The 265,260-nt window shown below is 42.9% G+C and overlaps 11 protein-coding genes across 20 annotated transcripts in view; 3 read left to right on the top strand and 8 right to left on the bottom strand.

Annotated features, from left to right (window-relative positions):
- LOC110485854 (UPF0575 protein C19orf67 homolog) overlaps positions 1-14,982 on the bottom strand; it is a 17,354-nt gene extending 2,372 nt beyond the window's left edge. For 2 of the 4 annotated variants that reach the window (XM_036940529.1, XM_036940530.1), the window contains exons 1-7: positions 14,678-14,982; positions 13,759-13,832; positions 13,394-13,595; positions 13,043-13,187; positions 12,611-12,711; positions 12,407-12,454; positions 11,696-11,932 (exon numbers count right to left, since the gene is read on the bottom strand). In XM_036940529.1, coding sequence (XP_036796424.1) covers positions 11,696-11,932; positions 12,407-12,454; positions 12,611-12,711; positions 13,043-13,187; positions 13,394-13,595; positions 13,759-13,807 — 782 coding nt within the window. In that variant the 5' untranslated portion in view covers positions 13,808-13,832; positions 14,678-14,982. Of the gene's footprint in view, positions 1-10,660; positions 11,219-11,351; positions 11,514-11,695; positions 11,933-12,406; positions 12,455-12,610; positions 12,712-13,042; positions 13,188-13,393; positions 13,596-13,758; positions 13,833-14,677 lie in introns of those variants that run through there. The other 2 variants (XM_036940527.1, XM_036940528.1) reach the window with 2 other exon arrangements.
- On the bottom strand, positions 5,407-9,553 carry LOC118938233. The gene is made up of 4 exons (XM_036940526.1): positions 9,205-9,553; positions 6,625-8,458; positions 6,328-6,404; positions 5,407-6,011 (listed from the first exon to the last, which is right to left on the bottom strand). Exons 1-4 carry the CDS (start codon positions 9,550-9,552, stop codon positions 5,778-5,780), a joined length of 2,493 nt encoding a protein of 830 aa, XP_036796421.1. The 5' UTR covers position 9,553; the 3' UTR covers positions 5,407-5,777.
- Positions 14,983-23,088: 8,106 nt separating the features above from the next.
- LOC110485853 (serine/threonine-protein kinase N1) lies at positions 23,089-82,924 on the top strand. Of its 3 annotated transcripts, none has more exons than XM_036940521.1 (23): positions 23,089-23,902; positions 66,219-66,413; positions 66,671-66,776; positions 66,949-67,097; positions 67,457-67,577; positions 70,109-70,254; positions 74,313-74,526; positions 74,913-75,113; positions 75,278-75,387; positions 75,747-75,890; positions 76,027-76,102; positions 76,379-76,508; positions 76,706-76,790; positions 77,063-77,142; positions 77,405-77,477; positions 77,586-77,677; positions 77,810-77,986; positions 79,311-79,373; positions 79,461-79,537; positions 79,707-79,849; positions 80,090-80,197; positions 80,446-80,526; positions 80,689-82,924. In XM_036940521.1, exons 1-23 carry the CDS (start codon positions 23,882-23,884, stop codon positions 80,890-80,892), a joined length of 2,796 nt encoding a protein of 931 aa, XP_036796416.1. In that variant the 5' UTR covers positions 23,089-23,881; the 3' UTR covers positions 80,893-82,924. The 3 variants fall into 3 exon arrangements, with proteins under 3 accessions (XP_036796416.1, XP_036796413.1, XP_036796415.1); XM_036940518.1 differs by lacking the exon at positions 23,089-23,902 and adding an exon at positions 58,494-59,235; XM_036940520.1 differs by lacking the exon at positions 23,089-23,902 and adding an exon at positions 65,576-65,756.
- A 353-nt stretch (positions 82,925-83,277) lies between these two features.
- On the top strand, positions 83,278-102,646 carry LOC110485104 (dual specificity mitogen-activated protein kinase kinase 7). Of its 2 annotated transcripts, XM_036940522.1 has the most exons (12): positions 83,278-83,739; positions 85,288-85,335; positions 89,672-89,819; positions 89,988-90,054; positions 90,263-90,376; positions 94,728-94,847; positions 94,991-95,098; positions 95,300-95,479; positions 95,705-95,785; positions 96,643-96,785; positions 96,951-96,996; positions 97,209-102,646. In XM_036940522.1, the coding sequence occupies exons 1-12, from the start codon at positions 83,616-83,618 to the stop codon at positions 97,347-97,349; spliced, it is 1,320 nt and encodes a 439-aa protein (XP_036796417.1). In that variant the 5' UTR covers positions 83,278-83,615; the 3' UTR covers positions 97,350-102,646. The 2 variants fall into 2 exon arrangements, with proteins under 2 accessions (XP_036796417.1, XP_036796418.1); XM_036940523.1 differs by lacking the exon at positions 85,288-85,335 and having other exon boundaries at positions 83,280-83,739.
- Positions 102,614-106,854, bottom strand: LOC110485102 (lysozyme g). Its single transcript, XM_036940525.1, is given in 6 exon segments — positions 102,614-104,401; positions 105,158-105,209; positions 105,211-105,309; positions 105,890-106,122; positions 106,223-106,342; positions 106,491-106,854. Coding segments are annotated over 6 exon segments (513 nt in total). The 5' UTR covers positions 106,495-106,854; the 3' UTR covers positions 102,614-104,396.
- A 3,357-nt stretch (positions 106,855-110,211) lies between these two features.
- LOC110517266 (lysozyme g) lies at positions 110,212-112,919 on the bottom strand. Its single transcript, XM_036940524.1, has 6 exons — positions 112,633-112,919; positions 112,364-112,483; positions 112,031-112,263; positions 111,305-111,455; positions 111,047-111,185; positions 110,212-110,591 (listed from the first exon to the last, which is right to left on the bottom strand). Exons 1-5 carry the CDS (start codon positions 112,634-112,636, stop codon positions 111,049-111,051), a joined length of 645 nt encoding a protein of 214 aa, XP_036796419.1. The 5' UTR covers positions 112,637-112,919; the 3' UTR covers positions 110,212-110,591; positions 111,047-111,048.
- Positions 112,920-127,942: 15,023 nt separating this feature from the next.
- LOC110485850 (lysozyme g) lies at positions 127,943-135,086 on the top strand. Its single transcript, XM_021557047.2, has 4 exons — positions 127,943-128,106; positions 132,548-132,738; positions 132,862-133,000; positions 134,557-135,086. Exons 1-4 carry the CDS (start codon positions 128,103-128,105, stop codon positions 134,688-134,690), a joined length of 468 nt encoding a protein of 155 aa, XP_021412722.2. The 5' UTR covers positions 127,943-128,102; the 3' UTR covers positions 134,691-135,086.
- Positions 135,087-148,544: 13,458 nt separating this feature from the next.
- Positions 148,545-153,784, bottom strand: LOC110485848 (putative uncharacterized protein DDB_G0278921). Its single transcript, XM_021557040.2, has 3 exons — positions 153,658-153,784; positions 149,484-149,711; positions 148,545-149,169 (listed from the first exon to the last, which is right to left on the bottom strand). Exons 2-3 carry the CDS (start codon positions 149,704-149,706, stop codon positions 148,766-148,768), a joined length of 627 nt encoding a protein of 208 aa, XP_021412715.2. The 5' UTR covers positions 149,707-149,711; positions 153,658-153,784; the 3' UTR covers positions 148,545-148,765.
- A 38,493-nt stretch (positions 153,785-192,277) lies between these two features.
- Positions 192,278-198,657, bottom strand: LOC110485846 (zinc finger protein Gfi-1b). Its single transcript, XM_021557038.2, has 7 exons — positions 198,098-198,657; positions 197,716-197,780; positions 196,358-196,705; positions 195,982-196,142; positions 195,415-195,558; positions 194,044-194,209; positions 192,278-193,694 (listed from the first exon to the last, which is right to left on the bottom strand). The coding sequence occupies exons 3-7, from the start codon at positions 196,629-196,631 to the stop codon at positions 193,531-193,533; spliced, it is 909 nt and encodes a 302-aa protein (XP_021412713.2). The 5' UTR covers positions 196,632-196,705; positions 197,716-197,780; positions 198,098-198,657; the 3' UTR covers positions 192,278-193,530.
- A 4,815-nt stretch (positions 198,658-203,472) lies between these two features.
- Positions 203,473-247,470, bottom strand: LOC110485845 (EVI5-like protein). Of its 3 annotated transcripts, none has more exons than XM_021557035.2 (20): positions 247,074-247,470; positions 232,471-232,838; positions 228,858-229,047; positions 227,702-227,926; positions 227,185-227,259; positions 226,858-226,983; positions 225,931-226,074; positions 225,617-225,706; positions 220,456-220,553; positions 220,163-220,223; positions 219,947-220,000; positions 219,339-219,371; positions 218,710-218,850; positions 212,638-212,754; positions 212,377-212,517; positions 211,854-212,021; positions 208,557-208,703; positions 207,738-207,833; positions 207,319-207,414; positions 203,473-205,650 (listed from the first exon to the last, which is right to left on the bottom strand). In XM_021557035.2, exons 2-20 carry the CDS (start codon positions 232,704-232,706, stop codon positions 205,336-205,338), a joined length of 2,553 nt encoding a protein of 850 aa, XP_021412710.1. In that variant the 5' UTR covers positions 232,707-232,838; positions 247,074-247,470; the 3' UTR covers positions 203,473-205,335. The 3 variants fall into 3 exon arrangements, 2 of the variants coding, with proteins under 2 accessions (XP_021412710.1, XP_021412711.1); XR_005035479.1 differs by having other exon boundaries at positions 205,519-205,650; positions 206,219-207,414; XM_021557036.2 differs by lacking the exon at positions 219,339-219,371.
- Positions 247,471-264,168: 16,698 nt separating this feature from the next.
- The window catches only part of LOC118936323, a 2,314-nt gene continuing 1,222 nt past the window's right edge, over positions 264,169-265,260 (bottom strand). Inside the window, exons 2-4 of one of the 2 annotated variants that reach the window (XM_036940517.1) lie at positions 265,084-265,260; positions 264,882-264,990; positions 264,169-264,617 (exon numbers count right to left, since the gene is read on the bottom strand). The exon at positions 265,084-265,260 is cut by the window's right edge and continues 890 nt beyond it. In XM_036940517.1, coding sequence (XP_036796412.1) covers positions 264,508-264,617; positions 264,882-264,990; positions 265,084-265,260 — 396 coding nt within the window. In that variant the 3' untranslated portion in view covers positions 264,169-264,507. Of the gene's footprint in view, positions 264,618-264,881 lie in introns of both variants that reach the window. The other variant, XM_036940516.1, reaches the window with a different exon arrangement.

Below are 265,260 nucleotides of genomic sequence, written 5' to 3'. Positions count from 1 at the left end.
TTGTGTGTTAGCCAAGGAGAGCTTAGTTTGGGGAAGTTACTCAGTAAAGGGACTGGAGGGGGTTGGGGTCTGTGTTTTCTGTTCACGAATGAAGACAGTCAGCTGGAACTGTAATGGCCTCGGGCATGTGGTGAAACGAGCTAAGGTTTTTTCTCATCTTAAATCACTGGGTGCTGACATAGTGCTTCTTCAAGAAACTCAAATTAAACGCTCCGCTCAGGCCAAGCTACGAGTCGGCTGGATCGGTCAGATATACCAGTCTAACTCTGATGCAAAAGCGAGAGGGGTAGCGATCCTGATAAGGAAAAACATTCCTTTTGTTTACTCATCCTCGATTTCAGATCCTAATGGTCGGTATATTATTGTGGCTGGTACACTGAATTCGAAACCAGTAACCTTGGTCAATTTATATGGACCCAACTTCGATGATCCATTATTTATTCAAAGTGTATTTAAGGACGTACCAAATATCTCGGATACAAGTGTTATTGTTGGAGGGGACTTTAACTGTGCGTTAGATCCTCTTTTAGATAAACATCTATCAAGGTCACTTCAACAATCAAATGCCAGTGTCTGTCTAAATACATTGATGACGAACCTTAACATTGTTGATATTTGGAGACTGACGCACCCAACAGACAGGGATTATTCTTTCTTTGCATCAGTTCATAAATCAATTTGTTGGACTCCAAACTCATTTCAGCAGCTGAGTCGGTTACCTATCACCCTATTCTAATTACGGACCACTCTCCTCTGTCCATGGTGCTGAAACTCGACAATATGTCGACAGGTCGGCGACCGTGGCGCTTAGACGCATACCTGTTGAAAGATGAGGCTTTTTTGTCAGTATTTGAAGGAGCAGATTGCCTTTTCCTCGGAACTAACGACACGGGGGATGTTGACGACTCCACCCTTTGGGAATCTCTAAAGGCTGTGATTAGAGGTTACATTATTTCTTATACATCAGAGAGGAAGAAACGCGCCAATACTAGGCTGAGAGAAATTGAAAGACAGTTAGGGGAACAGGAGAACGGTTTTAGGACGAATTCCTTGTATACAGTCCTTGAGAAGATCACAAAGTTAAAATATGAATACAATACCATCCTTTCGAAACGGGTGTGCTCTTTACTTGCTTGAACGCAACAAAGTTATTTTGAACTGGGTGACAAACCACATAAATTATTAGCAAGACAGCTAAGGCATGTACTGGCATCTAGAGCTATTCACAAAATAAAAGACAAGAAGGGTAAAATAGTAACAGATCCGCAGGATATTAATAAATGCTTTGCGCAGTTTTACTCAGAGCTATACCAATCAAAATGCGATACTACTGATCCACAAACTATGGAACGCTTTCTCGCTGAATGTGAACTTCCTAAACTAGACAGGGGGGCAGCTGCTACACTCGATGCTGGGATAACTTTAGAGGAAATTAACACAGAGATAGCACAATTTACAAACGGCAATGCCCCTGGGCCCGATGGATATGTAATAGAATTCTATAAGAAGTACTGCGCCAGTCTAGCTCCACTTATGTTGTGAATGTGTAAACAATCCAAAGAAAATGCCAAACTCCCGCAAACACTGTATGAGGCTACAATAGCACTGATCTTGAAAAAAGATAGAGATTCCATGGAGATGTCGTCTTATCGCCCCGTGTCGTTACTCCCCATAGAAAACAAGGTGTTGACAAAGATATTGGCAAACCGATTGAAAATATATATTTCCGACATCATACACCCTGACCAGACAGGTTTTTATCCCGGGCCGACATATATACTACAATTTGAGTCGCCTTTTCAACGTAATGTCTCACGATCATAAGGTTGAGGCAGTGGTAATAGCTCTTGATGCAGAGAAGGCGTTTGATCAGATTGAGTGGAAGTATATGATGTCGGTTCTGGAGCACTTCGGGTTTGGAAAGGAATTTATTAATTGGAAAATAATTATTTATGCACACCCAATGGCGTCCGTGGTAACCAATCAGGAAATGTCGCAGTCATTCCGCTTGTTCAAGGGGTGCCCTATTTCGCCTGCTCTCTTCGCTATAGCCATGGAACCCCTTGCTACTGGCATTCGGGCATGTGCCGATATAGCTTCTGTCAAAATAAAGGACACACAGCACAAAATCTCCCTATATGCAGACAATGTTCTTTTGTTTTTGTCCAAGCCTAAAACTTCTACTCTACCCTTACTTCACTTGATGAACACATTTGGCTCCTTCTCTGGCTACAAGATAAACTGGCAAAAAAGTGAGTTGATGCCAATATCACGGCCTGTGGAGATGCAATTTCTGCAGTCTACCCCATTTAGAACAGTGATGGACAAGTTCACAAGTCTTGGCATTGTAGTGACAAGAGATCTTGATCAGCTTTTGAAAGCGAATTGGGACATGAAAATATATCAGCTTAAACAAAATATTGATTTTTGGAAAACTCTGCCTTTCTCCTTGGTTGGTCATATAAACGCTATTAAAATGGCTGTCCTACCCAGGTTTCTTTACCTCTTCCAATGTCTACCCAATTTCATACCACAAAGCTATTTTAAGAAACTGGATTCAATAGTAACTCCATTTTTATGGGATAACAAGGCAGCCAGAATTTCAAAGAAGCATTTATGCAAGTACAAGATAGTGGGGGGCTTTGGCCTTCCTCACTTTAAACTGTATTATTGGGCTGCAAATCTGAACATTGTGTCTTTCTGGAGGGAAAGTTTACCTGCGATGAGACAGAAGGATATGCCTTCATGGCTTTTGATTGAGCAGGCCTCCTGTCAACGTTCCTCACTCCCTGCACTTGATAAATAGCCCATCATATGTAAAAAAATCCACTTATGACTCTAACCCAGTCATTTGTCATAAGCTTAGGGTCTGGAAACATTATTTTCTTAACATACCCACTGTTTACATAGACAGCCCAATTTGCCTGAATCATGGTTTCCACCCTGCATTGGATGATGTGGTGTTTTCACAGTGGAGGGAGAAGGGGCTCACAACAATTGATAATCTAATCATAGATGGTCAGTTAGCTTCAGTTCAACAATTACAGGGAAAGTTCAACATGCCAACAACACATTTTTTCAGATACCTCCAAATCAGGAATTTCGTACGGACATATATCCCACAGTATGGCATCCTTGTCAAACCCCACTCAAAAGGGTCGGTCTCTAGACTGTATAATGTGCTACAGGCCCACATAGAGGTATCCACAGACACCATTAAAAGGGCTTGGGAACAAGAACTTGGTTCAGAAATCTCAGATGAGGACTGGGTAGAAGCTCTCAGGAATATAAACCACAGTTCAGTGAATGCCAGACACAACCTTGTACAGTTTAAGGTGATACACAGGTTACATTACTCAAAAGTAAAACTGCATAAAATATTCCCAGACACCTCACCACTGTGTGAGAGGTGCAAGCAGGATGAGGGGACGTTGACCCACTTATTCTGGACATGTCCTAAGTTACATGTTTACTGGGCTCTCATTTTTGATTACTTATCTAAAGCCTTTGATAGAGTTCTAGCCCCAGACCCATTGATCGCTCTGTTTGGTACAGTTGATGGGAATAACCAGGAAGGAAAGGCTGTCTCTCTTTGTACTATATTAGCCAAAAGGCTCATATTGCAATTTTGGAAATTGGAGCCTGTACCTACCTTTGAAATGTGGTTATGGGATTTAGGCAATGTAATACGTATGGAAAAGATTCGATACAATACCTCCAATAGAAGTCCAATGTTTTGCAAAATATGGCAGCCGATACTGGATAAATGGTCTAGTCCCGCTTCATAACTGGGTTGACGATCTGCTGCTACTCTGTGCTGTACTGCACTCAATATTTATTTTTGGCTTATCTTCACTGCTTGTAATGACTATATGCTGTCTTCTTATACATGTACCACCTAAAAGGATTTTGTTTTATTTTGTGTATGTGTGAGTTAAGTTTTGTTTTGTCCGCTAAATTGGCCATCCCATTCAACAGTACAATCAATGTCTGTAACGGTTTTCTTCTGTAGACGAAGGATCGGACCAAAGCGCAGTATGGTTAGAGTTCAACATGTTTAATAAAGACTATAAACGTGAACACTACAAAATACCAAAACAACAAATGTGCAAAACCGAACCAGTCCTATCTGGTGCATAGACACAAAGACAAAAGACAAGAAACAATCACCCACAAAACCCAACACAAAACAGGCTACCTAAATATGGTTCCCAATCAGAGACAATGACTAACACCTGCCTCTGATTGAGAACCATATCAGGCCAAACATAGAAATGGGACAACTAGACACACAACATAGAATGCCCACTCAGCTCACGTCCTGACCAACACTAAAACAAAGAAAAAACAAAGAAAACACAAAATAACTATGGTCAGAACGTGACAGTTTGTACAAACCGTAGGTCACAGTAGGCAAATAAATCTCCTTCAATGATACAAAAAATAATATACAATTCATTTGCGTTGTTTTTATCTCCTAAATGAAACAAGTGATCCCCCATTTTTACTTCCACACATTGTATGAGCCATACCATGCTTTCAACCCTCCTGTACCTGTGTTGATTTACAGTTTGTTCCCTATTTGGAGACTTAAGAATGTTAATGTGCAAAGTGCAAGAATGTTACAGAAGTCTTGTATTGTACTGTATGTTATTTGAATTGTATTTATATGTAAGAAGGTACAAAGACCTAGCCTGGGCACCATGTGTTTGACAGAAGGGACAAGGAGCGGAATGTTAGTTAGACGGGTACCCAGACTTACAAAGACCTAGTCCAGGTTAATAATTCCCTTCATTCCTTGGCATCACATCATGAATGTACTCCTAAAAACCTCAGACCTGATACGTTTTATAGACTACATAACCTATATTCATTCTAATTAGCAAGTAATATGTTTGTACAAAGTGTTATATTGTTTTTAAATAAAGAATAAGAAAAATATCTTAGCATGTTATGATTGAGAGACTTCCGTCATGATCACTGATGCACCGAGGTTGCAAAGTTGAAATCCCATGCTGCCCCACTGTGATACATCTTGGTCATATCATGTAGACTACTGAATGTAGAGGTGAGCTCTCCTTTCCAAACACCTGCCTTACATGACAGCTATGGTCTTGCTGCGTTTCTGAGCAAGATTGTCAAGAAGTGTTAGAAATGTCCAGGGGTCCAACTAGGTTTTTTTTTTCTTACGGCCAAACGATCCTCAGAAGCAGCTACAGCATTTCATATTCTACTCTTTGTACCATTTATTCTTGTAAATGATCCGTTTCAGACTATTGATGGAAGCGTTTTTATTTAACGTATATTAATTCACCAAATGTTCATTGTTGTTAATTAACCAATCAATTTGAATAGTCTACTGTATAAATTATCCCAAAAGCCCAAAATCCGAAACGTACTGTATTTTCAGCAAAGTAAATGTGTTTATCTAATCAAAAACAACAATTTAAAAAACAGATTTTCAGGCTACACCATAAAACAATACAATGGATTACAATTGGTTACATTGAGCATCAGGCTCCTCTATATGGAATGTAAAATATATATCTATCAGAAATAAAGTCATAAAAGACACGTCTTTAGAAAACAAAGTCACGCAAAATACTTAAAATAAAGTGTTTATTTTTCAAATAAAAGTTCACAGAGATAATTGTTTGGTGCCAAAACATAGCCTCTGGTAAAATATAAATAAACATCCTGTATCCCAAAATGGAAAATAAGACATACTATTAGACAGGCAACATATGTTCATATGGGATCTGAGGTAGGCCTTGTTGTTATATCTGTCTCTGTGTAAATGTGTGTGTGTCCATACGCTTGGTTTGTGTGGATGTGATTTCTAGTATCCGCGCCTGCGACAATCCTCCATCCACACTTCTTTCGCTGTTTTTCCTCTTACGGCCAAACAAACCCGAGAACCAGCCGCAACCCTTCTTCTCCTTCTTCTTCTTTTTATTATATTCCTCCTCCATCATTGCCATCCATCCCGTCTTCCAGAAGGGTTCGGGTTCCTGTGAACAAACAGAGTTGGTGAGTGGAAACTACAGGCACCTTAATTGGGGAGGACGGGCTCATAGTAATGGCTGGAATGGTGTTAATGGAATGGTATCGAACACATCAAACACAAAGTTTCCATGTGTTTGTTGCCATTCCAGTTACTCCATTCCAAACATAATTATTAGCCCTCCTCCCCTCCTGTAGTGGATACAAACCTCAGGAAGCCATCACCATCCTTTCAATGCTGAAGCTCCAGCTCAGTACGGGACAAACAACATTCAAATTGACTGATATTATCAATGAGACAATACAGAAAACAGTGTAGCTTACCTTCTCAAGTGGGGTGAGGAGTTCCTTCATTATGTCAGCGCTGGCTTTCTCAATGCAAAGCTCCAGCTTGGTCTTTTCTACAGGAAAGGGAAATGTGACAAGATAGGACATTTGAACGGAAGGGAGGAGTTCAAGTTGTTATTGTCCAACTGGTTAGCTAACTGTTACTGTAGCAGTTGACTCTACATCGGATTTTGTTGTGAAATTGTGAATGAAAGAACATTGTGGAATACCAGTCATTTACAAGATACTAGGCCTGATTCTGAATGTACAACACCAACAGTAGCATTGTTCTACCTGTATCATCCGGGGTTCTGGTCTCTCTCTTGACCGGGATGTTGATGCAGTATGGCCGGTCATCACCCTTCTTGGTGTCCTTGGCGAAGGTCAAGGTAGGCCTCAGGTGAACCATGATCTCTCTGACCATGATATCGCAGACTAGCAGAGACTGTATTTCTGGGTATAGCTGGGCTTTAACCATTGGCCAGTCATGGAAAGTCCTGAAGTACTTGCTCTTGATAGAGAATGAGACGTCTTCTAAGAATTTGGCCATCTTGTCCGTCTCATCGTTGAGCTTCTTCAGAGTGTGTAAGAACAGTCTTTGGTTTTGGTATTTCAATGCCTCTTTCTGAACCTGGATATGTAGGTGCTCTACCATATCATTGCAAAGTGAGACGTCTTCCCATGAACCGTATTGCTGCTTGATTGTACATGAATCTGCAAAAACAGAGTCAAAGACTTTCCTGACAAGAATAACAGGAACAATATCAAGGTTTGTCATCTTTGGTTTGTTCCTCTCGGTCTCCGTCCGAGCCGGTTCTTGCACAGGCTTTCCACAGTCCTTTGTGGTTACCTCGAAAACATCAGTCTGTGGGAACTGCTTCAAAAAGGCAGCCTGACTGACGTCGAGAGCAAGAGGATTATCAGGCATTGTGTTGCTTGATGTCACAACCTCTTCATCGTCGTCCCCAACAAAGTATTTGGGGTCGATCCAGACTACATCTCTGTTGGAGGAACGAGGCAGAGAAACACGACGGATGTATTCCAACTTGATGCGGTCATTCAGGGGGAAAGCCTTCAGGAACAGTGCCAGTTTCCCGACCCAGGACCCGTAGTGATCGTAGATGGTCTTCCTAAGGTCCTCGGGTAGGGCTACTGCAAAGAGTTTGCTCTCCATAGCCTCTTCGCAGCTCCTAGCTATTGGACACCGTGGGCCGAGGACTTGAAGCGGATAGGTGTCACTGATGCCCTTGTACACCATCAGGATCCCCTCACAGATAGCGCTGGGGATGGTGGAGATGATCACCGTGTCCTTCATGGCAACCAGTTTTTTTATCTTGATTGTCGTGCCAAACTGATGTATCATGGCACTCTGCATGTGCAACACTGTCTTTCTCATGTTGCATAAGGGGGGGCACAGATTTTCATCCACAGATATACCTGGAATCTTCCTCAAGATGTTAAAAGCAACCGAGGCCATTTTAACGACCAGTAAGAGCAGAGCCTGTTGGTCAAGCTGTTTAGTACCGCGTCCGTTCATTGGATGAAGTTTTAGAATAAACTTCACTATGAAGTCACTGAATAGTTCTCCACTAATGATCAATCTAGCAGGTAGAGGACAGATGTTCACCATATCCTGACTAATACGTCTCTCCTCTTCATTGGCAGCATAAACAACGGGCACTGTCTTAGCAATGCATAGACCTACGAGATGAACAATGTACCTTGTCAAGATGTGTGACCCGATTCCCAGTGCTCTCGCCAGCACAGGTTTCGGGCCTAGCACTTGCTCAAGGTTGTTGATGACAGTCTTAGCCACCTCATAAGCATCAGTGGACTGCTGACCGTTCAACAGCTCCTCCTCCTCAGTGACCTCGACCCAGGGAATAGACCACAGAAGAGCTTGGGTGTCGTTGATGATAGCAGGTGTCTCCAAATACACTCCCCCCTGAAAGGCTTGGGGATCTACTTGAAGAAGCACCTGGGTGATGATATGCTTGATGGTGGAAACAAGTACCACAATCTTCTTCGGCATGATCTTGTATGCAGTCTTCATCACGGTGTCAGTGTCTGTGAGGGCCGTTTGGAGTATGGGACATGTGCTAAGGTCAAGGGCCTCAACCTCCTTTGCCTTCACATAGATGAGAAAGAGAGGCATTGCAATACTTTACTACCTATCACGTGTATTTCTTATTACATGTTTAGAACACACTTAGAAAAAAAAGGTGTTATCTAGAACCTTAAAGGGTTCTTCTGCTGTCCCCATAGGAGAACCCTTTGAAGAACCCTTTTTGGGTTATTTTTTGTGGTTGAATTTTACCATTTTTTTCTCCCCAATTTCATGGTATTCAATTGTTTTAGTAGCTATCTTGTCTCATCGCTACAACTCCCGTATGGGCTCGGGAGAGACGAAGGTTGAAAGTCATGCGTCCTCCCAAACCCAACCAAGCCGCACTGCTTCTTAACACAGCGCGCATCCAACCCGGAAGCCCGGAGGAAATACCGTGCACCTGGCAACCTTGGTTAGCGGGCACTGTGCCGGTGCGTGATGAGACAAGGATATCCCTACCGGCCAAGCCCTCCCTCACCCGGACGACGCTAGGCCAATTGTGCATCGCCCCACGGACCTCCCGGTCGCGGCCGGTTACGACAGAGCCTGGGTGCGAACCCAGCTGCAGTACAGCGTCCTTAACCACTGCGCCACCCGGGAGGCCTGGTAAAACCCTTTCTACAGAGGATTGTATATGGAACCGAAAAAGGTTCTACCTGGAACTAAAAAGGGTTATTTTATGGGGACAGCCAAAGAACCCGTTTGGATCCCTATTTTTAACAGTGTAGTATACAACAACAGTTCACAAATAAAGGATCCAGTCTTACCTTGTCTACCTGGCTGTCCAGGTCCCGTATGACATAAACTTCTGAGGATGAGGGAGGATAGGGGTTCAGGTTTGCCACGAGGACCTCAGCATTCTTCTCCTGGGCTTCTCCATCTGCCACCTTGTCCAGCAGGCTGTCCATGACCTCCCTGACCTCTTGTGGAATCTCCACCTGGGTCTGGCTGAGGAACTCCACCTGGAGCTTCTCATCTGACCTGATCTCAGGTTGGGCCTGTTTCTCTGAGAGAATATCTGCTGTGTCGCCACTCATCAGAGCTACAGAACCAAGAGGCTCATGGGAAGGAACCGATGGCTTGGCCTTGTCAGTCAGGAGCTGCTGCCCCTCCATGGTTACCTTGAGATGGAAGAGATGAAGAAGACATTAGTTCATACTGTTCCTTTGTGAACTAAAGGTGCAATAGCAGGTAAATAAACAGTCTATGTGGGTGATAGCAATGGTGTAGTATATAGCAATGGTGTACTATAGTTTAGGGAATGGAAAAGTATGAGTATACCTCTCCTGGAGACTGGTGACATTGGCTTGGTGTCACGCTCAGCTCTCTATGAACTTCCTGCTCGATCTCATGAAGTCTCTGGCGATCCTTCACCTTCAGCATCTGTACACACAGTAGGAGTTTAATATTAGCAGTGGAATCACAGGACATTTTATTTTATGGCCATGACAATGTCATTTTGTTCAGGATATCAAATTTATCATGGATGTTGTCAGCCCAAAACCTATTAAATACTAAAGGAGAACATCAAAGTAGATGCTTCAACACATGAGAGCTATTGTATAATTAATGGCAAACTTACCAGCTCATCAAGGTAACAATGGACCCAAGAAGACCCTTGGATGGATGTCGAGTCATCCATATTTGCTCCAAGTTATCCCCAGGAGACCAGTAAACTAGAAATGTTATTTACAGAAAACTCAACTAAACTTCAAAACTGTACTAGAACTAAATCCAAAATAGGAACTAAACAATCGAGCAATGCAACCAACATGAGTGCTGTATTATAGCAGTCTGAATTCAGAATACATGTCTATAAATATAGAAGTATAGAATGCTCAAATTTAGAACTTTAGAATCTTTGGCAAACATAAGACATTGTGATGTCACAACTAAATGGTTCAAGTGATCAAAAAAATAAATGGGGCAAGGACAGGACTATAAATTATTCTGGAACAGAAAGGTCTTCATTCTGAACTACCTAGTTGTCACAGTAGGCTATTTTGCATGATAGAACAGCACTGCAAACGCGAAATATTATCAATAAAGAAAATCTTAACCATATGGCAAACTGAAATGTTGTATTACTCCATTGTTTACAAACAAATAATTTACAATGTAAGTACAGTACTGAGACCCCATGTTTTTTTAAATTGTAATGAAACACAAACATTTATTTTCAATAAATTGTTCTTTCACAAAATAACACTCCCATGCAAAAAATGGCAGGTCAATAATTTTATTCAGATCATACAAAATGATTTCCAACAACCACAGAATACAGTAACACACGCTCAATAAAACCTTGAATATGAATAGACAACATTAGATACAGTTCAAATCTATCACTAGCTGGTAGGGAACTGGTAATAAAACCCGCTGTCTTTATAAATTATATTAGTTTTTACACAATATGTAAGGAACTATAAGGAAAATATTTGTCATGGATGACTGGCTAGTAGGAACCAGAGCTTTGTCAGTGTCCAGTCCTTAAAGTCCTTCCCAATAGTTACTTAGATTTGAAAATATTAGCCAAACATAACACAATGTAAAGCTAGCAATAAGTCATGTTAAATCCTTTAAATCATTGAGAACATGTTATGGCCAAAGGCAGTACTAGAACAGTGGCTCATCTCTGTTTCACGACTGGGGTCTTCCACTGGGGTCTGTTGAGAAAACAACACCCCCAGCAGGCAGTCAGTAGCATTGCAAGCAGAGGGCTCCTCTCCTCCCAGACACAACAGCCTGTGGTACCTAGCCTGCGGGACCCAGCATAGCACCCTGGAACGAACACAAACACACACGCAGGCACACACCGTGTGAGCTATATTAACATGGTCCTGACTCTTAAGTATTCTTTAAACAAGTCAAAGATGAAAGAGTGTTGTGAAGCGATCTGAGTGTGACTTTGTACCAGTCGTAGATGTCGCCTCTCACGGGGTCAGGAAACGTTTGGATCCACTGACCGATTGACCACATCTTGACCATATTGCCTATAGCAACCGTCTCCCCTTTTCCCTCTCCATCACCCCCCTCAGCAGGCTCCTCAGGGACGTCCTCGTAGCAGAGGAAGTAGCTGCATGAGAAACACACAGTCACACAGGCCGCGAGAGATGCCATCTTATCCGACTGTTCTTAGGCCTGAATTTCAAAATGCACATTGTCATCGAACATCTCAGATCAAAAGAGTCCCACATTTTTAACATACTTTAACCCTTTCTCTACCCCCCCCCCCCTCTCTCTCTCTCTCTCACTCACTACTCTGTGTTGGTGGCTCTCTCGTTCCCTGCCACTGGCTTATCCTCCTCTGGATGTCCCTCCATCTCGCCATCCATATCCTGCTGTAGGCTCTCTCTGGGTCTCTCCACATTCCAGCGCATGCGTTTGTACAGGCCAGTGTGGACCCCAGCCAGGTAAGGGGCTAGACGACAGTACCTGTATATGGACAGCCCCACACTGTCTATCTGACACTTGCCAATGTAGAAATGGGAGACACTGGAATGGAGAGAGGGGAAGAATGATAGATACATAAATGGCTGGATGAAGGATTGTGGAATGAATGTCAGACGAATGAGAATAAGGGTTGACAAGTCCAAGAATCTGTCTATATATTTGCGTCATACTCCACAATGTTCCATTTCCGGATCTAAATACAGGTATTCTAGTAGGTGTTGGTACATATCATCGCTGTCTGATGAAAACCTTGCCACTCAAATTGTGTTGAAAGCCCCAACTCTTCTCAACGTAATCTGAACGTTTCATGACTCTAGGACCAAGAAAATGTACTCAAAACAGCTTCTGAAATGTCAAAATTGTATGTTTATTAAAAATAGTCTAATATGAGAGTTCTCACTTTCCTGAAAAGTGTCTGTTTTGGAGATTAGGTTCTTACCTGACAGCGGCAATATGCGTTTGTATGTGCATCTGTTTGTGGTGGCTCACAGCCTTCAGATGTTATGGTGTAAGTACCATAGGCAGGTGGGATGAGCGATGACCAGAAGAGGCTGGTTGGAGGACCTATAGGAGGACGGGCTCATTGTAAATGGCTGGAATTGTAATGGCTGGAATGATATAAATGAAACGGTATCAAACACATCTACTCCATTCCAGACATTATAATGAGCCCGTCCTCCAATAGTTCCTCCAACCAGCCTCTTCTGGTAAGTACAGTACCTTGCCGGATCAGTCTCTTCCAGTGAGAGAAAGTCAAAGGAGGCATAGGTCAAGACCAGCTGCTCCAGCCTCTCACACAGCTGCTGGGAGAAGTCTAAAAACTGGACAGATGGACAAAAACATAAATACAGACAGACAAATGACACACCACTCTCAGTTTACAGCATCTCTTGATCTTTCTTTATTAGTTCTCAAACCTCTCATACGCCTATATTCTTGGCCAGAGTTGATTCACAGACATTTCAATTGGTTTGAAGTGTAGAATACATTTAATATCAATAAAGAGTAACAAAGGGAAGGGATCACCGCCGCTACCGCACTTTCCAACCAAGGTGCCTGAATTGAGGATAGAGCAGACACGGTCACTCAATAAAGAGTGACAGTTTTGTCCTACCCAGATTCAGAGGAGTAGGGTCGAGTTGAGGCTCTTACTCGTGAGCGGATGTACATGGGTAGAGGCGTGCTCCGGGGCAGGGAGCTGCGAGCGGTCGACTCCAGGTAAGTGAAGTAGGGCTGACAGGTCCGCAGGAAAGTAGGCACCACGTGAGCAAAGTGTTCCTTCTGCAGGTTGTCATGCCTGCAGACCACACACACACATGGTTATGTCACAGGACAGGGCTTCATTATGTATTACTTTAACCCCTTTGAGAAATAATAAACAATAACTTGAAACACTACTAGATGTAATTGTATAGTTTAGCTGCACTCTTCACTGACTCACCTAACCTCTATCGATCATTAGCTTAGACTACATTAACAACTTTCCTAACTGACTAACGTTACCTGTATAAAAGATGTGCCTGATACTCATCCGCCTTATCCAGCAGGTACTGGAGTTGCCGCTCAATGATTCGGAACCTCTGATGATGCTTCCTGTTGATATCCTGGCATGACGACGTGAACTCCCAATCAGCATACCCTGTGCTGTACCTTTGGTCGCCACATGAGGGCGCCAAAGCGCTACACTCTACATGCACCACATTGTCTGAGAAATGTCGGATAATTATTTGTTGACTTGAGTTTGATTAGCAGAGTCAAATCAAATTATATTGGTCACATACACATGGTTAGCAGATGTTATTGCGAGTGTAGCACGTTTTTCGTGTACATAATTATTAAGCTACCTATGCATTTTGACAGTAACTCACCTGTGTCTGGTGATGATCCAAGATAATTTCTCAGCTCCCCCTGTTCCATGCTTTTTTTTGTAGCCTCAATACAGCTAGAAAGGAATTGACATTTTAAAACTATAAATAACAATTATCTAAGAAAACTATGTCAAGATGTTACTATTCCCTCTCCTAAAATATACTGGAATGCAGCCCTAGGACAATTGAACTGGAACAAAGTATGACTGTTGTCTGGCAAATATTGTGTATCTAATAAGGTGAAATAAGTATCATACAAACGCATTCATAGAATCTACCCTGTAAAGACCTTTATTATACACAGATTCAAAATAGTTATGACAACAAATGTGTATCTTGTGGTTGTGAGCCAGAAATTTAACCATTTATTTTGAGACTGTTCTTATGTCAGAAGATTTGAGTGAGTTAGAAGATTTTATTTTAAAAGAAACGACAATTAATATTAATTTGAGAGACTCCTATATAAATGTTTTATTTTGAACCAAATGATATGGACCCTGATTTAACTTTCATTGTTAATTTTTGTTTTGTTTCGTGGTAGATTATTTTATCCATAAAATGAAGTGGGCAGAGAACCAACCCCTCTTCGCATTGTTTAAGATAGAATTGAAATATTATTTTGCAATTATCAGTAAAGTGTAAAAACAAAAAGCAATGCGTACTATAAACCTTTTTATACTTTGTATGGGTTGTTCATAAAAATACAAATAATAACCAATGTTCGCTATCGGTTGACACCTCGAAATCCTTCATTAGTTAGCTAGCTTTAGCTTGTTAGCTAGCTAGCAACTGCAATATAAGATACGGGTTTCTTGTGTGTTGTATTCATTGAACACTTTACACGTTTTTATGAGGGTACTTAGCCAGTATTTTCATGAACTGAGGATAGTTAGCGATTAGCTAACGAAGTTACACCTACGCCACTTTCCGCACTCCTCTGAATCGTTGTAGAGCTCATGTGCGGCGCCTTAGAAGTTCCCGTCCCACCGTCAGTCCAGAACTTGACAAGTACGGTTCTCAATCGGTCTCCGTCTCCAGCCTCCTCTCTTTCTCTTGGATTCTATATCTGACGCTCGGCCCCGGTCTCAACTGAATTTGTCAGTTTGCAGGCTAGCCTAGCGCGACAACTACTACTGTGAGCGCCTAAAGCAAACACTAGACTAGAGCAAGCGGATTCCTCTGCTGGCCGAAACATGCACAAAACCTCTTGACAGTTATGTGGGTTTATTTATATAGATAATTGGAGATAGGCAACCTTTCTGCCTATGGAGACTAATAAATAAATGATTGCAAAATTACAAAAATCACCATATATCTTACACCGCTGTCATTGTCAAGCCAAATATCGTCGTTTGTTTGACAACACTGTTATGAAAAAAATGTATGCTTTGATTTGTCAGTATTAGTATCCATACTAGCTACATGAATATAGTTATTCTAATTCTATTATTCTCACTATATTATTCTAACTCTATTATTCTAATTCTATCAAAAGTTCAGAAGTGAATGCGGAGTGCAGACTGATTATGACAACCGGCTCTAGACTTCGATTGATGGCTCTTTCAGTTCTTGCCACCAGAGGGAAACATTGATATATAAAACCCCACTGAATCAACGTGAATTGGGTTCCATTACATTTGAAGCTTTTTAGAGATTTCGTATGTGATCAGAAAATGTATTAATCTCCCGGCGTGGTCACTGTGAGCTGTTGTATTTGACGTAATCGTGTATAGTGCCATGACGTAATATATGAGACTATGACGTAAACGCAGTCAAGAAATTAATAAATTGATTGGCTCAGTTGAGTTGATAGTTTGCATAGGACAGTCATCCTCATGTTCAAAGACATTACTTTGCCTGGACAAGAAATTCTGTGTAACTGTAAGTATTGTACTTAAAATGTTCAAACATTTTATATAAACATATATTTGTTTATTCTTTTTCTATCATTGTATCATTGTCTTAAAATAAAATAAAGTCATAAACGGCTGAGGAGAGTTAAGTCTCATATATGATGAAAAAAATGTGTATCTGTTTGTCTCTGTAATGGGGAAATATTTTTAGTAGTACAGCCATATCCCAGGGGTTTTAAAACCTCTCCTAGAGGACCCCCAGACATTCCACTGTATTCCACAGCTAGCACACCTGATTCATCTTGTCAACTAATCATCAAGCCTTTGAATAGGTTTTAATGAGGTTTGTTTGTTTAGGGCTACAACACAATTGTTAATCATCCGGGGTTCCGCAAAGAGAGGGTTGAAAACCACTGGCCTATGCAAAAACAGACTGATATGCTTTATGGTTGGAAAAGTGGGCATAAAAATGGAGGACTCAGATGTAATTTAGTTCATTTTGTACCTTAACCCCAGGTTGGGACTGTCCAAGCTAGGGTTGGAGAACAGGTGTTCCAGACAGACAACCATGATGGACCAAGGCTGCTGGCACTGGTGGACTGCGCCTAATACACGCTTGTCCATTTTTGGTCAGTGAATGTTGCTAAACGTTCCGCCTTGCTGAACGCGCCCCTGGTTGTATAAGGACGCTTTGTTTTGAAATCTTTACGTGATTGTAATTGAGAGACCAGTTGGTGCTAAACTAGTAATATGACATGTTCTCAAATAGAAATCTGTTTAAAACGAGATAATGGTGCATGGGTCATTTACTAGTTAGAACCAATAGCATTGGAATTCTGACTCTAATTCTGATTCTAAGCTTAACCCATATGTGACATGTCATTCAGTTCCGTCATGTCTATGGTGAAAGAGGTGGTTTTAATGGTGATATGATTTTGCTACTGTTGTTGTTTCTCTCAGAACTTCGTGCAGAAGCCCCCTCAAGGCCCCAGGCTGAGCCATCAGGCCAAGATGGCCAAGGCCGAAAAGAATGCCAGAGAGGCCATTGAGCCCAGAAAGGCTAGGGAGACCAATGCAGCGGCGAAAAAACCAAGCCGCCAAGTCGTTGGTGTGTTGGCGCTGCCGCCACCTCTTCTATCTCCGACGACCAATTACAGTGATAGAATTATAAAAGAACATACAATCTGGTTGACGGATCAAATAATGGTTTGACTCTCCTCTTTCTGTAGGTGTCCTGCCAGCTATCAAGAAGGGCACTAAAGTGACTAAGGTGGAGACAGCAGGTGGGTTTTTGGTGACACAGTGGTTATTCAATCGAGTCGTTGCCGTGGTTACTAGCTTGTTCGGTGGTAATTCTGATTGTCTTCTGTTTCAGAGCCACCAGGCCCCTTGACACCTGAGGATGGGGTGAGAATGAACTCCTCTCCATCTGTTGATGACCCCATGACCCCAGAGAGTGATGTCACCTCCGATGCCACTTCTCTGGCGGACCCACCCTGTGAGATGACACCCGAGAATGTAGAGGAGGCGTCCTCTCTAAAGGACTTCCTGAAGTCTCACCCGTGAGTCCTGCTCTGAACCGTGTTATGTGCAGTAGAAAAAATATAATCTAGTTGCCAGTCCACTAACCAAGGATTCTTGTTTGTTTTTTCTTTTCCAGCCAGAGAAAGCTCATCAGGAAGTTCCTCAAACAAAAGGTAAGTCCCCCATTTCTACTTCTTTACCGACTCTAATCATGCCGACAACAACAAAAAACATGTAACTTAAAAAACGAAGAGGAAATGCTGTCACTTAAAGTTGTTGTATTTCTTTCTATGAATGTGACCATAGAGGACCTGGAAAACATGTCCTATGTGGTCCTCCTGCCAGCGATAGCTCTGCTCAGGATCTCCAGTCCAGAGTCACTCCACTCCTCCTGCCGGGGGTCAGGGGTGCTGAAGATCATCTCAGAGACGTTCCACCGGCGGAGCTCTGAGCCAAAGGGGAGGCTCTGGGGTGGGCAGCCCCCCACACCCAATTCTGAGACAGACCAGGAGATTCAGGGTATAGCAGACATGGCTGTGAGTAACATCATGAGGTATGCCCAGGAGGACCTCTTCTCTGGTATGAATGACCTGGAGACCACCAATCCATGCATCACTCTGACCGAAGAGAGACTCTCCAGCATCTTCTCAGCGCTGTTCATGAATGCCTGTGAGAGTGCCCAGGAGGCCACCAGACAGATCCACCACATGAGGTCCGGAATGGGAGTCGCCCTGGGTCATCACAGGGATCGAGCAGGTCCAACATACCAGAGTTGGCGTTGAACCTCTGTCAGCTGGCAGAGTGTGTTGATGCTCAACCACTATTTCTGGAACATCCAAGTGTGTCCTGCTCCAACAGAAGTGGACTGCACCCACTTCCAGAGCAGGGCTGGGTGGAGGAGCATATTGATTCAGCCCTAGGTCAGTTGTCCACCATTGAGGCAGACATGGGCGAGTTAGAGAACTTCACCAGACCTCTGCCACTGACAAATGGAGACGACAGCTCATCCAATTTGTTGTCGGGGTCGTCCACTGCCTCATCTCCATCCACCTGCCGGTCTTCTCCCGATGTGAACTCAGAGGGAATGGCCCACTACATCATTATGGCCCTGGAAACCCTCCAGGAGGGGGAGGACAACAGCTGGAGTCACTCTCAACCTCTGTCATCAGGCAGAGGAGATGGAGAGGGTTTATCCCCAGAAAGACACACTCCACTCCAGCGTCAGTGTGGGAGAACTGGGGTCAGTGAGGAGAGCCAAGGGAAGGGATGTCCATTAAGCCCTCAGTGAGGGGTCCCTATCTGTCTTTGTCCTGCTCGGGGAGAGGCCAGGGTAGATTTTTCCGACCAGCACTTGGGACATGGAGCAGAACCAGCCTCCCAGCACTCCCACATCCAGCGAGGAGGATTTGTGGGACAGCAACTCCACATGGTCTCATGGGGTTGAGGAGGAGGGGTCAGAGCCTCGTCGGAGGTGGGCAGCTATGTCGGAGAGGGGCAGCTCCCTGATCCTGACCCCCCCCCCCCCCCCCATTGTTATTATTGTTATTGCCATTTACACTGTGTCCAAGATGTTTTGGGATGAGGGTGCTGTCGATGGGGGGAGGAAGTATTTTTCTCCGCTCATACAGGAGTAATAAAGGCCTAGTTCACTAATTTTGTGATCAAAAAAATAAATAATGCAGCACCCCTGAGAAATCTCTCTCTCTCTCTCTATCTCTCTCTCTATCTATCTATCTATCTATATATACTGTACAAGTTAAAAGTTTGGACACACCTACTCGTTCAAGGATTTTTCTTCATTTTCACTATTTTCTACATTGTAGTATAATAGTGAAGACATCAAAACTATGAAATAACACATTGAATCATGTAGTAACCTAAAAAAGTGTTAAGTAATAGATATTGATTTATCGGGGGTGCTGCAGCACCCTCAGCACCCCTACTTCCTGCAGCTATGATTGGGCTGTTTTACCCTCTCCCTTTTTCTCTTCTCTCTCCTGTTTTTTCTACTTTTCTGTAAAGTATTTTGTGACATGTTCAATGTGAAGCAACACTTTAAATAAACGTTGATTTGACTAGAGGCCTTCTGCCAGGTCCTGACTGCCTGGTTGGAACAGATGCTGAACAGGATCTGCAATGACAATTACAGGGCCAGTGTCATCATCCAGAAACGGCCATTTATAACCTGTTTTACCATTATGACCAGTATAAACCCTGTAATAGCCAGTGTATTACCATTCTAGTAAATGTACTAGATACATCATAGATGTGACTTCGAACCAGTTCAGAATATAAGTGTGTTTTATTAGGATTGGATTCTGGTGCCAGGGACAGGTTCCATGACACGCCATGTCCTTCTTCATCAGAGGAAGAAGAGGTGTTCTCAAGTGTCATGACTGTCTTACATTTGGAGCCCTCCACCTCAACCAAGGCAGCACGGGCAGCTCCTGCAAAGACCCTGGAGGTCAACCCCTGTCTGGGGGGTTGAAGATGAGAGAGTCCCCAGCACCTCCATGATTGAGGGGTCCCTGACAACCACTCAGGTAGCATGGAGCTGATGTCTCTGAGGTGAGTACCGGCTCCCTGACCCCCTACCGAGGACCGACAGGACCTCCTGGAGAAGATTCCCTCTCTCCTGCAGGGTGAGATCCTCATCGAAGAGGACATCCCCCTACGCAGCAGTCCCAGGGACACCGTCATGAGCCCCCAGACCCTGAAGCTCATCCTCCAGGGCATCATGCGCCGACTGGAGGCCTCAGAGTCCCCCAGACAAGGAGGGCTGGGGGACCTTTTTGGAGGTCCAGCATGCCCTGAAGTATGCTGACATCTCTGTCCTCTTCAGCCTGGAGGAGAGCATCCAATTCAGGGGGGAAGATGCAATGAAGGCCATTGTGAAGGCTGCGGCAAAAAAGGTTGTCCCTGCGTTCGGACTCCAACCGGGCTCAACTGCGCACCGCACGCTATGGTGGTGAGGGAGCCATATGTTGCATGGCAGACACCATCGCGCGCGTCATAGACGACCACACCCAGGACTGGAGTTCAGACGGCCATTTTTGAGCGAGGAGGAGCCGTGCTGGTGGGAAATCACGCTCCTCCTCAAGCTCCTCAAAGAGTGACATCGCCCTCACAGAGGAACTCTTGGCCCAGGGGGAAACCCTGGAAGAGGACCAAGAGGATGTGGCTGCGATCGACAACAAGAAATGTGACTCTGCTAGCTTGGAGAAGGCCAGCAGCAGCTCCCTCTCCACAGACCTTGTGGACAGCACCTCCACACAGGTAAGGAGACTACCATTAACCAGTAGGTTGTTGAGTTATTGGGGCTGTTTGATTGTGAGGCACCAACTCATATCTGTTTCGAGGCAATGAGGAAGTTAGGAAAGGGGAAGTGAGGTTGCAAGAAGACCCTGAAGAAGAACAAGGTGGCAACCCTTGGCACTGATGTTAAGTCCTCCCTTCTGTCAGTCCACATGTCTATTTATCTTCAACAAAATTATATTATTTCACCACCATCCCCTAACATTACCACCATTGTAATGTTAGGGGAAGAGACTATATGAACTAAAAAAAATGTGTTTTTGTTTTCTGTTGCAAAAGTTTATTTTACGGTTTGTCCTAATGATGTCATCCCCTGTTCTCTGTCACCTGTTCAGATAACCGTGGCTGATGAGCTGGGAAAAAAACAGTCTCTCCTCCTGCGGATTACAGCTGCCATGGAAAAACTATTTTGCCTCCCCTGCAAAAAAATAAGCTGTAAAAAGTAATTGTGTGGGTATTCCCACTTAGTAGGCACTTCAGTGCACCTGCCTCCTCTACAAACCCAGAGTCAACAGAAGAGGGAGACAAACCCCCCTACTCACAACACATTTGATGATTCCAACCATACCCCCACGCTATGGAGGCGAGGGAGCCATCTGTTGAATGGCGGACACTATCACACACGTCATAGATGACCATGCAGAGGGTTGGAGCTCTGACGGCCATTTTGGAGCCTGGAGGAGCCGTGGGAGTGGGAGTTCCCACTCCTCAAAGAGTGACATCACCCTCACCAAGGAGCTCTTGGCTGAAAGGGCCAAGGAAGCGGACCAAGACGACGTGGCTGATGACAAAACTGGCAAACCCCCCCCTACAAATTCTTAAGTGCAAATTGATGTGTGTACTGCATCAATATTATGAGTTCACTGTGCCAGTCATTATAGTCAATCTAGGCTTTAACACTCTTAAGTGTATTGGTATTGACACAATAAGAGTTACATTTGAGTATTTTCTAAGTTGGTCTTTCTGAGGGAATACATCTGCAATATACTGCTAACAATGTAATTCGAAAATGAAAAACACTTCTAGAAATGTACGAAGTAGAATTGATCATGTTCTTGCCTTTGACAGTTTAGATCATTCAAATCTAATAACTCAGGGTTGTGGAGGTCACAGTCTCTTATGACGGCTACCAAAGACTGCTTCCAAAGTCCATCCTGCTTCCACCACTCGCTCGCACTAGTCCAATATTTTTTACACCTCTCCCTACCGGAACCTAATCGATGTAGCTGGCCCGGCACTCATGCGAGATGTGGTTCTGGGTTGCAGAGATTATGGAGGTCAAAACAAGGTCTATAGCTGCGTTTACACAGACAGTCCAATTCTGATCTGTTCCACTAATTGGTATTTTGACCACTCAGATCAGCTCTTTTGCTAAGAATTGGGCAAAAGATCAGAATTGGACTGCCTGTGCAAACACAGCCTAAGACTGTCATGCAGGACCTGACCAGGAAAAACTCTGATCTGATAAACTGTCAAAGGCAAGAACATGATCTATACTACTTTGTACATTATAGTACTTTGTACAGTATTTTTCATTCTAGATTAACATTATTAGCAGAATATTGCAGATGTATTCCCCATAATATACTCCAGCAAGCAATAGGCTGGAAACTGACCAAGGAAAAATAAAATAAACTCCTGCCCACAAGGAAATAAGATGGAACACTTGATGATGTAAATGTAGGCTATGTTTATTTAGCCTGCCCATTACCGCTATCAGATGTAAGCAGGCTATTTCTGGTGTGCATTTTCATAGCCTTTGTGTGATGTTTTTCACCTAGCATCAATTATGACCAGGTGCTCCTTTGCTTTTCTGTCTCAGTCTCCCTCTGGCAGTATCAAATTCTCTGTAAGCAAATCTCCCATTTGCATGCCCTGAGATTTGTTTTTGTTTTATTCAGCTATAGTTTGAGTTTCTGCTTATGTAGGGATAAGGAGGCCAATAGGGAAAGGGGATACCTAGGCAGCCGCACAGCTGAATGCATTCAACCTTAAATGTGTCTACCGCATTTAACCCAACCCCTCTGAAGCAGGTGTTGTTGGGGGTTAACAGCCTTGCTCAAGGGCAGAACGACATATTTTTCCACCTTGCCAACTTTGGAAGTTGAACCAGCAACCTTTCGGTTACTGGCCCAACATTATTAACCGCTAGGCTACCTGCCTCTCTCACTCTCACTCTCACTCTCACACTCACACTCACACTCTCACTCTCACACACACGTCTTCTGCACAACACTGTACCTCAGTTCGTCTTTGGGACTATTGTTATGTATTGACCTAATGGCTTGTTGCTTAATGTAGGATAGTATGTATCCACTATAGATTTGGGCTTGTTTCCAATATTAGATAATGAGTGTAATGAGATTTGCGATATTAAATGTTTTAGTCATATACGTTTTATTCTACTGTAACTGTACTCATTTATCTTCTGGTTGTGATTGCATGGGCACATTTTTACTTGTAAGCAATAACAGTTGTTTTGTGTGTGGTTAAATTGCAAATCTGGGAGAGGGGAAAGAGATAAGCAACAGCGTACAATGTGAGAAGTTGGAAATTACAAATCCAGGGTCTGGACATGGTCACATGATACATTGGGCGCGCTCCTGCTACCTACCGTACACGTTGTGCCAGCGCAACTGCGCGCAGCTCCATCAGAAAAAAATGTGTAGCCTCCCGCTCAAGCCATCATCGGAAATGCGCGGACAGACAAGGCGATATTCCTCTGCCCTCCAAAACCCGAACGAAGAGTGACACCCTTCGGTCATTCGGTTCTTTGCTCGAGGGAAGCATAAGATAGTCTCGTTTGAAAGAAGGATTTTGTGGCATGTGATACTGGGAGACTGACGCGTGTTCGTGGTTCACGGATGTTACTACGAAAACGGATCTCGACAGTTTTTGTGCCTCTGTAGCGTTTTATGTTAGCAATGGATCTCTATCCCTCTTCGGAGTCTGTTACGCGGATAGGGAGGGAGTCGTGCCGTTTGTTCCCCGGGTGCTCTAGCTGTTGATAGCTAGCCTCAAAAGAAAAGAACAATGAACGGAATCAAACAGTTTTGTTTTATGCTTTTATCCTACTGACATTTTAAAGACACTCACCGGGAACATTTTGTATTTGTTGAACGAACCATTCATTAGTCGAACAACTAGACAAACAGCTTCCTTGGACAGTGGCCCGTTGAGGCGACACAATGGGATTATTTTTGACCATTGGCTGAGGACTGTTTTTAAAAGTTCCTTTATCTCAGAGAATATAGTGGTGAGTTTTAGGACAGAGCACATATTTGAGCAACAATTGGATGAATTGATCATCTAGCTGCCTCAATTCGCGGAGAAGACCATTGTGAGCACTCGCCGGACAATCGCATGTTGTCCAGTCCAGTTGGTCTGGTCTAGAACGGCACCATCACTGGAGCACGACACAAAGAACCACGATGGCGAATGACTCGATACAAGTAAGTTGTTACGTTGCCGTTACAGTGTAATAACAACGGTGCTACAATGTACGTTATCTGCAGCTGGGGGTATCATTCATTCGACATCAATGGAAACCCAATGCGGTTCTATTTTCTATTTTTTCTATTGTCAAATAATAATTGAACTGGATTTATGACGATGCATTGCGCTCTTTATGCTCTGAATTTTGTCAAGACACACTTGTGGTGTCCTGCATTGTCACCTTGGCATGTTTCCTCATGGGTTCCTTATTGCAGCCAAATGCATATGCGAAGAGCTCCTGGCCGGGCTGGACCCTTTTCAAAGGGGGGGGGGGGGGGGGGGGGGGGGGGGGGGCGGCATGTTTGTGGCGACAGTCATTATTGCCAACTCATTTCTGACAGCTTGAGCAATGCGTTTTGACTATAACGAGGTCTTTGACAAATATTACAAGGATAATGTGAAATACGAAAAGGAAATTCATACCATTGAAATAGAAATACACACCACTAAAGCGATGGACATTGAGCTGGGGTAATTTTGTCATTTAGACTAGTTTACTTGACAGTATCCTGATTCAGTATTTGACTGAGTTGGTGCAACGACAGATGTTCTTTACAGTGGGGGTTGTGAACAACTCAGCACGGGTGCCACCACCACTCACAAAGACGTTGAAAATATCCTAACAGTGGGTACTGTTGTAGGCTACAGAAGTTCCTCTTGCCTCTGCTCTAGTTTAGTGTCAAGTCAGCAGTCAGACCCCTTTTTACCTCAGCATTTACCTCGTGTGTGTCAGCAAGTCATGAACCCAACTCTCTGTTTGTAGTAAAGTACGGCATGCGTCCTGTAAATGCTGCTTCTCATCTGACTGTTGTTAAAGCTCTGTACTGGGTTAGTAAGTTACGTCACCCTTCTTTACTAACTAGCCTTGGCGATGTCTTCTAGTCACACTGCTTGCCACATGGGTACTGTACTATTTCACATGAATCTTTTATCAGACTCTTATCAGGGCTGATTTATTCATTCAGGTTTTCAAACCCATTCCAATTTCTCTCGTTTGTTGGAACTTAAAACTTCTTCCCCCAAATAGGCCCAACCTGGCTTACGATTCCATGCTTGGCACAGTAGCCAATTATTTGTATAGCTACAGTACAATATAATACTAGAAAGCAGTACCAGACAGGAGGTTGTCACCTCTCTCTCTCTCGGGGTCGGTTTTGCCCTATCCATATCCTCGGCAGGTTCACACACAATAGAGGAGGGCAAGCTTGGGGGACTGACTCAAGCCACAGTGACGAAGTGGGAACTCTGGTTTGGAGGCACAGACAGGGAGCCATTATCCCCTCATCCAACACGTACACTGGTCTGGTCTGGTGACTCGAACTGAAGACCTCTGCTGGTCTGGCAGTTGATAAAGTCTGTCATAATCATCAGACTCCAATGTCTTCAGTGGTGGGGAGGTTTAGCTTCTTCACAGCACACCCTTTTGTTCCCCACACACACAGGAAGACTGATACAAAATTAGCCGAATAGGAATCTGAACCCAAACAGCGTCACACTTCCTCCTAAAGGTCACGGGTGGGGGTGGGGGGAACAGGGATGTAAATGTATTGTAACTAGTGGGATGTAAGTTTGTGATAGTAGAAGTTTTAGAAAGGAGAACGTTGAATCAAATATCCATGAATGTATATTCATCTATAGTTGAAGTTGGAAGTTTACATACACCTTAGCCAAATACATTTAAACTCTGTTTTTCACAATTCCTGACATTTAATCCTAGTACAAATTACCTGTCGTAGGTCAGTTAGGATCACCACCTTATTTTAAGAATGTGAAATGTCAGAATAATAGTAGAGAGAATGATTTATTTCAGCTTTTATTTCTTTCATCACATTCCCAGTGGGTCAGAAGTTTACATACACTCAATTAGTATTTGGTAGCATTGCCTTTAAAATTGTTTAACTTGGGTCAAATGTTTTGGGTAGCTTCCCACAATAAGTTGGGTGAATTTTGGCCCATTCCTCCTGACAGAGCTTGTGTAACTGAGTCAGGCCTCCTTGCTCGCACACACTTTTTCAGATCTGCCCACACATTTTTTATATGATTGAGGTCAGGTCTTTGTGATGGCCACTCCAAGCCATTTTGCCACAACTCTGGAAGTATGCTTGGGGTCATTGTCCATTTGGATGACACATTTGTGACCAAGCTTTAACTTCTTGACTGATGTCTTGAGATGTTGCTTCAATATATCCATATAATTTTCCTGCCTCATGATGCTATGTATTTTGTGAAGTGCACCAGTCCCTCCTGCAGCAAAGCACCCCCACAACATGACGCTGCCACCCCCGTGCTTCACGGTTGGGATGGTGTTCTTCGGCTTGCAAGCCTCCCCCCTTTTTCCTCCAAACACAACAATGGTCATTATGTTCTATTTTTGTTTCATCAGACCAGAGGACATTTCTCCAAAAAGTATGATCTTTGTCCCCATGTGCAGTTGCAAACCGTAGTCTGGCTTTTTTATGGCGATTTTGGAGCAGTGGCTTCTTCCTTGCTGAGCTGCCTTTCAGGTTATGTCAATATAGGTCTAGTTTTTACTGTGGATATAGATACTTTTGTACCTGTTTCATCCAGCATCTTCACAAGGTCCTTTGCTGTTGTTCTGGGATTTATTTGCACTTTTCGCACCAAAGTACGTTCATCTCTAGGAGACAGAACGTGTCTCCTTCCTGTGTGGTCCTATGGTGTTTATACTTGCGTACTACTGTTTGTACAGATGAACGTAGTACCTTCAGGCGTTTGGAAATTGATCCCAAGGATGAACCAGACTTGTGGAGGTCTACACATTTTTTTCTGAGGTCTTGGCTGATTTCTTTTGATTTTCCCATGATGTCAAGCACAGAGACACTGAGTTTGAAGGTAGGCCTTGAAATACATCCACAGGTACACCTCCAATTGACTCAAATTATGTCAATTAGCCTATCAGAAGCCTCTAAAGCCAGGATGTCATTTTCTGGAATTGTCCAAGCTGTTTAAAGGCACAGTCAACTTAGTGTATGTAAACTTCTGACCTACTGGAATTGTGGCACAGTGAATTAATTCTAAGTGAAATAATCTGTCTGTAAACAATTGTTGGAAAAATTACTTGTGTCATGCACAAAACTATAGTTTGTTAACAAGAAATTTGTGGAGTGGTTGAAAAACAGGTTTTAATGACTCCAACCTAACAGTATGTAAACTTCCTACTTCAACTGTACACTTTTTTTCAGTTTTGCATGTTCACACACACACACACACACACACACACACACACACACACACACACGCGCACACACACACACACACACACACACACACACACACACACACACACACACACACACACACACACACACACACACACACACACACACACACACACTAAAGACAGACACTCAGGGTGATGCATACGGATCATTCACCTAAACAGCTGCATGATGTAATGAGATTGCTATGCACATATCTCAGGCTTTCTCAGCAACCCAAGGCCCTGTGGCCGTGTAGGCAGACACACGCTAGCTAATGCATTAGGCCGTCGTTGTAAAATAAGTATTTGTTCTTAACTGACTTGCCTAGTTAAATAAACAACACGCTACCCGAGACAATGAGAGCCATGCTGTTCACAATTGAGTTGCTTAAGCTACTTCTTTGATCATTTTCATTTTGTATTTAAGAGGAATAGGACTTATGATCTCACAATGTAGAGGAGAAGGGTATTTCCTTATTGACTCTTATCAGCAGAACTTTTCTTGTTAGCTGAGACAGTCCCAAGCACAGGACTGCATTGCTTGCTGTTTGGGGTTTTAGGCTGGGTTTCTGTACAGCACTTTGAGATATCAGCTGATGTACGAAGGGCTATATAAATACATTTGATTTGATTTGTGTCCCTACTGACTGTCACTGACTGCCCCCCATTTGATGTCCCTATTGGCCGCCACTATCTTTGATCTTGGCTCTTGCTGGTCGACACAGTCCATGCACTGTTTTCTTACTGGCCACTATGCATGGACAGTGTCTCCATGCGGTGTCCATGCTGGCTGTCTGTTCCCCGCTCCCAGTAGCACAGTGTGGCTGTGTGAGTGTGATGGTGGGGGTGGGGGCTGTAAAGGGCATTATGCTGATGATGAGGTTCTGGCCATAGCAGCACAATGGCCCCCATTGTCCCGACTGCAGCCCCAGATCACGTTCACCAATGCACTGTGTTTCCTCATCCTATCCTGGGTGGCCACACCCTCACTAATAGGTTCAAGCAAGGCCCCACGGTGTGGCATCATGGCTGTGTCTGTTTGTTTTGTGTGGGAGTGTGTTTGTTTATGTGTGTTTGTCAATGACACACAGGTCGGGTGGAGTAATCACTTTCGTGTTGACCTGCTTTCACGTGTGAGTCTGGGTTTGAGTAGATGTGTGTGTGGTATGAGTGTGTGTTGTTTGTGTAGATGTGTTTGCCTATTTGGGCCAGCTGGTTTGCATAGTGAAGCCCTAGTTTTGTGTGTGTGCATGTGTCCAATGCCCATACACTTGCCCCTGCGTATTTTGTCCTATGTCTCTCCCTGCCATCCCCTGTGCAAACATCCTGCCGTTCTCATGACCTAATGACCTCGCCCCTCTGTTGCAGCCCCTCCCTCCCCAGTCCCTACCTCATCCACAGTTCACACCCTGCCATGATTTCACCTCTCCACTCTTCTCTTTTTTTTCGTCTTTCTCTTGTTCCATACGCCGTGGCCAGACTTTGCCTCTACCCTGGGGGCCTTGCCTGGCCTTGCCTGTGTGTGTGTGTGTGTCCACTCACAGGCAATGGAGCCTCTGATGGAACGTGGCCACGCACCAGCTGCTCTCTCCCTTCTCCTCTCTTCCGCCGAGTCCGCGTTTTTCCACGCAGATTATGGAGGGATGGGACCTCGGGATCTTATCACCCAATGGGGATAATTAGATAATAGAAGTATTTTTATTTATTGGGATAGTTGAGGATTTTGGCAACTTCCCCAGAGTCAGATGAACTTGTGGATACCATTTTCATGTCTCCCCGGGCAGTTTGAAGAAAGTTGTTAACTAGCTTTAGCGCAATGACTAGAAGACTGTAGACTACATCATTGCGCCAAGCTGTTCCCATAGACTTCTAGTCATTGCGCCGACGCTAGTTAACATTGGCCCGCGAAACTACCTCTTAACGCTCTTCATAATGGTATCCACAAGTTCATCTGACTCTGGGAAAGTAGATACATCCCAAACTATCCATTTAAACACTTCGACAGCAATTTGTCGTTAGACATGTTCAGTGTTGGGTTTTCCCACTGTTAGCCTATTTGTTTCACTTCAGGGCAGACAGTGTGACTGTGTGCCCGATTTTATCTTCAAAGGTGCCGGACGTTAGTTAAACTACTTCAGCAGAGTAAAGATGAAATCAAACACCTAAATCCCAGATGGGATTTTTCATAACTGCTGTGGATTGTGTACATTGCATGGTAGAATGGGTATGATGTATTGAAGGGAAGTAAACATTGAAATTGTGTTTGGGTTGTTTAGTCAGAACTGTAAATATGATTTTGAGTGTGTGTGTGTGTGTGTGTGTGTGTGTGTGTGTGTGTGTGTGTGTGTGTGTGTGTGTGTGTGTGTGTCACCCACTCTCAGACCCCTGTCTACTGAGTGTGTCTACTCTTTGGCGATGACGGTATAAATTACTAGGGAATTAGGCCTCTCTCTTTTAACAATCCTCTTATATGATTCTACTACAGATCAGGTTACACAGATGACATTTAGAGAGGCTGGTTCACTCCGTGTAAAAGATCCCCAGTGTTTGTTCTGTGGTTGAATGGAAAAATAATATACGAAGGTAAATATTGTAGAAAAACATTTTTTTGCATTCATTTCCTGTTAGTGTCAGTATTCTCTAAATATTCGGATTCATTTCCTGTTAGAGTATCAGTATTCTCTATAACAAATTCTGAAGAATTGAGTCCCACAGTATCACACACTTGAATATCCACCTGCCTCTGTCGGGAGTCGGGAGGCGCAGAGGACAGGAGACAGGTGTGTCAAGTGTGTTACCTGGAGCTGTGCTGCCATGGCAATGGCTGTCGGGGGAGGATGAGCTCATAGTTTTATGCCTAGTCTACTCTGTGGTGTCTCACACACACACACACACACACACACACACACACACACATCGCTACCTGGCCCATTTACAGCAGATTAGAGGCCCCTTTGGGATGTCGTCCCATTCAGAGTCAATGGTGGGGTTAGTGGTTAAGGCTACAGAGACTAAAACACTCTCAGAGATGGGAGACGGGGATGGAATGAGGTGGCAGACGGGGATGGAATGAGGTGGCAGATGAGGATGGAATGAGGTGGCAGACGAGGATGGAATGAGGTGGCAGACGGGGATGGAATGAGGTGGCAGACGAGGATGGAATGAGGTGGCAGACGAGGATGGAATGAGGTGGCAGACCGGGATGGAATGAGGTGGCAGACGAGGATAGAATGAGGTGGCAGACGAGGATGGAATGAGGTGGCAGACGGGGATGGAATGAGGTGGCAGACGGGGATGGAATGAGGTGGCAGACGGGGATGGAATGAGGTGGCAGACGGGGATGGAATGAGGTGGCAGACGAGGATGGAATGAGGTGGCAGACGAGGATGGAATGAGGTGGCAGACGAGGATGGAATGAGGTGGCAGACGAAGATGGAATGAGGTGGCAGACGGGGATGGAATGAGGTGGCAGACGAGGATGGAATGAGGTGGCAGACGGGGATGGAATGAGGTGGCAGACGAGGATGGAATGAGGTGGCAGACGAGGATGGAATGAGGTAGCAGACCAAAAAGGATAAGTTGCTAATGTAATGAGTCATGATGTAATGTTTTGAAGCATTTTATTACTTTACCACATAGTTCTAAAGAGTTGTTAGTTGTGTGTGAAATCTATCATTGGAAATAACATGGAAGTGTGTCCATCCAGCCGTAACCTTCCCCAACTCTAATCCATCCTACATAATGATTTGAAAACATCCCGTCCCGTAGCAATCCAACCATCACTTTCATATACCCTGCCATCTATTCTTGATTAGTAGAGAAATCCCCCCCACTCCCAACCACATTTAACCCCCCTGAAACATGTTGATCTGTTGTTTTCATCCCCTTCAACTGTAATGTAGCAATCCAACCATCACTTTCATATACCCTGCCATCTATTCTTGATTAGTAGAGAAATCCTCCCCACTCCCAACCACATTTAACCCCCCTGAAACATGTCGATCTGTTCTCACCTCCTTGTTCTCATCCCCTTCGACCGTAATGTTCTTTTCCCATGCTATTATGTGTGTAATTTGGATTTGGCTGCCGTCAGACACATGCCCATCTCTCTCCCACTCAATCTATAGATAAGATGAGTCTCGGCTGTCACACGACACACACACACACACACACACACACACACACACACACACACACACAACCACAAAAATACACAAACACACAAACTGTCACACACATATGCCTTGGTTAAAAGTAGCCATGATCCAGAACTAAACCTTGATGCTGTATGTATTGAATAATGATTCAACAGGGAATTGAATCAGAGGACCAGTGTCCTCATCCCATTAACAAGCATTGGTCTCAGACCCTAAAATAGACCAACCGTTAAACCAATCTCTTCCATGTCCTCTTACATGTTTCACTCTGGATGTGTCTGAAATGGCACCCTGTGGCCTATTCCCTATAGTGCACTGCTAGGGTGCTATTCCAGATACCTGCTAGGGTGCTATTCCAGATGAAGCCTTTTTAAACTTTTTTTTTTAACAAGTCCAACTACTATTATTAATCAATGTGTTACTCGAACCTCAGGGTCCATTCCTGCTGTGGTGTTGACTTGTCTCTGCAAGTCCTGGGTTCAGTTAGCCACAGACCTGCTGAACTTGTCATGCAACCTGTAGCCTAACCTTAACGGTAACTGTTGTGATGCAATGTAAAGTATCGGCCCCCAGCCCACACAGTGCATTCTGAGCCATAAGCTTAATTGATCTTTAGTTCATAGGCTCTTTGCTCTGCTGGGAGCTAAAAGGAATCCTTCAACTAAGTTGAGCCGTATGTAGGCTATCTCCTCTATCTGCCCAGGATTTGATAGCTCTCTTTTGCAAAGACTAAGTTCCGCGTTGACTCGGATGAAATGCATCTCTTGACTCTCTCCCGGCGTTCAGACCATTGTGCTACAACAGTCTAATAATGTAGCTGATGTTCTGCCGCTGTCACTGTGCCGTTCATTTTGAAGAGCCGTGTCTCCTGCACGGGGCTCATGCCTTCTGGCCCCGCTGTTTCACTCTCGCGCTCTGACACACACACACACACACACACACACACACACACACACACACACACACACACACACACACACACACTTGTATTCCCCCTGTGTGAGAGCTCTGCTCTTCTCTGGCACTGTGGGGGCTCCCAGGCAGACAGGCAATAGTTCTTCACAGTTGGCTGTTAGTCACGGTTCAGCAGCACCACGTTGCAGCCCGCCACTCTCCTGGAAACGAACCTCATATCTCTTACTGTATGCACGCCACACACACAGGAACAGGACCGCCACACGTGGACTAGTCTTTTCTACTTGTGATCCAGCTGTTATTGAGGAGTCTTTTAAAACAACACAAGGACCTGAGCCCAGTAGTCCAGCTGTGACCACAATGAAACACTAGAGAGGGTCATTCTAGTTGCAGTACCACTTTAAGAGGTCTTGTGCACACTAACATTCACACCACTACCCAGGGTGCTGTGGGGCACGGTGACCCGACAGAGGCGGAAGTGAGAGGAGTAGGTTAGTGTGTCCATCCCATACAGTATTCTCCATACAAATACCATAATGTAATGTTTTGATGCATTTTTAAAAAACGTTACCACATAGTTCTAAAGAGTTGTTAGTTGTGTGTGAAATCTATCATTGGAAATAACATGGAAGTGTGTCCATCCAGCCGTAACCTTCCCCAACTCTAATCCATCCTACATAATGATTTGAAAACATCCCGTCCCGTAGCAATCCAACCATCACTTTCATATACCCTGCCATCTATTCTTGATTAGTAGAGAAATCCTCCCCACTCCCAACCACATTTAACCCCCCTGAAACATGTCGATCTGTTGTTCTCATCCCCTTCAACTGTAATGTAGCAATCCAACCATCACTTTCATATACCCTGCCATCTATTCTTGATTAGTAGAGAAATCCTCCCCACTCCCAACCACATTTAACCCCCCTGAAACATGTCGATCTGTTGTTCTCATCCCCTTCAACTGTAATGTAGCAATCCAACCATCACTTTCATATACCCTGCCATCTATTCTTGATTAGTAGAGAAATCCTCCCCACTCCCAACCCAAACCACATTTAACCCCTCTGAAACATGTCGATCTGTTCTCAACTCCTTGTTCTCATCCCCTTCGACCGTAATGTTCTTTTCCCATGCGATTATGTGTGTAATTCGTTTTGCCTGCCGTAATACATATGCCCATCTCTCTACCTCCTCAATCTATGGACAGGATGAGTCTCAGCTGACACACACACACACACAGTCACACACAGTCATGCCAGTGGCCATGACCCATCACTAAACCTTGATGCTGTATTGAATAAGTATCCTGCAGGAAATTGAAGCAGAGAACCAGTGTCCTCATCCTATTAACAAGCATTGGTTTTTGGCACGAAAATAAAACCAATCTCTTCCACGCCCACTTACATGTTCCAGAAATGGTTAGACTGTGGCCTATTTCCCCCACAGTGAACTACAAAGGTGTCATTTCAGACGCGGGCTTTGTTTTTGTTTTCTGGCTGAACATAGCCAACTACTATTATTAAAGCCAGAATTATTTTTGCCACATCCATTTTTGGACTTATAAATTAATGATATGTATCCACCCATGTTTTTGTTAAAGAATAATGCCGCATGAGCTTAGTTCAGAACCCAAAACATATAAGCCTGTTTTACTCCAATGTTTGTAAACAATGTGAATGTAAACAAACACTGTATAACCTCAACATGGTTTAAACTATAATTGTGATACCTTGGATGATCAGTACTTGCATCCAAAACTCCGTCTATGAATTTGAGTGGATACATTTCTCCAGGCCCATCCCTCAGCTTTCTACCTAAACAATTTGTTTATGGTTTCAATGAAGGGTTCTAGATTTAACTAATGTGTCACTCAACCTCAGGATCCACTTCTGCTGTGGTGTTGACTTGTCTCTGCAAGTCCTGGATTCACTTAGCCAAAGACATCAGCCTAACCTTAAAGGGACATTTCAAATTTGTTCTTCATATTCATCCTCTCCTGCACTACCCCAACATCGACATACAGTTGAAGTCGGTAGTTTACATACACTTAGGTTGGAGTCACTCGTTTTTCAACCACTCCACAAATTTCTTGTTAACAAACTATAGTTTTGGCAAGTAGGTTAGGACATCTACTTTGTGCATGACACAAGTCATTTTTACAACAATTATTTATAGACAGATTATTTCACTTATAATTCACTGTATCACAATTCCAGTGGGTCAGAATACGCTACATACACTAAGTTGACTGTCCCTTTAAACAGCTTGGAAAGTTCCAGAAAATGATGTCATGGCTTTAGAAGATTAGGATAGGCTAATTGACATAATTTGAGTCAATTGGGGGTGTACCCGTGGATGCATTTCATGGCCTACCTTCAAACTCAGTGCCTCTTTGCTTGACATCATGGAAAAATCTAAATAAATCAGCCAAGACCTCCACAAGTCTGGTTCATCCTTGGGTGCAATTTCTAAATGCCTGAAGTTACCACTTAATCTGTACAAACAATAGTACGCAAGTATAAACACCATGGGATCATGCAGCCGTCATACCGCTCAGGAAGGAGACGCCTAGTGATGAACGCACAAAGTTATGGCAAAATGACTTAAGGACAACACTGTCAAGGTATTGGAGTGGCCATCACAAAGACCTGACCTCAATCCTATAGAACATTTGTGAGCAGAACTGAAAAAGTGTGTGCGAGGAAGGAGGCCTACAAACCTGACTCAGTTACACCAGCTCTGCCAGGAGGAATGGGCCAAAATTCACCCAACTTATGGAAGGCTTGTGGAAGGCTACCCAAAATGTTTGACCCAAGTTAAACAATTTAAAGGCAATGCTAATTGACTGTATGTAAACTTCTGACCCACTGGGAATGTAATGAAAGAAATAAAAGCTGAAATAAATCATTCTCTACTATTATTCTGACATTTCACATTCTTAAAATAATGTGGTAATCCTAACTGACCTAGGGAATTTGTACTAGGATTAAATGTCAGGAATTGTGAAAAACTGAGTTTAAATGTATTTGGCTAAGGTGTATGTATAAACTTCCGACTTCAACTGTATGTGACAATGGTGCGTTTCAATGTTTTGTTTTAAAAAAAAGGTAGAGGAAGATGTTAATTGGTTGATGTCATTGGAAACACTTATCTTCCAGTGTGTTTGTTTTTACTACCAAACATATAAATGCACCATTTTAACTTATGTTGATGTTGGGGTGGTGCTGGAGATGATGACGTTGAAAAAATAAAATGTTTCCTTTTACGGTAACTGACCTAATGTGATGCACAGCCCACACAGTGCATTTTGAGTCGCAGGCCTAATTGATCTTGAGTTCATAGGCTCTTTTCTCTACTAGGAGCTAACAGGAATAAAACCCACTTTGCAGTATCACTAGAGAACATTGGTTATGTAATTATTACCCCCAGAATGTCCATTATTCCAGAGGAGGATTCGGAAGGGATTCGCTTTTTTCCAATCTACCCCCTACAATTAATTGTTTTTCTCTCAATAAATTGACCATTATCACAGAAGACTGGAGGTTTTTATTCCAGGCATGAAGATATTTCAACATGTCCAGGTGATAACAGTCTACACTGATAACTCGAGCTTGGCTTCCAGGTTTTTAAACCACACCAGAACGTCTTTGCTATAGTGTTGCCATAATATTTGACTTGTTGTCATAATCATTATTTTAGCGATCCGCACTAGAATACGTCCTAAATGTCCCCCAGCCTGCACATGTGAGCTGAACAGCACACTTGCACATGAGATGCATTTTTAGGCTATGGGTGAGACAGTGAACTGGTCATTTCTAAAAGTTTAGCTAAGTGAATTCTGCTTTGCAATCTATTAACAGCAAGGCGTTGCCTTAAAAAGGCACACCATTTTTTTTTACTGCCGCATTTGCCAATGTTAAATTAATTGCCACAAAACCTGTAAACAAAAGCATTCACTTTGAAAGTGGATACATGTAGGGCCTTGATATATGTGACCGACCACCTCGATTCGGTCTTGTGTAGCAATTGTTTTTTTACATTTTTTACATTGGATAAAAGCAACGACTCTACGAAGTGGTACATTATACACAGTAGTTGAGGAACAATGGGAAAGTAGTTATGCTTTGAAAGTTGATAAACTTGTAATCCCACTTTTGAGAAAAATGACTCTTTAAATGTTTTGGTACACCTACTGGAGAGCTCTTCTTTGTCTACACCTATTCAGCATTGTTCACACCCTCGTAAGCCTTAGCCCTACCCATCTCTTTAAGGATTCACGTGTGAGGCCATGTGCTTAACAGGGTGAGTAAGATAGGGTAGTTAAACAACCAAAGCTTTCAAGACTAAAAGTGGTGAAAGTAGTAGCCTACAATAAGGAAAAACTCCAGGTAAAAATACACATTATCTAGTCCTGGGCCTATATCCTAATCTGACTTTGGTGCAGGTCATGTTGTTCTTCACATTGGTATCTGGTAAACACACACTATATCAAATCAAATCAAAGTTTATTTGTCGCATGCGCAGGCTACAGAAGGTGTAAACGGTACAGTGAAATGAGAGGAGAACAGAAAATGATCAAGTATGTTTATATGAAGAATCTATTGATATTGTAAAATCATTTCCAGGCAGACTACAGAGTTTTATTTCCTCGCTTGTCTCGAGCTCTGGTTGCCAGGCGAGCTCGCTCATTCCACCCACACTGCCACTCAGCCAGAAAGGTACAGAACTGACTGATTAGGCGCCGCCAAACGTCACATCGATAGCTATAATGCTGGGCAGATGTAGATCCTATCCTGCCCGGCAGGATATTGATGTTTATGAATGGGTTTTACCAGACCCAAATGGGGATGTAGTGGAAGGTAAACTCTGTTTACGCACCTTTTTACTAGTGAAATAGCATTGACTCACCTTTTTGTATTTAGTTCCTTATCGTTTACCCACATAATATTACATTCCCAGCATTGATCAACGCTCAGAAGGCTTCTTGATCGGAGTTGTAATCGTGCCTACCTCTTGGAACGAGTGGAATCATGTTCGCCTGATTTACCTTGTTAGCAGCTCATTCTTTCACCACTCTGTCCAACGGGAAACTCCATCCACGACATTGGCTGAGAGGTGAAACTAACTACCTTAGCCCAGATCTACAGTGGCAAGTAGCAGAGAGACATCGCTGACAGAGGGATTTTTGGGGGATTTTTTTTTTTTACATCCCTTGGGTCCTGTCTTGTCAACAGAACCCCTGACTCTCGGAGAATGAGTCTAAAACTGGTAAATAGTTGCTGATGCAGATGTCTAGCTAGCTAGGTACTCAAAGGCTCTGGCTATTAGCCAGTTAGCTAGCTAAAACTAGCTGGCTAGAAGGAGGAAGTTAGAAGCTAGTGTTGAACGGAGCCTGACCTCAGCAGGAGCAGTTGACTGAAATTAAGCTAGCTATAATCAAAAGATGGACTACTATAAGTTCTCATTACACCTGATCGTCGAACATCTAATTTCAAAATCATGGGCATTAATATGGAGTTGGTCCCCCTTTGCTGTTATAACAGCCTCCAGTCTTCTGGAAAGGCTTTCCACTAGATGTTCGAACATTGCTGTGGGTACTTGCTTCCATTCAGCCACAAGCATTAGTGAAGTCGGGCACAGATGTTGAGCGATTAGGCCAGGCTCATAGTCGGCATCCCAAAGGTGTTCAATGGGGTTGAGGTCAGGGCTCTTTGCAGGCCAGTCAAGTTCCACACCGATCTCGACAAACCATTTCTGTATGGACCTCGCTTTGTGCATGGGGCATTGTCATGCTGAAACAGGAAAGGGTCTTCCCAAACTCTTGCCATGAAGTCGGAAGGACAGAATGGTCTAGAATGTCAGTGTATACGGTAGCGTTAAGATTTACCTTAACTAAGGGGCTTAGCCCGAACCATGAAAAACAGCCCCAGACCATTATTCCTCCTCCACCCAACTTTGGTATTTGCTTTATCTGTTTTTTCGAAACCAGGTTTGCTGTTTATTTGAGCAATATGAGATGGAAGGAAGTTCCATGCAATTAGGGCTCTATATAATACTGTACGCTTTCTTGAATTTGTTCTGGATTTGGGGACTCTGAAAAGAGTCCTGATGGCATGTCTGGTGGGATAAGTGTGTGTGTCAGAGCTGTGTGTAAGTTGACTATGCAAACAATTTGGGATTTTCAACACAATGTTTCTTATAAAAAAGAAGAAGTGATGCAGTCAGTCTCTCCTCAACTCTTAGCCAAGAAAGACTGGCGTGCATAGTATTTATATCATCCCTCTGATTACAATTAAGAGCAAAACGTGCCGTTCTGTTCTGGGCCAGCTGCAGCTTAACTAGGTCTTTCTTTGCAGCACTGGACAACGCAACTGGACAATAATCAAGATTAGACAAAACTAGAGCCTGCATAACATGCTTTTTTGGAGTGTGGTGTAAAAAAGGCAGAGCATCTCTTTATTACAACCAGACCTCTCCCCATCTTTACAACCATTGAATCTATATGTTTTGACCATGACAGTTTACAATCTAAAGTAACACCAAGTAATTAGTCTCCTCAACTTGTTCAACAGCCAGACCATGCATTACCTGATTCACCTGAGGTCTAGAACAATGAATGATTTGTACCAAATACAGTGCTCTTAGTTTTAGAGATGTTCAGGACCAGTTTATTACTGGCCACTCATTCCAAAACAGACTGCAACTCTTTGTTAAGGGTTTCAGTGACTTCATTAGCTGTGCGTATATGGTTGAATCATCAGCATACATGGACACACATGCTTTGTTTAATTTGTATTTATTTATTTCACCTTTATTTAACCAGGTAGGCTAGTTGAGAACACGTTCTCATTTACAACTGCGGCCTGGCCAAGATAATGCAAAGCAGTTTGACACATACAACAACACAGAGTTACACATGGAATAAACAAACATATAGCCAATAATACAGTAGAAAAAGTCTATATACAGTGTGTGCAAATGAGGTAGGATAAGGGAGGTAAGGCAATAAATAGGCCATGGTGGCGAAGTAATTACAAATTAGCAATTAAACACTGAAATGGGAGATGTGCAGAAGATGAATGTGCAAGTAGAGATACTGGGGTGCAAAGGAGCAAGATAAATAAATACATACAGTATGGGGATGGGGTAGTTGGATGGGCTATTTACAGATGGGCTATGTACAGGTGCAGTGATATGTGAGCTGCTCTGACAGCTGGTGCCAGTGACAGATCATTGGTAAAAAATAGAAAAGACTAGAGGGCCTAGAGAGCTGCCCTGCGGTACATCACACTTTACATGTTTGACATGTGTACATCATCATCTGCACATCTATCACTCCAGTGTTAATGCTAAATTGTAATTATTTTGCCTTTATGGCCTATTTATTGCCTCCCTAATCCTACTTAATTTGCACACACTGTAGATAGGCTTTTCTATTGTGTTATTGACTGTACGTTTGTTTATCCCATGTGTAACTCTGTGTTGTTGTTTTTGTCGCACTGCTTTGCTTTATCTTGGCCAGGTTGCAGTTGTCAATGAGAACTTGTTCTCAACTGACCAATCTGATTATATAAAAAAACACACAAAAAAACATGTTTGACATTAGAGAAGCTTCCATTAAAGAAAACCCTTTGAGTTCTATTAGATAGATTGCCATATCATGGATTCAGAGCTGAGATTGAAAAGCCATAACACATACGTTTTTCCAACAGCAGGTTATGATCAATAATATCAAAGGCTGCACTGAAATCTAGCTGTAAGGCTCCCACAATCTTCTTATTATCAATTTCTTTCAACCAATCATCAGTCATTTGTGTCAGTGCAGTTAATGTTGAGTGCCCTTCTCTATAAGCATGCTGAAAGTCTATTGTTAATTTGTTTACAGAGAAATAGCATTGTGTTTGTTCAAACACAATTTTTCCCAACAGTTTGCTAAGAGCTGGCAGCAAGCTTATAGGTCTGCTGTTGGAACCAGTAAAGGCCGCTTTACCGCTCTTGGGTAGCGGAATTACTTTGGCTTCCCTCCAGACCTGAGGACAAAGACTTTCCTCTAGGCTCAGATTAAAAATATGACAGATAGGAGTGGCTATAGAGTCAGCTACCATCCTCAGTAGCTTTCCATCTAAGTTGTCAATGCCAGGAGGTTTGTCATTATTGATCAATAACAATAATTTTCCCACCTCTCCCACACTAAATTTTACAAAATTCAAACTCGCAATGCTTTTCTTTCATTCTTTCAAATAGCGCCTACAGTACTTGGTAGTGTGTACAGGTGCTCGACAATTTGGCGAAAGTCAACATCATCCACGACAGAACGGTTGATTGTCAAGGGCAATGAATTACATTTTCTTGGTGTTAATGGATTTCACCTTTGAGTTATCTCGCCGAAATGTTCTTACTTTTTTGGAAGTGTGCGCGTAGTATTTTTCTGCTTTTGTTCTGTGTAGCGCTGTATTTTTCGTGGCGTCACTACCTCATCTACCTACGTTATATACAGTGGGGAGAACAAGTATTTGATACACTGCCGATTTTGCAGGTTTTCCTACTTACAAAGCATGTAGAGGTCTGTAATTTTTATCATAGGTACACTTCAACTGTGAGAGACGGAATCTAAAACAAAAATCCAGAAAATCACATTGTATGATTTTTAAGTAATTCATTTGCATTTTATTGCATGACATAAGTATTTGATACATCAGAAAAGCAGAACTTAATATTTGGTACAGAAACCTTTGTTTGCAATTACAGAGATCATACGTTTCCTGTAGTTCTTGACCAGGTTTGCAGTGAATAGGCTTACATCAAGTAGCCTAGAGCTGGAATGTTTCTGTTGGGCATTAGCCTGGACATTAGCCTACATTTACTGATAGATACATTTATCTATTAACAACATCATATTTAGAGTTGAGTGTTTTGTGGTATGCTCTAAGTCAAATGAATGTATTGTGTTACAGATTTCATGATGCTTGTATCTAAACCAGAGGTATCAAAACATGAAAACAAAACAAAAAAACTTTATGGATTGTGCTTTAACCTCTCTGGGATCGTTCGGGACGCTAGCGTCCCACCTCGCCAACAGCCAGTGAAATTGCAGGGCACCAAATTCAAAACAACAGAAATCTCATAATTAAAATTCTTCAACCATACAAGTATTTTACACCATTTTAAAGATACACTTCTCGTTAACCTGTCTACGATATTGGTTCCCAATTGGGGATCAACCCTCCCACGTGCAGCTGAAACGGTGGCGCATGGAACGCAAAAATATTCTTAAAAATATTTAACCTCCACACATTAACAAGTCCAATAGCTCAAATGAATCTAGCCAGCAAGTCAGATTTCTAAAATGTTTTACGGCGAAAACATAGCACATATATATGTAAAACCACCACCAGACACAGCTCATTTCAATAGCCAAAACATGCAATCAACAAACGCAGGATTAAAAAATAAATCGCTCACTAACCTTTTGAAAATCTTCATCAGATGACAGTAATATGACATATTACACAGTACATATTTTTTTTTTTCAATAATATGCCATTTATATCCATAAATGTCCATTTACAGTGAGTTCACCTTCAGAAATTACTCAAAAATGCCCGCAGGAAATCTATGTAGCGCGGCAAGATAACGTAAATAGACATCATAAACTTTGACTAAATATACATGTTCTACATATAGTTAGAAAGATACACTGCTTCTTTATGCAACCGCTGTGTTAGATTTATTTTTAACGTTACAGAAATCGCACACTATTCCATATGCTGAGACAGCGCTCAGTTCCAAGCTACATTTCCACGTAATGTTGGAGTCAACAGAAACACAGATTTAAGCATAAATATTCCCTTACCTTCGATGGTCTTCGTTCAGAATGTTCTGGAAGGCTTCATACTTACCCAATACATCGTTTGGTTTCAAGTCTTGCGTCTTTGTATTAGCTACTGCTAATAACATCAGCTGAAATGCACCCAAAACGTCCTCTGGTCCGGATAAGTTGCGCATCAAAACTTCAAAATTACACATTATATGTCGACTAAACAGGTCAAACTAAGTGCAGAAGCAAGCTTTATGATGTTTTAGACGTGCAAAACAAACTTCAATTCAATCGGCCATCGTCTGCCCTTCTCTTGAGTGCTGGAAACAAAGGAATGGCTGGGACCAATTCGCGCCCATACGCACAGCCTATTCTCTCGTGGCACGCACTAATTTCACTCCCATAGGGTCAATTCTCGCGGGATTTGAACGGTTTGAAGCTCTAATGAAAGAGGACATCTAGCGGAAGAGATAGAAAGTGTCCCCAGAATCATAGCTGGTTGGGAAGGGTGGGGGCCATGACGTCAAAGTTGCTCCAACTTTCATGGCCACAAAAACTAGTTTGGAAGAATGCCTGCCCTGTGAGTTCTGCTATACTTACAGACATAATTCCAACGGTTTTAGAATCTTTAGAGTGTTTTCTATCCAATAATAATTTTTATTTGCATATATTAACAATTTTTGACAGATTTTTTTCCCAGTTTACTAGGGGTACCCAATCTCTCCAAAGGGGGCGTATGTCTGCCATATCCTTAACAGGTTTTAATCCAACCACAGTGTCCGATTTCAAAAAGGCTTTTCGGCGAAATCAGAACATATCATTATGTTAGGTCAGCAACTAGTCACAGAAAGCATTCAGCCATTTTCCAACCAAAGGGAGGTGTAGAAATATTTTAAAAAAGCAGAAATATAGATACATTTAATCACTAACCTTTGACGATATTCATCAGATGATACTCCCAGGACTCAATGTTACACAATACATGTATGTTTTGTTCGATCAAGTTCATATTTATATCCAAAAAACCTCAGTTTACATTGGCGCCATGTTCAGAAATGTCTCCAAAACATCCGGAGAATTTGCAGAGCCACATCAAATAACAGAAATACTCATCATAAACTTTGATGAAACATACATGTTTTACATAGAATTAAAGATACATTTGTTCTTAATGCAACCCCTGTGTCAGATTTCAAAAAAGCTTTACGGCAAAAGCACAATATTCAATAATCTGAGAACAGCGTTCAGCCACAAAAGCAAGCCATACAGTTACCCGCCAAGTTGTGGAGTCAACAAAAGTCATAAATAGCATTATAAATCTTCACTTACCTTTGCTGATCTTCGTCGGAATGCACTCCCAGGACTCCCACTTCCACAAGAAATGTTTGTTTTGTTCGATTATGTTCATATTTATGTCCAAATACCTCGTTTACGTTTTGTTTTCGCGTTTAGTTCACTATTCCAAAGGCACAATGCGCTAGCACAAAATCCAGACGAAAAGTCAAAAGAGTTCCATTACAGTTTGTAGAAACATGTCAAACGATGTTTACAATCAATCCTTAGGGTCTTTTTATGATAAATGTTGAATAATATTACAACCGGACAATAGCGTATTCATTACAGAGGAAAAAGAAGGCACAGCGCACCCGTGTGACCGCACAGTAAACAACTGATTGGCCACAGCCTAGTCCACTTGTTGAAACAGCTCTTATTCGACCCCCTTCCACAATAGAAGCCTCAAACAACTTTCTAAAGACGGTTGAGATCTGCTGGAAGCCTTGGGAAGTGCCAGGCTCCATAGACACAGCATATTGGATAGGCAATCACTTAAATGAAACTACAAACCTCAGATTTCCCACTTCCTGGTTGGATTTGTCTCAGGTTTTCGCCTGCCATATGAGTTCTGTTATACTCACAGACATCATTCAAACAGTTTTAGAAACTTCAGAGTGTTTCCTATCCAATACTACTAATAATATGCATATATTAGCATCTGGACAGAGTAGCAAGCAGTTTACCCTGGGCACCTTATTCATCCAAGCTACTCAATATTGCCCCCCTGTCACCAAGAAGTTAAACAGCCCTGCAAAGATACTCAAAGTGAATTTCTTAAATTTGAGGAAAGAACATTTAATGTAAGCACCACATAAGATGTAGGAACATCGCAAAGACCAGATTTTTTTAATGGAAAAACTGTCACTCGAGTGAAAGCAGGATAAACTGCGCTGATTCCAGCAAAATATTTTGCCTAGACCCTGAAGAGTGAGCTGCCTCATGCTAGCCAGCTGGAAAACAACAGTATAAGACACTATTTCAGTGTATTGATATTTAGCTATGTTATAATTGATTGTAGGGCTGTAGCCACTGAATTCTGGCAGTTGTCACTTGAAAGGAAAAACATCAATCACAAAATTCTCTCTCGTGAAGTTTAAATTTAAAAAGGGAAAAGGTTCGGATTTGGTAAGTGTTATGGCTAGGGTAGGGATTAAGTGTAGAGATGTCCCAAGGATCCCGGATAGAACCAAGTACTCTTACATAGGGCTGTGGTGGTCATAAACATTTTGTCAGCCGGCTATTGTCATGCAAAAGACGGCCGGTCTCACGGTAATTGACCTTTTAATGTATGAATGTGGGTGTTTTGAATGAATCATCACCTTAGAAAGCGCTGTCCATTTCGTTGTGCTAGGCTTGAAACAACAACTACAACGACCATGTCTTACACTCAGTTTCAACAACTTGAATATTTTCCCTCTATTCGACAAATATTCCATCCCGACAATAAATCACCTTTCTCTTGGGTAACCCGGTATTTCCTGCCAAAACTGGAAGTGTCATTCAAACGCATTTTAAGTATATAACTTGAATAGAGCTTTGATCGCAAATTCAAGACTGAAGCTACCGGAGCCTGATGAGCCATACAGTGGGGCGGCAGGTAGGCTAGTGGTTAGAGCATTGGACTTGTAACCGAAAGGTTGCAAAATCGAATCCCCAGGCTGACAAGGTAAACATCTGTTGTTCTGCCACTGAACACGGCAGTTAACCCACTGTTCCTAGGTTGTCAATGAAAATAAGAATTTATTCTTAACTGACTTGCCTAGATAAATAAAGATAAAAATACATTCTATGAGCCCTACATTAAAGATGTTTTAAGGACCCCAGCCCAAATGATTGCGCTGTTAGCCAATACATAATTGATATAGGCTACTGCACATTATGCACGACAGAAAAACATGTAGATAGCTATATGCGCTCTTGGGTAAATAAATGAAACTAGGTTCAGTTGGCTAATATGTTTGAGTGTGGACTGTATTGTATTATATTATATGGACAGGAATTACGCACATTGTTCAAACCATGGTAAGCAGGGAGAGAACATGCTATTCTGGTGCAGCACACGCGGCCTACAAAGGTACAAGTATACAGTAGGCTAGCAAATTTGATTTGAATTTTGAAATATAATAGGGCCTATTTGTATAATTAGTTGGCTGGCGCATATATGCCTTTCATAATATTTCCCCTGATGTTATTAGCCTACCTCTTTCTCTCTCTATTGTTGCTTCATTCCTTCACTTTCAACAGTTAAATGAAATAACTTTAGTTGTCCTTATCTTTATCATCCTAATGACTTCCTTGAATAAAATAGGACTAGAATTAGATGCAGAAGGCTTTCACTTCTCATCATGAAGATTGAATGGTTAGGGGTCTGAATAAATAACTGCTATAGCCTACCGCCATCGCGTGTTCGCTCTCCTTTCAAACTATCAATGAGTTCTATTGGCTGATGTATTTAACATTGAGCAAACAAGAGCTTGCGTCCCTCCTCGAATAGTCTATAGAAATAAGAAAAGCATGGGACTCCAAGATCTATATATAGGACTATATATATCAATCTAGAACAGAATGATCTATTTTGGATGCAATTTTGAATGGAGTTAACGGAGAGAGAGAGAGACGGTGAAAGAGTGCCCATCGAAAGCCATGTGTACATTAGACACGCGTTCAGTCTTTATGTTACTGTAGCATAGGCTATGCTGCAGCAAATGCAGGCCTACCTGTCACAAGAAAAACAGTTACCATGACAAGATGACAGCTCTACATGCGTTGTGAACTGCGCTCCATACTGAGATGGGCTGTCTGTCCCCACCCTGAGCGTTGCTCATTCATCATGCAGAGGCCGCAGGGAAGCCCGATTTAGACATCGCATATAATTTAACAGTTCAATTTCACGCCATGCTGTTCATATAAATAATTTATTATAATTGACCTTTTTATCGCAGTTATCTACCCCGGGGAAAGGGAGTGGTTTTCGGTGGTAAAATCGCAGTAACCTGGTTCCCGCCATTCAACTCCGGTTTCAACCTGCTGTTGAACTACTTTCTTCAAATTGATCACAGTGAGGTGACTTTTTAAAAACATGATAGATACTGTTTCGATTATAAGTGTTTTGATGTGATTTTTGGATTGCATTGCATTGAAGTCAGAGTGGTTAGAGGGACAATAGAGCCCTGAGTAACAGGCCTTTGGGCACTGATGGTCTTCAGCAAGTTGGGTACTACCAAAGCATGTCCAGAGTGCACAAGAGGAGATTACTGTGACTCAACGTTCACGTGGAATTTTACTACGGTCATGGCTGCCGGTACGGTCACTGCAACAGCCCTACTCTCACACAGCTAGATTGCTGGCTAGATGGGGGCGGCGTAACGTCCCTGGCAAATGACAACTCATACATCAAAATGTAGCTACGAAGCGTTGCTTTGCAGCCTGCTATGTTTTTGTGTGTCTTTCTAAATGACAGAGCTTGAGGAATACTCTTCACGAAGAGCAAATATAACACAACAGATTTCCAGGGCTTCGCTAAAAGGATTTAACGTTAACGTTACCACCGAGTTGAACGTTCTTAGCACTTGCTTTCACGTTACACTCCACGTAACAGTATATGGTTACTGCGCATTTTGGCACTTTTATTGAGCTGGCAAGCTTCATATCTACTCAGCTCTCACCTTAGTTCACAGTAGTTGACACTTCTCTCCGACTGGACAAATAGGCTTATAGCCATGTAAAGAGGACCCTCTTGAGGACTAATAGTGAATGCAAAAAAAAACCTATTTCTATGGAAGTTTTTTTGTGTTCGTTTTATCTGCATCTCATATCGGTCCTTTTCAGTGGATTAAACGGCAATACAAAACCATCATATCTGCGACAATATCGGTCAGCCGATAAATCGGTCGTTCTATAATATGTAGGTATCTTTGTTAGAAAGAATACTATATTTCTCTTGACGGAGTGATGCTGAATGTAAAAAATGGCTCAACGTACCCCACTCTCCTTTATGTTGGAAAATTCTCTGAAGAGCCAAAAATAAATCTGAGAATTCTGGATCCTATTTTGACAGGTTGCACATCAAAATATATCATACATTTCCTGGATATTTTAGATGAAATAGCTGACTTTTAAAAAAAATCATAGGCTATCATCCCAGTTGTCTTACTTGGCATTGGGGGGAAAACATGTCTAGAGCCCTGCTTCTAATGTGAAGTAACTGTCCAATAAACCATTTTTTAAATTGTTGTATTTGTCGTTGTCGAGCAAAATAGTTACATTTCTCGCGATATGACTTTTTGTCCATATCGCCCAGCTCTAACACACACACACTGGTATTCTCCCCTGTGAGAGATCTCTGCTCTCCTCTGGCACAGTGTGGGCTCCCAGGCAGGCAGACAGGCAGTTGGTCTTCTCAGTTGGCTGGTAGTAACGGTTCAGCAGCACCGTGTTGCAGCCGGCCACTCTGCTGGAAACTAACCACCTCCCCTCTCTCCCTCCCCTGCTGGGTCACTGCGCACCCACAGCACCCTGGGTAGTGGTGTGTGTGCCCTCTGTTCAGTATAGGCCTACTCTGCCAAGGGAATCAACCCTGAACCACCCTGGTAAAGCTTAGTGTGGTAATCTCCAGGATTCACACACATTATGCTCTTACTGTACACACACACACACACACACACACACACACGGACTCCGGCCTTTTCTACTTGTGATCCAGCTGTAATTGAGAAGTCTTTAAAACAACACAAGGACCTGAGCCCAGTAGTCCAGCTGTGACCACAAAGAAACACTGGAGAGGGTCATTCTAGTTACAGTACCACTTTAAGAGGTCTTGCTCACACACACACACACACACACACACACACACACACACACACACACACACACACACACACGGCACTCCCTCAGAGGACAGACCGGGCTACAATGAGGCCATTCATGTCCATTCACAGAGCTCCAGCTAAAGACCCAAGGCTAACGCGGCCCAGTGCTCACTGCTCACCCGCCCTCCTTCCCTTAATCCCACTTTCCTTGGCTTCTCCAGCTTCAGACAGTTGTGTGCGTATCTTCTCTTATTCCGCTGCTGTGTGTATCGGCGCGCCACCACTGGCCCTGAGTTGTAAGGAAGTGTGTGTGTGTGTCTGAGAGAGAGTTCTGAACTTAGTAGATCTCAATAGACACCAAAGACAGACTTGTGGTTGGTGCAGTGTTGTACAGGACAACTGCTGTGTCTGGGTGGGATTGTAGCCTGCGGTGCTAACGGCAGGATTACCACGGCCATCTTGTTGGCCAGACGAGAGACTCATGTTGACTCTAGAGAGAGCGTCTCAGATTTAAGACGGTGTGACTGTTGTACCTGTTGAGCTAAAAAAATATATATATATATATGGCAGTTAGAAATCCCAACTGGACGGTCTTCAGAGATAGATGGGAGAGGTTGAGGGGAAATATGCTGTCCGTGAAATGTATGTAGTATGTATAAGCTGGAAGTGGAAGCCTAAGTATTGTTGACCATTAGTTTGCTCCAGACAGGGGAGGGGGTGGTAGGGTTAGGGGAAAATAAAGCTAACCAGTACTGAGCAGCTGGGTGGTGGTGGTGTATTGCCTCACTTGCAGTGAACTCTCCTCCACCCAGCAACACAAGCTGCATTAACTCTAAATCCCACATCCCTCGCCTCCTATCGCTCTAGCGGGCTCTCTCTCTCTCTCTCTCTCTCTCTCTCTCTCTCTCTCTCTCTCTCTCTCTCTCTCTTTCTCTCTCTCTCTCTCTCTCTCCCACACACTCACACTGTCTAGCTAACACATGCTGCATTTAGTCTGATTCCCGCTCTCCTCTCCCACACCTCTCTCTCTCTCACACTCCCTTGCACATGGTGAATTAAGTTTAACAACCATTCTACCCATCTCTCTTTCCCTTTTCCCCCCCTCTCTCATTCTGTCTCATTGCCTTTGTCCCCGGGCTCCTTGCCAGAGTAAATCCTCCCTCTCTCCCTCTCTCTCTCTCCCTCTCTCTCTGCTGTCAGGCCAGGGTGTAGGGTTACTGCTCTGAAGCCTCCATGTTCCACTGCCCTGTCCTGTCCTCCCTCTCAGATGTACTGACGGCTTCGGTACAGCGGGAGAGGACAAGAGGCATATGGTAGAGTTCAGAAGTTGATCTTCAATATCCCTCGTTCTGTCACTGTCTGTCTTTCTATAGTCCTCCTTTTATCTCCTTGTGTGTCATCCCAACCGTCCTTTTCTTCAGCTGCCCTCTCAGTTACAGGGGTTTTCCAGAGTCATGTTTATCAGTATCACCTCACCAGCTCTCTTTCTCTGTCTACTGAGTACTGATCTCTTTCTCTGCTCTCTGCTCTCTTCTCTCTGCTCTCTGCTCTCTCTCTCTCTCTCTCTCTCTCTCTCTCTCTCTCTCTCTCTCTCTCTCTCTCTCTCTCTCTCTCCCCCTCTCTTTCTCTCTCTCTGTCTGTCTGTCTGTCTGTCTGTCTGTATACAAGGCCTGGCACTCACACACTTTTCTCTGTCTCTCTCTGTCTCTGTCTGTTCAGATGTTCTCCTGACCTGTCACATAGAAGGCCTTGTGGGGAGAAGGGCGGCGTCTACCTCTGCTTCTCTTCCCAACCTTTAGTCACCTCTCTTCACCTCCTCTCAGCCTCGAGGGAGTAAAGCACTGAGGAGGATAGTAAACAACACACTGTGGCTCAGGAGACCGCGGCCTGTAGCAAATCAAAGTAAAACGCTTTAGAAGTGGACCATATTGAAGGCAGTTATTCTTGATGAAAGCAGCCGACCTCCCCACCTCCAGAAGTCTGTATTGTACTTTCTCCTTTGTGACGGTACATCCTGTCCAGTGTACAGTAGCCTAGTATCCACAGGCGGCAGAGCAAACCATATAGAGGGGTGTAGTGAGCCTATCTGCACTCCTAGTAGATGTGATTGCCTGCTAAGCCTGATTCCCCCCCCCCCCCCCGGTCCCGCTGCTGTCACCACACGGCACAGTTTCATCTACAGTAGCACGCATAGATACGACGGACTCGCGTCATTTATCCCCAACAGAAGCTACCCCGTGGCTGTGGTTGCCTGCAAGGCTAGCCCTGATCCCTCCCAGGTCTTGCTGACGTCACCACACAGGCATCCCAGGAATCCACCCCTCCAGATGTTTCTATGTATGACTCATGATTCAGAGAGGGGGGAAGAAGGACGGGGACAGAGGGATTACGTTCAGTTCAGCGTAGGCTGTAGGATTAACTCTGGGCTTGTCATTCCAGTTAGGAGCACAGTTGATCCCAGTCTCTTCCACGAGCAGACGCAGTAACGCCGCAGCTAGCTCGCGCTGGTTTATTCATAACCAGTCTCTATAATTCACCCCCCCCCTACTTAGTGCTTACACTTCCTCACCTCGATACGCTCTGCATAGCCTACGTTATATGCAGAGAGAGAGAGAGAGGGAGATTTAGTTCAGGTTCACACGCTGACTTATTTATCTGGTACAGTGAGGGAATTACACCACTTAGGCCTATATCAATTATGCGTATGAGAATTGTCTGTTCGTAAAGGTGAGATATCGTGGGAACAGAAACATCCTGCGTTACGTCATTTGAATCAGCCGGTTATAACAAGTCGTAATTCTTCTGTATTTAGGCCCTGCATGTTATTCTTCGACAATAGTGTATTGTTGTGGTTGAGAGGAGACATAGAGAGGGGTGTTGTGTGGCTCCCTCAGGGCCTTGTGGGCCAGACTCATAACTGACAGTGGGAGAGAGAAAGTAGGGATGTGGGGGAGGGAGAGAGCCATCCAGGTTTCAGTCTGTATGTTTACTCGATAATAAAGTCAATGTTCGGTTGAGACAAACCACAGATGTAGAGTTCTGGCATAGTGTCCTCGACTAACCTGTACCCCCTGACTCGGTACCGGTACCCCCTGTACCGTGCCTCGTTATTGTTATGTACATTTCTTGTTACTTTTTTATTGATTCCATTTTTTTAAAACTTTTGTTTATTTAGTAAATCTTTTCTTAATTAACTCTTTCTTGAACTGCATTGTTGGTTAGGGGCTTGTAAGTAAGCATTTCACGGGAAGGTCTACACCTGTTGTATTTTGCGCAAGTGACAAATACAATTTGATTTGATTAGAGTGAATATGGAACTCACCCATCGAGATCATCCCAGTTCAGTCGGGTGTACTTGCCACACAATAGAAATCAATGTTTTAATATGGTCTGTCTTGATAAAAGACTGTTTAACCCTATCTAAAATGTATCCTTGAGGCTGCTGCCCCCCCCCCCCCCCATTCTCTTCACTCTGATGCTACAAAGTGTCTGTTTATTATTTGTGACTCAACGTCTGCACTGTCCAGGAAATCTCAGGAGTGTGTTGTTGATCTTAATTGGTTTTCTGTTGTAGAGCAGTACAAGTAGTAGAGGATTGGGTCTCCCGATCTCCCCCAGTGTGTCAACGGGACCCGGACTCAGACAGAACACAGGACATATTTAATAGTCAATCACCATTAAATCTTCATTCAAGTCAGGCCTCCCAAACGGCACACACACGGGCTGTGTGTCTATCTGTGTCATTGTGCCTTTGGGTTGTCTTTGTCTGTGGTTAGGTCTTGCATGTCTGTGTTTATCAGTGTACAGTATTTGATATTCGTGCAAGCATATAAAATGTATTTAAAATAGTTACTTTATGCAGGACTTCTGCCAACGTCCATTTGGCATTGTGCGCACGCACGCACACACACACACACACACACACACACACACACACACACGTTGGGGTGTGAAAGGCCTGTGCATCCTCTTGTGTTACTGCTCTGTTGGCTACACGAGTTTCACACCTCATCACTGCAGAGTGAATGCAGCTTTCACAGGTGCCTAGTAGTGGGACACAGCACGGTGGATGGTGTAGTGGCATGTAAGGGCCCTCCAGGGAGAGATTCAACCCTAACGGCTGGTCTAGGATCAGCTGTTACTACCTCAGTGCCATCTGTTATCATAAGGACTAAAATGACAAGACCTGTCTTGGAACAGAACTGAGGCCAAATGTACCACATTGTGCAGCATACTGTGGCATAGGCCTGTATCTTAGTCTTCGTGAACAGTGTTAATTCAACAAGACCGCCAACATGCCTTCACAGCAGGAAACCTTGCACCACTTGTCAAACAAGTGTCAAGTTCAACTAGTCCTGCCCTGTATTAGCCTACTGACCCCAGGCCTTGGGATGATTGACAGGTGTCTAGCCCACTCACTGACTCAGCATGGGAGAGAGACGGTGAGTGATGGACAGGCTGCTGATTGGACAGCAGTGGGCTCAGCTGGCGGTGTGTGTGTGTGTGTGTGTGTTATACTGTTGCATCTGCTGCCAAGGCCTTCAGTCTCTGTGGGCTACTCTAGGGCTTGTTTTTCTCCATCTGTCCATCTCTCTCTCCCTTGCTCTTTCACTTGCTTGCTCTCTCTCCCTCCATGCCTCTCCTGTCTCTCTCTCCTCCCTCTATGCCAAAGTAGGCGTTATTCAGATGGTTCACTGTTTATGGATATGAGCCACTTCACCACCAGACCTCGCTCTGTTTACATCCCAGGTGGGAATGTTTGTCCTTAAAACATCTCTCCCCGCTCCTCCTCTCCACGGGCCTTTCTCCCTCCCTCCTACTATAAAAAAAGGAATAGTAACACAATAAAATAACAATAACGAGGCTATATACAAGGAGTTTTGGTACTGAGTCATTGTGCAGGTGTACGAGGTAGTTGAGGTGATTGAGGTAATATGTATATGTAGGTATGGGTCAAAGTGACTAGGCAATCAGGATAGATAATAAACAGAGTAGCAGCAACTAATGTGAAAGTGTGTCTGTTTGAGTGTGTGTGTGGCGTCAATATGCATGCGTGTGTGTGTTTTGTGTGTGTGTGAGATTGTGTGTGTCAGTGTAGTATTTCTATTTATTTCACCTTTATTTAACCAGGTAGGACAACTGCGACCTGGCCAAGATAAAGCAAAGCAGTGCGACAAAAACAACAACACAGAGTTACACATGGAATAAACAAACGTACAGTCAATAACACAATATAAAGTCTGTATACAGTGTGTGCAAATGAAGTAAGGAGGTAAGGCAATAAATAGGCCATAGTGGCGAAGTAATTACAATTTAGCAATTAACACTGGAGTGATAGATGTGCGAATGAGGATGTGCAAGTAGAAATACTGGTGTGCAAAAGAGCAGAAAAACAAAAACAAATATGGGGATGAGGTAGGTAGTTGGTTGGATGGGCTATTTACAGATGGGCTGTGTGCAGCTGCAGCGATCGGTAAGCTGCTCTGACAGCTGATGCTTAAAGTTAGTGAGGGAGATATGAGTGTCCGACTCGTTCCAGTCATTGGCAGCAGAGATCTGGAAGAAAAGGCGGCCAAAGTCGGTGTTGTGCTTGGGGATGACCAGTGAAATATACCTGCTGGAGCGCGTGCTACGGGTGGGTGTTGCTATGGTGACCAGTGATCTGAGATAAGGCAGGGCTTTACCTAGCAAAGACTTATAGATGACCTGAAGCCGAATATGTAACGAATATGTAAAGAGGACCAGCCAACGAGAGCATACAGGTTGCAGTGGTGGGTAATATATGGGGATTTAGTGACAAAACGGATGGCTCTGTGATAGACTGCATCCAATTTGCTGAATAGAGTGTTGGAGGCTATTTTGTAAATGACATCGCCGAAGTCTAGGATCGGTAGGATAGTCAGTTTTACGAGGGTATATTTGGCAGCATGAGTGAAGGATGCTTTGTTGCGAAATAGGAAGCCAATTCTATATTTAATTTTGGATTGGAGATGCTTAATATGAGTCTGGAAGGAGACTTTACAGTCTAGCCAGACACCTAGGTATTTATAGTTGTCCACATATTCTAAGTCAGAACCATCCAGAGTAGTAATGCTAGTCAGGCGGGTGGGTGCAGGCAGCGATCGGTTGAAGAGCATGCATTTGGTTTTACTAGCGTTTAAGAGCAGTTGGAGGCCACGGAAGGAGTGTTGTATGGCATTGAAGTTTGTTTGGAGGTTTGTTAACACAGTGTCCAAAGAAGGGCCAGAAGTATACAGAATGGTGTCGTCTGCGCAGAGGTGGATCAGAGAATCACCAGCAGCAAGAGCGGCATCATTGATATATATAGAGAAAAGAGTCGGCCGGAGATTTGAACCCTGTGGCACCCCCATAGACACTGCCAGAGATCCAGACAACAGGCCCTCTTGACACACTGAACTCTATCTGAGAAGTAGTTGGTTAACCAGGCGAGACAGTCATTAGAGAAACCAAGGCTGTTGAGTCTACCGATAAGAATACGGTGATTGACCGAGTCGAAAGCCTTGGCCAGGTCAATGAAGACGGCTGCACAGTTTGGTCTTTTATCGATGGTGGTTATGATGTCGTTTAGGACCTTGACCGTGGCTGAGGTGCACCCGTGACCAGCTCAGAAACCGGATTGCATATCGGAGAAGGTACGGTGGGATTCAAAATGGTCGGTGATCTGTCTGTTCATTTGGCTTTTGAAGACTTTCGAAAGGCAGGGCAGGATGGATATAGGTCTGTAACAGTTTGGGTCTAGAGTGTCTCCCCCTTTGAAGAGGGGGATGACCGTGGCTGCTTTCCAATCTTTAGGAATCTCAGGCAATACGAAAGAGAGGTTGAACAGACTAGTTATAGGGGTGGCAACAACGGCAGAGGATAATTTTAGGAAGAGAGGGTCCAGATTGTCTAGCCCAGCTGATTTGTAGGATCCAGATTTTGCAGCTCTATCAGAACATCAGCTGTCTGGATTTGGGTGAAAGAGTGGCGGGGGCTTGGACCTGTTACTGCGGGGGGTGCAGAGCTGTTGGCCGGGGTTGGGGTAGCCAGGTGGAAAGCATGGCCAGTCATAGAGAAATGCTTATTGAAGTTCTCGATTATCGTAGATTTATTGGTGGTGACAGTGTTTCCTAGCCTCAGTGCAGTGGGCAACTGGGAGGAGGTGCTGTTATTCTCCATGGACTTTACAGTGTCCCAGAACTTTTTGGAATTAGTGCTGCATGATGCAAATTTCTGTTTGAAAAAGATAGCCTTTGCTTTTCCTAACTGACTGTGTATATTCCTGTGACACCGCCTGGTAGAGAGGTCTTGGATGGCAGGGAGCTCGGCCCCAGTGGTGTACTCTTAGAAAAAAGGGTTCTTTAGCTGTCCCCACAGGAGAACCCTTTTTGGTTTCAGGTACAATCCTTTTGGGTTTCATGTAGAACCCTATGTGGAAAGGGTTCTACATGGGACTGTTAAGGGGTTCTACCTGGAACTGAAAATAGTTCTTCAAAGGGTTCTCCTATGGGGACAGCCGAAGAACCCTTTTTTCTAGGAGTGTACGCCCTACCCTCTGTAGCGCCTTGCTGTCGGATGCCAAGCAGTTGCCGTACCAAGCGGTGATGCAGCCAGTCAAGATGCTCTCAGTGGTGCAGCTGTAGAACTTTTTGAGGATATGAGGACCCATGTCAAATCTTTTCAGCCTCCTAAGGGGGAAGAGGCGTTGTTGTGCCCTCTTCACGACTGTGTTGGGAGTGTTTGGACCACGATAGGTCCTTAGTGATGTGGACATTGAGGAACTTGAAGCTCTCGTCTCCTTCCCACACTCCTCCTGTCCTCGCTATCTCTCTTTTCTCCCCCTGTCCTCTGCTCCGTGTTGTCTGACACTCCTCCTTCCTGTCTCTGTGTGTGAGTGTTGGTGATGGATATTGCTCTGTTCTGGGAGTGATGGGTGAGGTCCTTCCTGAAATATAGGCATGATGTCACAAAGAGAAAAGGTCTGAACTACACTGTTGTCCTATTCTGCAGGTCAAAAACTTGGCTGGGGTTTTGTTGTCACAACCTACCTGAAGATTGTGACTGTGCGGCTGACAAAGGCTGAGGCAGGAACGTTTTTGTCTCTACTTAGCATTCCTCCTGAATGAAATAAACACTAAAAATAAACCTTCAGTCTCCTTTTTGAGTGCGTACCAGCTACATAATTTGGTCCGACAACACTGTCATTAGCCATAACCCGGTGAGAATACCCAGTGTTAAAACCCCTATACTTAGTCCCTTGTGATTGATACCGTGTTATGTTAGGCTAAATCTGTGTGTTGATGTGTGTTGATAGGCTTAAGTGTTGTGTATGTGAACCAACTGAGTGTGATCTAATGTTGCATGAGAGCAGTAAGCCAGGTGAGGAGTCAGTGCTCCACCCATATTATGCGTCCCAAATGGCACCTGATTACCTTTATAGGTCAAAAGTAGTGCACTATAAAGGGAATAGGGTGCTATTTGGGACGTAATGTTCATTCGGAAAGTATTCAGGCCCCTTGACCTTTTCCACATTTTGTTACGCTGCAGCCTTATTCTAAAATGTATTATTGTTTTTTTCCTCAATCTACACACAATACCCCATAATTACTTTTTTTGTGCAATTTTTTTTTATTAAAAATGTAAAACTGAAATATTACATTTACAGTATTCAGACCCTTTACTTAGTACTTTTCTGAAACACAGCCTCGAGTCTTCTTGGGTATGACGCTACAAGCTTGGCTTGCACAGCTATTTTCAGGTCTCTCCACTCAAAGACTTGTCCCAAAGCCACTCCTGCATTGCCTTGGCTGTGTGCTAAGGGTAGTTGTCCTGTCTGAGGTACTGAGCGCTCTGGAGCAGGTTTTCATCAAGGATCTCTCTGTACTTTGCTCCATTCATCTTTCCCTCGATCCTGACTAGTCTCCCAGTCCCTGCCGCTGAAAAACATCCCCACAGCGTGATGCTGCCACCACCATGCTTCTCTGTAGGGATGGTGCCAGGTTTCCTCCAGATGTGACGCTTGGCATTCAGACCAACGAGTTCAATCTTGGTATCTTCAGACCAGAGAATCTTCTTTCTCGTGGATGGAGAGTCCTTTGGGTGACTTTTGGCAAACTCCAAGTGGGCTGTCGTGTGCCTTTTCCTGAGGAGTGGCTTCCGTCTGGCCACTCTACCATAAAGGGCTGATTGGTGGAGTGCTGCAGAGATGGTTGTTCTTCTGGAAGGTTTTCCCCATCTCCACAGAGGAACTCTGGAGCTCTGTCAGAGTGATCAATGGGTTCTTGGTCACCTCCCTGACCAAGGCACTTCTCCCCCTATTGCTCAGTTTGGCCCGGTGGCCATCTATAGGAAGAGTCTTAGTGGTTCCTGTCACGTTCTGACCTTTATTTTCCTTTGTTTTGTCTTTATTTAGTATGGTCAGGGAGTGAGTTGGGGTGGGCAGTCTATGTTTTGTGTTTCTATGTTTCGGTTTCTGTTTCGGCCTAGTATGGTTCTCAATCAGTGGGTTTGTGGGTGTTTGTTTCCTGTGTTAGTGTTTGTGCCACACGGGACTGTTTCGGTTTGGTTTATTTCACGTTATCGTTTCTTGTTTTGTATTTCATAGTGTTCAGGCTTTTCTTATTAAAATCGTCATGGACACTTACCACGCTACGTTTTGGTCCGATCCCTGCTACACCTCCTCTTCAGACGAAGAGGAAATCTGCTGTTACAGTTCCAAACTTCTTCCATTTAAGAATGATGCCACTGTGTTCTTGAGGACCTTAAATGCTGCAGAAATGTTTCGGTACCCTTCCCCTGATCTGTGCCTCGACACAATCCTGTCTCGGAGCTCTATGTATTCCTTTGACCTCATGGCTTGGGTTTTGCTCTGACTGTCAACTGTGGGACATTATATAGACAGGTGTGTGCCTTTACAAATTATGTCCAATCAATTGAATTTACCACTCCAATCAAGTTGTAGAAACATCTCAAGGATGATCAATGGAAACAGGATGCACCTGAGCTCAATTTCCAGTCTCATAGCAAATGGTCTGAATACTTATGTAAATGAAGTATTTCTGTTTTTTATTTGTAATAATAACCTGATTTTGCTTTGTCGTTATGGGGTATTGTGTGTAGATTGAGGAGGATTATTATTTTTAATCAATTTTAGAATAATGCTGTAACCTAACAAAAAGGTGAAAAAGTCAAGGGGTCTGAGAACTTGCCAAATGTACTGTACCTATGGTTTGCATAACGGAACATCGCTCTCCTCTGACGTGCTGAACTATGTGCTTTTTAACACGATGGGGAAGCCAGGGAGAGCTCGAAGGAGGAGCAATGGGAGGAGAAAGTGCCAGGATCGTTTTCTAGACTTCCCCCTCCCTCCTTCCCGTCATCCGTCAGGCCTTATCTGAGCTGGGGGGAGGATGAGTGATGTGGTGGAGCTAGAGACTCTCTTGTCTGTTTTCTCTCGCTATCTCCCTCCCCCTACCTCTTTTTCTCAGTACCTCTGTTATTATGCCCTCTGGTCATATTTTCTGTCACACTCAATGAGCACATAGAACTGCTCTCCTCTCTCTCTCTCTCTCTCTCTCTCTGATGTTCAGTCTCTAGGCCGACCCTGCCTAAATGAATGTTTACAATAACACACTCTTGCTCTCTCTCCCTCTCGCTTTTTGGCTCTCTTTCCTGCTCTCTCTCTCTCTCTCTCTCTCTAAAACCAGGAAGCTGTGCAGGGTAGAGTTCCGTCACACTCGGTCTCTCTTTTTTTCTTTCTCTGTCTCTCGCCTCGCGTTCTACTCTTGTCTCTCAACCAGGCAGCCTTTTGCCTCTAGTTCCCCTGTAGTTTCCTTTTTCTCTCTCTTCCCTTTTGAAGAGGGACGTTGGCGGTGGATTTGAGCAGGGAGAGATAAAGCAGTGCTCTAAGGGGGAGACTTTCAGAGAGAGCGGTAGGAAGGGAGGCCGCAAGAGAAGGAGGGTGATGGCGAGCGAAGAGGCAATGGGGGAGAGCCCGGGGGAGCGGTCGGAAGACAGCGGTCACCCTGACACAGCGGTAGGGTTCAAAGGGCGTGTATTTACTGTACTGTACTGTCAGTGTGTGTTGCTGTAGTCAGTCGTTGTGCCTTCTTTCCCATGGGGGGGGGGGGGGGGGTGTGTGTGTGTGTGTGTCCAATATGTGTGTTTCATTTTGTGTCTTGGTACATTCAATTCACAAGTGTCTGTATTTTTGAGTTTCTGGGTCTCTCTTGTTTATGTCAGTTTGCCTTATTGGCAGCTGTCTACTTCCTTTATTGTCTGCTTGCTATTCTTCCCCTCCACATCCACTTCTCATAATGTTTTTAAATTGCTTTCTGTTTTCTGTCTCTAGCTGACTGACAAGGATATTTCTTCTCTTGTCTGGGTCTCCCTCCTCTCCTCTTTGTCCTCCTGGCTTCATTTGTTTTGTCCTCAGTCCGTCTCGTTCTCTCCTCTCTCTCTCTCTCTCTCTCTCTCTCTCTCTCTCTCTCTCTCTCTCTTTGTCACACGGGCCCAGCTGTGCATCATCTGCCTCTCTCTTCCCTCTCTTCCTGTCCCCCTCGTGCTGTTTCTCTTTGTTTGTGTTGGCTTTCCACTTCCCCTCTCTCTTTCACTCCCCATGCTCCCTCTCTTGCTCATCCTGGCTCCCTCTCTTTCTCTTGCATTCTGTGTTCCCTCTGTCTCCCCTGCCTATCCTAGGATTTTTTATCTTCCTACTCTCGCTCTCCCACTGTCTCTACTAGTCTGGCCGCCTTTCTCTCTATTTATCTGTCTCTCCCTTCATCTCTCTCTCTCTCTCTCTCTCTCTCTCTCTCTCTCTCTCTCTCTCTCTCTCTCTCTCCCTTCATCTCTCTCTCTCTCTCTCTCTCTCTCCCTTCATCTCTACCTATCTCTCTCTCTCTCTCCCTTCATCTCTACCTCTCTCTCTCTCTCTGTCTCTCTCTCTCTCTCTCTCTGTCTCTCTCTCATTACTGCAGGGCTGGAGCCACTGAGAGACATACGGGCAGTAAAGCTGCAGGTGTGCGCTCTCGTTCTCTTTTTCGCTCCCGCGCCCTGCCTCCCTCTCTCTCCCGCTCTCTCTCCAAGCCCTGGGGATGACATGCTCTTTCTACTTGTTTTCCCTGTCTCTCATCATCTCCTCCGTCTGCCTTCTCATCCAGTTTATATGTGGTAACTGGTTATTCCCTGCTGTTGCGAGTAGGCGAACAGAGAAATGTGACCATGTTCCACTTGATGAGAGGGAACGTTGATTAGGCCAACTAAGTTAGTACAGAAAACCTATTTCAAAAAGCAGCCATTGTACCTGCATGCGCACACACATTTTGTGTATACGTGCCTGTGTGTGTGTGTGTGTGTGTTCACCAGCCATGGCCCCATACATAGTGTGTGTGGGAGATGGTGTGTGTGTGTGTTTATACGCTGTGTAGACTGCCAAGAAGTGGGAGCACAGAGAGAGAAACCGTCTGTTTACCTCATGAGGGGCCCTGTGCTCTAACTGTGTACTGACTGTACTGTCTCCCTCATCAAGACACAGAACACACTCCCTCTGGATGTAACACACACACACACAGTCGCACACACACTCCTGTCAGAGAGACCGTGTACCGTAAAGACAGGTGTAATAAATATCTGTTCTTTATTTGGGACCGGTAACCAGGACACACACACACACACACACTGTCAGTGCCTCTGCTTTGGCGTATTGGTCAAAGTTTTCACCGACGTTTGTGTATGTCTGGTGACCCAAGACGACTTCCCAAGATGGACAACCTGTGAGCTCTGTTACGTCACAATGGAATGGAGTCGCGGCGGAGTGTCAATGGTTCACGGCGGTGTATCTGGGTTCTCTTACCGCCACTGGCTTCACACACACACACACACACACACACACACACACACACATACACATACACACACACACACACACACACACACACACACACACACACACACACACACACACACACACACACACACACACAGAAAGCTGACTCACTCACACCAAAATCCCCTCCCTTGGCCTGACTTAAACTCTCCACATCATTGCAGGTCTCCGGAGTGTGTCCACACGCATGACCCATTGCCAGGGTATTGTTATTGTAGAGGGTGTGATCGGTGTACTGACTGGACTCATGCTTCATCCCCTGTTGTGTGTGTGTGTGTGTGTGTGTGTGTGTGTGTGTGTGTGTGTGTGTGTGTGTGTGTGTGTGTGTGTGTGTGTGTGTGTGTGTGTGTGTGTGTGTGAAGCCAGTGGCTGTAAGAGAACCCAGATAGACCGCCGTGGGCGAGCGTGGGCGACAGTATCTCGTGCCAGTAGTGTGTGTGTGTGTGACTGTATCTCTGTTCAAATCGTTATCTCGGAGCAGGAAACTCCGGCAGACTGTTTTCCATCGTGAGCTCATGACATTCTAATGCAATCTGACCATGTTCTCTCCTTCTCTTCAGTTCCCTCTCTTCTCTCTCTCCTCCGCTGGTCTTATTGAATTAGCCTCTGTTAGCATATAGCTAATGGCACCACTATCTATTGAATTAGCCTCTGTTAGCGTATAGCTAATGGCACCACTATCTATTGAATTAGCCTCTGTTAGCGTATAGCTAATGGCACCACTATCTATTGAATTAACCTCTGTTAGCGTATAGCTAATGGCACCACGATCTATTGAATTAGCCTCTGTTAGCGTATAGCTAATGGCACTACGATCTATTGAATTAGCCTTTGTTAGCGTATAGCTAATGGCACCACTATCTATTGAATTAGCCTCTGTTAGCGTATAGCTAATGGCACCACTATCTATTGAATTAGCCTCTGTTAGCGTATAGCTTATGGCACCACTATCTTTTGAATTAGCCTCTGTTAGCGTATAGCTAATGGCACCACTATCTATTGAATTAGCCAGCCATTATCTCTATGCACTTATCGGTACTTACTGCGTTGGGGATTCCAACCAGACGGCTATGTATTACACATTGGTGCAGTTGTGTGAAAGTCCTAGTGGGTCTGGGAGCAGCTGGACAACTTGCCGTGTTGACAGTGATATAGGCCTAATTCAATTACCATTTAATTGGAGCTCTGGTGGTGCAGACACTGATCTAAGGTCAGTTTTGTGTTTTCCCCGCTAATGGTCAAGGCCAGGATTTGGACCTAGCTGATCCTAGATCTGTGGCAAAGGGCCACTTTTACCCGCAGTAGCCTCACACACTGACACTTCCTCTTATCGGGGTTACTATCTTTTCCGTTCATCTTCAACCCCCACACTCTATCAAATCATACTTTATTTGTCGCATGCACCGAATACAACAAGTGTAGACCTTACCGTGAAATGCTTACTTACAAGCCCTTAACCAACAGCGCGAGTTAAGAAAATATTTACCAAATAATCAACCTTGGCCTTCCTGAGCGAAGGGCCAGCTCAGCTAACCTGGGTACCGGACTCTTTCTACATTCAACAACACTAGTTGCATCACTGCCTTGCCAGTTGCCACACTGATGTGGCTAGACAACAACAAGCTAAAGCAGAAACAGACTGTCAGCACGGCTCCAGTTCAGACATCCTGTGTAGCAGACTCTTTCTGCGTTCAACAACATTGCCTTGCCAGCACACAAGGCGACACCAAGCTCCTGAAGCAGAAACAGACGGGTTCAGTTCAGGCGTCCTCTAGGCCTATGATGTGGTAGAAGTAGAACACAACAAAGCAGCACAGTCAGGCTCAAACCCCCCAGTCATCTCAACACCCACGGCCTTCTACACTACAGTACAGTGTATCCCTAACCAGGCTAACAGTACAGTGCAGGGAGTGCACCAGCCAGTCTGCAGAGCGAGAGTTTCTCTCGCCTCGCTCTCCTCCTCCATGCTTTACAGACACAGCAGCAAACTTTGTCATCTTTAATTCAGGTCGCGGCGGGCCTGAAGACCTTGCAAGCCTCCCACCCACTCAGTCTGGGCCTGGAGCACCTCCCCAGGGTCCTAGAGTCGCGCTAACTGCTAGCATTAGCCTCTCCTATCATATTAGATGGATGTTGGGACTAGCTAGCTGTTAGCCCAAGGGTTCTAGAGTGGGTTCCCTCGGAACCACAGGCAGGGAGTGCTAAAGGCTAACTTTATGTTAGCCGCTCCTATCATATCAGATGGATGTTGGCGCTAGCTAGACGTTAGCCTCTTCCTGTGATACCAGTTGGATGAGGCGCTAGCTAAACATTGGTCTCTTCCTGTCATATGATCTGGATGAGGCGCTTGCTAACCGTTAACCTCTATTTCTCCTCCTTTCCTGTAATGTGAGCTGACAGCCTAGGCAAGGATGCTCTCCACTCTGCTCTGTTTCTCCTCCCTCTTGTTAAAGAGTAACGGTTAGCTTTTAGTGGCCACGGCACTCAGTCCTGTGCACATTATGAGCTCAGAGGAAGTCAAAGGTCAAAATGGCTCATCCTCCCATACTTATTTGACTGGCCCATTCCAGTAGTTTTGAAGTGTGTCCTTCCATCCTTCCTTGAGGTAATCCCTTATCTCACCTCATTTGCTCACATCGTATATAGACTTGTTTATACTGTATTATTGACTGTATGTTTGTTTTACTCCATGTGTAACTCTGTGTCGTTGTATGTGTCGAACTGCTTTGCTTTATCTTGGCCAGGTCGCAATTGTAAATGAGAACTTGTTCTCAACTTGCCTACCTGGTTAAATAAAGGTGAAATAAATAAAATGAAATAAAAAATCACTAATCACGGCTGTAACACGTTTTGATTGGTGAAAGCAAAGGGTTCACAGCTTTCCCACTCTCAGCCATGTCTATTAGTAGCTAGGTTTCTATCCAAATTGATTTTGTTTTTAATGAGAATATTGTAAAATCTGCATATAGAAAATATTTTCCCACCAGTTGTGTTTCCAGCAAACTGACTTGTTGCAGTTGTCACATGCGCCAAATACAACAGGTATAGATAGACCTTACAGTGAAATGCTTACTTTCAAGCCCATAACCAACAAAGCAGTTTTAAGAAAAATACCTCAAATAAATAAGAAATAAAGTCACAAATAATTAAAGAACAGCAGTAAAATAATAATAGCAAGGCTATATACAGGAGGTACCGGTACAGAGTCAATGTGCGGGGGCACCGGTTAGTCGAGTTAATTGAGGTTATGTATACATGTGGGTAGAGTTATTAAAGTGGCTTATGCATATATAATAACAGAGAGTAGCAGCAGCGTAAGGGGGGGTGGGCAATGCAAGTAGTCTGGGTAGCCATTTGATTAGATGTTCAGTAGTCTTATGGCTGGGGGATTGAAGCTGTTTAGAAGCCTCTTGGTCCGAGACTTGGCGGTCTGGTATCGCTTGCCGTGCGGTAGCAGAGAGAACAGTCTATGACTAGGGTGGCTGAAGTCTTTGACCATTTTTTGGGCCTTCCTCTGACACCGCCTGGTATAGAGGTCCTGGATGGCAGGAAGCTTGTCCCCAGTGATGTACTGGGCCGTCACACTACCCTCTGTAGTGCTTTGCGGTCGGAGGCCGAGCAGTTGTCATACCAGGCAGTGATGCAACCAGTCAGGTTGCCTGGTTGTTGTGTCATGGGCAAACTTAATGATGGTGTTGGAGTCGTGCCTGGCCGTGCAGTCAGTGTGTTTGCATTGCATTTTCAACCGTAGTTTTGCTGTTGCGTTAAATAGCGAACGTGCCTACTCTGGTCTTGGTACGTGTGATCTATCCAACAGCTGGCAGATACCGTGCAGTAGGCTACACAATGAGATTAATGGATAAGCGCAAAAATGTTTTTATTTGTCAAAACGGCAGTCAAACATCAATCATCATGTCACCAGAATAAGACCCTCGGCATTTATTGGAAAGGAGCATCAAGCTCGTACCGTGCACTTTCACCCCCCTGTGGAGTTCACAACATATTTCATCTGTAGCCTAATTTAAACTGCATGGTTTCTCGAGTCGTAGTGGGAGGACCACACAACAAGTCATCGCGTGACTCCAAGTTTACTTTGATATGATGGTTATTTGTCAGTATAAAGGCTTTTCCACCACCATTCCTCGAATAATGCATTTTACCGACACAAAACGATCCCACCATGTCGAACGGACAGATTATTCGTCTGCATTTATAAAATTGTACCGACACTTCCTGTTTCCATCACAGTTGTCGGGGTTCATTTTTTATATTTTTTTATACGCTATGACTTTACTCACAGAAAAGCAGTGGATGGAAACGTGGTTAGTCATTTACTTCAAAGACAGGACGGAAGGATGCTTTTTTAGTATGTTTGGAACGCGGCCCCCTCTCGTTCTCTCCCTGATAGCAGAGCAACACAGGCAGGAAACAGGAAGGGCCTGAGCTGGTGTGGGACGGATATCCTGTCCCCCTCTAACGTTACTCCTCTACAACCCCAACTATCGTTTCCTTTCTGTTTCTCTACTCCAACTCAATGAGCCTCGGTGTGGTTTTAGCCAGCGGTGTTGTCAGAGGTTCTCTGTCGCTGTGGTCTGGCGGTTGTAATTTGAAGGTGAAAGGGGACTATGTGTTGGCATGGCGATGGGCTGTTTGAGGACGACGACAGCCAGGAGGTGATGTGTTGTTTTTGTATTGTTTACGGTTTTGGGGGGGGGGGGGGACAGGGCTGCGATTTCCTATAGCAGTGATTCATTCAGTCTCCCGCTGGTCCCCTGATTGTTTGGCTGGTTTGCTGGCTGACTTTCTCCCTGAGGGAATTGCAGCTTGTGGTAACCACTGTGCCTCTGACTGTACAGTCAAGCTCCAATTTAGAGCTCAGAACATTGGCAATTTAAGGGGGGACTGTGGACCGGAGAGATGTGACATCTTGAACGTTGTCGCTAGCTATCGTCCACCTGAAATATGTATTTAGCCTGCATTTGAGTTTTCTACAAACCCATGCTAACATTTGTTCGATCCTCTCTTTCCCACTTCCTTCCTCTCCCTCCTTCTGTCTTCTGTTGCTCCCTTTCCTCTCTCTCCCTTCCCCCCCTGTTTCACCCCTCATCCTTCCCCTCCCTCTTCCCCCTATCCAGAGTGACCCAGGTGGGCTGTCCGTCTTAGAGCAGCTGGGTCTGGACCAGAGCTCGGACTTCTCAGACACCGCGGTGCAGCAGCGTCTTGATGAGCAGAGGGAGAGGATCCGCAGGGAGATCAGGAAGGAGCTGAAGATCAAGGAGGGGGCTGACAACCTCCGCAGGGCCACCACCGATAAGAGGAATGCCTCCCAGGTAGGCTAGGTTTCCTCCCCTTACACTCGTACTATAAGTCTCCCCCTTCTTACAATGTCATTTAATCGTTTTATAATAGTTTCATTGTGTTTATTGGGTCTCATCAAATAAAGCGTAGGGCGTTACATGTAAGTTAACATAGTGACACAGCGCAACGCGAGGCATTACACATTCACTGACACGCATTGATGTAAAGGGCTACGAGCATTGGAAAGTTGCAATGTAAATGTCATTTGTTGTTGTGTGTTATTCACTAGGTGGATTCCCAACTACGCAGCTCCAACCGCAAGCTGGAAGACCTGCATGCTCAGCTGCAGGAGCTGGACGCTCACATCATGGTCAAGGGAGGAGACGACAACAAGGGTATGTTTTTAGACGATTCCATTCATACTTTTATGTTTCGCCCCCTTGCGTGGTCATAGCCGTGCAAGTATGAAAAGGGAGATTTTTTGGTTGTCGTGATAGATTGAACCTCAAGGTATTGCGTTGGTATTGCGATGACAACATGTATCTGACCTTTGACACCCCACCCCAGATGACCCACCCCAGTCCCCGGGGGCGGAGAGCCGCTCGTCAGCAAGCCAGGACCGCATTGCCGCCCTGGAGAGACAGCTCAACATCGAGCTCAAGGTCAAACAGGGAGCCGAGAACATGATTCCAATCTACGCCAACGGATCCACCAAGGTACTGTCCTCTCCAACCAGCCATCTGCTGATTCATCCCCTCTGTACTTACCGCACCTCTTTCCTCCCTCCCCCATCTGTTGATTGTCCTTGTCTCCTGTCACCTCAGGTCTTTTTTCTATGTCCTCCCCACTTAAATGCATGCTTCTCCTTAATCTACAGCGATCTGAAAACACAAACACAGAAACCGGGAAAAGCAACATGGTGGATTCATACCAGGATTTAGCATATGTATACCACATCAGTGCAGATGCAGAAAAGAAAAGAAAGCAATTTAGACTTGAGGTGATTCGTCACATCTTCTACTTCCTGACATGTGACCCGGGTCTTCCTGTGTCTTTCTCCTCCTCCTCCAATCAGGACAAGAAGATGCTGCAGACGGCACAGCAGATGCTGCAGGACAGCAAGACCAAGATCGACATCATCCGCATGCAGATCCGCAAGAACGTGCAGGCCACTGAGCACACCGAGGACACACAGGGTAGGACAGTGTATACTTACCTGTCTGTGTGTCCATCTGTCTGGGCGGCCCTCTCTCTGTGTGTCCGTCTGTCTGGGCGGCCCTCTCTCTGTGTGTCCATCTGTCTGGGCGGCCCTCTCTCTGTGTGTCCGTCTGTCTGGGCGGCCCTCTCTCTGTGTGTCCGTCTGTCTGGGCGGCCCTCTCTCTGTGTGTCCGTCTGTCTGGGAGGCCCTCTCTCTGTGTGTCCGTCTGTCTGGGCGGCCCTCTCTCTGTGTGTCCGTCTGTCTGGGCGGCCCTCTCTCTGTGTGTCCGTCTGTCTGGGCGGCCCTCTCTCTGTGTGTCCGTCTGTCTGGGCGGCCCTTTCTCTGTGTGTCCGTCTGTCTGGGCGGCCCTCTCTCTGTGTGTCCGTCTGTCTGGGCGGCCCTCTCTCTGTGTGTCCGTCTGTCTGGGCGGCCCTTTCTCTGTGTGTCCGTCTGTCTGGGCGGCCCTCTCTCTGTGTGTCCGTCTGTATGGGCGGCCCTCTCTCTGTGTGTCCGTCTGTATGGGCGGCCCTCTCGCTGTACAGGTTTTGTCTGTGAGGCTGGAAGGTTGCCAGCACATTTCACCTTACCTCAATCCGTCAAATGGCAGCTCAGTCAAAAGGCCATCAATACTGCCCAGCTCTAACCTCTCCCCATGTACAGTATAGTCATCTACCTCCCCCTGAGTGTCCGTCCAGACTGAGACGAGGCTAACAGTAAACAGATCAATACTCTACAGCCTCAGGGACTGTCTGGATGCTTCTCTCCTGGAGTGAGGAGGGCAGCCAGACTCATTGACATCCCGCGTGTGTGTCTGTCTCTCGCCCTCTCAAAGCTGTGGGCTCAGTAGAAACTCGAGAGGACACGCATACAAACACTGACTCTCAAAGTACATGCACACGCACGCACACATGCGCACGCACACACACATGCACTCATCGTGCGTTACGAGTTAGCAGGCGATCGATGAATCTCAATTGCAGAAGGGCACGTGAATGGGCCTTTATGGGCCCTCCATCCTCAGGAAACAGCTAATGGGGTCATCTGGAGAAGAGAGGGATTGATGGAGGTCAAGAGAGGTAGATGGAGGGAAAGGAGTAAGGAGGGGAGAGGAACTGAAAGCTATCTGGAGGGACTTTAAGGATCATGTGTTCCTATGGGCAGGCGTTTTCTGGTGTACCCATCTGTACCCAACAGAACTCTGGCTAGTGAGGATAGTGTATTCCCTATGGAATATGTCTTTCAGGCTTTTTCCTCATCGCTGGTCAGAAGCACTTCTTCAACTTTCAAATGTAGACATATGTGACGAGGGATCCTTGTTCAAATGTAGCAGGGTGAATGTGGGGTCGAGGATGGGATTTTCACCCTAAGTGGCTTTAGTGGTTACTTAGCCAACGACTTCCACTACCACACACACACTTGCAGAAACAGACCCCCATCACACACTCACCTAAAGGTAAACACATACTCACATAAAGGTAAATACACACTCCCTCTGTATTTACACAAATGCGCACTCGCGCGCGCACACACACACACACCCCTTACAGTCAGACAGAAGGGTCTCTGGCACCCAGCCGAAGACCGTATTAGGAGATAAAGGAATTCAACCACATACCCACCCACCTTTCTCTTCTGTGTCTGTCTCTCTCTTTCTTCACTCTCTCACTTTCTCTCTCTCTCTCTCTCTCTCTCTCACTCTCTCTCTCTCTCTCTCATTCAACCACTTACCCACTTCTCTCTTGTCTGCCCCTCTCTACATGACTCTCTCTTTTCCTTTCCCCTCTCTCACCCCATCCACCTCTGTCACTCTCTCCTTCACTCTCTACCTCTGTCCTTCCACCCCCTCCCTCTCGCTCTCTCGGTTTCTCTCTCTTCCTTCCCCCCCCTCTCTCTCTTCCCACCCACCTCTCACGCTCTCCTTTGCTCTCTATCTCCTTCTCTCTCTCTCTCTGTCTGTCTCTTTCTCTCTGTTTCTCTCTCCCCCTCCCCTCTCACATAAGCACAGTGTACACTCTAAACCTATACAGAACATCCAAAAAAGGTTTTGTCCTCGACAATATTCCAACACACATTGATGAAATGTCTCAACCCCTCTGCTATTCCGCAGTCTGAGTAAAAAGGAAGTGTCATCTTGAGGTTATGTCCCAGTACTCCTGGAGAGGAGCCATATTTTCCCCGTCTCTTTTAACACATCACCAGTGACGGGTGAAAGCGGAATGGTAGAAGGACCGCTCCAGTCTAGTCCGTTCACCTGTCAAGTCAGGTCAGATTCGGGGTTGTGACAGAAAGCATAAAGGAGAGTGCCCTAAACTACACTGACCATCTTCCTCTCAGGGATAGTTTTCCTGATAAATAAAACATTCCAGATCATTTTTTTATTTTTTTACCTCAGAGTATATCAGAAACTCCTAGACTATTATTGAAGTTAACCTATGTTAACATCATGCATTAAACGCATACGTCTAGGTCTACTCACTCCTTATATGCGCTTTTCACTCATCCCTTCTCTCTCTCTCCCCCCTCCTCCAGGTAACCAGGACGTGTGTGGTGTGGAGCTGCGTATTGAGGAGCTGAGGCACCACTACAGGGTAGAACACGCTGTGGCAGAGGGAGCTAAGAATGTCCTCCGACTACTGGGGGCCAGCAAGGTCCAGGATAAGAAGACCCTGTCAGAGGTACACACCACATGCATGTGTAGACACACACGGAACATGAACACACACCACATGAATGTGTAGACACACACAGAACATGAACACACACCACAGAACTCATTGCGTGCAAACTCACTCTACATGGATGCATATGAATCCATATGTAACCGATGTGAAATGGCTAGCTAGTTAGCGGTGGTGCGCGCTAATAGCGTTTCAATCGGGTGACGTCACTCGCTCTGAGACCTTTAAGTAGTTGTTCCCCTTGCCCTGCAAGGGCTTTTGTGGAGCGATGGGAAATGATGCTTCGTGGGAGGCAGTTGTTGATGTGTGCAGAGGGTCCCTGGTTCGCGCCCGGGTATGGACGAGGGGACGGATGAAAGTTATACTGTTACATTGATGCTGTTGACCCGGATCACTGGTTTCTGTAGAAAAGGAGGAGGTCAAAAGGGGGGTGAGTGTAACCGATGTGAAATGGCTAGCTAGTTAGCGGTGGTGCGCGCTAATAGCGTTTCAATCAGGTGACGTCACTCGCTCTGAGACCTTGAAGTAGTTGTTGGCTTTTGTGGAGCGATGGGTAACGATGCTTCGTGGGTGGCAGTTGTTGATGTGTGCAGAGGGTCCCTGGTTCGAGCCCAGGTAGGGGTGAAGAGAGGAACGGAAGCTATACTGTTACACATGCATGCGGTACATAATTAGTGTCTGAACACTGAACACACTTACAACCCCATTCTTAGGAAGACCACCAAAAATTCTGAAATGTTCATCCCTAACTACAACATTTTCAGACAAGATAGAACGGCAAAAGGGGGCGGTATTGCAATCTACTGCAAAGATAGCCTGCAGAGTTCTGTCCTACTATCCAGGTCTGTACCCAAACAATTTGAACTTCTACTTTTAGAAGTGTCTAAAAACAAGTCTCTCACCAATGCCGCCTGCTATAGACCACCCTCTGCTCCCAGCTGTTCCCTGAACACCATATGTGAACTGATTGCCCCCGATCTATCTTCAGAGCTCGTGCTGCTAGGTGACCTAAACTGGAACATGCTTAACACCCCAGCCATCCTACAATCTAAGCTTGATGTTCACACAAATTATCAATGAACCTACCAGGTACCACCCCAAAGCCGTAAACACGGGCACCCTCATAGATATCATCCTAACCAACTTGCCCTCTAAATACACCTCTGCTGTTTTCAACCAAGATCTCAGTGATCACTGCCTCATTGCCTGCATCCGTAATGGGTCAGCGGTCAAACGACCTCCACTCATCACTGTCAAACGCTCCCTGAAACACTTCAGCAAGCAGGCCTTTCTAATCAACCTGGCCGGGGTATCCTGGAAGGATATTGATCTCATCCCGTCAGTAGAGGATGCCTGGTTATTTTTTTTTAAACGCCTTCCTCACCATCTTAATTAAGCATGCCCCATTCAAGAAATGTAGAACCAGGAACAGATATAGCCCTTGGTTCTCTCCAGACCCGACTGCCCTTAACCAACACAAAAACATCCTATGGCGTTCTGCATTAGCATCGAACAGCCCCCGTGCTATGCAACTTTTCAGGGAAGCTAGAAACCAATATACACAAGCAGTTAGAAAAGCCAAAGCTAGCTTTTTCAAGCAGAAATTTGCTTCCTGCAACACAAACTCTAAAAAGTTCTGGGACACTGTAAAGTCCTTGGAGAATAAGAACACCTCCTTCCAGCTGCCCACTGCACTGAAGATAGGAAACACTGTCACCACCGATAAATCCACTATAATTGAGAATTTCAATAAGCATTTTTCTACGGCTGGCCATGCTTTCCACCTGGCTACCCCTACCCCAGTCAACAGCACTGCACCTCCCACAGCAACTCGCCCAAGCCTTCCCCATTTCTCCTTCTCCCAAATCCAGTCAGCTGTTGTTCTGAAAGAGCGGCAAAATCTGGACCCCTACAAATCAGCCGGGCTAGATAATCTGGACCCTTTCTTTCTGAAGTTATCTGCCGAAATTGTTGCCACCCCTATTACTAGCCTGTTCAACCTCTCTTTCGTGTCGTCTCAGATTCCCAAAGATTGGAAAGCAGCTGCGGCCATCCCCTTCTTCAAAGGGGGGGACACTCTTGACCCAAACTGCTACAGACCTATATCTATCCTACCCTGCCTTTCTAAGGTCTTTGAAAGCCAAGTCAACAAACAGATTACCGACCATTTCAAATCACACCATACCTTCTCCGCTATGCAATCTGGTTTCAGAGCTGGTCATGGGTGCACCTCAGCCACGCTCAAGGTCCTAAACGATATCTTAACTGCCATCGATAAGAAACAATACTGTGCAGCCGTATTCATTGACCTGGCCAAGGCTTTCGACACTGTCAATCACCACATCTTCATCGGCAGACTCAACAGCCTTGGTTTCTCAATTGATTGCCAACTACTTCTCTGATAGAGTTCAGTGTGTCAAATCGGAGGGTCTGTTGTCTGGGCCTCTCTATGGGGGTGCCACAGGGTTCAATTCTTGGACCGACTCTCTTCTCTGTATACATCAATGATGTCGCTCTTGCTGCTGGTGAGTGTGATTCACCTCTACGCAGACGACACCATTCTGTATACTTCTGGCCCTTCTTTGGACACTGTGTTAACAACCCTCCCGGCGAGCTTCAATGCCATACAACTCTCCTTCCGTGGCCTCCAATTGCTCTTAAATGCTAGTAAAACTAAATGCATGCTCTTCAACCGATCGCTGCCTCCACCTGCCCGCCTGTCCAACATCACTACTCTGGACGGCTCTGACTTAGAATATGTGGACAACTACAAATACCTAGGTGTCTGGTTAGACTGTAAACTCTCCTTCCAGACTCACATCAAACATATCCAATCCAAAGTTAAATCTAGAATTGGCTTCCTATTTCGCAACAAAGCATCCTTCACTCATGCTGCCAAACATACCCTTGTAAAACTGACCATCCTACCAATCCTCGACTTCGGCGATGTCACTTACAAAATAGCCTCCAATACCCTACTCAATAAATTGGATGCAATCTATCACAGTGCCATCCGTTTTGTTACCAAAGCCCCATATACTACCCACCACTGCGACCTGTACGCTCTTGTTGGCTGGCCCTCGCTTCATACTCGTCGCCAAACCCACTGGCTCCAGGTCATCTACAAGACCCTGCTAGGTAAAGTCCCCCCTTATCTCAGCTCGCTGGTCACCATAGCAGCACCCACCTGTAGCACGCGCTCCAGCAGGTATGTCTCTCTGGTCACCCCCAAAACCAATTCTTCCTTTGGCCGCATCTCCTTCCAGTTCTCTGCTGCCAATGACTGGAACAAACTACAAACATCTCTGAAACTGGAAACACTTATCTCCCTCACTAGCTTTAAGCACCAGCTGCCAGAGCAGCTCACAGATTACTGCACCTGTACATAGCCCATCTATAATTTAGCCCAAACAACTACCTCTTTCCCTACTTTATTTATTTTGCTCCTTTGCACCCCATTATTTCTATCTATCTCTACTTTGCACATTCTTCCACTGCAAATCAACCATTCCAGTGTTTTACTTGATATATTGTATTTACTTTGCCACCATGGCCTTTTTTTTGCCTTTACCTCCCTTATCTCACCTCACTTTCTCACATTGTATATAGACTTATTTTTCTACTGTATTATTGACTGAATGTTTGTTTTACTCCATGTGTAACTCTGTGTTGTTGTATGTGTCGAACTGCTCTGCTTTATCTTGGCCAGGTCGCAATTGTAAATGTGAACTTGTTCTCAACTTGCCTACCTGGTTAAATAAAATAAATAAATAAATAATCCAGGGTTGTGTTCGTTGGGTACAAACAGGTGAAAATGTGTCCGTGCAGAATCTGAAAATACACCTTCTTTTGAAGTTCATTGAAACTTTTTCATGCCTACCGAGCTCATACCTGGTTTGGTCTTTAGGGTCTCAGCCCTATCCTTCCAAATCCCTGAATCTCTCTACCTCCAGGCCCAGTGTCATTTGTAAACCCACACTTCTATACAGTGCACACACTTCCTGGTCTATTTTCGAGCATCTCACCCCACTTCCGCCCCCTCTCATCTCCTCCAGGCCCAGTGTCGTCTGAGCGAAGCGTCCCAGCGGTTGGACCTCCTGAGGGACTCTCTGGACCAGCGTCTGGCCGACCTGCCGGAGGACCACCCCAAGGCCTGCCTCATCAAGGAGGAACTAGTCCTGGCCTCCTCCCCGGCCTTCAGCTCCCGCCACAGTGCCCCCTACCTTCACAACCAGTACAGCACCCTCAGCAAGCCCTCCCCGCTCACTGGTGAGAGACACTGGTCTAAACGTGTCAATAGGATAGGACTGCACACAACACTCAATAGTATCCGTCACATTCAACCGTCTACGAATATAATATACCATTTAGCAGATGCTTTTGTCCAAAGTGACTTACAGTCATGCGTGCATACATTTGACATACTGTACATTCACACTCGTTCTGTTTCGCTGGCTTCATGCCCTGGCTTATGGATTCTTCTTGATGGTGGACTATTGACAGTGGTTTCATAGCGGTTAGCTTCACCATGGCATTTCAAACTAAACATGGACAGGAGCCTCTTTACGTCACGCGGTGAAGCGCTTGCTTTAGGTCCAGATAGTGGCGTCTCGGGAGCATGCTTACTCTCTTTCTCTGCCCCCCGGTGTCTTCAGGTACTCTCCAGGTGCAGCTGCTGGGCTGTGTGGGGGTGTTGGAGGTGGTCCCGGGGCGCAGTAAGGGCACGGCGGTCATGCTGCCCTGCTACAGCCCCGGGGAGGGACGCTCCTTCATGAACCGCAGCAGCAAGAGCAACCTGTACGGACGCAGCGGGAGCGTCAGCGGCAAGACTCCCAGCAAGACCGACGAACTCTCCTGTGAGTGGCTCGGGTAGAGTGTGTGTGTCAAATGAACCATACCGTTACCATGAATTTGGCTGTTAAATGGATATTTGTGTAAAGATGTGTTTGTGTAGTGTGTGTAATAAGTGTGTGTGTGTGTGTGTGTGTGTGTGTGTGTGTGTGTGTGTGTGTGTTTGTAGCGGAGGTGAGTGCGGTGCTGAAGATGGATAACTCAGTGGTGGGTCAGACAGCCTGGAAGAGTGTAGGGGAGCAGGCCTGGGATCAGACCTTTACTGTGGAGCTGGAGAGGGTGAGCGGTCTCACACACACATACACACACACAGACAATATTATCATTCAAATATACTTACACAAGTACAAATGTCCTCTCTCTCTCTCTCTCTCTCACTCACACACACACACACACACACACACACACACACACACACACACACACACACACACGCACGCACTCACTCACTCATACACTCACAAAAGAAACAAGTCTTCACACACACTCTCTCTCACACACACACACACACACACACACACACACAAAGGGACCAAACCTCTTCACACAGTCTTGCTCCTACACTAGTCAGCTCTTTGAAGAGGTATCATGTGTCTGTGTGTATCTTAGTTGGAACCTGTTACGTGTGTGTGTTCCAGTCCAGGGAGATGGAGATAGCAGTGTACTGGAGGGACTACCGCTCGCTGTGCGCTCTCAAGTACCTGAAGCTGGAGGACTTCCTGGACAACCAGAAACACAGAGTTCAGCTGGAGCTGGAGCCTCAGGGACTGCTTCTGGCTGAGGTAGGTTTCAACACACACAGACACACACACACGCGGTAAACTTGACACCATTAAAGAAGTATCAAAACTGTGTTTGGTAAATGAGTTGATTGATCCATTATATAGAGAGCAGTTGTGACGTGTGTGATTTGTTCAGGTGATATTCTTCAACCCGGTGATTGAGAGAGTCCCACGCCTTCAGAGACAGAAGAAGGTCTTCTCCAAACAGCACGGTGAGAAAGGGCAGGGAGAAATCCAGAACCTACTGGTACATTGGATATCTTACTACAGTATTTCCCACAGAGCTAGAATGAGATTGTATTTCTATGGCGTTTTTATTATGATGATAACGGAAGGGTTGACCTCACCACAGCACCTCCTTGTGGTCATAACAGATTTAACCGCATGGTGTCTTTTGAAAATGGGTGTGTTTGCTGCTGTGTCCAGCTGGATTTATATATTGTGTGTGTGTGTGTGTGTGTTTGAACTGTTCCGGTGTGTGTTTGCAGGCAAGGCTTTCCTGAGAGCTCGTCAGATGAATGTTGACATCGGGACCTGGGTCCGACTCTTGAGGAACGCTATCCCCACCGTCAACAACACCGGAACCTACAGCCCCAATGCACACAACCTCAACTCTGGGTATTACACACACACACACACACACACACACACACGACTTGGTGCGTGGCCCACGCAAGCAACTTGTACCCAAGTATCTACTCCTCAAATTCATCCCTGTAAGTTGTTGAATGAACTCCACGTAGCATGCTGTGCACTCTGGACCCTGTCGCTAACCACCCTTGTCTGTATGTGTGTGTGTTTGCACGTGTTTACAGGGAGATCTCAGTGGAGAAACTAAATCTGGACAGTGACTCTCCAGTCAGGCATGATTACAGGAGAGACTCTGATAATAACACCCCGGTGAGAGAGGGACAGGAAGACGAGAAACCCAATAAGAGAATAGCAAAATACAACATGAGAGGAACCTCACACACTCACCCACTTCATTTACCTCTCTCTCTCTCACTCCTGGCTTTGCTTCCTCCCTCCATCTCTCTGTCCTCTTCCTCCCCCCGTCTCTCTGTCCTCTTCCTCCCCCCGTCTCTCTGTCCTCTTCCTCCCTCCGTCGCTCTGTCCTCTTCCTCCCTCCATCTCTCTGTCCTCTTCTTCTCCCTCTGCTCTCTTTTTCTCAGGAGCGGTTGCCAGTGATTGAGCCCTTCTCTCCCCCAGACCTCACCCCTGATCGCCCTGCCCAAACCCCCCCTCTGAGCAGGTGTGCACCCACACTCGTTCCCGCGGACGCGGTCATTATGCAGACACACGAATGGTCATATACGTACACCTACGCACACGAGGGTTTCACACACACACAACAATGTTATATTGGCGGCCGCCAGTGACCATGTGCCTTCCAGGCACCTCCGTTAACCTATGAACTGTTGAAATGCAGTACACACTTCTGGCCATGCTGGACCAGTCACTGTGTTTACTGTGGAGATATGATTTATTGTGGTAATGTGTCTCTCTCTCTACAGTGAACATAAGAAGCTCCTGTGCCTCCAGGACTTCAGGCTGATCGCCGTGCTGGGCCGGGGACACTTTGGAAAGGTACGCGTTTCTAACCTCCCTTTGGCCTTCCAAGTCCAAATAAACACTTTGATTTAGTCTGAAATGTGACCCTTGAACCCTGTCTGTTTTACCTGTCCTCTCTCTTAGGTGCTGCTGTCAGAGTATAAGAAGACAGGAAGTATATACGCCATCAAGGCCCTGAAGAAAGGAGATATTGTTGCACGGGACGAGGTGGAGAGGTACATTTACAAACTTGACTTGTTTTTACATGACTGCAACAATTTGTCATCACACAAGGCTTGAAGTTGAACTCTGAATGCACAGATCTCATTTTCACAACCTCCGCTGTTGTTTTTCTCCTCTCCCTCCAGTCTGATGTGTGAGAAGCGTATCTTTGAGACGGTGAACGTCTCCCACCACCCCTTCCTGGTCAACCTGTTTGCGTGTTTCCAGACCCCGGAACACGTGTGCTTCGTCATGGAGTACACGGCTGGCGGTGACCTCATGATGCACATCCACGCTGATGTCTTCACTGAACCACGGGCTGTGTACGTAGTCCCAGTGTGTGTGTGTGTGTGTGTGTACCTAGTCCCAGAGAGTGTGTGTGTGTGTGTGTGTGTGTGTGTGTGTGCGTAGTCTCAGAGTCTGTGTGTGTGTGTGTGTGCGCAGTCCCAGTGTGTGTGTGTGTACGTAGTCCGAGTGTGTGTGTGTATGTAGTCCATGTGTGTGTACGTAGTCCCAAAGTGTGTGTGTGTATGTAGTCTGAGTGTGTGTGTGTGCGTAGTCCCAGAGTGTGTGTGTGTGTATGTATGTGTGTACGTAGTCCCAGAGTGTGTGTGTGTGTGTGTGGGTGTGTGTGTGTGTGCGTAGTCTCAGAGTGTGTGCGTAGTCCCAGAGTGTGTGTGTGTGTGTATGTATGTGTGTGCGTAGTCCCAATGTGTGAGTGTGTGTGTACGTAGTCCCAGAGTGTGTGTGTGTGCGTAGTCCCAGAGTGTGTGTGTGTATGTATGTGTGTGCGTAGTCCCAGTGTGTGTGTGCGTAGTCCCAGATTGTGTGTGTGCGTAGTCCCAGAGTGTGTGTGTGCATTGTCCCAGTGTGTGTGTGTGTGCGTAGTCCCAGTGTGTGTGTGTGCATAGTCCCAGAGTGTGTGTGTACGTAGTCCCAGAGTGTATGTGTGTACGTAGTCCGAGTGTGTGTGTACGTAGTCCCAGAGTGTGTGTGTACGTAGCCCCAGAGTGTGTGTGTGTACGTAGTCCCAGAGTGTGTGTGTGTATGTAGTCCCAGAGTCTGTGTGTGTGCATAGTCCCAGAGTCTGTGTGTGTGTGTACGTAGTCCCAGAGTGTGTGTGTGTATGTAGTCCCAGAGTGTGTGTGTGTATGTAGTCCCAGAGTCTGTGTGTGTGCATAGTCCCAGAGTCTGTGTGTGTGTGCGCGTAGTCCTGGTGTGTGTACGTAGTCCCAGAGTCTGTGTGTGTACGTAGTCCCAGAGTCTGTACGTAGTCCCAGAGTGTGTGTGTACGTAGTCCCAGAGTGTGTGTGTGTACGTAGTCTCAGAGTCTGTGTGTGTGCATAGTCCCAGAGTCTGTGTGTGTGTGCGCGTAGTCCTGGTGTGTGTACGTAGTCCCAGAGTCTGTGTGTGTACGTAGTCCCAGAGTCTGTGTACGTAGTCCCAGAGTGTGTGTGTACGTAGTCCCAGAGTGTGTGTGTGTACGTAGTCTCAGAGTGTGTGTGTGTGTGTGTTTGTATGTACGTAGTCCCAGAGTGTGTGTGTGTGTGTGTGTGTGTGTGTGTGTGTGTGTGTGTGTGTGTGTGTGTGTGTGTGTACTCCACTTTTTTGAATAGGTGTCTTACATGTTTCTGTCTCTGTTGACAGGTTCTATTCAGCCTGTGTGGTTCTGGGGCTGCAGTTTCTCCATGACCACAAGATTGTGTACCGGTGAGTCAATGACACGATCTACTCTCTTAGCGTTCCATCCAAGTCCATGACCGGTCTGTAACATTTCCTATGTCCTCCCTCCTCCAGAGACCTTAAACTAGACAACTTACTGCTGGATACAGACGGATATGTAAAGATTGCCGACTTTGGACTCTGTAAGGAAGGTGGGTGGTCAGAAGTTTGTTGAATCTTTACACTTCTATGACGCGTACGTCTGGATACCTAGTGTGTGTGAACACTCATGTGAGTGCGAGTTTTGTGTGTGCCCGACCTGCGTGCGTCTCTTCCTGCCTGCATGTTTAACACTGTGTAATAACATCTCCCCCTCTATAGGGATGGGCTATGGGGACAGGACCAGTACGTTCTGTGGTACTCCAGAGTTCCTGGCCCCTGAGGTCCTGACCGACACCTCTTACACCAGAGCAGTGGACTGGTGGGGCCTGGGGGTCCTCATCTATGAGATGCTGGTGGGAGAGGTGAGACGTCATTGAAGAGTTGGACAAAATATAGATATGGGAGGACAGAAGATATCTGTCCACTCTTTATTTGAGTAGACATATTCAATGTACATCACTTGGTAGCAGTATACCGTGAACAGAAATGTGTCGATTCACATCAAAAAAAATCTCCTTGGGTTTGGTTTGTGTCTATATTGTGAGGTCTGGCATTTATAAATGGGTTTCCCACTCAATTGTCGGAGTGTGTTTCTCTGCTAGTCGCCCTTCCCTGGTGACGATGAGGAGGAGGTGTTTGACAGCATCGTGAATGACGAGGTCCGCTACCCACGATTCCTTTCCACAGAGGCCATCGCCATCATGAGGAGGGTATGTGACCACACACATAGGTCCATGGTCTGTGGCACCTCACAGATTTGTCCGTTTAATGATGGTAATGTTGTAGTCCTTGTCTCTTTAATTCATGATTTTGTTTACCTGGGAACAGCAGTTCTGATAAGACTCTCCCTCCCAATAACCCCCATAATTCTCTCATTAGCAAGTTTAGTATAACAGCTGGTAATTTGACTTCTATAACGGCTATCAATATTCATGTGATTTGTGTGTGTCATGAACAGCTGTTGAGGAGGAACCCAGAGAGAAGACTAGGCTCTGGTGAGAAAGATGCTGATGAGATAAAGAAACAGCCTTTCTTCCGGGTGAGTCAGAAATCCATGACACCATATTCATCTTTTTCCATTTCTCTTCATCCCACACTTGTTGTTTTTGCAGGGACATATTTTTCCACCGTGATGTTGCTTTTTGTTAACCCTGGTTTTTTTTTCTCTCGCTCTCTCTCTCTCTCTCTCTCTCTCCTCCAGGGTCTGGATTGGGAGGCCCTGTTACAGAGGAAGCTGCCCCCTCCCTTCGTTCCCTCCATCAAGGGCCGAGAGGACGTCAGCAACTTTGACGAGGAGTTCACCGCCGAGCCTCCCGCTCTGACGCCGCCGCGCGAGCCCCGCACGCTCTCCCGCAAGGACCAGGACAGCTTCTGCGACTTCGACTACGTCTCCGACCTCTGCTAGGGGTCGAGAGGTTGTGACCTCTATCACGTCATCATCATATGAGGGTCATGGGGTCACGGCAGTCTGCAAGGGTGGTCTGCATCCACCACACTGTGAATGTGATATGAGAAACGGAGAAGGGTCGGTCTGTAGTGTAGTCTACGTCTGTGTGGGAGGTATGAACTAGAGGAGATTAATGCAGACCCAGGCCAAGACTCTGTGACTGTGTTTTTTTTTTACACTGCAGCAGCATCTCACACAACTGTGAGAAGGGGCCCGTCAAGAGGACTGGTGGTTGATGGGAAATGAAGTTCTGTTACAATGAGACTCTGTTTTCCAAAGGAAAAGAAGACAGAAAAAAAGAAACTGTGACGCCCGCTAAGCTTGTGCCACCTCCTCCCTATCTAGAACACTCCAATGGCTGTGTCCTTACAAGAACTTGTCATAACATGTGTAACTTCTACTACACAGTCAACCCCTTTTAACTTTGCCTTCCAGTTCCATCCTCCTTTGTGCCAGTGTTGTAGTCTGCTCTGAGATCTGAGGATCTCCATGTAACATTCAGGGTTGGGATCCATTCCATTTCAATTCAGTCAATTCAGGAAGTCAATTGGAATTTCAGTTTATTTCCTGAATTGAAATGGAATGGACCCCAACCCTGGTTCCTTCATACTGTGACAAAACACAAATAATATTTGGGAGAGGGTGTGGTGGGGTGGGTGCATGGCTTGAAATGATGCCTTAAATTTCTACTGGGATCTATAGAAATGCATTTCATTTTGTTATGTTGTGGTCCTTGGTAACTAACTGTGGTCCTTGGTATGCAATGAGGCTGATAATGTTTTACATTAATGCTAAGAGGAGACAAGGAAGTACCTCCATCTGCCTATCAAAATGATTGCTTGGAGGAAGTTGAATCAACAGTGTGTAGAATCATCTATATATATGTACTCTGCATTGTTACAACGTTGTGAACAATCACCCATCAAGTTACCCATTGCTAGTCTTGTGTCAACAGAAGGGGTAAAGAACCACTGCTTGGAGGAACGGTCAATTGTGATCCAACCAGATCACTAGTGCATTCACAATGGGCAATTGTTGCCCTTTTAACATTCTTTAAAATGTTCTGATTTGAGTTATTATGGGGGGGGTCAACGACGACAGTGCTTTTGGTTCTGTTTTTGGTTGATAATGAGGTCGTTGAGAAAAGCAACAGAGAGGGTTATTGAATTTATCCTGTTGCCTTTTAATTGGTCCAGTCTGTGAATTTTATATAAGGGTGTGTCATGTGGCAGTCTACACCTGTGCCATTTGGTCATATCTGAACACACAAAAGAAAGGCTGAAGGATGCATGTCTCGTTCCAAACATTTAAATATTTACACAAACACACACTGAGAGACCGTAATGCTCAAGACACTCAAATTCAATCAGTGGCATGAAGCGGAAACACATCCAAGCAATGAATCATGCTCAGGCTTCTCCAGGTTGAAGTGACCATTAAGAACAGATCTAGGATCAGTTTATTCCAACCTCCAACCACTAGGAAAAGAAAACTGACCTTAGATCAGAACTTAGAGGCAGCTTCATCCTCCAACTACAGTACATGCTCATCTGCAGGAGTCAATAGAAAACAAACTTTACCTCCCTTGTCTCTGTGTATGGGATGTGTTGTGAATCATGTTTGTCTGGCTGCAGACTCTACTTATCTTGTGTACGACTATACAAAAGGAAGTGAAAGTATGAGATTAGTTATTTATAAAGAAAATCTGTTGGGAAAACTTGTGTATACGGTTTACTGTGTTTGATTGGGTGTCTCATCATCAGACCATTCTCTGTCACCTCCCTGCTATTAATGCAATGCTCTATCTTCACAAGTAAGATGGTCATAAAACAAAGGTCATTTTTAGACAAGCTTTACCATGTGAACTCGTGAAGAATGTCCTGAAAGTATCAACTCATGTCCTCTCAAATTCATGTAGAAAACGATGCAAAGAATCATAAAAAAAGATGCAAACATCAACATCCACCTTGTAATAAATCACAAAAATGCAGTTTTATTTGTGTTTTGAATGGGACTGTGTGATGAGCGAGTAAATTGTAGGACTGTGCTAATTTGGGAAAATAGTATTTTTTATTTGCATGATAAATTGACATGCATAGTTTAGTTGATTACATTGTGTCAATGAGTTCTATGGCCCCAATGCTTGACAGCAAATTTTACAACATGCTATACCAAACATGCAAGCAAGCCAATTGTCTATGGAAATTAGAATGTTTCAAACATTGGGACATCAGCCGTCCCTGCCTGTATAGTCCACAAGAGAGGGAGCCTTGGGCTAGCTGGTTTCGCTCGATGATGCCAGAGAGGAAGAGGCGAAGCGAGAGGATTTACTCCGCCCAAAATCTGTCGGAGTGAGATTAAGCCCTTTTTCTGTACGGAGGTATATGAGAGTGTCCGAAGTTGAATTACGTTAGGCTTATTTGATCGAATAGAAGTTTCGTAATGTTTAGGATTTACAAATATATTGATGTAAGTGGATGAACGTGGCATTCTGGCAATTTGAGAAAAACGACTTAGTTGTGCATGTTCACGCTCGCCTATGACCTCTCATTGGTTAGAATGGTCCCACATGATCGCGCCTGCCTTCAATCATTGAGGGCATGTATTTCCATCGTTAGAACGGTCACTCTGCTATCTACTCATTATAATAGATCATCTTTGATAGTGTTCAATTTTTCAAGATGTCGTCGCTGGAACAGAGACTCTCTCGAATCGAGGAGAAACTAAAGCAAGAAAATAAAGAAGCTCGTAGAAGAATTGACCTCAATATCGACATGAGTCCACAACGTTCACGTCCGAGGCCAAGTGAGTATCCGTGGGGGAGTCGGTAACTGAGAGAGGAAAGGGGAAATAAGCGAACGGAGAGGCAGAGTGAGGGCAGGAGAGAGGGGGTGTAAATAGGGATATGCTGCTGCTGTTCGCTAACAGGCTAAATGGATAAACAAATACCCCAACTCGGGACGTTACCCTGCCCAGAGGTGTCATGCCTTTTCAATGTATATAACATATCACGTAAACATTTTGAAACTATGTAAACCAGAATTGTAAATCAGTGCAACGTTGTAACCGAAACTCAATTTAAATCCCGAACTGTGTTTTGGTTCTGTCCTGGCAACTGCTGGCTAGCAACTAGCTAAGTTAGCTCTAGTAGGCCCCATCATCCATCCGTCAGTCAATTTGTTGTTAATTTATCAACACGGAAAATTAGCTGTTTATCAGTATTTGACATTTATATCTGGTCTAATATGCTTCATTAACCAGACATGGCTTGTGTGTGTATACATTTCTAGCGATACTTCAAATATGATTTTGACCGAGTCAATGTTGTTAGTAGCCAGCTAAGCTAACGTTAGCTTTTCGAGCTAACGCAGTTTACCAGTTAGTTGCGTGAACAAACTTGCCAGCTATAACGTTCAAGATAGCTAGCAAACTACCCCTGAAAGTGGCTCTTGTCACGTCACAAATTGCACGAATATGGTGTTAGTAACTACAAAACTAAACAACAGCTGTTATCTTTTCGGTGTTTTCATTTATTAAACCAATTCCATGTCTGATAAGCTTGTGATTTGTTTTGCATTAATGCTCTTCTCATATTTTGTGCATGATGGATATTTCCTTATTTCGGCAGTCTTGAACATATTTGGCAGGTAATGTTTTGGTCATAATGTAGGCGAACACATCTGGCAGAGTGTGTGGGCATAATGTAGCTGGCCAGCTAGAGTCTTTGCCAGTCAAGCCACCAAAATGCACCATGCAGGATTTATCCCAACAGCCCCGATTTAGGATCAGCTTACAGCGATATGAAGGTCAAACATTTCAAACAGGCTTGGCTCCTGCCCAATGCTTATGGGTGAATTTCGTCTTGCACCATTCAATGCCAGCCACATTCAGTGCAATATGGTGACATGGGTACTTAACTCTATGCTGATAGTGGTGGTGTCACCCTGAGGTAAATGTTTATACTTTCATATCAAGGTATTTGATGCGTTTTCTTTTCACTGCGTTTCTTCTTGATGCGTTCTCTCCCAGCCTCATTGGAAAGCTAAAGGCATTGGAAAGCAAAGATGGTGTGGTAATGCAACTCTCTTATATTTGACGAGCTCAGCATTTGAGGTGCTAGTTTTTATTTTCACACACAGCATATCAACTGGTCTGAGGTGCTCTTGTTTGATTGAACCTTCCTTCATTTTGTTTTGTGTGTGTGTTAGTGTGGGGTTGTAGGTCATTGGTGTGTGTGTGTATGGTAGTTTATTGGTGAGTCTCTGTGGGTGTTAGACAGGGTATGTGTGAGTGAGTACCTGGCATTTTACAGTGCAGTAATATGCACATGTGTATTTTCTCTCCTCTGTCCAGTCATCGTGATCCAGCTCAGTCCTGCTCCAGCTCCTTCCCAACGTGCAGGTATCATTCAATCATCGCTCTCTCTGTCTGCCACTGCACCGTCCATTCATCCTTCCCTCTCTTTCTCACAATCCATTCTTTATCCCTCTCTTTTCTCTCCCCATCTCCATGTCACTCCTATTCAACAGAAAGGGAACATTTCACCCTCAGTAGCTCAGAACAGAACGTATAGATGCTAGTAACTTCACACATTCTTCAGATGGTTTCACCAAACCTGAATGACTGGCCTGAATGACTGATACCTTGCTTGTACATTATCCTTAGATTTGAATGTAGGCCTAAATGAATTGCAGTACATAACACAACACACAGCCTATGAATTCTCCTCTCACAAAATATGTGTAATAGGCTAAAGCTATTGTTGTATAAAATTGATAATTTCAGATATTTAGCCCACAATTGTACACAGCACACCTAAAATATTCTAAGACTATTCTGACAGTATGGATGCCAAGAGGCATCTTTTATTTTCAAGTGGCCATTTGCACTGTATCCCCAGTTGGTCGCAGTCTCACCTCCACTCTAATCTCATTCTCCCTCCATCTTTCCATCTCTTCTTCTCCATATGTGAGTGCCAGTGGCAAGGCAGTGAGTGTGTATGCCTGGGTTTGTGCGTGTGTGAGGATATTATTAACCCGTTTTGCTGGTTGCAGAGAAAAGGTGCATGTGGCTTCCTGCACGGTTTTTATTACACAGTCTAATCCAGCATCCCACCACCGGGTTGGTCTGCAGGAGTGCTGCTGTGACCAAATCTGACCACCTCTTCTCTTCCTCCTTTCACGTCTGAAGACTTGTCCTTCAGCCTGTCTGTCATGTCTTCATCCAGGCTGGGCCCAAGCTGGCATTCTCTTTGCTCTGCAGTTCAGGCTGTGACAGGTTAATTTCTGTCTGTCTTGTTGTGTGTCCGTCTGTTTCTTCCATGCTCTTTCTCAGGGTCAGATATTGTTCTTTGTGCGCTAACTAAGCATTCTCTCCTGGCATCCCCCTTGCAGTGGCACTGTCAATTGCCCGTGGTGGCTGATGTGTGTGTCTGTCTGGATCCAGCTGTGTGGAGGACTGTCTGGTCTTTGCCAAACCAAAAATTGCCCGAGTCCTTTACTAACACCCACTAACCGATTCTCTACAGTGAGCAGGTCCTGGCTGCATGTGATTGAACCAGGGATAAAAGCTACTGCCTGGCGTTGGTGCATTTATCTCTTGAAAAGGCGTTTTAAAGAACTGCTCAACACTACCTCGTTGCTTTGAAAACTTCAAACAAACCAAAGGCTCCGAAGGTGCCCTTTGCAAAACGACCCCATTCACAGATTAGGAATGGGGCGCTTTTCACAGTGTATAAAACATATCATATGAACGGTCTGAACTGCGGGTTGGTTGGGGGGGTGGAGTCCTCTTCGGGGGGGTCTCAGAGGTCACTGAGAGAGCTCCAATGTTCTGCAGCAGAGGGTCCACTCCTTTTGGTGGTGCTGCTAGCTAGCTACTGACTGAGCAGCAGTCTGGACGCATGGTCTGTTTGTGTGGTTGCATGGTGGGTCAAAGCTAACACTGCTCTCGTAGCTGGTCTCCACTGCTCAGTGCTCACCCTGTCTATATGCCTGTGGAGTGTTGTCTCCTTGAACAATAACACTTTTAGCCTTTGTGTCAAATTATGTAGTAAAAATGAATCGGCTAAACTACCCTTCAAGTTCAATTGAAGTTTTTTACCTATGCTTTGCTAATATACAGCCTAAGGGTTGTGTTGCTATTGCTAATACTTGTGGAATGTCTTGTCGAAGTGTTCGTATTGTGGTCTTAAGACATTCACAGCCGACCTCTTGGAGACTGAACTGATATCGTTCTACTTACACTGGCCTGCTCTGTCTATCCGTCATGGTCAAATTGAGCATGGACTGCTTTCATTCACTCCTTTCGAAGTCTGAATAGAAACATGGGGGAGTCCCAGATGGTACAATTTCCCCTTATAGTGCACTACTTTTGATCTGGGCTCTGATCAAAAGTAGTGCACTAGGGGGCCGTTTGGGATGCACCCTAAATGTGTATAAACTGAGAGGCAATGGGTGAGACCTTGAAGTAGAATGGCCCCAAATTTTATAAGTCAACCTATACAGTGCGTTTGGAAAGTATTCAGACCCCTTCACTTTTCCCATATTTTGTTACATTAGCCTTATTCTAAAATGTATGACATTGATGAAGAAAAACAATCCACACAATACCGGGGCTGCAGATAGCCTAGTGGTTAGAGCGTTGGGCCAGTAACCGAAAGTTTGCTAGATCGAATCCCCGAGCTGACAAGGTAAAAATCTGTCGTTCTAAGTTAAGGTTTTGTTCTTAACTGATTTGAATAAATAAAAAAATAGCCCATAATGACAAAGCAAAAACAGTTTAACATTTTTGGCTTAAAAAAAAAAAAGCTATCACATTTCACAAGTATTCAGACCGTTTACTCAGGACTTTGTTGAAACACCTTTTTACATTTATTTTACCTTTATTTAACCAGGCAAGTCAGTTAAGAACAAATTCTTATTTTCAATGACGGCCTGGGAACAGTGGGTTAACTGCCTGTTCAGGGGCAGAACGACAGATTTGTACCTTGTCAGCTCGGGGGTTTGAACTTGCAACCTTCCGGTTACTAGTCCAAAGCTCTAACCACTAGGCTGCACCTTTGGCAGCATCAAGTCTTCTTGGGTATGACACTACAAGCTTGGCACAACTGTATTTGGGCAGTTTCTTCCATTCTTCTCTGCAGATCCTCTCAAGCGCTGTCAGGTTGGATGGGGGAATCGCTGCACAGCTATTTTCAGGTCTCCAGATTTTCAATCAGGTTCAAATCCGGGCTCTGGCTGGGCCACTCAGACATTCAGAGACTTGTCCCAAAGCCAGTCCTGCATTTTCTTGACTGTGTGCTTAGGGTCATTGTCCTGTTGGAAGGTGAACCTTCGCCCCAGTCTGAGGTCATGAGTGCTCTGGAGCAGGTTTTCATCAAGGATCTTTCTGTACTTTGCTCCGTTCATCTTTCCCTCGATCCTGACTAGTCTCCCAGTCCCTGCCACTGAAAAACATCCCCACAGCATGATGCTGCCTCCACCATGCTTCCCCGTATGGATGGTGCCAGGTTTCCTCCAGAAGTGACGCTTGGCATTCAGGCCGAAGAGTCAAATCTTGGTTTCTTCAGACCAGAGAATCTTGTTTCTCATGGTTGGAGAATCCTTTAAGTGCCTTTTGGCAAACTCCAAGCAGGCTGTCGTGTGCCTTTTACTGAGGATTGGCTTCTGTCTGGCCACTCTACCATAAAGGCCTGATTGGTGGAGTGCTGCAGAGATGGTTGTCTTTCTGGAAGGTTCTTCGATCCCCACAGAGGAACTCTGGAGCTCTGTCAAAGTTGATTGCTCAACTTTGGCTGGGCGGCCAACTCTAGACTCTAAGAGTCTTGGTGGTTCCAAACTTCTTCCATTTAAGCATGATAACCACTGTGTTCTTGGGGACCTTCAATGTTGCAGACATTTTTTGGTACCCTTCCCCAGATCTGTGCCTTGACACAATCCTGTCTCGGAGCTCTAAGGACAATTCCTTCGACCTCATGGCTTAGCTTTTGCTCTGACATGCACTGTCTGCTGTGGGACCTTATATAGACAGGTGTGTGCCTTTCCAAATCATGTCCAATCAATTGAATTTACCATAGGTGGACTCTAATCAAGTTGTAGAAACATCTCAAGGATGATCAATGGAACAGGATGCACCTGATCTCATTTTCCAGTCTCATAGCAAAGGGTCTGAATACTTATGTAAATAATGTATTTCTGTTTTTAATTTTTTATGAGTAAAAATGTCTAAACCTGTTTTTGCTTTGTCATTATGGGGTGTGGTGTGTAGGTTAAGGAAAAGTGTTTACTTAATCCATTTTAGAATAAGGCTGTAACAAAGTGGGGAAAAAGTCAAGGGGTCTGAATACTTTCTGAAGGCACTATAGACCTGTAACTGTCAGGGTGTTTTCAATAGCCCGTCAGTGACAGGGAGTTAGAATCCCAATGCTCCAATGCTATTTGGCTTCCTTTCCTTAGGTCTCTCTCTCTCTGTCACTGTTTGGTCAAAGAGCTAGATAGATTCCACTACAACGCTGCCCTCTTCAATGCTGTAAGCCCATTGATCATTAAGAAGAGAGATGAGGTAAGGAGAGTGGAATTGATTACAGTAACACTAGCCTGGGTCCCAGTCTCTTTCTGACAACAAGTTTCCTAAAGCAGAAACGGGCTAAAACAGACTGGCACCCAGGCTAATAAAGGACAGCCCCAGTCTTCCTCTTTTACCTTCCCTTCTTTATACTCCTCCTCTCCCCCCCCAGCTCTTCAGCTTCCCCTGGCTAACGACGGAGGGGGGAGTCGCTCCTCGTCCTCTGAGAGCTCACCCCAGCACCATTCCTACCCCAGCCGCCCGCGACACATGCTCAACCTGCCCACGCCACAGTACAGCCTGGTGAAGAGCGTGGAGAAGTAAGACATGCACGGAGCACACACGCACACATGTATGCACAGGGAGCATTCGTGTTCTGGAAAGGGATACAGAAAGTAAAAAAATATGTTTAAAAATGCTTCCATTCACACACATGCGTCAAATGACACACCTAACATTTTTTGTGTGTCTGTGCCGTGTCCCCTTAGTGCGGAGATAGACCAGAAGCTGCAGGAGATCATGAAGCAGACGGGCTATCTGAAGATCGACGGCCAGGTAAGAGACCATAGCATTGCCTAAAGTGATTATTGTTTTTTTGTATTTCTCTCTACTCATTAAAAATAATGTGCTGTATTGACAAGCATTCGGAACGCCATTTATAACCGGATATCATACGCAGAGCTTTATGAGTACTGTAGTACATCATGCTACATGTGCGTTTGTCATTGACATGTTGTGACTCGTCACCTGTTCCCCTCCTCAGCGGTACCCGGCCGAAGTCAGTGACCTGATCAGCGAGGGCGAGATCGGCAGCGGCACGTGCGGTCAGGTGTTCAAAGTGCGCTTCAAGAAGACGGGCCACGTCATCGCCGTCAAAGTAAGCCTTGTCTACCTCCATCCACAGCTTGTTGGCATTAAGACCATATATAATAGCACTGGATTGCGTTTTAAACAGGCAGTTTGTACGCACGTTACATTGTCTGGCAGGGGGTCACTTCACTTTCATGTCTTGAGGATGAAAAGTCTGTCCTTCCGGCCTCCGCGCTGATTCTGTTGTCCCGGATGCGTTGTCTTGTTGCAGTTTGACACTTATGATACAATATACTTTATTGTTCATTTATATGGAAAATCATTACATGGTGTCAGCATTAGGGATGTACCGATATGACATTTTTGTCCGATTCTGATATTTTCCTTGCCCCCAAAAAATATATCGGTACTTAACATTTTAGCAGCCTTTTAAGCGTTCTAGTACCTTTTTAAATAGTTGAAACACACACACATACTGACCAAAAAGTTATTTTGTTAGCATTAACATATGTCCCCATTACCAGTAAAACATAGTCAAAACCTGTTTCTTTCACTTACGTGCTGTTTCGTTGTTCATTTGTTCAGCCTCAACCAGGATTTCATCATACATGTCAAGCAGTGACGTTTCAGCTGTCTGTCTGTCCGTGACCTCTCTTCTAATGCGCACTGTCACTGTGTCCGTTTCCGTCTTGTCCAGCTGTGTCTAACATTTCACCTAAACCCTGTTTCTTGTCTGCATCGAAGTAGCGGTCCTTGTACCTAGCAGAGAGCATGGTGGTGACACAGAGAGAATACCATGGAATCTCTTGTTCACAGCCTCTTGTAGAGTACCTTTACAAGTTTTAACCCGACGGTCTGTGTCGGTGGTTTTGTTGAGCAGCGTTTCAATGCCATGACAGAGGGTATCACATCTTCTGCAGACACGGTTGATGAGCTTATTTCTCCAGTCAGTTGTTCGAATGGAGCTAGGAGTGTGTTCATGTTTCCAAGTTTCAAACATGTTCTCAAATGCCATTGAAATGGCAACAGCGGTATAAGAACCAGCACATTCTTGAGCATGCAATACGACTTTCCTCAGTACGAAATCCTCGTCGACCCACTGTGCTGTCAGACTCTGCATGCTCGTGGGGTTGACGTCGCTGGTCCAAATGTCAGTCGTGAAGCTAATAGCAGTTGCTCAGGGATGTGCGTTTCAACAGTACTGTGTATCTCCGGTAGGGCAACTGAAAAATAGGGCATCTGAAAAATAGCCCTTACTTGGTAGTGTGTACCGGGGCTCTAGGTGATTGACCAGCCAGCGAAAGCCAACATCCACGACAGACAACGGTTGATTGTCAAAGATAATGAATTCCATTTTCTTGCCGTTAATGGATTTCGCCTTTGAGTTGTCTCTCTGAAATGTTCTTACTCTTTCAAATGACTGCTTGACTTGAACTTGTTTAGTTGTTGGAAGTGTGCGATTTAGTATTTTTCAGCTTTTGTTCTGTGTAGCGCTGTATTTTCCGTGGCGTCACTACGTCATCCACCTACGTTATGTAGTTATGCGCGTCAGCTGAGACATCGGTATTGCGCATCGGCGTTAAACTAGACATCGGGCCGATGCCAATGTTGCCATTTTTAGCGAATGTCGTCCGATTCCGATATGCTTACCGATATATTGTGCATCCCTAGTCAGCATACAAACACAACATATTACATGCAGTATGGAAAACTGCAAAGTTAGTCCACAAGTACACACTTACATTTCAACATATTCAAAGTCCCTGCGGCCTACTGTCTGACCGTGTATTGGGCCTGCATCTGTCCTATGTCCCACTGTTCAACAGCCTAATGGCATGAAACTAGCCTTGCTCCTATTCTTGCTGAACAGTGGGAACCTTAATCGCCTTCCAGCAGCTCGAAACATTAGGCCTATTCCGTTATGCAAGTGCTGTGTGGATGTTCTACTGCCGCTATTTGGGTTAAGGCCATAGCATTGGTTTTTCCTACTGTGGCAGAACACATAATTCCATAGCAGCCGATTTGTCCAGAGGATATAACTGTTGGAGGCAGCCCTGGGCTGTTTGTCAGTTCAGTATCGCTGTTCTCTATCAGTTTCTCTCTGGCCTTTGCCTTCCATTGTTTATCCTCACACAATGATAGTAATTATACTGAATCGTCACTGCTACAATTAAGCATTGTTAACCCCCCCCCCAATTTAACTGTTTAACTATTAGTGACTGACTTCCTATGCGGGGGTTGCATACAATGCTTATTCTTGGTATACACAGTCATGGTTACAAGCACAAACATGGCCTACAGGGATAATGGCTGGAGCTGTAAATGATTATACACTGCTCAAAAAAATAAAGGGAACACTAAAATAACACATCCTAGATCTGAATGAATGAAATATTCTTATTAAATATTTTTTTCTTTACATAGTTGAATGTGCTGACAACAAAATCACACAAAAATATCAATGGAAATCAAATTTATCAACCCATGGAGGTCTGGATTTGGAGTCGCACTCAAAATTAAAGTAAAAAACCACACTACAGGCTGATCCAACTTTGATGTAATGTCCTTGAAACAAGTCAAAATGAGGCTCAGTAGTGTGTGTGGCCTCCACGTGCCTGTATGACCTCCCTACAACGCCTGGGCATGTTCCTGATGAGGTGGCGGATGGTCGCCAACTCCTGGACAGTCTGGTGCAACGTGGCGTTGGTGGATGGAGCGAGACATGATGTCCCAGATGTGCTCAATTGGATTCAGGTCTGGGGAACGGGCGGGCCAGTCCATAGCATCAATGCCTTCCTCTTGCAGGAACTGCTGACACACTCCAGCCACATGAGGTCTAGCATTGTCTTGCATTAGGAGGAACCCAGGGCCAACCGCACCAGCATATGGTCTCACAAGGTGTCGGAGGATCTCATCTCGGTACCTAATGGCAGTCAGGCTACCTCTGGCGAGCACATGGAGGGCTGTGCGTCCCCCCCCAAAGAAATGCCACCCCACACCATGACTGACCCACCGCCAAACCGGTCATGCTGGAGGATGTTGCAGGCAGCAGAACGTTCTCCACGGCGTCTCCAGACACTGTCACGTCTGTCACGTGCTCAGTGTGAACCTGCTTTCATCTGTGAAGAGCACAGGGCGCCAGTGACGAATTTGCCAATCTTGTTGTTCTCTGGCAAATGCCAAACGTCCTGCACGGTGTTGGGCTGTAAGCACAACCCCCACCTGTGGACGTCGGGCCCTCATACCACCCTCATGGAGTCTGTTTCTGACCGTTTGAGCAGACACATGCACATTTGTGGCCTGCTGGTGGTCATTTTGCAGGGCTCTGGCAGTGCTCCTCCTTGCACAAAGGCGGAGGTAGCGGTCCTGCTGCTGGGTTGTTGCCCTCCTACGGCCTCCTGATGTACTGGCCTGTCTCCTGGTAGCACCTCCATGCTCTGGACACTACGCTGACAGACACAGCAAACCACCTTGCCACAGCTCGCATTGATGTGCCATCCTGGATGAGCTGCACTACCTGAGCCACTTGTGCGGGTTGTAGACTCCGTCTCATGCTACCACTAGAGTGAAAGCACCGCCAGCATTCAAAAGTGACCAAAACATCAGCAAGGAAGCATAGGAACTGAGAAGTTGTCTGTGGTCACCACCTGCAGAACCACTCCTTTATTGGGGGTGTCTTGATAAATGCCTATAATTTCCACCTGTTGTCTATTCCATTTGCACAACAGCATGTGACATTTATTGTCAATCAGTGTTGCTTCCTAAGTGGACAGTTTGATTTCACAGAAGTGTGATTGACTTGGAGTTACATTGTGTTTAAGTGTTCCCTTTATTTTTTTGAGCAGTGTATTATATCTATGCAATTTAACATGTAGAATGCTATGTTTTGTTCAGCCTTAACTGGCAGGTACAAACTTTATAATCGGTGTGTTCTGTTCTTAAAATACATAGGCCTACCTCTATTGTTCAATCATATACAGTTTCACTTTTCACCATCTGGTGACCTACTGTATATAGATGAGAGGGAATAGGTTTGGATGAGGAGGGGATAGGTTTGGATGAGGAGGGGGCAGGGGATAGGTTTGGATGAGGGGGCAGGGGATGTAGGTTGCTGGAAACAGCTGATACTCTGGAGTGAGGTAGGTTACTATGGTTACCCAGAGACAGATTGGACTATAAAGCACTTTCAGTGGATAATCTCCTTTTAAATCTCCTTTTTAGTGTAGGATTAGTCCTAATCTGTGTCCGGGAAACCGGCAGTATGTGATTGGCTAATGGTTAAGTGCTAGACAGGTTTGTGGGGTGGGCGGAGTTGTAAATTAGTGGTGCCATCTAGTTGGTTGAAGTTCTCCTCCCTCAACTAAAATATCAACGTTGAATAATGATGACTGATTTAGTGTGTGTGTGTGTGTCACTAGCAAATGCGCCGGACAGGAAACAAGGACGAGAACAAGAGGATTCTGATGGATCTGGATGTGGTGCTGAAGAGCCACGACTGCCCTTACATCATCCAGTGCTACGGCGCCATAGTTACCAACGTGAGTCACACGCACAGATAATTTAGTATGTCACATTTAAACCATATTTATTCAGATTGACAGAAATAGCTTCTTTCTTGTAGCAGTTTCACTGTTCTGTTTAAAATGCCAATGTTCTGTGACTGACTGTGATTGGTCCTCAGACGGATGTGTTCATCGCAATGGAGCTGATGGGGACGTGTGCTGAGAAACTCAAGAAGAGGATCCAGGGGCCCATCCCTGAACGCATCTTGGGCAAGATGACCGTGGCAGTGAGTCTCTCCATCTCGCGTCTTATCTCTTGCGCTCTCATACCCTCAATTCAGGCTTTGAACTGAAACTCAAATTCAGAATAAAAAAATTGCCCTTCATTTTCAATTATGTTTAGTTCCAGTGGAATTGACCCCATCCCATAAAAAGTTTGTTCATCTTATCTTCAATGTAGTAGTGGGTTACCCTTTGTGTGTCTACAGATAGTGTCGGCTCTGCTGTACCTGAAGGAGAAGCACGGTGTGATACACCGGGACGTGAAGCCCTCCAACATCCTGCTGGACAACAAGGGCCAGATCAAGCTGTGTGACTTTGGCATCAGCGGACGACTCGTTGACTCCAAGGCCAAGACCCGCAGCGCCGGCTGTGCTGCCTACATGGCTGTGAGTCACCTTGGTGGACACACGTACCCTACCGCGTTTAACCTACCGAAGTGAAGGCTGCCATTTTGATGCTAAAGCGCCACTATTTTTCCACCTGGGGTTGCACATAACTCTGTAAAAATTCTAAATGCTGCTGTCCTCTGTCAAATGTTTTTAATTTCCCTGTGTATTGGTACAATAATTGCAGTTTCCCCCTAACCCAAGCCTGTTTCTCTGTGTCCCCAGCCTGAGAGAATAGACCCCCCAGATCCCAGCAAGCCTGACTATGACATCCGAGCAGACGTCTGGAGCCTGGGCATCTCTCTGGTAAAACACCCACACTACTTAATCATACCCTATTCCCTATGTAGTGCACTTCTTTTGGTCAGTCCTGTGCCTTCGTATTTGGCCCCGGCCAAAAGTCGAGAGCCTTTACCTACCTTCTACGCTTTGACACTTCTCAATGTCCTGTCATCCATCTGAAAGGATCAAATGGGTGTAAGTATTATGATAATTGCTCCATCAAGCCCTTTGGCAGGCTAGGTGGACTTTTCGCCGTATTGTTTACAGTCATCCAGCTATTCACATCTACAAGGGAGCATGAAATGGTGTCTAGGTTAGGGGCTATGGGTTGATTTCTAACTAGTGAAGAGGTTTGCGACAAGAGCGACATCAAACTTGTCGTTATGAAAAAGTGTAAACGCACAACGCACAACGACGTCCGCAAAGTGAATTCAGTAAATGTCAACCTAGCAAGCCAGGCAACTAAAAGCAATTTTCTAAACAGTGTTTTAGTTCGTTAGCCAGTTCAAATAATGACCAGAGAATAATTGACGTCGTCTTAACTTTGGCTACTTTTTTATTCATTATTATAGTAAAATAAACTAACAATTAATGGCGAGTTTACAGAAAATAGCTTACTGCCACAGTGCGACTAAATAAAAGTTTGTCATTGTGTCTGAGAAGTTTAGAACTCTGGTTGCTGTGGCAGTCTGGTAACCACAACAACGGACATAGCGACAGTCGCAACAAGAAAGCTGACAGTCACAGCGATGGTCTACAGACCATAAATTGAAATGTTGTTTTGACCAGCAATGCTTGTCGCATTCTAATTGCCTACGGACATGTCGTTAGACCAAGTATAAACTGGCCTTAACGCTGTAATGTGTTGTCTCGGCCTGCAGGTGGAGCTGGCCACAGGACAGTTCCCCTATAAGAACTGCAAGACCGACTTCGAGGTCCTGACCAAAGTGCTGCAGGAAGACCCTCCCTCGCTCCCCCTCAGCATGGACTTCTCCCTCGACTTCCAGTCCTTCGTCAAAGACTGGTGAGACAAAACACACACGCACTGTGTGACTCATTGAGAGAGTTTATTATTAATTTCTGCAGTCTTACGGCTCTCAACCAGTCTCTGCTGACAGTACAGTTGCTAAGTAATATCAAGTGCTTTTTGTCTGTTCATTTTTACGTCACTGACTACCTCTTTCCACAGCCTCACAAAGGATCACAGAAAAAGGCCAAAATACCACAAGCTGCTCGTAAGTCTCTCCCCTCCAGCTGTTCACACACTGATTCTTCACCACCTCCACTCTAAACCATGATTTGGGATTACAAGAAAGGGAAGAATGTTGTCTGATTTAAATGTTTATTTAAAGACAAAATGGAAAGAAAGGGAATGGATGCAGTGTTCTAACTCCTCTCTTCTGCCCTTCCTCTCTCTGATACACCCCCCCCCCCCCCCCCCCCCCAGGAGCACAGTTTCATTCGGCGCTATGAGGTGCTGGTGGTGGACGTGGCAGGCTGGTTCCAGGCGGTGATGGAGCGCACTGAGTCGCCGCGCAGCAGCCAATGTTACAGCCAGCACCAGCTCCACTCGCTCTTCAGCAGGTAGCCCCCAGCCACTGGCCCCGCCCCAGCCTGCAGCCGGGAGACCCCAGAGAGGGACGGAGACACGGAGTAGGCCTTTATCCCTAGACAGACAGACTGGCTCGGTGGATTGATTGATTGATTGAGTCTGGTTGATCCATTTTGATTGAGTCTGGATCAGGACAGACAGACACGAGGGAGAGTAGAGCTTCACCCTGTAGTTAGGCGTCATCAGAAGTCATATCAGCACATGTACATTATCATCGTGAACACTTCAGCACATACTGTAGGTTACTCTGTATCCATGATGCATGCACACTTTTCCATCTGTTCGATACTGATGTACAGTAGTGATACTGTAAATGCATTTACATGGTTAAACACATACATAAATACTACTCACTCACTAGTCATATCTCACGCGCCTGTATAATCTTGTTCAGCTCCAGCCCTAGTCATAGCTATGGGGTCTGACAACAGAGTAGTCGATACACACTGGAGCTAATTTCTGCTACATCATGTAGTGTTAAGACAATGTAAGAGTCCCTACGGCAAGCCCAGAGGCCCAGTGTCATCCGCAGTGATGGCTAGGCTCAGAAGTGGAAGGTTCAGTGCAATATTCAGCCGGGTGTTATTGTTTCTATACTTACTCTTCAACAGGTTGTGTATGAGTGTGTGTACTAAGACACAAGTGTACGCTCGCTATTATGGATGGCAAATGGCTGTCCCACTGTAGCTCTAACAGACCAACTAGACCCGCTGTATTTGTTTCAGTCTGGTTTTTAACCATCGCTTTGAAAATACAATAGATGACAGAAACATTAACTTTGATTCAAATGCTTAGCGAGGAATATCAACAAGTACATGTTCTAGCAGCTTTGAATTGGAAAAACGGCGGAAAATACAAAAAAAAGTAGGGTTTATGCGTAGCTCTGTAGAAAGGGTGTTTTGTATGTATTTATTTATGTTGAGTTCAGGATGGTTTTGAGTGGGACTGGATAACCGGTGGATGAGTGTGAGAGATGGAGGGATACAGAGGAGGACAGAAGTCTGCCTATTATCGGACTTGGTTTACTGCATTTACCCCCAGCTGCTGTGTTTAAACTCAGTCAGGGAAACTGTACTGCCAGGTAGATGAGGTTTAAAGCAGTGTTGCTTGTTGTTGAAGAGGAGTGTTAGAAAAGAAAACCATTTGGAGGAGAACGGAGGGGAGGCGTGAGTTGTTTGTGTCAAGAAACAGGCAAGAGACAGCAGCTTGCCCTTTACAAATAATACAATTAGATATTTTTGGCTGTGGAGCATTTCAACCCTCCCTCTTTCCGGTCTTTCTAAATGGCACCAAGCCACTCACCCTCTTCTTTATTTCATTCTTTCTGCTGTTCCATCTTCTAGCGGCTCCACAGTTTTGGCAAACCAAAGGTGGTAGGTGTTGGTGGAGGGTGTCACACAAGGCCCTCTCGTTGCTCCTGACTGCTGCCTCCCCTCCTGCAGAGTCAAAGCCAGGTAGAGAAGACAACCCCCGTCCCCTTTTCCTAGCCTGAGCATTAGGAGTTTGCAAGACGGCACTGACAGATCTGGGATCAGGCTAGACTTCCCCAACACACAACCAAGCCAAATCACTGCTAGAAACAGACACGATAGGAGAGGGAGATCAACGGTATGTCAGAGAAATGGAGAGAGGGAACCGGAAACGTTGACTATGAATATGTGCAGAAGAAGAGCTAGGGAGAAGCAAGACGAGGAAAGAGTTGGATAAAAAAAAAAAAAAAATTAGGGATGACAGGATGAGGTGAAAAGGAGCGGAGGAAGAGAAGGATAAGAAAGTGAGAAAGAAGGTCAAGAGAGGTACGTGACAGAAAGGTAAGGGCCATCTAGAGCTAGTGAGGGAGGAGTGAGTGACAGCAGAGCGGTGAGTGTTTTGATAAAGGAGAGATGTGAGGAGGGAGCGAGAGTTTGGGGCCCTTAATTCAGCCATAGGCAGCCAGGCTATGGATCAGATGTTGGACATTGTAAAGCTATCTGGACATTGTAAAAGCTTTCAATGGGGTTGCACCAATATACCAATTATGATTTTATTTTTTAGGGTGAATTAGGATTTGTGTTTTGATTGTTTGCTGTTATATTCATTATTGTATCTTTTCAAAAAATATTTAATTATTTATTACGTTGCTACTACTGCTGCTAAATTGCTGTCGATAATTGTCCCCCAAAGGACAAATACTTTAGATCTTTTTAAACCAAATAAGTGAAGTAATGCAATGTCTTTACAGTTACCAAATACAGAAGAGCAAGTCTGATGGTGAAGGGTGTGAGAGAACAGTGATCGAGAGCTAAACCCATAGATGAGTAGCATAGGTTAACGTCACTAAACTAATCCACGCAAACGATGTACACCTCACATGTATCTAACGGTGTAATAGCATGTTGTAGTCACATATCGCACTACAGCACCGCAAAGTCTAGTTGTTATTAGTGAAGGAGTGTCCGTCTGTCCGTCCTGACCTGTGAACCTTGACCTTTTGCTCCCTGACCTTGGACATTGTAGTCCAGGGTCAACCCTGATTATAGAATGGTCTGTCTACCTGTCCGTCTGTCTGTCCGTCCGTGGGCCTCCTGCAAGCTCGACCTTGACATTACACACCAAAGGTGTCATCAACGAAAACAAGTTATTATTGATATTCTAATTGATTACTATGACTACGATATATTCAGAGTTTCTCTGTAGCTAGTGTGGGATAGGGGGAGGGGGTGCTTTAGGGGTAGCAATGCCCGTGTGTGTAGAATACAGGGAGAGACTTGTACTCTGACAAAGCCTGGGCACAGCAATCACACCCACTCAGCCAGACAGACCTTTTTACTGTGTAAACTGGTACTGTAATAAGCCACTGCTCACCATCACCAAGTCTTTGGAGAGTTCAGGAGATTGGCTGTGTTGCAGGTAGAATTTACATGGTTCTCTTATTGTTGTGGAATAGAGAACAGTGTTGGTTCTTTGTGTTATGTTTCAGTCTGCAACGTTCTGTTTGTTGTTGCCCCTCCGAAAATCATCATGTACCAACATTGAACCATGGCTCTTTGGTTTTGGTTCTACTATAGGCAATCAGGTAGTAATGACAGACACATTATTATACAATCTAGGCTGCCTGGCCCACTTGCTAAAACAAAGTTTTAAAATACTGACTTTATATGTACTTTATTAGTACTATCCCTTGTAATGTACACGTTCTCTACCCCTTGGGTTGTCCAAAATCACTACAAAGTGCACTCTACTCAAAGTGCACCCTATTCCCCCAGTCTTGGCTGTCCAGTGCTGTGCCAGACCCAGTCTCCCACTGTCAACTTTCTCTTGTTTTGCTGATGTCTTTTTACAAGCACACACACACGCACGTGGTTGGAAACACCTGACAGGTGACTGTGCCACTTCACCTTTCTAAAAATGGCAAGAACTTTTTTGGGCCCCTGGTGCAAAACATGAATGACTTGGGTGTTTTGGTGTGTGTTTGTAAAATGTATAGTAATTAATTTTTTAAAAGTTTGAATACTAATCCTAACCCATTGCCAAGGACAGCGGTGTCGCGCCACACACACTCCAAATGTAGGCTATAAACAATATGTCCACAGTGGTGCTGGTTGGCTGCTGTTTAGTGGCTTTGTGTGTTCTTAGCAGGCAGTGGCAAAGCCAGCGCTGTTAAAGATGTACTCTGGTAGGGTGCCTCTGAAGTCACGCCCTATGTAGTGCACTACTTTATCACCAGGGCTCATAAGACCCCGGTCGAGAGTAGTGCACAATGTAGTGAATAGGGTGCCATTTTGGATGCAGTCTGCTGCTGCGCTGTACCTTGGGGGTGCGGTGGGAGGGTGTCTCATCGCCCCATCTGTAAGTAAAACCAAATATCATTTTCACTATGCAGTCATTCAAATCAGTCAGCTTGCTGTACGTTAGGAAGTCCTCCTGTATATAAACATATGGTGATGAAACTGGAGTTGGTGACTGAATGAGATCTTCTCCCTAGTACGGGTTGAATTCATGTCTTCAGCTAGTCCAGAGGGAAATTGAGTTAAGCGAGAGACTTGTTTTTGAATGAGCTGACTATTTAAGGATTGTGTTGGGGTGGGGCCGTTGGGTTGTAGTTTTTGGGGTGGGTTAAATGGGGTTTGTAGTTTGGGGGTTGCTAGTCCAATGCTGTAAGTATATCAATTGCATGTTATTGTCACTGATGTAACTGCTATTGATTTTAGATTATGATGGGGGGGGGCACAACTCTATTTATAATTTTTACATATTATATATTCTTTTGCAAAATTTTGAATTGTATACTTAGGAAAATACACACTTGCCTTTTATGTTCTCTTGACTTGTTTTCAATCTGCTATTTGCAATATGCATTTGTACTTTTATTGTTTTTTTAGTTGGTTTCATGGTGAGAATGAGTTATTTGTGTAGATCTTTTTTTGTCTGTTTCTTTTCCTGAATGTGCTGTGTGTCTTTTGTTCAATTAGCTGTGTGTGAGGATGGAGGGCAAAGGTCTGTGTCTTGGAAGTGTTTTGTCTATGATTATTATTTACCTTTTTTTTTGTCTTTAAAAAAAAAAGTTTTTTATTTGTATTATATTCAGGGAAAAGATGACACCAAATTGAATAAAGAAATTTCCGGATGATCCTAGAGAGCGGTTGAGATGGAGAGTGTGTGACAGTGTAGTTAGAGAAGAAGTCTTCTTTCTGTCCTTCCGGAACGCCTGGGTCAAAGGTGTCTTTTTCTCTCAAAGCGGAGCGATCACTTTCACTGCTCCGTTTAGCCGCTTCTTCTTCACCCTGTGTCGCTGTAAAACTTTGGTCCTCCGATATCCTCTTAACTGAATTTTGTTTTCTTTCTTTCCATGATCAAAATATCATGATTGATTGTTTCTCGGTTTAAATCTTTTGTGTGCCATTTTATTTTATCTCTGCCCAGAAGCTCCACTTTGTTTTTGTGGTTCTCTGATACTGTATGGTCAAACTAATTTGACTGCACCTGAAATGGCACCCTATTCCCTAAATGGTGCACCAAAAGTAGTGCACTACATCAGGAGTGGGGTGCCATTTGAGACGGCGCCAATGAGAGAGCGTCTTATTAATGCTGAAATTGTCATGAGTGGCGTTTGCACTTGGGCAGCTTTTTGAGTCGGGTGGGAAGGAGCTCTTTTGGGTTGCAGACGTCCCGTTTGACCAATCACAGACTTGAGACTGGCAGAAGAAAAAACAACGGATTTCAACAATGTATATGTATTATCACTATTTATTTATTGGTTGTGTTTTTTTTTGTTTTTTTTTTAAAGCCAAACAAGACACATGGTAAAGAGAATTGTCTGTCATTGGCGTTGCCGTTGATACAAAAGCCAAATATCAAACCACACTAACCCACAGGAAACATTGCTATTGTAGTGGAGTGGTTTAAACTCTAGATGGTGTATGTGCTTTTAGTACCGGCTTGGCTGAGCTGTAGGATGTCTGTCATGTTTGTATACTTTAGTGTGTGCACTCATTTCATTGAAATCCTGCTCAGTCAAGCCAAACAGAGGTTATGGTCTAAACCTTAACATTTACAGCATGGGTGGTATTAGAGAGAGTGCTAAGCTAATACCCATTTTAAGTTAGCTCCTATTGTTTGAAACTTGGATTGGTTTTACACAAGTAATGAATTATCCTCCTGAAACAGACTAGCAGTCAACGTTTTACGCATACTCTGACTGAAATAATAGTTTTCTATTCCGAAGTGGACTGATTGGCGCGTATTTAATCTGTACTCTAGCGAGGTGGAAGCCCTGTTTTAAAATGTTGGTAAAGAATAATTTGCTTGTTCCCTAGGGTTTCTAAATGCAGTATTGCATGACTTGCTCGATTTGAAAGGGGGGAAATTGTATACTTTTTCCATCGCCATTGCAATTCCATGGCTGTTTGTATGTATGACTCAGAGTTTGTTCTGACAGTTGTATCAATCTACACAGCTACTGTCTCCCTCTGCTTTTCGCCGTCTCTCATTTTCCGTTAAATTTCCTCTATTTCAAACAGAATAAATGCCATTATATTGTGAATACCTCAGGATTTTTTTGGAGACAAATCAAATAAAGAAAAAACTTCCAAAACGTTGTGGAGACATGTTACATGAGTCTTTATTGCCTGAAGTTTACATGCCTCTTATGACTCAAACAATGTTTCAAATAACAAATAAAATAAATGTATTTAAGCATATTGATGTTGTAGGACTCCTACCGAAAATACCAATAGATTAGGAAAAAGCTGTACTTTTTGTAAAGCAGAAAACATTCCTTGTTGCATGCAATTGAAAGCTACTAGAATGTTAGACAAATGCATTAAATTAAACCTTCCTATTACATTGTGTATACCATTTTGTGAATTTAACATTGATCATGAGGTCGGGCTACTGAGAACCACAATGTTGATTTACTGTTTAACGGATGCCCCTGTTAATGCTATTCCACTTTTGACACATGGGGTCAAATGTCTCGTTATATGTTGAACTAAGGTTGCTATAGTATTTTTACAAAGTTTTTGATTTGCTTGCCTGGTCTCAAAAAAAAAATGATATTGTTAACTGTTTGTTAATCAAGTCTGTATGGCCTAACTTCCAGATACACTTAGGCTACACAGACAGCAGAGGACATGTCGTTAGAATGGTCTGGCTGAAAAGGATGGTAGGTCCCACAGTTTACTTTGAATGATATATTAAGGCAACATCATGGAATTCCTCTCTTGTAGTGTAGGTGTCCATTTTCTCATGAGATTGGGCAGTACAATAATAGTCAAAATAACACGTCATCTGAGGGTAAAAACAAGGTAGGTTTTAGCAATGCTTTCCATAAGAGGCTAAAATGTTCTTGACAAGGGCCACACATTTGGTTAGTCCAGGACGTATCAAACGTCGTACCTTTCAGCAGCTGCTACCTGGTCCAGTCAGGAAACTTTCTCTGGATCTTTTTGATGACATTTCTGAGAATCTCAAGTGCCTTGTTTAAGATGGTCCTGGCTGTCCTATTCTCCCTTTTGAGTGTGGTTGCCACTATTTGGAGTAACATCAACCTAGGAAATATGATGGAAATCAATGGACAACACTTCACTTACATTGTAATCAGAAGAGGATGGTGGGAGGACCTATAGGAGGACGGGCTCATTGTAATGGCTGGAATGGAGTTTTTGGAACGGTGTCAAATGTATGGAAACCACGTTTTGACTCCATGTTCCATTAACTCCATTCTAGCCATTACAATCAACCCGTCCTCCTATAGGTCCTACGACCAGCCCCCACTGTAATCTCATTCAAACATGGCACTCAGCATCAAAAAATGCTAACGGAAACACAAATAGGATGAACAACTTTATTAACCTATAAATTCCATTCGAAGCTCTCAAATCTGGGCTTCGAGGGCCTGATTCATACCTTGGACACCAGGGATGTATTCATTAGGCACCAAGAGGAAGAAAACAGAGGGACTACCTGGATTTGTCCAATAAGAAAGCTGCCTTTTTTTTGTTTTCTGAAATGCTTTGTGTTGCCTGCCCTTATGAATACGACCCAAGTGACCGGAATTCTCTGGCCAATCAGTGACTTCAATTAATTACAATCTGAGTGCCTATCTGCATAAGCCCAAAGGACTTTCCATAGTCCCCCCCAGCCATTCTTGTCCCATATTGCTCTCCCACCTCTGGACTCTTGAGATGATGCCACAGATGATAGCTGGGTCTATTTCATCGATTTCCCTGCACTCAGGCTTCATTATGGCACCCCTCATGTCTCTTTTAGAACTAATGATTAATAATAGTTAATAATAGTTGTACCTTTAAGCTGCTGCTCCTCGGTAAATTCAGGAAACTTGTCTTTGATTTTTTTTGATGAAATCAATTAGAATCCCAGTGGCTTGTTCAAGATGTTTCCTACTGTCCCATTCACCCCTTCTCTTGTGGTTGCCACCATTTGGGTCCACATCAACCTAGGAAAAATATTATGGAAATCAATGGACAGTACTTCACTTCTGTTGAAATGCCTTTCAAACATGTCAGCATCAAACAATAAAAGGTCATGGAAACAGAAATAGGTTCAATGGCTTTTTTAAGTTAATCTGTATAAACTCCATTTATAGCCTCCTTCACAAATCCAGATACCAACTCAGTCGCCTTGTGGTTAGAGTTTTTACCCTGAGATCGGAAGGACCCCGGTTGAGTCATACTAAAGATTGTAAAAATTCCTCTCTGCTTCGCACTTAACATTAAGGAGATAGATTGGGGGAAAGACCACGTGATAAACTAGCATCCTGTTCAGAGGTTGTACTTTTATATCAACCTCTCTCATGCTACAGACACAGGAAATATGCTGGCTGGCTCGCTCGTGTAAGGCTACTAAAGCGTCCTGTATGCGTCCAAGTCGAAACAGTCTGCATATATATTATGATGTTTTTTCGGCAGCACCAAAGATATTGAATTATTTTTTCCATCAGTGTCCCTGAAAGAAATTAGATGCATGATCACTCCACAACCGATGAATAGTTAGTTACACATAATCTGAGTGCCTACCTGCATTAGCCCAAAGCCTCTTCCTTAGTCCCCCCAGCCTTGTTTTGGGACGATTGGTGGGGACGGTTTACGTATTGCTCTCCCACCTCTGGTCTCTCTTGAGATGATGCCACAGATGAGAGCTGGGGCTATTTCATTCTCTTTCCCCACCTTTCTGATGATGTCAATATATGTATTTGTGTCATCTTTGTCATACTCTGCCATTCTCTCAGATGCAGTCACCCCGCTATAACCTGTTGTAAAGTAAATGTGTTTTCAGTCTATTTGTGAATGAAATGGATGTATGGATTAATATTGATTATGTAGGTTCTGTTAGTTTCATAGACCACATACCTTTAGCATGGCCATCAGCATCTGCTGTCTCCTTAGAGGCACCAGTAGTTTTAACCTCCATAATGTCTCCATACTTTGACTTGACCTTCATAAAGTCTCCAAGCCATGCCCACAGGAATGCTATCTCAACAAGACAAACACAAGCTGAGGTTAACTGTCCTGTTGTAGGGTAATAGGCCTATGCCAAAATACAACAAATATTTTATTTACTAAATCTTTTCCAACTACTAAACACAAGTACACTATTTGAAAAAAACATCAAGCTCACCCATGTTGTTGTTTTCTCTTAAAATTCTTGAAATTGGAGGATCCTCAAAATGTTAAACCCGAGCCGAGCCGGGAGCTTTTGAAAAAACCTGTTGCACAAATGTGACCATTTGTTAACTGAACTGACACTCGCAAAATGGTCAAGCCAGTATCCGCCTGAATTGTTATGCACGAATACACAACACTTTACGGTATTACGTGTTTCTTGGTAGGGCAACTGAGTCGACTGCACTCTCACGCACAGATAGAGACGATAGCTACAAATCATTTCAAGTAAACAATTTGAAGCACACTTTTTCAATATTCCATAATCCCAATTATACAATATCGTTCATTTAATTTTCGTGCCTTATCAAAAAAAAGGGCGGGGAAGGAGGGGAGGACAAACAGAGAAGGGGTGTTGCCCAGGGGTTCAAGACACGGTACCAGACCAGACCCCTGCACTCATGAGGACACACATGTGTTAGAGCCATCTATACCCTTCCTGTGATGTTTTATGCATGCTTACTATCCAAATACACAATCATGTAAGGAAGAAGATAGATGTGTATACTGTGCGTGAATATGCTATATTTCTTTTAATCGTTCACACCTGTCTAAATGTGGGCACAATGTGAACGTGGACAAGATCAGAACGAATGTTAGTGGTAGGTATATAAAGGGCTATATAAAACAATGACATCTAGTTTCTTCTTGAAGATGCAAAATATGTTTTATTGTGAAACAAACAAGAAATAAGACACACAAAAAAAAAAACTTGAATGTGCATAACTATTCACCTCCCAAAGTCAATAGTTTGTAGAGCCACATTTTGCAGAAATGACAGCTGCAAGTCTCTTGGGGTATGTCTCTATAAGCTTGGCACATCTAACCACTGGTATAGCAAAACTGCTCCAGCTCCTTCAGCACACTTATTCAATATTCCATAATCCCAATTATACGATATTGTTTATTTCATTTTCGTGCTTTATCAACAAAAAAAAGGGAGGGGTGGACAGTATGAAAGCTTAAACCAAGTTTATTCTTCGCAGAGGGACAATACAGCTGTATTAGACAAAAACATGATTTCATCCGTGGTAGTATACATACCCTACTTTGGGTGGAGTCTCCTCATTATCGCCAAACATTGCATCATTATTGCTAGGCAGGGAGCTGAGGGATATGGGCCTGAAACGGTTCCTCCCCTTATCAGTACAGCCACATGTGATCGTGTTCCCTGCACTCAGCCCCTCCCAAGCTTCATTATGGCACCCCTCATGTCTCTTTCAGCACTAATGATTAATAATAGTTCAAGCTCAGAAACCAAACCTATCACCTTATATAAATAGACAGAGATTGTAAAGTAACAAGGCAACAGTAAACATGTCATCCCCCACAAATGATGCAGCGACCCCCTTGGGCCAATTGAGATATCGCGTAACAAATTTATTAACGATATTTTACAAATATTAAACACAGTTGCACCATTTGACTGCACTGAATAAAGCTTATCTATTTTTGTTTTCTCTTGAAATTCTTGAAACTGGAGGATACTCAAAATGATATACTAAGCGCAGCCGGGAGTTTTTGCAAGAACCTGTCGCAAAATTGTAACAGTTAATGACTTCCTCCTCACACAGTCGCACCTCTTCTTTCTACCCGAAACTGAAGCCTCAGTTATATCCACCAATGTGATTGTGCATGGACAGTGTGCAATGAAAACTCTGTCAGAGTTTTTTATATTTGTATTATATATAGTGTACAAGGATTTCCCCTCTCTATAGTGTGCTTGATTTACAGGAAGTCACAGCTCTGTCCAGAAATAACCAAGCATGGGTAGCTGCTAGTATGGGTTGTTCGCGAACAAACAGCTCTTTTTGAAAAGGCTCTTTTTTGGTACGTGAATCCGAGACACTCCATTTAGTATGATATGTTACGTTTCGTGTGGTATGTATTAACTGATGTATGTCCCCATTTAGTACGAAATGTTACGTTTCGTGTGGTATGTATTAACTGATGTATGTCCCCATTTAGTACGAAATGTTACGTTTCGTATGGTATGTATTAACTGATGTATGTCCCCATTTAGTACGAAATGTTACGTTTCGTATGGTATGTATTAACTGATGTATGTCCCCATTTAGTACGAAATGTTACGTTTCGTGTGGTATGTATTAACTGATGTATGTCCCCATTTAGTACGAAATGTTACGTTTCGTATGGTATGTATTAACTGATGTATGTCCCCATTTAGTACGAAATGTTACGTTTCGTATGGTATGTATTAACTGATGTATGTCCCCATTTAGTACGAAATGTTACGTTTCGTATGGTATGTATTAACTGATGTATGTCCCCATTTAGTACGAAATGTTACGTTTCGTATGGTATGTATTAACTGATGTATGTCCCCATTTAGTACGAAATGTTACGTTTCGTATGGTATGTATTAACTGATGTATGTCCCCATTCAGTACGAAATGTTACGTTTCGTATGGTATGTATTAACTGATGTATGTCCCCATTTAGTACGAAATGTTACGTTTCGTATGGTATGTATTAACTGATGTATGTCCCCATTTAGTACGAAATGTTACGTTTCGTATGGTATGTATTAACTGATGTATGTCCCCATTTAGTACGAAATGTTACGTTTCGTATGGTATGTATTAACTGATGTATGTCCCCATTTAGTACGAAATGTTACGTTTCGTATGGTATGTATTAACTGATGTATGTCCCCATTTAGTACGAAATGTTACGTTTCGTATGGTATGTATTAACTGATGTATGTCCCCATTTAGTACGAAATGTTACGTTTCGTATGGTATGTATTAACTGATGTATGTCCCCATTTAGTACGATATGTTACGTTTCGTATGGTATGTATTAACTGATGTATGTCCCCATTTAGTACGAAATGTTACGTTTCGTATGGTATGTATTAACTGATGTATGTCCCCATTTAGTACGAAATGTTACGTTTCGTATGGTATGTATTAACTGATGTATGTCCCCATTTAGTACGAAATGTTACGTTTCGTATGGTATGTATTAACTGATGTATGTCCCCATTTAGTACGAAATGTTACGTTTCGTATGGTATGTATTAACTGATGTATGTCCCCATTTAGTATGCTTTTATGATATGTTACGTTTTGTATGTTATGAATTACAATTCGTATTTTATGTTACAAATTTGCAAAACGTACAATATGTTACAATTGGAAAACATATGATATGTTACGAATTCTGACTAGCTGGCTAACGTTAGCTGGGTTAGGGTTAAGAGAAGGGTTAGCTAAAAGGGTTAGGGTTAGGGGAAGAGTTAGCTAAAAGGGTTACGGTTAGGGTTAGAGGCATGGTTAGCTAACATGCTAAGTAGTTACAAAGTAGCAAGTAGTTGAAAATGAGGTGGAACCCCTGTTTTAAAATGTTTTGGTAGAGAATCAGTTGCTTTGCTTACTTTATTACAAGGGGGAAAGTGTGTACTTTTTCCATGGCTAGTTCAATTCCAAGGCTTTTTGAATGCATGTATGAATGACTCAAAGGGTTTGTTCTGACAGTTGTATCAATCTACACAGCTACTGTCTCACTCTGCTTTTTGTTGTCTTTCATTTCCCTGTCCCATTTACTCAATATTTCAAACAGAATAAATGTCATTATATTGTGAATACATCAGGATTTAAAAAATAGTTTTTTAACACTTAAAAATCTAATAAAGAAAAAAAAAATCCCAAAACTTTTGTTACATGAGTCTTTATTGCCTGATGCCTGCCTGCCCCTTATGACTCAAACATAACATTATAATACTTTTTTTTTTTAACACAATGTTAACCCTTACACATTCCTCATTACATTGATCTTCATGTTGATTGGAAAAACCAGACTACTGACCTAGAAAAAAAAAACGTAGCAACTACAATGTTAGACAAACACATCAAACTAAACCTTCATATTACATTGTGTATAACATATTGTGAATGTATCATTCATCATCATAGCAGGTTACTGAATGGTCCAACACCTGAGGACGTTTGAAAGAGTTGAACTACACAATGTAACCTGTCGGATCCTCTGTCATTCCAATGGTCTGGATGCTGGTCAATGATAATGATATGAACTGAAGAAGAAGAAAGATGTAGCTATTATCCAAGCATTTGTAGTATTGATTACAGTTAGCCTACTTTAAAGGGGCAATCATTAGTTGAAACAAAAACAAAAAGTGTTCTCGCCAGCACTGTTTAGGTAAAAAGCTGAGGAATGGGGCTGGAGAAACGTAACCACTAAAATCCCTAGACAGAGCTATGGATGCACAAGCTTTTTGCTACACCCGCAATAACATCTGCTAAATATGTGTATGTGACCAATAACATTTGATTTGCAAGGACTGACATTACATGATCTAGCAACTGCAGATTGCCCCTTTAACTGTGTATATTTATTTTTAACTAAAGGTTTTTGCCAAATGTGTATGTCTCTTGCTGAACTGCAATGCTAACACATCAGAATGATTGAACGCCTGAGAATATTTAGGATAAAACTGCACCACACAATGTAATGTTCTGGTTTATTTACCCTCAGACCAAGTTGTTGTGATACCATTGAGCCCTGGCAACAACGTCATTGGAATAGTCCTTTCCAGTGGTGTTCTCATCCACTCTCTTACATAGCGAATGGATCGCTCCAATCCCCTGGTTGTAGGCAGCTATTCCCCCTGAAAAGTAACAATCACGGCCGAATAACCAACCAGCCAGTGCAGTTGATTTTGTTAGAATTGTTTGCCATTGTATTCCCCCCACCCAACAAGTATTTATCAACTATCAAACTTTGTACCTTTAAGCTGCTGCTCCTCGGTACAATCAGGAAACTTGTCTTTGATTTTGTTGATGAAGTCAATTAGAATCCCAGTGGCTTGTTCAAGATGTGTCTCACTGTCCCATTCACCCCTTCTCTTGTGCTTGCCACCATTTGGGTCCACATCAACCTAGGAAATATGGAAATCAATGGACAGTACTTCACTTCTGTTGAAATGCCTTTCAAACATGTCAGCATCAAACAATAATAGGTCATGGAAACAGAAATAGGTTCAATTGCTTTTTTAAGTTAATCTGTATAAACTCCATTTATAGCCTCCTTCACAAATCCAGATACCAACTCAGTCGCCTTGTGGTTAGAGTTTCTACCCTGAGATCGGAAGGTCCCCAGTTGAGTCATACTAAAGATTGTAAAAATTCCTCTCTGCTTCGCACTTAACATTAAGGAGATAGATTGGGGGAAAGACCACGTGATAAACTAGCATCCTGTTCAGAGGTTGTACTTTTACATCAACCTCTCTCATGCTACAGACACAGGAAATATGCTGGCTGGCTCGCTCGTGTAAGGCTACTAAAGCGTCCTGTATGCGTCCAAGTCGAAACAGTTTGCATATATATTATGATGTTTTTTCGGCAGCACCAAAGATATTGAATTATTTTTTCCATCAGTGTCCCTGAAAGAAATTAGATGCATGATCACTCCACAACCGATGAAGAGTTAGTTACACATAATCTGAGTGCCTACCTGCATTAGCCCAAAGCCTCTTCCATAGTCCCCCCAGCCTTGTTTTGGGACGATTGGTGGGGACGGTTTACGTATTGCTCTCCCACCTCTGGTCTCTCTTGAGATGATGCCACAGATGAGAGCTGGGGCTATTTCATACTCTTTCCCCACCTCTCTGATGATGTCAATGTAATTATTTATGTCATCTTTGTCATACTCTGCCATTCTCTCAGATGCAGTCACCCCGCTATAACCTGTTGTAAAGTAAATGTGTTTTCAGTCTATTTATGAATGAAATGGATGTATGGATTAATATTGATTATGTAGGTTCTGTTAGTTTCATAGACCACATACCTCTAGCATGGCCGTCAGCATCTGCTGTCTCCTTAGAGGCACCAGTAGTTTTAACCTCCATAATGTCTCCATACTTTGACTTGACCTTCATAAAGTCTCCAAGCCATGCCCACAGGAATGCTATCTCAACAAGACAAACACAAGCTGAGATTAACTGTCCTATGTTGTAGGGTAATAGGCCTATGCCAAAATACAACAAATATTTTATTTACTAAATCTTTTCCAACTACTAAACACAAGTACACTATTTGAAAAAACATCAAGCTCACCCATGTTGTTGTTTTCTCTTAAAATTCTTGAAATTGGAGGATCCTCAAAATGTTAAACCCGAGCCGAGCCGGGAGCTTTTGAAAAAACCTGCTGCACAAATGTGACCATTTGTTAACTGAACTGACACTCGCAAAATGGTCAAGCCAGTATCCGCCTGAATTGTTATGCACGAATACACAACACTTTACGGTATTACGTGTTTCTTGGTAGGGCAACTGAGTCGACTGCACTCTCACGCACAGATAGAGACGATAGCTACAAATCATTTCAAGTAAACAATTTGAAGGGGGGGGGGGGACAAACAGAGAAGGGGTGTTGCTCAGCGGTTAAAGACACGGTACCAGACCAGACCCCTGCACTCATGAAGATACACATGTGTTAGAGCCATCTATACCCTTCCTCTGATGTTTTATGCTTGCTTACTATCCAAATACACAATCATGTAAGGAAGAAGATACAAGTGTATACTGTGCGTGAATATGCAAAAAAAAAATTGTCTGACTTAACTTCAGTATTTTTAAAGAATGTTACTTAATTGAATGAAATGTTAGATGTTATAGTTTGAAAACAAACTTGAACCCTGTGGTGCTGTACAGTAGGAATGGTGGAGGTGAAAATGAAATGTCTGTTTTCCACCAGACATTAGTATAGGTGATTTCAATAGGCTCTTATGCCGATATATGTATAGGTAAGTGTATTATTGCATAAAAAATATATTTTAACTTTATACTTGGAGAAGGACAGGGAGGGAGGAGTGGGAGGGGGGGGGGGGGGGCGTATAACCATGACTCTTGCTCTATTCCAAATGGACACCTACTCCCTGGGCACTTAAAGTATATATTCTCTAGTCCACTCATGTATTCAAGTCTGAAATGATTTGCATCCTTGATAAAGCAATTATTAATTCTCCACAAAATCTACATTCTCAGTCTCCTGACTTTATTTCAAACCAGAGGTTTTAATTGAAGAGGGCAGTCCATAAGAGCAGACAAAGGCTATCAAGGATCTGGAAAGATCCTGTATGGAGGAATAGTCTTAAGATTGGGAACAATGTGTTCTCCAACCTCATAAAACATTTTAGAAAAGGCTGTGCTGTTATCCTCACAAGTGTAGTGTGCCGGAGTATTGAAAACGAGTGGCAATCATTTTGCTCCATATCTTTTTGATAGATAAAATAAGAATTGATTAAACAAAATCTCTTTCTCTGTCAAATTGTATTAGTATAAAATAATATAATACAATATAGCACATCCATCCAATATAGCTAATCCAATATAGTAGGATTTTATTGTCTTCTTTGCTCTTCTTTGTCAAGTGTGGGTAATAGGCCTAAAGAAAAGAGTCACCGACAACAAATAAAATGAAATAGGTTTTAGGAGGGGTTCTGAAAGACACTCATGGTGTTGTCCACTGAAAGATGACTAGCAGCAACAACTGGGACCTAAAAGACACCCACCATGAGTGCCCACTAAATTTGCCAAATAAGAGGCAAACAAAAGAAAAACCCACACCAAACGTAAAGACAGGAAGCAAACCAAAAAAAAGTGAAGTAAAACAAAAACAGGTTAGATCAGACAAAGGAATGTTTTCCTAGAAATCAAATCGGGGGAGCCAACTAAAGGTGTTGACCTTCCACATCACTGAAGCCACTGAAGCACTGGGCCAGCCACTCATAAATATCACTTGGGCCAGCACAGGTGAAACACCTTCCGACTAATGAGATGGATAAGCCAGCACAGGTGTAACACATACTGACTAACAAGGTGACACCAATCGGTGCGCCCTAAGTGCTAGCGTGCTATACCTGCTAAAAGTCCACCCTCAAAACATAAATGGAAAAAACAAAACCTGTAACACTCACTTAGAGTTTGCTGTGAAGCTGTGTGTGTGTGTGTGTGTGTGTGTGTGTACTGTATGTCATGACTGTAAACACATCTTGCTTTTAAAATGTAACGTTTTCTTAATTAACAGAGCCACCATTAGGCTACTTCAGCCTCTGCAGCCTCACTCTACCCGTGATATCAAAGACATTTCTGATAAGGCGCGAAAATGAAATAAACTATTTGGTTTAATTTTGATCAAGGAAGATTTAATTAATGTGCTTCAAATTGTTTACTTGAAATGATTGGTAGCTATCGTCTCTATCTGTGCGTAAGGGTGCATCATAATCCGTTTCTCTACCAGAAACCAGCAATACAGTAAAATGTTGTGTATTTGCGCCAAAAATCCAGGCAGAAACAATCCTTCTGACAGGCACTAGTGGGCCTGATTTCCAGGAAATCACAGCTCTGTCCAGAAACAATCCTTCTGACAGGCACTAGTGGGCCTGATTTCCAGGAAATAACAGCTCTGTCCAGAAACAATCCTTCTGACAGACACTAGTGGGCCTGATTTCCAGGAAATCACAGCTCTGTCCAGAAACAATCCCTCGTGAACTACGCCCATCCTGTTAATTGAAATATATCTGAGCTGTGCATGGAACAAAGGATGATAAAAACCTGGTAAGTCACGTTGCTCATAATTTAAAGTCCCACTCTGATATTTACTGCTATTTTTTAAATAGTTCAAATGAATGAAATATAGGCTACCCATTGATTCTTGAAGAATATCACTTACACGCATACACTGGTCTTCCACTCAGTGAAGAAAAACAACCTTACATCGGCAATAACATTATTACACTAAAAGATACTCTTGAGTGTACAAAACTCTTTCCTAATATTGAGTTGCACCCCTTTTTGTCTTCAGAGCAGTCTGAATTCATCCGGGCATGGACTACAAGGTGTCGAAAGTGTTCCACGGGGAGGCTGTCCCATGTTGACTCCAATGTTGACTCGCCAGCTTAGCCAGGGTCTTAGCTTGAAGGTCGGTGCTGTGATTCTCCTGGTTGCGAAAACTGAGGTTGGAGCTCTGGCTGAAGACTTTGCCACACACCAGACACACGTTGGGCTCTGCACCTGGGGTAGAAGAGTTATTTTATCCTATATTATGTCAGATATACAAATATTTAAACTTTCAGCATTGGCTCTGGCTTAATTTGCCATTGTCTCATTAGCCATGGTTTTATGATCCGATCAAGATTATCCAATCACAGGTTGGTCACATCTACCCATTGTTTAAAAATGTGTCCACATTGTGATCAGATTTCCTGATCCCTTCAAGCATTCCAATTATTTGAAAGATATTGTTTCAAAATAATTACTTTTTTTCTCTCAGTAATTGATGCCTTGAGTCAATGATTTTAGAGGGCGGTATAATTATGATTTAAATGGTTTGACCATCCAGATCTATTTTCAATTGTAAGATATCCAGAAACAATGTGTCACGGACCATCTCTGGAGCTGGTCAGGTAGATCTGATCACAATCAGTTCACAACGGGTCTTTTAATCGTTCACACCTGTCTAAATGTGGGCACAATGTGAATGTGGACAAGATCAGGACGAATGTTAGTGCCAGGTATATAAAGGGCTATATAAAACAATGACAACTAGTTTCTTCTTGTCGTGGACTAGCCTATATTGTTCCTTTAAAATGAGGCAGCAGTTAAAGTTTAGATAAGAATGTGTTTAGCCTATGCAATGATGGACTGTCTAACTTTTGGATGATTTCCGCCAGTAGTTTTGAAAGTAGTGCTCTCTCACGAGCCAAAAGTGTTCCCTCCGGTCCCAACTTGCAGACTTGTTTACGTGTTGCTGTGCGTTTTGTTGCCAACCTTACTTTGCTACCTGACAACTTTACGTTTTTTTCTTTTTTATATTTTTAGTTTTTCCCCTCACTCAACTTTTTTTCATTAAACTTTTTCACTCCGGACGCTTTATCTGGACATGGTTCGTCAGGACCTCCAACAGCCAAAGCTAAGTAGTAACATTAACATGATTCCTTCTAATTGCAGTCGCTGTACTCATAATATACAGGAGAACGACCCCAGCTTCAGATCAATCGTTAGGCAAGGGTAATTTCAGTGTAGGAAAGGATGAAACAGCGCCTGTGCCACCAGTAAGTACAGACAGCAACATTAGTATAAATCCCCTCGCACGGTCCCCGCAGCCGGACATCTTTCTCATGGCTTCTAGTTGCTCATTCAGCCGACAGAAACTTTCAACGGGTTTTCCCCATTAAGCAGCGAGTAGGAGTCTGAGGCCGAGCCTTCTCTTGTCTCTACTCCTCCCGTTACAGGGTCTGAGGACGCCGAAGCTTCCCACCATTAGCTCTGACAAATTGAAAACCCTAGTCATTGGCGACTCCATTACCCGCAGTATTAGACTTAAAAAGAATCATCCAGCGATCATGCACTGTTTACCAGGGGGCAGGGCTACCGACGTCAAGGCTAATCTGAAGATGGTGCTGGCTAAAGCTATAACTGGCGAGTGTAGAGAGTATAGAGATATTGTTATCCACGTCGGCACCAACGATGTTAGAATGAAACAGTCAGAGGTCACCAAGCGCAACATAGCGTCAGCGTGTAAATCAGCTAGAAAGATGTGTTGGCATCGAGTAATTGTCTCTGGCCCCCTCCCAGTTAGGGGGAGTGATGAGCTCTACAGCAGTCTCACAACTCAATCGCTGGTTGAAAACTGTTTTCTGCCCCTCCCAAAAGAGAATTTGTAGATAATTGGCCCTCTTTCTGGGACTCTCCCTAACCCTAACCCTCAAACAGGACCAAGCCTGGCCTGTTGAGGAGTGACGGACTCCATCCTAGCTGGAGGGGTGCTCTCACCTTATCTGCCAACATAGACAGTGCTCTAACTCCTCTAGCTCCACAATGAAATAGGGTGCAGGCCAGGCTGTTAGCCAGCCTGCCAGCTTAGTGGAGTCTGCCACTAGCACAGTCAGTGTAGTCAGCTCAGCTATCCCCATTGAGACCTTGTCAAAATTAAACATAGCGGTGTTTGCCTTAGCAATCTCACTAGGATAAAGACCTCCTCCATTCCTGCCATTATTGAAAGAGATTGTGATACCTCACATCTCAAAATAGGGCTACTTAATGTTAGATCTCTCCCTTCAAAGGCAGTTATAGTCAATTAACTAATCACTGATCATAATCTTGATGTGATTGGCCTGACTGAAACATGGCTTAAGCCTGATGAATTTACTGTGTTAAATGAGGCCTCGCCTCCTGGTTACACTAGTGACCATATCCCCCGTGCACCCCGCAAAGGCGGAGGTGTTGCTAACATTTACAATAGCAAATTTCAATTTACAAGAAAAAAATGACGTTGTCGTCGTTTGAGCTTCTAGTCATGAAATCTATGCAGCCTACTCAATCACTTTTTATAGTTACTGTTTACAGGCCTCCTGAGCCATATACAGCGTTCCTCACTGAGTTCCCTGAATTTCTATCAGACCTTGTAGTCATAGCAGATAATATTCACATTTTTGGTGATTTTAATATTCATATGGAAAAGTCCACAGATCCACTCCAAAAGGCTTTCGGAGCCATCATCGACTCAGTGGGCTTTGTTCAACATGTCTCTGGACCTACTCACTGTCACAGTCATACTCTGGACCTAATTTTGTGACATGGAATAAATGTTGTGGATATTAATGTTTTTCCTCATAATCCTGGACTATCGGACCACCATTTTATTACATTTGTATTCGCAACAAATAATCTGCTCAGACCCCAACCAAGGAGCATCAAAAGTCGTGCTATAAATTCTCAGACAACACAAAGATTCCTTGATGCCCTTCCAGACTACATCTGCCTACCCAAGGACGTCAGAGGACAAAAATCAGTTAACCACCTAACCGAGGAACTCAATTTAATCTTGCGCAATATCCTAGATGCAGTTGCACCCGAGCTCTGAAGCAAGCTTCCAGAAAATTGGAACGGAAATGGCGCCACACCAAACTGGAAGTTTTCCGACTAGTTTGGAAAGACAGTACCGTGCAGTATCGAAGAGTCCTCACTGCTGCTCGATCATCCTATTTTTCCAACTTAATGAAAATAAGAACAATCCAAAATTCCTTTTTGATACTGTCGCAAAGCTAACTAAAAAGCAGCATTCCCCAAGTGAGGATGGCTTTCACTTCAGCAGTAATAAATTCATGAACTTCTTTGAGGAAAAGATCATGATCATTAGAAAGCAAATTACGGACTCCTCTTTAAATCTGCGTATTCCTTCAAAGCTCAGTTGTCCTGAGTCTGCACAACTCTGCCAGGACCTAGGATCAAGAGAGACGCTCAAGTGTTTTAGTACTATATGATGAAAATAATCATGGCCTCTAAACCGTCAAGCTGCATACTGGACCCTATACCAAATAAACTACTGAAAGAGCTGCTTCCTGTGCTTTGCCCTCCTATGTTGAACATAATAAACGTCTCTCTATCCACCGGATGTTTACCAAACTAACTAAAAGTGGCAGTAATAAAGCCTGTCTGGAAAAAGCCAAACCTTGACCCAGAAAACATAAAAAACTATTGGCCTATATTGAATCTTCCATTCCTCTCAAAAAAAATAATAAAAGCTGTTGCGCAGCAACTCACTGCCTTCCTGAAGACAAACAATGTATATGAAATGCTTCAGTCTGGTTTTAGACCCCATCATAGCACTGAGACTGCACTTGTGAAGATGGTAAATTACCTTTTAATGGCGTCAGACCGAGGCTCTGCATCTGTCCTCGTGCTCCTAGACCTTAGTGCTGCTTTTGATACCATCGATCACCACATTCTTTTGGAGAGATTGGAAACCCAAATTGGTCTACACGGACAAGTTCTGGCCTGGTTTAGATCTTATCTGTCGGAAAGATATCAGTTTGTCTCTGTGAATGGTTTGTCCTCTGACAAATCAACTGTAAATTTCCGTGTTCCTCAAGGTTCTGTTTTAGGACCACTATTGTTTTCACTATATATTTTACCTCTTGGGGATGTCATTCGAAAACACAATGTTAACTTTCACTGCTGTGCGGATGACACACAGTTGTACATTTCAATCAAACATGATGAAGCCCCAAAATTGCCCTCGCTAGAAGCCTGTGTTTCGGACATAAGGAAGCGGATGGCTGCAAACTTTCTACTTTCAAACACGGACAAAACAGAGATGCTTGTTCTAGGTCCCAAGAAACAAAGAGATCTTCTGTTGAATCTGACAATTACTCTTAATGGTTGTACAGTCGACTCAAATAAAACTGTGAAGGTCCTCGGCGTTACTCTGGACCCTAATCTCTCTTTTGACGAACATATCAAGACTGTTTCAAGGACAGCTTTTTCCCATCTATGTAACATTGAAAAAATCTGAAACTTTCTGTCCAAAAATGATGCAGAAAAATGAATCCATGCTTTTGTTACTTCTAGATTAGACTACTGCAATGCTTTACTTTCCGGCTACCTGGATAAAGCACTAAATAAACTTCAGTTAGTGCTAAATACGGCTGCTAGAATCCTGACTAGAACCAATTTTTTAAAATCATATTACTCCAGTGCTAGCATCCCTACACTGGCTTCCTGTTAAGGCAAGGGTTGATTTCAAGGTTTTACTGCTAACCTACAAAGCATTACATGGGCTTGCTCCTACCAATCTTTCTGATTTGGTCCTGCAGTACATCCCTACACGTACGCTACGGTCACAAGACGCAGGCCTCCTAATTGTCCCTAGAATTTCTAAGCAAACACTTGGAGGCAGGGCTTTCTCCTATAGAGCTCCATTTTTATGGAATGGTCTGCCTACCCATGTGAGAGACGCAGACTCGGTTTCAACCTTTAAGTCTTTACTGAAGACTAATCTCTTCAGTGGGTCATATGATTGAGTGTAGTCTGGCCCAGGAGTGTGAAGGTGAACGGAAAGGCTCTGGAGCAACAAACTGCCCTTGCTGTCTCTGCCTGGCCGGTTCCCTTCTCTCCACTGGGATTCTTTGCCTCTAACCTTATTACAGGGGCTGAGTCACTGGCTTACTGGTGCTCTTTCATACCGTCCCTAGGAGGGGTGCGTCACTTGAGTGGGTTGAGTCACTGAAGTGATCTTCCTGTCTGGGTTGGGCCCCTGGCCGTGCTGCTGCTCTAGTTTCAACTGTTCTGCCTGCGGCTATGGAACCCTGACCTGTTCACCGGACGTGATACCTGTCCCAGACCTGCTGTTTTCACCTCTCTAGAGACAGCAGGAGCGGTAGAGACACTCTTAATGATCGGCTATGAATAGCCAACTGACATTTACTCCTGACTTGCTGCACCCTGAACAACTACTGTGATTATTATTATTTAACCGTGCTGGTCATTTATGAATATTTGAACATCTTGGCCATGTTCGTCATAATCTCCACCCGGCACAGCCAGAAGAGGACTGGCCACCCCTCATAGCCTGGTTCCTCTCTAGGTTTCTTCCTAGGTTTTGGCCTTTCTATGGAGTTTTTCCTAGCCACCGTGCTTCTACACCTGCATTGCTTGCTGTTTGGGGTTTTAGGCTGGGATTCTATACAGCACTTTGAGATATCAGCTGATGTAAGAAGGGCTATATAAATACATTTGATTAGATTTTTTTGTGTACTACGTCATCCAATTGTATACTACAGTGGCTTGCGAAAGTATTCACCCCCTTGGCATTTTTCCTATTTTGTTGCCTCACAACCTGGAATTAAAATTGATTTTTTTGGGGGGGTTTGTATCATTTGATTTACACAACATGCCTACCACTTTGAAGATGCAAAATCGTTTTTTATTGTGAAAAAACAAGACAAAAAAACAGAACTTGAGTGTGCATAACTATTCACCCCCCCCCAAAGTCAATACTTTGTAGAGCCACCTTTTGCAGAAATTCCAGCTGCAAGTCTCTTGGGGTATGTCTCTATAAGCTTGGCACATCTAACCACTTGGATAGCAAAACTGCTCCAGCTCCTTCAGCTCCTTGGGTTCTTGTACAGCAAGAATACTACAGATTCTCAATTGGATTGAGGTCTGGGCTTTGACTCAGCCATTCAAGACATTTAAATGTTTCCCTTTAAACCACTCAAGTGTTACTTTAGCAGTATACTTAGGGTTATTGTTCTGCTGGAAGGTGAACCTCCGTCCCAGTCTCAAATCTCTGGAAGACTGAAACAGGTTTCCATCAAGAATTTCCCTGTATTTAGCTCCATCCATCATTCCTTCAATTCTGACCAGTTTCCCAGTCCCTCCCAATGAAAAACATTGCCACAGCACGATGCTGCCACCACCTTGCTTCACTGTGGGGATGGTGTTCTCAGGGGGATGAGAGATGTTAGGTTTGCGCCAGACATAGCGCTTTCCTTGATGGCCAAAAAGTGAACTTTTAGTCTCATCTGACCAGAGTACCCTATTCCATATGTTTGGGGAGTCTCCCACATGCCTTTTGGCGAACACCAAACGTGTTTGCTTTTTTTTTTAAGCAATGGCTTTTTTTCTGGCCACTCTTCGGTAAAGCCCAGCTCTGCTTCAAGTGGTCCTATGGACAGATACCCCAATCTCCACTGTGGAGCTTTGCAGCTCCTTCAGGGTTATCTTTGGTCTCTTTGTTGCCTCTGATTAATGCCCTCCTTGCCTGGTCTGTGAGTTTTGGTGAGTGGCCCTCTCTTGGCAGGTTTATTGTGGTGCCATATTCTTTCCATTTTTTAATAATGGATTTAATGGTGCTCTGTGGGATGTTCAAAGTTTTGGATATTTTTTATAACCCAACCGTGATCTGTTTTTCTCCACAACTTTGTCCCTGACCTGTTTGAGGAGCTCCTTGGTCTTCATGGTGTCGCTTACTTGGTGGTGCCCCTTGCTTAGTGGTGTTGCAGACTCTGGGGCCTTTCAGAACAGGTGTATATATACTGAGATCATGTGACAGATCATGTGACAGTTAGATTGCACACAGGTGGACTTTATTTAACTAATTATGTGACTTCTGAAGTTAATTGGTTGCACCCGATCTTATTTAGGGGTTTCAAAGCAAAGGGGGTGACTACATATGCACGCACCACTTTTCCGTTTTATATTTTTCTGAAATTTTGAAACAAATATTTGTTTTCATTTCACTTTGTCACGTTCGCCGTAAGAATTATCGGACCAAGGTGCAGCGTGATATGGTTTCCACATGTTTATTAACTGAAATGCACAAAAACAATAAAGAATGAATGAAACGTGACGACAACGGAGTGCTCACAGGCAACTACACATAAACAAGATCCCACAAACACAGGTGGGAAAAATAACTACTTAAATATGATCCCCAATTATTGAGACAACGATTACCAGCTGCCTCTAATTGGGAATCATACAAAACACCAACATAGTTCAACTCAAAATACAACCTAAAACGATAAATAGCCTACAAATTTGGTAAAAATATTATCAGACCTTTCACTAGATAAATAGATAGTTAATAATATTCTTACTTCAAGAGGAGTTACAGTATGTGGCTGTCTTGCATGGTAGTGACGTTTTTAGCGTGACCTCATGCAACCTGACGCGCCTATCCCAACTCACCTTCCCCATTGAAATACATTGAGGTGGCTCTGTCATTTCCACTTGTGGAAGCAGAAGGGGATGTTAACTGTGTGTAGCCTACAAGGGGTGAAGCTGAGAAAACTGGCACCCCTGGCCGAGGCACATCCCAAGTGGTTGCCACAAGGCCTATTAGCCAGCGTTTCCCAAACTCTGACCAGAGGGGTATACCAGAAAGCAGAATCAATGAGTTAGCCAACTAACCTGAAAGAAGACAATAAATAACTATAGATTTTCTGGTTCATTAAGAAAGCTACATTTAGAAATGTGTTTTTGGTTGTTGTGCCAACTTCAAAATTATATTCAGATTTTTTTTGTTTAGTTATTTCAGAAGATGTAGGTAAGTTAGCTAGCTAACTCATTAATCCTGCTTTGCAGTACAGTCCTCTGGGGACCTCAAGGGGTGCATGTTTAGTTTTTTGCCCTAGCACTACACAACTAATCAAAGCTTGATGCATCATTATTTGAATCAGCTGTATTGCTAGGGCTCCCAGGACCAAGGGCTCTATACAGTCTGTAAAGCTGAAGCTTTATAGATTCCACGAGACATATTTAAAGATAAATGACGATTGAGCCGTTTATTGTGAACGCAGTCTCCACTAAAGCGGGAACATTTCCTTTAAATTTCTATCAGGCTGTAAAGCTGAACTTCCGCAATGCGGACTGGATAGAGCCCCAAGCAAAGATATTCCTAATTAACCCAATATAGTACATCTATGTCATTTGCAGTGCGAACAAATGAAGCATAGTGTGCAGAAAAAAGCAAGGAGGTGGGCGAAGTCAATCAAGAGCTAGCGAGATCCTGTTGGCACATAGTAACATGCATTTGCATATTTCCTTTAGGGAACGCCTCCTCTGTGAAGTGCATGTGTGCACAAACTCCGTTCGACCTTGCACTCCTTCTGAACAATGGCATTTTTAAAAACTTTGGCAAAGCCTTAAGTCTATAAAACTTTGTGTGCTGTGTTCGCAACATATTGGAGTTATGGGAACAGAAAAATGTATTGAGATCAGATGTTTACTCTGAGATAATTAGCAGAACGTCGGCCCGGTTTCACCTAGTTCCATCCTCTCCCATTAACCCGCGAGTGGACTTCCGGCCACTACCATATTTGGTGGTGAGAGAACTTTCTATACAGATGCTTCAGCTTTATAGCCCCGGTGACCACAAGTTTGGGAAACGCTGCTATACACAGCCACCATATTTCATTTTGATTAACTTTCACATTGTCAGATCCAAGTAGGCTGCTAAATGAATCATGCAACATGTGAATTAGCTTTTGATTTTGTTAATGGGCGTAATTATGAACATTGCCATATCGGCTCGTGACCGGGGAACAGTGGTGTAGAGTACTTATGTAAAAATAAACGCAACTCCCAACTATTGGAAGTATCATGCTCACCAAATAAACTTCCCCATGTACCGAATGTTGAAGACAACCACATGACTAAGCCTAAATCACCTGGATTGTAATCATGGTACTTAGTGTCCTCAGTCCTGATCTTTTGGATCAGGTCAGTTATTTCCTCAGAATTATCAGGAATGAAAGTACAGGGTTCAGCACCAATAAAAGCACATGTTCCCCATTGTGCTGACAGACGATAATCAAGTGCCAATCGATTTTGCATCGCCACAGTCTGAATGGCAACCATCTCAGCTGTAATTAACTCAAGACTCTCAACTATACAATTAGCTACTCCAAAGGGTTAGCCATTATTAATAACTATTTTAGAAATTCCATAAGATGGAAAAGCAATCGCAAAGAATCTCTCCGTTTCTGTAATCACACGTTTATGACGGTGTGATAAAGGAGAATTCACTGAATGCCTTACGTATCCCAAGGTTTTCCAGAAAGCACATTTTCAGAGTGTCCCACTTTGCCAATACTCAACCTACTTAAAAGCAAAAAATATCCTTCACATATTTCGTGGATGTAGAATCACGCAACATGTGAATTAGCTTTTGATTTTGTTAATGGGCGTAATTATGAACATTGCCATATCGGCTCGTGACCGGGGAACAGTGGTGTAGAGTCCTTAAGTAAAAATACTTTAAAGTAATTAAGTCATTTTTTTGAGTATCTGTACTTTGTTTATTTTTTTAATTTTTTGACAACTTTTACTTTTACTTCAATACTGGTTGGCTTAAAATAAGGAATAAGAAGTTATTTATACTTTCACTTGTACTTTTGAAGTATATTTTAGCAATTACATTTACTTTTGATACTTAAGTGTATTTAAAACCAAATACTTTTAGACTTTTACTCAAGTAATACTTTACTGGGTGACTTTCTATTCTGCCCTTGAGTTGCGTTCCCATGCAAAACTAGACAGATAGCTAACAACTAAGTCTTCAATAAAACTCCCAAGGCGTGACTTTTCTTGAATGAATATATTGAAAACGTTTATGTTGTGAAACTGCAAAATACAGAAAATAATATACTTTAGTATTCAATTCACACCGACACACTGTAGCTGTACATTATACATTTGAAGTTGCATAAATACAAAGCACGCGCTAAGGTACCATGCATCTGGCATGATGCCAAACCATATAGCTAATTGTTACTCATATGGTAATTGGCTCCTTTCATTACTCTAATAATGTACAACCATTTATGTAGAATAACAAAGCATATTACACTAGGAACAGTGACAAAACTACAGTATTGTATATTTTACAATTCGTTTGCATGACGCACGAGCAAAGTAATACAGCTAACGACATACAGTGCCTTGCGAAAGTATTCGGCCCCCTTGAACTTTGCGACCTTTTGCCATATTTCAGGCTTCAAACATAAAGATATAGAACTGTATTTTTTTGTGAAGAATCAACAACAAGTGGGACACAATCATGAAGTGGAACGACATTTATTGGATATTTCAAACTTTTTTAACAAATCAAAAACTGAAAAATTGGGCGTGCAAAATTATTCAGCCCCTTTTCTTTCAGTGCAGCAAACTCTCTCCAGAAGTTCAGTGAGGATCTCTGAATGATCCAATGTTGACCTAAATGACTAATGATGATAAATACAATCCACCTCTGTGTAATCAAGTCTCTGTATAAATGCACCTGCACTGTGATAGTCTCAGAGGTCAGTTAAAAGCGCAGAGAGCATCATGAAGAACAAGGAACACACCAGGCAGGTCCGAGATACTGTTGTAAAAAAGTGTAAAGCCGGATTTGGATACAAAAAGATTTCCCAAGCTTTAAACATCCCAAGGAGCACTGTGCAAGCGATAATATTGAAATGGAAGGAGTATCAGACCACTGCAAATCTACCAAGACCTGGCCGTCCCTCTAAACTTTCAGCTCATACAAGGAGAAGACTGATCAGAGATGCAGCCAAGAGGCCCATGATCACTCTGGATGAACTGCAGAGATCTACAGCTGAGGTGGGAGACTCTGTCCATAGGACAACAATCAGTCGTATATTGCACAAATCTGGCCTTTATGGAAGAGTGGCAAGAAGAAAGCCATTTCTTAAAGATATCCATAAAAAGTGTTGTTTAAAGTTTGCCACAAGCCACCTGGGAGACACACCAAACATGTGGAAGAAGGTGCTCTGGTCAGATGAAACCAAAATTGAACTTTTTGGCAACAATGCAAAACGTTATGTTTGGCGTAAAAGCAACACAGCTGAACACACCATCCCCACTGTCAAACATGGTGGTGGCAGCATCATGGTTTGGGCCTGCTTTTCTTCAGCAGGGACAGGGAAGATGGTTAAAATTGATGGGAAGATGGATGGAGCCAAATACAGGACCATTCTGGAAGAAAACCTGATGGAGTCTGCAAAAGACCTGAGACTGGGACGGAGATTTGTCTTCCAACAAGACAATGATCCAAAACATAAAGCAAAATCTACAATGGAATGGTTCAAAAATAAACATATCCAGGTGTTAGAATGGCCAAGTCAAAGTCCAGACCTGAATCCAATCGAGAATCTGTGGAAAGAACTGAAAACTGCTGTTCACAAATGCTCTCCATCCAACCTCACTGAGCTCGAGCTGTTTTGCAAGGAAGAATGGGAAAAAATGTCAGTCTCTCGATGTGCAAAACTGATAGAGACATACCCCAAGCGACTTACAGCTGTAATCGCAGCAAAAGGTGGCGCTACAAAGTATGGAAAGATTAGGAATAATTGGAAAAATTTTGCACGCCCAATTTTTCATTTTTTGATTTGTTAAAAAAGTTTGAAATATCCAATAAATTTCGTTCCACTTCATGATTGTGTCCCACTTGTTGTTGATTCTTCACAAAAAAAATAAAGTTTTATATCTTTATGTTTTAAGCCTGAAATGTGGCAAAAGGTCGCAAAGTTCAAGGGGGCCGAATACTTTCACAAGGCATGAAAGGCATTGCAATTTGTGAGTAAATGCAACCAACATTGATATGTAAGCAACTCTATCAATAACAAGATTATAATCATTAGCTAAATGATTGAATCGAACTTGCAAACAAATATTTTCCAAGGCTGAAGCGTGACAAGAAATAACTACATTGAAAGACCTGCACCGTAGCGTTGTTTGTAGCTGCTTCTATGCGTGCAGAACAAATTCTCTACTTCCTGTTTGCGTAGTCTTTCTAAGTACCAGAAACATCCACTAGGGGGCAAATAACGCCATTGAACACAATGAAAATCCAATTGAACCGTTGTAATAAAATAATCTGTTACCTTCTAACAGGATGGCAGCACACTTTCACTTTTACTTGAGTAATTGTCTATTTCGGTATATTTACATTTACTCAAGTATGACAATAGAGTACTTTTTCCACCACTGCTGGAGAGGAGCTTGGCCATGCAGTGCAATTTGCTTGTAATTGGTACGTCAGCCCCTAATCTTTCCATGTCCGTTATAAAAACAGTGTTGCCTAAAGGAAGTCAGTTGTGCATGGGCAGAGGCATATTTGTCATATTTGCAACAGCAGCAGCAGCAGCACTACTACTACTACTACTACTACTACTTCTTCTTGAGTTTTAGTTTATACATTTTGAGGAATCTCCAGTTTCAAGAATCAAAACATCAACATGGGTAAGCTTTTATCTTTTGAAAACAGAGGCAAATGGTGTGATTCGGTTCCATCTACTAACCACGTTTCCATCCACAGTTTTTGAGAGTAAAGTCGTACTGTATATATTTTTTAAATATCACGACAGCTGTGATGGAAACAGGAAGCTCCATTAAAATGTTTACAAACGCAGACAGATAATTTGTTTGTTCGACATGGTGGGATCTTTTTGTGTTGGTGAAATAAATAATGCAAGAAACGGTGGCGGAAATGCCTTAATGTGCACATACTGATATCATAACCATCATAGGAAGTCACTACGACGCAGGAAACCATGCAGTTTACTGTATTTGGCTACAAATGAAATCAATGATGATGAAAAGAACCAGTACCTGGGCTTGTGGAGTCTACTGAGTGCACAGGGATGAGCTTGATGCTCCTTTACAATAAATATCAATGGTTTTATTCTAGTGACATGATGATCAATGCTTGACTGCGTTTGACAAATAAAAGCATTCTTGCTCTTCTCCATAATAATCTCATGTAGCAAACCTGCAGTCTATCCGTCTATCCGCATTGTATCTGTGAGACGTTGGCAAGAGCGCACGAGCCAAAAACAGTGTAGGCAGGCACATTTGCTATTTAGCGCAACAGTTGTTGTGACAAAACTATCGGTAGATTTGAAAATGCGATAGAAACATTGAAGTTTTTATTTTTATTAGGTACATGAAAACTAAAGGCACAATATGCATAAATTGCTCCGCCATTTCCTGATTGCAGAACTTCTCATAGTTCGCCTAATTTCAGTTTATGTGACAAAACAAGCAGTCATTGTGTAGAGAACCATTGTACCATCTAAACCCTGTGACACATATTTTCCCATAACCAAAAATATTGTACTTTCAGCTGTTTGATGATGGTGCACAAAACCGAAAGTAAAAGAGGCAAAAACAAAACTTAAATGGGAAGCATAGAAATAGTGCACATGGAACAGACCACTTCTTAGACTTGCTTTTAATGAGAATGACAGATCTATAACTAACATTTCTATGTGAATTTGGTCAGGCCACCCAAAAAGTTGTATATATTGCAGCAAAGTCCATTGGGAGGAGACACACAACTGGTGGGAAAATGTGAATTTTTGCAGATTTTAGAATATTTGCATGAAAATCTAGCTAGAGTCAATCAAATGTATTTATAAAGCCCTTTTTACATCAGCCAATGTCACAAAGTGCTATACAGAAACTCAGCCTAAAACCTCAAACAGCAAGCAATGCAGATGTAGAAGCACGGTGGCAAGGAAAAACTTCCTAGAAAGGCCAGAACCTAGGAGGAAACCTAGAGAAGTACCATGCTCTGATGGATGGCCAGTCCTCTTCTGGCTGTGCTGGGTAGAGATTATTACAGAACGTGGCCAAGATGTTCAAACGTTCATAGATGGCCAGCAGGGTCAGATAGTAATCACAGTGGTTGTAGAGGGTGCAACAGGAGTAGATGTCAGTGGCTTTTCATAGCCAATCATTCAGAGTTAGACAGCAGGTGCGGTAGAGAGAGAATCCAAAACAGCAGGTCCAGGACAAGGAAGCACGGCCAGTGAACAGGTCAGGGTTCCATAGCAGAACCGTTGGAACTGGAGCAGCAGCATGATCAGGTGGACTGGGGACAGCAAGGAGTCATCAGGCCAGGTAGTCCTGAGGCATTGTCCTAGGGCTCAGGTCCTCAGACAGGGCGCATACTTAAATTCACAAAGGACACCGGATGAGACGGGAGAAATACTCCAGATATAACAGACTGACCCTAATACTGGAGGCTGAGACAGGAGGGGTCGGGAGACACTGTGGCCCTGTCCGACGAAAACCCCGGACTGGGCCAAACATGCAGGATATAACCCCACTTTGCCAAAGCACAGCCCCTAACCACTAGAGGGATATCTTCAACCAGCAACCTACTTCCCTGCAACAAGGCGACAATAGCCCAAGAAGATCTCTGCCACGGCACGAACCCGAGGGGGGCGCAACCTGGACAGGAAGATCACATCAGTGACTCAACCTACTCAAGTGACGCACCCCTCCTAGGGACGGCATGGAAGAGCACCAGTAAGCCAGTGACTCAGCCCCCATCATAGGGTTAGAGGCAGAGAATCCCAGTGGAGAGAGGGGAACTGGCAAGGCAGAGACAGCAAAGACAGTTCGTTGCTCCAGAGCCTTTCCGTTCACCTTCACACCCCTGGGCCAGACTACACTCAATCGTAGGACCTACTGATTAGATGAGTCTTCAATAAAGACTTAAAGTTCGAATCCGAGTCTGCGTCTCTCACATGGATAGGCAGACCATTCCATAAAAAAGAAGCTCTATAGGAGAAAGCCCTGTCTACAGCTGTTTGCTTAGAAATTCTAGGGACAGTAAGGAGGCCTGCGTCTTGTGACCGTAGCGTATGTGTAGGTATGTACGGCAGGACCAAATCGGAAAGATTGGTAGGAGCAAGCTCATGTAATGCTTTTTTTTGTGTGTGTTTAAAAAAAATGTTTTACCCCTTTTTCTCTCCAATTTCGTGGTATCCAATTGTTTTAGTAGCTAGTATCTTGTCTCATCGCTACAACTCCCGTATGGGCTCGGGAGAGACGAAGGTTGAAAGTCATGCGTCCTCCGGTACACAACCAACCAAGCCGCACTGCTTCTTAACACAGTGCGCATCCAACCCGGAAGCCAGCCGCACCAATGTGTCGGAGGAAACACCGTGCACCTGGCAACCTTGGTTAGCACGCACTGCGCCCGGCCCGCCACAGGAGTCGCTGGTGCGCGATGAGACAAGGATATCCCTACCGGCCAAGCCCTCCCTAACCCGGACAACGCTAGGCCAATTGTGCGTCGCCCCACGGACCAGAAGCTCATGTAATGCTTGTTGGTTAGCAGTAAAAATCTTGAAATCAGCCCTAGCCTTAACAAGAAGCCAGTGTAGAGAGGCTAGAACTGGAGTAATATGATTCATTTTTGGGGTTCTAGAGCATTGCAGTAGTCTAATCTAGAAGTGACAAAAGCATGGATATAATTTTCTGCATCATTTTTGGACAAAAAGTCCTGATTTTTGCAATGTTACGAAGATGGGGAAAAAAGCTGTCCTTGAAATATTCTTGATATGTTCGTCAAAAGAGAGATCAGGGTCCAGAGTAACGTCGAGGTCCTTCATAGTTTTATTTGAGATGACTGTACAGCCATCAATATTAATTGTCAGATCCAACAGAAGATCTCTTTGTTTCTTGAGACCAAGAACTAACATCTCTGTTTTGTCCGAGTTTAAAAGTAAAAAAGAATGTACGCCATCCACTTCCTTGTGACATGTCTGTCGCACATGGGTGTCCTTTTAGTATACAACTCTGAAGTCTGACTAATAGTTAAAGCTATTTCACAAACTCTGCTGCACCAGTTAAAATATCCTGTCATATATTTATATTAGCTTTGTCATATTATGTGTTATATTTCATTTGAAATGTAGGGGAGAGTGGGGTAATTTGAGCCACTCTTGTTTCTAGAAAACCATACACACAATTATTGATTTGACCAAATATTTAGGAAAAGGTAATCATTTCATGGAGTCTGTGAAGGAAGAAACCACATGGAAAAAGTGGTAAGCTAGTTGTGCCCCCCCAAATTATTTTATTGTGTCAGAAGTTTCATGATGTTTGTATCTAAACTAAACCTTTTCATGAAAGTGCATCCTTGTAGTTGTGTGGGCTAATATAGTCTAAATGTTTGCCTTGGGGTAAGTTGAACCAATGGCCATGTTGTATGTTGAACAAATTGAAATGTTTCCTTCCCAGGCGTGATGCAAGGCATTATCGCTGGGATATGAGGCAACAACAGGGCCTGGCCTGTGTAAAAACAAAAGCACATAGTGTTTGTTAGGTGTTAGTCCTTTGTTAAAAGGTGCTTAAAATGATTAAAAGACAACAAAAAACTATTGTGATTGTTTTTGAACTGTGTTCTGGAAATAAGAGTTTTAAAAAGGCAGTGGTAATATTTAATTCAGTACAGAAATGTTTATATGGCACACTTTACCCTGTCCCTCAGCTCAATTTACCCCATACCTGGGATACACAACATCCAGAAATATATGTGGATATATTTAATAGAAAGATGACTATATTTTCCTTGACGGAGTGATGCTGAATGTAAAAAATGGCTTAACTTACCCCACTCACCCCTACCAGAAATCTATATACATTTTGTGATTTGGAATATCACTGCTACCTTACAAAAGGGTTTGTACTAATATACACTTCAGTTTGGGTTTGTCTTGTGTAGTCTGTGCACTTTGAATTTAATCTCACGTGAATTGTCTTGATTATAGCCTATGATATGAAGGTTGGTACTACTTGTACCTCATACAGCTAGCTGTAAGTGGTCTCTGGCAACTCTTACAAGTTCTGACAAATACTCAAATATAATAAGTTAATTTACAAACAGGATCTCATGAAATGGCAGGAGAACTGCCATACATGAACAAGTATAAGTCCATCATAAAGCGGGTGGGGAGTAACCATGGAGTGGAGCCATCCATCATAGCTGGGATCATCTCACGAGAGACCAGGGCCGGGACAGGAGCAGGACTGGTCAATGGTTGGGGGGACAATGGAAATGCGTTTGGACTCATGCAGGTAGGTACTCAGCTTTGCAGGTACCTTTGTTATACTGTTGTTGGCAGACAAGAGAGCTTGTTTCCTATTTCACAATACAATACAAGTGGTGTCCATAGATTTCTATTGCATATTTTTTTATAGGTTGACAAAAACTGGCACATTCCACGGGGGAGATGGGACAGTGAGGAACATCTGAGTCAAGCAACTGGGATACTCGTTGGTATAATTGGATCGGTTCAGAGAAAATTCCCTTCATGGACCAAAGAGCAGCAGCTGAGAGGTATTGCCTACCAATTGACCCGCCCGTCTTGCCAATAGTTTTTTAGATTGATGGAAGCTACAATGTATTTGTCTGCATCATTTCCAATCCACCATATTTTTGGGGTAAAAATATATATATCACTATCCTTTCTTTTTTTTTTTTTTTTTTTTTTTTTTTAAACAGTATTTTTATTGGAATTTTACAATTTTCACCCATATTAAGAGATACAACAACAGAGACAAAGCACACAGAAAGCTTCTCTCACCCCATCACCATCATTGCGTCTCTCAATACATACATTTTAAACAAACTTACAAACAGAAATTAAACAAAAAAGCTCAGTTTAAACCAGGAGGTTAGGTTCCACACATGGAACGTACAGTGTAGTTCTGAAATACATACATCCCCGTCATTCTACGAGAATCCTTGCAGCATAATAGCTGATACCTCAGGTTCTAGGTAATTTAGATAAGGTTCCCATACTTTGTAGAACTGGTCTGTTTTAGAATGCAATGTACATGTCAGATATTCCAGAGGCACCCATTCAAATAGTATCTTATGCCAATCTTTAATAGAAGGAACCTTATCACTAATCCACTGTAAAAGGATGTTTTTCCTCGCTGCGAAGGTGAGGATGTTGTAAAGCCTCCTTTTACTCACAGAAGTAACCTGCCTACTAGGGAGACCTAACAGTAAAGAAACTGGGTCCAACTCTAGATCAACCCCTAGGATCTTTTCAATTTCTTGCAGAACACCAATCACTATCCTTTCTAAATAGTTTCCTTTATTATTTTCTCCTAACCCTGCCACTCCTCCCCTAGTTGGAGTAAACAAATGGGAAACAACACCTAGGCTTCTACTTCCAGCTTATGCATACTATATAAATTTGACTAACAATGCATTTTACAATAGTTATCTTTTTGTTTGTTTTTAATCCCATCCTTCAGCTACTGTCAACCCCTCCCATCTATCTCTGAAGACCATCCAGTTTTCTATTCTCATAGTCTACAGATTGCAAACCAAAGATAAAAACCTTTGCTAAAAGTATTATTATTTTATTGATCGATTGACTATGACTTTTCAAATCACCCAGCAGTGCTATTTGCCAAGTTAGCGCCTGGTAAATGTTGAAATTCACCAGACATTCCTGAACCGGCAACCAAAAACAAGCTATATACCCCGTATAGAAAATACCAAAACAAATGATCTAATGATTCTGTCTCTTCGCAGCAATATCTGGAGACCTGGGATCGTTGTATCCCCCCTTATATAACATAACATTCTGTTGTTTGCCATAATTTTGTATAATAATTTCAATTTAAATTCTACGTTTTTTAATCTGTTGTGGTTCTGCATCAGTTCATAAACCATGTGCCAAGGAATCAGTACATTAAATCTCTTCCCAACAATTTTGCAATCTATATGGCACAGCTGTCAATTTTTGGGTCCTTAAAGGAAACTGCCCAGAGTTTGATAGAGATGATGAGTCATAGGTTTAATACAAACTTTATTATGCATTATACAACTACATAGATTACATGACTACATTACAGCATGTGTGTTTGTTTTTTCAGGAGGGTTAGCAGCCTACAATGTGGGGCTGGATAAAGTCCACTGTTACAGTAGAGTGGATGAGATGACCACTGGGGGGGACTACTCCATGGATGTTCTTGCCAGAGCTCAATTTTACAGACGTAATGGTTATTAAAGTCATCTCCTTGATTGCCTAGCAGTTTTCGATTCAGTTTTTGATTAAGACCATTGTGAAGTAAATCACATATCCTCTACTATCTCATCAAAACTTAGACTGATGTTTAATTGTTAATTAATTCTGATTCATTAATCCAGTGTTTAGCGATCCTTGTCCTATGGTGAACATTTTTCTTTTGGCCTAGCAGTAATACACTTGAGTCAACTCATCATCAAACTTTTAGTTGGGAAGCACAGATTTATAACATTCTAGTTCATATAATTTTCCAATCCAACGTAATGAGAGAAATGTTTCTGACCTCTTTGTGCTCCCTGTGATTGTCTTGCACTGTCACTATGTATTGAAATAACATGACTAGCTACAATCTTAAAAATAAAATGTATGATTATAGTCTTTCTTTTGTTGAAATCAGTATGGTGGAAATCTGGTAGCAACCCCAGTCAGGTCTTGGAATGACTCATTGACTTACTTCTCGAAATACAATTTTACAGAATACACACTCACTTTTTCTTAGTTTGGTAACATTTATTTTATTGTCAAGGTAGAGTGATTACATTGCTGATTTCCAATTTGTATGTAGTTTAATCTGTGATTAATGAACAGTATTTGTTTTTATTTATAATTCAAATGAATGAAATATAGGCTACCCATTGATTCTTGCAGAATATCACTTACATGAATACACGGTCTTCCACCCAATAAAGAAATCCAACCTTACATAGACAATTACATCATTACACCTAAAGATACACTGAGTGAACAAAACATTAGGACCACTTTCATAATATTGAGTTGCACCCCCTTTTGCTCTCAGAGCAGCCTCAATTTCTCGGGGCATGGACTACAAGGTGTCGAAAGTGTTCAACAAGGATGTCTAGCTGCCCTGGCTCCCTATGTAGGCCCATGTTGACTCCAATGCTTCCCACAGACGTGTCAAGTTGCCTAGATGTCCTTTGGATTGTGGACCATTCTTGAAACACACCGTGAAACTGTTGCGCGTGAAAAACCCAGCAGTGTTGCAGTTCTTGACACAAACCAGTGCACCTGACACCTATTCTCATACCCTGTTCAAAGGCACTTACATCTTTTGTCTTGCCCATTCCCCCTCTGAATGGCACACAAACACAATCCATGTCTCAATTGTCTCAATCCTTTTTTAACTTAAGAATCTGACCATTTTTGTCCCCCAATTTTCACCTAAAATGACATACCAAAATGTAACTGCCTGTAGCTCAGGATCGGAAGCAAGGATATGCATGTTCTTGATGCTGTTAGCAATTTATGTTATTCTTCAATATCACAAACTCCAAAGCAAATCAAGGGGAGAAAAATAGGTTTATTCAGACAGGATAAATCAAGATGTTATGCTGGGAGGTCGATGTTCAGATGTCAGTCTCCCCTGTCCTCAGCTTTCCCTCACTGAACAAAGGAACAGGATGCCATTTATAACCCCCCACCCTAGCCTGGGGTTGACCAATCAGAAGTCCTTGCAGTACAACTTGGCCAATGGCCAAATAACAAGTATCCTGCCCCTGACTCAATGTACAGAATGTAGCACATGTCACTCTGAGTTCAGGAGTGACATTCCACAGATCCCAAACAGATGTTGAACTGAAACCCAACTCCTATTTACAATTCGCTATTGACCATTAGTACTCTAGTACTCTCGTCCACTCATCTTCTGTGTTGTATCTCATCTTCAAAATATTCTTATATTCCCCCCTAGACCATAAAAAAATTCATATAGTTCAAATGTATTTTTAGATCAACAAGTGTGATACCACATCGGAGAGAGCATGGTTCGTTACAGCACCGAGGACAGTTACCACGGGCACATTGACCACAATCATGAGGCTTGGTGTGACGATGAAGACCCTTATGACCCCCACCACATTCTGGTCAACACCACTGACACCCATCTCAAAAAAGGACACGGTTGATGAATCTTATGATGTACTCTCACATAATCGTAGGATTTTAGCAGACAAACATCGGGCAATAGCACACTTAACCTGGATGAGGATAAGAAAAATAAACGCAACTCCCAACTATTGGAAGTATCATGCTCACCAAAAAAACTTCCCCATGTACCGAATGTTGAAGACAACCACATGACTAAGCCTAAATCACCTGGATTGTAATCATGGTACTTAGTGCCCTCAGTCCTGATCTTTTGGATCAGGTCAGTTATTTCCTCAGAATTATCAGGAATGAAAGTACAGCGTTCAGCACCAATAACAGCACATGTACCCCATTGTGCTGACAGAAGATAATCACGTGCCAATCGATTTTGCATCGCCACAGTCTGAATGGCAACCATCTCAGCTGTAATTAACTCAAGACTCTCAACTATACAATTAGCTACGAGTTCCAAAGGGTTAGCCATTATTAATAACTATTTTAGAAATACCATAAGATGGAAAAGCAATCGCAAAGAATCTCTCCGTTTATGACGGTGTGATAAAGGAGAATTCACTGAATGCCTTACGTATCCCAAGGTTTTCCAGAAAGCACATTTTCAGAGTGTCCCACTTTGCCAATACTCAACCTACTTAAAAGCAAAAAATATCCTTCACATATTTCGTGGATGTAGATTCTCGTGTTATACATAGACTAATAGGTGGTCCTTTGGAAAGGTGGAATAATACTGAACAACAAATATACTACCCAGCATGCAGCAAATTCAAATACTTTACTGAGTTACAGTTCATTTAAGGAAATCAGTCAATTGAAATGAATTCATTAGACCCTAATCTATTGATTTCATATTACTGGGAATACAGATATGCATCTGTTGGTCAGATATAGCTTCTTTTTTTTTAAGGTAGGGGCGTGGATAAAAAAACAGTATCTGGTGTGACCACCATTTGCCTCATGCAGCACAACACATCTCCTTCGCATAGAGTTGATCAGACTTTTGATTGTAGCCTTTGGAATGGTGTCCCACTCCTCTTCAATGGCTGTTGCTGTATATTGGCGGAACTGGAACCTGCTGTCATACACATCGATCCAGAGCATCCCAAACATGCTCAATGGGTGACATGTCTGGTGAGTACGCAGGCCATGAAAGAACGTGGACATGTTCAACTTCCAAGAATTATGTACAGATCCTTCCAGCGTGCATTATCATGCTGAAACATGAGGTGATGGCGGCGGATGGACGCCAAGATAAATTGCAATTGTGTTAACTGTATGTAGCTTATGTCTGCTCATACCATAACCCTACCAACATCACGGGGCACTCTGTTCACTGGATTGACCTGCGTGCTCGCCCACACGAGCACGCAGGTGAGCTTCCCTGAGATGTTTTTTTTTTCAACAATTTGTGCAAAAATTCTTCAGTTGTGCAAACTCACAGTTTCATCAGCTGTCTGGGTGGCTGGTCTCAGACGATCCTGCAGGTAAAAAAGCCGGATGTGGAAGTCCTGGGCTGTCATGGTTACACATGATCTGCGGTTGTGAGGCCGGTTGGAGGTACTGCCAAATTCTCTAAAACAATGTTGGAGGTGGCTTATGGTAGAGATTATCTGGCAACAGCTCTAGTGGACATTCCTGCAGTCAGTATGCCAATTGCACTCTCCCTCATCTTGAGACATCTGTGGCATTGTGATGTGACACTGCACATTTTAGAGTGGCCTTTAATTGTCCCCATGATGATGCTGTTTAGCCAGCTTCTTGATATGCCACAGCTGTTAGGTGGATGGATTATCTTGGTGAAGGAGAAATGCTCACTAACAGGGATGTAAACAGATTTCTGCCCAAAATTTTAGAGAAATAATATTTTTGTGCATATGGAACATTTCTGGGATCTTTTATTTCAGCTCATGAAACATGGGACCAACACTTTACATAATGCATTTATATTTTTGTTCAGTCTATATATATTTTTTTATTTTTTTTATAGTGGAAGACATCTGAAATCTATGATCATAGTGCCCTCTACTTGTGACAGGCAAAATTGAATCTGATATATTCTATAGCATTAATCTAGTTTTGTCTTCTGACATTTGAATTCAACATTGATCTTTCATGTTCAGTGATATGCTGCAATGTGAAAAGCCAATCTCCAACTTCTCTAATTAGTAAGTATGGTAAAAAGTATAAAATAAGCAGAGAATCACTGGGATTTCTTGACATTTCAGAAAATGTACAACATTTCCTATTGGTAAGGAAAAATAAAATAAACAGTGATAATTGTATAAAAAGTTTAATTTCAATTATTTAATTAACCAAAAAATAGAAACAGCCATGATAATCAAGGAAAAGAAAAGTAAAACTGAAACCCCGGGAGGATAGGATAAAATCAAATAAAAGATGAATGAAGTGGGAGATCAGGGAGAGACATTTAAAATAAAAAACGGTCAGATCATTTTTTTATTCTCCCTCTCTGAAAGACACAGGGACAGATGGGCACGGCCACGTAGTCTTCACTGGTCAGGGGGTGATTTTCATCTGGAGTGTTCAACTGAAACGAGAAAAGGTGAAAGACGAGGGAGAGGTTAGTTTACAGCGTCTAACTTTGTGTACCCACATAAAATGACTTCCAGATGTTGGGTCCAAAAAAATTACCTAATTAAATAAATGGATGCCTGCAGCCTTTACACCTGTATTAATGGCACCTGTTTGAACTTGTTAATAGTATAAAAGACACCTGTCCACAAACTCAAACAGTCACACTCCAAACTCCACTATGGCCAAGACCAAAGAGCTGTCAAAGGACACCAGAAACAAAATTGTAGACCTGCACCAGGCTGGGAAGACTGAATCTGCAATAGGTAAGCAGCTTGGTTTGAAGAAATCAACTGTGGGAGCAATTATTAGGAAATGGAAGACATACAAGACCACTGATAATCTCCCTCGATCTGGGGCTCCACGCAAGATCTCACCCCGTGGGTTCAAAATGATCATAAGAACGGTGAGCAAAAATCCCAGAACCACACGGGGGGACCTAGTGAATGACCTGCAGAGAGCTGGGACCAAAGTAACAAAGCCTACCATCAGCAAGGGCATTGAAGATGAAATGTGGCTGGGTCTTTCAGCATGACAATGATCCCAAACACACCGCCCGGGCACCGAAGGAGTGGCTTCGTAAGAAGCATTTCAAGGTCCTGGAGTGGCCTAGCCAGTCTCCAGATCTCAACCCCATAGAAAATCTTTGGAGGGAGTTGAAAGTCCATGTTGCCCAGCAACAGCCCCAAAACATCACTGCTCTAGAGGAGATCTGCATGGAGGAATGGGCCAAAATACCAGCAACAGTGTGTGGAAACCTTGTGAAGACTTACAGAAAACGTTTGACCTCTGTCATTGCCAACAAAGGGTATATAACAAAGTATTGAGATAAACTTTTGTTATTGACCAAATACTTATTTTCCACCATAATTTGCAAATAAATTCATTAAAAATCCTACAATGTGATTTTCTGGATTTTCTTTTCTCATTTTGTCTGTCATATTTGAAGTGTACCTATGATGAAAATTACAGGCCTCTCTCATCTTTTTAAGTGGGAGAACTTGCACAATTGGTGGCTGACTAAATACTTTTTTGCCCCACTGTATACCTATCCTAACCTGTCTTTCTAAGGTCTTCGAAAGCCAAGTTAACAAACAGATTACCGACCATTTCGAATCCAATCGTACCTTCTCCGCTATGCAATCTGGTTTCAGAGCTGGTTATGGGTTGGTCACCACAGCCACGCTCAAGGTCCTAAACGACATCATAGAGACATTACTGTGCAGCCGTATTCATCGACCTGGCCAAGGCTTTCAACTCTGTCAATCACCACATTCTTATTGGCAGACTCGACAGCCTTGTTTTCTCAAATGATTGCCTCGCCTGGTTTACCAACTACTTCTCTGATCGAGTTCAGTGTGTCAAATCGGAGGGCCTGTTGTCCGGATCTGGCAGTCTCTATGGGGGTGCCACAGGGTTAAATTCTCGGGCCAACTCTCTTCTCTGTATACATCAATGATGTCGCTCTTGCTGCTGGTGATTCTCTGATCCACTTCTACGCAGACGTCACCATTCTGTATACTTCTGGCCCCTCTTTGGACACTGTGTTAACTAACCTCCAGACGAGCTTCAATGCCATACAACTCTCCTTCCGTGGCCTCCAACTGCTCTTAAACGCAAGTAAAACTAAATGCATGCTATTCAATCGATCACTGCCCGCACCTGCTCGCCCGTCCAGCATCACTACTCTGGACGGCTCTGACTTAGAATACGTGGACAACTACAAATACCTAGGTGTCTGGTTAGACTGTAAACTCTCCTTCCGGACTCACATTAAACATTTCCAATCCAAAATTAAATCTAGAATCGGCTTCCTATATGGCAACAAAGCATCCTTCACTCATGCTTCCAAACATGCCCTCGTTAAACTGACCATCCTACCGATCCTCGACTTCGGTGATGTTATCTATAAAATAGCCTCCAACACTCTACTCAACAAATTGGATGCAGTCTATCACAGTGCCATCCGTTTTGTCACCAAAGCCCCATATACTACCCACCATTGTGACCTGTACGCTCTCGTTGGTTGGCCCTCGCTTCATACTCGTCGCCAAACCCACTGGCTACAGGTTATCTACTAATCTCCCTTATCTCAGCTCACTGGTCACCATAGCAGCACCCACTCGTAGCACGCGCTCCAGCAGGTATATCTCACTGGTCACCCCCAAAGCCAATTCATCCTTTGTTCGTATTTCGTCCCAGTTCTTTGCTGCCAATGACTGGAACAAACTGCAAAAATCTCTGAAGCTGGAGACTCATATCTACCTCACTAGCTTTAAGCTGTCAGAGCAGCTCACAGATCACTGCACCTGTACATAGCCCATCTGTAAACAGCCCATCTATCTACCTACCTCATCCCCATACTGTATTTATTTATTTATCTTGCTCCTTTGCACCCCAGTATCTCTATTTGCACATTCATCTTCTGCACATCTACCATTCCAGTGTTTAATTGCTATATTGTAATTACTTCGCCACCATGGCCTATTTATTACCTTACCTCCCTTATCTTACCTCATTTCAACTCACTGTATATAGACTTTTTGTTTTCTTTTGTTCTACTGTATTATTGACTGTATGTTTTGTTTATTCCATGTGTAACTCTGTGTCGTTGTATCTGTCAAACTGCTGTGCTTTATCTTGGCCAGGTCGCAGTTGTAAATGAGAACTTGTTCTCAACTCGCCTACCTGGTTAAATAAAGGTGAAATAAAATAAACAAAAATAGCGTGTTCATGGATTCACCTCTGTGAATTAAGGTGTGTTTTTATCATGTCAGATTTGACAGAGATAGGGCCGCATGTCAGAGTGAATAAGTGAGTGAGTGGACAGGGTGGGGGGGGGGGGGCTTGAACACTTTCCTATTCACATTATAGCCCAACGTACGCTCCTCTGACACATGACAACACGGCAATCATACTGTATACGGTATAAGCCATATAGCCACATATTGTCACGACTCCCACCAAAGTTGGCTCCCCCGCCTGTTCGGGCGGTGCTCGGTGGTCGTCGTCACCGGCCTACTAGCCGCCACCGATCCCTTTTTCCTTTTCTGTTAGTTTAGTCTTATGAGTTGCACCTGTTCCTATTTGTGTTTTCTTGATTTGCTTGCCTATTTAAGCTTGTGAGGCCCGCTCTTGTTTGTGCGGGATTATTTTGTGTTCACCTGATTCCTACCTTCCACTTCTATTCATCCATGACACATATAGGTTATACTGTGGTGTGTTTCTTGAATATAGTTTATGAATGGCATCCAAAACCTTGATTAACAGATCTTTTGATAATACATAACACACAATATCCCATATTTAATAAATTGGGGCATTCTTGAATTGCAGTGGCATTTGGGAATGGCATTTTGGGGAGAATGAAATACATTTTTCTAGTTGTTTTATTTATTTAAATGTATTTCAGAACATCTTCCTTTTCTTTATCAAGTAATGTGGCAGATTTTAATTGCTTTAAATATTTTTTACCATTATGATAACATTGTGCCACCAGTAGAAGTAGTAACACCAATGACGTTAACACCAATGACACATTTCATTAAAGATGTTCTTGAATGGAGGCCTCAGATGCTCAAATCTAAGGTCATTAACCCTTTAAAGGGGCAATCAGCAGTTGCAACATCCATTTTAGGACTTGTAAATGAATCATATGTACCTCAAGAGCTTAGTTCAACTGCTTGATGGAAAAGTGTTGTCTCAAATGATCTTTATTTAGTATTTGTCAAGAGCTACAGTTTTTTTTCCGCCTATTGTAAATGTCTTTCAAATTATTTCCTTTTTTTCCCCATCATGACCCAAAATATAGTATTGTTTATCTCCAATGTTTGTAAACAAACAACATTTAAACAAACACTATATAGCTTCAAAACATAGGTAAAACTATCATTTTGATATCATGGATGGTCAGTTCTTGCATCTATAGCGCTGTCTATTAATTTGAGTGGTTACATTTCTCCAGCCCCATCCCTCAGCTTTTTACCAAAGCAGGGGTGGTGAGACCACATTTTTTATTGTTTCTTCTGCTGATTGCTGCTTTAAAATAATTTCCTGAAGCAATATGATTAATCATTTTGCTCACAATGTAATTTCTCTTCATTAAAATTGAGTAACTCCAATTATATTTTTTATTTAGACTCACCAAATAACACATGGAATCCTCAAATTATTGACATACTAAAAGAGTGTGATTAGATATTCATTTTAATTCATAGCTAAGTTTCCCATTGGTGGAAATGCTCATGTTCCTTGTATATATTTTACAGTGAATTCAGACCCCTTCCCTTTTACACATTTTGTTACATTACAGCCTTATTCTAAAATGGATTAAATAGCGAAAAGAGGTTTTTAGACATTTTTGCTCATGTATTTATTATACAAAACAGATATACCTTATTTACATAAGTATTCAGACCATTTGCTATGAGACGTGAAATTGAGCTCAGGTGCATCCTGTTTCCGTTGATCATCCTTGAGATGTTTCTACAACTTGATTGTGGTAAATTAAATTGTGTTCACAGATCTTGGGAAAGGTACCAAAAATGGCCTGCAGCATTGAAGGTACACAAAAACACAGTGGCCTCCATCATTCTTAAATGGAAGAAGTTTGAACCACAAAGACTCTTCCTAGAGTCCAACTGAGCAATCGGTGGAGAAGGGCCTTGGTCAGGGAGGTGACCAAGAACAGAGCATTTTGTCCTCCAAACACAACAAGTTGAGTTTTTAGCAAAAAGTTATATTTTGGTTTCATCTTACCATATGACATTCTCCCAATCTTCTTCTGGATCATCCAAATTCTCTCTAGCACACTTCAGATGGGCCTGGATATGTACTGGCTTAAGCAGGGGGACACGTCTGGCACTGCAGGATTTGAGTCCCTGGCGGCGTAGTGTGTTACTGATGGTAGGCTTTGTTACTTTGGTCACAGCTCTCTGCAGGTCATTCACTAGGTCCCCCCGTGTGGTTCTGGGATTTTTGCTTGTGATCATTTTGACCCCACGGGGTGAGATCTTGCGTGCAGCCCCAGATTGAGGGAGATTATCAGTGGTTTTGTATGTCTTCCATTTCCTAATAATTGCTCCCACAGTTGATTTCTTCAAACCAAGCTGCGTACCTATTGCAGATTCAGTCTTCCCAGCCTGGTGCAGTTCTACAATTTTGTTTCTGGTGTCCTTTGACAGCTCTTTGGTCTTGGCCATAGTGGAGTTTGGAGTGTGACTGTTTAAGTTTGTGGACAGGTGTCTTTTATACTAATAACAAGTTCAAACAGGTGCCATTAATACAGGTAACGAGTGGAGGACAGAGGAGCCTCTTAAAGAAGAAGTTACAGGTCTGTGGGAGCCAGAAATCTTGCTTGTTTGTAGGTGACCAAATACTTATTTTCCACCATAATTTGCAAATAAATTCATAAAAAATCCTACAATGTGATTTTCTGGATCATTTTGTCTGTCATAGTTGAAGTGTACCTATGATGAAAATTACAGGCCGCTCTCATCTTTTTAAGTGGGAGAATTTGCACAATTGGTGGCTGACTAAATACTTTTTTTGCCCCACTGTATAATGTATACAAATAAATATTAATAGCAACTTGGGTGTTAGAGGAAACACTAGGGTGGGATCAGCTCATCTGTAGCTGCAAGGAGTTGAGGAGTGGGGTCCAGTTTCCGTTCAAGGACTGGATTTTGTCTTTGGTGGATGCTGTAATTTTTCCCATTGTGATGTGGTCTGTGAGGAGGTTAATCCATTGACAAAATAGACTGTTGGTTTCTGTTTTTCTAGTTGAGTAATATTGTTTTATTGGATATATTTAAGGTGAATAAAATGGACTGATGATCTCCAAGAAGGCAGAAGGATGGGTAAGAATGGAATCCTGTGACCCAAAAGGGTGGACAGTTTGTGTATGGTTTCCTTCCAGAATTGTTGGGTGGGTGGACAGAGCCATGTGGCGTGAAAGTGGTTGTCTGGAGTGTCGTTGATTTGTTTTAATGCATTAATTCATCTACTTTTTCTTAATCCAGGTCCTAGGGACCCAAAGAGGTGGACATTTTTGTTTCTGCCCTAGCACTAACACACTTGATTCAACTTATCATCACTCATGATGAGTGTTAAGAAACACTGTATTGGGGGCCTCCTGGGTGGCGCAGTGGTTAAGGGCGCCAGCTGTAACCGGAGATTCTGGGTTCGCGCCCAAGCTCTGTCGCAACCGGCCGCGACCGGGAGGTCCGTGGAGCGACGTGCAATTGGCCTAGCGTCGTTAGGGCTTGGCCGGTAGGGATATACTTGCCTCATCGTGCACCTGGCGATCTTGGTTATCGCGCACTGTGCCCAGCCCGCCACAGGAGACGCTGGTGTTTCCTCCGACACATTGGTGCGGCTGGCTTCTGGGTTGGATGCGCGCTGTGTTAAGAAGCAGTGCGGCTTGGTTGTGTATCGGAGGACGCATGGCTTTCAACCTTCGTCTCTCCCGAGCCCGTACGGGAGTTGAAGCGATGAGACAAGATCTACTATCTAGTCTACTATTTGGGGAGAAAAAACACTGTATTCGGAAATTAATCTAGACTTTTTCTACATTTTGTTATTCTAAAATGTATTAAATAGTTTTTTCCCCCCTCATCATAATACCCCAAGCACACCTGTATTTGGGGAGTTTCTCCCATTCTTCTCTGCATATCCTCTCAAGCACTGTCAGGTTGGATGGGGAGTGTTGGTGCACAGCTATTTTCAGGTCTCACCAGAAATTTTTGATTGGGTTCAAGTCCGGGCTCTGTCTGGGCCACTCAAGGACATTCATACTTGTCCCGAAGCCACTCCTGCTTTGTCTGGGCTGTGTGGTCGTTCTCCTGTTGGAAGGTGAACCTTCGACCCAGTCTGAGGTCCTCAGTGCTCTGGAGCAGGTTTCCATCAAGGATCTCTCTGTACTTTGCTCCGTTCATCTTTCCCTCAATCCTGACTAGTCCTGACTAGTCTCCCTGTCTCAACCTCTGAAAAACATCCCCACAGCATAATGCTGCCACCACCTTGCTTCACCGCAGGGATGGTGCCAGGTTTCCTCAAGACGTGATGCTTGGCTTTCAGCCAAAGAGTTAATTCTTGGTTTCATCAGTCCAGATGTGTGCCTTTACAGATCATGTCCAACCAATTGAAGTTACCACAGGTGGACTCCAATCATGTAGTAGAAACATATCAAGGATGATTAATGGAAACAGGATGCACCTGAGCTCAATTTTTGGTCTCATAGCAAAGGATCTGAATTCGTATGTAAATAAGTTATTTCAGTGTTTTTAATAAATTTACATTTGCAAAAATGTTTTTGCTTTGTCATTATGGGGTATTGTGTGTGGAAAAAAGTATTTAATACATTTTAGAAGAAGGCTTTAACGTAACAAAATGTGGATAAAGTCAAGCGTTCTGAACCCTTTCCGAATGCACTGTATCTAACATTCTAGTTCACATGATCTTCAAATCCAAGGTAATGAGGAAATATGCAGGCTTTTTCTCCGCTATATATACAGTGCCTTGCGAAAGTATTCGGCCCCCTTGAACTTTGCGACCTTTTGACACATTTCAGGCTTCAAACATAAAGATACAAAACTGTAATTTTTTGTGAAGAATCAACAACAAGTGGGACACAATCATGAAGTGGAACGACATTTATTGGATATTTCAAACTTTAACAAATCCAAAACTGAAAAATTGGGCGTGCAAAATTATTCAGCCCCTTTACTTTCAGTGCAGCAAACTCTCTCCAGAAGTTCAGTGAGGATCTCTGAATGATCCAATGTTGACCTAAATGACTAATGATGATAAATACAATCCACCTGTGTGTAATCAAGTCTCCGTATAAATGCACCTGCACTGTGATAGTCTCAGAGATCCGTCAAAAGCGCAGAGAGCATCATGAAGAACAAGGAACACACCAGGCAGGTCCGAGATACTGTTGTGAAGAAGTTTAAAGCCAGATTTGGATACAAAAAGATTTAAACATCCCAAGGAGCACTGTGCAAGCGATAATATTGAAATGGAAGGAGTATCAGACCACTGCAAATCTACCAAGACCTGGCTGTCCCTCTAAACTTTCAGCTCATACAAGGAGAAGACTGATCAGAGATGCAGCCAAGAGGCCCATGATCACTCTGGATGAACTGCAGAGATCTACAGCTGAGGTGGGAGACTCTGTCCATAGGACAACAATCAGTCGTATATTGCACAAATCTGGCCTTTATGGAAGAGTGGCAAGAAGAAAGCCATTTCTTAAAGATATCCATAAAAAGTGTTGTTTAAAGTTTGCCACAAGCCACCTGGGAGACACACCAAACATGTGGAAGAAGGTGCTCTGGTCAGATGAAACCAAAATGGAACTTTTTGGCAACAATGCAAAACGTTATGTTTGGCGTAAAAGCAACACAGCTGAACACACCATCCCCACTGTCAAACATGGTGGTGGCAGCATCATGGTTTGGGCCTGCTTTTCTTCAGCAGGGACAGGGAAGATGGTTAAAATTGATGGGAAGATGGATGGAGCCAAATACAGGACCATTCTGGAAGAAAACCTGATGGAGTCTGCAAAAGACCTGAGACTGGGACGGAGATTTGTCTTCCAACAAGACAATGATCCAAAACATAAAGCAAAATCTACAATGGAATGGTTCAAAAATAAACATATCCAGGTGTTAGAATGGCCAAGTCAAAGTCCAGACCTGAATCCAATTGAGAATCTGTGGAAAGAGCTGAAAACTGCTGTTCACAAATGCTCTCCATCCAACCTCACTGAGCTCGAGCTGTTTTGCAAGGAGGAATGGGAAAAAATTTCAGTCTCTCGGTGTGCAAAACGGATAGAGACATACCCCAAGCGACTTACAGCTGTAATCGCAGCAAAAGGTGGCGCTACAAAGTATTAACTTAAGGGGGCTGAATAATTTTGCACGCCCAATTTTTCAGTTTTTGATTTGTTAAAAAAGTTTGAAATATGCAATAAATGTCGTTCCACTTCATGATTGTGTCCCACTTGTTGTTGATTCTTCACAAAAAAATACAGTTTTATATCTTTATGTTTGAAGCCTGAAATGTGGCAAAAGGTCGCAAAGTTCAAGGGGGCCGAATACTTTCGCAAGGCACTGTATTTGTGCTCCCTGTAAGTGTCTTGCACCATCACACTGTATGATTGAAATAAAATGACTACAACCTTAGAAATAAAACATTGATTACAATATTGTGTTGTTGACCTTTTGTTAAAATTAGTATCAGTATGTAGGATATCTGGTGGCAAGCCCAATCATGTAATGTAATCACACACACGCACGCGCACGCACACGCACACACACACGATAACATATTACAGAACACATACTAATATTTTCTCAGTTTGGTAACATGTATTTATTTGTAACAAAACTACGTTGATTACATTGCTGATTTCTACCATACACTGAGAGTGTATCTTGAAAAACTATTTCACTTATCTGTGATGCATGCTCTCTTTATTTTTTTTTATCAATAAATTGCATGTAGTTTAATCTGTGATTAATAAAGGGTGTTAAGATACAGGAGGTTCCCTGGTGGCGTTACTTTTTGGGGTTGTGATCCACCCCGTCCTTATCCACCCAGATCTTTCCTGTTTCAGCTACCTTCACCTCTTTGTCGGCAGTGAGGATGTAGGACTTGGGGTGACCCTCATCATACGCTGCCAGGAGGTTGTCCAGACCATAAATTGGGCCTTCCTCAGGACATGATTGAGTATTGTCACTTTCTACTTGGAAGCCAGTGACATAGAGGCTCTGAGGGAGGTTGGTCTTCTTAACGGTGCCATCCAGGATGAGGATGGAGTCGCCCTTCCTGAGATGACTTCCCTCGATGAGGTCACTGAGAACCATCTCCTCTGACTTGTAGTAGAGACGCACTTTGCCGCCTGTAACGTTGGCAATGGTGATGCTGGGTACGACAGTTTTTTGGGGAGTTTTTGGTGAAGCTAGGAGAAAGAGAGAGAGTCATTGGACAGTACTACAATAAATGTGGTTGTCGGTATTAGGAGTTTGCTGAGAACACTGCTATGAGCAACAATAAACCATTGTTTATTTTGATGTATTTTTACACTGGGGCTGGAACCGAGCTGTGAAATGTGTATGTATATAGACATGTAATTACTTTATGCTTTGAAATGTCTAATATCAATGTGTGTTATAATCCCATGTGGAATGGTAACATGGCATAACAATAAAATATGAATGTATTTATTTATTCATTAAATATATAGATTCCCTCCTGTTGGATTGGGTTACATACCGGAATGACTGGTGGTGTTGGTCTGGTTGCCAATGGAAAAATTGCCTGTCATATTGCCTGATATTTTTTGGCCTGATATGTTTTGGCCTGATATGTGTTCGCTGTTGTCAACACGGTTGTCGTCGTGGCTGTCATTATGGCTGTCATTGTGACTGTCATTATGGCTGTCATTATGGCTGTAGGGATGTGAAGCAGCACCATCATGTGAAGTATTCCCTCCCATTGCTGCTACGATAGAGAGAGGAGAGAAAGAGGGTAATTAAGGCTTAAGTTGAATCAATTCAGTGGTGGAAAATGTAGCTAAGTGTCATACTTGAGTAAAAGTAAAGATACCTTAATAGAAAATGACTCAAGTAAAAGTCACCCAGTAACATACTACTTTAGTAAAAGTCTAAAAGTATTTGGGTTTTAAACATACTTTTTTATTAAAAGTAAAAGTATGAATCATTTCAATTTCCTTACATTAAGTAAACCAAATGACACCTTTTCTTATTTCCATTTACACATAGCCAGGGGCACACTCCAACATTTACACATAGCCAGGGGCACACTCCAACATTTACACATAGCCAGGGGCACACTCCAACATTTACACATAGCCAGGGGCACACTCCAACATTTACACATAGCCAGGGGCACACTCCAACATTTACACATAGCCAGGGGCACACTCCAACATTTACACATAGCCAGGGGCACACTCCAACATTTACACATAGCCAGGGGCACACTCCAACATTTACACATAGCCAGGGGCACACTCCAACATTTACACATAGCCAGGGGCACACTCCAACATTTACACATAGCCAGGGGCACACTCCAACATTTACACATAGCCAGGGGCACACTCCAACATTTACACATAGCCAGGGGCACACTCCAACATTTACACATAGCCAGGGGCACACTCCAACATTTACACATAGCCAGGGGCACACTCCAACATTTACACATAGCCAGGGGCACACTCCAACATTTACACATAGCCAGGGGCACACTACAACATTTACACATAGCCAGGGGCACACTCCAACATTTAAACATAGCCAGGGGCACACTCCAACATTTACACATAGCCAGGGGCACACTCCAACATTTACACATAGCCAGCGGCACACTCCAACATTTACACATAGCCAGGGGCACACTCCAACATTTACACATAGCCAGGGGCACACTCCAACATTTACACATAGCCAGGGGCACACTCCAACATTTACAGATAGCCAGGGGCACACTCCAACATTTACACATAGCCAGGGGCACACTCCAACATTTACACATAGCCAGGGGCACACTCCAACATTTACACATAGCCAGGGGCACACTCCAACATTTACAAAGAAAGCATATGTTTAGTGAGTACACCAGATCAGAGGCAGTAGGATGTTCTCTTGACAAGTGCATGAATTGGACAATTTTCCTATCCTGCTAAGCATTCAAAATGTAACGAGTACTTTTGGGTGTTGGCCTACCGTCGCTGGTGCGCGATGGCTATTTTGTAAATGTTCATGAAAACAAAAATTAAGGTAAGGGTTAGGCATAAGGTTAGCAGTGTGGTTAAGGTTAGGGTTGGGGTTGGGGTTAGGGTAAGGTTTAAAATCAGATTTTAAGAAGAGACATTTTTTAAATAGGCAGGGTTTATCACTTTGTGAATGCGGTAACTAGTGACGAAAGCAGTATTCGGTGTTTAAAATGAAAAGGCAACTGAAAAAAATAATGTTTATCTACTTTGTTGTGCTGTTACATTTGTATTGTTGTTTCATGTCCAATGTGTTGCTGCATATCATTTGAGTTGTGTGCGCCGAAGCTCTGCTTTGCTGGTTAAGTAATATCGACCAAATATGCTAATTCTACCCTCGTTGCACCAAATATGTATGCCGCTCATACAAGTAAGCATCACTCAGATCTTCTCCCTAAATTCCCTTTCCCCTCCATGTCTCACTCACTTAATTGCGTTCTACCGCTCCCTCTACATGTACGTCCTGAGTATGCACACAAGCAACCTCCCATTATGCCTCCAGAAATTCATACCTATAAAAACGGATCTAACTGATGGGATACACAAGCTACATCCCTTGCCAAATTAAGACAGTTTTATCACAAATTCTAAATGTACTGGTTGATTGAAGTAAACAATGTGTCAGTTTGTTATATCTGGAGTACTTCTCCTGTCTTATCCGGTGTCCTGTGTAAATTTTAAGTATGCTCTCTCTAATTCTCTCTTTCTCTCTTTCTTTCTCTCTCTCGGAGGACCTGAGCCCTCAGGACTACCTGGCATGATGACTCTTTGCTGTCCCCAGTCCACCTGACCGTGCTGCTACTCCAGTTTCAACTGTTCTGCCTGCAGCTATGGAATCCTGACCTGTTCACCGGACGTGCTACCTGTCCCAGACCTATTATTTGACCATGCTGGTCAGTTATGAACATTTGAACATCTTGGCTGTGTTCTGTTATAATCTCCACCCGGCACAGCCAGAAGAGGACTGGCCACCCCTCATAGCCTGGTTCCTGTCTAGGTTTCTTCCTAGATTTTGGCCTTTGTAGGGAGTTTTTCCTAGCCAATGAGCTTCAACACCTGCATTGCTTGCTGTTTGGGGTTTTAGGCTGGGTTTCTGTACAGCACTTTGAGATATCAGCTGATGTACGAAGGGCTATATAAATACATTTGATTTGATTTGTTCCCACAACGAGCTGCAGTTTTGGAATAATTGTGTCCTGTATATTTTCCTCTTATGCTACTAGGATCCAAGTTCTAGGAGACAACCCCCCTAAACATAGACAAGTTCCACACCGGTAATTTGCAACAACATTAGTTTGATAAAGAACATATTTTCATCAGAATCATTAAGCCCAGTCTACTTGTTGTTTTCAACAAACAGATGTTGTGGCCGTAATTCATCACCATGCAGAGTTCAATGGGAATTGTCCATTTAGAAAATTCCAATGAACAGGCAGATTCAACTAAATCAAACGTCTGTATATTGAAAATAAGATTTTGGTTTGTAACACTGAAAAAAGTTGTTATTCAACTCTGCCAAATGAGCCTGTTTCAAATGATCACTATTTCAGAGTAACTGTTCCAGGCAGGAGATGCGCATGTCTTCACACTGCCAACTTTTTATTTGGAAATATTTTCTATTATATATATATATATATTTATATTTTTTTCTTGATATATCTGACCTGTGCAAGGAACAAAGGACTGTAAAATCCTGGTGTGTCACGTCGTTCATTATTGGAATGTCCACTCGGATATTTACAGCCATTTTTGATCATTTAAATGAATAGGCCATTAATTCATGAAGAATATAACTTATAAATGCATACATGGGTCTTCCACTCAGTGTTGAAAAGCAACCTAACAGGCAATAACATCCTTACACTAAAACATATATTTGTAGACATTTGATTAATTAAGAAACGTAGCATCCAAAAATAAGACAAATCTAACAAATGATCAGATTAACAAAACAAGGCTATGCCATTGCAGTGGAGGCTGCTCTAGATACTGAGATCCTATTATTTGGTGTAATATTGATACAAGACTGACAGCGTCCCCTATTTCTGAGTATCTTGCTGAGGGGAGGACGCTTATAAAAGTGGAGGGAACGGCACAAATGGAATGGCATCAAACACCTGGAACTCATGTATTAGATGTATTTGATACCATTCCACTGATTCCGCTTCAGTTGTTACCACCAGCCCGTCCTCCCCAATTAAGGTGCCACCAACCTCCTGTGCCACCAACCTACAGCCCTATTCTTCTACAGTTAAGCGCCTGCTCCATGATATAATATATAATATAATATTTTAAGATTATGGTTTCAAGTGGCACTTTTTATTGACTGAATATATATGGGTCAATTTAGCAATTAGGATGTATCTGTAATGGTTCTAATAAATTAGGCAGTGTTTTTGCGAACTGTTGGCATACAGGCCTAGATAAATTCGCACATATTGTGTTATGTCCTTGTGTTCTAAAAATATATTTTTTCATTGAAGGACTGGAGTTCAATTTCATTTGTGTCAGAACCTAAGAACAAATAGTTGTGTTCTGTTCATAAATATGGATTCCTCCTGTGAAGAAACAGTGTAGAATTGCACGATTTTAAACAATCGTGATTTTAAAACCTAAACCTAAAGCATATATTTTAAATTATGTATTTACCTGTGTCTGTGTGTTCTTCCTCGGTGCGGTGGCGCGCTTGAAGATTGTAGTAATCAGGTGTTCTAGTGCAGAGTGGAGAGATGGCTCTGCTTTTATAGGGTAACGCTGACAGAGAGAGGTAGGGTGAGAAGTTCTCAGCCAAATCCATTCCAGGTAAATGTTTATATTCCAGAGAACTGAAGAGGATGACTCAGTTCCAGAGAAGCTACGTGGGCGTCACAAGAGCAATATATTTGTCAAGCGCTAAAACGTATTAGATCTCAAAGGGACATATCTTTAACTACACCCTTACAGGTAAATCATTGACAGTGTATGTGCAGTGGTTCGTTCTCCTGTTTGTGTTGGAAGCCAAAGAGGCAGCGGGGTCAGTGGTAGGATTGGTTGCCACTGTGCTGATGGCTGTGATGAGGTTGGAGCTCTGGCTGAAGGCTTTGCCATAAGACTGCTGAACAATTAATCACCAACAGACTTTAACATGGCCTCCTCCTTGTTTTAGACACTGCTGTTACTCACTGTCTATTATCTATGCAGTCACTTCACCCCTACCTACATGTACAAATTACCTCAAACCTGTACCCCGGTACCCCCTGTATATAGTCTCCTTATTGTAATGTTATTGTATTACTTTTACTTTAGTTTATTTGGTCAATATTTTCTTAACTATTCTTGAACTGCACTGTTGGTTAAGGGATTGTAAGTAAGCATTTCTACACAAGGTCTACACTTGTTCTATTCGGTGCATGTGACAAAGTTTGATTTGATTTACAGTTGACCGGGACAGGGGCAGAAATTGGACAAACTAACTTGTTGTAAAAGTGGCATCCTATGATGGTGCCATGTTGAAAGTGACTGAGCTCTTCAGTAAGGTCATTCTACTTCCCATGTTTGTCTATGGAGATTGCATGGCGGTGTGCTCGATTTTATACACCTGTCAGCAACGGGTGTGGCTGAAATAGCTAAATCTACTAATTGGAAGGGGTGTCCACATAGTTTTGTATAAATAGTGTGTATGTAGATTTACAACTCAATAACTTGCTAACATCATGTAGTGTCTTTGCTATCATTAATGTGATGATGATTGTTTTATCAAATCGATGAACTATGTTTAATTATTACGATGATTAAATTAATCCTGTAACAATGAACTCATTTGCAATCTCAGGACACCACGGAAAAGTTTATTTAACGAGTTACCGTTTTCCGAATGAACTCTTAAAGATATAAATATCTCTTACATTTCAGTCATTAATTAATTGTTTACCTTCTATCAGTCTCAATCTGAATGTCGCAAAACCCTTAGATATCTGCACGAACCCTGGCATAAATGATGAATCAGCGATATACAAATTGGCTTAATTATTTATTTACTAACTAACTAAATAACCACACAGAATTATATAAACACACAAACAGTTGGTTATTGGTTACTAACACAATGCAATGAAGGGTCCCTGTTGGACTAAGCCGATATGACGGCTTGGCAGACAACGGAATGGGGTGAGGACAGATCAGAGTGGGAAAGACAGAGTGAGAGAGACAGAGAGTGGGCTTATTGTACATACATGTGGAAAAGACGGCCATCGTCAATATGGATATTTAGCACCATAACATCCGCACTGCCCCTTGAACTTAGAAAATAGTGAACTTAACCTCTGCTTTCCTATCCCAGGTGAAAAGCCCAATGTGTGCCAGGTGTGTGGCAAAGCCTTCATTCAGCCAGAGCTCCAACCTCATCACTTGCAGCCATCAGCACAGTGGCAACCATTTGTAAATGGCTGTAAATATCAGAGTGGGCATTTCAATTATGAACGACGTGACACACCAGGATTTTATAGTCCTTTGTTCCTTGCACAGGTCAGATATATCAAGTTTAAAAAACATAATATAATAGGATATTTTTCCAAATAAAAAGTTGGCATGTGCGTCTCCTGCCTGGAACAGTTACTCTGAAATAGTGATAATTTGAAACAGGCTCCTAAGAATGCACTCACTGTCTTATCTAAAAAAAAACAGAGCTCTGTTCTGAAGGTTCAACCATAGGTTAACGACCTTATGTGTTTACAAAGTCCACAATCCATTTGTTTCTTCCTAGTTGGAATGGTGTTCATTAACTTTAATTACTCCTTGTCTGTGTCACATAATCCCATCGTATGAACTCATATTGTTAATCAGATAAAATAAAACAGAGTATAAGTTTACTTAGTTACAGTTCCATTTAAAATGATTTGTTCAGTCATTTAATCATCCCAACACATCTGTTTGTTGAAAACAACAAGTAGACTGGGCTTAATGATTCTGATGAAAATATGTTCTTTATCAAACTAATGTTGTTGCAAATTACCGGTGTGGAACTTGTCTATGTTTAGGGGGGTTGTATCCTAGAACTTTGATTCTACATGGCACTAGCAGTTGCCAAGTAGCATAAGAGAAAAATATACAGGACACAATTATTCCAAAAACTGCAGCTCGTTGTGGGAACACATATTTGTTTACTTCACATTTAGAATTTGTGATAAAACTGTCTTAATTTGGCAAGGGATGTAGCTTGTGTATCCCATAAGTTAGATCCGTTTTTATAGGCATGAATTTCTGGAGGCATAATGGGAGGTTGCTTGTGTGCATACTCAGGACGTACATGTAGAGGGAGCGGTAGAACGCAATTAAGCGAGTGAGACATGGAGGGGAAAGGGAATTTAGGGAGAAGATCTGAGTGATGCTTGGCTTGGTTTCAAATGCACATGTAGTCCGATGGAACAATAGATCCAAAGCAAATGAACATCGTCTTCAAAACATGTCATTGTTTTGCAATCCACGTTCCACCAAATAGCTATACAGTATTGAAAACAAATGTGATCTTTGGTTATAGATCGAGTTTTGACGTCCGACATGGAGTTATTTTTGTTTGAAGCACTATCACAGTGCCACCATGAAAATGTTTAAAACTTGTATGAGCGGCATACATATTTGGTGCAACGAGGGTAGAATGTGTATATTGGGTCGATATTACTTAACCAGCAAAGCAGAGCTTCGGCGCACACAACTCAAATGATATGCAACAACTCATTGGAAATGAAACAACAATACAAATGTAACAGCACAACAAAGTTGATAAACCTTTTTTTTCAGTTGCCTTTTCATTTTAAACACCGAATACTGCTTTCGTTACTAGTTACCGCATTCACAAAGTGATAAACCCTGCCTATTTCAACAATTTCTCTTCTTAAAATCTGATTTTAAACGTTACCCTAACCTCAACCCTAACCTTAACCACACTGCTAACCTTATGCCTAACCCTTACCTTAATTTTTGTTTTCATGAAAATTTACAAAATAGCCAATTTGAGCTTTGTGGTTGTGGTAGCTAGTGGAGAAATGTTGTAACTGCAGTGAACCAAAACAGTTGCGCACCGGAGGGAAACAAAATCAATAATCTTGAGGCAACCGGGAAGGGGGTGTAAGATGCACTCCGTTAATTATTATGTAATATATAAAATGGACATGTCTATTTTCATACAGACTAGCTGGAAACATTACTAATCATTGAAAATGACAAATTACCCAATGGGACTCATGATAATTTTCTGGTAAGAAGGTGGTGATGCATTTCTGAGGGCGTGTAGTGACTTATGGGGTACATGAGGCGCATGTTGTGTGCATGGGGTACACGAGGCGCATGTTGTGTGCATGGGGTACACAAGGCGCATGTTGTGTGCATGGGGTAGATGAGGCACATGTGTGTATGGGGTACACGAGGCGCATGTTGTGTGTATGGGGTACATGAGGTGCATGTTGTGTGTATGGGGTACATGAGGCGCATGTTGTGTATATGGGGTACATGAGGTGCATGTTGTGTGTATGGGTTACATGAGGCGCATGTTGTGTATATGGGGTACATGAGGCACATGTTGTGTGTATGGGGTACATGAGGCACATGTTGTGTGTATGGGGTACATGAGGCACATATTGTGTGTATGGGGTACATGAGGCACATGTTGTGTGTATGGGGTACAGTACAGAGATGGGGTTGTTCTTAAAAAACATATTGGACACAGAGTGAGTCAATGCAACTTATTTTTAGATTTTTTTAAGTAAACGTTTTCCCCTGAACTCAGCTTGCCAAAACAAATGGGTTGGACACTTATCTAACATTTGTCTAGGATGTTTAGTTTTTAAATGTTTTCAGTTTATTCTTTTTTTTATCACTTTGACATAATAAGGTATTTTGTGTAGATCAGTCAAAATCACTATTAAATCAGATTTGTTCCTGTTTGTAACTGAAAAAAATGGGAAATAGTCAGAGGGGTGTGAATAATTATTATAGGCACTGTAATGAAACTGCACCTCAAGAGACTGTTGAAGCCACCATTTCTCAGAGTCCCACAACTACTGACTGGTTCTCAACCTAGTTTTATTTTATTGTAAAACAAATGTGTTGTTAGTTTTAATAATTGAATAGTACCTTATTTTAGTTATTGTTACAGTTGTTGAATTTACATGCATATCTCTTTTTATGTTGATGGAATACAAGATAGCTGGAAGGGAGGAGTTGTTACGTGTGATATAATGTGATACTGTTATATATTATTTATCCTAGGCAGTACTTTGTTGTTACTGTTGAACCTAGAGCATTGATACTAATTGAGTACTGCGCCTGCTCATGAATGTTCTGTGCTTGAACGTGAGTTTGATCATAAACTAAAGTTAACATTACCTCCGTTTCAAGTAGGATTACTACTGTTAGTGTAGTAGAAAGAACACAACACCTAATGCCAATATATATAAAAAAAACTGTAATAGAGAATAATGTACAATATGGCGAACTTAGCAAACTAGACATTTGTGGTAAGTTCATGGGGTAAGTACATGTTCATGCACCTTCACCATTCTCAAATAAATTCTGAATTGACACCAACCCTTGTCTTATTTAAAGACTTACAATTAGCATAAGGACCAAGACATCGAAAAAGAAATGCAATGCGACTTAGTGCAATGGTGACTAATAACGATAAATTGCACAGATACACTTTGCTTATCGAGATCTGTGCTTTATGTGGACAGTTTGGATGAGGAATATTCTTTCATTTATTCAGTGGTGTAAAGTACTTAAGGAAAAATACTTTAAAGTAGTACTTATGACATTAAAGTAGTACTTATGACATTAAAGTAGTACTTATGACATTTTGGGGGGTATCTGTACTTTACTATTTATATATATTCTTTACTTCACTACATTTATAATGAAAATAATGTACTTTTTACTTCATGAATTTTCCCTGACACCCAAAAGTACTTGCTACATTTTGAATGCTTAGCAGGGCATGAAAATGTATACCCTTGTCAAGAGAACATCCTACTGCCTCTGATCTGGAAGCATCACTCAGATCTTCTCCCTAAATTCCCTTTCCCCTCCATGTCACTTAATTGCGTTCTACCGCTCCCTCTACACGTATGTCCTGAGTATGCACACAAGCAACTTCTCATTATGCCTCCAGAAATTCATGCCTATAAAAACGTATCTAACTGATGGGATACACAAGCTACATCCCTTGCCAAATTAAGACAGTTTATCACAAATTCTAAATGTACTGTTTGATTGAAGTAAACAAATGTGTCTGTTTGTTATATCTGGAGTACTTCTCCTGTCTTATCCGGTGTCCTGTGTGAATTTAGGTATGCTCTCTCTAATTCTCTCTTTCTCTCTTTATTTCTCTCTCTCTGAGGACCTGAGCCCTAGGACCATGCCTCAGGACTACCTGGCATGATGACTCCTTGCTGTCCCCAGTCCACCTGGCCGTGCTGCTGCTCCAGTTTCAACTGTTCTGCCTGCGGCTATGGAATCCTGACCTGTTCACTGGACGTGCTACCTGCCCCAGACCTATTATTTGACCATGCTGGTCATTTATGAACATTTGAACATCTTGGCCATGTTCTGTTCTATATGTTCTGTGCAACCAGGGACAGCCAGAAGAGGACTGGCCACCCCTCATAGCCTGGTTCCTTTATGTTTCTTCCTAGGTTTTGGCCTTTCTCGGGAGTTTTTCCTAGCCAACGTGCTTCAACACCTGCATTGCTTGCTGTTTGGGGTTTTAGGCTGGGTTTCTGTACAGCACTTTGAGATATCAGCTGATGTATGAAGGGCTATATAAATACATTTGATTTGAAATTTGATTTGATTTGTTCCCACAACGAGCTGCAGTTTTGGAATAATTGTGTCCTGTATATTTCCCTCTTATGCTACTAGGATCCAAGTTCTAGGATACAACCCCCCTAAACATAGACAAGTTCCACACCGGTAATTTGCAACAACATTAGTTTGATAAAGAACATATTTTCATCAGAATCATTAAGCCCAGTCTACTTGTTGTTTTCAACAAACAGATGTTGTGGCCGTAATTCATCACCATGCAGAGTTCAATGGGAATTGTCCATTTAGAAAATTCCAATGAACAGGCAGATTCAACTAAATCGAACGTCTGTATATTGAAAAGAAGACAGATTTTGGTTTGTAACACTGAAAAAAAGCAGCTTTCACATTGCCCACTTTTTATTTGGAAAAATATCCTATTATATTATGTTTTTTAAACTTGATATATCTGACCTGTGCAAGGAACAAATGACTATAAAATCCTGGTGTGTCACGTCGTTCATAATTGAGATGCCCACTGATATTTACAGCCATTTTTGATCATTTAAATGAATAGGCTACCCATTAATTCATGAAGAATATAACTTATAAATGCATACATGGGTCTTCCACTCAGTGTTGAAAAGCAACCTAACATAGGCAATAACATCCTTACACTAAAACATATATTTGTAGACATTTTATTAAGAAACTTAGTATCCAAAAATAAGACAAATCTAACAAATGATCAGATTAACAAAACAAGGCTATGCCATTGCAGTGGAGGCGGCTCTAGATACTATAATGTATCAATATATAATATTGATACAAGACTGACAGCGTCCCCTATTTCTGAGTATCTTGCTGAGGGGAGAACGCTTATAAAAGTGGAGGGAACGGCACAAATGGAATGGCATCAAACACCTGGAACTCGTGTATTAGATGTATTTGATACCATTCCACTGATTCCGCTTCAGTCGTTACCACCAGCCCGTCCTCCCCAATTAAGGTGCCACCAACCTACTGTGCATTGTTCATCCCTAGGCTTCTGTTGAGATATAGGCCTAGATAAATTCACACATATTGTTTTATGTCCTTGTATTCTAAGAAAATATAAATTTTTAATTTAAGTACTGGAGTTCAATTTCATTTATTGTGTCAGAACATAAGAACAAATAGTTGTGTTCTGTTCATAAATATGGATTTCTCCTGTGAAGAAACTTTGTAGAATTACAGGATTTTTAAAATTCAGACCAAGTCAGGCGCCCATGTATGTCACCATGAGGCTGATCTTGTCCCCACACATCTCCCTGTAGCAATTAAGCCTGGGGTCATGAGGCCAATAGGGATTTTAAAACCTAAACCTAAAACATGTATTTTAAATGATGTACTGAACTGTGTCTGTGTGTTCTTCCCCGGTGCGGTGGCGGCTTGAAGATTCCAGTAATCAGGTGTTCGAGTGCTGTCACAACTTCCGCCGAAGTTGGTCCCTCCCCTTATTCGCGTTCGGCGGTCGAAGTCACCGACCTTCTTGCCATCGCTGATCCTCTTTTCATTTTCCTTTGGTTTTGTCTTCCATCACACCTGGTTCCAATCCCATCAATTACATGTTGTGTATTTAACCCTCTGTTCCCCCCTCATGTCCTTGTCGGAGATTGTTTAGGTGCTTGTGCACGTCTGCGGCGGGTTATGTACCCATTATTTGATTGTTCTGTTTTCCTGTGTTTTTTTTTGTTATTAAACTACGCCGTTTGGAAACACAGTTTTTGTTCTCCTGCGTCTGACTTCTCTGCCGCCAGCCTGCACTCCTTACAAGTGCAGAGTGGAGAGATGGCTCTGCTTTTATAGGGTAACGCTGACAGAGAGGGAGGGTGGGAAGTTCTCAGCCCAATCCATTCCAGGTAAATGTTTATATTCCATAGAACTGAAGAGGATGACTCAGTTCCAGAGAATAATTAGGCTAATTTGTATATCGCTGATTCATCTTTAAAGCCAGGGTTTATGCAGATATCTAAGGATTTTGAGACATTCAGATTGAGACTGATAGAAGGTAAACAATTAATTAATGACTGAAATGTAAGATATTTATATCTTTAAGAGTTCATTCGGAAAACGGTAACTCGTTAAATAAACTTTTCCGTGGTGTCCTGAGATTGCAAATGAGTTCATTGTTACAGGATTCATTTAATCATCGTAATAATTAAACAGTTCATCGATTTGATAAAACAATCATCATCACATTAATGATAGCCAAGACACGACATGTTAGCAAGTTATTGATTTCTAAACCTACATACACACTATATATACAAAACTATGTGGACACTCCTTCCAATTAGTGGATTTAGCTATTTCAGCCACACCCGTTGCTGACAGGTGTATAAAATAGAGCACACATCCATGCAATCTCCATAGACAAACATGGGCGGTCGAATGACCTTACTGAAGAGCTCAGTGACTTTCAACGTGGCACCATCGTAGGATGCCACTTTTACAACAAGTTTGTTTGTCCAATTTCTGCCCCTGTCCCGGTCAACTAAGTCAAATCAAACTGTATTTGTCACATATGCCTAATAGAACAAGTGTATACCTTACCGTGAAATGCTTACTTACAAGCCCTTTTAACCAACAGTGCAGTTCAAGAAGAGTTAAGAAAATATTTACCAAATAAACTAAATGATACGGAGACATGTTTTTTTGGATTCCAACCAAATGTAAATCAAAAATAAGTTGAACTGACATCTTTTCCCAGTAGGTAGTAATAGCTAGTGATAGTGATGCACAAGCTAGGCCTATTTGAAACATTGGCATCGACTGACAGCATTTAACCTGCCAGATTCAGAAGCTCGAAAACCCCATTAGACTTTTGTCTAAAGTTGAGAAGAAAAAAGCTCAAACGAAACATATTTTTGTTTTTCAGTCAAAGACAATCGTTTCAATATTGGTTACATTTTTTTTTTCAGTTCACTAAATTTTTTTCAAATTTGAATTTTAGTTTCAATATTCCTTTACTATAATAACCTTGGAATGGTATGGCCTTATGGAAAATTAATAACACGTTTCGACCTTGACAAAGACCCGATCTCTATTCCCATAGAATACATGTTGACTCACCTGTATAAATAATGTGTTTCTTCATGTCAGACTTCTGGGAGAGGGAGAGGGAGAGAGGGAGAGAGAGACTGCTTTGAGCCTCATAATTATTTATTAGTGTATTCGGCTAGTTCCTTCACACATAAAATTGGGAAAACAGCCATGCAACCTCCATAGCCAAACATTGGAAGTAGAATAGCCTTACTGAAAAGCACAGTAACTTTCAATGTGGCACTGTCATAGGATGCCACCTTTCCAGCAAGTCAGTTCGTCAAATTCCTGACATGCTAGAGCTTCCCCGGTCAACTGGAAGTGCTGTTAGTGTGAAGTGGAAACGTCTAGGAGCAACAATTGTTCAGCCACACAAGCTCACAGAACGGGACCGCCAAGTGCTGAAGCATGTAAAAATCATCTGTCCCCGGTTGCAACACTCACTACCGAGTTCCAAACTACCTCTTGGAAGCCTCGTCAGCACAATAACTGTTTGTCGGGAGCTTCATAAAATGCATTTCCATGACCTGTCTTTCCACTAGATGTTAGAACATTGCTGTGGAGACTCGTTTCCATTCAGCCACAAGAGCACTTGTGAGGTCGGGTACTGATGTTGGACGATTAGTCCTAGCTCGCAGTCAGAGTTCCAATTCATCCCAAAGCTGTTCGATGGGGTTGAGGTCAGGGCTCTGTGCAGGCCAGTCAAGTTCTTCCACACCGATCTCGACAAACCATTTCTGTATGGACCTCACTTTGTGCACAGAGTCCTGTTTCAGCATGACAATGAAAGGGCCTTACCCAAACTGTTACCAAAAAGCTGGAAGCAGAGAATCGTCTCCAATGTCATTGATTGCTGTAGAGTAAACATTTCCTTTCAGTGGAACTAAGGGGTCTAGCCTGAACCATGAAAAGCAGCACCAAACCATTATTCCTCCACCACCAAAATTTACTGACATTTTGGGGGGTATCTGTACTTTACTATTTATATATATTTTTTACTTCACTACATTTATTATGAAAATAATGTACTTTTGACTTCATGAATTTTCCCTGACACCCAAAAGTACTTGCTACATTTTGAATGCTTAACAGGACAGGAAAATTCATACCCTTGTCAAGAGAACTGCCTCTGATCTGGCGGACTCACTAAACACACTTCGTTTGTAAATGTTATCTAAGTGTTGCAGTGTGCCCCTGGCTATCTGTAAAATAACCAATTGGTGGCATCTGGTTTGCTTAATATGAGGAATTTGAAATGAATTACACTTTTACTTTTGATAAATAAGTATATTTTAGCAATTACATTTACTTCTGATACTTAAATATATTTGAAACCAAATTCTCTTAGGCTTTTACTCAAGTAGTATTTTACTAGATAACTTGAGTCATTTTTTTATTAAGGTATCTTTACTTTTACTCAAGAATGACAATTGGGTCATTTTTCCACCACTGAATTGAATCAACTTAACCCTTAATTACCCTTTCTCTCCCCCTCTCTTTCTCTCCTCTCTCTATTGTTGCAGAAATGGATTGTTCTTCAACTGATGTCACTTCACATACCAACAGCCAAAGTGTCTGCAATAAAAAGAAAATGTGTTGCCAAATGTCCTACTGAATCAGGTCAAAACGTATCAGGTCAAAACGTATCAGGTCAAAACGTATCAGGTCAAAACGTATCAGGCAATGTGAGCGGAAGTATTTCCATTGGCAACCAGGCCAATAACACCAGTCGTACCGGTATGTAACCCTATCCAGCGGGAGGGGATCGACATATTAATGAATAAATTGTCACGTTCTGACCTTTATTTCCTTTGTTTTGTCATTATTTAGTATGGTCAGGGCGTGAGTTGGGTGGGCAGTCTATGTTTGTTTTTCTATGATTTGGGTATTTCTATGTTTCGGCCTAGGATGGTTCTCAATCAGAGGCAGGTGTCATTAGTTGTCTCTGATTGAGAATCATACTTAGGTAGCCTGGGTGTCACTGTGTTTGTGGGTGATTGTTCCTGTCTCTGTGTTTTGCACCAGATAGGGCTGCTTTGGGTTGTCACGTTTCTTGTTTTTGTTAGTTTGTTAATGTGAAGTGATTTATTAAAACATGAGTCAAAATAACCACGCTGCGCTTTGGTCCGCCTCTCCGTCAATGGAAGAAATCCCTTACATAAATGCATCAATTCGTATTGTTTTGTGGCCATTCAACATGGGAATATAACACACATTGATATTAGACATTTCAAAGCATAAAGCAATTACATGTCCATATACATACACATTTCACAGCTCAGTTCCAGCAACAGCATAAAAAAATGGTTTAGTGTTGCTCATAGCAGTGTTCTATGCAAACTCCTAATACTGACAACCACATTTATTTCAGCACTGTCCAATGACTCTCTCTCTCGTTCTTAGCTTAAACAACTCCCAGAACAACTGTCGCACTCAGCATCCCCATAGCCAACATAACAGGTGGCAAAGTGGGTCTCTACTGCAAGGCCGAGATTGGCTCTCTGTGACCTCATCGAGGGGAGTCAACTCAGGAAGGGCCACTCCATTCTCATCCTGGAAAACACCTTTAAGAAGATCCTCTTCCTCCTCTATGTCGCTGGCTTCCAAGTAGAAAGTGACAATACACACAGATTAAACTACATACAAACTATTGATTCAAAATAAAGAGAGAATAAATCCCAGATACGTGAAAAAGTGCTCCAAGATATACTTTGATTGTATGGTCGAATTCAGCTATTTAATCAATGTAGGTTTTTGACAAAAAAACAAATGTTACCAAACTGAGAAAATGTGCGTGCGTGCGTGTGATAACATTACATGTTTGGGGTTGTCACCAGATATCCTACATACTGATACTAATTTTAACAAAGGTCAACAACACAATATTGTAATCAACGTTTTATTTCTAAGATTGTAGTCATTTTATTTCAAGTGTGATGGTACAGTGTGATGGTGCAAGACACTTACAGGGAGCACAAATATATATAGCAGAGACAAAATCTGCACTTTTCCTCATTACCTTGGTTTTGAAAATCATTTGAACTAGAATGTTAGATAAATGCAGTAATTCCCAACTAAAGGTTTGATGATTAGTTGAATCAAGTGTGTTAGTGCTAAGGAAATAACTAAAATACAACTACTTTCACGCCACATGTGTAATGCCCGAGGTGCAGTGGAGGAAGGAGTCAGACGCCGACCAGGTGAAAACAGATGCCACTCAAAACAAATGCCCCAAAACACAGGGGAACTAAACAGTCCCAAAAAACAGCTCACGGACACGAACAACCGTGACATACAGGCGTGTACAATGAGTACACATAAAACAATCCCGCACACCCAGCAGGCGGGCCGGCTGGCTAATAAAGCCCAACTAATAAACTGAATTAACAACAGGTGTAACTAATAAACAGACAAGGAGGGGGAGGAAAAGATCAGTGGCAGCTAGTATGCCGGTGACGACGACCGTTGAGCGCCACCCGAACGGGAAGGGGAGCCACCTTTGGTAGGAGTCGTGACAACATGGCTCTGTCCACCCACCCTACAATTCTGGAAATAAACCATACACAAACTGTCCACCCTTTTGGGTCACCGCAATCCACTCTCCCCATCCTTCTGCCTTCTTGGAGATCATCAGTCCATTTTTATTGCCTTAAAATATCGCCAATATTACTCAACTAGAAAACAGAAACCAAGTGTGTTTGTCAATGGATTAACCTCCTCACAGACCACATCACAATGGGAAAAATTACAGCATCCACCAAAGACAAAATCCAGTCCTTGAACGGAAACTGGACCCCACTCCTCAACTCCTTGCAGCTACAGATGAGCTGATCCCACCCTAGTGTTTCCTCTAACACCCAAGTTGCTATTAATATTTATTTGTATACATTATATGGAGCAGCAGTTGAAAGGTACAATGTTTAATAGTTGAAAAATGTTGTACAGTCAGGTCCATAATTATTGGTACTCTTGAAAAAGGTTAGCAAAAAATACTGAGCTATATTGAATGCAATTTTGGGGGGGGAAATTGTATTATTTTAATCTACCTGTTTTGAATACTCCAGCACACTCCCCTGCAAGGTTAATTACACTGAGACTTTAAAGAGAGAACACGTTGGGAGGAATTTTAGACCATTTCTCCAAATATAATCTTTCCAGATCCTTTATATCCTTTGTCTACTCTTATAGACTGCCCTCTCCAATTAAAACCACTGGTTTTTAGGGGCTCAAGTCCAGAAACTGAGATGGCCATTTCAAAATGTTGATTCTGTGGTCAATTCACCATTTCTTTGTGGATTTTGATTAGTGCTTGGGGTCACTGTCTCGCTGGAAGATCCACTTGCTGCCAAGTGTCAGCCTCCTGGCAGTGACAACCAGGTTTTTGGCTAAAATGTCCTGGTACTGGGTAAATTGTATAATTAAATACACTCAATTCATATTTGGTAGCATTGCCTTTAAATTGTTTTATTTGGGTCAAACGTTTCGGGTAGCCTTTCACAAGCTTCCCACAATAAGTTGGGTGAATTTTGGCCCATTCCTCCTAACAGAGCTGGTGTAACCGTGTCAGGTTTGTAGGCCTCCTTGCTCACACACTCTTTTTCAGTTCTGCCCACAAATCTTCTATAGGATTGAGATCAGGGCTTTGTAATGGCCACTCCAATACCTTGACTTTGTTGTCCTTAAGCCATTTTGCCACAGATTTGGAAGTATGCTTGGGGTCATTGTCCATTTGGATGAGCTTTAACTTCCTGACTAATGTCTTGAGACGTTGCTTCAATATATCCACATAATTTTCCTGCCTCATGATGCCATCTATATTGTGAAGTGCACCAGTGCCTCCTGCAGCAAAGCACCCCCACAACATGATGCTGCCACCCCCGTTCTTCACTGTTGGGATGGTGTTCTTCGGCTTGCAAGCTTCCCCCTTTTTCCTCCAGACGGTCATTATGTCATTATGGCCAAACAGTTCTATTTTTGTTTCATCAGACCAGAGGACATTTCTCCAAAAAGTACAATCTTTGTCCCCATGTGCAGTTACAAACCGTAGACTGGCTTTTTTAATGGCGGTTTTGGAGTAGATTCTTCTTCCTTGCTGAGCGGCCTTTCAGGTTATATCGATATAGTACTTTCAGGTTATATCGATATAGTACTTTCAGTATGTTTTTCTTTGGATATACATACTTTTGTATCTGTTTCATCCAGCATCTTCACAAGGTCCTTTGCTGTTGTGCTGGGACTGATTTTCACTTTTCGCACCAAAGTACGTTCATCTCTAGGAGACAGAATACGTCTCCTTCCTGAGCGGTATGACGGTTGCGTGGTCCCATGGTGTTTATACTTGCGTACTTTTGTTTGTACAGATGAACGTGGTACCTTCAGGCGTTTGGAAATTGCTCCCAAGGATGAACCAGACTTGTGGAGGTCTACAATTTTTCTTTCTGAGGTCTTGGCTGATTTCTTTTGATTTTCCCATGATGTCAAGCAGAGGCACTGAGTTTGAAGGTAGACCTTGAAATACATCCACAGGTACACCTCCAATTGACTCAAATGATGTCAATTAGCCTATCAGAAGCTTTTAAAGCCATGACATCATGTTCTGGAATTTTCCATGCTGTTTAAAGGCACTGTCAACTTAGTGTATGTAAACTTATGACTTCAACTGTATATATTTATTTTCAATACCTGAAGTTTCAAGGCTATTTGGTGTGTATAATAACCAAACAAGGTCAAGGTGTCAACCAAGGATCACCCATACAAACCCACTTTCCACTTACGGAAAGACACAACTACTGTCCTAAGCAGGGTTGGCAAAGAGCACCTCCAGTGAGTGGGGTTGGGTGAGAGGCGCCTGAACTTTCGAGGTATCTGACATCAGTTGTTAGACAAAAGAGAGCCCTCAACCATACATTTAAAGTCAATCAACAGAGTGAACCAAATTGTTTTGTGCAGTATTGTGACAATTTGATTTATGGTGTGCATAGGCATGCACAAATCTAAGTTTTAGAACGTATTACTTTAATGTATAGGGAGTTTCTTGTTGATTTATGAAGAGATTTTTGCATATTTGAATAAAATTTGCATAGTGTATAATACTGACCCTAGATCGGGCACACTTACTCTGAGAAGCCTGGTAACTTCTGTGGCTATTAAATATTAAATCCTACTCATGTTATTAAAGCTAATCTGGGCATGTAGTTATCAAGTTATTCAGAGTACAGGTGCTGATCTAGGGTCAGTCTTGCTATCTAGCAAAGGATGAGGATAGAATATAGACAGGGGAAATGTGATCATAGATCTGCACCATAGTGCAAGAAGCTGGCCAGCTGGCCCAGATATCACACCATTTTGAAGGTCCTGTCAGTTAGAGATGTACACTCACCGGCCACTTTATTAGGTACACCCGAGTGTTACCGCAAATAGCCTGCTCCTTTGAACAGCGAATCATGTGGCTGCCTGCGACTCAATATATAGAGTATATAGAGTAGAGAGCTTAAGTTGTTGTTCGACCAAACATTAGAATGGGAAAGATGCGTAATCTAAGCTACTTTGACCGTGGTATGATTGTTGGTGCCACACATGGTGGTTCCTGCATCTCAAAAACAGCTGTCCTCCTAGGATTTTTACCTACTAGTGTCTAGAATTTACAGAGAATGGTGCGATAAATGAGTGGCAGTTCTGTGGTCAAAATCACCTTGTTAATGAGAGGGGTCAGAGGAGAATGTCATGTATTGTCATGTTGTGTCTTTCTGTCCTTTCCTTTCACCCTGTCTCCCTCTGCTGGTCGTATTAGGTTACCTTTTCTCCCCCGCTTTCCCCCAGCTGTTCCTTGTCTCCTCTGACTACCTCATCCACCCCTTTTCCCACCTGTTCCCTTTTTCCCTCTGATTAGGTCCCTATATCTCTCTCTGTTTCTGCTCCTGTCTTTGTCGGATTCTTGTTTGTTGTGTTTCATGCCTGAACCAGACTATCGTCATGTTTGCTGTAACCTTGTCCTGTCCTGTCGGAATCTGCCGGTCTATCTGAGCCTACCTATGTTTGGTTATTAAAGAAGCTCTGTTTAAGTTAATTCGCTTTTGGGTCCTCATTCACTCACCGTAACAGAGAATGTCCAGACTCATTCAAGCTAATAGAAAGGCCACAAATGCTCAAATAACAGCTGTTTAAAACAGTGGTGTGCCGAAGGGCATCTCTTAAAGTACAACACCGTGAATAATTCAGGCTGTTGTGGAGGCAAAAGGGGGTCCTACCCAGTACTCGATAGGTGTACCTAATAAAAAGTGTATATAATGATAAAAATCAAGTTGGCAAGCTATATATATTTTTTGTTTGTCATTATCTCACAGGTAATCAAGAAAGCTCACAAGAATTTGTGGAGTTCATTTTAACTTAGTTGAGAGAGTTGAGAGACGCGGGCGAGTTCGAGTTGCTGAACATTTCTGGGACTACACGGAGCCGTCATCTTATACCTGTCCCAAATTTCTGCCACAACCCCACCCAGAGTCTTCTCTGGGTTTTTTTGTATTTGTTTATGTCATTTTCTCAACAATTAGGAACTGAATGATTCAGTTGTTGCTCAATGTGGACCCCTGACACAATGCCTAAACTGTGGAGAACAACTTCCCTTTGCACAAATAAGACGACACAGTGAAGCCTGCTCAGGGTAATGCTCTGAATGTGAAATGAATCATGGGGATGTTGGGGAAATATGATATTCTCTATTCATGGAAGGTGCACTCATCATTACAAGTTATGGTATGGCCATGCTGCACATCAACAACAGAACTCTTGAGTAGTTTCATACTTTATTAGTTTAGATGTGGAATAGGCACAATTTAATTGAGCCGTTATGGGTGTTCTGTTTAGATAACTGTTAGTATCTGATATACCTATCTCCTTGGCTAAACTCTTCAAGTCAATCACAGGTTGAAAGGGAGGGAGCGAATGAAAGGGAGAATGAAGGTGCAGCTGTCCCTAGAGCCAGTGGGACAAATGCCTCCACCGGTCAGTATCCAGTCGTAGATTTGGAAATGGAGCAGTGTCTGGAGACAGGATCAGATGAGGGTTTGTATTCTGAAGGTTTACAGATCAGTTTTAAGGGATACGTCATTTAGCACAACTTAGGGCTGATTGTTAATGTTACGATTTTCAGGTGTAGTACTTTAATACGATACATTTTATTTGTATTCAATCGCCTTTCATTGCAAACACTTACATTCAATGCACTAACACTCACCTCGTGAAAATGGTGTGGACATAATGATGCATACTCATTATCTTATATTTTTAATATCAACAGGAAGTTCATCTGGCACTTCAGCAGCAAGTGGTCCAGTATACAATGTCAATGTTCAGAAGAACCTATTATTTACTATACAATATCAACTGTCTATGATGGTAAAAGTTTAAACAAACATTTATTTACTTCTCACACCTCATTGGACTGCTAATTCTTGCACGTTCAGTGAATCATTTTATTTGAATTGAATTTACTGTTAAAAAAAAACGTTTTTTTAAAACCTTTATTTAACTAGGCAAGTCAGTTAAGAACACATTCTTATTTACAATGACGGCCTAGGAACAGTGGGTTAACTGCCTTGTTCAGGGGCAGAACAACAGATTTTTACCTTGTCAGCCTGGGGATTCGATCTAGCACCCTTTCGGTGACTGGCCCAACGCTCTAACCACTAGGCTACCTGCCGCCCCCAAACCAACTGGATGTTTATTTGAACAGTTAAGACAATGTTTTGGGTATGCATCTATTTCTCTGAGAAATGCAGTTAACATTCTATATTGCTGTTAAGCTTGGGTTACAGAACTAAATCCGGTCAAGGCAGCTCAACTGTTCACATACTCGACACTTCAGTCCAACAAGGACAAAGACCACCTGACCTTCACCTTGAGCTTGAGGGATTCCTTAGTGGAAAGGAACAGGGCCATCATCCTTTTCTACAAAATGCCAAAGGTGGAGTGGGCTAATGCACTGCAATGCCGATTGAATGGTAAAAAAAATCTAAATTCTCTAAATGGACAGAACCTAGTATGATATTTTATTAAAACAATCTATGAGTAACGTTGACATGCAAAGTTCCACCAAAGTTTATTCTAAAATCATCTTAAATTAAAATAGCTTATTTTAGAATTTCAGTCAGAGGCACTTTGACTTCCATAATTCTACAACAGTGGTCTCAACAATGGCATCCATTGGCTAGGTTTGCTGAGCTTGTGTAACTCTACATTGACTGATTTCAAATATGTTTACAAGGTGACTCTGCCATTGGAGAGGGGGTCACCAGGGATGTCCTGTCCACTGTCATGGAAAATCTTCAAAATAGATTCCTACTTGATGAAAAGAAAGGCATTTTTAATATATTAATTTACAGACCTGTAGATTATGTGAAACAGTTTTTCACCGGGTCAGTCAAAAGGGCATCTGTTTATTCTCAGAGGTGGAGACCTTGCTCTTTGAGGGCAAGCAGGATCATCTTGTTCCTTCCACATCTCAGGCACTTTTGGGGAAGTAATTATTTTGTTGTAGTAGCTGGGGTCCTGATTGGACACTGTTTTTTAAATGGTGGCCCACACCTTGCAGGACTAGGCCCTGCTATCATACATGTACTGTTTGGCGGAGAACCAGAGACAGCACCGATAACCCTATCTGACTGCGTGGACCATGATGTCAGGGACGTCATCCAGTTGGTTCGGATAAACATTTTTATCTTTTGTATATTTATTTGGGTAAGAAAATGTACATTCAACTCTGATGAAATGAACTTTTTTGTGTGTTGACCTTGTGACAAACCTGGTTAGTATTTGAATCTATTTGCTCAACTACATTGTAAATAATTGTCTGTTTTCATTGTCCACTGTCTTTGTCATTGATCAGTTGGAAGGAGCCAAGGAACTTTCAATGGACAAGATATCGCGAGTTCTCTCTGTGACCCTGACCTGGGACCTGCCAGGCTTCATGTAAGAGTCCAAACATTTTAAATTAAGACAATTATAGTCTAGTGTGAAAGAGTCAGGGAGTGAAAAGGGAGAGGCTCATTTATATGTATTAGTTGGCTGGTTTTGGAGCACCTGATCCTGTTTGAGGCCCCTGGTCACATTCCATCCCCATGCTGTGATGTGATCTCATTCTGTGGCCTGGCTCAAATTGAAATCACAAACACTCTCAAATATCTCTTGCATGTGTGTAACCATATTGCGTAGTGTCTGTGTCATAGCAACCAGGCATGTGAAGTCGATCTTCGTACTCTGATACCGATCAACCAATGGGATTAAGGTCACAGTGACATAGTCTGAATGACAGCCTCGTCATTTGCATAGGAACTAAGAAATACAGAAATAAATCAAACTTGACAGAATATATGCAGCATAATAGTTTTGACAACATACTTAAGTTGATTCATTATATGGTCAGTACTACAGAATCATTGGAGATTGAGCTTCACAGTCCGTGACTTAAGTCACGAGTCTGAAATAAATAATTAACTAAAAAGTATTTCCATGTGCATACACGATTGATATTATTGATTGTCTTTTTAAATAATGTAAAAAGTAGATTTTTAAACGGCTAGCTGAAAAGCCTACACGCTCCCGGGAACCAACAAGCTAACATTGCGTTACAATACAAATGTTGCCCAGGGCAAATGGGGCGGCAGCGTAGCCTAGTGGTTAGAGCGTTGGACTAGTAACCGGAAGGTTGCGAGTTCAAACCCCCGAGCTGACAAGGTACAAATCTGTCGTTCTGCCCCTGAACAGGCAGTTAACCCACTGTTCCCAGGCCGTCATTGAAAATAAGAATTTGTTCTTAACTGACTTGCCTGGTTAAATAAAGGTAAAAAAAAAAAAAAAATAAAAAAAAAAAAAAATAAAAAATAAAGATCACTACCAGTATACAAGATAATAAAGCAATACACATAACAGATTAAAATAATATAATAGTCTACAATTATGCTGGCCGAAATAGAGAAAATACTAGATTATTGGTCATTTATTGTCCAACAATTTACCTGGCTTTCACTTTTTTTTTTAAAGCAGCTATGTATATTTGTACTAATAGCACAAACTATTAGAGCATCTAGTTAAGAGACTCAGAAGGGGCGTGAAATTGATGGAGTTCAATGCGCCATGAGTTTGTGCTATTAGTAGGCCTATATAAAAACGCTGTGCTAGTTTGAACATAGAGTACATCATTAATGAGAGACTGGGTTGCGTATCCCGTCGTCTTGTATCCTGTTCTCCTCCGGGAAGTAGTCGCAGAACTTTCTCTGCAGCTTGACAATATGCTGTTCAACGTTTTGTTTTCAGTGTGTCGCTTTGCACTTTGTTGATCAGATTCTTAATCTTGAAATCAGCATTGGGAAACATGTAAATTCTCCCGTTTGAAACATGATTTGCCCAAACGGTAAGCTTCATCTTGAATGCATCCACTTTGTCCCCCGTTCAAATTGATTGTGCTCCTCCATTGCATTGGCACATTGAGAGAATTCAGATTATCAAACAATATCTGCCAGGTAGGCAACTTGAACGAGCCATTCCTCACAATCGACATGTTCGACCAGAGGTGACTTGTTTTCCGAAAGAAACGCAGAAATCTCCGCTCGAAGCTCATAAAAGCGACCCAACACTTTACCCCTAGAAGGGCAGCGGACCTCTACATGATAAAGCACCTACTTACTGGTGCTCGCTCCCCATATCCCTACAGAAGGACTGGAAACACCTGCTTTTTGAGCTCAGGCACCATGTCCTACGCTGCCAACGCCTCCATGTGTTGGAAGCAGTGGTTCCACGTCGCACTCAGTGCTCTGTCCAGGATCCGCTTCTTTTTTGTATTTATTTAACCTTTATTTAACTAGGCAAGTCCGTTAAGAACACATTCTTATTTACATTGACGGCCTAGGAACTGTGGGTTAACTGCCTTGTTCAGGGACAGAACGAGAAATTTGGACCTTGTCAGCTCGGGGATTCGATCCTGGCCCAAAGCTCAAACCACTAGGCATTTCACCACAGCAGACGCATTGCACCTGTAAAGTCAGCAGCAATAAGCAGTGCAGCGTTATCCTTTCAAAATAAAAGTTTTGGTGTGGTGTTACCTTTAATATTTTTTCATTTAATTTTTTATTCTTGCTCAGTCCTGCGACCCTTTAAATTCCGATCACAGTTGATAATCACTGATCTAAAATGTAATTATATAAATCAAATCAAATTTTATTTGTCACATACACATGGTTAGCAGATGTTAATGCGAGTGTAGCGAAATGCTTGTGCTTCTAGTTCCGACAATGCAGTAATAACCCACAAGTAATCTAGCTAACAATTCCAAAGCTACTACCTTACTACCTTACAAGTGTAAGGGGATAAAGAATTTGTACATAAAGATATATGAATGAGTGATGGTACAGAGCGGCATAGGCAAGATACAGGCAAGATACAGTAGATGGTATTGAGTGCAGTATATACATATGAGATTCACTGGTATTATTCACTGGTATTAAGGGACCTGGGGGGAACCATGAAAAACAGCCCCAGACCATTATTCTTCCTAAACCAAACTTTACAGTTGGCACTAGCAGTTGGCACTAGCATTGGGACAGGTAGAGTTCTCCTGGCATCCACCGAAGCCAGCTTCGTCCATCGAACTGCCAGATAGTGAAGCGTAATTCATCACTCCAGAAGACATGTTTCAACTGCTCCAGAGTCCAACGGAGGCAAGCTTTACACCACTCCAGTCGACGCTTGGCATTGCGATCTTAGGCTTGTGTGCGGCTGCTCGGTCATGGAAACTCATTTCATGAAGCTCCCGACGAACAGTTCTTGTGCTGACATTTCTTCCAGAGGCAGTTTGGAACTCGGTAGTGAGTTTTACAGACAATTTTTACGTGATTCAGCCCTCGGCAGTCCTGTTCTGTGAGCTTGTGTGGCCTACCACTTCGCAGCTGAGCCGTTGTTGCTCCTATGCAGTATTACTTTAGTGCCTTGTTGCAAACACAATGCATGTTTTGGTATATTTTTATTTTGTACAGCCTTCCTTCTTTTTGCTATGTCAAGTAGGTTAGTATTGTGGAGTAACTACAATGTCGTTCGATCCATCCTTAGTTTTCTCCTATCACAGCTATTAAACTCTGTAAGTGCTTTAAAGTCACCATTGGCCTCACGGTGAAATCCCTGAGCGATTTCCTTCCTCTCTGGCAACTGAGTTAAGAAGGATGCCTGTATGTTTGTAGTGACTACACCAATACACCCGTATTGAAACACTATCCGAAGGGATATTCAATGTCTGTTTTTTTTACCCATCTACCAACAGGTGCCCTTCTTTGCGAGGTGATCTTTGTGGTTGAATCTGTGTTTGAAATGTACTGCTCGATGACGAAATCATTAAAAAATAATGTTAAACACTCTTATTGCACACAGAATGAGCCCATGCAACTTATTCTGTAACTTTTTATGAAATGTTTTACTCCTGAACTTATTTAGGCTTGCCATACCAAAGGGTTTGAATACTTATTGACTCAAGACATTTCAGCTTTTCATTAAAAAAGAAATTCAACCTCCCCCAAAAATCCACATTTTACATTATGGGTTATTGTGTGTAGGCCAGTGACCAAAAAAATCAAAATGTTATATTTTTTAAAATTCAGGTTGTAACACAACAAAAGGTGGGAAAAGTAACACAAGGGGTGTGAATACTTTATGAAGGCACTGTATATGGTGTCCGTAGATTTGTATTGAACTTTTCATTTAAGCAATAAGGCCCAAGGGTGTGTGGCTATGGCCAATATACAACGGTTAAGGGCTGTTCTTAGGCACTAAGCAAAACATAGGTGACTTATTGGTGTTATAAACTGGTTACTAATGTAATTAGAACAATAAAAATACATGTTCTGTCATACCTGTGGTATACGGTGTCATATACCATGGCTGTCAGCCAATCAGCATTTAGGGCTCGAACCACGCAGTTTATAATATATATTATAGACTGGCCTTCTCATTGATATAATCAAAATCAATCATGTGAAGCAAGTTCAGACAGGTAACCAGAGTGTTCGCATCAGCTGATATTGCACCAATTAGTTTCATCACTACCCTAATATGGCAGTCTATTTAGTTGGCCAGGTTCTGCACACACATTCTCTGATGGCTGCCATGCGCAAACTATGTGCCAGTTTCTTGGTGACATGCTGTTGCTGTAATATGCGTTACTCATCAGGATATATGATAAACAGAGTAGTAGCAGCGTGTATGATGATTGTATGTGAGTAAGTATAAATGTGTGTGCATGTTATGTGTGTGTGTGTGTGTGTTGGAGTGTCAGTGTGCGTGAGTGTGTGTAGAGTCCTGTGAGTGTTCATAGAGGCAGTCCCAAAATGTTATGCAAGGGTCAACTCAGATAGTCCGTGTAGCCATCTTGTTAGCTATTTAGCAGTCTTATGGCTTGGGGATAGAAGTTATTCAGGAGCCTGTTGGTGTCAGACTTCATGCATCGGTACCGCTTGCTGTGCAGAAGTAGAGAGAAGAGTATGGTTTGGGTGGCTAATTTTCCTGATATAGACGTCCTGGATGGCAGGGAGCTCATCCCCAGTGATGTACTAGGCTGTTCGCAGCACCCTCTGTAGCGCCATGCCATCTAGGGCGGTGCTGTTGGCATACCAAGCAGTGATGCAGCCAGTCAATATGCTCTCAGTGGTGCAGCTGTAGAACTTTTGTTGAGTGTTTGAGGGCCCATGCCAAACCTGTTCAAACTCCAGAGGGGGATGAGGCGCTGTCGGGCCTTCTTCACGACTGTGTGTGTGGACCATTATAAATCCTTAGTGACTTTGAAGTCCCCCTGCCCTCCGTTTCCTGTAGTCCACGATCAGCTCCTTGGTCTTACTGATGCTGAGGGAGAGGTTGTTGTCCTGGCACCACACTGCCAGGTCTCTGACCTCCTCCCTATAGGCTGTACCATCGTTGCCAGTGATAAGGCCTACAAACGTTGTATCGCCAGCAAACTTGATGATGGTGTTGGAATCATGCTGGGCCACACAGTCATGGGTGAAGAAAGAGTTCAGAAGGGGAATAAGCACACACTCCTGGGGGGCCCCTGTGTTGAGGGTCAGTTTGTCTGGTAGAGAGGCATTGTTGGGCAGATCATGGCTGGGTCTTCCTTTGTAAACCGTAATGGACTGTATTGTAGCCCCTGCCAAATGCGACTGGCATCAGAACATGTGTAATATGATTCCAACTTCTCCTTGTTGATGACTCGGTGGAGGTCATAGCGGGACTTCTTGTACTTGTTCATGTCCTCAGCCGTAGCCTCAGGATTGCCTGCAATAGCACAGTGTGCGGTAGCCCTCTCCTTTAGCTTAGCACCAACCTTGTTGTTAATCCAGGGCTTTTGATTGGGGAAGCAGCGAACCTTCACTGTGGGCCAAGTCACCGATGCCTTTTCTAATGAAGCCAGTGACCGAGGTGATTAGCTCGTCGATGTAATCAGCGGAGTCTCTGAACATATTCAACGTTATCACGTTTTGGTTGAAATGACATGGAAACGACATTGATTCAAACAGTTTTTGCCCAGTGGGCAGCCACCTGTTTGGCTCTGCTTTTGTTTCAGTCAGGGGAATTGCCATAGCTATATAGCACTCACTGCCTGTAGTGCTCCCTAGTGGTGCAGTGGTCTAAGGCACTGCATCTCAGTGCTAGAGGCCTCACTACAGACCCTGGGTCCTGGGCTGTATCACAACCGGCCATGATCGGGAGTCCAATAGGGCAGTGCACAATTGGCCCAGCGGGTCCAGGTTAGGGGAGGGTTTTGCCGGGGTAGGCCGTCATTGTAAAAATAAGAATTTGTTCTTAACTGAATTGCCTAGTTTAATAATACAAAATTAAGTGTATTATGATGGTAATGATTTAGCTTTGCTCTGGCCGTGAGCTAGCTACCCTGAAGCTGCAGAGCCTACTGCCAAGACATAATGTATTCTCATTTACGTTTTAAAATAGTTAAACAAATATGTGCCGTTTTCTGTCTGAATTGATATGATAGAAAAAGTACCACGGAGCAGGAGCTGAAATGTACCATTTCCCTCCCCTTTTGTTGCCAAGAGTTTGACGGAGATGAGTCATACATTTAATACAAAGTTAGGTATATTATGCAACTGTATAGGTTACATGGCTACAACCTCTCCTGTTTGTTTTTTCAGGGGGATTAGCGGCCTACAATATGGGACTGGATATTGCCCACTCATATGAGAACACCACTGGGGGGGGGACTACTCAACGGGTGTTCTTGCCAGAGCTCTCAATGGTTATTAAAGTCAACTCATTGGTTGCCAAGCGGTCTTTGATTCAGACCATTGTGAACAATGTATCCTAATTGTTCATTTTTTTTATTGAAGTTTTTAGTATACATTTTTACAAAAGTGAAACCAGACCAAAACAATTTAAAGAAACAACCCCCCCCATCCTGTTTGTTCCCATCAAACCATTTAATGTGAAAAATAATAAACAAACAACAATAACAACAAAAACAAGCAAACAAGACACACATTCAGTAGGTCCTTGTAGGGACAGGTTGACACGACAGGAGCGAAAATGTAAACAGGACACCATTTAATAATGGGGGGAAGTCACCTATAGTGAAAAGATTATTGCAGGGGATAAATCGTGTTTGTTTTTTTAAACCTGATTAGATACAAAAGAAAATAAATAAAATAAAACAATATATTAGCTAAAAAATAAATAGTAATAGCAACTTGAGTGATAGAGGAAACATTAGGGGGAGTTCTGCTCAGCTGTATCTGCAAGGACTTGAGGGGTCCAGTTTTCGATGAAGGATTTCATTTAATCTTTGGTGGATGCTGTAATTCCTTCCATTGTGATGTGGTCAGTGAGAAGATTGAGCCATTGACAAAGAGACAGCTGGTATCTCTTTTTCCAGTTGAGTAATCCTGTTTTCTTGGCGATATTTAAAGCGATTTAAAATGGACCGATGATGTTTGGGTGGTAGGTCTGAAGACCCAAAAGGATGGACAGTTTGTGTATGTGTAACGGCCGTTGTTGGTGGAAGAAGAGGAGGACCAATGCGCAGCGGGGTAAGTGTCCATATTGATAATTTATTATCATGCGAACACTAAACAAAATAACAAAGGAGAATGAACGAAACTAAACAGTTCTGTCTGGTGTAGACACAAAACAGAAAACAATCACCCACGAAACACAGGTGGGAAAAGGCTACCTAAGTATGATCCTCAATCAGAGACAACTAACGACACCTGCCTCTGATTGAGAACCATGCCAGGCCAAACACAACATAGAAAAAGGAACATAGACAACCCACCCAATTCACGCCCTGACCATACTAAAACAAAGACATAACAAAAGAACTAAAGGTCAGAACGTGACAGCATGGTTTCTTTCCAGAATTGTAGGGTGGGTTGACAGGGCCATGTGGTGTGAAAGTTGTTGTCTGGAGTGGTGTTCATTCATTTTGATGCATTAATCTGCCGTTTCTCAATCCTGGTCTTAGGGACCCAAAAGGGGTACACATTTTAGTTTTTGCCCTAGCACTAACATGCTTGATTCAACTCATTAAACCTTTAGTTGGGAAACACTAACATTCTAGTTCACATGACTTTCAAATCCAATGTAGAGGAAATGTGCACATTTTTTCCTCCGCTAATTATTTGTGCTCCTTGCAAGTGTCTTGCGCCATCACTGTGTATGCTTGAAATAACATGACTACAATCTTGTGTTCTTGACCACTTTTAAAATAAGTATGTAGGATATCTGGTGTCAACCCCAATCATGTAATGTATTCACACACACACACATTATAACATCTTACAAAACACATACTTCTCAGTTTGGTAACACATTTATTTGTCAAAAAGTAGAGTTGCTGATTTCTACCATACAAAAAAGCATTAGCAGTAAGAACACCCCATTTTATGGATCTGTGATTGCATCTCTTGAATTTAAATCTGTACACGTAATGTAGTTTAATCTGTGATTAATAAAGGGTGTTAAGATACAGGAGGTTCCCTGGTGGCGTTACTTTTTGGGGTTGTGATCCACCCCGTCCTCATCCACCCAGATCTCTCCGGTCTTGGCGAACTTGACCTCTTTATCGACAGTGAGGATGTAGGACTTGGGCTGACCCTGTGCATACTCTGCCAGGAGGTTGTTCAGCCCATTCAGTGGGGATTCCTTAGGGCAACTATGTGAATTGTCACTTTCTACTTGGAAGCCAGTGACATAGAGGTTATGTGGGAGAATGCTCTTCTTAACGGTGCCATCCAGGATGAGGATGGAGTCGCCCTTCTTGAGATGACTCCCCTCGATGAGGTCACTGAGAGCCATCTTCTCTGACTTGTAGTAGAGACGCACTTTGCCACCTGTTGCGTTGGCTATATTACAACCTAAGAGAACAAGAGAATGAAACAGAAAGAGAGAGATAGATAGAGAGGGATAGTCAAAGAGAGAGATAGTCAATACTGGACAGTGCTGAAAGAAATGTGGTTGTCAATATTAGGTGTTGCTAGGAACACTGCTGAGAGCAACAGAGTCACACACTTGTTCACTTTTTGGAAAATACTCAAATGTGAATGTTTAGAATTGTTCAGACGGATAATGACAATATTCCATACCAAGAAGGCCTCCAAGTCAGGTGACTTCTCAGGTGACCATGAAATGAAAATCAGGTGACCTGTCACCTGACCCTATAACTATGTCTGCCAAGCACACTAAACATTTCTTGTTTTGGCAGCCTTCGCCTGACTTCACTAGTATGCGTTCAAGGTAAACGTGAGTGTTATCTGCGCTACATTCATTGTTTAACCCCTAGTTCAACTTACCAACTTTTGATGTGTATGTTTGGACTCCTTCATTAGCATTGTTGTTCTGTTGATGTAAACTCTTATGCCTCTTTCTTTGTCTGTTCACAGAAACCATACTCAATCATACTCTTTCAAGTAGTCTTTATTCATGTGTTTGCCCTCTGTGCTGGGACACTTTTTGTGCTACAATAAATGGTTAAATGTTCTCTGGAGTCCTTGTCCTGTGGTGTATTAATTATGGAAACTGTTTAAGAACCAAAACGGGGCAAAATGAGACTTTTTATTGGACAAATTCAGGTAGGTCCCTCCCTGTTTTGTTCCGTTTGCTTCTGTTTTAATAAAAGTTTTGCAACAGAATCGGCGTAATGGATACTGGTCACTAACCGGAGCCCAATTGGCAGTTAACAAACAATCCACCCACTACTGCCTTTAGTCAAAAGTACACTATAAACTCACTTGCATAGTCTTACAAGCCATTAAAACAAGTTTTCTGCAATTCTACAGTTTGACATGACTTATTATGCCTCTTGAGGGGTGTATGGAGGGGTACTATGAAAATGCAGTGGAAGTGACATTTTTTAACTTCCTGCATTTCAACACATTTTGCCAATGGGAAGAGAAATGTGCAGTTTTATGCTTTTCTACACATTGTCATGAGTCTGAGAGAATTAAGCAGTTTTAAAGCTAATTTCCTGCATTTCTACACTTTGCCATGGGGCAGAGATTAGGTTTTATAGCTCTTGTCCTGCTATTCTTCACAGATTGCCATGATGAGAAATGTAGCCGATTTCAAGCTAATTTCCTGCTACTCTACAAATTTTGCCATGAGGCTGAGAGAAAATGATGCAGTTTTAAAGTAACTGTCCAGTGAAAATCTCACTTAAGTTCATATTCGTGGCGAAAGCATAAATTGGAGAAAAAAAACACGTAAACCTCACACTTGTATCTCAAACAGACCTGTTTCATAAATGCTTGCTATTTCGTCCGAGGATGTCGTCCTCCTGAAGCAGATGAGCTGGCCAATCAGCAGTCTACTCGCACAAATATTTAATGACCAGTATACGCCCACACCATTCCTACATGTTTAATTAAATAATTTAATATTTTTGGAAGGTAAACTATTTATCTTCTATTGTAATTCATTATAGGTAATATTTCATAGAAATCTGAAAACACTGGTCAAAAACGCAAAAATAACCGCGTTAAACTAACTGATCTATATGCACCATCATACCAGGTTATTTAATGCTTTAAGAATAAATGCACATGATATTTGGCTACGGAAGTGCCATCTCTACAGCTTCCGTCCAAAAACAAATCCCATGAAATGACGTCAGCAGATACTGGCTAGTTACAAGTGGCTGGCTTAGCTAATGAGCTAGCTACGTCGTTCACAGCACGCATGACCAGAGTGACACAATGAACCAAAGGCACACCCCATTTCTGTTTGAAAATTGAGAAAGGAGTTTGACCGTTAAAGCTGATTTCCTGCAATTCTACATATTTTGCCATTGCTTACGACATGTTAGTATGCTATATGGGGGGGGGGGCCCAACCCCAACAAGAATTTATTGGTGGGGAATAATCAACTTGTTCTGAATATTGAAGGGGACATGTCCCCCCCCCACTTAGAATCCCATGTGGGATGGGCCACAGGCTAAGTGTCATCAAATGTATTCATATACAGAGTCCCTGCTCCAGTTGGACTGGGTTACATACCTTGCGCATCGCTGTTGACGTTGATTGAACCACTAGCTCCCATTGCTGCCAGAGAGAGGGGGAAGAGAGGCGAGAAAGAGGATGACAGGTACGGAGAGAAAGTAAATCTCCAAATGTAAATTGCTGATTGATTTAAATTCTTGAATTTGAATAAATGGTCAACTATTATACACGGCACCACCATCAGGATGCTACACTACAGACAGTACCTATAACAAGTATTCACACCCCTTTTACTTTGTGTGTTAAACGACAACTAAAATGGATTTAATTTGAGATTTTGTCACTGATCTACACAAAATACTCCATAATGTCAGTGATTTAAAACAATTAATAAAAAAAAGGTGTTATTCAGATGTATTAAAATGTATTTAAAATCAAATAATAGGTTGCACTGACTCGCTCTGTGCAATAATTGTGCTTAACATGATTTTTTGGGGGACTAATCCATCTCTGCACTGTACCTCATACATGTTAAATCAAATTTTATTAGTCACATGTGCCAAATACAACAGGTGTGGACCTTACAGTGAAATGCTTACTTACAAGCCCCTGACCAAAAATGCGGTTTAAAATATACGAACAAGAAATAAAAGGAAGAAGCAATTAAAGAGCAGCAGTAAAATAACAATAGCGAGACGATATACAGGGGGTATCGGTACAGAGTCAATGGTGGGGGGTGGGTGAGCAATGCAAATAGTCTGGGTAGCCATTTGATTCGATGTTCATTAGACATACACCATATCTATAAGTTCCCTCAGTTGGCCCTGCTCAGATCATGCCACCATGCCTGTGTTTAAACAAGCAGCCCAATTGTGATCTTTTTTTCACTAATTGTTCTCTTGACCAATCAGATCAGTTCTGAAAAATATCTGATGTGGTTGGTCAAAATACCAATTAGTGGAAACAAATATCAGAATTGAGCTGCTTGCGTAAACGCAGCCTATGAAGCTTTTCTCGTCAACAGCCGGCTCTCTCTGTAGTAATTAAGCCTGGGGACGAGATTACCATGAGGCCAATATTGATTTTAAAACCTAAACCTAAGGCATGCATTTTAAATCATGTATTTACCTGTGTCTGGGTGTTCTTCCTTGGTGCAGTGGAGGGTTTGAAGGTTGTAGTAATCAGGTGTTCTAGTGCAGAGTGGAGAGATGGCTCTGCTTTTATAGGGTAGATCTTACAGAGGGAGGGAGGGAGGGTCGGTGGGGGGTTCTCAGCCAAATCTAGGTAAAAGTTTATGTGCCGGAGAACTGAAGAGTTCTGAAGGAACAAGAGCTGTATATTTAGATGTCAAACACTAAAACGTATTTTATCTCCAAGTACCATTCCTTGAACTACCCCTGACAAGTAAATCACAGACAATCAAGGGAGTTTGATCACCTAAAATAATAAAACGAGGATCAGACTAAGAATGAAAACATTTGCTGGGGTCAGCTCTGACCATGTAAGAGTCTCTGAGTTGCTATCTATGTGGAGTTGTTCTCTTGCTCATTAGAACTGATCTCAGATCAGCTGGTATCAGGGTCTTAGCCTGAAGGTATATGCGCTGTCTCAGGTCCAGTTTGCGCTGGAAGCCGTAGAGGCGGCAGTGGTAGGGCTGGCTGCCACTGCGCTGACGGCTGTGGGTGATGTGGTTGGAGCTCTTTGCCATACACCAGGCACACATCGGGCTTCTCACCTGGGATAGGAGGGCAGAGGGGACATACTGTATTAAAGGGGAAGTTTATTATTTTATTATGTAATGTTAGATTGTTCCTCACCCTGAAAGTAGTCTATGAGCCAGGAAAAACTAACACATGTTTAAGTTTCTTTAAACAGCCACTACAAACTTCAGCTAACTTCATCCAAATCAATGGGAGTGGCTGTTTTTTAAACATTTTCTATATATTCCCACATACTCCGGCACGTAGCCACTTCATTTTTAACAGGCATCACATGCCCCTACCACTCCCATTGTTTTTTTTGTTCTTTTATTTTAAATAGTTAATCATTTTCTAGCGTGACCGTGATAAAGTCAATATCCCTATGTCCATAGAATACATATTGACTCACCTGTTTGAATGAAGGTGTGTTTTTTTTCGTATCAGATTTCTGGCAATCTTTTGCCACAGTATTGACAGGGGTAGGGCCGCATGTCAGAGTGGATAGGGTGGAGGAGCGCTTGAACACTTTCCCACACACCTTACACAGCCAAACGTACGCTCCTGAAACACATGAGGACAAAGCATATAGGCCATATATTTTGTGGAACATTTTATTTATTGGGTTGTCACATTCATTTCAAATCACAGTTTCATATTAAGTTAAATTAATCCTTTTTTACAAATACACCAAAACAAACTAATATAGGTCATAAAGCGTAGACCCCTCAAACTCAACTCTGGACTTCAAAACCAGTTCCACACTATTTCTTCTTTGTTCCCCTCCAATCAGCGACTGATTTAGACCTGAGACACCAGGTGTGAGGGATTAATTATTAGGTAGAACAGAAAACCAGCATGCTTCAGACCTTGTAGGGTAAGAGTTCAATAACCTTGGTATAGGCCATCTAGTCATGTATAGGGTCTGCTTGTGGTGTGTTTTCCTGTATATAGTTTATAACTGGCATCAAAACCTTAATAAACAGTCCTGGTGATAATACACAATATCACATATTTCATTAACTGTATCTACTTTGAACCAAGGTTGGGGTCAAAACCATTTCGATGCCCGAATTAAAATGGAAATTACCCCAACCCTGCTTTAACATGTACAGTTATGAATAGAACTACTGTTCCCTGAAGGAGGGAATGAGGTCCGTGGAGGCTGCAGAGGGGGAACGGCTCGTAATAATGGCGGGAAGGGTGCAAATGGAATGGCATGAAATACCTGGAAACCATGTGTTTCATGTATTTGATACCATTCCACTGATTCCGCTCCCATCATTACCACGAGCCCGTTCTCCCTAATTAAGGTGCCACCAACCTCCTGTAAATGAGGTATACCATACCTCATTTATGGTATATCATTTTGACCAATCAAATTCACCTGAAGAAATCACGCCCAACCTGGCCAATGGGTCCGAACCCGCCCTCATAAGCCCACCTTCCTGGCTAAAATACCGGGGCTCGTATTCATTTCCTCAATTCAGTACCGCTCTTCAGCGAGCCCAAACCCCCCGACGGAGAGGGCCAAAATAATTTATACTTCGTTCCCTCCTTCATGGAACAGTAGTTATATTCATAACTGTACGTTCCCTTTCAGTCTGTCACTCGGTATAACATAATATGGGGACATACAATCACACCCCAAGCCGGCTCAGAGGGTACCAAACTAGGAGACCCCAACCTCCAAAAAAGGGGTTTCAAAAGCCACCTTTTCCCCTAATACATACCCGAGAAACCTGAACTGTCAGAGTCAGGGAACCAGAACCGGCTGTAACTTGGCTATGCGCACTGACACGCTGCCACTGCAGCCCAAGTCCATAGATCCCACGGTTCCAAGAATACTTACCATGCAAATGTCAGAACTCGTACAAGGAACTGCAAGTCCACAACAACAGAACACCTGTCATGACTTGATAAAGTGCACGTGTGCTGCGTAGCATCAACCAGAGTGGATGAACCACAGCAGCCCGAGGCTCAAACCCACAGAAAACCTTCAAACGCCTGCCACTTACATGTTTAAACCCTCTCGTAGAGGGTGCATGTGCCAACTGTATAGTCGATTACGTTCAAGGATAAATCCCTGGCTGGGGAAATTCAACCTTTCAGGGGCCAAACCCACAGATCCCATATCTGTGGCTGTGGATGCCAAACTCTTCCTTGCACCTGGGACAATAGCTCAGACGACATGGAACCTTCCACGGGTCTCCTCCTAACAGGCGGATGAGGAAACGCCTCAGCACTAGCAAACAGTCAGTAGCTCTGGGTAATTGATATGCAGCGCCCTTTGAGCTATTGACCAAATCCCTCTGTTCCGAGTAGCCAACACACAGTGCTCCCCATCCCAGTAAGGATGTGTCTGTCGTGATCACCCGGCCCATGAACACTACCCGGCCCATGAAAACCCTCTGCTACACTAGTCAAGGGTCCCTCCAAAGAGTCAACGCCCTTAGGCACGACAAGGATACTTTGAGCAACCGATGGCAATGGCGAGATGCATCCAGACGCGTAGCAATCACCCAGTGCTGAAACAGACGCATCAACATAAGTCCCAGAGGAACCACTATCAGATATCATCAGACCCAATAACCGCAGGCTTAAGCGAAAAGGCACAGGGTTCCCCAGCTGATACCGTGCCAGACAGACGGAATGCAACCCTCTTTTGGGAAAAAAACAATGGGTTCCGAACCGAATCTAGAACGAGACCCAGAAACTGAATAAGCGGAGTCAAACAACTTTTCTTGTGATTCCCTATGAACCCCAGAGAATGAATATGGGAAACCAGCATGGCAGTGTGGAGCTCCACCTGTTCCCTCGACTCCAGTACGACCAACCAATCTTCCAGATGGGCCAATACTCTGATCCCCTGGCACCACACTGGTGCCAAAGCCGCCTCCACCACCATAGAAAAGGTGAGGGGCGATAGGGAGAGCCCTAAAGGCAGGCGAAGAAACCTGTAGGCCACAGCCTCAAAATAAACTTTCTAAACTTTCTGTGGGAAGGAAATATAGATACAGTGCCTTGCGAAAGTATCCGGCCCCCTTGAACTTTGCGACCTTTTGCCACATTTCAGGCTTCAAACATAAAGATATAAAACTGTATTTTTGTGTGAAGAATCAACAACAAGTGGGACACAATCATGAAGTGGAACGACATTTATTGGATATTTCAAACTTTTTTAACAAATCAAAAACTGAAAAATTGGGCGTGCAAAATTATTCAGCCCCCTTAAGTTAATACTTTGTAGCGCCACCTTTTGCTGCGATTACAGCTGTAAGTCGCTTGGGGTATGTCTCTATCAGTTTTGCACATCGAGAGACTGACATTTTTTTCCCATTCCTCCTTGCAAAACAGCTCGAGCTCAGTGAGGTTGGATGGAGAGCATTTGTGAACAGCAGTTTTCAGTTCTTTCCACAGATTCTCGATTGGATTCAGGTCTGGACTTTGACTTGGCCATTCTAACACCTGGATATGTTTATTTTTGAACCATTCCATTGTAGATTTTGCTTTATGTTTTGGATCATTGTCTTGTTGGAAGACAAATCTCCGTCCCAGTCTCAGGTCTTGCAGACTCCATCAGGTTTTCTTCCAGAATGGTCCTGTATTTGGCTCCATCCATCTTCCCATCAATTTTAACCATCTTCCCTGTCCCTGCTGAAGAAAAGCAGGCCCAAACCATGATGCTGCCACCACCATGTTTGAAAGTGGGGATGGTGTGTTCAGGGTGATGGGCTGTGTTGCTTTTACGCCAAACATAACGTCTTGCATTGTTGCCAAAAAGTTCAATTTTGGTTTCATCTGACCAGAGCACCTTCTTCCACATGTTTGGTGTGTCTCCCAGGTGGCTTGTGGCAAACTTTAAACAACACTTTTTATGGATATCTTTAAGAAATGGATTTCTTCTTGCCACTCTTCCACAAAGGCCAGATTTGTGCAATATACGACTGATTGTTGTCCTATGGACAGAGTCTCCCACCTCAGCTGTAGATCTCTGCAGTTCATCCAGAGTGATCATGGGCCTCTTGGCTGCATCTCTGATCAGTCTTCTCCTTGTATGAGCTGAAAGTTTAGAGGGACGGCCAGGTCTTGGTAGATTTGCAGTGGTCTGATACTCCTTCCATTTCAATATTATCGCTTGCACAGTGCTCCTTGGGATGTTTAAAGCTTGGGAAATCTTTTTCTATCCAAATCCGGCTTTAAACTTCTTCACAACAGTATCTCGGACCTGCCTGGTGTGTTCCTTGTTCTTCATGATGCTCTCTGCGCTTTTAACGGACCTCTGAGACTATCACAGTGCAGGTGCATTTATACGGAGACTTGATTACACACAGGTGGATTGTATTTATCATCATTAGTCATTTAGGTCAACATTGGATCATTCAGAGATCCTCACTGAACTTCTGGAGAGAGTTTGCTGCACTGAAAGTAAAGGAGCTGAATAATTTTGCACGCCCAATTTTTCAGTTTTTGATTTGTTAAAAAAGTTTGAAATATCCAATAAATGTCGTTCCACTTCATGATTGTGTTCCATTTGTTGTTGATTCTTCACAAAAAAAATACAGTTTTATATCTTTATGTTTGAAGCCTGAAATGTGGCAAAAGGTCGCCGGATACTTTCGCAAGGCACTGTACATTCAAATAAGCATTCCTTCACATCTATGGGCATGAACCAATCGCTGGGAAGCACCAACTGCAATAGCCCGAGAAGAGTGAGCATTTTGATCTTACAAACCTTGAGGTGCTTGTTTAAAACAAGCAAGTCCATGATGAGGCTCAATGTTACATCGCTCTTGGGAACTAAGCAGTACTGGCTGTACCAATCGCTCTGTACTTCTGACACGGGGACCAACCGAATTGCCTGCCTTTGAAGAGGAGAGGAAGGCTGCGTTTCAAACTCAAAACACCGTCCTCCACTTACCCTCGGCTTATGCCCTTGGGGGAATCCCCACGGCCATCTTTGTCATCGGTCCAAATGATTAGCCAAGCAAGGGAAGTTCGCAACGTAAGCCCCTCAGCCCTCGTTGATCTCAGCGATCACTGCCTCTTTGACTGCATCCGTTATGGGTGGGTTCAATTCTTGAGCAGACTCTTTTCTCTGTATATATCAATGATGTCGCTCTTGCTGCGGGTGATTCCTTGATCCACCTCTACACAGACGACACCATTCTGTATACTTCTGGACCTTCTTTGGACACTGTTAACAAACCTCCAAGCAAGCTTCAATGCCATACAATAGTCCTTCCGTGGCCTCCAACTACTCTTAAATGCTAGTAAAATGAAATGCACGCTCTTCAACCGATCGCTGCTTGCACCCACCCGCCCGACTAGCATCACTACTCTGGACGGTTCTGACTGTAGACAACTACAAATATCTAGGTGTCTGGCTAGACTGTAAACTGTCCTTCCAGACTCATGTTAAGCATCTCCAATCCAAAATTAAATCTAGAGTCAGCTTCCTATTTCGCAACAAAGGCTCCTTCACCCACGCTGCCAAACAGACCCTCGTAAAACTGACTATCCTACCGATCCTCGACTTCGGTGATGTAATTTACAAAATAGCCTCCAACACTCTACTCAACAAATTGGATGCAGTCTATCACAGTGCCATCTGTTTTGTCACCAAAGCCCCATATACCACCCACCACTGTAGCCTGTATGCTCGTCAGCTGGCCTTCGCTACATATTCATCGCCAAACCCACTGGCTCCAGGTCATCTATAAGTCTTTGCCAGGTAAAGCTCCGCCTTATCTCAGCTCACTGGTCACCATAGTAACAGCCACCCATAGCACGTGCTCCAGCAGCTTTGGTCATCCCCAAAGCCCACACCTCCTTTGGCTGCCTTTCCTTCCAGTTCTCTGCTGTCAATTACTTGAATGAATTGCAAAAATCGCTGAAGTTGGAGACTTATATCTCCCTCACTAACTTTAAGCATCAGCTATCTGAGCAGCTTATCGATTGCTGCAGCTGTACACAGCCCATCTGTAAATAGCCCATCCAACTACCTACCGCATCCCCATATTGTTTTTATTTACTTTTTTGCACATCAGTATTTCTACTTGCACATCATCATCTGCACATCTATCACTCCAGTGTTAATTTGCTAAATTGTAATTACTTCGCTACTATGGCCTATTTATTGCCTTACCTCCTTACTCCATTTGCACACACGATATATAGATTTTTCTATTGTATTATTGACTGTACTTTTGTTCATACCATGTGTAACGCTGTGTTGTTGTTTTTCTCGCACTGCTTTGCTTTATCTTGGCCAGGTCTCAGTTGTAAATGAGAACTTTAATCGTTAATTTCTGTTGGGCACAAAAACATCGAACACAACCAAAACAAACAGAAAATGCATCCAACAAAAGATTTTGGTCACAAGCTTGATGTAGTTATTGCGTGCTATGAATATGGGACCAAATAGTCAAATTTGTACTACTGTAATAAACCTAAGTAAATTTGTCCAAATACTTTTGGTCCGCTAAAACGTGGGGACTATGTACAAAATGTGCTGTAATTTCTAAACGGTTCACCTGATATGGATATGAAAATACCCTCAAATTGTGCACTTTAACCTCATAATCATTGTATCATTTCTAATCCAAAGTGTTGGAGTACAGAACCAAAATAAGAAATGTGTCACTGTCCTAATACTTTTGGAGCTCAATGGATATGGACATGTCATTTCTTATTCTTTCAAATGTCTAATATAAGTGTGTCTTATCATCCCATGTGGGATGGGCCACATAGGCTAAGTGACATTGCGTAATAATAAAATATAAATGTATGAGTTTATATAGAGTCCATCCTGCTGGACTAGGTTACATACTGGCCTGATTGGTGATTTGCCAGTTGAAATATCGGCCTTACCACCTTATATGCTTTGGTCTGATACGTTTACGCCTGATATGTCATGGCTGTCGTCATGGCTGTCGGTCGTCATGGCTGTCGTCATGGCTGTCTGTGCCTGAAGCTGGAGTACTCTTTCTTTGTTGCTACAATGGAGAGGGACAGAGAAAGAGGGTGCAAGGAAGAGAGACACTGAGATGCTCCAAATGGAAATGGAAAGCACGGTACAACATGCATTGAAGATACTGACATTTTTATTCAGTGTCAGTCATCCCTCATTGCATAAACTGGCAGTACATACGTCTTTTGTGATGTCTTGGTCTGTATACTGATTGAAACTGTTTTTAAGTCTTGAATCAAGCAGGGTGGGTGTCAAATCAGAGTTGATTTGAGAATTCTCATTCCAATTAATTTATTGAATTTGAATTAAAATAGTAGACAACTTTAAACAGCACCACCATCAGGACGCTACACTACAGACAGTACCAATAATAAGTATTCACACCCCTTTGTTATGGCAAGCTTAAATTAGTTCAGGAGAAACATTTACTTCAAATCGAATAATAAATTACATTGACTCGCTATGTGTGCATTAACAGTGATACAAAAATAGTTCATGATTTTTGAATGACTGATCCACACACAACATGTAAGGTCTCTCTGTCGTCCCTGCTCAGGTATGTCACCATGAGGCTAATCTTGTCCCCAGCCGGCTCTCTCTCTGTAAGGTCCCTCTGTCGTCCCTGCTCAGGTATGTCACCATGAGGCTAATCTTGTCCCCAGCCGGCTCGCTCTCTGTAGCAATTAAGCCTGGGGATGAGGTCACAATAAGACCAATAGTGATTCTAAAACCTAAAGCATGTATTTTAAATGATGTATTTACCTGTGTCTGTGTGTTCTTCCTCTGTGGTGCAGTGGAGGGCTTGAAGGTTCGAAGGGATCAGGTGTTTTAGTGCAGTACTTTTGGCTGTGCTTTTATAGGGAAGCGCTGACAGAGAGAGAGGGGGCTCTCTCAGCCCATCACAGGTATTTAAATCCAGGTAAATGTTTCCGTACCAGAGAATTGAAGAGAATGAAGATAATGATTCATTTCCAGAGAATTCCAGAGAACCTATGCGGGCGTTGCACACGGTTGAACTACTTTTATCTCAAAGTGACATACCTTTAAAACCACCCCGAGAGGTAAATCATTAAAAAGCAAGGGAGTTTGATCACTAAAAAAAACAATGATCATTCATTCATAACAATAATATCTTGTTGTTATCCAAATCTGAAAGTGGATAACAAAGAGTTTTAATGCACACACTTAAGAAAGCGATACTTTGGAATATAAATGGGATTGGAATGTTTCAAAGGTGTTTTCAACATATTTTCAGATATGACCCTATGATTACACTGAAAAAACAGAAATATATATGTAGGCAAAATATACAGTTGGGATTCAACTACAGTCAAGGTAAATGTTTGTTAGAATTTTTTGTGGAGCATCCATCCGTTCTTCCATCCATCCCCAGCTTCTGTTACGCTTGTCCAGTTGTGCCCTTATAATGAAAAAATTATTTGGGGTCAGCTATGACCAATCTCCCGATTGTGAAAACTAAACTCAGATCAGCTCTTAGCCAGGGTCTTGACCTAAAGGTCTATGTACGGTAGTTCTTCTGGTTTTGTCCCAGCTCCTGTTTGCGCTGGAAGCCATAGAGGTAGTGGTAGGGCTGGTTGCTACTGTGCTGACGACTGTGGGTGATGAGGTTGGAGCTCTGGCTGAAGGCTTTGCCACACACCTGGCACACATGGGGCTTCTCACCTGGAATAGAATGGCAGAGGGGACATACTGTATTAAAGGGGAAGTTCACTCTTTTATAACTTCGGTTTTCTTTAATGAAACCACTACAAATTTCAGCTAACTTAATCCAAATCAATGGGAGTGGTAGGGGCATGCCTTGGCTGTTAAATGTATTTATTTTAAAGGCCAAATCACTTCCCACGTCACCGGAACATGGCATGCAGTCACTTTCATTTTTAACAGGCATCACATGCCCCTACCACTCCCATTGTTTAAAAAAAAATATATATATTTAAAATAGTTAATACGTTTCGAACGTGACTGTGACAAAGACAAGATCCCTATTTCCAGAAAATACATATCGACTCACCAGTGTGAATGAAGGTGTGTTTTTTCATATCAGATTTCTGGTGAAATCTTTTGCCACAGTATTGACAGGGGTAGGGTCGCGTGTCAGAGTGGATTAGCAGGTGAGTGGACAGGGTGGAGGAGCGCTTGAACACTTTCCCACACACCTTACAGCCAAACGTACGCTCCTGAAACACATGAGAACAAAGCATATATGGCCATATATTTTGTGGAAAAAAATATTTATTGGGTTCACAGTTTCAGGAGAAGTGTAATGAATCTTTATTTTATTTTTTACACCAAACAAAAATGAGTATAGGCCATATAGTCATGAATAGGATATACTGTGGTGTTTTTTCCTGTATATAGTTTATAACTAGCATCAAACTCTTAAAACTCCCTGAAGTCGATGTCCAGTGGAAATCTAATCAGCATTTAAAAAATCCCCATGAAAAAAATCTGTCAGTTTAAGATAGAGAGATGTTGTTTTTGCATTGGATGCGTCTCAATCCACCACATCCGCCTATGTCGCACTTTCACATCTGAGGTGAAAGTTGACAGAGCTAGAGCGGTGTTTGTCAGACCAGGAGGAGACGTCTTGAAAATCGGTCTTCTCACAAAATCGTCTGTGGTGTTTCCGAATGTCCTACAAACTATTTTGACGTCTCTCAGACTATTTTGAGACTCTCACGAACATGTACATGATTTGTTCTAGGACGCTCACAAGACTCGTCTGATGGTCCCCTGGTACCAGCTGAAAAAAATGATGATAGTATATATGGAGACTATTTAATGGCCAAAATATGGGGTTAAATACACATAAAAAAACGAATAATAATAAAAAATAAACAAATGTTTCCTGATCTTTCTTAAATCTCTCAGATATAGGAGAGACACCTCAGAACAAACTTCCTTTTGATATTTTTTTGGGACTATCTGTTGTTTCATGTAGTGAATCTGTTATTCAATGTGTTTGTATAGCCTAATAACAGTAAAGACCTGATACTTCAATGAGTCTTAAAATTCAAAATCAAATAGCTAAATGATCCTTGGTATGGCCTTAAAACAATTCCATATATCTTTGTAGAACAGTGCAGTTAATAACTTAATTTCAAAATTTTTAAAATGATATTTCCACACTATGAGGTGGTAATAACACTCTGAAATTGTGAAATGATGATAATGCCCTTTTTCTGTAGGAGCTGTATGAAAAACAAATGCCTGCAATTTCAGCCTTTTTTGGTTGGATGGAACTTTTGTGCCGCATCATGATGTCACAATGTGATCTGATTAGAATAGACCTGACCCCAGAGCTGCTTTAAAACCCTTCATTATACATGTAATGTGGCAGGCAACAGGCCTTTATTTGCCTCATTAGGTGTGTTATTCCTACCTTGACCCTGTAGCTCAAAACCAGGTCTGGCCTATAGCCGTACGGCTGACTGTTAGTCTTTGTGTGTGCTGATGACGATTGCTTGTGTCTGCCACCATGGGACTTGTGGACGTGGGACTCCAGACTGGAGACAGAAAAGAAACTCTGAAAAGAAAACAAACACTTTAATGTGATTTGCAGAAGGGGAGAGCAGTGCAGTAAATACAATTGACCTATTATCTTAATTTAATCCTCACACTGGACTTCCAGTCAGAAACAGAATAGACAATCAAAGCACGTCAGGCTTCAGTTTCTGCACTTTGACCTTTGGTTAATAAAAAGGCTGTGTGTAGGTCTATCCAATCACCTCAGTGGTATTCCAATGAGTCAGAATTATTCATCATCCATGATGGAAGCAAACATAGCATTCTCTTATAACTAATATCAACCCTTTTTGATGGAGAGGATAGATGTTTAATAATTCACCTTTATTTATACAGGTAAATAAATGAAGAACAGATCATTATTTGCAATGACGACTTGTCAGAGGGATAGAATAACAAAACTGATTTGGGATCATCCACTAACTTTTCCACACAGTGGACATTCAGTCCCAGTGGTCCTGTGGTCACTGATCTGGGGACAGTCTCTGTGTCGGGTCTCTCCCAGGAGGGGAGAGCCCACCTCTTCAGCAGGGCTGCCAGGGTTCAACTGGGATGGAGAGTGGTGGTGCAGCGCAGCTCTATCACCTTAAGATGGGGAATAGCAGGTGGTTGAAAAGTTACATTAATTAGCCCCGTCTTACAAGCAATCACTGATCTCTAGGTCTTGAACACATTGCTGTTTCAGTCTTAACTTGAATGAACATTGTATATTAATTAATGATTATGAGAGAACGATAATACACAAAACTGGCGGATGTACATGAGCTTGTGTTAGCTGAGCCTCAGTGTTCAACACCTACCTGAAAACATGGGACTGGTGGGGTGAAGGTAAGGGGGGCTATGTGAGGCAGGGTGGAGGGCTGGAGGTGGAGAGGGCTGTGGTGGGTAGGCCTCATTGTGTGTCACTAGAGACACTGCACTCTTCGGTGACGGCTGTCCCTGAAGGGTACCCCACTGCCTCTTGTCCGTTTCTGAGGGACCCACTGGCACCAGGGTCGTGCCCAAGCAGGGGCTACCTGCTTTGGGGCGCAGAGGGTGAGAGCCCCCCCTCCTCACCAGGAAAGAGCGAGGCATGGTGGGGAAGCGAGAAGCAGCAGGAGCACAGAGGGTTTTGTAGACTCAATCTAATGGAAGGGAAGAAGAAGGCCCTGCAATATGGAGTACATGACAATTGACATAATAGTCCATGTGTTATTCAACCAACATACAGCAGGTGGCAGCAATGCTTTGACTAACACAGTCCCATACCACACTGCCGTATTCATACAGCTTATCAGAGTGTAAGTGCTGATCTAGGATCCGTTTTCAGATCATTATGAATAGGATAACAGGACCACGGGGGACCTGATCCTAGATCAGCACACCTAATCGGAAATGCTTTCTGAATACAGGCCCTGGTCACACAACCACTCCTAAAGAAACAGTACTGTGGGTTTTGCTGACACTAAAATTATGAAGACAACATTTTGAAACCATAAAAACGAACTCCATACTGAAATCAGTTCAAATATGCTGAACGGAAATGCTGAGTTTTCCCAGCAGAGCTTTTCCCATATATTCATAAAGGAAGTCATTTATTTGGCATTTAATGTCCAATTGACAGAGACATCTCTAGGCAGATCGTCTCAGCCAGGTCATTGCACAAACTCATTACTCATGAGCTTGGTTGGATTGCTGCATAAACTGTGGCCACATAATACTAGCACGCAGTGTTATGAAACCATTCCACAGCAACTACCACCAAAATCCAACTAAACACAGCAGACCGTTATGTATTATCCCGACTCACCCTGTGAACTCTCTCCCCTCTGGTTGCACAGCCTTACAGGTGGCAAATAGTAAGAGACTTGAAGACGTAACAAGATATAAGACTAGGGGCAATAAAGCTCCCGAAAATATGGTTAAAAGCTTCAGATATCAAATATTTCTCAGTTGAAGTATTCTATGTTACTAGGCAGAATAGTTCAATCTTTTGCCCAAGGGCCAATGGATCACTGGATAAGACAGAACACTTTCGACTGTGTAATGTTGCAGATACAGGGTGGCATTTGAAATAGCATAATTAAGTATGATGCAGATACACTGGTGGAGATGAATGATGATTAGATTGAACACATTGGCCGAATTAATTTGGTACGGTAAATGCAGTTAAACTCACCTTATAAAAGAGGAATGACAAATCTCTGCAGCTAGCCGTCTTGAAGATGTCATCAGTCAAGTCACCTGGTGAGAGGACAACAGAGCTTTGATTTTAAAGATGATGATACTGTACATGATCATTTCCTAAAAGCACAAAGCAAAAATAAACTCCTAATCTTAATTGCAGGATGGAATTGAAGGCCGCAAGAAGTAATTTATGGCTTTATGGCCTGACTACAAAAAAAAGTGTTTCAAACAAACTTACCAGATAACACGTTTTTTGAAAAGGCATACAAAATGTCAACATTTTACAAAGCAAATAGGCAGAACAAATACATTCTGGCTCAAATTCTAAATGAATTTAAACAAAATATCTAAATATGATATGCCAAAATGTTTACCTTTACTCCCGGATCTCCCACTAGTGAACTAATGAAATTAAAACAGGAAGCTCAAATCATGCAACATTACAGGGATATGCTCAAGTTTAAGCTCTAAACTGTATTCAGATGTTGTGTTCAGTGAAGTCCAATGACGCGGATGGGGAAGAGCATGTCTGTAGCACCGCTCCACTCAGCAGCAGCCACCTCAACCACAGCGCTTCCTCAGAAAGACCAGACCGACACCACTGCCGAGCAACAGTTCTTTCTGCTGCACTAAAAATCCACTCAGCGCTGCTTTGCTACAGTATATAGGACCAAACGAGTCCCGATGTACTCGCTCTAATCTCTTCACTTTCAAATGGCCAAATGTCCTCTTTGACTTGAGGTTGGTATACAAATCTCCAATGTCAGTCTACTTCACTGTTATATCAAAATGATTCACATGATCACAAAACAGGAAGACGTGTTGAAGTGAGGCAAGAGAAAACCAAGTAACAAGAAATTGGATGAGGGGAGGATGGTGGGGTCACTTGAGTAACTTTCTGCAGAAAGTGTCACCACACACAAGTGTTGAGACAGGAGGGGGTTTCAAAATGGAGGTTAGAGAAGAGAGCGATGGCGAGGGAAAGCCCAAACAGAAATTAACTGGTAACCCAATGTCGTGATGAGCAGAGCGGGAGAGAAAGATAAGAGAGAGGGACAGCGAGCCAGAGAGGATAACGGGTTCAATGGAAGATTACAATGGATTTTATATCCAAATGAAGACAGGGGTGCACACAATCAACACAACGCTCGAGTCAGCACAACAACACCGTACCACCTCAACATGGCATCTGAGAATGTGTAGTGTCAATGTTCATTTCATATCAATCATCATCAAGTACAGAACACTGAAATGTTTTCATAATATTGTCTTTAATATCATCTTTATTACTGTCATTAATATACTTGACAACACATTGGTAGAATTGCAAGAGAGTGAACAAGGTTGGCGGGAGTAAAGTGGATACCGACCTGCTGTTACATACATGAGAGAAGTCCTACACCAGGGTTGTGTTTGAGGCACCAAACGGAAGAAAAGTGACTGAAACCGGGAGGGACTTCAATGGACGTGTCCAATAATAAACACAAATGTTTGTTTTCTGTTGCAGAACATTTGAAAAATATTTTACATTGTGTGCCCTAATGAATACAACCCAGGGTATGCATGAGGACACCGTCCATAAGGGGGAGTCTCCATGTTTCGTTTCTTTCTTCTTTGAGACACAGACAATGGCATGTAGTGTTCCAGTTTCATTCTAACATTGTTTTATATATATATATATATATATAAAATCTTAAACATATTGGGGATCCTTCAGTCCTAGCGCAACAGTGGCCTTCACCTTTGAGATATTTTTGGTGAACACCACCCTAAACCAGAGTGCAAATGCTGAACTGTCTATGAAAATTACATTTGATATACATGTAATTAATCTCCTATGTATAAATCTACCTACATTATGGCACTATATAAGATTTAAACATGGAACCCTACCATTCCCCACACCCTAAGATTTTAACCATGATCTTAGTTCAGATCAAAGAATAGCCATACCAACGCTAATCATAAAACTACATGGATGACAAATACTGAATCAGAGGGCATCTTCATGTGTATCAAAAAACTATTTTAGTCACAGTTATACCAGTTGTAGTTGGGACACTGGGGAGCTCCACGCCCGAGCACCATCTCTGAACAGCATTATAGTGTTTGTGTTATGTGTAAATTAGACACTGTCTGGTAGTGTCTAATAGTGGTGTAAAGTACTTAAGTAAATACTACTTTAGTCGTTTTTTTGGTATCTGTACTTTACTTTTTATATTTGACAACTTTAGGAATTTAGTGAAGTAAAATAAATACAAATGATGTACTTTTTACTCCATACATTTTCCCTGACACCCAAAAGTACTCGTTGCATTTTGAATGCTTAGCAGGACAGGAAAATGGTCAAATTCACACACTTATCAAGAGAACATCCCTGGTCATCCCGATTGCCTCTGATCTGGCAGACTCACTAAACACAAATACTTAATTTGTCAATTATGTCTGAGTGTTGGAGTGTGCCCCTGGCTATCTGTAAATAAACAAAATGCAAAAAAAATTATGCCGTCTGGTTTGTTGAATGTAGGGAATTTGAAATGATTTATACTTTACTTTTGATACTTAAGTATATTTAAAAACAAATACTTTTACTCAAGTAGTATTTTACTGGGTGACTCACTTTTGAGTAATTGTCTATTATAAAAAAGGTATCTTTACTTTTACTCAGGTTTGACTCAAGTACCTTTTCCACCACTGACCAAGACTATACTCTACCGCAGGTCGACAACACATGGCATCCGAACTCCCTCCCATTGCTAAAGTAATGCCGTAACTGACTGGTCCAGGATGTTACACCAGACAACAGTGATTTCAGCTGCTGCACTGGTTTAACCTCTAAAAAGGTGGTTATTTGTAATACTTGAGTGAGCGAAAGATGGGCTACGTGGCAGTGGAACGCCATTGGAAGAGCTCCCTTATTTCCTTGGCAGTTGGTGACAGGTTCCCCCTTCATCCAGCATCATTGTGCGACAAAAGCCAGGCACACAGCCAAATCTGAGTGCATGGCATAAATTGAACATAAGAAAACAGAAAGCATGATACAAAGTTGGGATGCATAGGCTTGGTGGCATAGAGTCTTAGCTTGCTACACTAACCACTCCAAGCATCCACTTCAATCTAGAATCTTAGGATCTATATCTAGAATCTTAGGATCTATATCTAGAATCTTAGAATCTATATCTAGAATCTATATCTAGAATCTTAGAATCTATATCTAGAATCTTAGAATCTATATCTAGAATCTTAGAATCTATATCTAGAATCTTAGAATCTATATCTAGAATCTTATGATCTGTATCTAGAACCCTAGGATCTGTATCTAGAATCTTAGGATCTATATCTAGAATCTTAGGATCTATACAACACCCTATTTAATATAATACCACACATCCCCTGCAGTCTGCCTCAGCAAATCAACTCAATTATTATTGTGATATATTTATATTAATACTTTCGTTCAGGTTGTCATATTGTATAATTCAATAATATTCCATACGTTTCGCTTCCACTGTTGTAAGAATGTAGAAATGAGAAGTGTCTGCCACAGAAGTAAGACAACGCTCCTTCCATTTCCTTCCATCTATATAGAGTTTCTATGAAAACCACATGGAGCTTCTTTCTAGACGGCCATCATCGATTCCCATGATCAACTCTGTCCCATTGATATAAACACATAACATTTGAATGCTTTGGAAACATGACACCAAGCCGATGCATTCGTCTCCCCGCTCCTAATGACTGAGCTAAAGCTAATTCTCACAAGCATTTGTCATATATTCAAGACCATTGGGATGATATGCCACATGAGGTACAGTGCCTTGCGAAAGTATTTGGCCCCCTTGAACTTTGCGACCTTTTGCCACATTTCAGGCTTCAAACATAAAGATAAAACTGTATTTTTTTGTGAAGAATCAACAACAAGTGGGACACAATCATGAAGTGGAACGACATTTATTGGATATTTCAAACTTTTTTAACAAATCAAAAACTGAAAAATTGGGCGTGCAAAATTATTCAGCCCCCTTAAGTTAATACTTTGTAGCGCCACCTTTTGCTGCGATTACAGCTGTAAGTCGCTTGGGGTATGTCTCTATCAGTTTTGCACATCGAGAGACTGAAATTTTTTCCCCATTCCTCCTTGCAAAACAGCTCGAGCTCAGTGAGGTTGGATGGAGAGCATTTGTGAACAGCAGTTTTCAGTTCTTTCCACAGATTCTCGATTGGATTCAGGTCTGGACTTTGACTTGGCCCTTCTAACACCTGGATATGTTTATTTTTGAACCATTTCATTGTAGATTTTGCTTTATGTTTTGGATCATTGTCTTGTTGGAAGACAAATCTCCGTCTCAGTCTCAGGTCTTTTGCAGACTCCATCAGGTTTTCTTCCAGAATGGTCCTGTATTTGGCTCCATCCATCTTCCCATCAATTTTAACCATCTTCCCTGTCCCTGCTGAAGAAAAGCAGGCCCAAACCATGATGCTGCCACCACCATGTTTGACAGTGGGGATGGTGTGTTCAGCTGTGTTGCTTTTACGCCAAACATAACGTTTTGCATTGTTGCCAAAAAGTTCCATTTTGGTTTCATCTGACCAGAGCACCTTCTTCCACATGTTTGGTGTGTCTCCCAGGTGGCTTGTGGCAAACTTTAAACAACACTTTTTATGGATATCTTTAAGAAATGGCTTTCTTCTTGCCACTCTTCCATAAAGGCCAGATTTGTGCAATATACGACTGATTGTTGTCCTATGGACAGAGTCTCCCACCTCAGCTGTAGATCTCTGCAGTTCATCCAGAGTGATCATGGGCCTCTTGGCTGCATCTCTGATCAGTCTTCTCCTTGTATGAGCTGAAAGTTTAGAGGGACGGCCAGGTCTTGGTAGATTTGCAGTGGTCTGATACTCCTTCCATTTCAATATTATCGCTTGCACAGTGCTCCTTGCGATGTTTAAAGCTTGGGAAATCTTTTTGTATCCAAATCCGGCTTTAAACTTCTTCACAACAGTATCTCGGACCTGCCTGGTGTGTTCCTTGTTCTTCATGATGCTCTCTGCGCTTTTAACGGACCTCTGAGACTATCACAGTGCAGGTGCATTTATACGGAGACTTGATTACACACAGGTGGATTGTATTTATCATCATTAGTCATTTAGGTCAACATTGGATCATTCAGAGATCCACACTGAACTTCTGGAGAGAGTTTGCTGCACTGAAAGTAAAAGGGGCTGAATAATTTTGCACGCCCAATTTTTCAGTTTTTGATTTGTTAAAAAAGTTTGAAATATCCAATAAATGTCGTTCCACTTCATGATTGTGTCCCACTTGTTGTTGATTCTTTACAAAAAAATACAGTTTTATATCTTTATGTTTGAAGCCTGAAATGTGGCAAAAGGTCGCAAAGTTCAAGGGGGCCGAATACTTTCGCAAGGCACTGTATATACTAGGTAAAAATACTGCTCCCAGTCTGTTAACACCTGTGCATTATAGCCATCTGAAGCTGTAGTAACAGCACGCATCAGATAGTCAGATATTTTCAGTCAACACGTTCAACTGAATGTTTCCATCCATCCCTAAATTCTATTGGTAACAGGCAGTAGAAAGAGGAAGTGATGTCACAGTCGGCTGTTCTGGAAGGAGAGGTATTGATAATTCATCATACAGTACCATGACTGAGACGAGAACAACAGAACAACAGAGAGAGTGATGACCCTGGTCCAACTTGATAATGATATTTATGATGATTTGATCAGTACACTTGTAGCTCGTAAATTATATATATTTTTGCCTCTGATCGGCAATGTCAACAAATTCTCATATTTTGTTCTCCCCCGTAACTCAAAATGAACACCTTCACATCACTCACACAGCCTTTTAAAGGACGCATGCCAATCCGTCCCAAACTAGTCAAACTCTAGCCTCACCATTAGACAAAATGAATGATTGACTGAGCCATTGCTGTCCTCTTACAAGCACTTGTGTGTTGATATCTGCTTTTAGGGTTTAAAAATTCCTTAACACATGTCAAATAGATTATAAAAAGGAGTTGTTTATGTGTGGGTATTCTCACATGCTTAAGTCATGCTTAAGCCATAGGTAGAGACATCATTATGAAGTCTAGCCATGACCGTTCAACAATTTCTTCACAGTAGTTTTCGCACTCGCACCTGATTCCTAAGGGGTTGGTTGTAAAGTTCAACTGCATGTTGAGCAGATAGAACATAACTTAAAAGAAGACTGGGAGAAAGAAGGAAAATCATAGCAGCGCATTCGTTCGGTCTCTCTGACATGCATCGTCATGGACGCCGCCCGTTGACACCTCAGCCTCAGGATTCAAGTTGGCACAAAGGACCATGGGAACTAAAACATGTATAAAGTTTGGCCGCCGTTGGTATCCATCTATATATTTATATTTGTAGAGATATCTAAAAAAAAAAATATTAAAATAAATAACAACATAAATAATAGCAGAAAAAAAAAAAAAGATTTGGCAACGTTGAGATTTTTGTTGTTGTTGACATGAGCCATCGTAAATCACTTGCCTTGTTTCAATTTGCAAGGCATTGAGACACACACAACATACAATTTCAGTAAGATAAAATGTTAATATTGATCTATGCATGTGATGTCATCTAGTAACATCCCTATGATATTGATGTGTACAAGTTCATACCATACTCCTTTCCTACCTCTATCCTTCCTTCCTTCCCTCTCGCTCTCATTTTTTTGAAGTGTGCATTGTGAGGTTACAGTGGAGGGTTGTTTCCATTGTAACAGGCAGTGCAGGTGGCTAATGGGTCTTCTTGGAATGATGGAATGGCAGAAAGAGAGAGATGGAGAGAGAGAGAGAAAAGGAGGAGGAAAGAGAGAGATGGAGGGAGACGGCGTGTTCCACATCTCGCTCATGGGACAGTACAGTACGAGCAGGGTCAAGCCCAACAAGTCATCCATCCATCTCATCTTTTACCGATCCCAAATCCATATGGAAGTCCTTCCAAACTTGAGGGGAATCATTTAATCAAAGTGATGTCCTATGCATCTCATAGTCACTGCTGTGTGGTATGGTTGGAGTATTGAAAGTTGAAAGCAATTTTTGGGGGTCAATTTTCAATCCTTTTTATTTTCTCGGCTTTCTGTGTGGATAGGATATGCTTGCTGCACAGTGAGCGAGCGTACTGAAGTTATCTGTTCTTCACTCAGGTCCGGAGTGCAGCGTGGAAACTAATGGCAAGGACAGGACAGGAGAGGACAGGGGAATAGGACTGGAATTGACTCTACCCCCATAGGGAATATAGGGTCTGCCGGTAAAAATGTAGAGGAGAAAGAGATTCAGGGAGAGATATAGGGAGAGAGAGGGAGATAAAGAGAGGGATAACTGAAGAGAGAAGTAAAAGGGGGAGATGGAGAGAAGAGAATGACAAAAAGAGGAGAGACCATGGCGCCAACGCGAAGAAGGAGGGGAGGATGTCCGTTACAGGTTACAGTAGGAGTTTAGGGTGAGAACAGTAGTACAATAAAGTTGGGGTGAGTACAGCATCTCTAATACTAAAGGGATGCAGAGTACAGTATCTTTAGTAGTCTAGGTCAGGACCAGGTAGTTCCAGGGACCTCCATGGCTCAGTTGTCCAGGACCTCAGCACACACCATGCTAGTGTAGAGCTGCTGCGAGGGGCCGTGGTGGGGGTGGTCCGGGTGGGCCTCTGCTTCGCTGTCGGTGCTGCCCTCGCTGTCCAGCCTGGCCGAGGGGTGGGGGTGGGGCAGGGCAGTGTACATGGCATTGGGGGGGATGGGGCTGGGGAGAAGGTCCTCATCCGAGCTCAGGTAGTCGCCTCCGGCCGACGAGGGGCTAGCTAGACACAGATCCGGGTAGCCCCCGCCCCCGTCCCGGGAACTAGGGGCGAACTTGGAGCGCTGCCCGCGGAGCTGCCTGATCTAAAAGAGAAAGAAATAAGGTTATAGAAGATATTCATATCCGGGGATCATTATCACAGTCATCTAGGATATTACTGATAGAAAAAATAAAGAATTTTGATGCTGTTTCAGTTGGTGAGAAGAGTGTGTACCACTGGTTGGAAAGTGACCCATTTCTATAGAAACCTGGTATGGTGGTCTAGCCTGCAGTAACAGGCACATCAGACTGGGTGTAACCTTGTGGGTGTGTTCTAAATCTAGTACCTAGTACATTGATAAGGTCTGTCGATAAGCTTTACAGAAAGTCAGAGTACCTGTGGATTTTCAGCTGCCAGTACAGATTGAAGTCTGTTTTACTATGAAAGAACCTGCTGAAGCACCAACCACTTCACCTGTGTGTGTGTGTGTGTGTGTGTGTGTGTGTGTGTGTGTGTGTTCACATATGAAGCCTGCATCAATGACGTGTAGTGGGTGTCCCTTGCGTGACAAGCCACAGCCGGTCTCCAAATGCTTCAGCAAGTACATGTCTGTGTCTGCGTGAGTGTGTGAGTGTGTGCATGCGTAGATAAAACACTGATTCAGTACTTACAGAAAACTCTGAGATTTGTACTGTTAGGCTGGTAGGAGGGGGGAGGGTAGTGGTTAACCAATAGGAACACTATAACTAGGCACTCGCCCACCTCTTCCTCTTCAGTCTCGGTTTACACAGCAGAGCTCAATCATGTACACTATACTGGCTGGAAAAAAAACAGATCTGATTCTAGTTCAGCCCTTCTCGAAGTGTATCATGTTGTTCTGGGACAAAATCTGAATATTCAAAATTCATTGGTATGATAAACACTTTAGAATCATAACTTAAACTGTTACAAAAAATGTAAAAAATGTATGCTAATTCTACTAATTCTCTCCTACACCAAAACATGAATTAATTTGCAAAACAAATGCCCGGGATCTTTGAGACCGAAAAATGACTCCATGCTAATTTTGACTTTGTCACGAATGTTTCGGTACTCTATACATAAAGGCTCCATATGACGAATATAACCAATAGTATGCACTCTAAGAACTAGTGAACAGAAAAGGGCAAGTCAGTCCCATCACTCCCTTCTCACGCACAGCCGCTCTCTGAATGAGCAAGTGTATATTACGTGTGTGTGTGTGTGTGTGTGTGTGTGTGTGTGTGTGTGTGTGTGTGTGTAAGCATGTGAGAATCAGTGTTGTCTAGTTCTCACACGCATTCATCGCCCTCTTTCTGAGGGCTGGGGTTTTGAAGTGGTAGGGGGGGGGGGGGGGGGTAGGGGGGTACGTCTGTTCTGTGGTTGGAAATGTCATACAGAGGAAGGCCAGAGTAGTGATTCTAGTATGTCATGCTTCACGTGGCAGCCAACATCTATCATTTCAGAGAAATACAAAAAGCACGAGGGGATGCGATTTACATAGCTGGGTCTCAATGGCTAAACTAACGCCAGACACGAGGGCTTTTACTGGTGTGTGTGTGGGGGGGGGTCCCATGTGGCTCAGTTGGTGGAGCATTGCGCTTGCAACACCAGGGTTGTGGGTTCCATTACCACGGGGTGGACCAGTACCAACAAACAAACAAAAAGTATGAAAATGTATGAACTCACTTCCGTAAGTTGCTCTGGATAAGAGTGTCTGCAAAATGACTGTTAAACATTAAATGTGTGTGACCTCGTTCTTAAGCTCTCCGATCTGGTCTCGAAGCTGGGTGATGTACTGCCTGGAGTCAGAGTGGTTCAGCTGGCCCTGGATCAGACCCTCCTCCTTCTGTAGGACAGGGATGACACACACACACACACACACACACACACACACACACACACACACACACACACACACACACACACAGGAGTCAGAGTGGTTCAGCTGGCCCTGGATCAGACCCTACTCCTTTTGTAGGACAGGGACAGGTGGATGAGATGCACACATACTCGCCCGCGTACGGACACAACCGAACAGTCAACGCCAAAGAAGCAGAGAAGACGATCTCCCCAATGTACACATGCCACCCAGAAGAAATCTAAACACACTTGACAATCACATCCATTCAATATGGAAGTCAAGTTCAGATCTGTGTACAAACACCCCACCTGTATCTCCAGCTCAGCTATCTTCTGTCTGAGCTCAGCCATGGCGGCCATGCTGTCAGCCTCCCGCAAGCGCACCGCCATCACCTCCTCTTTACTCTACAGAGAGGGGGAAGAGGGTGGTAGAAGAGAAAAGACAGAAAGAGAAAAATTACCTCTGGCGCAAAGCCTGAGTGAAAGCCACTAGCCCATCTAGTTGTGCAATAGAGTCTGTTTAAATTGCAGCCTCACACACAAAGCCCACTTATCAATGTCACCCTGGGCTGCTTCCATTTCCCACACCCTCTCCTTTATATATCTTTCTCCCACCATCTTCTCTTCTCTCACCTGGCAGTCAGTCCACTTATTCCACTACCTTCCTCCATCCTCCCCATACCATCTCCACTTCCCCTCTCCTCCCGCTTCCTTCCTCCATCCTCCCCATACCATCTCCACTTCCCCTCTCCTCCCGCTTCCATCCTCCATCCTCCCCATACCATCTCCACTTCCCCTCTCCTCCCGCTTCCATCCTCCATATACCATCTCCACTTCCCCTCTCCTCCCGCTTCCATCCTCCCCATACCATCTCCACTTCCCCTCTCCTCCCGCTTCCATCCTCCATCCTCCCCATTCCATCTCCACTTCCCCTCTCCTCCCGCTTCCATCCTCCATATTCCATCTCCACTTCCCCTCTCCTCCCGCTTCCATTCTCCATCCCTCCCTCTTTCTGCGCTTTCATCCCCGCTCTCCCTCCCGTCTTAACTTGCAGCCCACTTATTCCACACATATCAACGCTACCGTTGGCTACCTCTATTTTCCCCCTTCCCTCCGCCTCTACCCCACCTTGCAGTCGAGCTCGGCCCGTTTCCTCTTCATCTCGGTGAGCTGGGACTGCAGCCCCTTGTTCTGGCCCGCCAGCTGCTGCAGCCTCTCCTGCATGGCGGCGCTTTCCACCTCATGGCGCCCAATCAGCTTGCTGTGAATCTGGTTCTGAAGGTAAAGAGAGAGTGGGGACACTGTCAGAAGACTGAAAGCGTAATTAGTCATTCTGGATTAGCGTCTGCTAAATTACAAGTTTTTAAATGTAATGTGCAGCACAAGTCAAAAGTTTGCACACCTACTCATTCAAGGGTTATTTATTTTTACTATTTTCTACATTGTAGAATAATAGTGAAGACATCAAAACTATGAAATGACACATATGGAATCATGTAGTAACCAAAAAAAGTGTTAAACAAATCAAAATATATTTTAGATTTGAGATTTTTCAAAGTAGCCAAACTTTACCTTGAAGACAGCTTTTGCAAACTCTTGACATTCTCTCAACCAGCTTCAGGTGACCATGAGGTCACCTGGAACGCATTTCAATTAACAGGTGTGCCTTGTTAAAAGTTCATTTGTGAAATGTATTTCCTTCTTAATGAATTTGAGCCAATCAGTTGTGTTGTGACATGGTAGGGGCGGTATACAGAAGATAGCCCTATTTGATAAAAGACCAAGTCCATATTATGGTAAGAACAGATGAAATGAGCAAAGAAAAAGGACAGTCCATCATTACTTTAAGACATGAAGGTCAGTCAATATGGAACATTTCAAGAACTGAACATTTCTTCAAGTGCAGTCGCAAAAACCAAGCGCTATGATGAACCTGGCTCTCATGAGGACTGCCACAGGAAAGGAAGACCCAGAGTGACCTCTGCTGCAGAGGATAAGTTAGAGTTACCAGTCTCAGAAATTGCAACAGAGTTCAAGTAACAGACATCTTAACATCAACTGTTCAGAGGAGACTGAGTGAATTATGCCTTAGTGGTCGTATTGCTGCAAAGAAACCACAACTAAAGGAATCCAATAAGAAGAGACTTGCTTGGGCCAAAAAACACGAGCAATGGACATTAAACTGGTGGAAATTTGTCCTTCGGTCTGATGAGTATAGATTTGAGATTTTTGGTTCCAAATGCTGTCTTTGTGAGAGGCAGAGTAGGTGAACGGATGATCTCTGCATGTGTGGTTCCCACCGTGAAGCATGGAGGAGGTGGTGTGACGGTGCTTTGCTGGTGACACTGTCTGTTATTTATTTAGAATTCATGGCGCACTTAACCAGCATGACTACCACAGCATCTGCAGTGATATGCCACCCCATCTGGTTTGCGCTTAGTGGGACTATCATTTGTTTTTCAACAGGACAATGACCCAAAACACAACACCAGGCTGTGTAAGGGCTTTTTGACCAAGGAGGAGAATGATGGAGTGCTGCATCAGATGACCTGTCCTCCCCAAATCACCCGACCTCAAGTCAATTGAGATGGTTTGGGATGAGTCGGACCGCAGAGTGAATGAAAAGCAGCCAACAAGTGCTCCTTCAAGACATTTGGAAAAGCATTCCAGGTGAAGCTGGTTGAGAGAATTCCAAGCGTGTGCAAAGCTGTCATCAAGGCAAAGGGTGGCTATTTGAAGAATCTCAAATATAAAACATATTTTGATTTGTTTAACACGTTTTTGGTTACTACATGATTCCATATGTGTTATTTCATAGTTGTGATGTCTTCACTATTATTCTATAATGTAGAAAATAGTACAAAATAAATAAAAAACCCTTGAATGAGTAGGTGTGTCCAAACTTTTGACTGGTACTGTATATGATATTAGCTTTTAGGTCTTAATTTAAGGTTAGGTTAAAAATCTGCTATTTTGACTGGCTGTGCCAGCTAGTGACCATTCTGCAGCGCTGCCTCCAGTACATGAGTCATCCCAATAAATGCCAACCTGCGGCCCAAAGTGATGAACTGTAACGAAAATGTGTGTGTGTGTGTGTGTGTGTGTGTGTGTGTAGGCCTATGGTGTTGTATAGAGCTTTGAATAATCCACCACAAAAGTCAAACATCTCACTCATCAGGGTGAGAAACATGAGTGTGGAACTGAATGTTAAACACTTAGCGAGGTACTTTCCATAAATCGAAAAGATATATGTACACTATCATTCAAAAGTTTGGGGTCACTTAGAAATGCCCTTGTTTTTGAAAGAATAGGACATTTTCTGTCCATTTAAATAACATCAAATTGATCAGAAACACAGTGCAGACATTGTTAATGTTGTAAATGACTATTGTAGCTGGAAACGGCAGATTTTTTATGGAATATCTACATAGGCGTACAGAGGCCCATTATGAGCAACCATCACTCCTGCGTTCCAATGGCACGTTGTGTTAGCTAATCCAAGTTTATCATTTTAAAAGGCTACTTGATCATTAGAAAACACTTTTGCAATTATGTTAGCACAGCGGAAAACTGTTGTTCTGATTAAAGAAGCAATAAAACTGGCCTTCTTTAGACTAGTTGAGTATCTGGAGCATCAGCATTTGTGGGTTCGATTACAGGCTCAAAATGACCAGAAACAAAGAGCTTTCTTCTGAAACTTGTCAATCTATTCTTGTTCTGAGAAATGAAGGCTATTCCATGCGAGAAATAGCCAAGAAACTGAAGATCTCGTATAACGCTGTGTACTACTCCCTTCACAGAACAGCCCAAACTGGCTCTAACCAGAATAGAAAGAGGAGTGGGAGGCCCCGGTGCACAACTGAGCAAGAGGACAAGTGCATTACAGTGTCTAGTTTGAGAAACAGACGCCTCACAAGTCCTCAATTAGCAGCTTAATTAAATAGTACCCGCAAAACACCAGTCTCAACGTCAACAGTGAAGAGGCGACTCCGGGCTGCTGGCCTTCTAGGCAGAGTTTCAAAGAAAAAGCCATATCTCAGACTGGCCAATAAAAAGAGAAGATTAAGATGGGCAAAAGAACACAAACACTAGAAGGCCAGCATCCCGGAGTCAGGATGTTGAGGTTGAGACTGGTGTTTTGCAGGTACTATTTGGGATTTATCTACCATTTCCACATAGTATTTGTAGTAGTAGTTACCCCGTAGTCATTTAGGCCTAATGAAAGTCTCCATTAGAAATGTGAGCCAATACGATTTATTTCCCTAGGCTGGTCCCAGTACTGTTTGTGCCATCTTGCCAACTCCTATGGTCATTGTTACGTGAGACAGACCTGAGATCAGACTAAGGAAATAACACACAATGGATCACTTTTATTTAGACAGAGCACAAACAGATTTGGCATCAGGCTAAAGTTCCTCCACTGACCTTGCTCTCCAGCTGTATGGCTTGGAGTTTGACCTCCCTGAGTTCAGCCTGGGCCTGGGCCTCTCTCAGACGCACCCCCATCAGCTTCTCCTGCAGCTCATTCAGGGCGTTCTTCTTGGGGGATTCCTTCCAGTGACCTCCACCCCCGCCTCCTTTTGACATGTGGAGCTGGAGAGAGAGAGGAACGGAGATGAAGAACAGGTTAGAGAGCCACAACCAATGTGCATCGGTTCTCTATCTATCTCTCCCTAAAGTCACTCGCTCTGAGACCTTGAAGTAGTTGTTCCCCTTGGTCTGCAAGGGCCGTGGCTTTCGTGGAGCGACGGGTAACGATGATTTGAGGGTGACTGTTGTCAATGTGTGCAGAGAGTGCCTGGTTCTAACCCAGGTTGGGGCGAGGAGAGGGACGGAAGCAACACTGCTACATAAGCACAGTCCTTCTAGTCACCTCTACTATGCTCTCCCCTTCTGAAGCCTTCAGTTCCCTACTGTACAGCTCTCTGCTCTGTGGTGTGTTACTTACCTGCCAGCGCTGGTTGAGCTCGGTCACCGTGTCCTGCATCTCTCTGAAGGAGTGCAGTGTCTCCAGCTCTCGGAGCTTCACCAGCTTCAGCTCATCCTGCAGCTGGGCCACGTTGTTCTCATCAGGCAGAGAGCTGCTCCTCTGGAACACAAACACACACACGCATGATAAAGATATGAAACATACAAATATAACCACACACACACACACACACACACACACACACACACACACAGGTGTGGTTGAGCTCGGTTCTCTTACCTTCTCTAGGTCCAGTACTTTGTCCTGCATCTCTTTGAGGGCTCCCAGTAGCTCTGCCTCCTGCAGCCGGGACTGCTCCAGCTGCGTCTGCAGACCGGTCACAAACTGCTCTGTGTACTGAGAAACAACACATGGACCAATTATAAACGGAGACAACACACTGGGACCAATCCCAAACTGACACTACACATATCAACCAATCAATCAAACTGCTCTGTGTACTAAGGCATCAGAAGATAAAGATCCTCCACTCAGCACAGTCAGAAGAGGGCTGGCCAACCCTCAGAGCCTGGATCCTCTCTAGGTTTATTCCTAGGTTCCTGCCTTTCTAGGGAGTTTTTCCTAGCCACCGTGCTTCTACATCTGGATTGCTTGCGGTCTGGGAATCTAGGCTGTGTTTCTGCATAGCAGTTTGCCACTGCTAACTCAAAAAGGCCTTTTTAAAATACATTTGATTGGTTGATGGGTCAGAAGAATGTCTGTCTAAATGGCTGTTTTCTATTGATATGGAAATGGAAAACCACACAATGTCTATCAGTGTATCCACCAGGTAGATTCACCTCATTTGTGGACACCGAAGTAGATAAATGAGTGATGTACTAAAAGGAGATGTGGAGTACAGCTCTGTGTAGCTGTGGTAGTTGTGGTGAGATGGACAGAAGGGATGTGGGTTGGCAAAAGGGGGAAACCAACCCAAAAAAACATTCTGTTTCTCACTAGATGCAGTTCAGAGAGAAGAGACTGAAAGAGAGAGCTGGTGAGATCGAGAGAGAACATTGGGACAAACCAATATCTTTGTATGTGTATGCATGGCATAAAGGCCTTTCTTTCTTTGTGAATTAAAGTACCCACTCGGTTTCAATGTGAGAGAGAAGTGAGAGGCGGGGGTGTGTGAATTCTGGCTTGGTAATATACCCAGGCTAGTCATCGGAGGCACAACACATACTCTGACCACACCTGAAACTCCAAATCAATAGCAACACCACACACACCTATACCACTGATTCTCTCCATGGCTCCAATTCTAGTAGATCTAAACTTAGTTCAACTGGCGTTGAAAGACTAACGGAGGAGGAGGAGACAGTCAAGGAAACAATGTTGAGACGTGCTCTCACATTAGTGTGACTGCTGTGTCTGACTATGAAGAGAAACAGCACATTGTTACAACACTGTACACACTGTACATAGCCAAAATATGACATTGGAAATGTCTCTATTCCTTTGAAACGTTTGTGAGTGTAATGTTTATTTCTGTTTATTATCCATTTCATTTGCTTTGGCAATGTGACCATGTTTCCCCATGCCAATGAAACCCTTTGAATTGAAACTGAGAAACTAACGTCTGTAGAAAGAGTTGTGGTTCCTGACACATTCAGTAACAGAAACACATCGTCTTTTGTTTTTTGCCGTAGTTGGGAACTTGCATTCAAAACGGATTCAAGCGCCGACTGACTCACACGTGTTTGAATAGACTAAAATAGTGTGTGTGAGAGATATATATAAAAATTAAAACAACATTCTACACACATGATGCAGTGCACCATGAGGCAAAGTCACAGAGGAGCATTCGGTGTTTCTGTAGCATACAACACACACTAACACACAAGGACAGGCGACACACAGCTGCTAACACACAGCCACAATAGAATAACTGAAGCCCTATTGTAGTGGACCAGCTGGGCTACAGGCATTGTCTGTCTGTCTACCCATTCAACATCACACTAATTGTCCACCTCACCATGGCGGTCTGTCTACATCTATACATTAGAATGCTCATACAACTGGCTTATACCACACCAGCCCTGGGTGAACACAATGTTATAACACTATGGATTTAGAACAGGTCAAACATCAAACTCTATACAATGACTACCGCCCCCGTAGCACTCACCTCGGTAGCCATGAACTGCTTTGAAAGGCTGGTCATGGCTCACATCAACGCCATCATCTCGCAAACCCCTTTTCCCACTGCAATTCCCATACCGCCTCAGATCCACAGACGACACAATCTCAATTGCACTCCACACTGCCCTTTCCCACCTGGACAAAAGGAACACCTATGTGAGAATGCTGTTCATTGACTACAGCTCAGCGTTCAATGGCATAGTGCCCACAAAGCTCATCACTAAGCTAAGGAACCTGGGACTAAACACCTCCCTCTGTAACTAGATCTTGGACTTTCTGAAGGGCCGTCCCCAGGTGGTAAGGGTAGGTAACAACACGTCTGCAACGCTGATCTTCAACACGGGGGCCCCTCTGGGGTATGTGCTTAGTCCCCTCCTGTACACTCCCTTTTCACCCATGACTGTGTGGCCTCACACGACTCCAACACCATCATTAAGTTTGTTGACGACACAACGGTGGTAGGCCTGATCACCGACAACGATGAGACAGTCAGAGACCTGGTAGTGTGGTGCCAGGACAACAACCTCTCCCTCAACGTGAGCAAGACAAAGGAATTGATTGTGAACTACAGGATAAGAAGGCCCCAAAAAATTGGCAAAGACTCCAGTCACTGTTCCCTCTGCTACTGCTCGGCAAGCGGTACCAGAATGCCAAGTCTAGGTCCAAAAGGCTCCTTATCAGCTTCTACCCCCAAGACATATGACTGCTGAACAATTAATCAAATGGCCACCCAGACTATTTGCATTGGCTCCCCCACCCCCTTTGTTTTTTACACTGCTGCTACTCACTGTTTATTATCAATGCATAGTCATTTCACCCCTACCTGCATGTACAAATGACCATAATTGCCTCGACTAACCTGTTCTCCCACACATTGACTTGGTACCAGTATCCCCTGTATATAGCAGCGTTATTGTTATTTTAATGTGTTCCTTTTTTTACTGAGGTTTATTTAGTAAATCTTTTCTCAACTCTATTTTCTTAAAACTACATTATTGGGTAAAGGGCTTGTAAGTATTCGGCGCATGTGACAAATAAAATTGATTTGGATTTATAATGTACGGTGTTGCTCTGCTGGCAACTGAATGCAATAATTCTACATTAAAAAGAGTCAACACATTGACAAGCAACACCGTCCTAAAAACACACAGAATTACTGTAAGTGAGCATAGAACAGTTACTTTGGTAGTGATTCAGTTTCTGTAATTTAAGTGACTTTTTCAGATATAACCCATGACGAGAAACTAAGAAAGTGTTTGACAGCCTTTCCACTATCATCAAAGCGCTACCCAAACACTTACGATAAGACGATAATCAACTTGGTCCTAAACGTACGAATCAAACATCCATACGCGCATTATGCTGAACTGTTTGGAAAACACATGTTGTTATTATGTTACATGGTATAAAGAGCAAAGGGGCAGAATAACATGTATACACTGCAACAGTTGACTCTAAGACATACAGTGGGGGAAAAAAGTATTTAGTCAGCCACCAATTGTGCAAGTTCTCCCACTTAAAAAGATGAGAGAGGCCTGTACTTTTCATCATAGGTACACTTCAACTATGACAGACAAAATGAGAAAACAAATCCAGAAAATCCCATTGTAGGATTTTTTATGAATTTATTTGCAAATTATGGTGGAAAATAAGTATTTGGTCAATAACAAATGTTTCTCTCAATACTTTGTTATATACCCTTTGTTGGCAATGACAGAGGTCAAACGTTTTCTGTAAGTCTTCACAAGGTTTTCACACACTGTTGCTGGTATTTTGGCCCATTCCTCCATGCAGATCTCCTCTAGAGCAGTGATGTTTTGGGGCTGTTGCTGGGCAACACGGACTTTCAACTCCCTCCAAAGATTTTCTATGGGGTTGAGATCTGGAGACTGGCTAGGCCATTCCAGGACCTTGAAATGCTCCTTACGAAGCCACTCCTTCGTTGCCCTGGCGGTGTGTTTGGGATCATTGTCATGCTGAAAGACCCAGACACGTTTCATCTTCAATGCCCTTGCTGATGGAAGGAGGTTTTCACTCAAAATCTCACGATACATGGCCCCATTCATTCTTTCCTTTACACGGATCAGTCGTCCTGGTCCCTTTGCAGAAAAACAGCCCCAAAGCATAATGTTTCCACCCCCATGCTTCACAGTAGGTATGGTGTTCTTTGGATGCAACTCAGCATTCTTTGTCCTCCAAACACAACGAGTTGAGTTTTAACCAAAAAGTAATATTTTGGTTTCATCTGACCATATGACATCCCCCCGATCTTCTTCTGGATCATCCAAATGCTCTCTAGCAAACTTCAGACGGGCCTGGACATGTACTGGCTTAAGCAGGGGGACACGTCTGGCACTGCAGGATTTGAGTCCCTGGCGGCGTAGTGTGTTACTGATGGTAGGCTTTGTTACTTTGGTCCCAGCTCTCTGCAGGTCATTCACTAGGTCCCCCCGTGTGGTTCTGGTATTTTTGCTCACCGTTCTTGTGATCATTTTGAACCCACGGGGTGAGATCTTGTGTGGAGCCCCAGATCGAGGGAGATTATCAGTGGTCTTGTATGTCTTCCATTTCCTAATAATTGCTCCCACAGTTGATTTCTTCAAACCAAGCTGCTTACCTATTACAGATTCAGTCTTCCCAGCCTGGTGCAGGTCTACAATTTTGTTTCTGGTATCCTTTGTCAGCTCTTTGGTCTTGGCCATAGTAGAGTTCGGAGTGTGACTGTTTGAGGTTGTGGACAGGTGTCTTTTATACTGATAACAAGTTCAAGCAGGTGCCATTAATACAGGTAACGAGTGGAGGACAGAGGAGCCTCTTAAAGAAGAAGTTACAGGTCTGTGAGAGCCAGAAATCTTGCTTGTTTGTAGGTGACCAAATACTTATTTTCCACCATAATCAGCAAATAAATTCATTAAAAATCATACAATGTGATTTTCTTTCTCATTTTGTCTGTCATAGTTGAAGGGTACCTATGATGAAAATTACAGGCCTCTCTCATCTTTTTAAGTGGGATAACTTGCACAATTGGTGGCTGACTAAATACTTTTTTGCCCCACTGTATTTTCTTTAAATTGTATATACACGAATAATATATATTTTGACCATTAATTATGACCAGTGGTGGAAAATGTACTAAATTCTAATACTTGAGTAAAAGTAAGTGTCCCCCAGTAAAATACTACTAGTAGAAGTCTAAAAGGATTTGGTTTTAAATATACTTAAGTAGCAAAAACGAATTATTTAATTCCTTATATTAAGCAAACCAGACAGCACCATTTTCTTGTTTTATTCTTATTTATTTACAGATAGCCAGGGTCACACTCCAACACTCAGACATAATTTAAAAATGAAGAGTTTGTGTTTAGTGAGTCTGCCAGATCAGAGGCAGTAGGGATGGCCAGGGATGTTCTCTTGATAAGTGTGCGAATTTGACTATTTTCTGTCCTGCTAAGCATTCAAAATGTAAAGAGTACTTTTGGGTGTCAGGGAAAAGGTATGGGGTAAAAAGTACAGAATTTTTCATTACTAACATAGTGAAGTAAAAGTTGTCAAAAATATAAATAGTAAAGTACAGATACCCCAAAATACTACTTAAGTAGTACTTTACATCACTGATTATGATGCAGACCGATACTGTCTATCATCCAACATCCACTAACTGTGCCACTCTGGCTAGATTGAGGTCACAACTCAACACAAACTGACTTGGGGAAATTCACTTTGACACTTCACAGTTCTCACCAACACCAGCCTTTATTTATTTTTTTCTCACCGAATAATTTGTCAATGTCATTGATGTAGAATGTAATTAAATGACAAGTACAATTTGCTAAAAATCATTTCAATATTTTACGAGCAGAAGACTGTCCGAATGAGTCAGTTCCCCAAACAAGAACAAGAAAAAAAAATCCACAAGGGCAACCACAGACTATAAAGCCTAGTGCTGGTATTTTTCCATAACAGTCACTGGCACATCAAAAACATGTTTTGCCAATTTGTAACTTTTAGAGCTTGTTATCCATTGCAATAGACTTGTATTTGATCATTTTGCTCATAATCTCTGAGTGAAAGCCTAAGACGGGTGCACTGTTCATCAAAGCCTGACTTTAGTTCAGTCCCTGCCCCATCCCAATATCCCACCCACACTGACTCCAGATCATTCCTTACCTTCTCCCGCTGCAGTTCTCCGATGGTGTCCTGGGCTTTCTCCAGGTTCTGACTGGTCACACTGAACTGCTGCCTCACCACCGCCAGCTCCCGCTTGATCACGTAGTTCTCCTCCGCCTCCTGCGCCCGCGTCACCTGACCCTGGAATAGTGAAGACACAGGGTCAGAGACCAGAGGGGGCCGTGTCAGTTATAGGGAATATGTCTGGGGGGGTGGGGGTATGGACATCGTTGGTTTGAATTTAGAGGGAATTGGTGCTTAGCTTTAACACTTTCACTATTGGAGGTTAGATATTAGGAGTTTGACAGTGTAGAATATGAAATGGCACTTCTGTATCCATTCCGATTAGGTTGCAATTACCCTGTAAAGACATTTCTGTCCTAATAAATGACAAAGGGCATAAAACACTGCCTGTGTTTCGACGAGCCACATGCAGTGTTAGAGCACCTGCCATGGACACACATGCGGTCACAGGGGGAGCATGGTCTGACGGACAGACAGACAAACAAAACATTCTCTCATGCAGAAGTCAGGCACTGATCGGTCACTGTCATTGCAGACAGAGAGAGGAAGTGCAGGAGGAAGGAAGGTGTTAAGAGAGGAGGAGAGATGGTTTTCCAGTACCGTACCTGTATCAGCCTGTCTGCTAGAGCAGCACTTTCCTACAACACCAGTGAAGGAGAGGAAGAAGATAAGACAATAAAAGGAGGATAAGGAGAGAATAGGGAGACATAAAGACAAAGAGGAGTGAAGGATAAGAACAGGGCGAGCGTGTAACGGAAACGTGACAACAGAAAATAAACAAGAGGGTGAGACAGAAATAAATAAATCACAGTACAGAGTGAAAGAGCGGCAGTGGGTTTGTGTGAGAGAAGGAATAAAAAGAGGACAGAAAGACAACAAGCATTACTCAGAGAACAACAGGAGAGAAGCAAGAGGGGAAGAAAAACCAGAGTGCTTGGAAAAGGAGGAGAGACTCAGTGGCTCCGGTCTAGAATAAGGCCCATCCATTTCAATCATCCATTCACGCACACAAAATCAACAGACATGATCTCTGTCTTTAGGTGCATTCACAACTTAAGTCACCTCACTTATTCTGTAAATGTGACAGGATATAAGTCTTGGTTGGCATATTTTAGCTTCATGTTCCTGGCTGTGTTTTATTGTCCATCATAAACCTTATTCGCAATAGCACGAAAGTGAGTGTCTGACTCGAAGCCAAGTTTCCATCTCTTACCTTCTCCAATGTCTCAATCCTCTGCTTCAGAAGCCTGTTCTCTGTGCGTAACCTCTGTGGATGTGTATTTAAAACGGGTAGAGAGACCGTTAGGAACATGTATTAGTCATTATACAAAGCTTATAAATCTGTTGGTCTATTAATAGATTAGCTCAAAGAAGTTAAGACACGTGAGCACACACACACACACACACACACACACACACACACACACACCTTGATCTCTATCTGCTCCTCCATCTCTTTGTTCTTGATTGTGGTGTACTCTTTCTCCAACCTGGCAAATAAAAGCATTTTAGCAGAGTTAGATTCATACAATGCGTTTCCATTTTCCATTTATGCATTTGACTGTGTGCAAATCAAACTGAAACGAATCATCTTAAACTGAAAGCATGCTTTGTATAGTAACACCACCACAAATCAGGGCCCATTGGGCCATATGAACTGTAGTCTACAACCTAGAGCCAGTATTGTTATTCTAATGAACAGTGATTAGAAGCAGAGCCTACTTCTTCATCCTCTTGGGGTTGTATTTGACCTGGTAGGCCCTCAGGATCAGCTTGTCTGGGCAGCTGTCAAACTGGTGAGGGATCAACTTCTGGAAGTGCTGCGAGAGAAGGAAGAGACATGGTTAGAGCTTCATAGAATACACTCTGAGCGAGAATATGTCCTGTTAATACACTCTGAACGAGAATATGTCCTGTTAATACACTCTGAATGAGAATATATGTCTCCTGTTAATACACTCTGAATGAGAATATGTCCTGTAAATACACTCTGAATGAGAATATGTCTCCTGTTAATACATTCTGAACGAGAATATGTCCTGTTAATACACTCTGAATGAGAATATGTCCTGTTAATACACTCTGAACGAGAATATGTCTCCTGTTAATACACTCTGAATGAGAATATGTCTCCTGTTAATACACTCTGAACGAGAATATGTCTCCTGTTAATACACTCTGAACGAGAATATGTCCTGTTAATACACTCTGAATGAGAATATATGTCTCCTGTTAATACACTCTGAATGAGAATATGTCCTGTAAATACACTCTGAATGAGAATATGTCTCCTGTTAATACATTCTGAACGAGAATATGTCCTGTTAATACACTCTGAATGAGAATATGTCCTGTTAATACACTCTGAACGAGAATATGTCTCCTGTTAATACACTCTGAATGAGAATATGTCTCCTGTTAATACACTCTGAACGAGAATATGTCTCCTGTTAATACACTCTGAACGAGAATATGTCCTGTTAATACACTCTGAATGAGAATATGTCTCCTGTTAATACACTCTGAACGAGAATATGTCTCCTGTTAATACACTCTGAACGAGAATATGTCCTGTTAATACACTCTGAATGAGAATATGTCTCCTGTTAATACACTCTGAACGAGAATATGTCTCCTGTTAATACACTCTGAACGAGAATATGTCCTGTTAATACACTCTGAAAGAGAATATGTCTCCTGTTAATACACTCTGAACGAGAATATGTCTCCTGTTAATACACTCTGAATGAGAATATGTCTCCTGTTAATACACTCTGAACGAGAATGTCTCCTGTTAATACACTCTGAACGAGAATATGTCTCCTGTTAATACACTCTGAACGAGAATATGTCTCCTGTTAATACACTCTGAATGAGAATGTGTCTCCTGTTAATACACTCTGAACGAGAATGTGTCTCCTGTTAATACACTCTGAACGAGAATGTGTCTCCTGTTAATACACTCTGAACGAGATTGTGTCTCCTGTTAATACACTCTGAACGAGAATATTTCTCCTGTTAATACACTCTGAACGATAATATGTCTCCTGTTAATACACTCTGAATGAGAATGTGTCTCCTGTTAATACACTCTGAACGAGAATATGTCTCCTGTTAATACACTATGAACGATAATATGTCTCCTGTTAATACACTATGAAAAGGAATAATATGTATGTTAATACACTCTGAAAGGGAATAATATGTCCTGTTAATACACTATGAAAAATAATATGTCCTGTTAATACACTATGAAAAATAATATGTCCTGTTAATACACTATGAAAAACAATATGTCTGTTAATACACTAGGAAAAATAATAATATGTTCTGTTCATACACTATGAAAGGGAATAATATGTCCTGTTCATACACTCTGAACGAGAATATGTCTCCTGTTAATACACTATGAACGAGAATATGTCTCCTGTTAATACACTATGAACGAGAATATGTCTCCTGTTAATACACTATGAACGAGAATATGTCTCCTGTTAATACACTATGAACGAGAATATGTCTCCTGTTAATACACTATGAACGAGAATATGTCTCCTGTTAATACACTATGAACGAGAATATGTCTCCTGTTAATACACTATGAACGAGAATATGTCTCCTGTTAATACACTCTGAACGAGAATATGTCTCCTGTTAATACACCATGAAAAGTAATATGTCTGTTAATACACTATGAAAAATAACATGTCTGTTAATACACTCTGAAAAATAACATGTCTGTTAATACACTATGAAAAATAACATGTCTGTTAATACACTATGAAAAATAACATGTCTGTTAATACACTCTGAAAGGGAATAATATGTCCTGTTAATACACTCTGAAAGGGAATAATATGTCCTGTTAATACACTCTGAAAGGGAATAATATGTCCTGTTAATACACTATGAAAAATAATATGTCTGTTAATACACTATGAAAGGGAATAATATGTATGTTAATACACTCTGAAAGGGAATAAATAATATGTCTGTTAATACACTCTGAAAGAGAATAATATGTCCTGTTAATACACTCTGAAAGGGAATAATATGTCTGTTAATACACTCTGAAAGGGAATAATATGTCTGTTAATACACTCTGAAAGGGAATAATATGTCTGTTAATACACTCTGAAATAGAATAATATGTCCTGTTAATACACTATGAAAAATAATATGTCTGTTAATACACTATGAAAGGGAATAATATGTCTGTTAATACACTCTGAAAGGGAATAATATGTCTGTTAATACACTCTGAAAGAGAATAATATGTCCTGTTAATACACTCTGAAAGGGAATAATATGTCTGTTAATACACTCTGAAAGGGAATAATATGTCTGTTAATACACTATGAAAAATAACATGTCTGTTAATACACTCTGAAAGGGAATAATATGTCCTGTTAATACACTCTGAAAGGGAATAATATGTCTGTTAATACACTCTGAAAGGGAATAATATGTCTGTTAATACACTCTGAAAGGGAATAATATGTCCTGTTAATACACTATGAAAGGGAATAATATGTCTGTTAATACACTCTGAAAGGGAATAATATGTCCTGTTAATACACTATGAAAAATAATATGTCTGTTAATACACTATGAAAGGGAATAATATGTCTGTTAATACACTCTGAAAGGGAATAAATAATATGTCTGTTAATACACTCTGAAAGAGAATAATATGTCTGTTAATACACTCTGAAAGGGAATAATATGTCCTGTTAATACACTCTGAAAGGGAATAATATGTCCTGTTAATACACTATGAAAAATAATATGTCTGTTAATACACTATGAAAGGGAATAATATGTATGTTAATACACTCTGAAAGGGAATAAATAATATGTCTGTTAATACACTCTGAAAGAGAATAATATGTCCTGTTAATACACTCTGAAAGGGAATAATATGTCTGTTAATACACTCTGAAAGGGAATAATATGTCTGTTAATACACTCTGAAAGGGAATAATATGTCTGTTAATACACTCTGAAATAGAATAATATGTCCTGTTAATACACTATGAAAAATAATATGTCTGTTAATACACTCTGAAAGGGAATAATATGTCTGTTAATACACTCTGAAAGGGAATAATATGTCCTGTTAATACACTATGAAAGGGAATAATATGTCTGTTAATACACTCTGAAAGGGAATAATATGTCCTGTTAATACACTATGAAAAATAATATGTCTGTTAATACACTATGAAAGGGAATAATATGTCTGTTAATACACTCTGAAAGGGAATAAATAATATGTCTGTTAATACACTCTGAAAGAGAATAATATGTCTGTTAATACACTCTGAAAGGGAATAATATGTCTGTTAATACACCCTGAAAGGGAATAATATGTCCTGTCAATACACTCTGAAAGAGAATAATATGTCCTGTTAATACACTATGAAAGATAATAATATGTCTGTTAATACACTATGAAAGGGAATAATATGTCTGTTAATACACTCTGAAAGGGAATAATATGTCCTGTTAATACACTATGAAAAATAATATGTCTGTTAATACACTATGAAAGGGAATAATATGTCTGTTAATACACTCTGAAAGAGAATAATATGTCCTGTTAATACACTCTGAAAGGGAATAAAATGTCTGTTAATACGCTATGAAAGGGAATAATATGTCTGTTAATACACTCTAAAAGGGAATAATATGTCTGTTAATACACTCTAAAAGGGAATAATATGTCTGTTAATACACTCTGAAAGGGAATAATATGTCTGTTAATACACTCTAAAAGGGAATAAAATGTCTGTTAATACGCTATGAAAGGGAATAATATGTCTGTTAATACACTCTAAAAGGGAATAATATGTCTGTTAATACACTCTGAAAGGGAATAATATGTCTGTTAATACACTCTAAAAGGGAATAATATGTCTGTTAATACACTCTGAAAGGGAATAATATGTCTGTTAATACACTCTGAAAGGGAATAATATGTCTGTTAATACACTCTGAAAGGGAATAATATGTCCTGTTAATACACTATGAAAAATATAATGTCCTGTTAATACACTATGAAAGGGAATAATATGTCTGTTAATACACTATGAAAGGGAATAATATGTCCTGTAGGTATCACATGATAATTGAAGTAAAGACACGTCACAAATGCCCATATGTTTAAACAATGGTTCATTTCACTCTTTTGTTTTTCTTGCCTCCAGCAAGTCTTGTGTCTATCTACAGTGATAATTCATGATTTATACTATAGTGCAGGGGTCCCCAATTACATTTAGCCGTGGGCTGATTTTTCCTTGAGCCGATGGGTGGGGGGCTGGAACATAGTTATAAATCATTTGTACACTGCAAATTGACCGCAAGAACAGATATAGTATTTCACAAAACAATTTGAATTTCAAACCTTGTTTACATTGTGATACGATCACATATGTCTCCATGTATCCGTGGGAATACTAGGGAACAGATTTCCTAAATTAAAATCACTTTGAGCTCATTTTCTGGTAATTTTACAGTCTTTTAATGTCCAAGAAAGATTTTTTTTGTTTAAATAAAATCTCAGAAAACATAATAAAATAAAATCACCCACAAGAGAAATTTGGTCCCTTAAAGCTGAATTACTTAATGGTGAAACAGCTTATTGGGGAACCCTGCTGTAGTGCCTTTTATTTGGACGGCAGGTAGGATAGTGGTTAGAGTGTTGGACTAGTAACCGAAAGGTTGCAAGATTGAATCCCCAAGATGACAAGGTAAAAAAACATGTTCTGGCCCTGACTTGCCTAGTTAAATAAAGGTAAAATAAAAAATATTGGATAAATCCCAAATGGCACCCTATTCCATATATCATCCACTAATTTTGAAGGGGCCTAGTGATTGTTACCTGAGACATGCCCTCCATGTCCAACTGGATGAGGTCAGTCTGGTTGTACTGCAGAATGGCCATGCCCACACGAAATATAATCTCCAGACCCTGAAGACAGGGAATCAAAGTTCAATTCAACACAACCATAGTGCTAGATCACAAGACTCTCTTGTGGAAGATATTTTATCTTCATGAGAACAACCCGTGAATAAAGGTTACATTTAAATCAAACCATGTCTATTGGATCCACTATGTTGATTTTTTTCTCTCAAAGTATGTTCACCCAAACACATTCTCACACTCGCATAAGACACCAGTGGTGAGTCTCTTACCTCGTACATGAAGATATCAAAGATGCGTGTGGCGACGGGCATGGGGAGGAAGGTGAGGAAGAGAGTGAGGAACCAGGAGGAGGCGTACATGGAGGTGTGGAAACTCTGAGAACGGAAGTGGACGTTCAGCTCCGGGAGCTGCTCCTGTTGGGATAAGGTGAGAGAGGGAAAAGAGGAAGAGAAAGAGGGTAGATGAGAAGGGAAGAGACGAGAGGAGTTAATTAAGCAATAAGGCACGAGGGGGTGTGGTATATGGCCAATATACCACGGCTAAGGGCTGTTCTTATGCACGAGTGCCTGGACACAGTTCTTAGCCGTGGTATATTGGCCATATATCACAAACCCCCAAGGTGCCTTATTGCTGTTATAAACGGGTAACCAATGTAACTAGAGCAGTAAAAATAAATGTTTTGTCATAGACATGGTATACGGTCTGATATAACATGGCTGTCAGCCAATCAGCATTCAGGTCTCAAACCACCCAGTTTATAATAATAGGGGTTTTAGTTGAGCTGCAACACTGTAATGGTTTAAAAGTCGTACTATATAAAATGTAAGGACTTACCTAGAATAAATCTGTGCTGTATGAATCTATTTGCTGCCCCATAGTGGACAACTCTATAATTGCAATATCTGTGCTTATTCCCCAACTACACTGCACCATACCATACTTAAGTAAAACCAGACATTTTTTAGGTATTTTTTCCCCATTTCAATCCCAGCCACTTGCAAGGCCCTTAAGGTTTTAGTTAATTTGACAATATATGCATCCTAAATGGCACTATATTCCCTACATAGGGCACTACTTTGACCTATTGGCCCTTGTCAAAAGTAGTGCACTTTATAGGGTATAATTTGCCATTTGGGACACATTCAACCTCCTACATTGGCCAGCGTGACATATGGAGATGAATAAAGTTGATTTACCTGCAGCAGGTATTCAAACTGGTAGATACAGAGGCCTAGTTCAGCCATGGTTGGTTTGAAAAGCTCCCTCAGACGGTACTCCTGCATCAGACGCACAAACACGCAGAACGCCTCCTCCTCTGGCATCTAGAGGGCCACAGGAGAGACCGGGTCAGGCTGTGTGACTGTGTGTGCATTCACACTAATCAGGAGCTCAGAGGTCATTTATTCATACTGTATAAGCAATGAAAAACGGGTAGAATCAGGATAATTCCGTATTTAGCACAACGTAGCGCGATAGCAAGAGAGGAGAATGTCGAGACTAGAGGGCTGCTGAAGAGACGTTACCTGCATGAGCAGCAGGCCCACGATGAAGGCACTGCCCTGGCAGTAGCCCACCTCCCGGTCCACCAGAGAATACGCCTGCACACACAGACATCAATCAATATGAACAAACCTATACTCATTGGGGAGACTTCCCGGACACAGATTAAGTTTAGAGATTCTCCATTTGCAATGCTTTTTAGTCCAGGACTAGGCTTCATCAGTGTCTGGGAAACCGGCCTCTACAGTTCACATACACATTTAACTCAATCAATCAAATGTATTTATAAAGTCGTTTTAACATCAGCAGATGTCACAAAATGCTATACAGAAACCCAGCCAAAAACCCCAAACAGCAAGCAATGCAGATGTAACTGCTTCTAACTGTTCATCCAACTGCACATCTCACTAGTATAGTGATAGTACCAAAAAGGACTAATCATACCAAATCTATTCTGTTTGTCCAAGTAAACCTAAGAGACAACGTTCACACAAAAAAAAAAAAAAAAAAAAGTCATGCTCAAGGTGAAAATGTCCTCACCTTCATGACGTTGAAGAGTACCTCCTGACCCAGGCTGTCCTGGCCCTTGAAGAACTCATGCTCGGGGTAGGTGCGGGCGATGTCCCGGCGGATGAGCTTTTCGCAGGGCGAGGACATCTTGAGCAGCTCAGAATACTGGTTCTTCACTGGCATGTCTGTAGCGTTACCAAGCAGCTGCCACACGATGGCCCGGAAGTGGTGTGGGATGCCCTTGCGGATCAGCTCCTGGAGGGGAAAAGAAAGATTTAGTTACGAATCAAATTCTCAGTTTGCTGTAGAACTCCACCTCCCAGCCTATACTGAATATCTATGTCATCTCATACGTCTCTAATCTTCAATTATCTTATCCCTCCATCTGTGCTCTGTCCTCACTTGTCCTCGCTCCCATTTTCTCCTCTCTAATCTCTCCTGCTGTTCCCCTCTCCCTTTTCCATCCTTTTCCCTAGCTCTGTCTGCTCTCTCCCTCAATGTTCTCCCTCCATCTTTTCTGCTCTTCCCCACACTCTGACTGTCCTTTCCATCTCATCCATCTCTTCTCACTTTCACCTTCCCTACAGTCCTCTCTCCCCCCTTATTCGTCCTCTCTCTCTCCTCTGTCCCCGCTCTCTATCTTATCCCCCCTAACCCCGATGTACCCTCTCCGTTACCCATCCATCCATCTCTCCTCTGCCCACCACTCCCATGTCATATCTCCTCTTTTTCTATTTAACCCTTACTTTACCAGGTAAGTTGGCTGAGAACACATTCTCATTTACAGCAACGACCTGGGGAATAGTTACAGGGGAGAGGCGGGGGATGAATGAGCCAATTGTAAACCGGGGATGATTAGGTGACAGTGATGTTATGAAGGCCAGATTGGGAATTTAGCCAGGACACCGGGGTTAACACCACTACTCTTACGATAAGTACCATGGGATCTTTAGTGACCACAGAGAGTCAGGACACCTGTTTAACATTCCATCTGAAAGAAGGCACCCTACACAGGGCAATGTCCCCAATCACTGCCCTGGGGCATTGGGATATTTTTTTTTAGACCAGAGGGAAGGGTGCCTCCTACTGGCCCTCCAACACCCCTTTTCCCCCTCTCCTCCCCATCTTCTCCCCTCTATTCCCTTTGCTCTGTCAGTCTCTCAATCACTCATCCACCCCCCCTCACCTTGAGCAGCTTGTCCTTCTTGCGTCTCCATTCGTCCCACTCGTTGACGATGCGTCCCCACAGGATCCAGGTGTCCTCCTCCAGGTGGGACAGGTTGGACGAGGCAGAGGAGCTTGACACAAGGGACGAGCCGCTGTTCCGCCGCGAGCCGCTCATCGAGCGCATCGACTTGGAGTCCGCCTCCAGAAGTCTGAGGTGGGGGGGGGGGGTGTCAAGGGGTTAGGGGTCAAAGGTCAGACATGGGTCACATGAGTGAATCTAGACCCACTTATGCTTTCGTTGCTCTAGTCTTGTTTCCATTACTTGCTTTGATCTTTTTATTGTCAATCCATAATGTTAAGCTTTTCAGGCTTAATGTTATATGCTCTTTTGCATTAAATTAGACTGTTACTTGAAACGTTTTTAATTGTTACTCCATGTAGTAGAAAATCATGTGTGGGAGAATGTCATGTAAAACACTGGAGAGCACAAAGAACCAGCAGTAACTTTAGTACCACTAGGTCAAGTTACTGAGCCTTGAGCACCTCTTTGATAGTGACTGGGCACTGGGCCTATTGTTGAGATACTTATCAGTGCCAAAGCAGCTACTCTGATAGTAGAGACAATGAGGGTGTGTCCAAAATGGCAGCTTTTTCCCTATATAGTGCACTGCTTTTGACCCGAGCTCGCCTGGACCCTGATCAAAAGTAGTGCACTACATAGGGAATAGGATGCCATTTGGGACGCACACTGCGTGTGTGCCTGCACATTGGTTATAATACCGTGCCAGTAAAAGCAAAGGTCCAGCTCACAGAGGCAGAAGAGGAAGGTGCAACAGTGCATGTTCCAGCTCTGGCATCAAAGCGTCTCTCAGCTAGCCTAGCCGGCCCGCTAGACCTTGTCCAGAAGCTCCTCCAGCCCAATGACACATCTGCTCAGTGCATCTGCTTTGGAGCTACCCACAGCGGGGAGAGGCTAACCTCTGCTACCCCATACTGACCTGGAAACCTCATAGCCATGTGCTGTAACACAGTTGGATCGCTGGACTGTACCCGTCTGTTTATGAGTGGCTCATCATTTACCTGGCAAAATATCAGCAAATGCCATTCTCACAACAGCGCAGGGATCTTGAACGCAGCCATGCGAGACCAGTCACAACCTAACAGTAGGTTTCCATTGAACAAGGTTACAAAAGCAATGTTGCAAAAAGACATGTGTAACGGAAACGGCAGATATGAGAAACGTGCAACAGATTGACAACATTTTTATCCGTTCAATAAGGGTGGATTTTTCTTTTGTTGAACTTTCTTTATTGCAAGAAATGATGATGGAGACTGTGTTTATGTAATAGAGTATTGCCAAATAATTTTTAAGATAAGCCTACGAGCCAAGCCGCACACCGAATCCACATTTAATTCTAAATCCAACTATTGGTCAAATATATATATTTTTTTCCCTTTGCAGTGACATTCAATAATGCCTGAATTGCTTAGCCTTTCTTTTCTGGTTGGCTGGATGCAAGTTCAAGATCCAATTCTTTCAGATCTAAAGGAGTGCAAGTTACACCACGGCGATAAGGTGGCACATGAGAATTCTTAGAATATTAGTCAATTCTTGCATTCTATCCATGCTGGCTTTGGGAGCTACCTCAGACATGAAACAGATAGGTCAGAGGGCATACAGGCTGCCACCAGTTTATTAAATGTGCAATTTGCCTAAATGGATCATGGAAAAATGTCAACCACTTAATTTTTATTTGACATGTTTTTTGCTAAAAAGTTTTGTTATTTTTCATGGGATGTCATTACGTCCAGCTGTTTTTAAATTGACACGAGACAGTTAAATGAAAACGCAAAGTGGCAGGCAATTGTCACATCTATTGTCTTTCTAAATATCTACACAAAACCACTGGACAAGTTAATGGAAACATACAGGTAACTGCCAAAATAAATTACACTTGAGTGAACGAGGCATACAAAGTATATTGAAAGCAGGTGCTTCTACACAGGAGTGGTTCCTGAGTTAATTAAGCAATTAAAAACCCATCATGCTTAGCGTCTATGTATAAAATGCCCAGTTGCCCATTAGTTTGGCTACCATAGCGAGAAGAGATATCAGTGACTTTGAAAGAGGGGTGTGTGTGTGTGTGTGTGTGTGTGTGTGTGTGTGTGTGTGTATCTCAGTCACCAGATCTCAACCCAATTGAACACTTATGGGAGATTCTGGAGCAGTGCCTGAGACAGCCTTTTCCACCACCACCACCACCGAAACAAATTATGGAATTTCATGCAGAAGAATGGTGTCACATCCCTCCAACAGAGTTCCAGACACTTGTAGAATCTACAGTGCCTTGCGAAAGTATTCGGCCCCCTTGAACTTTGCGACCTTTTGCCACATTTCAGGCTTCAAACATAAAGATATAAAACTGTATTTTTTTGTGAAGAATCAACAACAAGTGGGACACAATCATGAAGTGGAACGACATTTATTGGATATTTCAAACTTTTTTAACAAATCAAAAAATGAAAAATTGGGCGTGCAAAATTATTCAGCCCCCTTAAGTTAATACTTTGTAGCGCCACCTTTTGCTGAGATGACAGCTGTAAGTCGCTTGGGGTATGTCTCTATCAGTTTTGCACATCGAGAGACTGACATTTTTTCCCATTCCTCCTTGCAAAACAGCTCAAGCTCAGTGAGATGGAGAGCATTTGTGAACAGCAGTTTTCAGTTCTTTCCACAGATTCTCGATTGGATTCAGGTCTGGACTTTGACTTGGCCATTCTAACACCTGGATATGTTTATTTTTGAACCATTCCATTGTATATTTTGCTTTATGTTTTGGATCATTGTCTTGTTGGAAGACAAATCTCCCTCCCAGTCTCAGGTCTTTTGCAGACTCCATCAGGTTCTTCCAGAATGGTCCTGTATTTGGCTCCATCCATCTTCCCATCAATTTTAACCATCTTCCCTGTCCCTGCTGAAGAAAAGCAGGCCCAAACCATGATGCTGCCACCACCATGTTTGACAGTGGGGATGGTGTGTTCAGCTGTGTTGCTTTTACGCCAAACATAACGTTTTGCATTGTTGCCAAAAAGTTCAATTTTGGTTTCATCTGACCAGAGCACCTTCTTCCACATGTTTGGTGTGTCTCCCAGGTGGCTTGTGGCAAACTTTAAACAACACTTTTTATGGATATCTTTAAGAAATGGCTTTCTTCTTGCCACTCTTCCATAAAGGCCAGATTTGTGCAATATACGACTGATTGTTGTCCTATGGACAGAGTCTCCCACCTCAGCTGTAGATCTCTCTAGTTTTTGATTTGTTAAAAAAGTTTGAAATATCCAATAAATGTCGTTCCACTTCATGATTGTGTCCCACTTGTTGTTGATTCTTCACAAAAAAATACAGTTTTATATCTTTATGTTTGAAGCCTGAAATGTGGCAAAAGGTCGCAAAGTTCAAGGGGGCCGAATACTTTCGCAAGGCACTGTATGTGAAGGTGCATTGAAGCTGTTCTGACTTGTGGTGCCCAGCGTCCTATTAAGACACTTTATGTTGGTGTTTCCTTTATTTTGGCAGTTACCTGTAGCTACTGTGCAACACATGTGAACCCCGGTTCCCATCTCTTTCTCACCTGTTCTGCTCCTCAAGCTTGGCCAGCAGCTCTAGCTCGTCAGGGCTCAGGCTCTCAGAGTCGGCGGGGGAGGCGGCGGGGGCCGAGAGCATGGCATCTTGGCAAGATGAGTCCGGGCTGAGGAGGGGGCTGCCCATGGAATGGTCCATGCCAGGGGGAGAGGAAGGGGGACACTCCAGCTGGTTGGGTCCCCCTGTGGAGCACTCTCTCTCAGGGCTGCCGCTGGGGGTGGACATGGTGGAGGTGGGCACGGTGCAATGCACTGTTGGACAGGGGAGGCTGTGGCTGGGTCTCCTTACCCGTCTCCCCCGCTGTAAGGTCACCTGGTAGGGTGGTGCCGGAGCCAATTGGATCAGGGTTCCTCAAATCTGTTGTGAATTTTGAGGACATTTGAATTACGAGGACATATGCATGAGGACATATGCATGAGGACATATGCATGAGGACATATGCATGAGGACATATGCATGAGGACATATGCATGAGGACATACACTGAACAAAAATATGAATGCAACATGTTGGTCCCATGTTTCATGAGCTGAAATAAAAGATCCCAGAAATGTTCCATATGCACAAAAAGCTTATTTCTCTCAAATTTTTGGCACAAATGTGGTTACATCCCTGTTCATGAGCATTTCTCCTTTGCCAAGATAATCCATCCACCTGACAGGTGTGGCATATCAAGAAGCTGATTAAACAGCATGACCATTACACAGGTGCACCTTGTGCTGGGGACAATAAAAGGCCACTCTAAAATGAGCATTTGTGTCACACGACACAAAGCGACAGATGTCTCAAATTGAGGGAGCGTGCAATTGGCATGCTGACTGCAGGAATGTCCACCAGAGCTCTTGCCAGAGAATCTAATGTTAATTTTTCTACCAAAATGAATGTACAGAGATACCGTGATGAGATCCTGAGGCCCATTGTTGTGCCATTCATCCACCGCCATCACCTCATGTTTCAGCATGATAATGCACGGCCCCATGTCGCAAGGATCTGTACACAATTCCTGGAAGCTGAAAATGTCCCAGTTCTTCCATGGTCTGCATACTCACCAGACATATCACCCATTAAGCATGTTTGGGGTGCTCTGGATCAACGTGTACGACATTGTGTTCCACAGGAAACAATCAACAGCCTGATCAACTCTATGAGATGTGTCACGCTACATGAGGCAAATGGTGGTCACACTGGTTTTCTGAATCATGCCCCTACCTTAATTTTTTTTAAAGGTATCTGACCAACAGATGTATCTGTATTCCCAGTCATGTAAAATCCATAAATTAGGGACTAATTCATTCATTTCAAATGGACTTATTTCCTTATATGAACTATAACTCAGTAAAATCTTTGAATGAATGCTGCGTTTACATTTTTGTTCAGTATACATACAAACAGTGCATTCGGAAAGTATTCAGAACCCTTGACTTTTTCCAAATGTTACTTTACAGCCAAATTCTAAACATTCTACACACAATACCCCACAATGACAAAGCGAAAATAGGTTTGTAGAAATTTTTGCTAATTGATTAAAAATAAAAAACAGTCAAAAGTTTGAACACACCTACTAATTCAAGGGTTTTTCTTTATTTTCACTATTTTTGTTTTTTTTGCGACTGCACTTGAAGAAACTTTCAAAGTTCTTGAAATTCATGATTTACTGACCTTCATGTCTTAAATGTAATGATGAACTGTCATTTCTCTTTGCTTATTTAAGCTGTTCTTGGCATAATATGGAGTTGGTCTTTTAACAAATTCTGTATGCCACCCCTACCTTGACACAACACAACTGATTGGCTCAAACGCATTAACTTCTTTGGGACTGGGGGGCAGTATTGAGTAGCTTGGATGAATGAGGTGCCCAGAGTAAACTGCCTGCTACTCAGGCCCAAAAGCTACAATATGCATATAATTAGTAGATTTGGATAGAAAACACTCTGAAGTTTCTAAAACGGTTTGAATTATGTCTGTGAGAATAACAGAACTCATATGGCAGGCAGAAACCTGAGAAAAAATCCAACCAGGAAGTGGGAAATCTGAGGTTTGTAGTTTTTCAAGTCATTGCCTATCCAATATACAGTGTCTATGGGATCATATTGCACTTCCTAAGGCTTCAACTAGATGTCAGCAGTCTTTAGAACCTTGTTTCAGACTTCTACTGTGAAGGGGGAGAGAATAAGAGCTGTTTGAGTCAGAGGTCTGGCAGAATGCCATGAGCACAGTAAGGCACGCGACCGTGAGAGCTAGCTGCGTTCCTTTTCATTTCTAAAGACAAAGGAATTGTCCGGTTGAAACATTATTGAAGATTTATGTTAAGATTTATGTTTCTACAAACTGTAATATAACTTTTTTGACTTTGTCTGAACTAAGTGATCGCGCATTGAGCATTTGGATTACTGGGCTAAACGCGTGAACAAATGAATGATGGATGATAAATGATGGACTTTATCGAACAAAACAAACATTTATTGTGGAACTGGGATTCCTGGGAGTGCATTCCGATGAAGATTAAAGGTAAGTGAATATTTATAACGCTATTTCTGAGTTTTGTGACACCTCTCCTTCTTTGGAAAATGGCTGTATGTTTTTCTGTGACTTGGTGCTGACCTAACATAATCACAAGGTGTGCTTTTGCTGTATAGCCTTTTTGAAATCAGACACCGTGGCTGGATTAACGAGAAGTTTATCTTTAAAATGGTGTATAATACTTGTATGTTTGAGGAATTTTAATTATGAGATTTATGTTGTTTTGAATTTGGCGCCCTGCAATTTCACTGGCTGTTGCTAGCGTCCCACATATCCCAGAGAAGTTTTAAAGAAAGAAATTCCACAAATTCACTTTTAACAAGGCACACCTTTTAATTGAAATGCATTCCAGGCGAATACCTCATGATGCTGGTTGAGAGAATGCCAAGAGTGTGCAAAGCTGTCATCAAGGCAAAGGGTGGCAACTTTGAAGAATCTCAAATATAAAATAGATTTTGATTTGTTTAACACTATTTTGGTTACTACATGATTCCATGTGTGTTATTTCATACTTTTGATGTCTTCACTATTATTCTACAATGTATAAAAGAGTAAAAATATAGAAAAACCTTTAAAATGAGCTGGTGTCCAAACTTCTGACTGGTACTGTAAGTATTCAGACCCTATGCAATGAGACTCAAATTGAGCTCAGGTGCATCCTGTTTCCATTGATCATCCTTGAGATGTTTCTACAACTTGATTGGAGTCCACCTGTGGTAAATTAAATTGATCGGACATGATTTGGAAAGGCACACACCTGTCTATATAAGGTCCCACAGTTGACCGTGCATGTCAGAGCAAAACCAAGCCAGTCAGGATAATATCTATGAGGGTGCCCATGTTTATGGATTTAGGGTTGTACCTGGTATGTTCCTTGTGAGATTGAGGGCATCTAGCTTAGATTGTAGGACTGCCGGGGTGTTAAGCATATCCCAGTTTAGGTCACCAAGCAGAACGAACTCTGAAGATATATGGGGGGCAATCAATTCACATATGGTGTCCAGGGCACAGCTGGGAGCGGAGGGGGGGGGGGGGTCTATAACTACAGTGCCTTGCGAAAGTATTCGGCCCCCTTGAACTTTGCGACCTTTTGCCACATTTCAGGCTTCAAACATAAAGATATAAAACTGTATTTTTTTTGTGAAGAATCAACAACAAGTGGGACACAATCATGAAGTGGAACGACATTTATTGGATATTTCAAACTTTTTTAACAAATCAAAAACTGAAAAATTGGGCGTGCAAAATTATTCAGCCCCCTTAAGTTAATACTTTGTAGCGCCACCTTTTGCTGCGATTACAGCTGTAAGTCGCTTGGGGTATGTCTCTATCAGTTTTGCACATCGAGAGACTGACATTTTTTCCCATTCCTCCTTGCAAAACAGCTTGAGCTCAGTGAGGTTGGATGGAGAGCATTTGTGAACAGCAGTTTTCAGTTCTTTCCACAGATTCTCGATTGGATTCAGGTCTGGACTTTGACTTGGCCATTCTAACACCTGGATATGTTTATTTTTGAACCATTCCATTGTAGATTTTGCTTTATGTTTTGGATCATTGTCTTGTTGGAAGACAAATCTCCGTCCCAGTCTCAGGTCTTTTGCAGACTCCATCAGGTTTTCTTCCAGAATGGTCCTGTATTTGGCTCCATCCATCTTCCCATCAATTTTAACCATCTTCCCTGTCCCTGCTGAAGAAAAGCAGGCCCAACCATGATGCTGCCACCACCATGTTTGACAGTGGGGATGGTGTGTTCAGCTGTGTTGCTTTTACGCCAAACATAACGTTTTGCATTGTTGCCAAAAAGTTCAATTTTGGTTTCATCTGACCAGAGCACCTTCTTCCACATGTTTGGTGTGTCTCCCAGGTGGCTTGTGGCAAACTTTAAACGACACTTTTTTATGGATATCTTTAAGAAATGGCTTTCTTCTTGCCACTCTTCCATAAAGGCCAGATTTGTGCAATATACGACTGATTGTTGTCCTATGGACAGAGTCTCCCACCTCAGCTGTAGATCTCTGCAGTTCATCCAGAGTGATCATGGGCCTCTTGGCTGCATCTCTGATCAGTCTTCTCCTTGCATGAGCTGAAAGTTTAGAGGGACGGCCAGGTCTTGGTAGATTTGCAGTGGTCTGATACTCCTTTCATTTCAATATTATCGCTTGAAATCTTTTTGTATCCAAATCCGGCTTTGAACTTCTTCACAACAGTATCTCAGACCTGCCTGGTGTGTTCCTTGTTCTTCATGATGCTCTCTGCGCTTTTAACGGACCTCTGAGACTATCACAGTGCAGGTGCATTTATACGGAGACTTGATTACACACAGGTGGATTGTATTTATCATCATTAGTCATTTAGGTCAACATTGGATCATTCAGAGATCCTCACTGATCTTCTGGAGAGAGTTTGCTGCACTGAAAGTAGAGGGGCTGAATAATTTTGCACGCCCAATTTTTCAGTTTTTGATTTGTTAAAAAAGTTTGAAATATCCAATAAATGTCGTTCCACTTCATGATTGTGTCCCACTTGTTGTTGATTCTTCACAAAAAAATACCGTTTTATATCTTTATGTTTGAAGCCTGAAATGTGGCAAAAGGTCGCAAAGTTCAAGGGGGCCGAATACTTTCGCAAGGCACTGTATAACAGGCGGCAACAGTGAGAGACTTATTTCTGGAGAGATTCATTTTTAAAATTAGAAGCCCGAACTGTTTGGGCATAGACCTTGAAAGTATGACAGAACTTTGCAGGCTAACTCCTCCGCCTTTGGCAGTTCTATCTTGATGGAAAATGTTGTAGTTGGGGATGGAAATCTCAGAATTTTTGGTGGCCTTCCTAAGCCAGGGTTCAGACACAGCAAGGACATCAGGGTTGGTGAAGTGTGCTAAAGCAGTGAGTAAAACAAACTTAGGGAAGAGGCTTCTGATGTTAACATGCATGAAACCAAGGCTTTTACGGGTTACAGAAGTCAACAAGTGAGAGCGCAGGGCCTGGGTTAACCTCCACATCCCCGAGGAACAGAGTAGGATGAGGGTATGGCTGAAGCCTATCAAAACTGGTCGTTTTGTGCGTTGGGGACAAAGAATAAAAGGAGCAGATTTATGGGAGTGGTAGGATAGATTCAGGGCATAATGTAGAGACAGCGGTATGGTAGGGTGTGTTGTGATGTGATGGTCATTACTGAGAGGTGGTTAAGGAGAGTGTTTTGAATTCTGATAACCTTACTGGTTATAACCTTTTTTGGCAAGACGGATCTTCCAAAAGGTGGGGGAGTGGCAAACTTTACCAAGGATCACCTTCAGTGCTCAGTTGTCTCCACCAAGTCTGTCCCCAAACAATTTGATTTGCTGGTTGTAAGTATTAAACTTTCAAATAGCTCTTTGATGACTGTTGCTGGGTGCTATCATCCTCCATCAGCACTGGCCTGTACCCTACCTGCCCTAAGTTCTCTCCTGGCCCCTTAAACTAAGTCTGAATTTGTCCTGATAGGTGACCTAAACTGGGACATGCTTAAACCACCTGACTAAATCCTAAAGCAATGGGACTCCCTAAATATTTCTCAGATTACTAATCCCACAAGGTATGAAGCCAAACACACAGAAAAGGCTACTCTTCTTGATGTTATCCTCACAAATAATCCTGGTAGATATCAGTCTGGTGTTTTCTGTAATGACCTTAGTGATCACTGTTTTATAGCCTGTGTTCGTAATGGATGCTCAGTGACATGACCTGTCCTGATTTGTCATAGACGCTTGCTAAAAAACTTTAATTAGCAAGCCTTCCTTCATGAACTGGCCTCTGTAAAATGGTATAGAATCAGCTTGATCCCCTCTGTCGAAGACGCTTGGACCTTCTTTTTTTATATATATTTTTGACTCAGCCATGCCTCCTTGCCCGTCCAACATTTCCTCATCCGATGCTTCTCCCTCTTTTTCCCCCTGCCCTGCAACAAAGTTTCTCCCTGCAGGCAGTCACTGAGTCCGAGGTGCTAAAGGAGCCCCTGAAACTTGACCGTCTGCGTTATGTAGTGCATAACAGCAGCCCTTAGCCGTAGTATATTGGCAGGAAGAGACTGTGCATTAAAGGTGATTGGATTAGCAAACTAGAAAGGATGTGTTGAGAAAGATAGCTCTGCAGATTTCTAGTATATCAACATGGCCTATAGTGAAGCCAAGAACAGACTGTGCACTGCACAATGTAGCTACTAATCACAAAACCAATAGGGGGGAACCATTGGTCAGTGATAAACCAGAGCCAGAGGTCCCGCTGCTATTGTTTAACCAAGAAGGTAGCAACACTGCTCTGGAGTTCCTCTCTGCACTCCTGTCTGTGGCAGCCAAGCTGCACCATAGAAATGGAATTACTAGAATGAGAATCCCATGAGGGTGCAGCCAAATTGCGATGGCCTGGGTTGTTTCCTGTTCAACTCATTCTAGTTCCATGGCGTTTCCACTCCTGTATGTGACATCCAGGCAGCACCATAGAAATATAATTACTAGAATGAAAAAGAAATCCCTGACAGCCTCATAGAAATATAATTATTTGAACAGGTAAAAGACCTCAGGCCATGGCAATTTGACTGCACCCTCATAGCATTTCCATTCTTTGCTTATATTTCTATGGACAGAAGCACAGCCCTGGCCTGCTTCATGTATGGGAACTCTATTACTGGGTAAGCCAAAACCCAGCCGAGCTGGTGGCCCCAATTCAGAGGGAGAGGAGAGATAGACCTAACCCCAAGCCGAGAGTAATTTCAGCATACATTTGACAAATGGAATCCCAGAAGGTGGGGCTTATGCACATCTGCAAGAGTGAGAGAGGAGGGGAATGGGCTAGCCCCCATTGGAATGCTGAACAGCTCTATGACTACAACACACACACACACACACACACTGAAATCCTAGGTGTTTTAATATCCGCCATAGTCACACCGATACATAAGTCTACTGAAGCGCGACAATGACAAGCAGAAAAAACTGCCCAGAGAAGAAAAAAATATTGTTTGAAGGGAGAAAACACTGCAGAGGGATGGAGGGACAAGGACACCATTCATGCGCTGGGAGAGGCCAATCAAAAGAGCCATTAACTAGCACGAGACCAATTGCATCAGAAGAGCAGCAGCTCGGGCAAAACGAGCATCCCCAAACCGTCACGATATTCCCTCAAAATGACACGCAGCTAGTTCCTCCAAAACAATGTAACAATAGAAACAGAAAAGTTGTCCATATGTAGGCTAATTTAATCAAAGCTAATCTTATGACACCATAAATACTGCACTTTTAACCTTTGATATTGCTCAAGACTGCTCACTGTGACGATGGAAATGCACAATAGTTACCTTTTAAGAAACCAATGCAAGAAATAATCTTAAAATCTATGAAAATATAACACTAGTCTCCCTCTGCAAACAAATCCCCTAAATTACTGGCATCCTAATTTGTCATCTCACCAGGAATCACTCCAGTCCAGCTACAGTAGGATGTACACCAGAGGAGGTATACAGCAATGTCATTGAAGCCAGGCTATAGTCCAAACTCTGTGAGTCATGCCAGACTACAGCAGTATGCGGGACTATTGCTGCTCTCGCTATCAGTACATTAACTCTCTCTAAGGGTAACCGTAGGACAAACAAAAAAATGGCACTGAATGTAGCTGAATGCGGAAGTCCTCCCATTTAGTGTGTCTGGAGGTGATATGTTGTGCTTCCCAAATGGCACCCTATATAGTGCACTACTTTTGATCAGAGCCAATTTGGGGCCCTGGTTAAAAGTACTACACCATATAGGGAATAGGGTGCAATTTAAGACACCACCATGGTGAACTTAGGACTGCAGAGTACTGGAGACAGAGATAGCCTTGGGGGACCAAGGGCCGTACCCAGCACATGAGGGAGCTTCAATGTGAGCCCTGTTGTGTGTGTGTGTGTGTACAGGAGCTTCTCCCTTGCCGTGAATGGGGCATCTTCAATGTGAGCACTGTGTTGTGCCTATGCATGAGTTTGTATGTAAACCGCTATCCGCGTGCACAATTATCGCATTCTGTGTGCGCCTCAGTGCTTCCTATCCTCACGCCAACTGTCCACAGCAACAGACAGACCTATTGTACCCCCAACTATCAGCCCTCCCTATCCCCCATTTCTCCCCCTGAACCCCTAATCCACCCCTCCATTCCCCTCTCTCCCTCCTTGTATGTCCTGTGCCTCCCCCTCAGGCCATGCTTGACATCACGGGCAGCCCCCCATGCTAATCCCCCAGTCCTCCCTCCTGTTCGCCCTAACCTCGCTGTTGCTACATCTCATTTACATCTTTATGCCCGTCTTTCCGCTGACACGTGGCTTGTTCCTCAACGCCACAACATCCAAGTGCATGCGACTGTGGAGGCATCCAAAATGGCACCCTATGCTCTATATAGTGCGCTACTTGGGAATGGGCCCTGGTCAAAAGTAGTCCACTTTGTAGTGCCCAGTTCATCTCCCGCTCTGGTGTCTAGGGTTAGTATTATGAACCCTGTGCTCTTCTGACGTCACTGTTGTTGATGTATTCCCCCTGTTTCTGTAATGGCTGCGTATTAACCCTGGTCTGTAATAGGCTTGACCTCCCCTAGTCATCCAACATCTTCATGGCAATGACAGCCTGACCATCCTTGACAAAGTGAATTATAAACTCAGCAAAAAAAAAAAAAAAATCCTCTCACTGTCAACTGCGTTTATTTTCAGAAAACTTAACATGTGTAAATATTTGTATGAATATAAGATTCAACAACAGACATCAACTGAACAAGTTCCACAGACATGTGACTGACAGAAATGGAATAATGTGTCCCTGAACAAAGGGGGGGTCAAAATCAAAAGTAACAGTCAGTATCTGGTGTGGCCACCAGCTGCATTAAGTACTGCAGTGCATCTCCTCCTCATGGACTGTACCAGATTTGCCAATTCTTGCTGTGAGATGTTACCCCACTCTTCCACCAAGGCACCTGCAAGTTCCTGGAAATTTCTGGGGGGGGTAATGGCTCTAGCCCTCACCCTCCGATCCAACAGGTCCCAGACGTGCTCAATGGAATTGTGAAACGTGAATCCAACCATCACCCCTGGTGAGACAAATCCGTGACTCATCAGTGAAGAGCACTTTTTGCCAGTCCTGTCTGGTCTAGCAACAGTGGGTTTGTGCCCATAGGCGACGTTGTGCCCGGTGATGTCTGGGGAGGACCTGCCTTACAACAGGCCTGTCCTGTCCCGCAGGTGTGATGTTTGGATGTACCGATCCTCTGCAGTCCTCACGCCTCCTTGCAGCATGCATAAGGCATGTTCACGCAGATGAGCAGGGACCCTGGGCATCTTTCTTTTGGTGTTTTTCCAGAGTCAGTAGAAAGTGTCCTCTTTAGTGTCCTAAGTTTTCATAACTGTGACCTTAATTGCCTACTGTCTGTAAGCTGTTAGTGTCTTAACGACCGTTCCAGTTCATTAATTGTTTATGGTTCATTGAACAATCATGGGAAACAGTGTTTAAACCCTTTACAGTGAAGATCTGTGAAGTTATTTGGATTTTTACAAATTATCTTTGAAAGACAGGGTCCTGAAAACGGGACTTTCTTTTTTTGCTGAGTTTATATACATTCATTATATCGGTCCATGGCCCTATACAGCAGATGTTATCTAGAATCGAGATGAATCTAATGAATAAGTTACTTTGATGGTAAGCTTGAATGAAGAACAGACACATTTGGGCTAATTAGCTAATATCATGTCATCCGGTGAAGCTCCCTCAGACTACCCAAGTTCCCTAAACGCAACCACATTTAGAAGAAGAATTGCTTCCTGAATTCCTAGTGTAGCAATCAGCGCCCTCCTGATAATCACGTTTCCATGAATACCAAGGGGAACATGGCTTTAAAATATACACTTACACCATCCTCCCTCCAAAGGAATTGCAAAGCAATGCGATGTGACTAATAATTGATTCTGCAATGGTAGTGAGTGTATTGTCGGAGGGGGGCTTGGCCGATCTGACCCTGATCAGGTCTGTGATTCAATAAGATACAGATTAAAAGGATCACCAGCACTGCTGCGTTAACCTCAAATGGATTACAAACAGATTTAACACTGTACACCAACATAACCCCGGATGCCCTTGCATTTGCCTAGGCATTAACAGAAAATACACACATAAACGATACACGGTATGTCCATGGGATCAGTTTAAGCCTCACTTTCCCAAAGTAGATGAACCAACCAGATCCTCTTTTCTGGGGAACTGATCGAAACTGATATGGGACCAGTATAGTTAGTGTGGCATCAAAATGAAACCATCTGACCTATTACTATTACACCTGTGCCACTTTGGTACAATAGCCCCAGTACATTGTGTCACTAGTTGATTGTGTGTTCATTCAGCTCTATATTAACACCATATGAAACCTCCCTCTGGGGTTACAGAACAGGTCTGGATAGTTTGCCACACACACTGGAATGGGCCAATAGAGTGGTGACGTTAATTATACTCCCAGAGAGAGTGAACTGTGGTGAATCATTCCTGTACATTACCAGACACCAGTGATCCTAGAAAACAAGTGCAACCAAGACAACCGCTCTGGTGAAATGGTTTTCCGGGCTTGTTTATCATAATAAAGGGCAAGGCCCTGTTCACCTGACTAGGTGGAGAAATAGATGTGGGGGGTGTGGTATTGGGCGTGGCCAAGAACGCCTTCTCCGACCAACATTTTTAGAGGCCCTCCCATGGCAGCAGAAACAAAATGTTGCTGTTTCAAAACAATTTTGTCTGCTATTCGCAGTTCTAGACATTTTGCCATGGAGAAAAGAAAGCATTTTACAGTTTAATTAAGCTAGTTTCCTGCAATTCTACACATTTTGCCATGGCTTGTGTTGTGTTCTTATGCTACATTTCATGACCAAAAGCTTGTCAAACATCTCATTACAAATCATGGGTATTATTATAGAGTTGGTCCCCTCCTTTGGTGCTATAACAGCCTCCACTCTTCTGGGAAGGCTTTCCACTAGATGTTGGAACATTGCTGCGGGGACTTGCTTCCATTCAGCCACAAAAGCATTAGTGAAGTCGGGCAATGATGCTGGGCGATTAAGCCTGGCTCGCAGTCGGTGTTCCAATTAATTCCAAAGCTGTTCGATGGCGTTAAGGTCAGGGCTCTGTGCAGGCCAGTCAAGTTATTCCACACCAACCTCGGCAAACCATTTCTGTTTGGAACTCCCTTTGTGCATGGAGGCATTGTCATGCTAAAACAGGAAAGGGCATCGTATAGAATGTCATTGTATGCTGTAGCGTTAAGGTTTCCCTTCACTGGAACTAAATGGCCTATCCCGAACCATGAAAAACAGCCCCAGGCAATTCGTCATTCCTCCTCCAAACATTAGTTGGCACTATGCATTGTGGCAGATAGTGTACTCCTGGCATTCGCCAAACCCAGATTTGTCCATCGACTTCCAGCTGGTGAAGTGTGATTCATCACTCCAGAGAATACGTTTCCACTGCTCCAGAGTCCAATGGCGGCAAGCTTTACGCCACTCAAACCAATGCTTGGTATTGAGCATGGTGATCTTAGGCTTGTGTGCGGCTGCTCGGCCATGGAAACCCCTTTCATGAAGCTCCCGACAAACAGTTATTATGCTGACGTTGCTTCCAGAGGCAGTTGGTAACTTGGTAGTGAGTGTTGCAACTGAGGACAGATTTTTTTTGACGCGCTACAACACTCGGTGGTCCCGTTCTGTGAGCTTGTGTGGCCTACCACTTCACGGCTGAGCCGTTGTTGCTCCTAGACGTTTCCAATTCACAATAACAGCACTTACAGTTGACCGGAGCAGCTCTAGCATTGCAGATATTTGACAAACTGACTTGTTGGAAAGGTGGCATCCTGTGATGATGCATCCTATGATGATGCCACGTTGAGCTCATCAGTAAAGGCCACTCTACTGCCAATGTTTGTCTACAGAGATTGCATGACTGTGTGCTCAATTTTTAGACATCTGTCAGCAAAGGATGTGGCTGAACTGTCCGAATCCACTACTTTGAAGTGGTGCCCACATACACTATATATAAAAAAAGTATCTGAGTGACTCAAACATTATAACAAAATCAATTGGGGGCCCCATGCCAAGACATTTGGGGAATTTTAGGGGAAACATTGCAATGTTGTTTTTGTAATATTATCACCCCTCTAGTATGTGATGTCTCTGAAACAATACAGTTATACTGATCTGTAGGATCCTGTATCTGGGCAAATATTGGATTGCTTTGTGAGTAACTTTAACTAGTTGCCATTCCATTTCCGCTATATTCCGTGCTGTAATGTAATGTGCTTCCAAATTAATATGAACAACAGACTAGAAGGGAGCTTGTAGTAGCTGCAGTAGGGCAGGATACTGGAGTTTTAGACTTGATATGTCAGGTCATGGAGTTGCTCCCAGTATTTCAGCGTCAGCAGCACAGCAGGATAATGGAGTGGAACCTTTAGCACAGGGCAGGCCTCTGCTGATCGCTACAACCAACCAACCACAGTGAGAGAGCTGGTATGACGAACAAATAGACAGAACCTCCGAGATGCAGAGACAGACAGACAGGCAGACAGACACAGACATCAGGACAGGTTTATGATATCCCTCCCTCCTACTACGGTCCATATTGTGGCATTCAGCAGTTTTGTACGGCAGAAGCACGCCACAGCCAAGCTGGTGTAAAACACAAAGACATATTAGTTTACCATTCATTCACAGTTCACCTTAGCATGGATTGCCATAACAACAGCAAGTATCAGGGATGATGAGAAAGAAGTGAGGTTTACACAGCTGTGTGTAAATGCCAACTGTCACTTTTACTGAGCTGTAATGTTCAAATGTCCCATCCGTGTGTGTGTGGTAATCTGGTATAGTGTTTAATTTTAAAACAAGGTCATGAGGATGTGTGAAGATCAGATAATTGTTTTCTTGAGAGCAAGTGTTTCACTCTCTGTATGGTGAGTGCATTTCCTAGATAAGGTTAAAAGAAATGACTCTATTTCTCACTCAACACACCCTGTGCTGGTGAAATCTACCCAGCGCTTTCACTTGGTGGTGCATGTCTCTAGTCTGTTCTATTCTAGTGTTTATAATACTAACCATAATTAGTCTGAAATGCAAGGTAATTTATTCCTTGAAAAGTAGTCCCCAAAAAGACTGAAAGCAGATGCTTGGGGCAGAATACTTCACTTTTTTTTATAGTCAGCCATAATACCTCTTCCATAATAAAATGTTTGAGATCTTTCGCTCTCATCTTTTGGAGTAAAGCCAACCCAAGGGACACCGATTTCTGACTACAATATTCTAACGGCTGTAGCATGCCTTCACTAGCAAAAATAATACATCTGAAGGACAAATAACCTGCGTTGTATAGGCTACAAAGAACTGCATGAGGATGTAATTACGTAGGCTTTTGCCTGTTTCGGTTTGTGTGATGGCACTTAGCGCGGATTTCAGGCCAATATGCTAATGCCTATGGCTGCTACCTGTACAACAGGCTCTCGCGCTGCAGATGATGCTTCAGCTCCAGTATCTGTCACCAATTCAAATGTCAGTTCAATCCTATCTCTTGCAGTACAATGTGACAGAAGAAGGCTATTCAAAACATTGCAACGATTGTATAACGATATATGCAATGGAGGCCGCGCAAGCGAAGAGGCTACAATGTGTCCTCTTATTTCTGTGGGTAAAACTGTAGGCTACAGAAAAATAACGGGTTTTGTAACCTATTTCGGCTATTTTCTTTTTTGTTGCCTTCCCTTTCCATTTGAGGGGCTTATTCGCTTTCCGGAAATATGCAAATGAAGACCACTGTATTAATTCGACAAGAGAGAAATGAAGCAGTATCAGCACCGCTGTCGCCGAGTAACCTCTGATGAAGATTAAGGCTTCCTCAATGTAAAAATACACTAAGCTTTGTTTTGGAGCAGAAACGTGAACTTCGCTCGGTCCATCTACACGTATGACAAATATTTATGTGACACCTGAAATTATAACAAGAACAACAGTAAATAATGTCTAAATACATTTATAAATAAAACAGCAATGCCCACCTGAATGTTCCCATAATCGAAGCGGCTCTTGCTCGTAGCTGCTATGTCATGCCGGCAACCACGAAACTAGCACAGAATAAAACCTTCACGATGTCGACTTCGCCGCCTTATGAAAAATACAGTAAGAAATGCGACGCCAAAGCCATCGCTCGTGCTGCTGTTTATTAGAAAATGCGAAGTCGCGCAGCTGTCCGTCTGTCGGCGCTTCCTCAAGAAGACCTATAACTAGCTATAGGCGACAAATACTAGACAGGGAGCCGTCCACCCTTTCTCCCCTGTCCTCCCCAACTATGTTGTAATACAAATAAAGCAGACATTAAAATACCTTTAAACAGCAGCGTCAATCATTAACAAAAATCATAAACAGAATGGCGTGCTTCAGCGTTTCTACACCATTTGCCGTGAGGTGGTGCACACACCAATCAGATTACAACACACGCATGATTGGCATGTCTAAAGCCAATGAATTGGCTTAATTAAGGTACCCTTTGTAGTGACACCGCAATGATCCACTCATGTCTATTCTTTATTCTGCGGGGAGGCGGGGCTTGCATACAGTGGCGCGCTTACTCTATAGTGCTTAAGAGATTTATTCCATCTAAAAAAATATAAAATTGGGGAATTATTCAAATGTAACTCTTATTATGTCAATTGCAATTAGGTTAGGGCATTATTATAGCCTATACTGGCTATAATGACTGGCACAGTGAACATACTCATAACAATGATACTGTAGTAGACAGCAAATTTACCTTAAGAATCTATAGCATGCAGGTGGGTCTTTAAAAAAAACTCAAGAAGAAGAAGATCAAAATAGCTGCAAGTTGTGTTTATTGAATTAAATGTGGTGTAATAAAATGAGTTGTGAGTAGGGGGGGTTGTCTCCCTCCCTCTTCTGTTGGCTTTGAGAGTTTATTTAGAAAGTGGGTTGGGGGAGGTGGCAGCAGGGTTTTCCCAATCTCATCTTCTGCACAGTTACTCTTTGCATTTTTTTTTTAAAGGGGAAGCAAAATAGTTTTGCCAGGGCGGCTGTGATCCGTGGGAGGAGAGCCTGTTTTTTCTTAGGCTCATCTACAGCCACAGTACCTGAACAGGTGACAGAGAACAAGGCATGAAATCAGGGTCGTGCTCATTAGGGTACACAGTAGCAAAATATTTTGAAACGGAAAACAAAAACAAGCATTTGTTATTGGCAAGTTCAAGAAAGTTCGTCCCTGTTTTAGTCCGCGGTCTTTCATTTAGTGGCTAATGAATAAGACCCTGATAACTTCATCATAGTCTCCCGTCCTTACATTACAATAGTGTGCTGAAGACAGATGCACATGTTGACTGACAGAAATGAGGACTTACTATCATTGCCAATGTAACAGTATAATTTTAGACCGTTCCCTCGCCCATACCCGGGCGCGAACCAGGGACCTTCTGCACACATCAACAGTAACCCTCGAAGCATCGTTACCCATCGCTCCACAAAAGCCGCGGCCCTTGCAGAGCAAGGGGAACAACTACTTCAAGGTCTCAGAGCAAGTGACGTCACTGATTGAAACGCTATTTAGCGCACACCGCTAACTAAGCTAGCCGTTTCACATCCGTTACACCAAGAGGAGACACCTTGTTCTTCTTCTGGTTCTTGTTATTTCCTCGCTTCTTCTTTCCTGACTTCCTCACTTTTTCTTCATAGCCTCTTCCTTCTCTTTCCTCTTAGTAGAGAGAGAAACAGATATGAGTCGATGCCTCACAATCAAACAGCCCAAATAAAAAAACGATCTACTAGTTCTTGGCCGTCTCACCTGTGTGGAGGTGATGTCCTCGAGGTCTGTGGAGAGGGCGCTGCTGATGGGCTTGGTGCTTTCAGAAAGGTAGCTAATTACCTAGGACTTCTCAGAGATGGCTGAGCTTGCACTGGTCTTTTCCAAACCAGTGCTGTCATCAGCCATCTCCTCTAGGTCCTCTTCTAGGGTTTCCCTCCAAACCAGGAGCTCCTCGGTGAGGGTGACGTCACTCCTTGAGGAGGTTGAGGAGTGTGACCTCCCACTACCACGGCTCCTCCTGGCTCCAAAATGGCATTCGAAACTCCAGTCCTCGGAATAGTCATCTATGACTTGTGTGATGGTGTCCGCCATGCACCTGATGGCTCCCTCGCTACCAGAGCGTGCGGCACGCAGTTGAGCCCGGTTGGAGTCCGAACGCAGGGACAATCTTTTAGCCGCAGTCTTCACGATGGCCTTCACCGCATCCTCCCCACTGAATTGGATGCTCTCCTCCAGGCCAAAGACGACAGAGATGTCAGCATACTTCAGGGCATGCTGGACCTCCACAAAGAGATCCTTCATCAGCCTGAAGGGGTCATTAGCCCTCCTTGTCTGTGGGGACTCTGAGACCTCCAGTCGGCAGATGATGACGTGGAGAATAAACTTCAGAGTCTGGGGGCTCATGACGGTGGCCCAGGGAGTGCTGCAAAGGAGGATGTGCTCCTTGCCTGGTAGGAGGGAGGGAATCTTCTCCAGGGGGTCCTGCCTGTTCTTGGTGGGCATCAGGGAGCTGTCACTCATCTCGGAGACCTCAGCCCACCCCACCTCTTCTTCCAGAGTCTGGGCAGGAGCTGCCCATGCTGCCTGGGTTGAGGTGGAGGGTTTAGGGTATGAGACAGTCATGACACTTACAACCAACCACCTCCTCTTCGTCCTTGGGTGAAGAGGAACACGGAGAGCCAGGGAACCTTTCTCTGGCACCGGAATCCAATCCTAAGAAAACACACTCATATTCTGAACTTTTTCAAAGCCACATCCATGTATAACACTATGCAGTATCTAGTACATTTACTATAATGATAATACACTGGTTATTACACAAGTTATTACATGGTTATTACTGGTGATATGGGCAAAACAGGTTATAAGTGTACCTTTCTGGATGATGAGCCTGGCCTTGTAATCGTCGTTGCAGGTACTGTTCAGGATGTCTCCCACCCTGGTGGTCAGGACCTGGCAGACGGCCCCTAGTCAAATCAAAATGTATTTAATACAGGGGTGTCAAACTCATTCCATGGAGGGCTAAGTGTCTGCGGGTTTTAGTTTTTTCCTTTCAATTAAGACCTAGACAACCAGGTTAGAGGAGTTTCTTACTAATTAGTGACCTTAATTTATCAATCAAGGGTGGAGTGAAACCCTGCAGAAACCCGGCCTTCTATAGAATGAGTTTGACATTTGATTTAAAGTAATTCTTCACACATAACATGTCTCCAAACACTGTATAGAAAAATAAGAAAAAAAGAGGAGAGAAAATTAAAATACCATTACTGACAATAAGAGAAAAGAAAGAAGGGGAATGTGCGGGTGCAAAAGACGGTAAAAACAACATAACTAACCTAGTGCCTCCTTGTTGTCATCGGAGAGGGAGAGGGAGCTGGAGGACTGGAGGGTAACTTTAGTGCCCTTCTTGATAGCTGGCAGGACACCTACAGAAAGAGGATCATAGACATTAGTGGATCCTTCCACCATATATCGTTTTAGAATTCTATCAATAAATCCAGGTATTTTGGAAGTGGAGATGAATACCCACTGTAACTGGTTGTTTGAGTTAGAAGAGTTTGAGGCAGTGCCAACATACCAACTACTTGGCGGCTTAGTTTTTTCACCCCTGACTTAGCCTCCCTAGACCTTCTAGCCTTGATAACCTCTGTGGCCTTCTTTTCTGCCTTTGCTATATTTGCCTCATGGCTGGGCCTGGGGCCTTGCGGGGGCTTCGGCACAAGGTTCTGAGACAAATAACAACAGTGGGGAAATCATATCACCATAGAAACCACATTTTTCACCATAGGCATGATGGTACTGAGTGACATGTCACATAAGGGTTAACCTTAGAATTAGAATCAGAATTAAAATCTGAATTCCAATACTATTAGTTCTAACTAGTAGGTGGTCCATGTGTCTTAATGGCGTTATTATCGCGTTGTAAACTGGTTTTCAACCCTTCGTATTACTAGATTGCAACCAACTGGCCTCCGTGACAACCAGACAGAACTAAAATATGTTTCTTACCTTTCGAGGGCTATCCTGGAGGCAGTCTACCAGGGCTGGCAGGCTTAGTCCATCATGGCCAGCGGAATGGACATCTGCCATTCGAGGGCTATCCTGGAGGCAGTCTACCAGGGCTGGCAGGCTTAGTCCATCATGGCCAGCGGAATGGACATCTGTCTGGAGCACTTGCTCTCCAGCACTAGCTTTGAGGGTCCCAGCCTGGGGTATAGGAACATAAGGAAATACATATAACTTAAGCCCTCCATTATTATGCCCACTTTTCCAACTATAAACCATAACCTTAGAATTACAATCAGAATTCAAATCTGAATTCCAAAACTATTAGTTCTAACTAAACTCTAACTAACAAAAAAAGACACGTCCTCTCACTGTCAACTGCGTTTATTTTCAGCAAACTTAACATGTGTAAATATTTGTATTAACATAACAAGATTCAACAACTGAGACATAAACTGAACAAGTTCCACAAGCATGTGACTAACAGAAATGGAATAATGTGTCCGTGAACAAAGGAGGGGTCAAAATCCAAAGTAACAGTCAGTAACTGGTGTGGCCACCAGCTGCATTAAGTACTGCAGTGCATCTCCTCCTCATGGGCTGCACCAAATTTGGCAGTTCTTGCTGTGAGATGTTAACCCACTCTTAAAAAATTAAATAAGAAAATGTTACCCCACTCTTCCACCAAGGCACCTGCAAGTTCCTGCACATTTCTGGGGGGAATGGCCCTAGCCCTCACCCTCCGATCCAACAGGTCCCAGACATACTCAATGGGATTGAGATCCGGGCTGTTCGCTGGCCATGGCAGAACACTGACATTCCTGTCTTGCAGGAAATCACGCACAGAACGAGCAGTATGGCTGGTGCCATTGTCATGCTGGAGGGTCATGTCACGATGAGCCTGGAGGAAGGGTACCACATGAGGGAGGAGGCAGTCTTCCCTTTAACGCACAGCGTTGAGATTGCCAGCAATGACAACAAGCTCAGTCCGACGATGCTGTGACACACCGTCCCAGACCTTGACGGACCCTTCACCTCCAAATCGATCCCGCTCCAGAGTACAGGCCTCGGTGTAATGCTCATTCCTTTCGACGATAAACGCAAATCCGACCATCACCCCTAGTGAGACAAAACCGCGACTTGTCAATAAAGAGCACTTTTTGCCAGTCCTGTCTGGTCCAGTGTCGGTGGGTTTGTGCCCATAGGCGACGTTGTGCCCGGTGATGTCTGGTGAGGACCTGCCTTACAACAGGCCTTCAAGCCCTCAGTCCAGTCTCTCTCAGCCTATTGCGGACAGTCTGAGCACTGATGGAGGGATTGTGCGTTCCTGGTGTAACTCGGGCAGTTGTTGTTGCCATTCTGTACCTGTCCCCAGGTGTGATGTTCAGATGTACCGATCCTGTGCAGGTGTTGTTACACGTGGTCTGCCATTGCGATGATGATCAGATGTCCGTCCTGTCTCCCTGTAGCGCTGTCTTAGGCGTCTCACAGTACGGACACTGCAATGTGTTGCCCTGGCCATATCTGCAGTCCTCATGTCGCCTTACAGCATGCCTAAGGCACGTTCATGCAGATGAGCAGGGACCCTGGGCATCTTTCTTTTGGTGTTTTTCAGAGTCAGTAGAAAGGCCTCTTTAGTGTCCTAAGTTTTCACAACTGTGACCTTAATTTCCTACCGTCTGTAAGCTGTTAGTGTCTTAACGACCGTTCCACAGGTGCATGATCATATTGTTCATGGTTCATTGAACAAGCATGGGAAACAGTGTTAAAACCCTTCACAATGAAGATCTGATATTTGGATTTTTACGAATTATCTTAAAAATACTTGGTCCTGAAAAAGGGACGTTTCTTTTTTTGCTGAGTTTAGTAGGTGGTCCATGTGTCTTAATGGCTTTATTATCGCGTTGTAAACTGGTTTCCAACACGTCATATTACTAGATTGCAACCAACTGGTCTCCGTTACAACCAGACGTTTTGCAACAGAACTATAAGACGTTTTCTTACACATTTTTTTTTATCACTTATGAGACTTACTTTTAGAATAATTTTTCTCAACGGTTTATGATTTCTATCCATTGTGCTTTCAGGCACCCTTCAGATTGGACCTGACATTTTTTTAAATAAACAAATACATTTTAAAATACATTTCAAACATTTTTTTTACAACATCTTGGCCAGTGATGCTGTACTCACACAGAATGTCTTCTTTGTCCACTCAAAGTGATTTATTTGAACATGAGGATGACTGTCCTTTGCAAAGCATCAACTCAACTGAGGCAAAAGCAGCGCACTGAACATTTTCTTGAGTTCGTTTACGTCATAGGCTTCTATATTCCATCGTACATTATGACGTCAACTACAAAAGCACAGAGCGACCACTCGGGGAAATTAATGCATTGTTTCTGATCACATACGATATCTGAAAAATGTTTACAATGTAACCCAATTAATTTAGGTTCAGTGAGGTTTTATCGTATTATATGGATAAATGATGCCCTCTGTTGGCCATAACTGATATATTATAGTCAAATAAATCAAATCATTGATGGGTTTGGTGAGGGAAGACAGATGTAGTAAGCTGATATGATCAGGGCATGCACACATATTGCCCATGAATGAATAAATGTTTTAAGCCAAATGTTTATTTGTCCAAGACAGTCATTGTTACGCCTTTGCCCAAATTGCCCAATATAGCTTCATGTCACACATCTATCATAATTTATACAAACTGGACGAATGCAGGCTGTTGGTTTGTAAATGTTGTAAATAAATATGTATATAGTATGCATATTATTATTATTATTGTTTCATTCACTTATCTTTTTGACCTGCACTGTTGGAGTTCAGATCTTCAGAATTTCACTGTACCCTACAATTACATCTGCGATCGACTAACAAACTAATCTAATCGACTGGTTCCGAGAATGACATTTTGGGTCAAGTTAGGCCCTACAAATGTCTTGCTCGTTATTAATTTGAGCCAACGTTATTTCTGAATATTCACCTTGCATTTGGAACCTATTTCCCTTTATAGCACTTTGCTGTCACAAAGTTTGAATGAGGAGGCGGCTGCCATTGTTTGTGCGGAGAGTGAGGCATGATTCCTTGTTCAACTTGATTGAATCGGGCAACTGGCTAACTACTGTAAACTGAGTTGCAGGGTGGTCGCTGGTCCAATCCTTGTTTCTAGTTAGGTAAATTGTAATGATTATGTGCTTGCGTACTGTCCAGCTTTGGCGATGTGCGTGCGGCCTGCTACTAGCATTATTAGCAGCTAGCTAATGCTATGTAGACGAGTGTTTCCCAAACTCGGTCCTAGGGACCTCAGGGGGTGTTCGTTTTGGTTTTTGCCGTAGCACTACACAGCTGATTCAAATAAGCCTCAAGCTTTGATCGAGTCAGCTGTGTAATGTTGGGGGGGAAACGTGCACCCCTTGGAGTCCCAAACCGAATATGGAAAACCCTGTGCTAGACGGTGATGTTTCAAACACAGAGAGAGCAGTGTAACATTACACTGTTTTCAAATCAATCTGCTTCTGATACTGAGATTTTTATAGTTGAATCCTTAGGATCTGCTGTGATTGATACTGCATGCACACGGACAGTGTGTGGTGAAAATTGGCTTGATAGCTATGTCAGTGAACTGAATATGAAGGAAGTACAAAATATGATTGATACACCAAGCATCAGAGCTTTCAAATTTGGAGATGGGAGAATTGTCCATTCTACCAAGAGAGTTAAGATACCAGCAAAAATTGGTCAGACTAAGTGTCACATTAAAACAGAGGTGGTCCCTACAGATATCCCCTTACTATTAAGTAAAGCTTCCCTCAAGAAGGCAGGGGCTGTACTAGACATTAAAAAAATGACAAGGCAGTAATGTTTAAACAACCAGTGACTCTTGAACTTACTACCTCGGGCCTCTATTGTGTAAACATTTTGGACAAAGACATCACACAGAGTCCATGCAAAAATGAGATTCTGACTGACACGGAGCACATGAACACAAAAGAAAAACACAAAGTATTGTTACAACTTCACAAACAGTTTGGACATGCTACAGTTGACAGACTTCAAAAGTCACTCAGGAGTGCAGGGAATAATGATGATGAGAGTATTTCCATTCTACAGCAGATAGTTAACAGTTGTGAGACATGTCAACAATACAGCAAACCTAAGCCCAGACCAGCTGTTGGTTTGCCACTGGCTTCCAAGTACAATGAAACAGTGGCTGTAGATCTACATGAGTTAGGTCCAAGTGTGTGGTACCTTCACATAATCGACCACTTCACACGCTTCAGTGCTGGAAGCATTGTGAATACAAAGAAACACAGTGAAATCGTCAAGCACTTCATTAATTCCTGGATATGTGTGCATGGCCCGCCCCAGAAATTGTACAGTGACAATGGAGGAGAATTCAATAATAATGAAATAAGAGATATGGCAGAGAACTTCAACATGGAAGTAAAGACAACTACTGCATACAGTCGATGGAGCAATGGACTTCTGGAGAGACACAATCAAACACTCACAGAGATCATGCTGAAAGTGAAGCAAGACAATGGATGTGACTGGAACACAGCCCTAGATTGGGCTTTTATGGCAAAAAACTCAAGACAAACAAAGTTGTTCGTAAACCTGAAATCACAACAAGTGACTTTAAAGTTTCAGCATGTTGGAAAAGATGACTCTTTGAAACTAGTTGTCTTCAGTGATGCTTCGCTAGGGAACCTTACAGATGTAGGCACACAAGGTGGACATCTAATCGTGTTAATGGGTGAAGGAGGAAGATTCTCACCTATCTGTTGGCAGTCAAAAAGGATCAGAAGGGTTGTCCGAAGCACACTTGCTGGAGAAACACTTGCTCTTGCGGATGGAATTGACAATGAGATCTTTCTTGCAACTCTGTTCTCAGAGCTTACCACTGGTGAGACAAAACGGCACATTCTCCCTGTAGTTTGTGTCACTGACAACTACTCATTAGTTGATGCTGTGAAATCAACCAAGTCTGTCACAGAGAAAAGACTTCGTCTTGAGATTAGCAGCATCAAGGAACTTATTCAAGCACAGAGAATCCAGCGGATTCTGTGGTCGACCACAAAGGAACAGCTTGCTGACTGTCTGACTAAAAAAGGAGCATCCGCTCTTGTGCTCCTACAGGCTCTCAGTAATGGAAAGTGGACTCTATCTCTACTGCAGAGATAGCCTGCAAAGTAATGTCATACTTTCCAGGTCCATACCCAAACAGTTCGAACTACTAACTTTAAAAATTACTCTCTCCAGAAATAAGTCTCTCACTGTTGCCGCCTGCTACCGACCCCCCTCAGCTCCCAGCTCTGCCCTGGACACCATTTGTGAATTGATCGCCCCCCCATCTAGCTTCAGAGTTTGTTCTGTTAGGTGACCTAAACTGGGATATGCTTATTAACACCCCGGCAGTCCTACAATCTAAGCTAGATGCCCTCAATCTCACACAAATCCTCAAGGAACCCACCAGGTACAACCCTAAATCTGTAAACAAGGGCACCCTCATAGACGTTATCCTGACCAACTGGCCCTCCAAATACACCTCCGCTGTCTTCAACCAGGATCTCAGCGATCACTGCCTCGTTGCCTGTATCCGCTACGGGTCCGCAGTCAAACGACCACCCCTCATCACTGTCAAACGCTCCCTAAAACACTTCTGTGAGCAGGCCTTTCTAATCGACCTGGCCCGGGTATCCTGGAAGGATATTGACCTCATCCCGTCAGTTGAGGATGCCTGGTCATTCTTTAAAAGTAACTTCCTCACCATCTTAGATAAGCATGCTCCGTTCAAAAAATGCAGAACTAAGAACAGATATAGCCCTTGGTTCACTCCAGACCTGATTGCCCTCGGCCAGCACAAAAACATCCTGTGGCGGACTGCAATAGCATCGAATAGTCCCCGCGATATGCAACTGTTCAGGGAAGTCAGGAACCAATACACGCAATCAGTCAGGAAAGCAAAGGCCAGCTTTTTCAAGCAGAAATTTGCATCCTGTAGCTCTAACTCCAAAAAGTTCTGGGACACTGTAAAGTCCATGGAGAACAAGAGCACCTCCTCCCAGCTGCCCCTGCACTGAGGCTAGGTAACACGGTCACCACCGATAAATCCATGATAATCGAAAACTTCAACAAGCATTTCTCAACAGCTAGCCATGCCTTCCTCCTGGCTACTCCAACCGCGGCCAACAGCTCCCCCCCCGCAGCTACTCGCCCAAGCATCCCCAGCTTCTCCTTTACCCAAATCCAGATAGCAGATGTTCTGAAAGAGCTGCAAGACCTGGACCTGTACAAATCAGCTGGGCTTGACAATCTGAAACTATCTGCCGCCATTGTCGCAACCCCTATTACCAGCCTATTCAACCTCTCTTTCATATCGTCTGAGATCCCCAAGGATTGGAGAGCTGCCGCAGTCATCCCCCTCTTCAAAGGGGGAGACACCCTGGACCCAAACTGTTACAGACCTATATCCATCCTGCCCTGCCTATCTAAGGTCTTCGAAAGCCAAGATAACAAACAGATCACTGACCATCTCGAAACCCACCGTACCTTCTCCGCTGTGCAATCTGGTTTCCGAGCCGGTCACGGGTGCACCTCAGCCACGCTCAAGGTACTAAATGATATCATAACCGCCATCGGTAAAAGACAGTACTGTGTAGCCGTCTTCATCGACCTGGCCAAGGCTTTCGACTCGGTCAATCACCATATTCTTATCGGCAGACTCAGTAGCCTCTGTTTTTCTAATGACTGCCTTGCCTGGTTCACCAACTACTTTGCAGACAGAGTTCAATGTGTCAAATCGGAGGGCATGTTGTCCGGTCCTCTGGCAGTCTCTATGGGGGTACCACAGGGTTCAATTCTCGGGCCGACTATTTTCTCTGTATATATCAATGATGTTGCTCTTGCTGCGGGCGATTCCCTGATCCACCTCTACGCAGACGACACCATTCTGTATACTTCTGGCCCTTCCTTGGACACTGTGCTATCTAACCTCCAAACGAGCTTCAATGCCATACAACACTCCTTCTGTGGCCTCCAACTGCTCTTAAACGCTAGTAAAACCAAATGCATGCTTTTCAACCGTTCGCTGCCTGCACCCGCACGCCCGACTAGCATCACCACCCTGGATGGTTCCGACCTAGAATATGTGGACATCTATAAGTACCTAGGTGTCTGGCTAGACTGAAAACTCTCCTTCCAGACTCATATCAAACATCTCCAATCTAAAATCAAATCTAGAGTCGGCTTTCTATTCCGCAACAAAGCCTCCTTCACTCACGCCGCCAAACTTACCCGAGTAAGTTTCCTACCGATCCTCGACTTTGGCGATGTCATCTACAAAATAGCTTCCAATACTCTACTTAGCAAACTGGATGCAGTTCATCACAGTGCCATCCGTTTTGTTACTAAAGCACCTTATACCACCCACCACTACGACCTGTATGCTCTAGTCGGCTGGCCCTTGCTACATGTTCATCGCCAGACCCACTGGCTCCAGGTCATCTACAAGTCCATGCTAGGTAAAGTTCCGCCTTATCTCAGTTCACTGGTCACGATGGCAACACCCACCCGTAGCACGCGCTCCAGCAGGTATATCTCACTAATCATCCCTAAAGCCAACACCTCATTTGGCCGCCTTTCCTTCCAGTTCTCTGCTGCCTGTGACTGGAATGAATTGCAAAAATCGCTGAAGTTGGAGACTTTTATCTCCCTCACCAACTTTAAACATCTGCTATCTGAGCAGCTAACCGATCGCTGCAGCTGTACATAGTCCATCGGTAAATAGCCCACCCAATTTACCTACCGCATCCCCATACTGTTTTTAGTTATTTACTGTTCTTCTTCTTCTGCACACCGGTATCTCTACCTGTACATGACCATCTGATAATTTATCACTCCAGTGTTAATCTGCAAAATTGTAATATTCGCCTACCACCTCATGCCTTTTGCACACAATGTATATAGACTCTTTTTTTTCTTTTTTCTACTGTGTTATTGACTTGTTTATTGTTTACTCCATGTGTAATTCTGTGTTGTTGTCTGTTCACACTGCTATGCTTTATCTTGGCCAGGTCGCAGTTGCAAATGAGAACTTGTTCTCAACTAGCCTACCTGGTTAAATAAAGGTGAAATAAAATAAAAAATAAAATAAAAAATAGTAAACTTTGTTAAACTGGAACCTTGTCGTTGTGTCATTTCGAGTTAACACATGGCCCTGTACAGCAGATGTTATCTAGAATTGAGATGAATCTAATGAATAAGTTGCTTTGATGTAAGCTTGAATGAAGAACAGACACATTTGGGCTAATTAGCTAATATCATGTCATCCGGTGAAGCTCCCTCAGACTACCCAAGTTCCCTAAACGCAACCACATTTAGAAGAAGAATTGCTTCCTGAATTCCTAGTGTAGCAATAAGCGCCCTCCTGATAATCACATTTCCATGAATACCAAGGGGAACATGGCTTTAAAATACACACTTCCACCATCCTCCCTCCAAAGGAATTGCAAAGCAATGCGATGTGACTAATAATTTATTCTGCAATGGTAGTGAGTGTATTGTCGGAGGGGGGCTAGGCCGATCTGACCCTGATCAGGTCTGTGATTCAATAAGATACAGATTAAAAGGATCACCAGCACTGCTGTGTTAACCTCAAATGGATTACAAACAGATTTAACACTGTACACCAACATAACCCCGGATGCCCTTGCATTTGCCTAGGCATTAACAGAAAATACACACATAAACGATACACGGTATGTCCATGGGATTGGTTTAAGCCTCACTTTCCCAAAGTAGATGAACCAACCAGATCCTCTTTTCTGGGGAACTGATCGAAACTGATATGGGACCAGTATAGTTAGTGTGGCATCAAAATGAAACCATCTGACCTATTACTATTACACCTGTGCCACTTTGGTACAATAGCCACTTTGGTACAATCATTCCTGTACATTACCAGACACCAGTGATCCTAGAAAACAAGTGCAACCAAGACAACCGCTCTGGTGAAATGGTTGCCCGGGCTTGTTTATCATAATAAAGGGCAAGGCCCTGTTCACCTGACTAGGTGGAGAATTAGATGTGGGGGGCGTGGCCAACAGTGCCTTCTCCGACCAACATTTTTAGAGGCCCTCTCATGGCAGCAGAAACAAAATGTTGCTGTTTTAAAACAATGTTGTCTGCTATTCGCAGTTCTAGACATTTTGCCATGGGGAAAAGAAAGCATTTTACAGTTTAATTAAGCTAGTTTCCTGCAATTCTACACATTTTGCCATGGCTTGTGTTGTGTTCCTATGCTACACTTCATGACCAAAAGCTTGTCAAACATCTCATTACAAATCATGGGCATTGTTATAGAGTTGGTCCCCCCTTTGGTGCTATAACAGCCTCCACTCTTCTGGGAAGGCTTTCCACTAGATGTTGGAACATTGCTGCGGGGACTTGCTACTTGCTTCCATTCAGCCACAAAAGCATTAGTGAAGTCGGGCAATGATGCTGGGCGATTAAGCCTGGCTCGTAGTCGGTGTTCCAATTAATTCCAAAGCTGATCGATGGAGTTAAGGTAAGGGCTCTGTGCAGGCCAGTCAAGTTCTTCCACACCAACCTCGGCAAACAATTTCTGTTTGGAACTCTCTTTATGCACGGAGGCATTGTCATGCTAAAACAGGAAAGGGCATCGTATAGAATGTCATTGTATGCTGTAGCGTTAAGGTTTCCCTTCACTGGAACTAAAGGGCCTATCCCGAACCATGAAAAATAGCCCCAGGCAATTCGTTATTCCTCCTCCAAACATTAGTTGGCACTATGCATTGTGGCAGGTAGCGTACTCCTGGCATCCGCCAAACCCAGATTTGTCCATCGGACTGCCAGCTGGTGAAGCGTGATTCATCACTCCAGAGAATGCGTTTCCACAGAGTCCAATGGCGGCAAGCTTTATGCCACTCCAGCCAATGCTTGGCATTGTGCATGGTGATTTTAGGCTTGTGTGCGGCTGCTCGGCCATGGAAACCCCCTTCATGAAGCTCCCGACAAACAGTTATTATGCTGACGTTGCTTCCAGAGGCAGTTGGGAACTCGCTAGTGAGTGTTGCAACTGAGGACAGATTTTTTTTGACTCGCTACAACACTCGGCGGTCCCGTTCTGTGAGCTTGTGTGGCCTACCACTTCACGGCTGAGCCGTTGTTACTCCTAGACGTTTCCAATTCACAATAACAGCACTTAAAGTTGACCGGGGCAGCACTAGCAGGGCAGATATTTGACAAACTGACTTGTTGGAAAGGTGGCATCCTATGATGATGCCACGTTGAAAGTCACTGAGCTCATCAGTAAAGGCCATTCTACTGCCAATGTTTGTCTACAGAGATTGCATGACTGTGTGCTCAATTTTTATACATCTGTCAGCAGAGGATGTTGCTGAACTGTCCGAATCCACTAATTTGAAGTGGTGTCCACATACTTTTGTATAGTGTATCTGAGTGACTCAAACACTATAACAAAATCAATTGGGGGCCCCATGCCAAGACATTTGGGGAATTTTAGGGGAAACATTGCAATGTTGTTTTTGTAATATTATCACCCCTCTAGTATGTGATGTCTCTGAAACAATACAGTTATACTGATCTGTAGCATCCTGTATCTGGGCAAATATTGGATTGCTTTGTGAGTAACTTTAACTAATTGCCATTCCATTTCCGCTTTATTCCGTGCTGTAATGTAAAGTGCTTCCAAAATAATATGAACAACAGACTAGAAGGGAGCTCGTAGTAGCTGCAGTAGGGCAGGATACTGGAGTTTTAGACTTGATATGTCAGGTCATGGAGTTGCTCCCAGTAGCTCAGCGTCTTCAGGATAATGGAGTGGAACCTTTAGCACAGGGCAGGCCTCTGCTGATTGCTACAACCAACCAACCACAGTGAGAGAGTCGGTATGACGAACAGATAGACAGAACCTCCGAGATGCAGAGACAGACAGACAGGCAGACAGACACAGACATCAGGACAGGTTTATGATATCCCTCCCTCCTTCTACGGTCCTTATTGTGGCATTCAGCAGTTTTGTACAGCAGAAGCACGCCACAGCCAAGCCGGTGTAAAACACAAAGACTTAATCTGACAACATCACAAAGGCATATTAGTTTACCATTCATTCACAGTTCACCTTAGCATGGATTGCCATAACAACAGCAAGTAGCAGGGATGATGAGAAAGAAGTGAGGTTTACACAGCTGTGTGTAAATGCCAACTGTCACTTTTACTGAGCTGTAATGTTCAAATGTCCCATCCGTGTGTGTGTGGTAATCTGGTATAGTGTTTAATTTCAAAACAAGGTCATGAGGATGTGTGAAGATCAGACAATTGTTTTCTAGAGACTTAGTGTTTCACTCTCTGTATGGTGAGTGCATTTCCTAGATAAGGTTAAAATAAATTACTTGATTTCTCACTCAACACACCCTGTGCTGGTGAAATCTACCCAGCGCTTTCACTTGGTGGTACATGTCTCTAGTCTGTTCTATTCTAGCGTTTATAATATTAACAATAATTAGCCTAAAATGCAAGGTAATTTATTCCTTGAAAAGTAGTCCCCAAAAAGACTGAAAGCAGATGCTTGAGGCAGAATACTTCACTTTTTTTTTTATAGTCAGCCATAATACCTCTTCCATAATAAAATGTTTGAGATCTTTCGCTCTCATCTTTTGGAGTAAAGCCAACCCAAGGGACACCCATTTCTGACTACAATATTCTAACGGCTGTAGCATGCCTTCACTAGCAAAAAATAATACATCTGAAGGACAAATAACCTGCGTTGTATAGGCTACAAAGAACTGGCTGAGGATGTAATTATGTAGGCTTTTGCCTGTTTCGGTTTGTGTGATGGCACTTAGCACGATTTCAGGCCAATATGCTAATGCCTATGGCTGCTACCTGTACAACAGGCTCTCGCGCTGCAGATGATGCTCCAGTATCTGTCACCAATTCAAATGTCAGTTCAATCCTATGTCTTGCAGTGCAATGTGACAGAAGAAGGCTATTCAAAACATTGCAACGATTGTATAACGATATATGCAATGGAGGCCGCGCAAGCGAAGAGGCTACAAGGTGTCCTCTTATTTCTGTGGGTAAAACTGTAGGCTGCAGAAAAATAACAGGGTTTGTAACCTATTTCGGCTATTTTCTTTTTTGGTTGCCTTCCCTTTCCATTGAGGGGCTTATTCGCTTTCCGGAAATATGCAAATGAAGACCACTGTATTAATTCGACAAGAGAGAAATGAAGCAGTATCAGCACCGCTGTCGCCGAGTAACCTCTGATGAAGATTATAACAGAACATGGCCAAGATGTTCAAATGTTCATAAATGACCAGCATGGTCAAATAATAGGTCTGGGACAGGTAGCACGTCCGGTGAACAGGTCAGGATTCCATAGCCGCAGGCAGAACAGTTGAAACTGGAGCAGCAGCACGGCCAGGTGGACTGGGGACAGCAAGGAGTGATCATGCCAGGTAGTCCTGAGGCATGGTCCTAGAGCTCAGGTCCTCCGAGAGAGAGAAAGAAAGAGAGAATTAGAGAGAGCATACTTAAATTCACACAGGACACCGGATAAGACAGGAGAAGTACTCCAGATATAACAAACTGACCCTAGCCCCCCGACACATAAACTACTGCAGCATAAATACTGGAGGCTGAGACAGGAGGGGTCAGGAGACACTGTTGCCCCATCCGATGATACCCCCGGACAGGGCCAAACAGGAAGGATATAACCCCACCCACTTTGCCAAAGCAAAGCCCCCACACCACTAGAGGGATATCTTCAACCACCAACTTACCATCCTGAGACAAGGCCGAGAATAGCCCACAAAGATCTCCGCCACGGCACAACCCAAGGGGGGGTGCCAACCCAGACAGGAAGATCACATCAGTGACTCAACCCACTCAAGTGAGGCACCCCTCCTAGGGACGGCACTCTATAGTGCTTTAGAGATTTATTCCCTCTAAAACAAAATGTAAAATGAGGGAATTATTATTCAAATGTAACTCTTATTATGTCAATTGCAATTAGGTTAGGGCATTATTATAGCCTATACTGGCTATAATGACTGGCACAGTGAACATACTCATAACAATGATACTGTAGTAGACAGCAAATTGACCTTAAGAATCTATAGCATGCAGGTGGGTCTGTAAAAAAAAAACTCAAGAAGAAGAAGATCAAAATAGATGCAAGTTGTGTTTATTGAATTAAATGTGGTGTAATAAAATGAGTTGTGAGTAGGGGGGGTTGTCTCCCTCCCTCTTCTGTTGGCTTTGAGAGTTTATTTAGAAAGTGGGTTGGGGGAGGTGGCAGCAGGGTTTTCCCAAACTCGTCTTCTGAACAGTTACTTTTGCTTTTTTTTTTTGCAGGGGAAGCAAAATAGTTTTGCCAGGGCGGCTGTGATCCGCGGGAGGAGAGCCTGTTTTTTCTTAGGCTCATCTGCAGCCACAGTACCTGAACAGGTGACAGAGAACAAGGCATGAAATCAGGGTCGTGTTCATTAGGGTACACAGTAGCAAAATATTTTGAAACGGAAAACAAAAACAAGCATTTGTTATTGGCAAGTTCAATAAAGTTCCTCCCTGTTTTAGTCCGCGGTCTTCCATTTAGTGGCTAATGAATAAGACCCTGATAACTTCATCATAGTCTCCCGTCCTTACATTACAATAGTGTGCTGAAGACAGATGCACATGTTGACTGACAGAAATGAGGACTTACTATCATTGCCAAGAGGAGACACCTTGTTCTTTTTCTGGTTCTTGTTATTTCCTCGCTTCTTCTTTCTTGACTTCCTCACTTCTTTCTTCATAGCCTCTTCCTTCTCTTTCTTCTTAGTAGAGAGAGAAACAGACATGAGTCGATGCCTCACAATCAAACAGCCCAAATAACAAAACGATCTACTAGTTCTTGGCCGTCTCACCTGTGTGGAGGTGATGTCCTCGAGGTCTGTGGAGAGGGCGCTGCTGATGGGCTTGGTGCTTTCAGAAAGGTAGCTAATTACCTGGGACTTCTCAGAGATGGCTGAGCTTACACTGGTCTTTTCCAAACCAGTGCTGTCATCAGCCATCTCCTCTAGGTCCTCTTCTGGTGTTTCCCT

Source organism: Oncorhynchus mykiss, chromosome 13 (genome assembly GCF_013265735.2).
Source record: "Oncorhynchus mykiss isolate Arlee chromosome 13, USDA_OmykA_1.1, whole genome shotgun sequence".
NCBI lineage: Eukaryota > Metazoa > Chordata > Actinopteri > Salmoniformes > Salmonidae > Oncorhynchus > Oncorhynchus mykiss.
This window is presented reverse-complemented; position numbering and strand designations above follow the sequence as displayed.

Coding starts and splice junctions, on each gene's coding strand:
- LOC118938233 (XM_036940526.1), bottom strand. CDS start 9,552: ATGGAGGGGCAGCAGCTCCTGACTGACAAGGCCAAGCCATCGGTTCCT. Junction 8,459..9,204: donor TGGACAGCCAGGTAGACAAG/GTAAGACTGGAT, acceptor ATCTATGTGAAG/GCAAAGGAGGTTGAGGCCCT. Junction 6,405..6,624: donor CAGAACCCCGGATGATACAG/GTAGAACAATGC, acceptor CCTTTCCTGTAG/AAAAGACCAAGCTGGAGCTT.
- LOC110485853 (XM_036940518.1), top strand. CDS start 59,164: ATGGCGAGCGAAGAGGCAATGGGGGAGAGCCCGGGGGAGCGGTCGGAA. Junction 79,850..80,089: donor ATGAGATGCTGGTGGGAGAG/GTGAGACGTCAT, acceptor TTTCTCTGCTAG/TCGCCCTTCCCTGGTGACGA. Junction 80,527..80,688: donor AGAAACAGCCTTTCTTCCGG/GTGAGTCAGAAA, acceptor TCTCTCCTCCAG/GGTCTGGATTGGGAGGCCCT.
- LOC110485104 (XM_036940522.1), top strand. CDS start 83,616: ATGTCGTCGCTGGAACAGAGACTCTCTCGAATCGAGGAGAAACTAAAG. Junction 94,848..94,990: donor ACGGCGCCATAGTTACCAAC/GTGAGTCACACG, acceptor ATTGGTCCTCAG/ACGGATGTGTTCATCGCAAT. Junction 96,786..96,950: donor CAGTCCTTCGTCAAAGACTG/GTGAGACAAAAC, acceptor CTCTTTCCACAG/CCTCACAAAGGATCACAGAA.
- LOC110517266 (XM_036940524.1), bottom strand. Junction 112,264..112,363: donor TGCTGACGGCCATGCTAGAG/GTATGTGGTCTA, acceptor ACTTTACAACAG/GTTATAGCGGGGTGACTGCA. Junction 111,456..112,030: donor GAGGCTTTGGGCTAATGCAG/GTAGGCACTCAG, acceptor CATATTTCCTAG/GTTGATGTGGACCCAAATGG.
- LOC110485850 (XM_021557047.2), top strand. Junction 132,739..132,861: donor ATGCGTTTGGACTCATGCAG/GTAGGTACTCAG, acceptor ATTTTTTTATAG/GTTGACAAAAACTGGCACAT. Junction 133,001..134,556: donor CAAAGAGCAGCAGCTGAGAG/GTATTGCCTACC, acceptor TTGTTTTTTCAG/GAGGGTTAGCAGCCTACAAT.
- LOC110485848 (XM_021557040.2), bottom strand. CDS start 149,706: ATGGGAGGGAATACTTCACATGATGGTGCTGCTTCACATCCCTACAGC. Junction 149,170..149,483: donor CAACACCACCAGTCATTCCG/GTATGTAACCCA, acceptor TCTTTCTCCTAG/CTTCACCAAAAACTCCCCAA.
- LOC110485846 (XM_021557038.2), bottom strand. CDS start 196,631: ATGCCTCGCTCTTTCCTGGTGAGGAGGGGGGGCTCTCACCCTCTGCGC. Junction 196,143..196,357: donor CACCAGTCCCATGTTTTCAG/GTAGGTGTTGAA, acceptor CCCCATCTTAAG/GTGATAGAGCTGCGCTGCAC. Junction 194,210..195,414: donor TTTTGAGCTACAGGGTCAAG/GTAGGAATAACA, acceptor CATGTGTTTCAG/GAGCGTACGTTTGGCTGTAA.
- LOC110485845 (XM_021557035.2), bottom strand. CDS start 232,706: ATGTCCACCCCCAGCGGCAGCCCTGAGAGAGAGTGCTCCACAGGGGGA. Junction 212,022..212,376: donor AGCTCAACCAGCGCTGGCAG/GTAAGTAACACA, acceptor CTCTCTCTCCAG/CTCCACATGTCAAAAGGAGG. Junction 208,704..211,853: donor CCATACAGCTGGAGAGCAAG/GTCAGTGGAGGA, acceptor CTTTACCTTCAG/AACCAGATTCACAGCAAGCT.